Genomic DNA, 269,508 nt, shown 5'->3' with positions numbered 1-269,508 from the left:
TTTAAAAATATCTCAAATTTTCTCCGAAAAGCAAAACTCCCCTATCTCTGCCGCCATTTTGGATTTTTACTTCTTAATACTTTTGACGTATTCACCCTAGTAGCAGAAACATTTCGTCTATACATTATGTAGAGCTTCGGTGATTTCTTCTTGTACTATTCCCTAAGAAAACTGATCTGAGGTGTTGCCAGATAATTCTGACAAAAACCACCAAAAATCCCTTAAGGGGATGACTTTTGACAGATTTTACTCATTCTTTTGTTTGAAATGTAGAAAAAAAAATTTCCCACTTTTTATTACCTTTCTCACAAATTACCCCAAAATCGGGGAAAATTTTTATACCAGGTAATACTTTGTGTCGAAAGACATCATTTCTCCATAGAAGTCGACTTGCTGCGGGGTTGCCATGTCTCCTAAAACTACATTTAAAAATAACCCAAATTTTCTCCGAAAAGAAAACTCCCCTATCTCTGCCGCCATCTTGGATTTCTAAAATTTCATAATTTTCCCTAGAGGCCGGGTCCTTCGGCTATCCGACGCCGTACAGTGCGTTGAGCTAGCATACTCGTAGGTACCCTATCAATTTCAGTTTTTGAAGCTAGACCTCAATTTCAAAATTTGTCCGATGATGTATGGGTGTTGCCAGCAAATTCTGAAAAAAACCACCTAAAACCCTTCAGGGGACGATTTTGGTAGACCAAAAAGAGTTCTTCATTTAAAATGTCGAAAAAAAAAATTTTCCCACTTTTTTGGACATTTTTCAAAAATTAACCCAAAATCGGGGAAAAATTTTAGCCCTGGCAAATCTTCCTACTCAGACTTACCCATGTCAGTAGGTGGCGTTTAGCTGCAGGGTTGCCATGTGCAGCAAAAACTCGATTGAAAATATCCCAAATTTTTTCCAAAAACTAAATCTCCCATAGCTTGGTCGCCATCTTGGATTTTTGAAATTTCATAATTTTCTCTAGAGGCCGGGTCTTTCAGCCTCCCAATGCCCTACAATAGGGATCGGTAGCTCCCCCGCAAGTACCCTAGGAATTTCAGTTTTTGGAGAGACACCCCAATTTCTATTTTGGTCAAACCATGTATGGGTGTTGCCAGCAAATTCCAACAAAACCCACCTAAAACCCTTTAGGGGATGTTTATCGATAGGCCTTGATGCCTCTTTTGTCAAAAATGCCGAAAAAATTTTTTCCCACTTTTTGGGACATTTCTCCCAAATTACCCCAAATTCGGAAAATCTTTTTAGCGCTGGCAATACTTCTTACCGAGACCCATCATCGCCCCATAGAAGCCGACTCGCTGCGGGGTTGCCCTGTACCTAAAAAATGACTTTGAAAATAATCCGGATTTTTAGGACCAAATTCACACGCCCACAACTCGGCGGCCATCTTGGATTTTCGAAATTTCATAATTTTCCCTAGAGGCCGGGTCCTTCGAGTTTCCTATGCCCCACAACCGGTGTCGCCAGCGCCCCCGCAACTACCCTGGGAATTTCAGTTTTTGAAACCCTCGAAAAATTTCAATTTTCATTTTTTTTTCACGCCGCCATCTTGGATTTTATTTTTTTTTTTAACCTGACATGCATTTGCGGCCCGCTACGAACCACCGCTTGAACGAAATCGATCCGACGGAAATTGACAAAGTTCAGCCGCCATCTTGGTCCGCCATCTTGGATTTTCCCAAATTTCGGAATTTTCTCGTGGTCACCCTAGCGAGAGGACACTTCCCCCATACATCGTCACGACCCCCCGGCACTGCTTCTGGGAGAACAACTATGTCAATCAGTCAGTGACCGTAATGCAGCTTTATATATTATAGACTAGAGGGTGCGTGTGTGCGCGGGCCTCAAGAGGCCCGCGAGGCGTTGTCGTTGATTTTTTTTTGTGAAGACGGTTTTCTTTTCGAATAGACTTGGTTGGCAAGTAGAGTTGTCTGTTTTGATACGATTAGGTGACTTCCTATTGTAACAGTGAACCTGTGGCGAAACTTTGTATTGTAATGGTCACAATACAAAACCTAACCTAACCTACCTTTCTGTATACTATATTAGTCTGAGGCCATAATTTCTACTGTAAGAGTCGCAATACAAAACCTAACTTAACCTACCTTTCTGTATACCATTTCGACCTGTGGCTTTAATTTTTATTGCATTGGCCACATTACAAAACCTCACATTACCTACCTTTCTGTATACTACATCAATTTCGGTTCACAGTTTCTGATGCAGAGATCATAATACGAAACCTAACCTAACCCACGTTTCTGTGTACCTTATTGGTCTGTGACCACAATTTCCATATTCTCCTGTCTATAGACCTAACCTCATCTTACTTTTCAGTATACTAATAGTCTGAAGCAATAATTACTACTGAGTAGCAATACAAAATCTAACCTAACCTACCTCTCTATATATCTTTGACCATAATTTCTATTGTAAAGGAAATAAAGAAAAACAAAACCGTCTAGGTTGCGTGTGGGTCGTTTTAGCTGATTTTTTTATGGTGAAGGTTTTCTTTTCGATCTTGGTTGGCAGAAACATGTTTTGATACGAAACTATACCACAAATGTCAATTCCTATTGTAAGAGTGAAAAAAAAACCTAACTCACTTGTTTGTATACCGTATTGACTTATGGCGCCACTTTGTATTGTAATGGTCCCAATACAAAACCTAACCTACATTTCTTTACAATATATTAGTCTGTGATCATAGTTTATAATGTAGAGAACAGAATATGAAATCTAACCTAATTCACTTCTGCATACCGTATAGATCTGTGGCTATAATTTCTATTATAATTGGCCATTATATTACTACCTAACCGAATACGAAATACAAAATCATATCGAACCCTACTTTCTATATACTAATTAGTATGGGGTCGCTATTTCTAATGTAGAGGTCATAAAACTGAACCTAACCTAACCAACTTTTATACCTTATAGAATAGATCTGTGACCAAAATTTCTAGTGTAAAGGACATATAAATCATAACTGTATTTTTCACACGAACGATTATCATTTAGAATAGTCACCAAAGCAGGAATGAATTCCAAGATAGTCTCCTTAGCTGGTAATAAACCGTGGATATCATACAATGAAAGAAATGTATGGACAAAACTTATTCTCATTATTTACAATCTGAAAATTTTACACATTTTGCAATCTTCAAATTACAAAATCCAAAGACACAAATTATTCAGAACAGCATTCCTGAAAATAATTTCGACATCGAAAATGTTCAATATTTGTGTGAGTTTTTATGTCACAATCCAAAACTAATTTGATATTTGTGGTCACCTATACTAAGGTATAGGCAAAAAATTGACGTCTTCGGCCGCAGTATTGAATTTTTATTTTTTTTTATTTTGGCTTAGCTACCAGGGTGGCAAAAACATTTCGTCCATACATTGTCAACTCCTTCTAATAGTTTAGTATAACCGATGTAACAACTTACATCGGTTTTCATAATAAAGTTTTCCAAATAATTTTGATAAAAGCCTTAGGGTTATTATTTATCGTAGGTAAAGGACCTATGATAAATAATAACCACTCATCACTCTTTTAATTAAAATATCATAAATATTAAAATCGGGGAAAGTTTTTAGCGCTGGCAATACTGAGATTCAATGCCATCCCATAAAAGCGGACTCGCTGCATGGTTACTATGTACCAAAATAAAAAAATCTTCCAAATTTTGTTCAAAGTCAACCTCGGCGGCCATCTTGGATTTTTCCATTTTGATACTTCTGACATATATATTACATTACGACAGATATATTTCGTCCACATATTGTACAGAGACACGGTCCTTTTAGTGGGTCCTTAGTAAATATTACTTTCTACGAAAATCTATGCCTGGTGTTGCCCCCTAATTTTACAAAAAATTGCATAAAACTATTAAGATGAGATTTATAATAGATACCCGTCACTTTTATTTAAAAAAAAATGTCGAAAAAATTTTCCCACATTTTGGGTTTGCTAAATTACCCGAAAATCGGGGAAAATTTGTAGCCTATATAATTCTTCTTATCTTTGCTCCGTAGAAGTCAACATGCTGTAAGGAATAAAATAGTACCCCAAAAATGAGTTTTAAAACGTCCCTAAACTTGTCATCGGGAATAAAGTACCCTAACTCGGCCGCTATCTTGAATGATTGCTTTTTAAATAGTTTTAACATATACACCTTGGTGAGAAACATTTCGTCCATACATTGTACAGAGCCAAGGTAACTCCTTCTAGTTGTTCCTAAGTACTGTTTACAATGGAAATCGATCGATGTATGGTGTTGCCAGCACATTTTGACAAAAACCGCCTAAGACCCCTTGGGGATTATTTTTGACAGATCGTCATCATTGTTTGGTCTAAAATGATGAAACAAAAAATCCCACGTTTTTTACTTCTCTCCGATATTACCCTAAAATCGGGGAAAATTTTTAGACCAGGTAGTGCTTCGTACCGAGAGTTTCCACTGCTCCATAAAAGTCAACTCGCTGCAGTGACGATGGGTACATGAAAACTGAATTAAATAAAGTACCCTAACTCGGCCGCCATGGATTTTTACTTCTTAATACTTTTGACGTATTCACCCTAATAACAGAAACATTTCGTCCATACATTATGTAGAGTCTCGATGACTTCTTCTTGTACTATTCCCTAAGAAAACTGATCTAAGATGTTGCCAAATAATTCTGACAAAAACCACGAAAAACCAATAAGGGGATGATTTTTGACAGATATCCATCATTATTTTGTTTGAAATATCGAAAAAAAAATCCCACATTTTGGACTTGTCTTCTAAATTACCCAAAATCGGGGAAAATTTTCATACCATTTTTCCTTTTTCGTCCATATATTGTACAGAGACACGGTCCTTCTAGTGGGTCCTTAGTAAATATTACTTTTTACGAAAATCGATGCATGGTGTTGCCACCTAATTTTACAAAAAATCGCATATAACTATTAAGATGATATTTATTATAGATCTCCGTTGCTCTTATATATAGTTTGTCGAAAAAAAAATCCCACATTTTGGGTTTGCAAAATTACCCAAAAAACGGGGAACATTTGTAACCTAGGTAATATTTCGAACCGAAATCTACCACGGCTCAATAAAGGTCGACTCGCTGCAGGGAAGCCAGGTAAATTTATCATCAGAGAAAAAATACTCAAACTCGGCCGCCACCTTGGATTTTTCCTTTTTTAAATACTTTTAACTTATCCACTTTGGTGACAGAAACATTTTGTCCATACATTGTACAGATGTAAGGTGACTCCTTCTAGTACTTCCTTAGTACTGTTTACTATGAAAATTAGTTAATACTTCGCACCGAGAGTTTCCATTCCTCAATAGAAGTCAGTTCGCTGCAGGGTTGATAGGTGCCACAAAACTGAATTTACTAAAAAGACCTTAAAATTGTCATAATAAATAAAGTATCCTAATTCGGCCGCCATCTTGGATTTTTCCTTTTTAAATACTTTTAACACATACATTTTGGTGACAGAAACACTTCATACATACATTGTACAGAGCCCAGGTTACACCTCTAGTTCCTTAGTACGGTTTACTATGAAAATCGATGTATGGTGCTGCCAGATGATTTTGACAAAAACCACCTAGGATCCTTTGGGGGATGATTTTGAACCAATGCTCATCACTGTTTTGTTCAAATTAACGAAAAAATAAATTCCCACGTTTTTTTACTTTTCTCTGAAATTACCCCAAAATCGGGGAAAATTTTTAGACCAGGTAAAATTTTCCACCGAGAGTTTCCATTGCTCTATAGAAGTCAACTCGCTGCAGGGATTAATTTATACCCCAAAATTGAATTTTAAAAAGTCCCTAAAATTGTCAACATAAATTAAGTACCCTAACTCGGCCGCCATCTTAGATTTTTACTTTTTAATACTTTTGACGTATTCACCTTAGTGACAGAAACATTTCGTTCATACATTGTATAGAGCCTCGGTGACTCCTTCTAGTACTATTCTCTAAGAATACTGATGTAAGGTGTTGCCAGATAATTCTGACAAAAACCACCTAAAATCAATAGGGGGATTGTTTTTGACAGATTTTCATCATTCTTTTGTTTGAAATATCGAAAAAAATTTTTCCCACTTTTTAGGACCTATCTCAACAATTACCCTAAAATCGGGGAAAATTTTTATACCAGGTAATACTTTGTATTGAGACACATCATCTCTCCATAGAAGTCGACTGGCTGTGGGGTTGCCAAGTGTCCTAAAACTACATTTACAAATATCCCAATTTTTCTCCGAAAAGCAAAACTCCCCTATCTCTGCCGCCATCTTGGATTTCTAAAATTTCATAATTTTCCCTAGAGGCCGGGTCCTTCGGCTATCCGACGCCGTACAGTGCGTTGAGCTAGCATACTCGTAGGTACCCTATCAATTTCAGTTTTTGAAGCTAGACCTCAATTTCAAAATTTGTATCATGATGTATGGGTGTTGCCAGCAAATTCTGACAAAATTCCCCTAAAACCCTTCAGGGGACGATTTTTGGTAGACCAACAAGACTTTTTCATTTAAAATGTCGAAAAAAAAAAATTTCCCACTTTATGGGACTTTTCTCCAAATTTAACCCAAAATCGGGGAAAATTTTTAGCCCTGGCAAATCTTCTTACTGAGACTTACCCATGTCAGTAGGTGGCGTTTAGCTACGGGGTTGCCATGTGCAGCAAAAACGCGATTGAAAATATCCAAAATTTTTCCAAAAACTAAATCTCCCATAGCTTGGCCGCCATCTTGGATTTCTGAAATTTCATAATTTTCCCTAGAGGCCGGGTCTTTCCGCCTCCCAATGCCCTACAATAGGGATCGGTAGTATCCCCGCAAGTACCCTAGGAATTTCAGTTTTTGGAGAGACACCCCAATTTCTATTTTGGTCAAACCATGTATGGGTGTTGCCAGAAAATTCCAACAAAACCCACCTAAAACCCTTTAGGGGATGTTTCTCGATAGGCCTTGATGCTTCTTTTGTCAAAAATGCCGAAAAAATTTTTTCCCACTTTTTGGGACATTTCTCCCAAATTACCCCAAATTCGGAAATTCTTTTTATCGCTGGCAATACTTCTTACCGAGACCCATCATCGCCCCATAGAAGCCGACTCGCTGCGGGGTTGCCCTATATCTAAAAAATGATTTTGAAAATAATCCGGATTTTTAGGACCAAATTCACACGCCCCCAACTCGTCGGCCATCTTGGATTTTCGAAATTTCATAATTTTCCCTAGAGGTCGGGTCCTTCGAGTTTCCTATGCCCTACAACCGGTGTCGCCAGCACCCCCGCAACTATCCTGGGAATTTCGGTTTTTGAAATCCTAGAAAATTTTCAACCAGTTTTTGGCAATTTTTTCACCGCCATCTTGGATTTTAATTTTTTGTTTTTACGCCATATTCTGGGTCCCGCCGAGATGTGCCAAATCACTCTTTGAACGGAATCGATCCGAGCGAAACTGTAAAAGTTAGCCGCCATCTTTGTCCGCCATCTTGGATTTTCCCAAATTTCGGAATTTTCTCGTGGTCACCCTAGCCAAAGGAACATTTCCATACATCGTCTCGACCCCCGGACGCTCCTTCTGGGAGAACAACTATGTCAATCAGTGAGTGAGTCACCGTAATGCAGCTTTATATATTATAGACTAGAGGGTGCGTGTGTGCGCGGGCCTCAAGAGGCCCGCGAGGCGTTGTCGTTGATTTTTTTTGTGCAGACGGTTTTCTTTTCGAATAGACTTGGTTGGCAAGTAGAGTTGTCTGTTTTGATACGATTAGGTGACTTCCTATTGTAACAGTGAATTTTTGTTTCACGTGTACCATCCTGTGGCGAAACTTTGTATTGCAATGGTCACAATACAAAACCTCACATTACCTACCTTTCTGTATTAGTATACAGAAATGTATGCTTAGTGTTGCCACCTAATTTTACAAAAAATCGCATATAACTATTAAGATGATATTTATTATAGATCTCCGTTGCTCTTATATATAGTTTGTCGAAAAAAAAAAATCCCACATTTTGGGTTTGCAAAATTACCCAAAAAACGGGGAACATTTGTAACCTAGGTAATATTTCGAACCGAAATCTACCACGGCTCAATAAAGGTCGACTCGCTACAGGGAAGCCAGGTAAATTTATCATCAGAGATAAAATACTCAAACTCGGCCGCCACCTTAGATTTTTCCTTTTTTAAATACTTTTAACTTATCCACTTTGGTGACAGAAACATTTTGTCCATACATTGTACAGATGTAAGGTGACTCCTTCTAGTAGTTCCTTAGTACTGTTTACTATGAAAATTAGTTAATACTTCGCACCGAGAGTTTCCATTCCTCAATACAAGTCAATTCGTTGCAGGGATGATGCCACAGAACTGAATTTTAAAAAGTTCTTAAAATTGTCATCATAGATAAAGTATCCTAATTCGGCCGCCATCTTGGATTTTTTATTTTTAAATACTTTTAACATATACATTGGTGATAGAAACATTTCATCCATATATTGTACAGAGCCCAGGTTACATACACCTAAGAGTTCCTTAGTACGGTTTACTATGAAAATCGATGTATGGTGTTGCCAGGAGATTTTGACAAAAACCACCTAGGGCCCTTTGAGGGATAATTTTGGACCAATGCTTATCACTGTTTTGTTCAAATTGACGAAAAAAAATTCCACGTTTTTTTACTTTTCTTCGAAATTACCCCAAAATCGGGAAAATTTTTTGGACCAGGTAATATTTCCCACCGAGAATTTCCATTGCTCTATAGAAGTCAACTCGCTGCAACGTTTAGTGGTACCCCAAAATTGAATTTTTAAAAGTCCCTAAAAATGTCAACATAAATTAAGTACCCTAACTCGGCCGCCATCTTAGATTTTTACTTTTTAATACTTTTGACGTATTCACCCTAGTGACAGAAACATTTTGTTCATACATTGTATAGAGCCTCAGTGACTCCTTCTAGTACTATTCTCTAAGAAAACTGATGTAAGGTGTTGCCAGATAATTCTGACAAAAACCACCTAAAATCAATAGGGGGATTGTTTTTGACAGATTTTCATCATTCTTTTGTTTGAAATGTCCGAAAATTATTGTCCCACTTTTTTAGGACTTATCTCAAAAATTACCCTAAAATTGGGGAAAATTTTATACCAGGTAATACTTTGTGTTGAGACACATCATCTCTCCATAGAAGTCGACTGGCTGTGGGGTTGGCAAGTGTCCTAAAACTACATTTAAAAATATCCCAAATTTTCTCCGAAAAGCAAAACTCCCCTATCTCTGCCGCCATTTTGGATTTTTACTTCTTAATACTTTTGACGTATTCACCTTAGTAACAGAAACATTTCGTCCATACATTATGTAGAGCCTCGGTGACTTCTTCTTGTACTATTCCCTAAGAAAACTGATCTGAGGTGTTGCCAGATAATTTTGACAAAAACCACCAAAAATCCTTAAGGGGATGACTTTTGACAGATTTTCATCATTCTTTAGTTTGAAATGTCGAAAAAAAATTTTTCCACTTTTTAGGACCTGTCTCAAAAAATACCCCAAAATCGGGGAAAATTTTCATACCAGGTAATACTTTGTGTCAAGAGACATCATCTCTCCGTAGAAGTCGACTCGCTGCGGTGTTGCCATGTGTCCTAAAACAACATTTAAAAATGTCCCAAATTTTCTCCGAAAAGCAAAACTCCCCTATCTGTGCCGCCATCTTGGATTTCTAAAATTTCATAATTTTCACTAGATGCCGGGTCCTTCGGCTATCCGACGCCGCACAGTGCGTTGACCTAGCACACTCGTAGGTACCCTATCAATAGTACGGTTTAGTATGAAAATCGATGTATGGTGTTGCCAGGAGATTTTGACAAAAACCACCTAGGACCCTTTGGGGGATGATTTTGGACCAACGCTCATAACTGTTTTGTTCAACTTAACGAAAAAAAAATTTCCCACGTTTTTTTACTTTTCTCCGAAATTACCCCAAAATCGGGGAAAATTTTTAGACCAGGTAAAATTTTCCACCGAGAGTTTCCATTGCTCTATAGAAGTCAACTCGCTGCAGGGATAAATGGTACCCCAAAATTGAATTTTAAAAAGTCCCTAAAATTGTCAACATAAATTAAGTACCCTAACTCGGCCGCCATCTTAGATTTTTACTTTTTAATACTTTTGACGTATTCACCGTAGTGACAGAAACATTTCGTTCATATATTGTATAGAGCCTCGGTGACTCCTTCTAGTACTAATCTCTAAGAAAACTGATGTAAGGTGTTGCCAGATAATTCTGACAAAAACCACCTAAAATCAATAGGGGGATTGTTTTTGACAGATTTTCATCATTCTTTTGTTTGAAATGTCCAAAAAACATTTTCCCCTTTTTAGGACCTATCTCAAAAATTACCCTAAAATCGGGGAAAATTTTTATACCAGGTAATACTTTGTGTGGAGACACATCATCTCTCCATAGAAGTCGACTCTCTGCGGGGTTGCCAAGTGTCCTAAAACTATATTTAAAAATATCCCAAATTTTCTCCGAAAAGCAAAACTCCCCTATCTCTGCCGCCATCTTGGATTTCTAAAATTTCATAATTTTCCCTATAGGCCGGGTCCTTCGGCTATCCGACGCCGCACAGTGCGTTGAGCTAGCACACTCGTAGGTAGCCTATCAATTTCAGTTTTTGAAGCTAGACCTCAATTTCAAAATTTGTCCCATGATGTATGGGTGTTGCCAGCAAATTCTGACAAAATTCCCCTAAAACCCTTCAGGGGACGATTTTTGGTAGACCAACAAGACTTTTTCATTTAAAATGTCGAAAAAAATTTTTCCCACTTTATGGGACTTTTCTCCAAATTTAACCCAAAATCGGGGAAAATTTTTAGCCCTGGCAAATCTTCTTACTGAGACTTACCCATGTCAGTAGGTGGCGTTTAGTTACGGGGTTGCCATGTGCAGCAAAAACGCGATTGAAAATATCCCAAAATTTTTCCAAAAACTAAATCTCCCATAGCTTGGCCGCCATCTTGGATTTCTGAAGTTTCATAATTTTCCCTAGAGGCCGGGTCTTTCAGCCTCCCACTGCCCTACAATAGGGATCGGTAGTATCCCCGCAAGTACCCTAGGAATTTCAGTTTTTGGAGAGACACCCCAATTTCTATTTTGGTCAAACCATGTATGGGTGTTGCCAGCAAATTCCAACAAAACCCACCTAAAACCCTTTAGGGGATGTTTCTCGATAGGCCTTGATGCCTCTTTTGTCAAAAATGTCGAAAAAATTTTTTCCCACTTTTTGGACCATTTCTCCCAAATTACCCCAAATTCGGGAATTCTTTTTAGCGCTGGCAATACTTCTTACCGAGATCCATCATCGCCCCATAGAAGCCGACTCGCTGCGGGGTTGCCCTGTACCTAAAAAATGACTTTGAAAATAATCCGGATTTTTAGGACCAATTTCACACGCCCCCAACTCGGCGGCCATCTTGGATTTTCCAAATTTCATAATTTTCCCTAGAGGTCGGGTCCTTCGAGTTTCCTATGCTCCACAACCGGTGTCGCCAGTACCCCCGCAACTACCCTGGGAATTTCGGTTTTTGAAACCCTAGAAAATTTTCAACCAGTTTTTGGCAATTTTTTCGCGGCCATCTTGGATTTTAATTTTTTGTTTTTACGCCACATTCTGGGTCCCGCCGAGACGTGCCAAATCACTCTTTGAACGGAATCGATCCGAGCGAAACTGTAAAAGTTAGCCGCCATCTTTGTCCGCCATCTTGGATTTTCCCAAATTTCGGAATTTTCTCGTGGTCACCCTAGCCAAAGGAACATTTCCCCCATACATCGTCACGACCCCCCGGCACTCCTTCTGGGAGAACAACTATGTCAATCAGTGAGTGAGTCACCGTAATGCAGCTTTATATATTATAGATAAAATTGGAGTGTCTGTTTGTAATATTGAAATAACCGTTTTTTACTACATGCATATGAATATAAATACGGTACATAAAAAAAACACTTTTTACAATTTTTGTCTGTCTGTTTGTTTGTTCCGGCTAATATCTGAAATGGCCAGACTTTGACGGACTTTTGGCAGGTAGCTGATGTAATAAGGAAGTAACTTAGGCTACTTTTATTTTAGAAAAATAAAGTTTCCAATTCCACGCGGACGTAGTCGCAGGAACAGCTAGTTTGACATAAAAATATTTGTATTAAGACTCGCTTAATAATATATTATAAATAATATATATTAAATACGAGAGTTCAAATTAACTATTATTTAAAGTGTCATAACATACGAAGGGCCTGTACTGTTCTACTAAATTTATGTATTTATATATTTGATAATAATTATTTTATCTACACGAAATGTTAATGATTCAGTTAGGTGTTGGATATTTTTATCCCCCATATAATTTTCACTAAAAGGCTGGAACCCCCACGCGTGTAATTAAACTTTATGACCAATATACGAACAGAAATGGCTGCAACGGAGAAATGGGCTTTTCTTTATCCATAAACATTTACAAGAAGGCATCTACAGGCTATGTGATATCCATATTTGTTATGTTTATTTGTAAACTTGCGGTTTGCCCCGGCGGCTTAGCGTGGCAAACTAATTATTATTAATGAATAAAATAACACCAAAATTTCTCTGGTGCAACTGAACATCTATTATAACCCTGTCCGAAAAAACTACCCTCCGAGTGTATCATAAAAGCCGCTAAATTTAGGAATAAATATAATATATTTAGTTTGCCATTAATATGGTAGAAGAAAAAACGACTAAATAACTGAGCAACTGCACATTAATCTGTCTGTATATATATTTTTTGCTTGTAATTTATATAACCAAATTATTCCCGTGCAATTTATTTAATATATTTTATGTAATTAAGTTTTATTTTGCGGAAATTAATTTCATTACTTAATGTTACTTCTGTTGATTTCTTTAATACAAATTTTATTTTGAAAATTACCTTAATACAATAGTGATGCTTATATACATTGGGCAACTGATTTTTAATTATATGCCAAGATCAATAAACATAAGAATACGAGTATGTGAATAAAACATTTGTACTCTTCTGGGATCGAATCTCATATCATTTTATGATAAGACATTAAGCGTTTTAAACCACTACGGCAATATCAAAACTAGTTATAACTATGATAAAACTTATTAAAATGATAATCTGTAATGAAAAACAATATAAAGTCTAAAATTTCTGATGGATAGAGCCCAATCGAATTGTTGAAAACTTTTCAAATAGAGAGCTGAATATTGAAATTTTAATGACTTTTCTAGTCCAATGTGTTGGAAATTACAATTTCAATTATTTGTATTCAAATGTTCAGTGTCAGGTATATTATACAGTTTAATATATTTATTTTTATTTTTTTATACAACTTTAATGCACTTATTATAAAGGTTAATTAAATATAATAATAACAATGATAATAATGATCTTAGGACAATTCACACAGCACCATCTGGACACAAGTTAAGCTAGCTAAAGCTTGTGTTATGGGTACTAGATAACTGATACAAATACATAGATTTTTTCGTAAATACAAAAATATTATACATAGTAAACAGCCAGACCGATACAAACAACCATACTTATGAATACAAATGTTTGTGCCGTGCGAGGATCGAACCCGCGACCATCGGAAGTAAAATGGTGTACTAAAGCGCTACACCACTGAGGTCTTAATACTTAATATGTCTATATATATTATTATAGTCTTAATAAGACTTAATACTTTACAAAATTTTATACTTCAACCATAAACTATGAAAAGAGTCCCCTCCCATCGATCTCTCGTCCAATTCAAACTGGGATTAAAATTACCTCAGACTAAACTCGTATCCGTCAGGCGAGAGTTCACCTTCAGCCGCTCCATAAGTCCTTTCGCGAGTTTGGAGCGCCATCTGCACTGGCCACATATAGTCCGTAAAGCTGTAAAGGCCAGCTAATGCCAACAGCATTAGAATAGTACGAAAAACAAGGCTATGAAGAAAAGTTGTATGCGGTGCATATATAATGAATGAGACATACAAAATGTTGTATCTTCACTTTCTCATAGATCTATTCTATATACGAAGTATTATTACCTAACCGTACAAAAGATTTCCAGCTACGGCAAATTCAGGGATTTGTGAAGTTTTATCGTAAATTTATTGCACACTAAAGCAGACTTCCTTATCGTTTAATACTTCGAACAAGCTCTGACGAACAATAACATTCCGGAGTATGTAATATCTGATTGTGGAATACGGATTCAACTAATTCTACAGTTTCAGTTTAATAACAATATGTGGAGTGCAGTAGTTGGTATTTTCTTTGTGGATATAGCAATTTGAAGCCTGTATTTCATTCTCTGTCTGAGCAAGCATTGTTCCTACATTCTTAAGTAATATTTCAGATGGGAAGACAGAACACTGTCGACTATTGACGTCATGGTGAAGACAAAATTCTCTTGGTTGTTATGTATGACTCCAACGTGGCAAGGGGCGAGTTTACCACCATTTCTCGGATTAGTTTGATTACTTGTTTCGGTGTCAATACTAAATATAATTTGATACAAAGTTTATTTATATCGGATTTGAACTCACGACCTTTCAGCCCGAGTTATCACTCTATAGATGATATAACTAATCTGCGACGCTCTCAGCTGTGCCTATAATTATGCTAATTATAATTGAGGAAATTTCTGGGTTTGTTCTTGTGGGAGTTGAAGTAACAATCGAGTTTTTATTACCTCGAAAATTTTCTGTTTTGTTTCTTGTTTAAAGTTTTACGAATCCTACTGTAACTTATAAAAATATCAAGATTTAATAAGTACCTACATTTATTTGATATATATATATATATATATATATATAAGTTTGTATTCTAGATGGGATAAACAGAGATATTGTCAATTGTCGATATGGCATGGGCTTCCGCTCCTACGTTCGTCATATTCTATTATATTCATTTAGTTTTTTCCGGTATTTTTCTACACTGAGAATTAGTCCGAATTTTCAAGTGACACACAATGATTTATGACGACTAATGATCTCACGACCATTGCGACCTATCTTATGTAATGGTCAAATTTGCGTAAAGACTATTTCGTTTCATTAATGCGAATAATTTTATTTGTAGCCGTTAGAATTTTGTATATAAGATTGACTGTGGGGAGGGGCGGGGAGTAAAAAGTAATGAAGGGCTTCTAATGATGATCAATCATCACATAAATGTAGAAACTGCAAATAAAAGTGGGGTGGTCACCCTGATGTTTTTGTCGTTATATACCTACTTGTGTTATTAGTAATATGACCTCTGAGAGTAATGACTGTTCTATATACTATATATTAATTAATGAAAAAGGTGTAAGCAACGTGGCCCGGTAGGATACTGCCCCAATTAATACATATATGGCCCTGTAGGTAATAAGTTCAAATCTAGACGACAAAAAAATACAAGAATCGAAATACAGAAACGAGCTTCATAAGTGCATTGCATTTTTTAGGTAATTTGAAATGGCGTACTATATAATATGTTTTATTGAATCCATACAATGACATTGCACAAAATCTATTTCCGTGTCAAACTCAGTGTGCGACTAAGAGTGAAAATCCGAGCAGATCCCGAGACTTGTGTCACGAAACTCGGGATCTCGGCTGGTATAAAAGGAATAAAATATTTTTCTGGCATAAAAAATATCACAACAAAAGTAGAGCCGTGGTATCAGACATTACGAAGGTATGCTAATATGAATTTATGAGGGACGTATGCAGCATATAAATATCGAGCGAGCCGACATTATTTTCTCCTTTTTCATCCCGAATATTTGGAATATGAGATTGAATATCGACGATGAATTTCAATTCCACATATTAAATATTATCAATAAACATGCTTTGTATTGATAGCTGTATTTATTTTATACTAGCCGAGCATGCGACTTCACACGGTATGCCGTGATGTATCCAGACATGCGCCAACCCCAAATAATGGGATAAAGGCAAAGCAATGACGATGATGTGAAACTTAACATGTGATTCTGAATTTAGCGCCTACAAACTCATAGAAGCACTATAATAACGGTTTCTTATATCTTATATATACAGAAGATTAATTGCATTTTTATTATTATACTAGAGGGTGCGTGTGTGCGCGGGCCTCAAGAGGCCCGCGAGGCGTTGTCGTTGATTTTTTTTTTGAAGACGGTTTTATTTTAGAATAGACTTGGTTTGCAAGTAGAGTTGTCTGTTTTTATACGAAATCATTCAGGTGACTTCCAATTGTAACAGTGTGGCAAAACTTTGTGTTGTAATGTTCACAATACAAAACCTAACCTAACCTACCTTTTTGTTTACTATATTATTCTGAGGCCATAATTTCTACTGTAAGAGTCGCAATACAAAACCTAACCTAACCTACCTTTCTATATACCATTTCGACTTTTTATTTTTTTTTATTTTGGTTTAGCTACCCGGGTGACAAAACCATTTCGTCCATACATTGTCAACTTCTTCTAATAGTTTACTATGAAAACCGTTGTAACAACTTACATCGGTTTTCATAGTAAAGTTTTCCAAATAATTTTGATAAAAGCCTTAGTTATTATTTATCGTAGGTAAAGGACCTATGATAAATAATAACCACTCAACACTCTTTTAATTAAAATATCATAAATATTAAAATCGGGGAAAGTTTTTAGCGCTGGCAATACTGAGATTCAATGCCATCCCATAAAAGAGGACTCGCTGCATGGTAACCATGTACCAAAATAAAATATCTTCCAAATTTTGTTCAAAGTCAACCTCGGCGGCCATCTTAGATTTTTCCATTTTGATACTTCTGACATATATTACATGACGACAGATATATTTCATCCATATATTGTACAGAGACACGGTCCTTTTAGTGGGTCCTTAGTAAATATTACTTTCTACGAAAATCTATGCTTGGTGTTGCCACCTAATTTTACAAAAAATTGCATAAAACTATTAAGATGAGATTTATTATAGAGCCCCGTCACTTTTATGTTTAAAAATGTCGAAAAATAATTTCCCGCATTTAAGGATTGCAAAGTTACCCAAAAATCGGGGAAAATTTGTAGCCTATATAATACTTCACGTCTTTGCTCCATAGAAGTAACTTGCTGTAAGGAATAAAATAGTACCCCAAAAATGAGTTTTAAAACGTCCCTAAACTTGTCATCGGAAATAAAGTACCCTAACTCGGCCGCCATCTTGAATGATTCCATTTTAAATAGTTTTAATATATACACCTTGGTGAGAAACATTTCGTCCATACATTGTACAGAGCCAAGGTAACTCTTTCTAGTAGTTCCTAAGTACTGTTTACAATGGAAATCGATGTATGGTGTTGCCAGCTCATTTTGACAAAAACCACCTAAGACCCCTTGGGGATTATTTTTGACAGATCGTCATCATTGTTTGGTCTAAAATGATGAAAAAAAAATCCCACGTTTTTTTTTACTTCTCTCCGATATTACCCTAAAATCAGGGAAAATTTTTAGACCAGATAGTGCTTCGTATCGAGAGTTTCCACTGTTCCATAAAAGTCAACTCGCTGCAGTGACGATGGGTACCTGAAAACTGAATTTAGTAACAGAAACATTTCGTCCATACATTATGTAGAGCTTCGATGACTTCTTCTTGTACTGTTCCCTAAGAAAACTAATCTAAGGTGTTACCAAATAATTCTGATAAAAATCACGTAAAACCCATAAGGGGATGATTTTTGACAGATATCCATCATTATTTTGTTTGACATATCGAAAAAAATTCCCACTTTTTTGGACTTGTCTTCTAAATTACCCTAAAATCGGGGAAAATTTACATACCGTTTTTCCGTTTTCATCCATATATTGTACAGAAACACGGTCCTTAGTCAAAATTCCCACATTATGGGTTTGCAAAATTACCCAAAAATCGGGGAATATTTGTAGCCTAGATAATATTTCGAACCGAAATCTACCATGACTCAATAAAGGTCGACTCGCTGCAGGGAAGCCAGGTACACCAAAATATATTCCTAAATTTATCATCAGAGATAAATTACTTAAACTCGGCCGTCATCTTGGATTTTTCCTTTTTGAATATTTTTAATTTATCCACTTTGGTGACAGAAACATTTTGTCCATACATTGTACAGAGCTAAGGTGACTCCTTCTAGTAGTTCCTTAGTACTGTTTACTATGAGAATTAGTTAATACTTCGCACCGAGAGTTTCCATTCCTCAGTACAAGTTAATTCGTTGCAGGGATGATAGGTGCCACAAAACTGAATTTTAAAAAGTACTTAAAATTGTCATCATAGATAAAGTATCCTCACTCGGCCGCCATCTTGGATTTTTCCTATTTAAATACTTTTAACATATACACAGAGCCCAGGTTACATACACCTAGGAGTTCCTTAATACGGTTTAGTATGAAAATCGATGTATGGTGTTGCCAGGAGATTTTGACAAAAACCACCTAGGACCCTTTGGGGGATGATTTTGGACCAACGCTCATAACTGTTTTGTTCAACTTAACGAAAAAAAAAAAAATTCCCACGTTTTTTTACTTTTCTTCGAAATTACCCCAAAATCGGGAAATTTTTTTAGACCAGGTAATATTTCCCACCGAGAGTTTCCATTGCTCTATAGAAGTCAACTCGCTACAAGGTTTAGTGGTACCTCAAAATTGAATTTTTAAAAGTCCCTAAAAATGTCAACATAAATTAAGTACCCCAACTCGGCCGCCATCTTAGATTTTTACTTTTTAATACTTTTGACATATTCACCCTAGTAACAGAAACATTTCGTTCATACATTGTACAGAGCCTCGGTGACTCCTAGTACTATTCTCTAAGAAAACTGATGTGAGGTGTTGCCAGATAATTCTGACAAAAACCACCTAAAATCAATAGGGGGATTGTTTTTGACAGATTTTCATCATTCTTTTGTTTGAAATATCCAAAAATTATTGTCCCACTTTTTATGACTTATCTCAAAAATTACCCTAAAATTGGGGAAAATTTTTATACCAGGTAATACTTTGTGTTGAGACACATCATCTCTCCATAGAAGTCGACTGGCTGTGGGGTTGGCAAGTGTCCTAAAACTACATTTAAAAATATCCCAAATTTTCTCCGAAAAGCAAAACTCCCCTATCTCTGCCGCCATTTTGGATTTTTACTTCTTAATACTTTTGACGTATTCACCCTAGTAGCAGAAACATTTCGTCCATACATTATGTAGAGCTTCGGTGACTTCTTCTTGTACTATTCTCTAAGAAAACTGATCTGAGGTGTTGCCAGATAATTCTGACAAAAACCACCAAAAATCCTTAAGGGGATGACTTTTGACAGATTTTCATCATTCTTTTGTTTGAAATGTCGAAAAAAAATTTTCCCACTTTTTAGGACCTGTCTCAAAAAATACCCCAAAATCAGGGAAAATTTTCATACCAGGTAATACTTTGTGTCAAGAGACATCATCTCTCCATAGAAGTCGACTCGCTGCGGGGTTGCCATGTGTCCTAAAACAACATTTAAAAATGTCCCAAATTTTATCCGACACGCAAAACTCCCCTATCTCTGCCGCCATCTTGGATTTCTAAAATTTTATAATTTTCCCTAGAGGCCGGATCCTTCGGCTATCCGACGCCGCACAGTGCGTTGAGCTAGCACACTCGTAGGTACCCTATCAATTTCAGTTTTTGAAGCTAGACCTCAATTTCAAAATTTGTCCCATGATGTATGGGTGTTGCCAGCAAATTCTGACAAAATTCCCCTAAAACCCTTCAGGGGACGATTTTTGGTAGACCAACAAGACTTTTTCATTTAAAATGTCGAAAAAAATTTTTCCCACTTTATGGGACTTTTCTCCAAATTTAACCCAAAATCGGGGAAAATTTTTAGCCCTGGCAAATCTTCTTACTGAGACTTACCCATGTCAGTAGGTGGCGTTTAGCTACGGGGTTGCCATGTGCAGCAAAAACGCGATTGAAAATATTCCAAAATTTTTCCAAAAACTAAATCTCCCATAGCTTGGCCGCCATCTTGGATTTCTGAAGTTTCATAATTTTCCCTAGAGGCCGGGTCTTTCAGCCTCCCACTGCCCTACAATAGGGATCGGTAGTATCCCCGCAAGTACCCTAGGAATTTCAGTTTTTGGAGAGACACCCCAATTTCTATTTTGGTCAAACCATGTATGGGTGTTGCCAGCAAATTCCAACAAAACCCACCTAAAACCCTTTAGGGGATGTTTCTCGATAGGCCTTGATGCCTCTTTTGTCAAAAATGTCGAAAAAAATTTTTCCCACTTTTTGGACCATTTGTCCCAAATTACCCCAAATTCGGGAATTCTTTTTAGCGCTGGCAATACTTCTTACCGAGACCCATCATCGCCCCATAGAAGCCGACTCGCTGCGGGGTTGCCCTGTACCTAAAAAATGATTTTGAAAATAATCCGGATTTTTAGGACCAAATTCACACGCCCCCAACTCGTCGGCCATCTTGGATTTTCGAAATTTCATAATTTTCCCTAGAGGCCGGGTCCTTCGACTTTCCTATGCCCTACAACCGGTGTCGCCAGCACCCCCGCAACTACCCTGGGAATTTCGGTTTTTGAAACCGTAGAAAATTTTCAACCAGTTTTTGGCAATTTTTTCGCCGCCATCTTGGATTTTAATTTTTTGTTTTTACGCCATATTCTGGGTCCCGCCGAGACGTGCCAAATCACTCTTTGAACGGAATCGATCCGAGCGAAACTCTAAAAGTTAGCCGCCATCTTTGTCCGCCATCTTGGATTTTCCCAAATTTCGGAATTTTCTCGTGGTCACCCTAGCCAAAGGAACATTTCCCCCATACATCGTCTCGACCCCCGGACGCTCCTTCTGGGAGAACAACTATGTCAATCAGTGAGTGAGTCACCGTAATGCAGCTTTATATATTATAGATAAATTTGGAGTGTCTGTTTGTAATATTGAAATAACCGTTTTTTACTACATGCATATGAATATAAATACACTATATACCTACACCAAAATAACATTTTACAATTTTTTGTCTGTCTGTCTGTTTGTTCCGGCTAATCTCTGAAATGGATGGATGGATTTTGTGCGGGACTGTTTTTGGGCTTATGTAATAACGAGTAACTTAGGCTACCTTTATTTTAGAAAAATAAAGTTTAATTCCACGCGGACAAAGTCGCAGGAACAGCTAGTTTGACATAAAAATATTTGTATTAAGACTCGCTTAATAATATATTATAAATAATATATATTAAATACGAGAGTTCAAAATTAACTATTATTTAAAGTGTCATAACATACGAAGGGCCTGTACTGTTCTACTAAATTTATGTATTTATATATTTGATAATAATTATTTTATCTACACGAAATGTTAATGATTCAGTTAGGTGTTGGATATTTTTATCCCCCATATAATTTTCACTAAAAGGCTGGAACCCCCACGCGTGTAATTAAACTTTATGACCAATATACGAACAGAAATGGCTGCAACGGAGAAATGGGCTTTTCTTTATCCATAAACATTTACAAGAAGGCATCTACAGGCTATGTGATATCCATATTTGTTATGTTTATTTGTAAACTTGCGGTTTGCCCCGGCGGCTTAGCGTGGCAAACTAATTATTATTAATGAATAAAATAACACCAAAATTTCTCTGGTGCAACTGAACATCTATTATAACCCTGTCCGAAAAAACTACCCTCCGAGTGTATCATAAAAGCCGCTAAATTTAGGAATAAATATAATATATTTAGTTTGCCATTAATATGGTAGAAGAAAAAAACGACTAAATAACTGAGCAACTGCACATTAATCTGTCTGTATATATATTTTTTGCTTGTAATTTATATAACCAAATTATTCCCGTGCAATTTATTTAATATATTTTATGTAATTAAGTTTTATTTTGCGGAAATTAATTTCATTACTTAATGTTACTTCTGTTGATTTCTTTAATACAAATTTTATTTTGAAAATTACCTTAATACAATAGTGATGCTTATATACATTGGGCAACTGATTTTTAATTATATGCCAAGATCAATAAACATAAGAATACGAGTATGTGAATAAAACATTTGTACTCTTCTGGGATCGAATCTCATATCATTTTATGATAAGACATTAAGCGTTTTAAACCACTACGGCAATATCAAAACTAGTTATAACTATGATAAAACTTATTAAAATGATAATCTGTAATGAAAAACAATATAAAGTCTAAAATTTCTGATGGATAGAGCCCAATCGAATTGTTGAAAACTTTTCAAATAGAGAGCTGAATATTGAAATTTTAATGACTTTTCTAGTCCAATGTGTTGGAAATTACAATTTCAATTATTTGTATTCAAATGTTCAGTGTCAGGTATATTATACAGTTTAATATATTTATTTTTATTTTTTTATACAACTTTAATGCACTTATTATAAAGGTTAATTAAATATAATAATAACAATGATAATAATGATCTTAGGACAATTCACACAGCACCATCTCGACCTAAGTTAAGCTAGCTAAAGCTTATGTTATTGTTTTTAGATAACTGATACAAATACATAGATTTTTCGTAAATACATACATATTATACATAGGAAACACCCAGAGCGATACAAAGAATCATACTCATGAATACAAATGTTTATGCCGTGTAAGGAATAGAACCCGCGACCATCGAACGTAAAGCAATCTGCTAAACCACTAGACCACTGAGGTCTTAATACTTAATATGTCTATATATATTATTATAGTCTTAATAAGACTTAATACTTTACAAAATTTTATACTTCAACCATAAACTATGAAAAGAGTCCCCTCCCATCGATCTCTCGTCCAATTCAAACTGGGATTAAAATTACCTCAGACTAAACTCGTATCCGTCAGGCGAGAGTTCACCTTCAGCCGCTCCATAAGTCCTTTCGCGAGTTTGGAGCGCCATCTGCACTGGCCACATATAGTCCGTAAAGCTGTAAAGGCCAGCTAATGCCAACAGCATTAGAATAGTACGAAAAACAAGGCTATGAAGAAAAGTTGTATGCGGTGCATATATAATGAATGAGACATACAAAATGTTGTATCTTCACTTTCTCATAGATCTATTCTATATACGAAGTATTATTACCTAACCGTACAAAAGATTTCCAGCTACGGCAAATTCAGGGATTTGTGAAGTTTTATCGTAAATTTATTGCACACTAAAGCAGACTTCCTTATCGTTTAATACTTCGAACAAGCTCTGACGAACAATAACATTCCGGAGTATGTAATATCTGATTGTGGAATACGGATTCAACTAATTCTACAGTTTCAGTTTAATAACAATATGTGGAGTGCAGTAGTTGGTATTTTCTTTGTGGATATAGCAATTTGAAGCCTGTATTTCATTCTCTGTCTGAGCAAGCATTGTTCCTACATTCTTAAGTAATATTTCAGATGGGAAGACAGAACACTGTCGACTATTGACGTCATGGTGAAGACAAAATTCTCTTGGTTGTTAGGAATGTATGACTCCAACGTGGCAAGGGGCGAGTTTACCACCATTTCTCGGATTAGTTTGATTACTTGTTTCGGTGTCAATACTAAATATAATTTGATACAAAGTTTATTTATATCGGATTTGAACTCACGACCTTTCAGCCCGAGTTATCACTCTATAGATGATATAACTAATCTGCGACGCTCTCAGCTGTGCCTATAATTATGCTAATTATAATTGAGGAAATTTCTGGGTTTGTTCTTGTGGGAGTTGAAGTAACAATCGAGTTTTTATTACCTTAAAAATATAAGGAAAAATCATTTAATAAAATCTTGCATTTTGTTCTTGTTTAAAGTTTTACGAATCCTACTGTAACTTATAAAAATATCAAGATTTAATAAGTACCTACATTTATTTGATATATATATATATATATATATATATAAGTTTGTATTCTAGATGGGATAAACAGAGATATTGTCAATTGTCGATATGGCATGGGCTTCCGCTCCTACGTTCGTCATATTCTATTATATTCATTTAGTTTTTTCCGGTATTTTTCTACACTGAGAATTAGTCCGAATTTTCAAGTGACACACAATGATTTATGACGACTAATGATCTCACGACCATTGCGACCTATCTTATGTAATGGTCAAATTTGCGTAAAGACTATTTCGTTTCATTAATGCGAATAATTTTATTTGTAGCCGTTAGAATTTTGTATATAAGATTGACTGTGGGGAGGGGCGGGGGAGTAAAAAGTAATGAAGGGCTTCTAATGATGATCAATCATCACATAAATGTAGAAACTGCAAATAAAAGTGGGGTGGTCACCCTGATGTTTTTGTCGTTATATACCTACTTGTGTTATTAGTAATATGACCTCTGAGAGTAATGACTGTTCTATATACTATATATTAATTAATGAAAAAGGTGTAAGCAACGTGGCCCGGTAGGATACTGCCCCAATTAATACATATATGGCCCTGTAGGTAATAAGTTCAAATCTAGACGACAAAAAAATACAAGAATCGAAATACAGAAACGAGCTTCATAAGTGCATTGCATTTTTTAGGTAATTTGAAATGGCGTACTATATAATATGTTTTATTGAATCCATACAATGACATTGCACAAAATCTATTTCCGTGTCAAACTCAGTGTGCGACTAAGAGTGAAAATCCGAGCAGATCCCGAGACTTGTGTCACGAAACTCGGGATCTCGGCTGGTATAAAAGGAATAAAATATTTTTCTGGCATAAAAAATATCACAACAAAAGTAGAGCCGTGGTATCAGACATTACGAAGGTATGCTAATATGAATTTATGAGGGACGTATGCAGCATATAAATATCGAGCGAGCCGACATTATTTTCTCCTTTTTCATCCCGAATATTTGGAATATGAGATTGAATATCGACGATGAATTTCAATTCCACATATTAAATATTATCAATAAACATGCTTTGTATTGATAGCTGTATTTATTTTATACTAGCCGAGCATGCGACTTCACACGGTATGCCGTGATGTATCCAGACATGCGCCAACCCCAAATAATGGGATAAAGGCAAAGCAATGACGATGATGTGAAACTTAACATGTGATTCTGAATTTAGCGCCTACAAACTCATAGAAGCACTATAATAACGGTTTCTTATATCTTATATATACAGAAGATTAATTGCATTTTTATTATTATACTAGAGGGTGCGTGTGTGCGCGGGCCTCAAGAGGCCCGCGAGGCGTTGTCGTTGATTTTTTTTTGTGAAGACGGTTTTCTTTTCGAATAGACTTGGTTGGCAAGTAGAGTTGTCTGTTTTGATACGATTAGGTGCCTTCCTATTGTAACAGTGAACCTGTGGCGAAACTTTGTATTGTAATGGTCACAATACAAAACCTAACCTAACCTACCTTTCTGTATACTATATTAGTCTGAGGCCATAATTTCTACTGTAAGAGTCGCAATACAAAACCTAACTTAACCTACCTTTCTGTATACCATTTCGACCTGTGGCTTTAATTTTTATTGCATTGGCCACATTACAAAACCTCACATTACCTACCTTTCTGTATACTACATCAATTTCGGTTCACAGTTTCTGATGCAGAGATCATAATACGAAACCTAACCTAACCCACGTTTCTGTGTACCTTATTGGTCTGTGACCACAATTTCCATATTCTCCTGTCTATAGACCTAACCTCATCTTACTTTTCAGTATACTAATAGTCTGAAGCAATAATTACTACTGAGTAGCAATACAAAATCTAACCTAACCTACCTCTCTATATATCTTTGACCATAATTTCTATTGTAAAGGAAATAAAGAAAAACAAAACCGTCTAGGTTGCGTGTGGGTCGTTTTAGCTGATTTTTTTATGGTGAAGGTTTTCTTTTCGATCTTGGTTGGCAGAAACATGTTTTGATACGAAACTATACCACAAATGTCAATTCCTATTGTAAGAGTGAAAAAAAAAAACCTAACTCCTTGTTTGTATACCGTATTGACTTATGGCGCCACTTTGTATTGTAATGGTCCCAATACAAAACCTAACCTACATTTCTTTACAATATATTAGTCTGTGATCATAGTTTATAATGTAGAGAACAGAATATGAAATCTAACCTAATTCACTTCTGCATACCGTATAGATCTGTGGCTATAATTTCTATTATAATTGGCCATTATATTACTACCTAACCGAATACGAAATACAAAATCATATCGAACCCTACTTTCTATATACTAATTAGTATGGGGTCGCTATTTCTAATGCAGAGGTCATAAAACTGAACCTAACCTAACCAACTTTTATACCTTATAGAATAGATCTGTGACCAAAATTTCTAGTGTAAAGGACATATAAATCATAACTGTATTTTTCACACGAACGATTATCATTTAGAATAGTCACCAAAGCAGGAATGAATTCCAAGATAGTCTCCTTAGCTGGTAATAAACCGTGGATATCATACAATGAAAGAAATGTATGGACAAAACTTATTCTCATTATTTACAATCTGAAAATTTTACACATTTTGCAATCTTCAAATTACAAAATCCAAAGACACAAATTATTCAGAACAGCATTCCTGAAAATAATTTCGACATCGAAAATGTTCAATATTTGTGTGAGTTTTTATGTCACAATCCAAAACTAATTTGATATTTGTGGTCACCTATACTAAGGTATAGGCAAAAAATTGACGTCTTCGGCCGTAGTATTGAATTTTTATTTTTTTTTATTTTGGCTTAGCTACCAGGGTGGCAAAATCATTTCGTCCATACATTGTCAACTCCTTCTAATAATTTAGTATAACCGATGTAACAACTTACATCAGTTTTCATAATAAAGTTTTCCAAATAATTTTGATAAAAGCCTTAGGGTTATTATTTATCGTAGGTAAAGGACCTATGATAAATAATAACCACTCATCACTCTTTTAATTAAAATATCATAAATATTAAAATCGGGGAAAGTTTTTAGCCCTGGCAATACTGAGATTCAATGCCATCCCATAAAAGCGGACTCGCTGCATGGTTACTATGTACCAAAATAAAAAAATCTTCCAAATTTTGTTCAAAGTCAACCTCGGCGGCCATCTTGGATTTTTCCATTTTGATACTTCTTACATATATATTACATTACGACAGATATATTTCGTCCACATATTGTACAGAGACACGGTCCTTTTAGTGGGTCCTTAGTAAATATTACTTTCTACGAAAATCTATACCTGGTGTTGCCCCCTAATTTTACAAAAAATTGCATAAAACTATTAAGATGAGATTTATAATAGATACCCGTCAAATAAAAGTTATTTAAAAAAAAATGTCGAAAAAATTTTCCCACATTTTGGGTTTGCTAAATTACCCGAAAATCGGGGAAAATTTGTAGCCTATATAATTCTTCTTATCTTTGCTCCGTAGAAGTCAACATGCTGTAAGGAATAAAATAGTACCCCAAAAATGAGTTTTAAAACGTCCCTAAACTTGTCATCAGGAATAAAGTACCCTAACTCGGCCGCTATCTTGAATGATTGCTTTTTAAATAGTTTTAACATATACACCTTAGTGAGAAACATTTCGTCCATACATTGTACAGAGCCAAGGTAACTCCTTCTAGTTGTTCCTAAGTACTGTTTACAATGGAAATCGATCGATGTATGGTGTTGCCAGCACATTTTGACAAAAACCGCCTAAGACCCCTTGGGGATTATTTTTGACAGATCGTCATCATTGTTTGGTCTAAAATGATGAAACAAAAAATCCCACGTTTTTTACTTCTCTCCGATATTACCCTAAAATCGGGGAAAATTTTTAGACCAGGTAGTGCTTCGTACCGAGAGTTTCCACTGCTCCATAAAAGTCAACTCGCTGCAGTGACGATGGGTACATGAAAACTGAATTAAATAAACTACCCTAACTCGGCCGCCATGGATTTTTACTTCTTAATACTTTTGACGTATTCACCCTAATAACAGAAACATTTCGTCCATACATTATGTAGAGTCTCGATGACTTCTTCTTGTACTATTCCCTAAGAAAACTGATCTAAGATGTTGCCAAATAATTCTGACAAAAACCACGAAAAACCAATAAGGGGATGATTTTTGACAGATATCCATCATTATTTTGTTTGAAATATCGAAAAAAAAATCCCACATTTTGGACTTGTCTTGTAAATTACCCAAAATCGGGGAAAATTTTCATACCATTTTTCCTTTTTCGTACATATATTGTACAGAGACACGGTCCTTCTAGTGGGTCCTTAGTAAATATTACTTTTTACGAAAATCGATCCATGGTGTTGCCACCTAATTTTACAAAAAATCGCATATAACTATTAAGATGATATTTATTATAGATCTCCGTTGCTCTTATATATAGTTTGTCGAAAAAAAAATCCCACATTTTGGGTTTGCAAAATTACCCAAAAAACGGGGAACATTTGTAACCTAGGTAATATTTCGAACCGAAATCTACCACTGCTCAATAAAGGTCGACTCGCTGCAGGGAAGCCAGGTAAATTTATCATCAGAGAAAAAATACTCAAACTCGGCCGCCACCTTGGATTTTTCCTTTTTTAAATACTTTTAACTTATCCACTTTGGTGACAGAAACATTTTGTCCATACATTGTACAGATGTAAGGTGACTCCTTCTAGTACTTCCTTAGTACTGTTTACTATGAAAATTAGTTAATACTTCGCACCGAGAGTTTCCATTCCTCAATAGAAGTCAGTTCGCTGCAGGGTTGATAGGTGCCACAAAACTGAATTTACTAAAAAGACCTTAAAATTGTCATAATAAATAAAGTATCCTAATTCGGCCGCCATCTTGGATTTTTCCTTTTTAAATACTTTTAACACATACATTTTGGTGACAGAAACACTTCATACATACATTGTACAGAGCCCAGGTTACACCTCTAGTTCCTTAGTACGGTTTACTATGAAAATCGATGTATGGTGCTGCCAGATGATTTTGACAAAAACCACCTAGGATCCTTTGGGGGATGATTTTGAACCAATGCTCATCACTGTTTTGTTCAAATTAACGAAAAAAAAAATTCCCACGTTTTTTTACTTTTCTCTGAAATTACCCCAAAATCGGGGAAAATTTTTAGACCAGGTAAAATTTTCCACCGAGAGTTTCCATTGCTCTATAGAAGTCAACTCGCTGCAGGGTTTAATTTATATTACCCCAAAATTGAATTTTAAAAAGTCCCTAAAATTGTCAACATAAATTAAGTACCCTAACTCGGCCGCCATCTTAGATTTTTACTTTTTAATACTTTTGACGTATTCACCTTAGTGACAGAAACATTTCGTTCATACATTGTATAGAGCCTCGGTGACTCCTTCTAGTACTATTCTCTAAGAATACTGATGTAAGGTGTTGCCAGATAATTCTGATAAAAACCACCTAAAATCAATAGGGGGATTGTTTTTGACAGATTTTCATCATTCTTTTGTTTGAAATATCGAAAAAAATTTTTCCCACTTTTTAGGACCTATCTCAACAATTACCCTAAAATCGGGGAAAATTTTTATACCAGGTAATACTTTGTATTGAGACACATCATCTCTCCATAGAAGTCGACTGGCTGTGGGGTTGCCAAGTGTCCTAAAACTACATTTACAAATATCCCAATTTTTCTCCGAAAAGCAAAACTCCCCTATCTCTGCCGCCATCTTGGATTTCTAAAATTTCATAATTTTCCCTAGAGGCCGGGTCCTTCGGCTATCCGACGCCGTACAGTGCGTTGAGCTAGCATACTCGTAGGTACCCTATCAATTTCAGTTTTTGAAGCTAGACCTCAATTTCAAAATTTGTATCATGATGTATGGGTGTTGCCAGCAAATTCTGACAAAATTCCCCTAAAACCCTTCAGGGGACGATTTTTGGTAGACCAACAAGACTTTTTCATTTAAAATGTCGAAAAAAATATTTCCCACTTTATGGGACTTTTCTCCAAATTTAACCCAAAATCGGGGAAAATTTTTAGCCCTGGCAAATCTTCTTACTGAGACTTACCCATGTCAGTAGGTGGCGTTTAGCTACGGGGTTGCCATGTGCAGCAAAAACGCGATTGAAAATATCTCAAAATTTTTCGAAAAACTAAATCTCCCATAGCTTGGCCGCCATCTTGGATTTCTGAAATTTCATAATTTTCCCTAGAGGCCGGGTCTTCCAGCCTCCCAATGCCCTACAATAGGGATCGGTAGTATCCCCGCAAGTACCCTAGGAATTTCAGTTTTTGGAGAGACACCCCAATTTCTATTTTGGTCAAACCATGTATGGGTGTTGCCAGAAAATTCCAACAAAACCCACCTAAAACCCTTTAGGGGATGTTTCTCGATAGGCCTTGATGCTTCTTTTGTCAAAAATGCCGAAAAAATTTTTTCCCACTTTTTGGGACATTTCTCCCAAATTACCCCAAATTCGGAAATTCTTTTTATCGCTGGCAATACTTCTTACCGAGACCCATCATCGCCCCATAGAAGCCGACTCGCTGCGGGGTTGCCCTATATCTAAAAAATGATTTTGAAAATAATCCGGATTTTTAGGACCAAATTCACACGCCCCCAACTCGTCGGCCATCTTGGATTTTCGAAATTTCATAATTTTCCCTAGAGGTCGGGTCCTTCGAGTTTCCTATGCCCTACAACCGGTGTCGCCAGCACCCCCGCAACTATCCTGGGAATTTCGGTTTTTGAAATCCTAGAAAATTTTCAACCAGTTTTTGGCAATTTTTTCACCGCCATCTTGGATTTTAATTTTTTGTTTTTACGCCATATTCTGGGTCCCGCCGAGATGTGCCAAATCACTCTTTGAACGGAATCGATCCGAGCGAAACTGTAAAAGTTAGCCGCCATCTTTGTCCGCCATCTTGGATTTTCCCAAATTTCGGAATTTTCTCGTGGTCACCCTAGCCAAAGGAACATTTCCCCCATACATCGTCTCGACCCCCGGACGCTCCTTCTGGGAGAACAACTATGTCAATCAGTGAGTGAGTCACCGTAATGCAGCTTTATATATTATAGATAAAATTGGAGTGTTTGTTTGTAATATTGAAGTAACCGTTTTTTACTACATACGTATATATATATGAATATAAATACGGTACATACACCAAAATAACATTTTTTTTACAATTTTTGTCTGTCTGTCTGTCTGTCCCGGCTAATCTCTGAACTGGCTGGATGGATTTTGTGCGGGATGTTTTTTTTGGGCTTATGTAATAACGAGTAACTTAGGCTACCTTTATTTTAGAAAAATAAAGTTTAATTCCACGCGGACAAAGTCGCAGGAACAGCTAGTTTGACATAAAAATATTTGTATTAAGACTCGCTTAATAATATATTATAAATAATATATATTAAATACGAGAGTTCAAAATTAACTATTATTTAAAGTGTCATAACATACGAAGGGCCTGTACTGTTCTACTAAATTTATGTATTTATATATTTGATAATAATTATTTTATCTACACGAAATGTTAATGATTCAGTTAGGTGTTGGATATTTTTATCCCCCATATAATTTTCACTAAAAGGCTGGAACCCCCACGCGTGTAATTAAACTTTATGACCAATATACGAACAGAAATGGCTGCAACGGAGAAATGGGCTTTTCTTTATCCATAAACATTTACAAGAAGGCATCTACAGGCTATGTGATATCCATATTTGTTATGTTTATTTGTAAACTTGCGGTTTGCCCCGGCGGCTTAGCGTGGCAAACTAATTATTATTAATGAATAAAATAACACCAAAATTTCTCTGGTGCAACTGAACATCTATTATAACCCTGTCCGAAAAAACTACCCTCCGAGTGTATCATAAAAGCCGCTAAATTTAGGAATAAATATAATATATTTAGTTTGCCATTAATATGGTAGAAGAAAAAAACGACTAAATAACTGAGCAACTGCACATTAATCTGTCTGTATATATATTTTTTGCTTGTAATTTATATAACCAAATTATTCCCGTGCAATTTATTTAATATATTTTATGTAATTAAGTTTTATTTTGCGGAAATTAATTTCATTACTTAATGTTACTTCTGTTGATTTCTTTAATACAAATTTTATTTTGAAAATTACCTTAATACAATAGTGATGCTTATATACATTGGGCAACTGATTTTTAATTATATGCCAAGATCAATAAACATAAGAATACGAGTATGTGAATAAAACATTTGTACTCTTCTGGGATCGAATCTCATATCATTTTATGATAAGACATTAAGCGTTTTAAACCACTACGGCAATATCAAAACTAGTTATAACTATGATAAAACTTATTAAAATGATAATCTGTAATGAAAAACAATATAAAGTCTAAAATTTCTGATGGATAGAGCCCAATCGAATTGTTGAAAACTTTTCAAATAGAGAGCTGAATATTGAAATTTTAATGACTTTTCTAGTCCAATGTGTTGGAAATTACAATTTCAATTATTTGTATTCAAATGTTCAGTGTCAGGTATATTATACAGTTTAATATATTTATTTTTATTTTTTTATACAACTTTAATGCACTTATTATAAAGGTTAACTAATTATAATAATAAAAATAATAATAATAACCTTAGGACAATTCACACAGCGCCATCTAGATCCAAGTTAAGCTAGCTAAAGCTTGTGTTATGGGTACTAGACAACTGATACAAATACATCGATTTTTTTTTCGTAAATACATACATATTATACATAGGAAACACCCAGACCAATACAAACAATCATACTCATGAATACAAATGTTTGTACAGTGCGAGAAATAGAACCCGCGACCATCGAACGTAAAGCAGTCTGCTAAACCACTAGACCACTGAGGTCTTAATACTTAATATGTCTATATATATTATTATAGTCTTAATAAGACTTAATACTTTACAAAATTTTATACTTCAACCATAAACTATGAAAAGAGTCCCCTCCCATCGATCTCTCGTCCAATTCAAACTGGGATTAAAATTACCTCAGACTAAACTCGTATCCGTCAGGCGAGAGTTCACCTTCAGCCGCTCCATAAGTCCTTTCGCGAGTTTGGAGCGCCATCTGCACTGGCCACATATAGTCCGTAAAGCTGTAAATCTCTCCAGCTAATGCCAACAGCATTAGAATAGTACGAAAAACAAGGCTATGAAGAAAAGTTGTATGCGGTGCATATATAATGAATGAGACATACAAAATGTTGTATCTTCACTTTCTCATAGATCTATTCTATATACGAAGTATTATTACCTAACCGTACAAAAGATTTCCAGCTACGGCAAATTCAGGGATTTGTGAAGTTTTATCGTAAATTTATTGCACACTAAAGCAGACTTCCTTATCGTTTAATACTTCGAACAAGCTCTGACGAACAATAACATTCCGGAGTATGTAATATCTGATTGTGGAATACGGATTCAACTAATTCTACAGTTTCAGTTTAATAACAATATGTGGAGTGCAGTAGTTGGTATTTTCTTTGTGGATATAGCAATTTGAAGCCTGTATTTCATTCTCTGTCTGAGCAAGCATTGTTCCTACATTCTTAAGTAATATTTCAGATGGGAAGACAGAACACTGTCGACTATTGACGTCATGGTGAAGACAAAATTCTCTTGGTTGTTAGGAATGTATGACTCCAACGTGGCAAGGGGCGAGTTTACCACCATTTCTCGGATTAGTTTGATTACTTGTTTCGGTGTCAATACTAAATATAATTTGATACAAAGTTTATTTATATCGGATTTGAACTCACGACCTTTCAGCCCGAGTTATCACTCTATAGATGATATAACTAATCTGCGACGCTCTCAGCTGTGCCTATAATTATGCTAATTATAATTGAGGAAATTTCTGGGTTTGTTCTTGTGGGAGTTGAAGTAACAATCGAGTTTTTATTACCTCGAAAATTTTCTGTTTTGTTTCTTGTTTAAAGTTTTACGAATCCTACTGTAACTTATAAAAATATCAAGATTTAATAAGTACCTACATTTATTTGATATATATATATATATATATATATATAAGTTTGTATTCTAGATGGGATAAACAGAGATATTGTCAATTGTCGATATGGCATGGGCTTCCGCTCCTACGTTCGTCATATTCTATTATATTCATTTAGTTTTTTCCGGTATTTTTCTACACTGAGAATTAGTCCGAATTTTCAAGTGACACACAATGATTTATGACGACTAATGATCTCACGACCATTGCGACCTATCTTATGTAATGGTCAAATTTGCGTAAAGACTATTTCGTTTCATTAATGCGAATAATTTTATTTGTAGCCGTTAGAATTTTGTATATAAGATTGACTGTGGGGAGGGGCGGGGGAGTAAAAAGTAATGAAGGGCTTCTAATGATGATCAATCATCACATAAATGTAGAAACTGCAAATAAAAGTGGGGTGGTCACCCTGATGTTTTTGTCGTTATATACCTACTTGTGTTATTAGTAATATGACCTCTGAGAGTAATGACTGTTCTATATACTATATATTAATTAATGAAAAAGGTGTAAGCAACGTGGCCCGGTAGGATACTGCCCCAATTAATACATATATGGCCCTGTAGGTAATAAGTTCAAATCTAGACGACAAAAAAATACAAGAATCGAAATACAGAAACGAGCTTCATAAGTGCATTGCATTTTTTAGGTAATTTGAAATGGCGTACTATATAATATGTTTTATTGAATCCATACAATGACATTGCACAAAATCTATTTCCGTGTCAAACTCAGTGTGCGACTAAGAGTGAAAATCCGAGCAGATCCCGAGACTTGTGTCACGAAACTCGGGATCTCGGCTGGTATAAAAGGAATAAAATATTTTTCTGGCATAAAAAATATCACAACAAAAGTAGAGCCGTGGTATCAGACATTACGAAGGTATGCTAATATGAATTTATGAGGGACGTATGCAGCATATAAATATCGAGCGAGCCGACATTATTTTCTCCTTTTTCATCCCGAATATTTGGAATATGAGATTGAATATCGACGATGAATTTCAATTCCACATATTAAATATTATCAATAAACATGCTTTGTATTGATAGCTGTATTTATTTTATACTAGACGAGCATGCGACTTCACACGGTATGCCGTGATGTATCCAGACATGCGCCAACCCCAAATAATGGGATAAAGGCAAAGCAATGACGATGATGTGAAACTTAACATGTGATTCTGAATTTAGCGCCTACAAACTCATAGAAGCACTATAATAACGGTTTCTTATATCTTATATATACAGAAGATTAATTGCATTTTTATTATTATACTAGAGGGTGCGTGTGTGCGCGGGCCTCAAGAGGCCCGCGAGGCGTTGTCGTTGATTTTTTTTTGTGAAGACGGTTTTCTTTTCGAATAGACTTGGTTGGCAAGTAGAGTTGTCTGTTTTGATACGAATAGGTGACTTCCTATTGTAACAGTGAACCTGTGGCGAAACTTTGTATTGTAATGGTCACAATACAAAACCTAACCTAACCTACCTTTCTGTATACTATATTAGTCTGAGGCCATAATTTCTACTGTAAGAGTCGCAATACAAAACCTAACTTAACCTACCTTTCTGTATACCATTTCGACCTGTGGCTTTAATTTTTATTGCATTGGCCACATTACAAAACCTCACATTACCTACCTTTCTGTATACTACATCAATTTCGGTTCACAGTTTCTGATGCAGAGATCATAATACGAAACCTAACCTAACCCACGTTTCTGTGTACCTTATTGGTCTGTGACCACAATTTCCATATTCTCCTGTCTATAGACCTAACCTCATCTTACTTTTCAGTATACTAATAGTCTGAAGCAATAATTACTACTGAGTAGCAATACAAAATCTAACCTAACCTACCTCTCTATATATCTTTGACCATAATTTCTATTGTAAAGGAAATAAAGAAAAACAAAACCGTCTAGGTTGCGTGTGGGTCGTTTTAGCTGATTTTTTTATGGTGAAGGTTTTCTTTTCGATCTTGGTTGGCAGAAACATGTTTTGATACGAAACTATACCACAAATGTCAATTCCTATTGTAAGAGTGAAAAAAAAACCTAACTCCTTGTTTGTATACCGTATTGACTTATGGCGCCACTTTGTATTGTAATGGTCCCAATACAAAACCTAACCTACATTTCTTTACAATATATTAGTCTGTGATCATAGTTTATAATGTAGAGAACAGAATATGAAATCTAACCTAATTCACTTCTGCATACCGTATAGATCTGTGGCTATAATTTCTATTATAATTGGCCATTATATTACTACCTAACCGAATACGAAATACAAAATCATATCGAACCCTACTTTCTATATACTAATTAGTATGGGGTCGCTATTTCTAATGCAGAGGTCATAAAACTGAACCTAACCTAACCAACTTTTATACCTTATAGAATAGATCTGTGACCAAAATTTCTAGTGTAAAGGACATATAAATCATAACTGTATTTTTCACACGAACGATTATCATTTAGAATAGTCACCAAAGCAGGAATGAATTCCAAGATAGTCTCCTTAGCTGGTAATAAACCGTGGATATCATACAATGAAAGAAATGTATGGACAAAACTTATTCTCATTATTTACAATCTGAAAATTTTACACATTTTGCAATCTTCAAATTACAAAATCCAAAGACACAAATTATTCAGAACAGCATTCCTGAAAATAATTTCGACATCGAAAATGTTCAATATTTGTGTGAGTTTTTATGTCACAATCCAAAACTAATTTGATATTTGTGGTCACCTATACTAAGGTATAGGCAAAAAATTGACGTCTTCGGCCGTAGTATTGAATTTTTATTTTTTTTTATTTTGGCTTAGCTACCAGGGTGGCAAAATCATTTCGTCCATACATTGTCAACTCCTTCTAATAATTTAGTATAACCGATGTAACAACTTACATCAGTTTTCATAATAAAGTTTTCCAAATAATTTTGATAAAAGCCTTAGGGTTATTATTTATCGTAGGTAAAGGACCTATGATAAATAATAACCACTCATCACTCTTTTAATTAAAATATCATAAATATTAAAATCGGGGAAAGTTTTTAGCCCTGGCAATACTGAGATTCAATGCCATCCCATAAAAGCGGACTCGCTGCATGGTTACTATGTACCAAAATAAAAAAATCTTCCAAATTTTGTTCAAAGTCAACCTCGGCGGCCATCTTGGATTTTTCCATTTTGATACTTCTTACATATATATTACATTACGACAGATATATTTCGTCCACATATTGTACAGAGACACGGTCCTTTTAGTGGGTCCTTAGTAAATATTACTTTCTACGAAAATCTATACCTGGTGTTGCCCCCTAATTTTACAAAAAATTGCATAAAACTATTAAGATGAGATTTATAATAGATACCCGTCAAATAAAAGTTATTTAAAAAAAAATGTCGAAAAAATTTTCCCACATTTTGGGTTTGCTAAATTACCCGAAAATCGGGGAAAATTTGTAGCCTATATAATTCTTCTTATCTTTGCTCCGTAGAAGTCAACATGCTGTAAGGAATAAAATAGTACCCCAAAAATGAGTTTTAAAACGTCCCTAAACTTGTCATCAGGAATAAAGTACCCTAACTCGGCCGCTATCTTGAATGATTGCTTTTTAAATAGTTTTAACATATACACCTTAGTGAGAAACATTTCGTCCATACATTGTACAGAGCCAAGGTAACTCCTTCTAGTTGTTCCTAAGTACTGTTTACAATGGAAATCGATCGATGTATGGTGTTGCCAGCACATTTTGACAAAAACCGCCTAAGACCCCTTGGGGATTATTTTTGACAGATCGTCATCATTGTTTGGTCTAAAATGATGAAACAAAAAATCCCACGTTTTTTACTTCTCTCCGATATTACCCTAAAATCGGGGAAAATTTTTAGACCAGGTAGTGCTTCGTACCGAGAGTTTCCACTGCTCCATAAAAGTCAACTCGCTGCAGTGACGATGGGTACATGAAAACTGAATTAAATAAAGGACCCTAACTCGGCCGCCATGGATTTTTACTTCTTAATACTTTTGACGTATTCACCCTAATAACAGAAACATTTCGTCCATACATTATGTAGAGTCTCGATGACTTCTTCTTGTACTATTCCCTAAGAAAACTGATCTAAGATGTTGCCAAATAATTCTGACAAAAACCACGAAAAACCAATAAGGGGATGATTTTTGACAGATATCCATCATTATTTTGTTTGAAATATCGAAAAAAAAATCCCACATTTTGGACTTGTCTTGTAAATTACCCAAAATCGGGGAAAATTTTCATACCATTTTTCCTTTTTCGTACATATATTGTACAGAGACACGGTCCTTCTAGTGGGTCCTTAGTAAATATTACTTTTTACGAAAATCGATCCATGGTGTTGCCACCTAATTTTACAAAAAATCGCATATAACTATTAAGATGATATTTATTATAGATCTCCGTTGCTCTTATATATAGTTTGTCGAAAAAAAAATCCCACATTTTGGGTTTGCAAAATTACCCAAAAAACGGGGAACATTTGTAACCTAGGTAATATTTCGAACCGAAATCTACCACTGCTCAATAAAGGTCGACTCGCTGCAGGGAAGCCAGGTAAATTTATCATCAGAGAAAAAATACTCAAACTCGGCCGCCACCTTGGATTTTTCCTTTTTTAAATACTTTTAACTTATCCACTTTGGTGACAGAAACATTTTGTCCATACATTGTACAGATGTAAGGTGACTCCTTCTAGTACTTCCTTAGTACTGTTTACTATGAAAATTAGTTAATACTTCGCACCGAGAGTTTCCATTCCTCAATAGAAGTCAGTTCGCTGCAGGGTTGATAGGTGCCACAAAACTGAATTTACTAAAAAGACCTTAAAATTGTCATAATAAATAAAGTATCCTAATTCGGCCGCCATCTTGGATTTTTCCTTTTTAAATACTTTTAACACATACATTTTGGTGACAGAAACACTTCATACATACATTGTACAGAGCCCAGGTTACACCTCTAGTTCCTTAGTACGGTTTACTATGAAAATCGATGTATGGTGCTGCCAGATGATTTTGACAAAAACCACCTAGGATCCTTTGGGGGATGATTTTGAACCAATGCTCATCACTGTTTTGTTCAAATTAACGAAAAAAAAAAAAAAATTCCCACGTTTTTTTACTTTTCTCTGAAATTACCCCAAAATCGGGGAAAATTTTTAGACCAGGTAAAATTTTCCACCGAGAGTTTCCATTGCTCTATAGAAGTCAACTCGCTGCAGGGTTTAATTTATATTACCCCAAAATTGAATTTTAAAAAGTCCCTAAAATTGTCAACATAAATTAAGTACCCTAACTCGGCCGCCATCTTAGATTTTTACTTTTTAATACTTTTGACGTATTCACCTTAGTGACAGAAACATTTCGTTCATACATTGTATAGAGCCTCGGTGACTCCTTCTAGTACTATTCTCTAAGAATACTGATGTAAGGTGTTGCCAGATAATTCTGATAAAAACCACCTAAAATCAATAGGGGGATTGTTTTTGACAGATTTTCATCATTCTTTTGTTTGAAATATCGAAAAAAATTTTTCCCACTTTTTAGGACCTATCTCAACAATTACCCTAAAATCGGGGAAAATTTTTATACCAGGTAATACTTTGTATTGAGACACATCATCTCTCCATAGAAGTCGACTGGCTGTGGGGTTGCCAAGTGTCCTAAAACTACATTTACAAATATCCCAATTTTTCTCCGAAAAGCAAAACTCCCCTATCTCTGCCGCCATCTTGGATTTCTAAAATTTCATAATTTTCCCTAGAGGCCGGGTCCTTCGGCTATCCGACGCCGTACAGTGCGTTGAGCTAGCATACTCGTAGGTACCCTATCAATTTCAGTTTTTGAAGCTAGACCTCAATTTCAAAATTTGTATCATGATGTATGGGTGTTGCCAGCAAATTCTGACAAAATTCCCCTAAAACCCTTCAGGGGACGATTTTTGGTAGACCAACAAGACTTTTTCATTTAAAATGTCGAAAAAATATTTCCCACTTTATGGGACTTTTCTCCAAATTTAACCCAAAATCGGGGAAAATTTTTAGCCCTGGCAAATCTTCTTACTGAGACTTACCCATGTCAGTAGGTGGCGTTTAGCTACGGGGTTGCCATGTGCAGCAAAAACGCGATTGAAAATATCTCAAAATTTTTCGAAAAACTAAATCTCCCATAGCTTGGCCGCCATCTTGGATTTCTGAAATTTCATAATTTTCCCTAGAGGCCGGGTCTTTCCGCCTCCCAATGCCCTACAATAGGGATCGGTAGTATCCCCGCAAGTACCCTAGGAATTTCAGTTTTTGGAGAGACACCCCAATTTCTATTTTGGTCAAACCATGTATGGGTGTTGCCAGAAAATTCCAACAAAACCCACCTAAAACCCTTTAGGGGATGTTTCTCGATAGGCCTTGATGCTTCTTTTGTCAAAAATGCCGAAAAAATTTTTTCCCACTTTTTGGGACATTTCTCCCAAATTACCCCAAATTCGGAAATTCTTTTTATCGCTGGCAATACTTCTTACCGAGACCCATCATCGCCCCATAGAAGCCGACTCGCTGCGGGGTTGCCCTATATCTAAAAAATGATTTTGAAAATAATCCGGATTTTTAGGACCAAATTCACACGCCCCCAACTCGTCGGCCATCTTGGATTTTCGAAATTTCATAATTTTCCCTAGAGGTCGGGTCCTTCGAGTTTCCTATGCCCTACAACCGGTGTCGCCAGCACCCCCGCAACTATCCTGGGAATTTCGGTTTTTGAAATCCTAGAAAATTTTCAACCAGTTTTTGGCAATTTTTTCACCGCCATCTTGGATTTTAATTTTTTGTTTTTACGCCATATTCTGGGTCCCGCCGAGATGTGCCAAATCACTCTTTGAACGGAATCGATCCGAGCGAAACTGTAAAAGTTAGCCGCCATCTTTGTCCGCCATCTTGGATTTTCCCAAATTTCGGAATTTTCTCGTGGTCACCCTAGCCAAAGGAACATTTCCCCCATACATCGTCTCGACCCCCGGACGCTCCTTCTGGGAGAACAACTATGTCAATCAGTGAGTGAGTCACCGTAATGCAGCTTTATATATTATAGATTACATACAATCAACAATTGTAATAGTATTTTTATGACATTATGTTATTAATTATTATACTCTTGTGATATCTTTTTATAAATTAATATAAATATTTTATACGTATTTAAGCATTGTTAGTAATTTTTATTTCATATCTATATTCTTTAATTTTATGTATTATGCATTTATAGTCTTATAAATTTCTCAACTAAGGCATTTGGAAAGTGTTAAGACATTTGATCCAAAGACAAAATTTGTAAATAAATTTATGGTTAATAAAAATTATTGTAGAATTACCGCCTTTCCAGTGCAATTTTTGTAATTCCAAAATCAAAAAGAAAATTTGTTTTAAGAAAAAAATATAAATTAAAAAAAGGCTGTTTTCAATACACAAGGTTTGTTTTCTATACTACGTAACCTATTTGTTTCTATTATTAACGGCCTCGGTTTCGGTAGCACGCCGCTATACTTTCTACGGTTGCGGGTTCGATTCCATGCACGGTACAAACATTTATATCCATGAATCTGATTGTTTGTATCGTTCTGGACATATAAAAAGGGGTATCTAAACCTATCAATAGGTATCAAATGTAATACACGTAAGAGTATAAAATTTTGCTATTTTGATCAATTTGCCGTATCCGTTCTATTGTTTTATAACAACGTTATGTAATTGTATGTTTTATTTACTGCCAACATTGTTTTCCAATAATTAACATTACCAGAAATGACTGAAATAAATATAAAATTGAAATCAAGCAGGTGTTTTACTTCCCCTTAAATTTGGCATGCGGGGCGTGAAGGAGCGAGGGGGACATCAACGGTTTTGATATTCTATCCCGTTTACACTCACACGTCAAGTTGATCTTCTATCGCGCGCGCGCACGCTCCGCTTCTCTTCAATTGTCGTTTTGTTCACCATACAGCGAGCGCTCGCCAATTCAGTGTTGCCATCTTAGTGGTTTTACCAATAAAACTGGTGAACTGTACTCCTTGTATGGCAAAACTTATTTTTGGGTAGTTTATTTTTAACTGTTTTCGAAAATAAAGAGATACGATTACATAAATTAGAAATATTTCATTTACTATTTTATTCATCCGTGGGATTTTGTTATTATTAAACTTCGGTTTTTTTGTAATGATTATGATGAATGAATATTTATATTATAATTAAACTAAATACTGATTGATATATTTTAGTTTTGTTTATTTTCAATTAGTTGTACATACTTATATCAGTATTTGGTCTAAATCTTTAGAATGATAATAAATGTCGCTTAGAACGACCAACAGTAAAACAATCCGATTTGAATGGATTAATACATCTTCAAAGTAGTTTTAGGTTAATTTTAAACTTTCGTGTTTAATATACATTATTTAAATTATTAACCGGAGGTGGGCTTTTTACGCTATGTTGGCAACACTACTCCAGTCGGCTTGCGTTTGTCTCGTTCGTAATTTTGTATTCGCGCAACCACACCGTCGTACAGAGCACGTCTCGTCTCTTACCAAAAACTGTCGATATTCGAAAAGTTTCCTAACTTTTTTTGAGTGCGGACCATTGATGTTTGAGTGAACTTTTCTCAGCCGTTATCGATAAAAGTGATGTGCCAGTGATAGTCGTGTTGAGTGTTAGTGAAGTGCATCGGTGATTTTTTTGCAATCATAATTTACCGTTTCAATTGAACGTTACTGTTTTGTTCAATAAAAAACCGAGAATCTCTCGCGGTGGAGCGAGGGCCGTGTGTTTGTCTCTTGTGGTGTGGTGAAAGTAGACCTTTGTGAAGTTCATAAGGACAGCCGCTTGCAACTGGCACGAGACGACTCGTTTCGCTGCACTTAGCGAGAGGAAGGTGAGTGTGGTATTTTATTTCAATTGCCACGGTATTCCACTAATACCACAAAAAATACACTTTATCACATAACTATTAATAGGTAGACATTTCTTATAAAATATTTTTATTTCTGATCCAATATTTACACTTTACATAGTTACCTGGTACCGAAACTAAGTAAAGTGTGGTATTTTATTTCAATTGCCACTCTGGGGTATTCCATAAATACCACAAAAGATATATTTAATTATATGACTCTTAATAGGTAGACATTTCTTATAATAATACATAATAATTTTATTTCTCATCCAATATTTACATTTTACATTGTTACCCGGTGACTAAAGTCAGTAGAAACCTATGTTTTAGGTATCAGTTCCCTCCTCTTACAATTTACAATTATTGGAATTACAATTGACAGTGATTTATGCATTGTTTTACATTTTTGCCGATTATTGTTTTTTTCGCACCGATTTTGATGAACAAACCTTTTACAATGAACAAACTTTAATTTGTTGTGATCGTAATATTATACGGTTTTTAATCGGTATGTAAGTTGTGAAGCAAAATATACCTATACCTATTTTAATAATAAATGTCATAATAACGAGTTTACTACAATCGGCTTTATAAATAAGTAGGTTGGTTTTTCTTATGGATGATAATGGAATGGTGCACCTATCTGCGCTAACGGTTTACGCTGGCGGGGCACCAGTACAGATTGATAAGAACATGAGGTGAGGTCAGTTAGCCCATCGTGACTAATTTACCAGGAATTTATCAACATGGTTTCTAGGGGAAACCGCGTGGAGGTTAACCAGAAATCAGTCCACATTACAATCCTCTTTCCTCCAGTAGGTAGGTTTATTACTAGAATATTCTCGCATATATAGGCAAAGAATCTAAAACTTGTCTGAGAAGCCTTGTATATGTCATATATATATATATATTATACATCCTATATGGTTTTAGTCCACTCATAAATACACGAATTGTCTACTTTGGAAAGTTTACACTTTATCCTAAGAATATCCTTCAATTCTTATCCCTGACGGATCAAGGTAGCGGACTCTGAAAAAAGTCGCGCACAATAGATCTATGTAGATCGCAGTGCTACAGGTCTAAGTACCTTACAATAGCCTAAAACCCTCAATAAAAAAAATGGTACGCATAAATAATAATAATAATAATACCCCCAGGACAATTTACAGACCACCATTTAGTCCCAAGCTAAGCAGAGCTCGTGTTATGGGTACTATAGACAACTGATATTAATACTTATATACATTTTTGTAAATACATATATAATATACATAGAAAACATACAGACCGATACAAATAATCATGAATAGAAATGTTTGCACTGTGCGAAGAATCGAACCCACGACCATCAGAAGTAAGGGTGTGCTAAACCGCTATACCACCGAGGCCGTCAAATATGCGTTATTTTATAGTTATTTGTAGGGTTCTGAGTTCTGACCTCGAAACTATTATCATCAAGTATGTGTACGTCTGTATATAAACATTGCACTCGCAGTTTATTTACATTTTATAAGCTATTAAGATAACCATATACCACTACACCTAAATAACACTTTAAAGCTGTGATTTTAAAGTCGATTTCCCGTTTAATATTAAGTGTATCAAGTGCAATGTTTTATTGTGACACCTATTATTAAATAAGACTTTAAGATAACGTAATAAACCGAGGCATTTTAATCCAACTTACAGTTATTTAGTTTGTTTTTTAAGTCTCTGAGAACTACAACACAAAAATACAATATTATAGTTTGCGTAAATATAGTAATTTTTACTGTATCAAGCTACAATTAACTATTTTGATTTACAAAAATCAACTATCTTATTTATTTATTAGTCGACCCCGCGAAATTCGGTACGCCTCAAAATTAAACATATCAAAGATTTTTTACGCCTCAAAATTAAACATGTCAAAGATTTTTTGAAGTTTAGTTAAGTAAATTTCTGAACGCACCCTATTTGACAGGTATCAGCAGTTTGTATGGGAAAATAAAATTGTTGTTTTTACTATTTTACATGTAATTTCTTCATATTTTATCACCGTTATTTATTTGTTAAGATTTAAGCATACATAGAGACAGACAGACAGCGACAGCGACTTTGTTTTATACTATGTAATGATAATCATTATAACATATTTGATTTACTTAAATGATAAAGAACGATATTACTCACTAAACGATTACTTGAACGACGAGCGTGCATCGCAATAGTTTTCATGTTCGGGATTTTCATTTAATGTTAGACATAGACACCTATATAAATACCTATGCGTTGTAAATAAACTGGCTTTAAAAAAAAAGTAATTCAATTGAGTTTCTTGCCAGTTCTTCTCAATTGGATCTATATACCGAACTGGACGGTAGGGAAAAAAATTATAATGTAAAAACTTGACGTTCATAAGCGGGTAAAATGTCCTACAGGAATAAATGATTTTTGAATTGAATTGAATTTGAATTTGCATTGAATTGATAAACGTGCATTACAATAGTTGTTCATGCACGGGATTTTCATTTAATGTTAGACATATACTCCTACATAAGTAAAGAATATAAATAAACTGACTTTAGAAAAATGAAATTCAGTTGAGTTTCCTGCCAGTTCTTCTCAATTGAATCTGTTTATGAACTCGACGGTAAGGAAAAAAATATTAATTACAAAAAACTGGTGTTCATAAGCAGCTAAAATGTCCAACATGAATAAATTACTGTTGCATTTGACTTTGAGTTTAAATTTTTTCTTTCAAACGGCTGCAATCCTTACTCCTTACTAACAATAGAAATGCGAAAGTAACTCTGTATGTCTGTCTCGCTTTCACACCGAAACCACTGAACCGATTTAAATGAAATTTGGTACACAGATAGACTAGACCCTGACTAAGGACATAGGCTACTTTTTAATGCGAAAAAAAGGTTGCAAGGAGTTGAAAGGTTATATGGAAGTATCGTCATTTTACGCGGACGTAGTCGCGGGCGCAGCTAGTCTTTTATATATATAAGTGTATGTTATATATGAAAGTAATTTGTTTTATAATAACAGCATTTCGTCTATTTCCAATGTCAGTAAAAAAAATCTATTTAACAACCCTATACTTTATTGATTTGGTGATAATGCATGTTAAATTACATATTTTACGCATATATTTTAGTGGCACAGATATAAATCGATAATTGATATTCATTTCCGATTGTGCCACAACACTATTTAAGAATCGCAAAAATCTGACAACATCAACTTCAAATTTGTCTCTGAGGTAAAAAAAAATAGACTAGTCTCAATTTACGCAGTCTAGATAGACTTTTTATGACGTCACCTGGATGGGTCTCAATTTCAGCCACCATGCAGTTTGATTTGTAAGCTGCTTTGTTTGTATGATGACATGTGGTAGTCAAATCATAGAGTACGCAAGAATGCTATCTTAGTTTTTCGAAATATCAAATTTTGAAACAGTTTTTTGGCTCTGAGGTAATGTTGGGTTTTTCAAGTTACAATTGCTCTTTCTTCCATGGATATGCATTGAAATATAAATCTTTATTACAATAAACTTAATATAAAAGCACTTTACAATAGTTTTTTTTTATTCTACCACTCGTTCGGAAATTAATCATGCGTTCTATTTTATTTCAAATTCATTCCCATTCGATATTTAAATTTAACGAACATCAACTACTCGTTTAAACAATTAATATTATATCCACAAATCAGCTGAACGTTTCTGAACGTCATTCATAATGCTCCGCGACTGTAGGTCAGTGCCCTACACCCTACCTGTTGACTCGCCGTTCCCCGTCGAGCCGGTTCTCCTACACTGCCAACGGATTCGAAAAAAGAATAACAGGCTTCGGTACTTGATTAATTATTTTTTTATTACGTGCCAGTATTTGTTCCATTCTATATTTATTACATTATCTCTGTTACAGTAATTAAACTGTACCAATAACGAAACGCATCAATAGAAATAGAAATAATCTTCATTCTAATAATCTGAATACAAGGATTTTTGAATAGTCATATTTTTTATTCGGAGCGCAGACTCATCACAAGAAGAATGAGCAAGAAACATGCGTATTGCCCATTAGAATATGATATTTTGAATAACAAGTAAGAGGCATGCGATAATCAACATAGAAACCGCTACGCACTCATTCTTAGTGCAATCAGATAACATTATCAGCGCTATGAATTTTAAGTTTTTCTACAAAAACATTATTATCGTTAACGAACTTTTAAATTTTATAAAATGCATTTTTAAAAAGGAAGTGTTTTACATTACATTTAAATCTTTTTTCAGTTTTAAAACAGACTGGTAGTTTTTTTAGGTTTACGTTAGTCATCACGTTTAGTTATTGTGAATTGATGTGAAATGGCAGTGTTCTATGCACCATACAATACTGTAACAAAACGTTATGATGCATTAAAAATAAATCAGTCCATAATCAACGTCTTTCTATTAGAAATGCCGTATATTTTACTAGGTAATGTGGCCTGAAGACTCCATTGCTAACAATGTACCATATCAGGTTGACCTCCACGCGGTAACCTTGGAAACCATCATGACAAATTTCTGGTGAATTTGCCATGATGGACTAATCGACCTGACCTCATGTTCGTCTTATCATCTCCACTGGTGCCCCGCCAGCATAAACCGTTAGCGCAGGCGGGTGCAACATTCCATTATCATCAATAAAAAAAAATACGTTACCACTTAATCACTCTGTGGTGAGTACCACACAATCTACGCTAATCTGCACTAATATTATACAGAGAGAGCGATTTTTTTATGTTTGTGTGTATGTTATTATGGACGTTAATCTCCGTAATCATTTCATAGTAACCAGTAATGTCGGACCTAATTGAAAAATTGAGAATTTAGCGTCTTTATTGTTACCGCTATTATTTATGTTTGTGTTCGTCTGGAACGGGCAGCGACAGGTGGAGTAAAATGAAATAACGAGTCCAGTGGTGATTATGTACAAATGTATATTCTTGCGTTATTTACAATAATTGCATGGTTTAATTATAATATATAAAACATATACTCAACGTATCAGAACAGAAAACGATTAGGTCTTAATATGACAGGCTTGTTATTTTTTCGTCTCCTAACGTCGCTAGGCAACGGTGTTGCCGCGCGCTATCCGTAGAATCGCCACAAGAATTTTTTTATGGATTAAATTCCCCCTTACGCTATACCATGTGCGCTGTAGCATGGTGCGGGTGACAGTCATTAATGTTTCTTTTCACTCTTAAAAGTTGTCGCAATTTACAAATTATGATTAAGTATTTCAGCTGTACTCCATCATTACATAGTATAAAACAAAGTCGCTGTCGCTGTCTGTCCGTCTCTTGTATGCTTAAATCTTTAAAACTACGCGACGGAATTTGAAACGGTTTTTATAAATAGATAGAGTGATTCAAGAGGAAGGTTTATATGTATAATACATGTACACCCGGGCGAAGCCGGGGCGAGTAGCTAGTAAATAATATCATTGTAAATGTCGTAATCGTTTATATAATGTGTACAATATTTATGAGCCCGACTGTACCCACTCATTCAGAAAGCTGTACTTACCCAGTATAGGTAGGGTTGCCATCTCTAAAATTTGGAAACAAGGACAAGACGCGTGAAAACCCCGGATTTTAGAGTTGCTAGACTCTAAATCCGGGGTTTTCACGCGTGTTATATATCAATATACATATGGTTTTAATTAAACATAGTCAATGTATTAAAAAACAGTTAAAAATGTCATATATCACTTTTTTATTTATTTTCAGACCTTAAAATTAAATGTAGTAATTTTTTATCATCATTTTAAATATACCTAACAAAACATAATCTTATTACAAATTGTTTCAATATATAGTTCTATTTTGTTTGTTCCTAAAATAAAACACAAATTATTAATATAGGTACTTCAATATTAAACTTAAAAAAAATTACATTACCCCGCACGCTCCCCCGATACCCTCTAAACTACAAATCCGTTGAAACCCGGACGGATGGCAACCCTAAGTATAGGGGCTGATGAAATGCGATGCTTAGAAAAACTGTCGATTGTAGTTCAAACAAAATGTATTTATTTAGGCCACCTGCATGCTTTTAAATGGTAAGGGACGGTAGAGTTAACACCATAACACCATGTATTTTGAATGGATATAATTTTAAAAATGTGCTGTTAAAACCAAAACATAAATATTGTATGTTTTGTACATTTTTCATTGTAAGTCGAAAACTTATAAAAAGATTATATACAATTTTTGTCGGCTAATTTCTGAAATTGCTGGACGGATTTTGACGGAACTTTTTTTAGCAGGTAGCTGATGTAATAAGGAGTAACTTAGGCTACTTGTATTTTAGAAAAATATAGTTAAATTCCACGCAAAGTCGAGGGAACAGCTAATTATACATATATATGCACATACCTGTGTTTTACGTCATGTATCTTATACACATGTATAATACACAGATATATGTAATGTAATATATGTTACATACAAAAATAAGCCTATGATAACAAAGAATAGTGATAGAAACCAAATAACTATAACAAGAATGTATTATTGGAAATAGGGTTATTGGAAGACATAATCAAAGGGACTCTGAAGCCTTAGTAGTAACTAATCAACGTAAAATAGGTTTTCTGCAACAATGTTAGGGTATCTTATCATAAAACGGAGGTCAGTAATAATAATAATAAGGGTCAATTCACACAGCGCGAGAGAGGGAGATAGGGAGATATATACTATATATATGTAATACTAGTTGTACCCGCGACTTCATCCGCGTGGAATTGAATTTTATATTTCTAAAATACAAGTAGCCTAAGTTACTCCTTATTACATCAGCTACCTGCTAAAAAAGTCCCGTCAAAATCGGTACAGCCATTTCAAAGATTAGCCGCAACAACGACCGACAGACACAGACAGAAAAATAAAATTCTTTTATGTAATAAAAATAAAGTTAAATTCCACGCGGACGAAGTCGCGGGAACGGCTAATATTTAAATAATCTTAGTATAGGTTTTACAGTGTAACTATTCTTCCACGGACTATATATCTATCCATCTATACATATAAATAAAATTGGAGTGTCTGTTTGTAATATTGAAATAACCGTTTTTTACTACATGCATATAAAACACAACAACAACATTTGTTACAATTTTTGTCTGTCTGTCTGTTCCGGCTAATCTCTGAAATGCCTGAACCGATTTCGACGGAACTTTTTTTGGCAGATAGCTGATGTAATAAGGACTAACTTAGTCTATTTTTATATTAGAAAAAAATATTATTTTAGAAAAAAATATACAAATAATTTTGATACAGTTTTTACAGTGTAACCATTCTTTAACGGGCTATATATGGCAAAAATGAATAAAGGCGCGAAAATAAAATTCAGTTCCACATAACAGGTGTAGTTGCGAGTGTACTTGCTGTAACAGATGTTCGCAAACAATGACTTTAATTCACAAACAACCAAACTAACTCGCGACGTCATGTGTGTGGAATTCCTATCGGCAATACAGTGGCCTCTTTATATATTCCGTATCGTGTTACATACTAGTGCAGTAATCGATATTTTTGGTACGGACTCACGTTATATGTTATCTGTTTTAAATAAATAATTAAAAAAAAAACGTTATTTTTGGTACTTTTTGGTACGGACTCACGTTATATGTTATCTGTTTTAAATAAATAAATAATAAAAAAAAAATTTTATTTGCTACGGACTCACATTATATGTTCTGTTTTAAATAAATAATAAAAAAAAAACCGATATTTTTGGTACTTTTTGGTACGGACTCACGTTATATGTTATCTGGTTTAAATAAATAAATAATAAAAAAAAAAGATTATTTTGCTACGGACTCACATTATATGTTCTGTTTTAAATAAATAATAAAAAAAAAACCGATATTTTTGGTACTTTTTGGTACGGACTCACGTTATATGTTATCTGTTTTAAATAACTAAATAAATAAATCGATATTTTTGGTACGGACTCACGTTATATGTTATCTGTTTTAAATAAATAAATCGATATTTTTGGTACGGACTCACGTTATATGTTATCTGTTTTAAATAAATAAATAATAAAAAAAATCTATATCTACTTCATACTGATTACAGATTTTATTGATTCCAATAACTGTCGTCCTACTAACATTATAATTTTACGATTTTGTATTTTTTTATTGAATGACCTTACGATTTTCTTTTTACTATACTAATTATTTTATATTAAAAATGGAGTAGCAGTATATTTATATTATAATATACGCCAATTTTAGTATAAAAGGTTATTCAATAAAGAAAAGTATAAACTATGTCTAATTATTAGTTAATTACATTGTTGCAAATTGTAATTATTTTCTTAATAAGTAATTCAAATTTCAAGATATCTCTATTCATATAGGTCTATTACAGACATTTATGATATGTCAAATCTACAGTCAGTTCGGAATGATGTCGAGATGAGAAGAACTGACAAGAAACTCAGCTTGTATTCTTTTCAAATTAATGTTATACATCTTTACAATAATACAGATTCATTTTTAAATTCATATTTTGGAGAATAGAGTGGTCAGTAATCCATTGTTAAATAGGTCCGTAATCTTTAGTATATAAATATACGCTTATAGTGCCTACTTATATATCTATATAATAATGAACTTATATGAGAACTGTTATAAATTGAAATATAAACATACTAGTGGACCCGTGTAGCTTCGTCTGCATCATTACTTGACATTTATCGTTATATTTTATCCAATTTATATAAAATATTTTTGACCCATATGTTATTCTGATGTATAAGCTATATTACTGTGAAGTTTCATCAAAATCCGTTCAGTAGTTTTTGCGTGAAAGAGTAACAAACATCCATCGGGGGAAGGGGATTGTTAGTAATGTGGACTCATGACCCCATTGCTAGCAATGTACCATGTCAGGTCGACCTCCACGCGGTTCCCCTGGAAACCGTCGTGATAAATTCCCGGTGAATTTGTCACGTTGGGCTAACTGATCTGACTTCATGCTCATGTTATCATCCTCCACTGGTGCTCCGCCAGCGTAAACCGTTACCGCAGGCGGACGCTCCATTCCATTATCATCCATAAAAAAAAAAACAAACATCCATCCATACTCACAAACATTCGCGATTATAATATCAGTGAAATTCATACTTTATAAATACACGTTTTCAAAACACTTCCTCCTATTATCACCGATTTTCTATATATATAAATCAGCTAACACGCGTGCGTTATAAATAGTGTTGCCAGATCCGATTTGTTTTAATTACTCTACATAACAAGTAATCAGTCTTGTCTAATCTAGTCTTAATCAGACATTTAGCGTCCCGATCAGTTGCAAATCGGGACGTCCCGCGTAAATCGGGACACCTGGGAACACTAGTTATATTCGCAAATAGTAGTTATATTCCATAACCAAATTATTTGTTTTTTTTTTTTATCAAATTTCGAAGTGAATGCCGCTCGGCACGTGTCAGTAGCCAGCGCACTGATTTAAAAAAGTAAAACGGCGGGAAAGCAACAGTGTGTATCACAGTTTTTTGGTTGAGTTTATTTAAAATCAAGTGTGTTGAAAAACGTCGTATGATATACGTGTGTATTTAACACACTAGGTGCTATAACGCTCTCGCTTTCGGCTCGGGCTGAAATTCCTCGTGCGTTATAACTCTCATAACGCACTTATGTCGTTACATACTATTGTGTTTCAGTTCAGTATTACAACGTAACCAACCAATTTGTAGAAATCGTCGTTCGAAATTCAAAATAAATAAAAATATCGATTTGGCTGTATGGCCTTGTGGCCTTGTGTTATAAATACATTTAAATTAATTAATTTATGCATTTTATAATAGTATTCCAACTACAACACAGTATTCAAATTTAAGTTTTTTTTGTAGTTTATATAATTTATGTACAACAAGAAAGGCAAAAACGTATTTAAAATACAAAGCCATACAGCCTAATTGATATTTTTGTTTATTTTGGATTCCGAACGATGATTTTATAGGTTTAAGTTAGTAGGCACTGAATCGTTTAGCATTTAGTTTGAAGTATGTAATTGGATATGTATGAAATCGAACCGGCGACCATCGGAAATAAAGCTGTGTGCTAAACAGGTAGACCAATGAAGCTGTTTAATGCAATAATGGCTCATACGTCATACTCGTGAACGGACGCTGTTTGTGGGGACTGGTCTGTTCAGCAGTCTGTTTTGCTTTTGCAATAGCATGTGCTGGTCATTCAGTCAGCATTCTCCGAAATTTGAATTTATAATGAATCTGTATTATTGTAAACATGTATAACATTTATTTGAAAAGAATATGAGCTGAGTTTCTTGTCAGTTCTTCTCATCTCGAAATCATTCCGAACTGACGGTAGATTTGACATATCATAAGAGTCTGTGTACAGGACTCCTTACCGCCGCTGGCTGGCACGACAATTCCCTATTTTTAAATATATATATATATATTTTTATATTGGTTGCTATGGTTTTGTTATTATTCCTTATTCCTTCTGTTGCTCTTGTTTTCCTATAGAGTCTGTTACGACATATATTTTTATAATATACTATTAATTTACATATTGCGTCTTTAAGTAGCACCAGCGTTGACTGCACCGAACCCAGCGCCCTATACTATATACAGTCCCACACAGTCTGTAATAGACCTACATGAATAAAGATAATTTGAATTTGAAAATATATATCGGATATTTGGCAGATATATAATTGTATACACTATATCTGTATATTATGATTGTGTTCACGATTCCATGACTTTTTTGTATACACTTTTTTTTTTAATAATCTTTATTCAAATAAACTCATTACAAGCACTTTTGAATAGTCATATTTTGATTCTACCACTCATTCGGAATGCAGATTCATAACAAGAAGAATGAGCAAGAAACTTGTGTGTTGCTCTTTTTAATAGATGTTTTTTATATAAATAATTACAGTGTAACAAGTAAGAGGCATGCGATAATCAACATAGAAATCGCTACGCACTCACTACGACTATTAAAGAATACAAATAAAGGAAAAAATGGTGAAACCTATTACGTAATCTGTAATGTGGATTGTCCATAATTATAATAAAACGTAGGCTATAACGATTTTAAAAATTGCAATCGTTTTGGTATTGCGCAATTTACTTTCAAATTGTACGATCATTTACTGCGTGGGGACATTTTGTATCCTTAGCTGAATGGGATCTCAGATTATGTTTTTTTTTTTCTCAAGTTTTGGACATTTCAACAGAATATTCTTAATTGCATGTGTTATCCACTCACTAATAGTTATGCCTCACTGTTGGGTTGACTGGTTGAGATCTCTTTTAGAGATAAGTCCACTTTTGCTTACCCTGTATATATTTAAGTTTACAACTGTATTTAAAAGTGCAATAAAGAATATATATTTTTTTATATGCTCTTCTATTAGTCTACATCGGTCTTTCCCATTAGTGGTACGCGTACCACCTGGGATACGTGAAGTTACATGAAGGAGTACGTGCGACTATCAATAAAACAAACATACACTCACACTCACAAACTTTCACATTTATATTATTAATGTGATTGCTACAATAAGAAGTTCGCAAGGTTTGAGATCTTTTTTGAAGTGGTACGCAGCTACTATTTGAGAACCACTGGTCTACATGAAAGAATACGGTAAACGCATCATCCCAACTATTAGGACTGGTACCTCATCTGCTTCGTCTTTATCCCATTTATTTGGGTTCGGCGTTGAAGCGGAGGTATCAAATGTGTCTGATGAGTGAGAGGTTTTGAGGGTTTTATTGAGGAAAATACGGAGATTAAATAAAATGCGGCTAGCATGACAGCGATGTATAATCAAACTGTGAAAAATAAAGAATATGTCAAAGAATATTATTATAAAATTTAAAAATAGTATAAAAACCAACCAAGAAGTTCGCTACAGGCGTAATATGTTTTTCTCTTCCATTCATCCCTGTTCGCAGTCATCTCGTTATTTAGTCCCTTTCTTACCATATCATCTTTCAGACAGTCCATCCATCTCTTTTTCGGCCTTCCTCTACCCTTATAATCATCCACATTTATATGTAACATCTTATTTAAAATTAGGACTAGTACCTACTATTTATTTAACACATACGAGTACCCTTACAAGAAGGGATCACACAGCGCCATCTAGTCCCAAGCTAAGCAGAGCTTATGTTAAAGGTACTAATCTACTGATAGATAAAATAATTAAATTACTTAAATACATATTTTTAAATACAACCATAATACACATAAAAAACATCAATTTAGACAAACATACTCATAAATACAAATGAGTACGTACGTACGAGGAATCGAACTAGTGACCGTTAAACCACCGATTACACAAAACAATTGTAATTCGGTTGCCAATGAAATAGACTTCCTTACTGTTACAGTATTCACTAAAATAATTAAGAAATCATCTCAAACTAGTCGACTTTAAGTAGGGTTGCCAACCGTTCAAGTGTTCTCGTACAAGTACGAGATTTGGTCTTCGGAACGAGATACGGTACAAAATTGTACAATTTTGTACGAGATTTTAATCTATGGAAATTTATAATACACTTTTTTTATAATAATCCTGGACAATTCACATAGCGTCAAGCTAAGCAGAGTTTCTCTTATTGGATATGTTAACAGACATTTTGTAGTTTAAAACACGCCTTGCACAGAGTAACAAATAACTCATCAGTTAATCTATGCAGAGTAATGCAGAGTTGAAACATTTAACGAGAAATGACATATACCTACCGAATTCGATATTTTGTAATAAAAAAATCTGTGAGAATTTATCCAAAATCATATTTAAATATGAAAGATTAATTTATAAGTTCCAGGTTGTGTATAAAAGATTTCTTTCAGCGATAAGGCCCCGTTTTGTTTGCATATTTTTATATTATTCCTTTTTGTAATTATTTGATTTTTTATAACAAAAAATAGTTTTATAATTAAGAAGAATTGTTGATTTTTAAAATTATGCCACTATTCCGAAGATATGGAGATGCTAACGTATGAATTTTTTTTCCATTTGTACGAGGTTAAACATTCTGCGGTTGGCAACCCTAGTTTTGAGTAACATCAGTAAACTCGCAACTTGCCTAAGTGTGAAGGTCGCGTGCCACTGTTGCCAGTGTTGCCACTAGACCTCTAATTAGAAGGATGTTTACGAAATTTTTAATTAAATTAGTTTTAAAATCATTGAGGCGAATTAAGTTATTTCGTTCGTGCAATTACCGTGGGATATTCACTGGAATGTAGATGTAAACGTCAGAAATATAGTGAGAACAATGTTATTCATTGTTATTTGTTACACATTTTTACACAACTTCAGAATGAGATACTTTTTTTTTTATTTTTCGGATTACTCTAATGCCGTTGGCATGGCAGCTGACCTTGACAGCTTCACCGGACGATAGGAGCTAGTGCAGATGGCACTCCAAACGCTTGGAAGGATTTATGGAGCGGCTGAAGGCCAATTCCCGCCTGATGGATACGACTTTAGTCTGAGGGCACTCCTAGGTGTTCGAACCTCAGCTCAGGCCGTCGTAATTTCGATCCCAGTTTGTATTGGATGGGAGATCGATACGAGGGGAGAATGAGAGATGTTTAATTAAATATTGTGTTTTATAGCAATCTAGCAGTCATGTTCGCTGCCAAAATTATACTGCCCACATTACTCACTCATAATGTAGTATTTTATAGGTGAACATTTTTTTCAATGGATGATAATGGAATGGTGTACCCGCCTGCGTTAACGGTTTATGCTGACGGGGCACCAGTGGAGAATGATAAGATGAGCTTGAAGTCAGGTCTGTTAGCCCAATGTGGGAAATTAACAAGGATTTTATCATGATCCCTGGAAACTCCAAGGAAATCGCGTATAGGCAAATAGGCGTAATATCACAACCTGTCCACATTACTGTTAATCCCTTTAGGTGAAGGTTTGAGATGAAGTATCTGATGGTCGAGGCTTCGATTCCTCTCACGATACAAGCATTTGTAGTCATGAGTATCGTACTATGTGCTGGACTAGGCAACTGATATTTTACAAACAATCATTGTTCGTACTATCAGTAATCTACATAACAGAATCTACTTAGTTTGGAACTAAAAGACACTATCTTTTTCCTGGGTTATTATTACTTTAATGTATTAAATTGTTTTTAAACATGGAATGTTAAATAAAAAAAATATAATATTAATAAAAAACGCAGGCTCGATGCTAAGAGTGAATGCGGTGTTCAGAATGGTGATTGTTTTATCTTTCTTCGCTCTAATCCAAGTATGTGGTCGTTAATGACTGCCATTACGTTAAACTGTCAATTTGACGGTGTGAGCAGACTTGTCCAATATGAAATGAACTACCTGCCGAGGTTTTCTCTAGAGACTACAGTATAGGGTTTTTCGAGACCGGATATTAAATAAGGTTTCTTAGGAGTCGGTAACGTGCACATAACGTCTATTGTCTTTCAGGCGTGGATACCTATGGTAACAGTTTACCATCAGATGGATTTTATGCTTGTTTGCTACCATCGTAGTATAAAGAAATACAAGTGTACTAACTTATGTTAAATCTACAGATTTTGTTAAACTGAAGAGGAAACGCCACTACATATCTTATGTGGTTGTAGCATGTATAAATGTAATATCTCCTTTGGAAAGTTTACACTCTATCCTGGGGAGATAAAAATAAAAAATGAAAGTGAAAAAATGTTTATTTCTTTAAAAAACAATTCGGTTAAAATAACATAGTGTTGGGATGACCTAGTAAGCATAGAAATGCCTGTGTCATGTGCATCCCGCTCTTCCATATACATCTCATATGTGTTTTTTTAGATTATTTAAGACATTAGATAACTAATATTATAAAAAAACCATCGCTTCTAAGAATATCCTTAAATTCTTGTCCCTGACGGGTCTAGGTAGCGAAATCTGAAAAAGGGCGAGCACAATAGATCTATATAGGTCGCAGTATTATATTCCAAGCATCTGATAACCAGACAATAGCCTAAACCCCCCAATAAAAAAACTTATGTTAAGGATAAAAAAGATAAACAGTTTATTTGCATTTATAAAAACATTGTCTAACTTAAGAACTAGTGGTATTTTGGAATGGCGATTCTGTTTTATCTTTCTACGCTGTAATCCAAGTGGTATGGTCATTAATGACTGCCATTACGTTAAACTGTCAATTTGACGGTGTGGACAGACTATTGTCTGTTATCGACGAATGGTCCAAATGACCGAGTGCCTACGAAAACACGGTAATCCGCCCGCTTGATAAGGGTTAATGGATAGCTACTGTTCGCTCTAATAGCTACGCAATTGTTTGGCATTTTAGTGTTTATAAAGATTCCTAAATTGATTTATAACTCACTCACTATAAGTGTAGAAGATATTCAGTTTTAACTAGATCTTATTTATTTATATACGATTGTAGCGCGAAGGTAAAATTGGATAATAATTGCCCAAAATTAAATAAAATGGCGAGTATTATTTTTTTAGTGTCGACCTCCACTCCAAAAAATTGGCTGAATAATAATAATAATAAATAATCTCTGGACAATTCACACAGCGCCATCTAGACCCAAGTTAAGCTAGCTAAAGCTTGTGTTATGGCTACTAGATAACTGATACAAATACATAGATTTTTTTTTGTAAATACATACATATTATACATAGAAGACACCCAGACCCATACAAACAATCATACTCATGAAAACAAATGTTTGTTCCGTGCGAGGAATCGAACCCGCGACCATCGGTCGTAAAGCGGTGTGCTAAACCGCTAGACCACCGAGGTCGTCGAATGAATTGAATACGGCCTAAGGAGAAGAGGTTTCGTCCAAAAGTTTTAAAACAGAAGAGTAACTAAGTCTCGAGGACTTATTTACTCCCGGAGGTGAATACCGGAATAAAACAATTCCATAATGCTCCTTCAATTACCTACACTCAACAGGCTAATTGTGGCTAATTATATATTTATCGTTTCATCAAACATACAAACATTTCTTATCTTGTACATAGTATTATTAGAGACTGAATTGAAATTGTATTAGTTGATCTACGGTCTTCCCAACGCTCCGTCCTCGTTCCTGCTAACCGCACTTTGGCTGCGAGCTTCACAATGTGTAAAAGCATTTATTTAAATTTAAATCCTAGTGTGTAGCTAATAGCGTGCTCATTGCATCTCATGGCGAGGCATACCGATTGAACACTCTCCTAACCCTAGGTACCTGGGTGTTACCCTAGATAGGTCCCTCACCTACAAAGCTCATTGCCTCAACACAAAAAAAAAGATAGGAACACGGAACAATCTATTGCGGTGTTTAACATCCACGTCCTGGGGCGCGGAGCCGCATGTCCTACGTGTGTCTGGCCTGGCATTGGCTTTCTCCGTGGGTGAATATGCATGTCCAGTGTGGCATCGGTCCACCCACGCGAAAGAGGTCGACATTGCTCTCAATGAGACATGTCGTATTATAACGGGCTGCCTCAAACCAACACCCCTAAATATGCTGTATCCACTCACAGGAATTGCTCCACCAGATGTTCGACGACAGGTGTTGTGCGAGATGGAAAAAAGGAGACAAGAAACCGATTCCCGCCACCCACTTCATAACCACACTATTCCCGATGTCCGCTTAAAAAGCAGGAAGAGTTTTTTAAGAGGGACAAGTGCCTTGACTAACGACCCACATAAAGCCAAAGTAAACTTATGGAAGTTGAATCATCCTGCTCCTTTGGACTTTATTCAACCAATCGAACACCTGCCCCCAGGTAGCGACCTGCAATGGCCCATTTGGAAATCGCTCAACAGACTACGAACCCAGATGGGCCGCTGCAGGTACAACTTGGTAAAGTGGGGTGCCGCTTCAAGGGAGGCTTGTGACTGCGGAGCGCCATCCCAGACCATGGCACACCTGCTGGCTTGTCCTTTGTGCCCAGCAGTCTGCACAAGGGGGGACCTAAGGGATGCGACGGAGTGCGCAAGGGTTGTCGCGGCGTTCTGGGGAAAATATATTTAAATATATGTATTTGGTTGCCGTTGAAACGAAGAAGAAGAAGCGTGATGATTAATATTGACGTTTTTGGATCGACGACAACAAAACAGCTGTGTTTTTGTATCCATTCACACATCACCAGTTATGTTTTTATTCGTAGAGAGTTTTAGGTTAGCTCCTTAGGCACTTATCTTACCGCCGGGAAGCAAGCGTCGAGCACGAATGAAGGTATTTTAATGCACAACAATGAAATAGTATTGTTTATTTAATATAAGCTCAAACTAGCGGGTCTGCTTACGTATGTATATATCCTGTGCAATTTGCTGATAATATAGTTTTTTTTTGTACTACTATGGCGGCAAACAAGCATACGGCCCATCTGATGGTAAATGGTCACCGACGCCTGAAACACCAGGGGTGTCACGTGCACGTTGCCGACCCTTGAGAAACCTTAATATACCCATCTTGAAAGTACTAGTAGTACACACTTATATACACGTGGAAGTCTGTTTGAAATCGGTCAAGTATTTTTGGAGTTTATACATTACATACAAACTAAACAACGTACAAAATTCTTTATTTCTGCCAATACTTCCTTGATTCGGTTCTTCGCACGGTACAAACATTTGTATTTATGAGTATGATTGTTTGTATCAGTCTGGGTGTTTTCTATGTATAATATATATGTATTTTTAAAAAATATATATCTAAGTATAGTATAAATTTACGCAAAATAAATTGTATTATATATCATTTAGACATTCGCGCGTCGCATTTCTCCGGTGGTGAGACAAATCTTTAGAGAAAAAAAATACGTATAAGTATTCATGCGCATGCGCTCTACGCTTGCGCGCTTTCTGCGGAAGAATTCATAATGCCATTATAATTATTGTGGCATTGGGAAAAATCCGGTTTTTTTATAAATAATTTAGTTTATAAGGGTTTTGCATGCATTAATAGTAGCTGCTATTTTAGCTTTCAAATTGAAATTAAATAGTTTCATCATGTAAATGATTTTATTTTAATCTATAATAATTGAAATTTATGTATATATACAGATTTTTTGTTGAATATTTTTTTTTCCATGGTCGATTATTTATCTCAACATTGTATTGTCCCAAATTTGAATAGATTTTATTTAATACAAATCTAATACATTTAGTGCTGTAGTCATAAAAAAACTACTTAATAATAATAATAATAACCCTGTATAATACACACAGCGTCATCTACTACAAAGCTAAGCAGACCTTGTATTATGTTTACTAGGCAACTAGTATAAATTCTTCAATACATTCTTTAGTAAATATACACATAATAGAAAACACCCAGATCGATACAATCATAATCATGAATCGCACCGTTCTAGGAATCGAATCCGCGATCATCTCAAGTAAAGCGGTACGCTAAACCGCTAGACCACCGAGAGCATCACTTATAATAATTTTTGCTATCTTTTATACATGAGGTAACAATTTAATTTCGGTCAACAAAAAACATCACGATGAACTTAACATCCGTAAAATGGGAATTCGCAAAAAAAACCCCAAAATACGCGTTCCCGTAACCGTATTTCTTGCTATCCCGAACATAATTTACGAAACTTATCTATAGAGGACATCGTGTTTCCAATATTTCCAGTTATCAAGTTATCTGGAAAATATCGGATATTCCCGCATCCGCACCATCAGATATTTCTCCGATACGGATGCGGAATTGCCGTTTCTAAATCCAAACCGATAATATCACTGATCTGTGTATAATATGATTTTTTTCGGAATTCGATCAACGTTGTTAGGTAAAGTTGGTATGACAGTATGTTCTCTATGTTGATGATTTTTCTGCAGTTAAAAAGGCCTTATAATCATTGAGAACATGCCAAACTGTCTTAATCTACATATATATAACTCAAAGGTGACTGACTGACATAGTGATCTATCACTGCACAGCCCAAACCACTGGACGGATCGGGCTGAAATTTGGCATGCAGGTAGATGTTACGACGTAGGCATCCGCTAAGAAAGGTTTTTGATAAATTCCACCCCTAAGGGGATAAATTAACGCGAACGAAGCCGCGGGCAAAAGCTAGTTTTTGATATAAATATATACATATCATTTATTATTTTTATGTAATATCCATACATAGAAAATGTATATTATATATACATATAATGTGTAACATATATTTTCTAGTCTAGACAATTGTGTCTAATACCTATAACATAAGCTCTGCTTAGCTTGGGAATATATAGCGTTGTTTATATTATATATTTACATACATATGTAGGTAGTAGGTATATACAAAATATTATTAAATAAATCGATTATCAAATTCGATATTACAATTATCAAAAAGCAACTATAGTAGTTATAGCATAGTTTTTATAGCATAGGAGTTAGGCGGCTCACCTATTTTTATATATAATTTACTTTATAAGTGTATTTACACAATACATAGCGTTGTTTGATTTGTCGAGGGATATTATATTATATATATATATATATAAAATTGTATTATTAAAAAAATCTATTATATGTTATATAATTAACATTTTTCACGTTCAAATAGCAAATACTGTCAGTATATTAACCCTTATAAACTGATTTATATATAAAAAAAAACAAAACACCTCTGCTATAAAAAAACCTGTTTAATTTCTCTGAAACTTTAATAGAACAATAATCGTAAGAAATAGTACAATAAATCGAGGTCGTAATCCATTCTATTCCTAATAGATTTTCTAGGAATCTCATGACTCATCGTATTACCATGGCTATATGTCTGGATCCAAGAGGAGTATGCCATGACTCATTGTTTTGTCGTTGCTTTATTTTCAGCGTGTGTATTACCCAGACTCCGAACTATGAGTCATTTTTACATTTACAGGCAAATGTGTAGGCTATTCTAACTTCATAATTCTATGTCTTATAAAAAAAAATGGAATAAAAAGGGTCGGCAACGCGCACAGTAACCGTTTACCATCAGATGAGCCGTATGTTTCTTTGCCACCTTCGTGGTATAAAAAATAGTTGTTGGTTAATATAGCTACTAATGTATATGAGTTTATTAGTACAGCACTGATTAGTAATATATCTATATAAATAAATAAATTTGAAGTGTCTGATTGTAATTTATATTAAGAGCATTTCGCTAAATGCATATGATATATATGATCCTTACATCATAAAAAAAAAATTATGTCTTTCTGTGTTGTTATTACAACAAACAACTATTTTGACGTTACTTTCTTTTGAATTTCTTGAAAACATGTTGAAATTCTAATACTTTCTGTGTTATAAAGATACATCAAGATTATTTTTATAAATAGTAAACGGTTGTTTTCCTGAAGTCACGTAGAGTCGGAACCCTATAGACTATGTATGTGTTAATTCTAGTAATCATTGTGTAAATATTGAATTATAAAAATTACATTTAAATTATAGTGGACATTGAACCGAAGATAAACTGTATTCTAGATTTTATCAGATTATATCTGGTTTTTTATTGTAGGTATATATGATATGAATCTCCACGTTCGTACGATCGTACGAGCTTCGTTTCAAGATCTTTCACATTACAAGCCCTCAGACATTGTAATGAGTTACCCCTTGACATTAAATCCAGCGCTTCCAAATTCTCATTTAAATAAAAATTACGTAAACACCTTTCCTTGAACTAGAGTAATTCCTTTTATCCCAATTTTCAATACTATTTAAATATTCCTCTACCCGTCCTTCAGAGACCTGACTTTTATTGTTGATTTGTATATATATTATTAAGTTACGTAAGTATTACGTATTATATGCACATTCATATTGAACCGCCCACATGAATCTCTGTTTGCCCTATGGTTGACTGGGAGAAAATGCCTCTAGGTGTTAAGTCCGCCATGTGCACCATTATTTGTGTATCTGTGCATTAAAGTTTTAATAAATAAATCAATAAATATGTAGGATACTTCTAAATACTAAGTTTCGTACTAACGTTCGTTACATTAGGACTTAAAGACTAACTCAAGAACAATAAACTAATTTGTTCATAAATGCAGTTGAACAAATAAACAGTGTTCTTAACTATTTCACATTACATTTACTAATTTATGGACATAACATGCAATTAGAAGAGACACATACATTATTTTCCTGCTGAGCAACTAAAAATTACCACATTTCAGCTTATAGTATGGGGGTATTGTTACGGATGATAATAGCAAGCACCCTCCTGCCCTAACGATATTTATATGCTAGCGGGGCACCAGTGGAGGATGGTAAGATGAGCATGAGATCTGGTCAGTTAGCCCATCGTGGTATATTCACCAGGAATTTATCACGAAGGTTTCCAGGGGAACCACTTGAATAGAATGGTGCACGAGCCTGTGCGAATACGCTGGCGGGGCACCAATGGAAGATGATAAGATGAGCAAGAGGTCAGGTCAATTAGCCCATCGTGGTATATTCACCAGGAATTTATCACGATGTTTTCCAGGGGGAACCACTAGGAGGTCAACCTGCAATATGGTTATAAATCCATATTAATAACAATAACCTTACCTAATTCAGTAGGAGAATGATCTATTATACTCATGCTGAGAGATGGCTTTGATTGGCTCTTTATATCCCATGTACGGGCACATGGTCCAAAACATACGTATATTTGTGTGCTCAATATAAATTTACCATATCAAAACTCTGATTATTAACAACAAACAAATGTCCTCGCAAACGAGTGTCAAATGAAGTAATTGTGTAACGTTACATTTGATTAAAATTCATTATTACTGAAATTGCTGATCTTGTTTTAAACATCATTCCGTTCAATTATGAAAATTCGCTTGCGTAAAGCTTTAGAAATTTGAATTAATATTAAAAGTCTACATGTTGATGGGCATGCATCAGTTGATTTTGCTAGAGGTAACAAATTTTAAATGTTTAGTATAAATCAAGGTGCAATTAGTGCAAATATATATATTCATGAGTATGATTGCTTGGGTACTTTCTATGTATGTATGTATATTATTACATAGTATAAAACAAAGTCGCTGTCGCTGTCTGTTCGTCCCTATGTATGCTTAAATCTTTAAAACTACGCAACGGATTTTGAAGCGGTTTTTAATAGATAGAGTGTTTCAAGAGGAAGGTTTATATGTTTGATACATGTACACCCGTGCGAGGCCGGGATGGGTAGCTAGTTATGTGTATTTACGAAAAGTATATAATCCCATTTTTACTCTATTATCAATATTAGTTGTTATCTAATTTAGTCCTAGGAAGAACTTAGTTCTAGACAATAGAAAAAGATACAACAGGGATATCTAAGCATATGACGTGTAGAAAATTTTGTGGATTCGTATTATTAGAATTATTGCTCTGTCATTTTTCTGTAAATCAAACAGGTTACAATCCCATTATTACCATGGTATCAATATTTAGTTTTATGCTACGTTTACATTCAGCCGCTTCCCCTGCCACTCGCGCTGCCGGAAATATTGCGCCAATGTGGGAAGTGTTTCGACTCGTGTTTACACTCTGGCGCTGATCACTTCCATGCTCACTTCCCTGCCCACTCGCGCTGAGTGTAAATTGGGCATTAGAGATTGCTTCGTGTAGGAACATGTAGAGTTAACAACTTGGCTACAGGAAAAGATACGAAAGACATCCCTAAACATATGACGTGTAGGCAATTTTGTGATTCATATTATTGGAATTATCGGTCTGGTATTTTATCGTAAATCAAATAGGTTATGATCCCATTTTAACTTGTTATCGATATATAGTGGTTAACAAATAATAATAATATCGCGATTTGATGATTAATTACAAATTAATCATCAAATCCCGAAAAGGTCCCATTATTGTCCTTTGGAGACCGGTATGTACGATAATCCATAATAATAATATTTTTTTGTTCTCTTCTTTGCTACTAGATGGCGCTAAGACAAAATTGGAACGCGATATAGTTTCGTTTTCTTGTTTTAATATGTCAATTGCTTTGCAACCATTAGAAATTCCTCTCCGATCGATCTCCTGTTCAATTCAAACGGGGATCGATATTACGATGGCTTGAGGCGTTGTTCGAAACCCTAGCGGTGCCCTCAGACTAAAGTCGTATCCGTCAGGTGGGAGTTGGCCTTCAGCTCCTCCATAAGTCCTTCCGTGGGTTTGCCATCTGCTCAGCGTCCGGTGAAGCTGTAAAGGCCAGCTGCGGCCATCAGCATTAGAGTAGTCCGAAAAAAATAACCATTAAAAAAGTTCAAAAATCAGTGCAGTGTTTAATTTAGTGTTAGTGTTGTGAACATTCTGGTTTAGTCTTTACATAATTTTTATCATCTACTATACTGAATGTAAATAGATTGAATGCGGGTTCACTCGTGACAATGGAATCGAGTTCTCTCGTTCTTTATTCAGCACGTAACATGCCCTTTTCAAACAATGGTATCACAGCCTTGGGGTTTCGTCCTTTGGAGGCAATTGTTTTGGGCATACCTATTTGATATTGTCTTTACACAATATGTAGTTTTCGTTTATGCAAACTATATTATGCCGAGTTTGCTAACGGGCTTTATTACAACAATATATGTAGGTTTGTCTACAACAATCTACTAAGTAACAACTGGTGGTAAAAGGGATATTGTAAAAGTATTTGTTACTGAGTGTTTTGTTACTACTCTAATGCTGGTTGCAGCTGGCCTTTACAGCTTGACCGGACGATAGGGGGCGAGTGCAGATGGCACTCCAAACCCGCGGAAGGACTTATGGAGCGGCTGAAGGCCAACTCCCGTCTGACGGATACGACTTTAGTCTGAGGGCAGGGGTCCGCTAGGGGTTCGAATCTCGGCTCAGGCCGTCGTAACATCGGTCCCCATTTGAATTGGATGGGGGATCGATCAGAGGGGAAAAAAGCAGCTATTCCCCTGGTTTCACCCGCCTGAAGTTTATAGCCTATATAGCCTATATTACTGTAAAATTCAACAAAATTCGTTTAGTAGTTTTTGCGTGAAAGACTAATAAACATCTATCCATCCATCCATACTCAGAAACTTTTGCGTTTATAATATTAGTAAGATTCTAGCGCTTTAGCTGAAGTAGAGTCAGTTTACTTTATAAATGCCATCTGCCAACCAATCCGATTATAAAATAAACACCCATAGTCACAAGCTTTTAAATTTATAATATTAGTAAGGTCTAAATGCTATTTAATTAGACCCTTGAGAGAGAGGCGTCTAAAATCTATGCGATTATTCGCTGAACTACCTACTCGCTCCGGCTTCGCCCGGGTGTACATGCATTATATATATAAACCTTCCTCTTGAATCACTATCTATTAATACTCATACCATACTCACAAATTTTAGCATTTATAATATTAGTAAGATTTTATAGAGATGTGTCATCGCGAGTTACGCTTAATTCGAGTTAACTCGAGTTGAATTCTCCCAACTCGAGTTGGAAGAATTCAACCGGTACATGGACGAATAAAGTAAAGAATGAGAGCATAATTTGGTCGTCCCAACCAACAACATGAACATGAAGTTTTCCAATCATTTCATATCATATAATTTTCACTCGTTACAAATGTCTCATTATGGTATCATTAAAATTATTTTGAAATTTGTAAACAGACATTTCCGAATCACCTGTGAGTAAAAGTGTAAAATGAATAAAATGCTCATTCTAGCAGATTCATTTTAAATATGTAGGAAATACGAGTTCGTTATTGAATCATATTTAAAAAAATAGCTCTCAAAAAGAAGTTGACCTGCAGCCATGAATGCGCTCCATAAGTCCTTCCGCGTGTTTGGAGTGCCATTTCCACGTGCCCCCCCATGGTTCGGTGAGCTGTCAAGACCAGCTGCAACCAACAACATTAGAATAGTTCGATACTTAAAAAATACCTGATTACTCGAATCAACTCGAGTTACCTGAATTTGAACTCGAGTTAACTCGAGTCATATTTATTACGAGTTAGCACATCTCTAAGATTTTATGTTTTATGTGAAAAATTTTGTATCCTATCTGTTCATACCTTTTCACTGTTAATTGGTTATATATTTTGGTATACACATCATCCCGAGAATAGACGTTTTTGTACTGAAAAATCCCGAGACCTTTGTTTGATTGAAGCCTCTCCGCATTATTCACAACGAGATAACCTCTTTTCAGTGTTGCCAGCTTACGGATTTTACCCAAAAACTAGGTAGATAACGTATGTCGGCAATGGTCTCTATCCTAAAAGAAGTAACATACGGTGACAAAGGGTCCTTTATACCTACACCCGTGTGGCGTACCTACCTAGTACTCCTACCTGAGTAGAGAGACAAATAAAATTATTAAAAAAAAAACTAATCTACACCCGTAAGGGGTGGGGGGTGGGGGGTGGGCAAAGGGGATTGTTAGCAATGTACCATGATAGGTCCACCTTCACGCGGTTCCTCCTGGAAACCATCGTGATAAATTTCCTGTGAATTTGTCACGATGAGCTAACTGACCTGACCTCATGTTCATCTTATCATCCTTCACTGGTGCCCCGCCAGCGTGAACCGTTAGCGCAGGCTGTGCACTATTCCATTATCATCCATAAAAAAAACCTACACCCGTAAGTCCGGGGAACTGCTCAGAGTTTCCCTCTCTGCCACACGATGGACCCGGCACCCGCACGGTGAATCCGTGGAATCTTAAGATTGTCTGTTGTTTCTTCTATGAAATTCCACAATTTTTTTCTGGCCTGTGGGGAATTTTTTTTATAAGTTGATTTTTAATCAGATTCAAAAATGTAATTTAACAATTATTACCTATAAATTAAAAATATCTTGATGATGTTAGGTATATATACTACGGAAAAAAAATTATGATTGGTCATTAACTCCACACCTCTATATAATTAAACTAAATGCTGCGTATTTCTTATCGATAATTAATATTTAGTGCTTATTCTAGTTTAGTTTATTTCTTTAATATATGACAAACAAAAGGAAATAGCGAGTTCCTTATAGGATTGTTAAATTTTTGTTGGGTGGCAACATTACAGATTTCCCCCGGGAGATGACACCGTGACCTCTGAACTTCAACCTTCACGTAATGACCCTGTATCCCTTTAAATTGACGGCTCGACGTTCACCGAAATAACACTTACATTAGCGTATTTTTAAAAAAAAAGGTAAAGACTCAATTGAGTGAAAATCAGCCCTTATTCAGGCTCTGTGATGTGTGTGTGGTGGTCTAGCGGCTTAGCACACCGCCGCCTTCCGATGGTCGCGGGTTCGACTCCTCGCGTGTTGCAAATATTTGTATTTATGAGTATAATTGTTTTATTAGTCTGCGTGTTTTCTATGTCTCCTGAGTATTTTATTCCTAAAGTATCGATATAAACAGTTGTGTATCTGTAAATAAATGTGCCTATAACACAAGTTCTGTTTAGATATGACTAGATAGCGCTGCGTGAATTGTCCAGAGATATTGTTGTAACTTTATACTTAATTTTTCCTTAAGGTTCCAAAGTTATAAGTTAGCCTTCAAACATACAAACGCTATCTTCAAAAGATTGCTTGTGTCGGTTTGGGTATCTTCTATATATATAATAAGCCATTTATTCTGAAATTTACAATTTTTTTTTTTTAACTATAGTATACAATTTTTTTTTTTTTTTATAATATGTCTCTAATTTCAGTGTGTGTGTGTGTGTAAAAAAAAATCTTCTATATACGTATGCATTAATAAAATGTATCTTTGTATTTGTATCAGTTGTGTATAGTACCCATAACACAAGCTCTGATTGCTCTTGTGGCTGTTGAGTAGATGGCGTGTGAATAGTCCTGAGATATTATTATTATGTTTATCCGATCATACCTTACTTGCGCACTGTTAGTTCAGACTTAGATCTGTTTACTTTTTTTTCCACGTCACGGAACCCGTTCCACGCGCCAACGACTCGCACTTTCAGCTAATTTATTAATAAAAAACAATTTATAAAACTTTATTTTCTTAAATCGGACACTGTACCGGTAAACTACGGTATATTATAACACTTGTCTAAATACTACACCGAGTATAATTCTGTCTCTTTCATACCAAAGACTTTCTCGTATCGCCTTTCACTGTCACACTCTAATTAGCGGTCGTAATAATTTGTACGCACAGGTTGCTGAACCCTGTTTTATTGCGAAGATCAGTAATTGTAAAGGTACGTACACACTGACATTATTCCAATCAAATGAAATAAAAAATAGTTTTAATTATGTCGTTAATACTCATAGTATTAACATCACATACAGCTATGACGCGCTCGTCATCCTGTTGAGGCTGTGCGCCGTGCAATATTCTGCATCTGTGGCGCATTACGTTTTGCGCGGGAAAATAATAAATTACAAAATGGCTTCATCTGGAAAAAGACTAATTAATTGTTGTACTCCTGATTCTTACTTATTTTATACTGTTCTAAATTACTTTATATGTGTGCAATTTACTTTTATTATAATAATAAAAGACATGTATATACAATAAACCGGAATATAAGTCATCATCCTAGTATTCCTAGACATCCCCTAGTATCACAAGTTTCTTGCTCATTCTTCTTGTGATGAATCTGCATTCCGAATGAGCGGTAGAATCAAAATATGACTATTCAAAAGTGCTTGTAATGAGTTTATTTGAATAAAGATTATTTCTATTTCTATCAGACCTAACAATGTAGGTCTAACGTATCGTATATTGGTCTATATTTCCGCATTTATTCTCTCATATGGGCCGTTGTATCAAAGAACCAAGATTACTAAAGTAGCCGGTCAATCTCCTTCCAGCGCAGATGCCTCATGCTGTCTTCACAGGCTTCACAGAGCGACCTCACCGTTCCCAGGATTTTGTGTACATTGTTTGGCCACTGTTATGCATTACAGGATCATGTGAGCGGACGTTTCTTCCGCTTCAAATTTTTAAAAAAGCATTTTGTAGCACCAATTGTATACTGGAGTTTGGAATAAGGACACCCGTCTTTGTCCCTATCATTATTTAGTCGTCTTGTTAGTCCTTGGTTTATTAGTCGTCTAGCAGTATCAGGGACGTGACTTGATAACGTAATATTGATACTCTCACTTGTGGTCTTCCGCAGGCCCAGACGAACCGCTGGGTTTGGGCCCCGAGCTTGTGCTCCTTGCTCAGGCTTACTGGGGTGCATCTTCGATGTCATTATATACTACTGCTGATATCGATACTGCTGTTCATATATATATATATATATATATATATATATATATGCCTGCTACTTACCATCAGTTGGACTGTCTACTTGCCATTCATGTAATATTAAAACATTATTATATTACATTCCCAAATTTGAATTTAAAAATGAATCTGTATTATTGTAAACAATATTTAAAAAGAATACGATCTGAGTTTTTTTTCAGTTCTCATCTCGAAAGCACTCTGAACTGAGGGGAGATTTGACATATCATAAGAGTCTGTAATAGACCTACATGAATAAAGATATTTTGAATTGATTTGATTCATAAAAAATAAAAAAAAATTATGGTTTTTTTAATATCGTATTTAATAATAATGTATAGGTTGAGTTTTTTTTGCCAATTCTACTCAAATGAAATGGCTAGTCGATCTGGATGGTAGGGACAGTGTTAAAATTATGACGCGCATTAAGCCATTAAGAAATTACGTTTAAAGGTACCTCAACGGAGTTATTTTTAACTTCGAATAATAATGGAAAGCGGTTCAAAATATATCTTTTAAATACGCTGAATGAGGTTAATATAAGTTCATTGTTGCCTGTCTATTATGAAAGAGCGTTTTAAATGTTATAATGATTATTAGAAAATATTATTATGATGTCCAAAAAGTGCACTTTCTAACCTAAAGTTTATTTCCATTGAACGTGCCATGACATAGTGATTTAGTAGTTAGTACCCTGACTTGGCCCTCAAATTTCCTGAGTTCGAATCTGGTCGATACCAAAAAATGTGTATTTTATTAAAATATAAATTTAGATATACATGTATCTAAATTTATATTTTGGACTAATAGAAACTATATATATATACATATCAGACGGCACTGCATTGTCCTGATTTATTTTATTAAGAAGAAATTACATATAGTATGCGAATGTGTATGGATGGATGGATGTTTGTTACTCTCTCACACAAAAACTACTGAATGGATTTAAATGAAACTTTGCAATAATATAGCTTATATATTAGAATAAAACATAGGCTATAATTTAATTACAGTAATATAGCTTATACCTCAGAATAACATAATTTACCAATATATTACAAAATATAATGATAAACGTCAAGTAAGTGTGATGCAGATTGCAGATGAAGTTGTGTCGGCCGGCTAGTGTGTAATTACAGCTTTAGGAGAAATTGCAGTAATATATTTTATATTATTACTTAGTATATGTAATGATTGTGTTACATAATATATGTAGCCGCTTCCGTGCCCGTCGATGTTTTATTTATTAATACCATTACCAACTTAATGGCAGCACAATAATGTACTTGTCTAATTACATTATTTTAGCTATTCAAAGTTCCTTCTTTGAATAGCTAAAATAATAGCATGTAAATACAGGGGTTTAGGTTCCGAATATGATTTTGTCCCAATAGGTGTCGAGACCCTTGGTCCGTGGGGTCCTAGCGCTATAAGACTTTTCAAAGAAATAACGAAAAGGTTAGTCGACATCGCAGAAGACCGAAGAGCTGGCAGCTACCTTGGACAAAGAATTAGTCTAGCTATTCAAAGAGGGAACGCTGCCAGTATCTTCGGAACTTTGCCTAAAGGGACCCCTTTTAATAATATATTTTAGTCATCATATTATATTTTTTTAAGCTTTTTAATTTTAAGTTCTTAGTCGTACAATTAGGTTATGTAAATACTAGTAATGAATTACATTATTAATTTCTTTTTCAGAAGCATAAATATATATGTATATTCAGTTTAGTTTACTGCCAGTTCTTCAAAGTTGAATCTGTATACTGAACTGGACGGTAGAAAAAAAATATAAAAAACAAAATACTTGACGTTCATACGCGGTTAAAATGTCTTACATGATAAATGATTTTTGATTTTGTTTTTTTTTTATTCTGTATAAGCAAAACATACTAGTTGCCGCTCCCATCTTTGCATGGATGAGGGTTCTAATGAAACAATATATTTTAAATAAAATTTACCCCTCCTGTCAATTCTGTCAATATATTTGTACTTGAAAATATGTAGAGATTTTTAAAATATATTTGTTTACCTGTTTCATTTTTTCATTTCCTTTTATACAATCCTTTTACTGATGAAAATGAAAAACACAAAAAGAATATACCCTACTATGTAGATACGACTTGCAGTTGATTTTTATTATTGACTAGCTACTCGCCCCGGCTTCGCACTTGTACACGTATTAAACATATAAACCTTCCTCTAGAATCTATTAAAAAAGACCGCTTCAAAAGCCGTTGCGTAGTTTTAACGATTTAAGCCTACATATGGACATATAGCGACAGCTACTTTATTTTATACTATGTATTGATATCTCCTGCCATGTTGGAATTTAATATTTATTTAAACATTAATTACTGTATAGTTTGATGCAGTCCTGACTCCCAAAATAGCTTGAGCTGTATATCAGCAGTCAGTTCCTTCCCAAAACAAGGATAACAGGATATATATAGCACATAGTTAAGCGATCCGCTCACCACAATTATATTTATAGATCACAGTGCCTCTTCTGATGACGTCAATAATGTAGATTAAATATTTATTACATCAATCATTTATATTTTAGGTAATTTATATTTATTAAGTTATTATTATTTTCAGTTAACAATATTAGGAGAAATGTTACAATATATACTAGCAACCAGACTTCGCAAGGATGCTGTACAAGAATATACTACTGGCATGGATGTAGTACAAGTCTTTGAATTTCTCGGCTTGTATTATACATATAAATTTCCTATTTAATCACTCCATTTATTGCTGAAAACTACATTAAAATCTGTCGTGTAATTTAAAAGATGTAAGCGAACAGACAACGGCGGTGCCTTTGTTTTATATATTTCATAAAATTTTATTTATATATAAGATGTAGTAGAAATATAATAAATGTTGTAGTATTACCTACTTATGCATAAACTAGCTTTTGCCCGCGTCTTCGCTCGCGTTAATTTATCCCCTTAGGGGTGGAATTTATCAAAATCCTTTCTATGGGGATGCCTACGTCATAGTAGCTTTCATCCTCTATTTTATCCCCTTGGGGGTAGAATTAATCAAAATCCTTTCTTAGCGGATGCCTAAGAAAGGATACGTATAACAACGTTTATAAAAAACGTGATAACATCTACCTGCATGCCAAATTTCAGCCCGATCCGTCCAGTGGTTTGGCTTGTGCGTTGATAGATCACTATGTCAGTCACCTTTGAGTTATATATATTTAGATAAAGATTTTCAAGATATAATAGAATAGAAAATCATTTATTCAAATAAACTTAATTTAAGCACTTTTGAATAGTCATAACAATTTGTTTTTTATCTACCACTCGTTCGGAAAGCTGTCTCATCACAAGAAGAACGAGCAAGAAACTTGTGTGTTGCTCTTTTAAATAATCCTTGTAAGTTTACATTTACAAGTCGAAACGTGTGAATACAAACTACCAACAAGCACTAATTTTTTGGGTCAAATATAATCATGCAATAAGATTAAATCAGTCGTAGTGATAAGAGCAGACCAGTCCCTACAAGCAGCACTCGTTCACGAGTATGACGGATGAGCCAGCCATCACTGCGCTCGACCATATTTTAGGGAGCCCATTGACCCGGCCCACCACGCCGCCACATGTCTGGACATTTTAGTGAGCATGACTACTCATTCCACACGACCACGTCACAGCTACAAAAATTACTATATGGTAGTTACAGTATTCGCACTTTACATAAGGATGCATGCGGCAATCAATACAAAAGCCGCTACGCTATCATATATCAAGAAAGCAGTATGAAAATTAAAATTATAACGTTGTCCGCAAATAAACTTATTCTTGCTATATATTGCTATCATCTATAAATTCATCTATCTTATAATAGGCTTTTTTACATAACATTTGTTTAATATAAGATTTGAATTGCCTCTCTGTAAGATTTAGCGTAGACTCTGGCAGTTTATTATAGAATCTTACGCAATTACCATAAAATGAATTACTAACTTTGTGTAGACGGCATTTCGGTAAAATTAGCTTATTTTTATTGCGTAAGTTTCTACTTGTACAGTCTTTAAGTTTCTTGAAACTATCTAAGTTTTTCCTTGTATACATAATATTTTCATAAATGTACTGTGAGGCAACGGTGAGGATATTTGATTGTTTAAAGCATTGACGTAATGACTCTCTAGAACCCATACCATAAATAGAACGTATGGCTCTCTTTTGTAAAATAAATATAGTATTTATATCGGCAGCTTTACCCCATAGCAGTATGCCATATGACATAATGCTATGGAAATAACTAAAATATACAAGTTTTGCCGTCGCCACGTCTGTTAATTGCCTTATCCTTCTAATTGCATAAGCAGCAGAACTAAGTCTACTGGCTAATTTTGAAATATGGGGCCCCCATTGTAACTTCGAGTCCACTGTTATTCCTAAAAAAACTGTATCATTAACAAAATTTACTATTTCATCATTAAGCAATAGCTGCGTATTTACTTGTTTTACATTAGGCAGCGTGAATTTAATGCACTTAGTTTTGTTGGAGTTCAATAATAGATTATTACATGTGAACCAATTTAGTATAGCAGAGATAGCATAATTTACATCGTCTAATTGATTACATTGGCGACCAATTTTAAACACTAACGAAGTATCATCCGCAAATAACACTATGTCTGCAACTTTCTCTACCATGTAGGGAAGGTCATTTATATAAATTAAAAAGAGAAATGGGCCTAATATTGAACCTTGAGGAACGCCCATTTTTATATTAGTTCCCTTAGACTTTACACCATCAATATCTACAGTTTGCACCCTGTCCTCTAGATAAGTTTTCATTAGACTTAGGTCATTATCTCTAATACCATAATGTTTGAGCTTGTACAAAAGTGTTTCATGATCTACGCAATCAAACGCCTTCTACAAGTCACAAAAAACGCCGAGAGCATCCTGTGATTTTTCCCATGATTCGAATATATGTGTAATAAGCGCTACACCTGCATCAGTAGTAGACTTGCCGGCAGTGAAACCATATTGCTGACTGTGAAGCAGTCCGTTATCCCTGAAGTATTTTAACATTTGGTTAAACATAATCTTTTCAAATACTTTACTTAGAACTGGCAAAATAGAAATTGGTCTATAGTTGCCTAGCTCAAATCTATCTCCAGATTTAAAGAGTGGAATTAATTTGCTAAATTTCATTAATTGAGGAAACACGCCATTATCAACACATTTATTGAAAATAGTAGCTAGATAAGGAGCAACAATATCTATGAATTAACTAACTACTTTAACTGACATGTCCCAGAGATCTTCCGTATTTTTTAAATTTAACTGTTTGAATATTTTTATGACATGAAAAGGGCTGACATGTGAAAATTTAAATGTTAAAGAGCAAGGGCTGACATTAGCCTCCAGTAATGTTTTTGCCCGAATTGGAGATGAGTCTAGAGAAGATGTAATATCAATTGGAATATTAGCAAAAAAATCTTGAAAAATATGAACTATATCTTTTGTTGCTGTTATTAACTTATTGTCATAATTTAATGAGAATTGATTGCAGGCTTTTTCAGACCGTCCAGTTTCTTTGTTTATAATTCCCCAGATGGTCTTAATTTTGTCAAAGGACTGATTAATTTGTTTATTTATAAAATTAGATTTAGCTGCAATACAAACTTGTTTGAAAATTTTAGAGTAATTTCTCACATAAGTTGTAAATTTGTCATCAAATCTATATTTTTTTTGATCATATAAATCAAATAAAATGTTTCTACTTTTAAGTATTCCTACTGTTGCCCATTCTGTAAATTTAGATTTAACACAATATTCTCTTTTCTTGAAAATATTCTGGTATTCTTTTGACAAAAGACTAATTAACTTGGTGTAAAGAATATCAGGATTATTAAGACTGACAGATTGTAACTCTAAGTCTAATTTATATTTAACCGTGCTTTTGTATTTATTAATATTGTAAGCATTTATTTGTCTTTTTGATCTTTTATTATTGGTATTTTTTTTAGTCTGATTACTAAACTTAACAACTTGACCACAGTGATCCGAAGGAAGTTTATTTATTATTAATTTTTCAATATACTCACAGTTACAAAAAACATTGTCAAGACAAGTAGCAGTCGTAGCGGTTACACGAGTGGGTTCCTGAAAGACATTACTCAAATTAAAAGACTGAAATAAACTAATAATTTTTGTACATGTGGGTGTATCACAAAGAATATCAACGTTAAAATCACCACACACAATGATTTTTTTACTGCTATTAAATACTTTTTTTAATATATCCTCCATCACCTCTTCAAATACATTATAATCACTACACACAGTATTTAAATGCTATCCTAAAAAGGCAATCGAATTTAGACCATATTCTATTTATAAAAGAGTTTAATTTAAAAACATTCCTCTATTTTATACTAATATTACTGAACCACGTCACGAATGGGGACTGCGCAATCGTCAAATAATTCAATTACCATTAAAATCTAATATCAACCTAACCTAATTTTCTACTAACACACATGATGCGCCGAAATAAGAAACCCATTTCCAATGTTGTTTGGTTTATAATCGGTTGTGCTTACTTGATTGTGGTCACCACAGAGATAAATTGAAAGAGAATGGTTACAATTATTTACTTGGACAAATCAACTAGTTGTATAAAAGATACATACATATATTTTTAATGGATGATAATGGAATGGTGCACACGTCTGCGCTAACGGTTTACACTGGCGGGGCACCAGTGGAGGATGATAAGATGAGCATGAGGTCAGGTCAGCTAGTACATCGAGAGAAATTCACCAGGAATTCGTGATGGTTTCCAGGATGGTTCACCCTGGAAACCATGGTGTGGCGTCAATTATTAAAAAAACAACACGCACTTTCTTACCCATTCTTCTTGTGCTGAGAAAACGTTCCGAATGAGCGGTAGATTTAAAAAATATATATGACTATTCAAAAGTGCTTAAATTTAAGTTTATTTGGTTAAATAATTTACTATTCTATTCTTCAATTTTATTTGACAATGCATCATAAAAATTATTACGTACTCAGTAACTGCCTCTCACTGAATTACACTCATTATTTCATTACAGCCATAGTGTAAATACAATCAGTAGACTAACTAAATATCATAAATTCAAATAGCATGTAAGTATGATCGGCGTTGTGCATAACGCATCCTTTTTATATGTTAACTAGCAGTTTCCACGACTTCGTCCGCGTGGAATTTAACTTTATTTTCTAAAATAAAAATAGCCTAATTTACTCCTTCTTACATCAGCTACCTGCCAATAAAAGTCCCGTTAAAATCGGTCCAGCCATTTCAGAGATTAGCCGGAACAAACAGACAAAAATTGTAAAAAATGTTATTTTGGTGTATGTACCGTATTTATATTCATATGCATGTAGTAAAAATTGGTTATTTCAATTTTATTATATGTATAGATATTTATATTTTTATTATACATTTTAAATAATTTATCCTTCGTTCTATTTTTATTGTCAGTTTTGAAGTATGTCTTTTACAATCAGCGACCTTAGTTTCACTTCGAATTAAAATTATTAATATAAAATGTACAGTCCGTCATTACAATTCATTAAAAAGCATCTTATTTTCTCGTCTTTGCAATGTTTTTCATTGCAGCATTGCTTCCTTGATGAATGAGCTATCCAACACTAAAAGAATTTTCAAATTCGAATCAGCACTAACGGAGAAAACCCCCACGTTCCCAAACTCACAAACTTTACATGTTTCTATTAGTATCGATATGTACTTTTGTTGAATTAAAAATAAATGGCACTATTAAATAATCCTTCGTCCATGTGGAGTTATAATTAAATATTGTTATTAATACGTTTTATGATGTAATAGTAAGCAGTTATTTTGCATGAAAACCAAAATGAGGGTTAAATGAAATTGAAGCGAGTAATTTATTTAGTAAATCGCCCTTGCTCATTTATTTTGGACTGACGTAGTAATTTCTTTTTTCGCATCGTATTCATAATTTCTATAATGATTTGGTCTTTTAAAATGCGTAATTTTCTATTCGAGGAATTCAAAGTGTGAAAGATTTAATATTCCATATTGTGTATATACCGGTATCGAATATATATTAACTAGCTGTTCCCAGGGTTTCACCCGCATGTAATTTATATATATGTTTATTCTGATGTATAAGCTATATTACTGTAAAGTCTCATCAAAATCCGTTCAGTAGTATATCGTATATAGTGATATCTTCAAGAAAAGAGCTTATTCCTTCTTCAAAGGCCGGTAAGACACTTGCAATTCTCCTGGTGCTGGGTGGCGTTTGGTGCCTCATCATACAGCATATTCTGTTAAAATAAGGTCAGGCCCGCAAAGTATATTAAGGAGAAAAGATCTGCCTCAACTGTTAGACATTAATAGTGTTACCGGAGAGACAACACAACAACGTTTATAAAAAAAAACTATAATAATTGTATCGGTGTGTATAACTCCCAACACAACTCAACAACAAACAAGTCAGGAGTGACATATAAAAGCAGAGACATCAAAATACTACAAAGATTTATAAAAATAATGGTGGACATGCTGCCAGAAACAATAGGACACACGACATCGACAGGGAATTCATCCCCAAACGCTGGAACCTGAGGTCTCAGACAGTGCGGTTTCAGAGGAGCTTCCTCTCGCGTACACTTACATTGTGGAATGAACTACCTACCGAGGTTTTCTCACGAGACTACAGAATGAGGTTTTTCAAGAAGGTTATTTTAAGGTTTCTTAAGAGTCGGCAACGCGCACGTGCCCCCCTTGTTTCAGGCGTCCATAGGCTGCGGTTAACATTTACCATCAAATGTGCGTAAAGCTTGCTTGCCACCAAATAGTGTAAAAAAAAATTGGATTAGAAAATACATAATTTAAAAGCTTTGCACTATTGATTAAGTTAGACTGTGTCATAATCATAAATCGGCGATGAACTATCGTGTTGCAATCAGATCCATCAATAAACTTTGGTCGGACGATCGCTTTCGACACGGAATACTATTTTTATTGCTGTGTACTCGGATTGTGTTGATTTAGTAAACGTTTGGATATGACGAGCGGAGGATGAGGTACATAACAGATTTATGGATACGATATAGATATTACAAACTTATCAACAAATTAGTGAAAAATGTATATATATAGTTTTTTTTATGGATGATTATGAAATGATGCATCCGCCTGCGCTAAACGGTTTACGCTGGCGGGGCACCAGTGAAGTATGATAAGCATGAGGTCAGGTCATAACTGACCTGACCTCATGCTTATGCTATGGCTAACGCCCATAGTGACAAATTCAGCAAGATTTTGTCACGATGATTTCTAGGGCGAAACGCTTGGAGGTCAACCTCACATGGTACATTGCTAGCAATAAGATCATCAGTTCACACTACTAACAATCTCCATTCCCCCCGACTATGTATAGTTAGTTAATTTATATACGGTCGAAGTGGGATCGAGAGTTATACCAGCGATATCTCTACAATCTTCTAAAAGATCTCAGCCTATCTAGAATTGCAGATCTATATTAAAACGTGTATCTAAAGCTTAATTAGCAGGCTCCAACCAGATTTTGTTGGTCAGGGACAGGAACACGAGCGGTGAAGGTGAGTATTGAAAGTGGCAATTCCAGAAGTAAATCTAACAAAACGACTAATTACCAGATTTGGTTGGTCAGAAAGAGAATCACGAACGGTGAAGGTGAGTATTAAAAGTGGCAATTCCAGGAGTAAATATGACTAATAAGACTAAACAACAAAAATCTCAAAACAATGATAGGTACAATAATGGGCTACTGTCCTTTGAACAAACACTGTACACAATAGGTGCTAGCCGAAGAAATGCCATTCACGTGATCGTGTATTGCGTAGGAGTGGCCACACAATGAGGTCGCTCCGTGAAGCCTGTGACGCTAGGAGGCTCCTGCGCTTCTGGGAGGAGCTTGACTCTAGTAGTCTACACGTCTCTTCTTCTTCAGTCGTTCATTCTTGGCAGAGTGGTCGTGGCTTTCATGATGGTATATTTTGTGATATGGTATCGTTGTGCTCCTTGGCGGAAGAGCTCCTTACAATTTGCCTCCACCTGGTACGGTTTTTGGCTGCATGAGAACATTGTACCAGGGACTGCTGTGTAGCCGTTCTTATAATGTCAGTCCATCTCGTTGGTGATCGACTCTGAGAACGTCTGCCCTCAACCGAACCTTGGATAAATAGCCGCTCCAAACAGTGTTCGTTCCGGCTAATTCGCCGCCAGCACCACATCTCGTCTACACGTACAACGCCACAAAATAGAGGCTAAATGCGGCAACAGGCCAATATTCAATACAATGTATACCTCAGAGCATTAATACAGTAAACAGCATATTACTCCTGACGCGATTGAAACGTGGTCGATGAATTAAAACAATTGAATAATAAATACACGTAACATTATTAGAATATGATTACTTTCTTCTGATATTTGTGGCAATAATAAATGTTGAATTGTAAAGTTGGTCGTTAGCATATATTAGTACGCGACATCGATACAAGATGTAAAGAACGTTGTAGTTAATAAGCTAAGCGATGCGATCAAACTTTGCGATATCATGCTATGTTTTTTGTTCGATTCCGTGTGTGCTAGCTCAAAGTGGATATAATTAGATTTCGTGTGTGCTACACACCGAAACAATTTTGTGTTTCTACGGAGAGATATAATTAGATTTCATGTACATTATACGTGTCAATTTTTTGTCCCAAATTACACACCGAAACAATTTTGTGATAGTTATTTAGGCTGTCTAATTGACTATTGCAAAATTTCCAATTTGTGGACAATATTGAAAAAATATACCAGTTGAGTTTTTTTTTGCATGCATTCTCTTTAAGCAAGTTTTTGTTTTTAATTGTGTATTTTATTATTACGAAAAGTCCTGTGTTTTTGTGCCACAGACATAAAGTATTTAAAAGCATTATTAATCACTCAATATTCAATTTATTTGTAAAATTAAGTGATTAATAATGCTTGGATATACCTTATGTAAGGCACAAGAATTTTCGTAAAGATTAATTAAGTTAAGTAAATAAATTTAATATCTTTTAATATTAACGAATCTTTGGTGGATGCCTGACCTTATGCCATATATCTACCTCACCATGACTCGTGACATTTGACACAGTCGTATATTTTAATTATATAAAACCAGTTGGTTATTTAAAATTTTGCAACAAGAACAAGATATGTAAATTGATCTATAATATTTTGACATAAATTGACAAGGTCTGGGATTTTCTAGTTTGTGTTGTTTATGTTGTTAAATTTTAAATTAACATAACTTATACTTTGAATGTTCATTATGATTATACATTCTTTTTCATTTTGACGGCCTCGCTGGTCTAGCGTTTTAGTACACTGCCTTATTCATGATGGTCGCGGGTTCGATTTCTCGCACGGTACTAACATTTGTATTATTTTTTGTATTGGTTCGGGTGTTTTCTATGTATAATATGTATTTACGAAAATAAATCTATGTATTTGTATCAGTTGTCTAGTACCCATAACACAAGCTTTAGCTAGGTTAACTTGTGTCTAGATGGCGGTGTGTGTATTGTCCTGAGATTATTATTATTCTATAAACGTGCCTTAACTGCTAGGAATACCGAGGAACACTTTGTAGAAAGTCTGCCTAGCCCAGCCCAAGATAAACAATGATACTCATGAATATAAATGCTTGTATCGTGGTAGGAATCGATCTCGCGTCCATCGGAAGTTATACGTTGTGCTTAACCGCTAAATCACTGAGGCCGTTAAATATATAGAAGTAATTTTATAGAACGACATTTTTTTAAATCTGTATTTTCATATCTTTAAGCTTTTGTTTTGTTAATTTTACAATTTTTATACTACTTATTTACCTATAATACGTACATTAGTTAGAATGACATTTCGAAATCGGCCCTCAGTGATCCGTTCAGCTATGTGATTTATATCTATAGACGCGCCTCTGGTGAAATCTCTCGTTTTCAGGCCAGTGCATTTAGCAGATTGCCTCGCCTTACGTCACAGGCCATTGTGGCCGCTCAGGCGGCTGTATATATATATATATTGTTCACTATATGTGACGGATTAGTGTTTATAGCACATACGAATATACTTATCGATAAAATTATATATACGTAATCGAATTAGTGATGGCGGTGGTTAGTTTTTACGAAATATTTAATAGGTTTTTTTTCTATTATCAATCGGGTCTTAATATGAATGATTTTATTATTCATATTAAGACCTATTACTTAATAGCGATGTCACTCCAGTCAGCTCGTGACCACGGTTAGTGCAACCTAGTCGAAATATCGAGAGGTTATGCACATATCTTTATTTGCCATAAAATTATTTGTGCTAAAACACGTTTAACTATATTCATAAAAACCTATTTTAGTTATTTAAAGATGTGTGTTTAAGTTCCATGTTTCAAACGAAAAAAATTTACCTTAATTATTTATTGTGCTTTTTTCTATGTTGGTTTGTTTATTATAATTCTACCAATGCTATCAATTCGAAATATGTAATTATTGTATTTCTATATTTTTAAGATATTAAATGTAAAATATTAAAATAGATGATAATATATTTTTTTAATTACCGTCCAAAATAATAATATAAAATTTCTTCCTAATGACTAAACTATTTAGATTATTTTACTATCTACTTTTAGTTTCGGGAGAACTAAATATATTTATTTATCACAACCCGATTAACTCTTCTTCTTTTGTTTCAATGGCAACTAAATATATTTTCCCCAGAACGTTGCAACGACTTTTGCGCATTCTGTCACACCCCTTAGATCTTCCTTTATGCAGGATGTTGGGCACGAAGGACAGGTCAATAGATGGGCTATAGTCTGGGATGGTGCTCCGCAGTCACGAGCCTGTTGAAGCGACACCCCATTTTACCAAGTTGTACCTGCATCGGCTCATCTGGGTTCGCAGTCTGTTAAGTGATTTCCAAGTGGGCCATTGTAGGTCGCTACCTGGGGGCAGGCAACACCAACTCAAACGATAAACCCCGCTTAATAATACTGTTTTGTAACAGTTCTCGAACCAAAAAATAATCTAGACACAGCATAACAAGTTTTTTGTTTGTCTAGCAATGTGTATGTACAGCGATGGACGGGCGAAGGTCATTTTTAATAATCTCTCTCGTAGAGTAGATAAATCTGTATGTATAGTGAACAATGTTAGCTCGACTAGTGATATGGATGAATATAATTACAATTCTTTTGTAATAGACTACTAGATTTAGAATTATTCATAACCTAATTGTACAACTAAGAACCTAAAATTAAAAAGCTTAAAAAATATAATATAATAACTAAAATATATTATTAAAAGAAGTCCCTTTAGGCAAAGTTCCGAAGAGACTGGCAGCGTTCCCTCTTTGAATAGCTAGACTAATTCTTTGTCCAAGGTAGCTGCCAGCTCTTCGGTCTTCTGTGATGTCGACTAACCTTTTCGTTATTTCTTTGAAAAGTCTTATAGCGCTAGGATCCCACGGACCAAGGGTCTCGACACCTAATGAGATAAAATCATATTCAGAACCTTCTTTTAGGTAATATGGAAGAATCGTCATTTTACACGGACAAAGTCGCGGGCGCAGTTACATAATACATAATAATAGTACATAATAAATATAGAAAATATCTAGATCAATGAAAACAATTATAAACATGAATACAATTGTTTGTAACGAGCGAGGAATCGTACTCGCGAACATGAAAGTGAAGCGGTGTGCTAAACCGATAGACTATCGATTCCGTCAGATAGTTTTCGCCTCATCATGATTTTACGATATTAGCCTATGCAAATATAAATACACAGAATATAATAATGAAAAAATTAATCAGTTATAATAATTTAATAATTACGGTGGGTACCGTATATGTAATTTGGTAAATAAATAGTAGGTGACCAACTTATTATAAATACCCGTTAGTTGCCATGTGGTATAGACGTACAAACATACGATATATATGTATATATATACGGAAACTGCGACACGGTCTGTTTGGTAATAAATAGCGGGCTATTTGCATGCGCCTGCAATTACAACCAACTATTCTCAGGCACTGGTGGAGCGTGGGTGTACAAACTTAGTTTAGGAACAAGTATAAAGTACAGATTATTTAATATTTCAACAAATGATCTTACTAATATTGCTATTGGCGAAGATTATTAATTGGTATAGGATAATTCAATATTATTAGTAACATGTTACGCTGTTAATCTTTGTAAATAAATAAACAAATAAATATGTATTATAAACGCGAAAGTTTGTGAGTATGGATGGGTAGATGGATGGATCGAAGTTAAAGAAGGTCTACATTAACAATTTTTGTTATAATATAATGTCTCTGGACAATTGACACTGCACCATCTAGTCCCAAGTTACGCAGAGCTTGCGTTATGTATGAGTTGAGTTATATTTTTTTTTGTAAATAATATTCGTTACACTGCCGCGGATCGTGATTGCGCTCTTGCTCGTGTGTTCCAAAATTACCATGAGCTCCCAAAATCAGTTGTCGTATTGCCCTCAAAGGAAAATATGATAAGAATATGACATTTTTTTAGAAAACATTACATTTATTGCAGGAAAGGTTATATGACATCCAAATCTGCGATTTTTCTTGGCATTTTTACGCATACATGAGTAAAAATCTAAGGCACTTGAACGGATATACATAGAAAACGCCCAAACCTAATACAAGAGGAAAATAAAAGAATTGGACAATTCTGACAATTGAAGACATAGCTTTTATTGCAGGAAACAGTATATGACATCGTGATCAACAATTATTTTTTAGGCATACATAAGTAAAAGTCCATAGCACTCAAACGGATACACATAAAAACGCCCATGATACAAACAATCATATTCATGACTACAAATATTTGTACTGTGCTAGGAATCGAACTTGCGATCATTGGAAGTAAACAGGTAGATTACAAACGCCGTAAAAACGTGTATTACTTTAAGATGCATACGAAATAGCAGATGACCACACCAATATGTGGACTAGGTAGAAATGAATTATTCACACGTTGTCTGCTATACAGGGGTTCGGCACGTGAGGACAGAAGGTCCATTATTGGATATGCGACTGTTGAATACGGTATTGTTATATGCATATAATGCATAGCACGTTCTGTCTGTAGATAGTGCGTAATTGTTTGTACCATATATAATAGAGCAACAAGGTGTTAAAGAAGCCGCTTTACACCAATGGCATGGGATTTGAAATCACCAGGGATAGGCTGTGGTCTATCTATTTTATTTTTTTTAACGTATCGAACCAGGGATGTACTGTGGTAGACTTATTTTTTAACGTGTGGAAAATCTCCAATGGACCGTCAACCTCAACATTCTACCGACCGTGTCGGAGGGATGGTGTGTGGGATTTTTACCCACTAAAAACCACACGTACCTGCAAGCGCCTATGTCTGAGCTGGAGGTATTTTTATGAGTGATAATGGAATGGTGCACCCGCCTGCGCTAACGGTTTACGCTGGCGGGGCACCAGTGGAGGATGATAAGATGAGAATGAGGTCAGGTCAGTTAGCCCATCGTGACAACTTCACTAAGAATTTATCACGATGGTTCCCAGGGGGAATGGCGTGGAGGTCAACAAAGCTAGCAATAAGATCATCAGTCCACATCACTAATAATTCCCTTTCCCCCTGAAGCTGGGGGTTTCGGATGTGCATGCAACACGAGCTCTGCTTAGCTTGGGACTTCATAGATGGCGTTGTGTTTTGCAATTGTCCAGGGATTATTATTTCGTATCAACCTCACATTTTTTATCACTATCCCTACCGCCAAGTAGCAGTTGAGAAGAACTGTCAAGAAAATTAACTGATAACTTTTTTTTAGTTTATAGTTGTAATAGTCACAAGTATTACAGCAGTTACCGTTACAATACCGAATATTTTGGGATAAACGGGAAAATCATGGACAATAACGTCATTGTTTAATACCGGCGGGATTTACAGGATTCAACCAATTTCCGAGTTATGATTTAGAGGAACTTAACTAAGCTTTATCTGAGCGACAGTCGATAAATACTTAAAAGCTTTGGATTAGGTTTACGAATGATTGCCACCATTTTTTCATCCACGCTTACTGTAATAATCTCATAATCTATAATATCAGGACACTTTAAACAGCGCTATCTAGAGTTAAGTTAATTTATAGCAAAAGTTTGTGTTATGGGTACTAGATAACAACTGAATTATTTTTTCTTGTTATCTGCGTGAAATAAAGAGGAATTATTATTATTTAATAATGCACTAATGGTAATACGCGGGCTGATCACCAGTGAAGGATAACCGACTAGACAGGAAGAAAAATTAGCAAAATTGCTTTCTCCCTAGACGCGGTAGTCAGAGTCATTAATACGGAAAACCTACTGCTATCTCCTGTAAATTACAGATTACAAAAATCTGTGTTTGCATCAGCAGGTGTTAATCATATTTATAACTTTATTCCCTCAAAAGTTTTACGTGTCGGTTAGATGAAAAATCTTAAAAAACTTTAATTTTTACTTTTCTTGTGCTTTATTGGATGTCCTCTTATTACTCAAGTATTTCTAGTACAAGAAATCTGCATAGACCTGACTCCACGATGATGTCAGTCTGTCGTTCCCTAGTTATACTATCAATTAGGCAACAAAAAACGTCAATAAACGACCAAACACTATCATTCTGACCTTGTGACCTAAAAACACTGTTCAGGTCTCAAAATAGCTTGTATTACTGCATCGTTTACACAACTATTGATGTAAACACGATGTCAAGTTAAGGTTATCTAATCGAAAACATTGTTGTAATAAAATAAATGCAAGCTTATCCAAAGTATTTGTTTATTTGATTGCTTATAGTTATTAAAGACTTTTTCCTATGTCTAAATATACTTTTTGTTTAAAAAAAATAATAATGAAATATATTTTTTAAATTTACATTATCTGCTTCTTCCTTATCCTATTTATTTGAGATCGGCGTAATGTAGATGTTTTTCTCTTCCATTCATTCCTGTTCGCAGTTATCTCATTATTTACTCCCTTTATTATGCCATATCATCTTTCACACAGTCCATCCATATCTTTTTGGCATTCCTCTGCCCTTATAACATTCAGATGTAACACCTTGCTTGAAATATTATTTTCATTCCTACGCATTACATGCTCATACCACGACAAACGACTTTTCTTACTCTTCTACTTCTCCGACATTGACACCACTTTAATACTTCCTCTAATGTACTCATTCTTTATCTTATCCATTCTTGTCACACCACACATCCACTTCAACATTCGCATTTCAGTTGCATGCAGTCGTCTTTCATCCTTCGCCTTTACGGGCCAACACTCTGATTCATAGAAGACAGCAGGCCGGATCATGGTCTTGTAAATGCTTCCCTTAAGTTAAATGTTTAAGAGGAACACGCGAGTCACACGTTAACCTGCCGCCACTTCTTATTTTTAAATACAAATATAGTTAAAATTAAACAAAAAAGAAACTAAACTTACAATATTGAATTATGTCTTTTTCTTACTGTAACTTGCTGAACAAAGAAACTTTGACGAGTCGATAGTGTCAAAATGTTAATTAGTTAATCTTGCAACTTACCATCTGTTTTAATCCAAAATATACGAGATAAGAAAACTGAGTAATACTTATTCTTTATTAAAAATTGTGAAATATATCCTTTTGTCCGTACTAATGAAAATATTATCTTCCTTCCAGGTAATGGAGTAACGGAGTTTAATGAAGATTTCTGTGAGTTTTGCCGCCATTGTTGGAACATAAATAAAGGCCTTGTTTTGATGAAGTTGTGGATAATTAACTCGGCTGTAGATTGGTTGGTACTTGGCTAAGAAATAAACAATATTACAAGAATATTGCTAATATTTTATAACTGTGTTTGGGAATTTAGTGAACTTACTAAAACTGCATTAGCTGGCTCCTAGTATTATAAACGCGAAAGTTTGTGTGTATAGATGTTTGTTACTCTTTCACGCAAAAACTACTGAACGGATTTTGATGAAACTTTAGAATGAGCTTATACATCAGAATAACACACTGATTACTGCTACTGATATACAACTGATGTGAAGTCATAAAACAAAGTTACCACAGACAAATAATTCGCCTTTTAAAGATAATTATCATTGCATATCAACCTTCACATTTTTCAATGGGCAATAAAAACAAAACGCGAAATCTCTCTAATTGCCGATCACTCGTGTGATCAGCAGACGCGTGTTTTTAGATGGGCACGATCTATGCGCACGCGCATACATTATACCACGTTACATTGTACCACGAAACATTATACCACGGTAATTATTGTCTTGGCCTTAATGATATTATGAGTTAGGTAATTTGTAGAAATAGCAAATCGATTTTTAGATATATGAGATTCTAAAGATCATTACTTTATCTCCAATAGGTCTGCAACACGGTTAGGTTACTTAACTCGCTCCCGACGGTCAGCGGTTTAGCGCACTGCCTTGCTTCCGAAGATCCCGGGTTCAATTCCTCGCACGGTACAGATATTTGTATTCATGAAATTGATTATCCGTATCGGTTTGGGTGTTTTCTATGTATATTTGTATGTATTAACAAAAACAATGTATCTATGTATTTATATCAGTTATCGAGTACCCATAACACAAGCTCTGCTTAAATTGGGATTAGACGTTGCTGTCTGAATTGTCTTGAAATATCAATGGATTTGTGTTGTTTTGTATGATCACAAATATTCAACGCGGAAACATGAACATCGGTACTGGAAGCGTTATGACCTTCTCAATTGGTGATCAAATTTCAATCCTTATTGAGTTACCCATATTGCGACGATACGAGGCATTGTAAGGCATTAAATAGAGTTCGGGTATCGGTTGGAAGCTAAACGAAACTGTTGCCGAACTAGAGTTCCACAAAATAATACTTAGTTCGATAAAACACGATAAGTAACAAATCGGCTCTGGGTGCCGGTGGAGGCGGTCCCACTGCACCACATTAGGCTCAAAGAAATCGCGCACTTTCCCCTGGGAAGAAAGGAGAAGAACTAGATTCCAACGGCAACCTGCAGAGATGTGAGGCAAGAGGCTCATTGCCTTCGGGGTCGTGGTGGACTGCCATTCGATCCCGCGATTCCGGCATGTGGCGATAGGTGAGGGAGATCTTGGAGTTTTGTGAGAATAAGTCTCATAGTACTCGCTTGCGGCTCCGGGCTTTATGGAGACCCATGAAAATTTTCTCCAGGTTAAAAAAAAGTCTGAAGCAAGTAGAGATGTAGTGAGTGGTAATAGCAGTTATATTCCTCGCGTCGTCGCGTATCTCGACCATTATAATTGAATTACCGTACTGAAATATACAGAAATTTAGCTGTTTACGCATTAAACATACAAACATACATGCGTACAGCACCGTGACTTTTTTAAATTACCATAAACAATTTATAAAAAGAGGGACTTTTTTTATATAATACTAGGCTGTGCCCGAGGTTTCACCCGCGCTAAATTTCAATAAAAAATATATCGACTATGTGTTATTCTGATGCATAAGCAAACTATATTACACTAAAGTTTCATCAAAATCCTGTTCGCTTAGATCTTTTAAACTATACAGTTTTAATTTTGTAGCAATAGATGGATTTAAGAGGAAGGTTTATATGTATAATATATGTTACATAGAGAAGATTATGCAATGAACCCTTGACCATTTATCCATACAACTGCGAACAGTGTGTACTGTCCTGTTTGTTCACTTCACTGAGTCTGTACTGAAAGCGTGTGCGTGTTGTCCCAAAGTCCCGGCCAGTCCGGGGCTTCTTCCTTCCTTCCTTTTGTCAAGTCTTGGTAGATACAATAATGGCGTGTCTAATATATATATACTTACTTATCTCTGTTATGTATAGTATGTTAGTAGTCGCACATGACATGTTTTAGGATGAAATCACTAGGAAGTTGTTAAGGAAGTAAGTAAATTTTCAAAACATAATGAAAACTGAAATTCAAATGATTTATAGAATAGGACTTGCTCTTTCATTAAATTTGGCATCGAAATCTAGTATCACGTAAGTCTCTTTCACGCAAAACTACTGAATGCATTTTAATGAAACTTATAATATATAGTTTATATATAAGAATAATCAATAGATAATATTATAATAAGATGAATAAGGTTATTTGATGCAAAACAAACCACGGTGTGGCCAGATATGACCATCCTTAGATATCCCGGGACTAATATAAACTAGGGTCGTTGAAGCCAGGGAAGCTACATTACACATTTTTATGAATGCTCTAATAGTACTAATATTTTTTACCAAAATTATTTACTTATTTTTATTTATATGATGATATTCTGTTACTATAATTGCTTCTAGTAACGTCATCATGTTCATTATCACGATTATTATGAATAATGTTTATGAATAATGCATTTCATGCAAAGAATATTGTTTTTTTATATGATAATGATTAAAGCCAGAAAAATGTGTCTCAAATGAATACGATAAGGAAGAAACAGTTAAACATATAAAATCAGTAATCATTTGATAGTAAACATTTTTTCATTTATAGAGTTACATTTTTTTATGTATGAAAACGAGGTATCTGATGGCGAATGATTACCGTCCCAAGGGGGATTACAAAAGCGTTGCCGGCCTTTTAGTATCTTTTCTTGAAGGTTTCAATGTTGTATCGGTTCAGAAATACTATTGCTGGAAGGTAATTTTACAATGTGGTGGTGCGTGGCAAAAAGTTTCTAGAAAAACCGCCATTCACCCAAATGATCAGGATAATATTTTGGTTTGTGGCGGGTAGTGCAATGGTGAAATTCAGAAGATGGTATTAATTTGAATAACTCCTCAAAACACTCTCCTGTCTGTTCGCTTAGATCTTTTAAACTATACAGCGAATTTTAATGCAGTTTGTAGCAATAGATAGAGTGATTTAAGAGGAAGGTTTATATGTATAATATATGTTACATAGAGAAGATTATGCAATGAACCCTAATATATATATATATATATATGAGTCTGTACTGAAAGCGTGTGCGTGTTGTCCCAAAGTCCCGGCCAGTCCGGGGCTTCTTCCTTCCTTCCTTTTGTCAAGTCTTGGTAGATACAATAATGGCGTGTCTAATATATATATACTTACTTATCTCTGTTATGTATAGTATGTTAGTAGTCGCACATGACATGTTTTAGGATGAAATCACTAGGAAGTTGTTAAGGAAGTAAGTAAATTTTCAAAACATAATGAAAACTGGAAATTCAAATTTCATATAAAAAAAATTCTATAGAATAGGACTTGCTCTTTCATTAAATTTGGCATCGAAATCTAGTATCACGTAAGTCTCTTTCACGCAAAACTACTGAATGCATTTTAATGAAACTTAGCGCAATAATATAGCTTATATATAAGAATAATCAATAGAAACTTTCGCGTTTATAATATTATAATAAGATGAATAAGGTTATTTGATGCAAAACAAACCACGGTGTGGCACAGATATGCCCTTGCGCACTCCGCGACACTATCCTTAGATATCCCGGGACTAATATAAACTAGGGTCGTTGAACTCTTCATCTCACTGTCCAGGGAAGCTACATTACACATTTTTATGAATGCTCTAATAGTACTAATATTTTTTACCAAAATTATTTACTTATTTTTATTTATATGATGATATTCTGTTACTATAATTGCTTCTAGTAACGTCATCATGTTCATTATCACGATTATTATGAATAATGTTTATGAATAATGCATTTCATGCAGGAAGAATATTGTTTTTTTATATGATAATGATTAAAGCCAGAAAAATGAAAAAGAAAAACATATGCGGATCTCAAATGAATACGATAAGGAAGAAACAGTTAAACATATAAAATCAGAAAATAATCATTTGATAGTAAACATTTTTTCATTTATAGAAAGTTACATTTTTTTATGGGATAAGGGACAAACGAGGTTGTTGCTCATCTGATGGCGAATGATTACCGCCTCTTATAAGTACCCAATACACCAGGGGGATTACAAAAGCGTTGCCGGCCTTTTAAGAAGGATATCTTTTCTTGAAGGTTTCAATGTTGTATCGGTTCAGAAATACTATTGCTGGAAGGTAATTTTACAATGTGGTGGTGCGTGGCAAAAAGTTTCTAGAAAAACCGCCATTCACCCAAATGATCAGGATAATATTTTGGTTTGTGGCGGGTAGTGCAATGGTGAAATTCAGAAGATGGTATTAATTTGAATAACTCCTCAAAACACTCTCCGTGATGTATGTGGTTGACATTGCACATACATGCAAATGACAGCTGACAGGGTGTGTTAATGTTAATTACACCATTACTAACTCAAATATCGACATATTGCTGGTGTTATCTCCCTCCCACCCCTTCGGGGGCGTTTACGTAATTTCATCTGGTAATGAGCGGTTTAAGGGTGGTACATAGTAATTCATTATCCCTGATCAGCCACGGTTGACTGGTAGAGAATGTCATCGGGCATTAAGTCCGCACAAACTTACATGGAAGCACTTTTGAATGGTCCTCGCCTTTTTAATCTACCGCTCATTAGGTAAGTTGCCTCATCACAAGAAGAACGAGCAAGAAAATTGCGTATTGCTCTTTTAAATAATTTAGTTCTAACTTTACATTTTTAAGTTAAAACGTGTGAATACAAAACAACAACCAGCACTAATTGATTAGACTCAAAACAATTGACACATCCAACTGGTTGAATAACTGAATTACAGGAAATCAGTCGTAGTGATTATAGAAGACCAGCCCCTACAAGCATGTATACAATTTTGTGTGCAAAAAACTTCTTCCTCTTAGCTCTGTCCCTGTCCCTGGTCGGCTCTCCTAATTTTCTACGCCAGGACAATCGGTCAAGGTTTGTCGGGTCTGGCAATTTTTCCGCAGCGATAACCTTACTCATGCTGGTCCACCACGTGGCTGGAGGACGTCCTCTACATCTTTTGCGTTCAGGTAGTCTTATTTTTTTTAATGCGCTGTTTGGGCTATTCTTAGGTGCTTGGACCTGTAGCACTGCGACCTACATAAATCTATTGTGCTTGGCCGTTTTCAGAGTTCGCTACCTAGACTCGTTAGGGACAAGAACTTAAGGGTATTCTTAAGAGCGATAGCTTTTATCTCCTCAGGATAGAGAAAGAAAAAGGAGATTTTTTCTTTATTACATTTATGCATGAGTAGGCTACAACCATATAGGATGTGTAGTGGCGTTTCCTTTTCAGTTTGGCAAAATCTGCAGAAATTTGTTGTGAACAGGCCAGAGAAGTACTCTTAAGGGTTTTTTAAAATAAATTATTGTGCAAAAGAATAAATAAATTTTTGACAACCCTATTCCGTCGCAGTATGCCACCGGCTGCGACATGAGACGCTTGACGTTAATTAGTGTTTTACGATACGTCCAAACGGAGTGAGTTTTGTGCTCGCCTACTATCTAGGTTTACATCCATCGTTAAATAAATCCTAGTTTTAACAGCTGTAAACAGATACTGGCGCCAGAAATATAACTAACCACAACTCGCGGTTTCGTCCGCGTCCGCAATAGAAATAGAAACAGAAATAATCTTTATTCAAGTAAACTTAATACACTCATTTGTGAATAGTCTTTTTAGGGTCAGCAACGCGCACGTGACACCCTTGGTTTCGCAGGCGTCGATAGGCTACGGTTTACCATCAGATGGACCGTATGCATGTTTGCCACCATCGTAGTATAAAAAGTCATTTTTTTTTTAATTCTACCACTGCAATACAACTCATTGCAATGCAATGAGCAATACTACGTGCAATACTATATAATAATACTATACTATAATGCATGCAATACTAATACAGACTCATCACAAGAAGAACGACAAGAAACTTGCGTGATGCTGTTTTAAATAAGTATTGTTCAGAATTATATTTTTAGGAATTTTGTATGAGTACATCCTGTAGTAACGATGATTAATTGGGATATTACTTAAGTCTTATTTATCACAAACGTATGTGTAGATATAAGAGCTTGGTCGTATGTGGCATTAGTTGTTCACGCCTCATATAATATTTTTAATATATACCAATATTTCACGACGGTATCCGGGAGAGGATCATCTTTGTGATCAATTTGTTTGTAATACATGATAATAGAACGGTTTACGCTTGGGTTAAGATGAACACCAAGTTAAGTCAGTTAGGTAGTAAAAAATGGTTATTTCAATATTACAAACAGACACTCCAATTTTATTAATATGTATAGATGAAAAAAATGCACGTTTTGTTTACGTGCATATTTTTTTACATGGTCAATATTTATTTATTTTATATTAACGTTTATTTATTTACTAAATAAACTATTGTATATAAACTGATTCTTCTGTATGTTCTTACATAAACACCGTGGGTAGTTGTGTGATCCTAAAATCAATCGGAACACCAATAAACATGAGAAGAGAAATGTACCTATCCCAGTGACCTTAATTTAACTTAACGAATACAAACTGAACCTTTAGATCATGTGTATAAAGTCGGTTTTCAGAAATAAACGATATAGGACTGTTTTAACTTTATCGGTTGTGGTACATGTGAGATGTTTCAAGCGGATTAAATTAAATTAATTATTATCGATGACAAATAATGTAATCTGTATTTATGAACTTTATAGTAATAAATAAAAATAATGAAGACCTATGAAGAAGAAGAGATATGATATGAATAAGAAGAATGTAATAATGATAATTGTTCAATTAATTATTAGAACTTATGAATAAAAATAAATATGTAGTACTTACATAAATTAAAAAATGTATTTACATTGTGAAATTTTCAATTTCCTTTTCTTAAAGAAATAGACGCTGTTTGTTTATCATTTCATGTTAAGGACAATTTCTAAAGTGCATGAAATAAATTTAACTTATTTCTATTGAATTGGACAAAGAATAATAACTTTCAATAATCAATTTCCCATTTGGTAACATCGTGGTTAGTTCCTTGTGAATTCACTGATGGTACAGTAATCACTTACCTTCAGTGAATTATAATGATTGTTAGCGTATGATAATAGGGCCGGTATTTGCATGCAGGTTTTGTTGTATAAAAGTAGTATATTCATATAAAGTATATTCAAGTTATGTAAAACAGTATAAAATAATTAGGAATCAGAAGTACAACAGTTTATCAGAATGTCTGCAGAAGAAGCCATTTTGTCGTTAGTTATTTTTCCCCCCAAAGGTAATGCGCCACAGATGCACAATGTTGCACGGTGCGCATATGCAGTAGGATGACGAGTGCGTCATGGCAGTATGCGCGATGTTAATACTATGAGTATTATCAATGATGTATTAATATAAGTACCGCCGCCAATAGCATCCGCAACACCAGATGAATTGCAAGTGCGTTGCCGACATTCTGAGAAGGAATTCTTTTCTTAAACGTTTGAATATCATAGCATGGTAACGCTATAAGGATAAAGCTAAGAGGTGGAATTTCCTATTACTATATATACCACAATGTGGTTAGGCGTGGCAAAAAAATTTGAAAATAGCAACTGGTCACTAATTTCCGCTATCGCCTACAACTTGTACCGAAAGAATTGTGTACGAATTATCAATCAAGGCGCCTATACGTGCTGGTTTATCGCGAATGAAGCCGTACTGCTTACGAGGTTTGAATAATAAGATCCACGGAGTCGCTATACTGGCATAGATGTCTAATATTCCATTAATGATGATTAATGGTGACATTGAAATTGATAAAGGTAAATTCCTAAAAATAACTATGCGGATCTCTTGCTCACGTATTTCAGCCGCCAAGCAGCTTGCTTTGGAAGATAATAATAAGTAAATAAAAAACACTGGAGTTAATTGTCCAGCGCCGTCTAACCCCACGGTAAGCAGAGCTTGTGTTATGGATACTAGACAACTGATATAAATACCTGCATAATATATAGAAAACACCCAGACCGATACAAACAATTATACTTACGAATACAAATGTTTGCACCGTGTGAGGGATCAGACCCGCGACCATCGGAAGTAACGGGGTGCTTAACGGCCTCGGCCGTCAAGATGAGTAGAATGCAGATTAGGCAATAAAATTACTGGATAAGAGGCTTTACATCTTTGTCCCCTGGAATGGCAACGCGTGAGTGGTATTATGGTTGTTACATGATAACGTGATGTCATACTGTTCATGTATATAGGCGATGATTACCGTTTACCATCTGGTCTTGTTTGACATTCCATTACCGTTACGTTAAGTGATCTTTCTGAGGGTAGGATAGGGTTCGTTGGGTTGACGGTACTAGACTTCGTGGATGATCACCCATGCGATGGACCGACCAAGTTAAAGCAGCGATAGGCGGTCTACTCCACGAGTGTACCAGAATGGCAGCCAGTAGGGAGAAATGGCGAGCTGTCGTATGACATCTGCCTTTCACTCCACTACATAACGATCACTACCGTTCTGTCAAGAGCGTATCGAATAAGTAGAAGAACTAGAAGTGATCTTTCCAACTCATGATGTCCTAGTACCCGTATGAATGTTTAGTCTAAAAAGCTTGTCACAGATCGTCCATTTCTTTAACCATTTGTCCACTATATTAATGATTCAACACCTAGACAAAGACGGTCATTAATGTTAACGACGGTGTCGCAAGTTGTCGCAAATGTCGTAAGTCTGTCTCACATGTCGCAACATATTCAATCTTTTGTCTAATGTATGACCCGGTTAAGTTTTGCAGAACGTAAACAAATTGAACGTATGAATAGGGACGGCGTATTTTGTTTTGGATATTTGATTAACTTCTTTTTATTTCTGTTAGCCTGGTACTTTTCGTGATACTTGTGGTGATTTTTCTAGTGTTTTCTATGAGTTTACCGAATGCGATGTCCTAAGGGGATTGTTAGTAATGTGGTCTAATAACCCTGTAGCTAGTAATGTACCATGGCTTACCACCCCTGGTTCCAATGGTAACCATTGTGATAAATTCATCACGATGAGATCATCACTAACTCACCTGATATCAAGCTTACCTTATTATTTACCACTGGTGCCCCGCTAGCGTATACCGTCAGCGCAGGTGGGTGCATCATTCCATTATCATCCTTAAAATAAAAAAAGTCAACACTAGGCTTCCAAATTATATCCCCAATCTATTCATTACTTGATGATGCCTCGTTAATTTGTAAATACGTGTCGCAATATCGTTGTAGATCCGATAATGGCTGGAGTTTGATCATTAGTGGGCAAGGTCGTAGTGCTTCTGGTAGCGATGATCAGGTTCCCGCACTGAGTGTTCGTGGTCTTACACAGGTTAATAGTAGCAGAATTAAATATAATAATACAAATGGAATGGAATTTCGCAAAATAATGACTAATTCGATAAAATAATTAATAGATAGAGTAAAGTGTATCATACTAAATTGAATAATATTTTATTTATTACGTTTTTTATTGTTTTAATTTTGCTGTTAAAACCTGTAAAGTGGTATATAGAGAAGAGGTGGATGGACTGTGTGAAAGATGATATAGTAAGAAAGGGAGTAAATTACGAGATGACTGCGGATAGGGATGATGGAAGAAAACATATTACGCCGACCACAGATAAATGGGATAAGAAAGAAGCAGATGATGATGAGTGGTATATAGTGAAAAACGTTGCCAATATTTGCGGAATTATTAACAATGTTAGCGATTTTATTAATTAGATTTTTTATTATTCTAGTTTTTCGGTTAGAGCCTGAATTTATTGATAGAAACTAATGCTACCAATGTTGCTGGAATTAGTGAAGTAGTAGCAATAACAAATAACTCTGGAATTCAGAATCCACTAGATATCAAATACGAATTACTTTAGTCAATGGAGCTTAAAATATCGCGTGATGCTGAGTCAAACGCGCTTCGTTCCGCTACAAAATCTTATGGGGTAACACTAGACCAAGGCATAAATATTTACACAATTTAAGAGTGAGAGAGACAGCACGAGTGATTCAAATAATTATATATGAAAGTGCATAATTGGCGGACGGTTGTTGACATTGTCGTAATGATTTTGTCAAATAGTTGCATTTGAAGTGGTGTTTTCTTTGTGTATTGTTTCGCAATTTACAATACGTGGAAATATAGTGTTTTGTTATCATCAATTTATTACTTAGACCAGTGTACTTATATACGTAATCATTATTACTAGTTGTCGACTAATTCGTCGTCGTAATTCGACTATAATTGAGTTTGAACATCTACTGAACGCTGGAACAAATCACTGGATTGAATTACATGCGCCTAAGGTCCTCTCTACTGATCGCCACTATTACCCACGAATGGTCCGGGAGGCGACTGAAATTAGAAAACATCCCAATTTCAACAGAGGGGATGGCTTAAAATTATATTCTGCGTAGAATCCACTCATAAATAAATTCAAGCAAAGTTCAGTAGCATCAATAGTCAATAAGTATACGGATACCGTGAGTGCTGTGTGTCGCGAACTTTCGTTGAACAATCTGGTGACGGTAGATGAAAAACTGCTGTCATCTATCTACATTGACATGGCTGTTACTCCAGTCAGCTCGTGACGGCTAGTGCAGCCTAGTCGAAACGTCGAGAAAGGTAAATACCTTTATTTGCCATAAAATTAGTTCGTGTTAAGACCTGGTTAATAATATAGATAATGAGTTTGAACATATTAAGGTTCTATTATCAAAGACCTATTTCACGACTTATGTGTATATAGATTACATTGATAACGGCATTCCGCATTCGCCAATCGAAACAAACCTCGATTCCCTGATTTGACAATTAACAATTAATGTTTCGTTATCAGTCGTTTAATATGATGGTTGTATGTGTAAGGTTTCTCTATATATAGAGAAACAGGACAGAAAACATTTTTTTTTTAATTGTACATATATAATTATTAAACCAACAAAAAAAAAACTCACTACTATCATATTAAACTACAGATAACAAAAAGTTAATTGTCATTGAATTTCAATTCGCAATCGAATTTTTAAACACCAGTTTAAAAATAAATTTTGAGTTTATAACAAACTATAAGTGTGCGACATTTCTCCGTCCATGGAATTTTCGTAAAAAGAGGTATAAAGGTTTTGCTTTACGTATTAATATAATGATTATATATATAATTGACATATTAATATAATGATTATATAAATTATATATACCATATTACAATGCATGTATGCATTTTGATTCATTGTTCAAAGGCGTAACTAGTTGCCTGTAAGACTTCATCGCACAAGTATAATATATACTACCTATATATTATACTTATAATACTTAATAATAAATTAATTAAATTTTCACCCTTTTACCATCAATCTATTTTAATAGCGGTATTAATTTACATGACAAAACAACAACGTTTGCTGGTCAGCCAGTATTATATAAACACTATATATATATTTATGTATATTTGCATGTATTATTTATACCTATCTTAGTCGTGCTGCTATATGTACCACCTACTCTTTTTCTTATATCTTCACCGTCTACCGAAAGGTTGCCTGTAAGAGATTGCTTAGCGATAAGACCGCCTTTTGTACTGGTCATTGTTATACATATTTTTATATTAATTAATATTTTCTGTAACTGGTGCAAAAAACGTGTAAAATTAAAATAAATACTTTCTTTTAAATACATACAAAGTTATATATATATATTTATATTTGATAATCTTAATTTTTTCATTGTGACATCTAGTTGCAACTCTACTTTTATTACAAAAGCAACGGTTAACATGATGATATAATTGCGTGTGACCCATTTGGATAAGAATCCGCGAACGTCAAACTAATGTACTCGTTAAGATGCACATCAATCCGCCGTACCGGTGTTGCCAACAATGTTTGTTGGAGTTCAATAGGTAGAATAGAATAAAATAGAAGAATAGAAGAAAACAAAAAAGTTTAGTACTTTTTTTACTTTGTTAGTAATTTAGCACTTCTTTTTTAAACCTACCAAGTTTTTAAATGTATGCTAATGAAGATTCGAAAAACAATTGAGTTATATTCTTAGTAAAAAAAATCTCCGTTTTGAAAAATTGTGTCCAAAATAAATGAGTTCTGCTTTAGCATATTAAAATTTAAATTAAGACTAGTCTTAAATTATATTTTATATTAATTATTATATAATATTCCTAGTAATAAAAATATGCCTTTATATGGAAAACATCAAATTTTTATTAAGTTTTGTAGTTTCGAAATATTTTCTAAAATAATGTAAACTAAAGAAAATACACTAAAGTTTAGTTTTATAGGTAATAGGTACACTTTTCTACGCCTTTACAATGCCGATTTTTATATTTCTATACTTTACAATATTTAGTATAACGTGTGTCTGCTTAATATTTGCCCATTAAATATCTAAGAAAATCTAATCACTAGAAATAAAGAGCCACTATTGGGGTGTTAAATCCGCATGATATGCCATGAAATAATAATCATGCCATGAAACCACTAAAGTGGGGGGGGAAAGCGGATTGTTAGTAATGTGGACTATGATCTCATTGCTAGCAATGTACCATGTCAGGTTGACCTCCACGCGGTTCCCCCTGGAAACCATCGTGTTAAATTCTTGATGAATTTGTCACGATGGGCTAACTGACCTGACCTCATGCTCATCTTATCATCCTCCACTGGTGGCCCGCCAGCGTACACCGTTAGCGCAGGCGGGTGCACCATTCCATTATCATCCATAAAAAAAAACCACTAAAGTGGCAACACTGTGTCGTACCATATGTTTTTATTGTCTTGAAAATCGCGTACTCGCAACGCATAAATACCAGATACCTGCTCCGTGATATATTTGTTAACGGTATTTCGTGAGAATGATGCTAGTGGATTGTACTGTTTCCGGATTTAAACTGACAATCCTTTAGTAGCTATGAGTATCTTATAGGGTTCATTAGTGGCCTTGGTTTAGCGGTTTTGTATACCCGCCTTACCTCCGATGATCGCAGGTTTGATTCCTTGCATGATGCAAACATATTCATAAGTAAGATTATAATATATTATTATGTTAGAAGTAATTTATCACTAGTATTTACATAACCTAATTGTACAACTAAGAACCTAAAATTAAAAAGCTTAAAAAAAATATATAATATGATGACTAAAATATATTATTAAAAGGGGTCCCTTTAGGCAACGTTCCGAAGATACTGGCAGCGTTCCCTCTTTGAATAGCTAGACTAATTCTTTGTCCAAGGTAGCTGCCAGCTCTTCGGTCTTCTGTGATGTCGACTAACCTTTATAATAACATTAACATTTATAATAAGATTATAATTACATTAACATTCTTTTTCTTTTCTTGCTTCTTCGATTGTTTAGCGGTTTAACTTGCCTTCAATGGTTTTGTTTTACAATCTTATTCCTAAGATTGTATTTTTTTATTAATTTTTTTATGTGATGGTAATGGCAAATAACCTTGATCAGCATTATGGATATCACGTTATAATGTGTCACCCGTGTTACCATTCATTGCCATTTCAAAGGACGACGATATTCTGTCTCTATTCCTTACGTTAAGTATAAGCTTATATTTTCTTTTTGCCACACACAACTACATTGTGGACTACTGTGTCTACTTCCAACTGGTATTTACGAATCGATATGATATTAAAACTTCAAGAAAAGAGCTTATTCCTTCTTAAATGGCCTCCATTTGACGACCTCGGTGGTCTGGCGGTCAAGCACACCGCTTTACGGCCGATGGTCGCGGGTTCGATTCCTCGCACGGCACAAACATTTGTATTCATGAGTATGATTGTTTGTATCGGTCTGGGTGTTTTCTATGTATAATATGTATGTATTTACAAAAAAAAAAATCTATGTATATGTATCAGTTACCTAGTACCCATAACACAAGCTCTAGCTAGCTTAACTTAGGTCTAGATGGCGCTGTGTGAATTGTCCTGAGATTATTATTATTATTATGGCCGGCAATGCACTTGCAAATCCCCTGGTGCTGCGGGTACTCACGGGCGGAGATAATCACTTACTATCTGGTGAGCCGGCTCATTTGTTTCCTGTGCTATAATAAAAAAAAAGAAATTTCACGATTATCAGTTAAGCCTTAACGACGTGTAAGCGTCAAACAACCAAACTCATTTTCCGATTTATAATATTCGATAGAATTAGGTATATCAGTACGATTTCCCCTCGTTTGCAAACTAATGGATATGTCAGCGACATGGCCGCATCCATATTATTGTCTGATCTGTACATCTGAAGAGTATTTATAGAAAATCCTTTTCTAACGAGAGTATCTCGGGTTCATTATTACCCGTTGTGTACAGACCTTTCCTCGTTTTTATGTCTGTCTCGACCAACTTTTCATTTTGTACGATCTTTGTTTGAGCATCTCTTTGATTGTTCTTGATCCCATTTTTAATCTCAGCCTTAACACAAATTGTATTGTCTTAAACAAGTCCCGATCTAAGTAGAGCTTGTATTATGGGTACAGTACATTGATAGTGATACTTAAAATATTTTTTTTTTATATACACCCAAGGACCTTCTGTTAGACACCAAGAATTAATTACTACATATCCTATGTGGTTTTAGCCTACTAATGTATGATCGTAATATCTCCTTTGGAAAGTTTACACTCTTTCTCAAGGAGATAAAAACCATCGCTCCTAAGAATATCCTTAAATTCTTGTCCCTGACGGGTCTAGGTAGCGAACTCTGAAAAAGGGCGAGCACAATAGACCTATATATGTCGCAGTGCTACAGGTCCAATCACCTGACTATAGCCTAAACAACCCAATAAAAAAAATAGACACAAAAACCAATTACATTTCCGATTGGTTCCCAGGTGAAAGAAACATGGATAAAAGATAAAAACAAATTCGAAAGACGACGATAAGCTCGCTCGCTCTCTATCACGTTAGGTTCACGCTTCGGTAACAGTTTATCATCGGATGAGGCGTATGCTTTATATTCATCTAGTCTAAAAAAATGTCCTGAGGCGTGACGCCATTATTTGAAACCCGTGGTATATAATTTCACTGTCTCTCTCATCTTTCAAGCACAGCTCGCAATCCAAGTAGTTTGATGTTATAATTAAGTTTACGACGGCCTGAGCCGAGGTTCGAACCCCTAGCGGTGCCCTCAGACTAAAGTCGTATCCCGTCAGGCAGGAGTTGGCCTTCAGCTGCTCCATAAGTCCTTCCGCGGGTTTGGAGTGCCATCTGCAAGCCCTATCTGTAAAGGCCAACTGCGGCCAAAACCATTAGAGTAGTTCGGAAAAAAGTCGACTTTGTAGAAAGTCTAGCTCAGTCAAGTAGAATATAATGTAGAATAGCAAATTAAATCTTATTCACTTAATTAAGAATTTTCTCAAGAGCCACCACGATTTGAAATTATGCATTTTCGCACACTCGCCTCGGAACCGGGTTGTAACGAGTAGGAAATAAAAGGAGCGGGTAATGTGAGGGACACTTAACCTGCATCCATACTTTATGAGGATATTTGCATGTGCCACAGAAGACTGGACTTTAAAGTGGCATATAAATATGCTTGCTTTTTCAGGAATATATTCAACTTCGCAAAAAATATAATTATGCTCAGTTGGAATTGCATTCAGGATTTTACATGGTAGTGATAGTGGTAAAAAGATTTGCAGCTTGGTGTTTTTCAAAGGGTTGATTAGAACGGTGGCAAAAAATTATGACATAAGAAAGCAAGTTTGGCCGTTGTGTTACGAATATATAAAATATTAAATTCATTGGTTATAGGGACCAATAATATACTGGTGACCATTCCCCAGCTTTTCCCTTGGTGCTGACATTGATATCGCGCCAGTGTATTCTTTGATTCTAATATATTGAATGGTCTGTATAATTGCTAGGTAGATACGACAAAAAAACGAGTGAGCTGAGGAAGGACATCCCCGTACAGAGTTCAGTTCCTTCATAACAAAATTCTTTATATTATTAGTATAGATTTCGATTACTTGCTAAAATAACCAATCTATACATATAAATAAAATTGGAGTGTCTGTTTATAATATTAAAATAAACGTTTTTTACTACATGCATATGAATGTATATACGGCACATATAACAAAATATCATTTTTTATCATTTTTGTCTGTCTGTCTGTCGGTCTGTTTGTTCCTGCTAATCTCTGTAATGGCTGGACCGATTTTGACGGGACTTTTTTTGGCAGGTAGCTGATGTAATAAAGAGTAACTTAGGCTACTTTTATTTTAGAACAATTATTTTGTTTTAGAACATTAAAGATAAATTCCACGCGGACGAAGTCACGGGAACAGCTAGTTATAAAATATAATATGTCTAGTATTCGCCATAGGGAAGAAACAAAAAAAATATTTGATCAGTCACGTTTAATTTTTGGTCTTTTATTTTTGGATTGTGTCTCTCAAGTGGAGCACAACCAAAAAAACTGTGCCCAAAACTTTTTATTGCTCACTGTTCTGACTTCACGTCATTGATTGTTTAAAGGGAGTGCACTGATCACGACGTATCAACAATAGTAGTCTGTTACCACTTAACCAAGCGGCCTGTCAAATTGTTTGCCATTCCAAGTTTGATACTAAAACAAACTGTTCAATTGTGAACGTCCTTCCGTTGAAAGCGATTCAATAGACATTTCTCCATATTTACAAACACATTGCCGGATTAGCTTAGTAGATAGATAGTTAGATAGATAGATAATTGATTTATTGCCAACATAACACAAATAATACAATTTACAATAAGACACAAAACGAGAAATAAATAATAACATGGAAGTTGGCAATAGGAGCTGCCTCAGCTGTTGCTGATGTAAGCACAACCTTAGTGAGGTGCACCTATACAGCGCTGGTTTTCAGGCAGCCCCCATTACTCATAAAAAAAAACGAAGATGCGGGTTTTTTACTACATACAGATACATATAATTTAAACACAAAAAAAAGTAGTGTAGTAGTAAGAGTAGCAAATGCTACGGGCCCTTATGATCCTCGGGGCTCCCTGCTTTTATTGCTGTCTGAATATAAAAAAAAAAAAATTTCGTTAAATCTTTACAAATATTTTGTTCGTATCAAGTCTAAACCAAGTATAAGTTTTGCCATTTGTGAATGTTTTTTTTTAAACCAAACTTAACCAAATTCGCAATTATATTTTGAGCTTATTATTAAATATTTCATATTTAAATAAATATGAAATATTTATAATAATAATAATAAGAATTAATAGAATAAATATTCTATTAATTCTTATTCATTATATATTTTTTTGTTGACTCATTACTATCTACCGTATCATTTATTATTTGTATTATATTTATCCATTTCTTTTTTTATTTGGGTATCCATTTGAGGATATAATATTTTCCACTTGTCTTTGTCTTCATCCACGGTAATGATGTCGTTGCTTCAACGCTTTTTAATTCTTCCGCACGGTTTTTTTGTATTTCGTGGGAATCAATATAACTAGGCGTAGTGTTGGCTTTATCCGGGACTGTATACACAAAACAATATATATTGTACAGACGTCAGTGGACTCCTTGTTTGCCATATGGTGCACGTGCTCGCCTTTTCTTGCATGTGGTTCGTGCAAAACTGCATAACTTGTTCCAGCTGTGCCCTCAAATTAGTGCGAAATGTTATACTTGGCACGTAGTGTTTAAAGAACTAAATCTCGCGGAACTGACGTACTGTCGCTTATATTAGTGTAGGATTTATTTAACTGGTTTGGCATGGATATTATTTTAGATTGTTTACCTTAATAATAATAATAATATATAAAAAAAATATTTCTACTCACAAACATGGATAGCAATAGATACATTTTGAAATACATTTTTGGATAGCATAATGCAAATATTGACTACTACAGACAATAATAAAAAAAAAAAATTACGCGGATGAAGTCACGGGTGATAATATGTGATTTCATCCGCGTGATTTTTTAAATTAATAAGATATATAGATATTTTCTTAAGCACCGTAAGATATAGATATTTCATGGACATAGAATTTATATCGCAAGATAACATTTGCTGACCCAGCAAAGGTTGTTTTGCCGTATAAATTTAAGTACTAATTGCTATTAAAAAACTGGAGTTGATCGTAAAATAAAAATAAATAAATTGAAAAAAATATTTAGGTGTAGGTCACCCTTATCATTGAGGTGTATGAATGTATGTAGAAATAGATGTTGGCCGATTCTGATACCTACCCAATATGCACAAAAAAATTCATAAAAAGTAGTTTCGGTGGAGTTTGGAAATTTGATAGGTCTATACATATCTATATCAAATTAAACTCTATATTGACTGACCATGACTCTATATTCAAACTAATGAATTTAAAAATGTATATTCCTTCCATGAGACTCTTTTAAACTGCTGCTTTGTAACTTTCATATTTTTTTAACGTGTCAAGAACACCATTACCCGTGAAATGTACTAACAAATGGTAGCCCACCTCTGGTTGTAGAATAAAATAGAATAGAATAGAATAGAATAGAATAGAAAATCATTTATTCAAATAAACTTACATTGAAGCACTTTTGAATAGTCATAACATTTTTTTTTCATCGACCGGCATTCGGGAGTCTGACTCAGCACAAGAAGAACAAGCAAGAAACTTGTGTGTTGCTCTTTTAAATAATTTATTCTTACTTACAATTTAAGTTTAAGTGTGTGAATACAAACCACCGATTAGCACTAATTCAATTAAATACTCAAAAAGAAAAAAATATTGAATACATAACCAACTGGTTAAACAATTAATAAGAGGAAATCAGTCATAGTGATTAGTGATTAGAGCAGACCAGTCCCTACAAGCAGCACCCGTTCACGAGTATGACGGATGAGCCAGCCATCACTGCGCTCGACCATATTTTAGGGAGCCCAATGACCCGGCCCACCACGCCGCCACAAGTCTGGACATTTTAGTGAGCATGACTACTCAAAACACCAGACCACGTCATAGCTACTCACAATTGCCATCTGATGTTTATAGTATTCACATTTCACATAAGAATGCATGCGGCAATTAATACAAAACCCGCTACGCTTTCATATTTCTAAAATAATTGAATCAAGAAAGTGTGTGTATATATTTAACGTTCAATTGTTGCTATTGTATGAGAAGGATATCAGCTTACGAACTAAAGTCGTTTGCGAGGGGTAGGCCATATTTTATCAAAGAAATATGACGCGAAATTTACGCCTTTAGTGTATATTTATTATAAGAAATTTAATTCTTTGATTTACGATTTTATGTATTAGTAGATAAGACAAAGTAAGGCATAGAATAAGGAAGATGGAGATGGTAATAGTTTTTTTATACTACGATGGTGGCAATCATGCATACGGTCTGATGGTAAATGGTTACCGTAGCCTATGAAAGCCTGAAACACCAGGGGTATCACTTGCGCGTAGCCGACCCTTAGTTTTATTGATGTAATAAAAATCTTACTTAATTATTTATCCCAAAATATTTATTATAAACCATTCTTCAATATCTATATTATGTATGTCTATTCATATACTAATATTACAAGGAGGTACAGTTTGTAAGGTTGTATCGCTATATATCTTTTTTATGACAGCCTGAGTGTGGTCTCTCAGGGTTGGATTCTCCAGAAATGTGGTTACTGGTACAACTGTGGGATAAAAAAAATATTTTGTATTCCGTTGCTGTGGTAAAGAAAGAAAGGGGTGGGTTGGAGAAGGAATTAGGAAAGGCTTGAGGGGGAGGGGTCCAGAACCTATGGCGAAACCAGGCGAAATGCGATAAAGCTTAACGCCTGTCTCCTGCCGAGGTGTGGTTTGTCCTGGTTTGTATGACCTATTCGATTTACACAACCTTATGTGGTCATACAGTTTGCTCTCATCATCTCAGCTTACTCTACCACTTCAAAATTATGTATATGTATGTATCTATAATAACTGGATGTCCTGAACAGATTTAGAAAATTGGTAAAAGACCAATAGAAAGCCTGGTTATTTGTGAGTATCATAAGCTATATAACATCACCCTACGACCAATAGGAGCGGATCTGCAATGATAAATCTAACAAAAGCTGGAGAAATGTGATGCAGACGACGTTCTAGCGTGGTATATTGTAAAACTCGCTGTAATGATTTTAAATAAACATCGGCTCGCCATCTTCGTCTGTCTTGCCCTATGTTTAATAGTATTCATTGTTATTATTTGTATTTTTATTAATTTTACCGTTTATTTTGTTTCAGGTACGATTTCGTCACATGAGAACTAAACAAATTACAATCAACACCAAGTATAGTAACATTTCACTTGGAATGAAGTGTGTGGAATGAAATTAAGTGAATGGAAAGAGAATTTGGCATACAGGTAGATTTTATTTTGAAACTAGCTGACTCGGCAATCGTTATTTTGCTCAAGAAATTAATTTGGCATTAAAAAATAGGGGTTGATAAGGTGAAAATTTAGGAGTGTGTGTAGTACAGATCATAAAAAAAAAGATTTAGAAAAAAAAATTTTTTTTGGGTGTGGTTCATTCTAATCACTAAGGGGTATTAAATTAGTTAACAACCTATTCTTAAACCTACCGAGTACATATACAAAATTTCATCAAAATTGGTTCGCTATTGGCCAAGCAGTTTAATACAAACTACTTGGCAGCTGAAATATGTACAGATGTGTTTCAGTTGTATGATGAGAATTGTCGTGAAATAAGGGGATGACATGTTAGTTCTCCAATTTCCTAACGTATTACAGTTATTACGCAATTCAGAGGTACAACATTAGATCCCTATAACATGGTATTTGTGTAGGGGCACAATAATACATCTAACCAAAATTGATTTTAAAAGGAAAAAATAATTTCAGTTGAAAGTCTTGCCAGTTCTTCTCAATTGAAACTATATACTGAACTGGACGGTAGGGAAAAAATATTGAAAATATTTTTTCCACTGACACTTTCTATAGCTATTTACTATTCAAATTATATAAAAAATATTCAGAAATAATTTATTTTAGTAAATAACTTCAGTAATGACCTCTCCAATTATTTTCAACGCAAACAATAATAACAAGTGGCGAATGTTGTCAAAACTAATATAGATTGATAACGAGTTGTAGCAATGGAAAGCGGACGGGCGAGCTCCCTCGCGACAACGTTATCCTACGAAAATCGTTCGGAAGCAATTAAATTGAGATCAAGATTTAAGTGACAGGCCTTGATGAGTCGTAGCCATGGGGCCATTAAAACTGAGGGAAATTTAATAGGGTCCGACGGAATTATCTACTTAGGTAAGTTTCACACATATTGAGTTACACAAATCCAGACAAATCCATAATCAGCACTGGATTATCAGATTGATATTGGCAGAAACAAATATTTTTTATATTTTAGATTATTTGCTATCTACCCGCCCCGGCTTTGCATGGATGTACTTCTATTATACATATAAAATTTCCTCTTGAATCACTCTATCTATTGCAAAAAACTGCATTCAAATCTTTACGTCTGTTCGTTTAGATCTTTTAAACTACTTTAAAAGAACTATGCGATCTAGAGTATTGCTCTCATCTTTGGGCAGGAGAACCTTGACTCGGTCCATATGAAAATTCTCAATGATCCCAATATCTCTACGGTATCGAACCACTTAGCTTGAGGTGAGATTTGGCATCGCCTTGTATGTTCTTCCGAATATACAACGGACTGTGTTCTGAAGAATTTTTTGACATGATGACCACAGCTACCTTTTACTATCGCAACGCTCGCTATCGACAGGGAATTCATTCCCACATGCTGGAACCTAAGTGGTCTCGGTCTCAGTGCGGTTTCAGAGGAGCTTCCTCCCGCATACACTTAAATTGTGGAATGAACTACCTATCGAGGTTTTCTCGAGAGACAACAGTGTGGGCTGTGCCCTTCTTGGAAAACCCCAATGTTTTTCAAGAAGTGTATATTAAGTTTCTTAAGGGTCGGAATCGCGCAAGGGACACCCCTGGTATTTCAGGCGTCCATAGCCTACGGTAACCATTTACCATCGGATAGGCCGTGTGCTTATTTGCTACCTACGTAATATGTTAAAAAATAGTAAAGTCATTAATATTAATAAAATATTTATGCCTAAACCACACCGTGTATATAGAAGTTCCACTTCAAAAAACAAACAACAATTTACTAATAATTTAATCATGAGTTGTATATTAGTGAGAAACCTATATTTGGACTGTTTTGAAATTGAAGTCTCAGAACAGTTTATCGTGGATCAAATTAAAATCAATATTGTTACAACAAAGCACTTGGCTTTTTCTTAAATCTAATCCATCAACTCGTTGCCTTAAGGGCCCCATCGAGACTTAAGAGGTTTATTCTCAGTGACGGCTACTCCGGCTTAGCTTATGGTGTCTATCTATAGATCTATCTATCTATATTTGTCTATAGCCGGTTGTGGAACAGTCATTAACAGGACCAGTTACAAGATAATGTATTCCAGAAAAGGGATTATCATGTTGTTGAGCTTTGTTATGTATAGTTATCATATTTTTTGACAGCCTCAGTGATCTAGCGGTTTAGCACACGGCCTTACTTCTAATGGTCGAGGGTTTGATTCTTGGAACGGTAGAAACATTTGTATTCATAAGTATGATTGTTAATATCAGTCTAGTTCTTTTCTATGTACATATATTTTGTATACATTTACAAAAAGTATTTAGGTGTTTGCATTAATTGTCTAGTACCCATAACACAAACCATCCACTCCCAAGCTGAAAGATTGTGTAATATTTCAAACTGCTGTCCGATTGACAAGTTTTTAAACCACAATAGTGAAATTATAGGAAAAGAACAATGACATCTTAGTCTTCTAGAATGGCATCTCACTACTACTTGTAGTGCCATTCATACAGGCGATGGTACCGATTACCATCAAATGAACCGTTAGCTTGTTTACCATTCGAATTACATAAAAAAGGCACACAACCCGTCTCATGGTAAACAGTTATCGTAGGCTATAGCTTCAAGCAGCAGGGGTACTACGTTATTATCAACCTACTGCAGTTCACTGCTGGACATAAGCCTCTCCCAAGGCACGCCACTGGGCATGATGGGGTACTAGATATGCGTTGCCAACCCTAATCAGCCACCAAGGTCGATTTTTTTAGATCAATTTCTTAAATGACTGCTAACTACGCAGACAGCGAATGTCTATAATTGAACAGACCATAATAGGTGTACAAGAGAGTAATGAATACGTCCTTGTTCGAACAGATGGCGTCAAGGTCCCAACGCAGGATGGGCAGGAAGTAGGCGCTTTGTTGTGACTCAGTGCATTGGTTTACGTATGGTTAGTTAATGAGTGATGACATTCTACTCAGATAAAGGCTAGTTGTAATACGACGCAGTACATTTTGTTAATACTTTATTGTTGTAAAGTCAGTCTTTGTTCAGTTGTAAGTCTTTTTTCAACCAATTTCAAATAAAAATTGGTCCACATTTGACGAAGATATTGTAAAGGCGGCGGATGAAACACGTCTGAATGCAATTGAAATGCGAATATTGAGATAAAGGTGTGGTGTGGCAAGAATGGATAGGATAAAGATTGAATACATTAAAGGAAGCATGAAAGAGGCACCAGTATCGGAGAAGTTTAAAAGTAATCGTCTGTCATGGTATGGGCATGCAATGCGCAGAAATTATGAGAATATTTTAAAGAAAGTTTTTTAATAAGAGGATATATGAATTTGGGTGGTCATAAGGGCATAAGAAAGCCGAAAAATGGCCGGAGATGGATGGACTGTGTGAAAGATGATATAGAGAAAAAAAATTACACAGACTCCTAATAAATAAGATAAGGAAAAGGAGAGCATGATAATCGACACTTATTTTTAAAATTTCGCCGAGTATTAGCCGAGATAGGTATCTTTAGTTATTGTTCTTCCTTTTATAAAAGATTTCAAGAAAAGGAAAAGGTTTTCTTTTCGACCGCTATTTGTGAACCGTCGATATCTTCTTTATTAATATAGATGTTTATGTATTGGGTTTGAAAACGAATGATAGCTGTGAACAGGGATGGATGAAAAAGAAAAACATAGTACGCCGACCACAAATGGATGGGATAAGGAAGAATCAGAGGATGATGAATAGGAAGAGAGTTGCAAAGAGAAAGGTTGCAAAACAGGCGAAATATTACACAGACGTAGTTGTGCGGGTCAGCTAGTATAATATAAACGGATTTCAGGATTGCTGTGTTGACACGTTGATTTTCTCGGCAATCCTTCCGTAGTTAATACAATCAGCTAATTGGCGACCAGTAGAGTAGAATGAAAACATTTCGTTCGAGGACTTTTTGATTAAACTCGACAAGCGTGGACAAGAATTTAAGGTATGCTTGTTCATTTGAAATGTTTATGTATACAAATATATAAGTGTTTGTTTGTAATTTCAAATCAACAGCTTGTTTCTAAATACCTTTGAAAGTATATACAGTACTTTAAAAAAATATTTGAAAAAGTTTTGTCTGTCTGATTGTTTGTTTGTTCTTGTCCAATCTCTGAAACGGTTGGATTTTGACGGGACTTTCACTCGCAGATATTAATATAAAGAGTAACTTAGACTACTTTTATTTTATATATTTTTAGTAAAAAAAAGGGAAACGTAGCGTAGGACGTCCCACAGCTAGTTGGAGGTATATATGTAGAAGAAGAAGCAACGCAAAAAGGGTTGATGATTGTGCCCAGTGGCATGCATTGGGAGAGGCCTATGCAGTCAGCAATGGACCGCAATGGGTTAGTGATGAGAAAAGAGGGTTAAATGCACGCGGAGGAAGTCGCAGTTTCAGCTAGTCCTTAAATATAATAAAATTGCCTTCAAATAGTGTATACAGTATCGCATATCCCTTGTCTGAGTAAATTTTACCTGACGAAATTTCGCGAACAACCTAAGAATGTTTTTAAAGAATTTTTTAGGTTTTTTGTTTCTGAGACATATTGTGTAGTAATAGAACGTAATGTATGAAGTCAGCTTGGTCCCTCAGCGGAATTTGTCTGATGCAACGCTATAAAGTGAAAGTCTGGCGCGCCGCCAGCTGTCAGCTCTCTACTGGGATTTCGGAACACGGTTATCCAGATTCGTGCCGTCCTCAGGGTATGGAGTTGTAGAATTGAATGGAAATATCACGTTACGTTATACACTTTTGTGAGAATCTATTTTATGGTATAGCGTATAAGTCCTAACCTAACACGTGAGTAGTATCTAAGGTGTCACAGGATTATGTACTGTCTGAGGTATATATGTATGCCATTTACTATTAGCTATTCAGTATATAAAGATACTTATATAAAATAAATTTATATAACTTATATACCTATATGGGCTAGCACATACATAAACACAGAATTACTGTACATTAATTAGTCATGTTTTTAGACATACAATTTCACGTTTTTTTAACAGATATTATGTATTACATTAATAATATAATATTTCAGGACAATTCACAAAGCGCCATCTAGTCCCAAACTAGATGGCGCTGTGAATTGTCTTTGCTAAGCAGAGCTTATGGTATGGGTACTAGACAACTATATATACATGGATACTACAAATGTTTGTACCGTGCGAAGAATAGAACCCGCAACCATCGAAAATAAGGCAGTGTACTAAACCGCTACTGTCCCCTGAAGTCCTCTTTAGAACTGTAGACTGTTCTTTCTGATAATTTTTTTCGTTGCATTGCATTATCAAAAAGTCCAATTCAATTGATAACTTTTTCTTCTTTTATCCAGAAAAATAGTGAATTGTAAGTTTAACGTATCTGGCATCTTAGCTCCTAAACTATTGAACCCATTCCTATAACTATTTTGTTTAAAAGCTGACGTGTTCTTTCTTAGTTACAATTTATTAAAGATTTTTTATGATTCAGGGGTTATTTAGAATTTGTAATAATGATCATCCTTATTTATCAATAATGATCAATAATGATAAATGTCAATTGCTGCTTATAAAATTAAGAGGCATCGGGGCAATCAAGACAAAACGGTCTACAACTCTAGATGGGGCAGTGACTACACGTTTTCGGGTATGATATGCTCCTGTTTGCTGTCGATTGATTAAAATCTCAACTAGCGTACCTACATCATCGGCTGAAAATTAGATAGCGAGCAAACAATGCTCGGGTGGCGTGGGTGTAACACGATACTTGGGTCAAACGTGCCTTGTTCGGTAAACAGTAAGTAACAATGGCGCAATACCATCGCTCTCTGTAAATAACCAGCTAACTATACCTCGTATTTGCGTAAAATGTTAGCTGCATTAAAAATAGCGACATTTCGAGACCCCTTTCTTTTTTCGACGTTCGATTCGTAAAATGTTAGTTGAAATAAAAATAGAGACATTGTGATACAAAAACCCATTTGTATCTTCGATGTTTGAAAGATAGCGACAAGACACAGTGTAAATTTTAGTTGCGTTAAAAATACCGACATTTCTAGACATAACCCCTTTCCTACTTCGACGTATGATTCACAAACTGTTAGTTGCATTAAAAATAGAGACTTTTGAGACAAAAGTCCCTTTCCTTCTTCGATGTTTTATATGAAAAATGTTAATTACATTAAAAATAGATACATTTTGAGACAAAAATCCCTTTCCGTCTTCGATGTTTTATATGAAAAATGTTAATTACATTAAAAATAAAGACATTTTGAGACAAAAATCCCTTTCCGTCTTCGATGTTTTATATGAAAAATGTTAATTACATTAAAAATAGAGACATTTTGAGACAAAAATCCCTTGTTTGCTGTCTATATTGGTTTCAACTTAAAACCTTTGTAAACCTGTTTTAGCACTTTCTTTTAAATAAAAAAAGCACATTAAAAATACATCAATATAAAAAATATGCCTACACTTATAATTTTATTAAATAAGTGTGTTGGTGTTGCAATTAGTATAAACAAAAATACATCAGTAGGTATTACATGGAACTAGTTTCGAGACCTATTTATTTATCCGTATTAAGAAATCCAAGCGAAATTCGGACGGACTGCTAGTGTTGTAATATATATGACAGCAAATATTTTTCAGGCTTGTAATTTATTATTAAACTCTTTAACAAAGGTTGGGTTCGTTCACTACAAATATTAATTAACTTCTTGTAAATGACCTAACAAAGAATCTCATTAATTTTTACGCTCCATTTCTTGTGCAGGCTACGCATTATTTGATCTGTTTAATGCTACCTCGGTGGTCTAGTGGTTTAGTTCATCGTCTACCTTACGATGGTCGCGCATTCGATTCCTCGTAATATTTGCGTTTATGAGTATGATTGTTTATGATTGTCTGGGTGTTATATGTGTATTATATTTACAAATAATTATACTTAAGTATTTCTATCAGTTGTTTACTTACAGTAATCTCTAACTTTACGGCACCTTGTACTGTTGGAAACTATTTTATATACCTTTTTTATTCTCTATATTTTTTATAAACACTATATTGTTTTTATATGACATAAGTCATTATTACACAAATATTCTACAACGATACCGGTGCTGTTTTCTTTGCTCGTCGTCTTGGTCTCCATACTTCACATATTGGTCTTCGGGCCGACCTTCACATTTTGGTCCTCATTATTTTTTCTCAGGGACCAAGGTTTGTCTCAAAACAGATTCAACTCTGAATAGTTCCAATATTAAGAACTTCTGGGAATCGAATCCATTAGTATTCGTAAAGGAATATTAGTACCTAATGCCTTTGGAAAACTTGATAGCATATTCTGGCATAGTTAAAATTATTTACATCAAATTTACATTGATACATTTTAGTTTCATTAACTAACAAACTTCTCATTTCATTTAAACTTTATTCACATTGTTGGTTTTCTTTATAATAAAAAGAAAACTATAACGTTTTGTGAGTATTATAGTCTCTTTTGATGCATGCGGTCCGCTGCAATAATTTGCGGTGCGTTTGTTGAATTAACTAATATTAAAAGCATTGTGATTTACCGCACCGCATCGCATCGCGTCGCACCGCATCGCTCCGCACTGCAAGCCACATGCTACTTCATATCGTTTCCGTGAAGTGATTATCTTGACAAATAACCATTAAGATGTAGAAAGTGCAACCAAAACAAGGATAAATTACAGTGCGTTAGGTGATTTACTAATGTTAAAGGCATAATGGTATACCGCGCCGCATTTTAGCACATTTCGTCGCATCGCGTCGCACCGCACCGCATCGCTAGCATCATACTACTTCATATCGTTTCCGTGAAGTGATTACCTTGACAAATGACCATTAAGATGTAGAAAGCGCAACCAAATCAAGGTGTCCATTCGTCTCGCAGTTGGTGATCGATCGGCCTTGTCTTTTCGAATAGTTGTGGTAATATTTGTTCGCATTTGAAAATCTATAAGAACTATCGTCATGATATCCAGTTGGGGGTTTTTTTGGCAAATATTATTTTACGTTTAAACTTAATGTTAATTCAAATAAGCTTAAGTTTTCTTAAACTACCGTCATATTTAGAGTATAGATTTAACTTTTTTTTCGGACTACTCTAATGCTGTTGGCCGCACTTGGCCTTTACAACTTCACCGGACGATAGGGGGCGAGTGCAGATGGCACTCCAAACCCCCGGAAGGACTTATGGAGCGGCTGAATGCCAACTCGCGCCTGACGGATACGACTTTAGTCTAAGGGCACCGCTAGGGATTCGAACCTCGGCTCAGGCCGTCGTAATATAGATTCCCGTTTAAATTGGACGGGGGATCGACTGAAAAATGTAAACAAGAAATTGTATGTTTTTTTTATTTAAAATAATGTTTCTGGTCACGTCTAGGTGTTTTCTATGTGTAGATATTACGTATTTTAAGTATTTAAGTATTCTAAAAGTTGTTAAGAATAACACAAGCCTCGTTCAGCTTGGGACTAGATGGCGCTGTGTGAATTATCCAGGATTATTATTACTTGCTAATTACTCAACAAATTTTTGTAGTTTTTAATTTCTTCTTTGCACTATCCAACTTTACATGAGATCGGCTATGTACAAAATACTTGATTGATTAAAAAAAAATCAGCTATATATCAGCGAGTACTAGTCTGATATCGCCGCGAGGTCTAGCTAGTCATAAATAAGGGTTATATTTTATGTAGCGATAGATAATATGAAATGCGTCTGCCTGAGCTAGGAATATTTCATCATTCAGAAGTAGGTAAGGAGCTTATACCTCGAGGCAATATTCATGGTAGGCGAAGCGGCACTTCAATTCAATCTACCTGTAGGTAGCTAGAGGTAGCTATAGGCATCTGTTAGTATGGTTGATATACCACGCTACTGTTTCTTAAAGCAATTAAAATATTGTATTATTATAGCTGTTTTAGCTGGAGTAGAATCAATTACTATTCTTTTATTATAAACTAGCTACTCGCCCCGACTTCGCACGGGTGTACATTTATTTATTTAACTTTAATGCACACAATATTTTAATACAGTACATTTGGCGGACTTAACACCATGCGGCATTTTCTATGAGGCAACCATAGGTGGTGCAGAGAATAATTGTTGGCGGTGCAAAATGATAAACGTAAACAAAATGCAACAAAATATAAACAGAGTGGTGTACATGTATTATACATATAAACCTTCCTCTTGAATCACTCTATCTATTAAAAAACGGTTCAAAATCGTTGCATTGTTTTAAGGATTTACGCATACATAGGGACGGACAGACAGCGACAGCGACTTTGTTTTATACTATGTAATGATAAATATTTTTACTATATCTACTATAATAATAACCCTGGACAATTCTCATAACGCCATCTAGTCCCAAGCTAAGCTAAGCTTGTGTTGTGGTTACTGGAGAATTGATGTAAATACATTTATTTTTGTTAATACGGTTTACAGTTGATCTAATTGTAAATAAGATCTACCGGAAATAAATTATATGTTACTAATATTAAAAATGTGGAAGTTTGTGAGTGTGGAGCATCAAGGATGGATGTTTCTTACTCATTCACGCAAAAACTACTGAATGGATTTTAATGAAACTTTACATAACTACTTACTAATAACATCAGAATAACATAGGCAATTTAATTTAATCTAATTTAACCACTGGACAATTCACACAACGTCATTTAGTCCCAAGCTAAGCAATGCTTGTAAGTAAGCAAAAGTATTTACATCAATTCTCCACCGTCATGGTTACTTGAGAATTGATGTAAATACTTTTGTTTTTGTAAATACATACATAATATGTATAGAAAACACCCGGACTGATACAAACAATCATTCTCATGAATACAAATGTTTGCACCGGGCGAAGAATCAAACCCGATAGTCGCTATCGGAAGCAAGGCGGTTGTTAAATCGCTAGATCACCGGCCCAACCCCACTAAGATGACATGCAAACCACTACCTAATTTTGATAAACATTGTTGTACAGACAGATTGTACCTTGGCGAAGGACATAGGATACTATAACTGTTGTAAAATCATATCTCAAGTAACCTAGTCGTTTTTAAGCGAATCTAACTAAGAAACAGTTAACTGGTAAGCTATGTAATTTAACTGCCATCTGAAATACGTGTCTGTTATATTACAAACGCCAATTATACGTCAATCGACGTTAAAATGAAAACAAATTCCCGTGTTTTGCCCGCAGATAGGGTTGCCATCTATACTGAATAAAGAAATAATCTTTATTCAAATAAACTTAATATAAACACTTAGGCCACGCTAGGTCCGGGGTAGTTCCTCTCGAGGGAAACGGCATACTAAAATAACACAGGAGCATGAAAATCGTGTCTAGTAGTCTTTTTAAGGAACATAATAAAGTGTGGAGAAAACCAGCAAAAGCTGAGAAAAAACAAAGAATAATAATAATAATATAATCCATTGGAGTGATTCCAAAATCATTGCATTCTTCATTATATCAACTGCAATTAAGGAAATTCAGCTACGTTGAACTACAGAAATCCACTATTAGATACGATTTCAGGTCGTATCCGTCAGGCAGGAGTTGGCCTTCAGCCGCTCCATAAGTCCTTCCGCGGGTTTGGAGTGTCATCTGCACTCGCCCCCTAATGTTCGGTGAAGCTGTAAAGGCCAGCTGCGGCCAACAGCATTAGAGTAGTCCGAAAAAAAAAAACGTGTTCAATAGACAGTCCTGTAAACAATATTTAAAAATACAATTGTGTAAGCATGTGACTTTATGATATAAGCCCGTACTTATGATCACTATAAAATAACCGATATATGTTTATTGTGAAACTGCGGAAATAATAATAATAATAATCTCAGGACAATTCACACAGCGCCATCTAGACCCAAGTTAAGCTAGCTAAAGCTTGTGTTACGGGTACTAGATAACTGATACAAGTACATAGATATATTTTTTTAATACATACATATTATACATAGAAAACACCCAGACCGATACAAACAATCATACCCATGAATACAAATGTTTGTGCCGTGCGAGCAATCGAACCCGCGACCTTCGGACGTAAAGCAGTGTGCTAGACTGCTAGACCACCGAGGTCGTCCAAAGAAAATGAAGACATGTTTTTAATTATTGTTAATAAACATTTAATTTGTTTTTACACAATTATAAAATATTTTTTTAGTCTTCTGAGGAAAATAAAACTGACTCTGTTTAGGGCTTAAGAAACTGTTAGCAGCCTTGCATTTAAAAATAAACATAGACTAAAAAACATCTGTAGTCTCACATTTTAAACTCGAAACTAGGACAAATCCGGATAAACTCGGACAGATGGTAACCCTATTAGCAGATAGCCGCAGTAGTGAAACGTCAGATGACCAAATATAGTCGTGTTACTGCAACGTCCGACTACTTGTAACTATTTCCGTATTTAATAATAAATCATTGATAATCAAAATCGTTATAGTTTTCATGAAAACTTAACTAATTGGAATTTATATTGCAAGGTATACATTATATATATATATATATATATATATGTGAGTATGTATATGTATGTATATGTGTATATATATATAAATATTTATGTGAGTGTGGAAAGAGAATTTGTGCGTTTCATTTTTATTATACTTTTATTGTTTTATTGAAGTTGACAGTAAGACAGTAGAAACGCTTGTAGCGTTTCTACAGGTACATCTTATATATAAAATTCTTGTGTCACAGTTTTCGTTCCCATACTCCTCCGAAACGGCTTGACCGATTCTCATGAAATTTTGTGAGCGTATTTAGTAGGTCTGAGAATCGGCCAACATCTATTTTTCATCCCCCTATTGTTAGGGGTGGACTACCCCTAATTTTTATTTTTATTTTAAGTCAAAACAGCGTTTGCCGGGACAGCTAGTAAATAAATAATTTAATAATATAATATTATTCTCTAATTCACACCCTCTTATACCACATACATATACAGTAACTCTCGTTTACGTAGAATATCTCTTATGATGCGTTGCCATTAGTGACAGGAAGTATGATGCCTCTCTATATTTATAGGGAGCTCTCGACTTAGTGGTTTATTACATCGACTTAGACCTAAAAGTCATGAGATTTATAAAGTAGGACATACAGCCAAATCTTATAATAATAGATTTTTAAAATACTATTTTTTTAATCATACTTATTTTATCCAGTTTGAAATTGCACGATAGGAATAAAATGAAGTTAGAGATTTTCTTTTAAACGTTGGTGGCAAACTTAGAGATGTAAAAAATATTCTTATTTTACGAAGGAAATGTATAAATATTTCCAATAATCGATTTCTCGACTACTGATTGTCAATCTTCACTTTCTGTGCCATTGGCTGGGCTTAAGAAAAAAATACAAACTGTTGTATAGTCTTGACTTGTCTTGACATGTTCCAATTTTAAATAAGGAATTAGTATGAAGTATTTTTTCTTCTAATGTCATATTATTCTATATCGTTGCTGGAGAACACGAACGGTCCCGGAACGGTCGGTTTATACAAAAAACAAAAAAAAAAGTACTAGTCTTGACTTGTTGACATGTATTTTAAATAACTTGACTTGTCTTTATTCTATATCGACATGTTCCAATTTTAAATAAGGAATGCGAATTCCTGAATAATAGTAAAAATTTACAAAATAAGTATTTTTCTATTATTAGAAGATTAGGCTGTATGATTTTCTAATGTCATATTATTCTATATCGTTGCTGGAGAATGTTGGTAATTGCGTTGACTTCCTTTGCCCAGCCGAAAAAGAAAAAAGTATAACCTTTAACATAGTCTTGAACATGTTCGGAATTAGCGAGTTTTTTTCTTCTAATATCATATCATTCTATATCGTCGCTGGAGAACACGAACGGTTCATTCAAGTTCCTCGGTCTATTTGTGGCCTATTAGAATGCGAAACGTACACCGATCCTGAATAAAAAAAAAATTTACAAAATAAGTACTTAAAAAAAATAGTATTTAAAAAATCTATTATTAGATTAGATTAGTTGGAATAAATATTAAATTGTTTACGTACTTATAGAAGTTAGAGACTGTTTTATAGTATACGGTGGTGCTTGCCAATGTTGACTTCCTGTGTCCAGCCGAAAAAGAAAAAAGTATAAACTTTAACATAGTCTTGACTTGTCATGACATGTTCCAATAAAAGAAAAGGAACTAATTCCTTATTTTAAATAAGGAATTAGAATGAGTTATTTTAAATAAGGAATTAGAATGAGTTATTTTTCTTCTAATGTCATATCATTCTATAGCGGTGCTGGAGAACACGAACGGTCCCTGTTCAAATTGCGCGGTCGGTCTATTTGTGGCCTGTTAGAATGCGAAACGTACACCGATCCTGAATAATAGACATTCTTGTTACACTATATGTTAGCAATATAGGGATCTCTTGTAAATGGTCGGTTTACACTGACAGGATTGAAGCGATCGCTTGTATTTTTATTCTATAACAACCTTTACGACTTCACTGGACGACTACTTTTTTTTGGGGATGATAATCAAATAGCGTTAGGAATTTATCACGATGGTTTCAAGAGGGAGCCGCGTGGTGGTAGGAATCGAACTCGCGACCATCGGTCGGAAGGTGCTACCACCGAGCTATGTATTCATTCTTTCGTATCTGTTTCACTACACATCTATCTCAACATGCGCGTTTCAGTATCATGCGGTTATTTATCATGATTATATTATATACTAGCTACTCGGCCCGACTTTGCATTTTTTTTTTATAACTCAGGGGACAAACGAGCTTGCGGCTCACCTGATTACCGCCGCCCATGAGCACCCGCAACACCAGGGGAATTGCAAGTACGTTGTCGGCCTTTTAAAAAGGAATAAGCTCTTTTCTTGAAGGTTTCAATATCGTATCAAATTGCATGGGTATACATGTATTATATATATAAACCTTCCTCTTGAATCACTCTATCTATTAAAAATACCGCTTCAAAATCCGTTGCGTAGTTTTAAAGATTTAAGCATACATAGGGATAGACAGCGACAGCGACTTTATTTTATAATATGTAATGAATAGATAAATAACATATTTTGTTTAATAACCTTTGCGGGACATACAAATTCAAAGAAATATATTTGCATTAGTGCGGCAGCTCGCAGCGAAAGTGTCGCAACATAATGAATGGACTTCGAGTCCGTGGGAATGCAAATCACAAATGTATTATTTAACACGACAACCCAGTCTGATGGGTTGACATCACGTGCGTCAGACGGACGGTATGACTACATATATATCTTGCCGCTATTGCCAAGCAAAAAGCAATTCGCATACATAACACAAAAGAATATATTCATTTATCCTTACAATATTATAAATGTTAAAGTGCTGTATTTGTCTATATGTCTGTCACGCTTTAACGCCAAAATTACTGAACCGATTTATATGAAATTTGGTACCCAGATAGTTTAGACCCTGTCAAAGGATATAGACTACATTTTAATGCGAAAAAAGGTTGTAGGGGTAGATGAAAGATTGTATGGAAGTATCGTCATTCTGTATTCCTGGGTATGATTGTTTGTATCGGTCTGTTTTCTATATATATTAAGTATGTATTTACAAAAAAATCTATATATTTAGATTAATTAATTGGGACTTAATTTTAATTTGGGACTAGATGGCGCTGTAGGTATTGTTCAGAAATATTATTATAATTATGTATACATATATATATACTTTTGTTTTCACTGTACACGTATATTGATTTTTTTATACTACGATGGTGGCAAACAAGCATACGGCCCATCTGATGGTAAATGGTTACCGTAGCCTAAGTACGCCTGTGACACCAGCAAAATTACAGACAAACAAACTAAAAGTATCGAAAAATCGTGACATTATTAAGTACATCTATCTAAAATATTAATGAACTATCGTCCAAAACATTCTGTCTAAATCAGACTCGTTGTATTCTGAAAAGGAGAACGGCTTCTCAAACTTTTTACTATAGCTCACAAAAATAAAGCGGCTGTACTGCAATACTTGCTAATAATGTGTTTATAGGTAGCTAGTTTTTGCCTGCGGCTTCGCGCTCGTAGTAGTAAGTATTAATATTAATTAAGTGTAGTTTTTGCAGCCTATAAAATCTAAGAAGATTTGTACAAACTTTCATCCCCTATTTTATCCCCTTAGGGGTGGAATTTATTAAAATCCTTTCTTAGGGGATGCCTACGTCATAGTAGCTTTATGAATGCAAAGTCTCAGCCCGATCGGTTTAAAATTGACAAAGTTTCATACAAACTTTCAACCCCTATTTTATCCCCTTGGGGGTAGAATTAATCAAAATCCTTTCTTAGCGGATGCCTACGTCATAACATCTACCTGCATGCCAAATTTCAAGCCGATCCGTCCAGTGGTTTGAGCTGTGCGTTGATAGATCACTATGTCAGTCACCTTTGAGTTATATATATTTAGATTAGATAGTGTTGTAATTTGCAATCAGATAGGCTGTATGCTAGTTTGCCGCCATCGTAGTATAAAAAAAAAGTGTGATAGCTGGTTGTCTAGCGGTTTAGCACACCACCTCACTTTCGATGGTCGAGGGTTCGGTTCCTCGCACGGTACAAACATTTTCATCATTCATGAGTTGCTTGTGTTTAGGTGTTTTCTACGTATAATATGTATGTATTGTATGTATGTATTTAAAAAAAATGTATTTGTATCAGTTATCTAGTACCCTATGTTATAGGCAATAGATAACTGATACAAATACATTTTTTTTTACAAAAGAGAAACTCCTCGTTCATCCTTTCATTATTCAAAATTTTAATCGATTGGTCCAAAGAAACCGTTGAATCGATCGATTTAAAAATATAAGGTACTCTTTGGGGTACATTATGCTATAGAATTTCACTTCAACCTTAGCTTTCCAGCCATATAGGTGAAGAAACAGTCATCTGACCAAAAACGGGGAAGAAGTCATTTTTTTAACTTTTTCCAATGAAATGTTAGAGGTGAACAATATTTTTTTCACCACTAACTCTTAACTGTATTTTAAAAGAAATTTTCTACAGATAATAAAGTTCGCTGTCCATTCGCGGTGCGTCCAGTTAGTTACAGGATATCGGTAGTTGAATGAAAAACGATCCTTTTGCATTGAAAATTCGATATCTCAGAGAGTCGTATAGTATAATTGATAGTCGTATAGTATAGAGTATAATCGAAGGTCGTATCGGAGTCCTGAAAAATGCATCTTGAAGCTGAATAAACTGGCTATGCGACTCATGCATTGGCGTAGCTTAAAAAAAATATTTCCATGGCCTTAGAGTAAAACCAAAAAGTTAAAAAACATAAATTTTTTTTTCGTGTTTCATCTCAGGATTGCATTAAAACCGGAGCGGAGAATTTTCAAGCTTCTAAGCTTATTTTTTTATATTCTGTACGACCATTTTTCACTGAAATAGAGCCTGTTGAAAATCACCCCTAAATTTGGAATTTTTTCTGTTCCCGTAATTTTTGCGAGTAGTGTATTTACTCAAATGTACAATACAACTCAATCATTGTTATTAAAAAAAAAGTGTTCGCGGCTTCAGGTTGAGAACCACTGGTATATACAGTATGTTGTCGATGTTTCATGTGCTGAATCGGTTTCATGTTATCTGAATAATAGAATGGTTGGTGGTACAATATTATTTATGGAATTGTGATTTTTTGCAGTCATTTGAACCTTTACTAAGTGTACTATAATAATTGAAAGGCGTCGATGGTCTAGCGGTTTAATATTTCTCCTTACTCCCGATGGTCGCGGGTTCGATGCCTCGCCCGGTACAAATATTTTCATGAATAAGTAAGTACCTTTACTAAGTGTACTATAAATTTAGAGGCCACGATGGTCTAGTGGTTTTTCATTTCTCCTTACTTACCGAATGGTGGCGGGTTCGATGCCTCGCACGGTAGAAATATTATCATGAATAGGTAGCTTTACTAAGTGTACTATAATAATTGAAAGGCGTCGATGGTCTAGCGGTTTAATATTTCTCCTTACTCCCGATGGTCGCGGGTTCGATGCCTCGCATGGTACAAATACTTCCATAAATCCGACTGTTCGTATCGGTCTGGGTGTTGTGTATATATTTATAAAAAACCTTGTTGCGCGCTGTGTGAACTGTCCTGAGATATTATATTATTCACTAGCTGTATTATTCTGATAGAGAAAGATAGAAAGAAAGAAAGAAAGTTTACAGTATATAAGCTATATTAATGTAAATTTTCTTTACAATCCATTCGGTAGTTTTTGCGTGAAAGAGTAAGAAGTATCCATCCATACAAACTCACAAACTTACGCGTTTATAATATAAATAACATACTGTCGGTATCTCACTACATATACTAATAATATAAAGCTTGTTTTGAAGTGTTTGTTTGTTTAAACGCTCTAGTCTCAGGAATTACGGGCTCGAATTGAAAAATTCTTTTTGTGTTGGTTAGTACATTTGCCGCGAAAGGCTTTAAGTATTTATATACATAACGTTACGCTACGACCAATAGAAGCGAAGCATCAGTGAAAAATGTTGCAAAAACTGCGAAAATCATTCATATTTCGTTGCGTAAACCGTAACCGTAAACAGTTCAAGTTACCACGCGAATGAAGTCGAGAGCACAGCTAGTAGCTAATAAAATTGTAATAGATAGATAGATAGAATATACTTTATTTGCAACGTACAGTAAAGAAGAAGCACAAACAATATAACAAAGGACACATGTATCGTTACAATAAGGCGGCCTTATTGCTAAAAGCAATCTTATCAAGGCAACCTTAGGGAAACGGATTGAAACGTCGAACAGGTAGGTAAAATGACATGAACAGGAGAAAACTAAAAGGTAACAGGTGATCTAATAGGTGAACTACACTGACATTCATAAGTACGCAAACACATTACCCTCTTTTATTCCGCAGTCGGTCAGTGCTCTATGATATGTGAACCTATTACAAACTTACGCAACAGATTTTCTGCAGGTGTATCACTATCGGCCGGCACGTCACGTCGCGTGTACAAAGAACAGAAAACGTGTAATTTGTTTTACATAAATAAATACTTCAAGATAGGTATATCATATGAAATTAATAAAGTACTGCATAAAATAATTGGATTATTAACTGTATTTGTTTTGAATTTCGAATCATAAATTTTTGAATTTCGAATAATTTTTTTTTATATTACGTAATCTTATATATAAAATTCTCGTGTCGCAGTTTTTGTTCCCATACTCCTCCGAAACGGCTTGACCGATTCTCATGAAATTTTGTGAGCGTATTGAGTAGGTCTGAGAATCGGCCAACATCTACTTTTTCATCCCCCTAAATGTTAGGGGTAGTCCACCCCTAAATTTTAATTTTAATTTTTAGGCAAAACAACGTTTGCCGGGACAGCTAGTATTATATATGAATTTCGAAATTCCAATAATACTTATGTATATAAAAAAATACGAATTTTTAATTTTCGAAATTCGAATAATTACTTTTTTATATAACGAAATATTTATTTATTTATTTTAAGCGACAGAGCGGAAGCGACTTCATTACAATAACATGAAGAATTGAATACCGAATTATATATTTTTTAATTTTTAATAATACTTTTTTTATAACGTAATATTTATTTAATTTAATTCAGGCTACATGGCCTATTTTATAAATACCTATACATACTGATGTTGTTTTACGTAACTATAAAATAAAAAAAAAAGATTTTATTTCTTTTTTAATCAGTTTCCCCAACATACAAATATTAATATTTTATACTAGCTTTCAACATTTAAATAAATGATAGAGACTCACTTATAATAATGGAAATACTCATAGGATCCTATAATCATGTTTTACATTGCGTGTCAGGTAATATGCAACGATTATATTGCTTTCGTTTCGTGATAACATTATCGTAAAATGATATACTTAACGATAATGCGTGGGTCTACTCACACTCATTCATAAATGTGATCATTGTTTACAAAATATACGAAACACGATATATTCATTGAGGAAACGATTTCTTAAGCTATATCATGTTATATGTTGATACTAGCTTTTGCCCGTGGCTTCGCTCTCGTTACCTTATCCCCTTAGGGGTGGAATTTATAAAAATAGTTTCTTAGGGGATGCCTAAGTTATAGTAAATTTATGCATGCAAAGTGTCAGCCCGATCGGTTTAAAATTTACAAAGTTTCATACAAACTTTCGTCCCCTATTTTAGCCCCTTGGGGGTAGAAATAATCAAAATCCTTTCTTAGCGGATGCCTACGTCATAACATCTACTGCATGCCAAATTTGTGCGTTGATAAATCATTATGTCAGTCACCTTTGAGTTATATATATATACATATATATATTATATGCTATTTGTTTAATAATAATGCATGCTTGACATTTTCTTTTTTTTCGGACTACTGTAACTGTTGGCCACAACTGGCCTCTACAGCTTCACTGGAAGATAGGGGCGAGTGCTGATAGCACTTCCTAATTATTGACTATATGACGATGACTTATAAAGCGGCTGAAGGCCATCTCGTGCCTGAAGGATATGTAGGAAGACTTCGACTTACGTAGAGGGCTTATTAAATTCTTAACAAAACAAGAACACTCCGAAGACCAGACGTCTACAAAGTCTTTTGTTTCCATCGTCTCTCATTATATACATCATTTGATAGATCTTATTGGCAGCTCTCTACATGACACGAGATCTTCCACGTTTCTTATCTTCAAAATTGAAATTAGCACTTCAAGATTCCATTTACGTAAAAAAGAAAAAAATACTACCTACTCGTTTTTAAATAAAGAATCAATTCAAACGTCGATCTGCAGTCTGCCGCAACAAAACATACGAGCCGTCATGTTCAATGGCGTGTAACATTGTGCTGGTTCTCACAAAACAAAGTATGCTCGGAATTACGAAAAAATCACGTTATATATCGCGGTACAATGCCATTGTTAATTTGTAAATGAGTGGAGATGTGAGGCCTTCGTGAAGCTCAGAAGCAGCAACGGATCATCAGTAATTTTAGTAGAATATAGTGACATTAGTTCAGTATTGGCAATTTCATTGCCGTTAATAATCGACTCGAAAATTGACTATTTATTAAATATTATTAAATATGGACATAACAAGAATTTTAAAAAGGCATGGTGCTAGAAATTTACTAATAGGAATTACGACTCATCAGTGGGCACGGTTAAAAATGTATATTTAATATTTTTTCTATTTGAGTATTTAATTGAATTAGTGCTAAAAAAACACACTTAAACTTAAAAATGTAAAGTAAGAATAAAATTATTTAAAAAAACAATACGCAGTTTCTTGCTCATTCTTCTTGTGATGAGACTGCTTTCCGAATGAGCGGTAGATTAAATTAGAGGGTGTTTGTTTGTTTACGCACTAATCTCAGGAACTGCTGGTTCTAATTGACAAAATCTTTTTGTGTTGGATAGTCCATTTGTCGAGGAAGGCTTTAAGCTATATAACGTTACGCTACGATCAATAGAAACGGAGCTGGAATGAAAAATATTGCAAAAGAAACGCAGACGATGTTGCGGGGATCAGCTAGTACACAATAAGACTAAATCAGTCGTAGTGATTAGAACAGACCAGTTCCCACAAGCAGCACTAGCATGTAAGTTGTTAGTTTGGAAATTAACCGTAGAACTAGTCCTGTGTTAGTTGGCACTCATTACTATTTAATCTTGATAAGGCACGTATTCGTAAGTTTAATCAGTGTTTGTGTCCTCGTTCGTGAGGTTACAATAATGATGCTCCAGTCACGACGTCTTTATGACTCCAATACTTCATTTAGTCATCAGGCACCTAATTGTTGCATGTTCAAGATATTAAAAAAGAGCTGGTTCTAAGAAGAAAATATGAATTTTTATTCTCGTAAACTTAACTTTATACATTTTTGAAAATATTACTAAGTTATTCTTAATATTAAGTTATATAATATACTAGCTACTCACCCCGGCTTCGTCCGCGTGTACATGTATTATATATATAAACCTTCCTCTTGAATTACTCTTTCAATTAAGAAAAACCGCTTCAGAATTCGTTACATAGTTTTAAAGCATACATAGAATAGAATAGAATAGAATAGAAAATCATTTATTCAAATAAACTTAATTTAAGCACTTTTGAATAGTCATAACAATTTGTTTTTTATCTACCACTCGTTCGGAAAGCTGTCTCATCACAAGAAGAACGAGCAAGAAACTTGTGTGTTGCTCTTTTAAATAATCCTTGTAAGTTTACATTTACAAGTCGAAACGTGTGAATACAAACTACCAACAAGCACTAATTTTTTGGGTCAAATATAATCATGCAATAAGATTAAATCAGTCGTAGTGATAAGAGCAGACCAGTCCCTACAAGCAGCACTCGTTCACGAGTATGACGGATGAGCCAGCCATCACTGCGCTCGACCATAGACCCGGCCCACCACGCCGCCACATGTCTGGACATTTTAGTGAGCATGACTACTCATTCCACACGACCACGTCACAGCTACAAAAATTACTATATGGTAGTTACAGTATTCGCACTTTACATAAGGATGCATGCGGCAATCAATACAAAAGCCGCTACGCTATCGTATATCAAGAAAGCAGTATGAAAATTAAAATTATAACGTTGTCCGCAAATAAACTTATTCTTGCTATATATTGCTATCATCTATAAATTCATCTATCTTATAATAGGCTTTTTTACATAGCATTTGTTTAATATAAGATTTGAATTGCCTCTCTGTAAGATTTAGCGTAGACTCTGGCAGTTTATTATAGAATCTTACGCAATTACCATAAAATGATAGAGACGGACAGACAGCGATAGCGACTTCGTTTTATACTATGTAATAATTTATTCAATGGATAATGGAATGGTGCACCTGCTTGCGCGGGTTTACTCTAGCGGGGCACCTGTGGAGGATGATAAGATAAAGTCAGTTAGTCCATTATGAGAAACTATAAGGAACTTATGTCATCGTTTCCAGGGAAAACCATCGTGGAGATCAACCTGACATGGTACATTACCTGCAATGGGTTCTTCAATCCACATTTCAGTTCCATTTCTCCCTATAATAAATCTATACATCTATCCATATAAATAAAATTGGAGTGTCTGTTTGTAATATTGAAATAACTGTTTTTTACTACATGCATATGAATTTACGAGTAAATACGGTACATATACAAAAATAACATTTTTTTAATTTTGTCTGTCTGTTTGTTTTCGAATTTGTCGAATTTTTTTTGCCAGGTAGCCAATGTAACAAGGAGTAACTTAGCCTACTTTTATAGAAAATATCTTTTATTTTAGAAAAAGTTACATTACACGCGGACATTGTCGTGGGAACAGCTAGTATTAATATATTATTGAGGGCCTCAGTGGTTTAGCAGTTTAGCACACTGCTTTACTTCCGATGGTCGGGGGTTAAATTCCTCGTACGCTACAAACATTTGTATTCATGATTGTTTGTATTATATATCTGTGTGTTTTCATGTATGTATGTCTGTAATTACAAAAGAAAATGTATTAGTATTTATATCAAGGATTGATCCGTCCTTCCTTCCTATCTTCAACATTGAATTTACGACCTTGCATTGCTGAGGATCATACATAACGACAAAAACGTCTCTTGTCGAATTATCAACGACAAAGCCTCGCGCATACACGCACCCTCTAGTATATTTATACAATTGTAATTGTGTGTGACGATTAATAATACTTACTTCCTAATAATATATGCGAAAGTAACTCTGTCTATCTGTCTATATCGCTTTCACGCCAAAACTACTCAACCAATATAAATGAAATTTGGTACACATATAGTCAAGAAGCAGAGAAAGAACATACGCTACTTTTTAATCCGAAATAAGGGTTGTAAGGGGTTGAAAAGGGAGATGAAAGGTTTAATGGAAGTATCGACAATTTATTTGGATGAAGTCGCAGGCACATCTAGTAATCAAATAAAGGATTTATCTATATATCTAAATTAATCTCTATAGTAATGTTTAATTTGAAATGAGAAAGGAAATTTCCAGAATTTTTGGATACATTTAAAGAATACCTAATTGTAATACTGTTATGTAAAGAATGGACATAACGTTCATAAAAAAACTTTCTACTCGCGACAAAATTGTCAAACATTCAAAAGTAATGCACGTTGCTCGGAGTGCATCGCTTTCTCTTATTTTTGTCAGCTGTTTGAAATTACATTATTTATTTTGCAATTGTAATACTTTACATCTATACATATAAATAAAATTGTAGTGTCTGTTTGGAATATTGAAATAACCGTTTTTTACTACATGCATGTGAATTTACGAGTAAATACGGTACATACAGCAAAATATAATTTTTTACAATTTTGGTCTATCTGTTTGTTCCGGCTAATCTCTGAAATGTCTGGACCGATATTGATGGGACTTTTATTGGCAGGTAGCTGATGTAATAAAGAGTAACTTAGCCTACATTTATTTGTAGGAAAAGTAATGTATTTATTTACAACTAAAAAGTAAAAATATTACAAACGGGAAAGTTTGTGAGTATGGATGTTTGTTGCTCTTGCACGCAAAAAGTACTGAACGTATTTTGATGATACTATACAGTAAATATTGTAATGGGTGAAAATTACCAATCTCAGTTTATTGATTGGTACAGTTTATGCTGTAAATAATATAAATGACGTAGTGGAGTAACTTGAAACAGTCATGTTCGCTATAAAGTTCAAACTTGTGGCGGCGTGGTGGGCCGGGTCAATGTGCTCCCTCTAATATGGTTGAGTGCAATGATGGCTGGCTCATCCGTCATACTCGTGAACGGGTGCTGCTTATGGGGACTGGTCTCTTTGGGTTGCGAACACTAATTAGACTATTTGCTGTTGCAATAACATATGCTGGTGGTCACTCTATTCTCCCAAGTTTGAATTTAAAAATTAATCTGTGTTATTGTAAACATGTAGTATATTAATTTGAAGAGAATACGAGCTGAGTTTCTTGTCAGTTCTTATCTCGAAATCATTCCGAACTGACGGTAGATTTGACATATCATAAGTCTGTAATAGATCTACATGAATAAAGATATTTTGAATTTGAGTAATATAGCTTATGCATCAGAATAACACATAGACTATATACCCTCCCTCTCTCATACAGACACTCACAGTCATTTCACACACACACATATCATTAACTATATTATATACCGCAACTAGCGACACATTATACAACTTTACCTCACAAAAACATTTGTTAGATTTATTAAATACCAGTAAGTCCTCGGAGAGAGCCTGGAGATCTGTAGTACAGGTCTCGACTTAGTTCAGACTCCAGACTCACAAGGAATAGCTTGTAAGATTAAATACATACTTTTGTTATTTTGTCAATATTGTAAGTTTCCTTGTGAGCAGTAAATAAAGATTATTATTATTATTATTATTACTATATTTTTTATTAAAATTTAATATAGCTTTAACACAGCGTGTGACCGGTGGTAATAGATATAATTTCTAGAATTTCTACGACAGTCAATATTACAATGTTTATACAAAAGTCACAAAACAAAATCACAACACAATTCTCCGGAAACGCAACGTCAGACCTTGAACTTCTCACGGTGGTAACAACTTCATATCTCAACTGTCGTTAACAAACGAAAATCGTCTTTAATATGTTTTTTATAAGTTATCTAATCGTCTAATAGGAAAGATTGTCGGTTCAATGGCTCCACGCAAAAACCGGATAGCACAAAAACCTTGGGTTCTACAATCGGCAGTCGGCACGCACTGCACTTCGGAACGTTCAATACGCTCATTGTTCATATTAGCGGCCTATTGACTTGTCTATGGCTTCTTTTTTTATTATGTAACTGGAAGAGCAAGGAATGGCCCACCTGATAGAAAGTGCCAACAGTAGTCTATAAATATGCACAGTACAAATGTAGCAGAGGGTACCCCACTTTTGGGTTTATACAAATATATTTGTTGAGACTGTTGAGAGTCGGTAGCGTTGTTCAGAATGTAATAATTCTAATTAATTATGTAAGTAATTGAGGTAATTAAATTAATTAGAAAAAGACGTATATTAATGCATACTAATATCTATTAATATGTCTGTTTATCTGGGCGTATCTTCGTTATTTTTTCACGACTAAACGGCTGAACATAACTTAATGAAATTTGACGTGAAGATAGATTGTAACACGACATATTTAATGAATATTATTACTATATATATGAATTAAAACGTCCGACTTATTATGTAGCTCATTGATTACTCGCTGTCAGAATGTCAAAAACAAATTAATATCTTTTCTTTAGAAGAAAACACAAATACATTTTCTTAATATTAAGAAATGTTTACATACGCATCAATTATGTAGGTATTTACAAAAAATATAGCAACGTATTTATATCAATTCACTAATACCCATTACAACAGCTTTGTTTAACTTTGGACTAGATGGCGCTGTGTGAATTATCTTGAGATATTATATTATATAGTACACACAGAAACCACCTATACCGATACAAACAACCGATACTTAAGAATACCGTTTTTACGAGTTTGTACAGTGCAAGGAATCGAACCTGCGACCACTAGAATTAAGGCGTTGTACTAAACCGCTAGACCACTGAGTTTGTTATATAATTAAGGACCCAGTCAGGCAGGCACCTAATATATAGTAAACAAAGACATATACGCTAAAACATATCTTCTATATATATACATATATATATATTATTATAAAGCTGAAGAGTGTTTGTTTGTTTGAACGCGCTAATCACAGGAACTACTAGTTAGAATTGAAAAATTATTTTTGTGTTGCATAGTCCATTTGTCGAGGCAAGCTCTAAGCTATACATTTTTTTTGTATATGATAATGAAATGGTGCACCCGCCTGCGCTAACGGTTTACGCTGGCGGGGCACCAGTGGAAGATGATAAGATGAGAATGAGGTCAGGTCAGTTAGCCCATCGTGATAAATTCATCTGGAATTTATCACGATGGTTTCTAGGGGGAACCGCGTGGAGGTCAACCTGACATGGTACATTGCTAGCAATGGGGTCGAGAGTCCACATTACTAGCAATACTTTTCCCCTCGCTATATAACATTACGCTACGACCAATAGGAGGAGAGTTGCAATGAAAAATATTGCAAAAGGTGGGGAAATGAAACACAGACGAAGTTGCGCGATTCAGCTAGCAGTAGCTGGTAGTAGTAGTCAATATATAGATATAATCATTATGCTGTTTTATTTGTTACAGGTCGTGTAGGGGCCACTGGTTGCTATGGCAACCGGATCTGAAACAAACCCCTGAAAGCGGTAGGTAAGTCCAAATATATTTCAGAAGTTAAAGTAATTACAGTTCTTCAGTAGCTTATAATTTATGGTGTCTACTTGTCTATTATCTATCTATATGTAGTAATTAGCTTTTACTAGCTTGCTTGCTTAGATGCCTACGTCATAGTAGCTTTATGCATGCAAAGTCTCAGCCCGATCGGTTTAAAATTGACAAAGTTTCATACAAGCTTTCATCCCCTTGGGGGTAGAATGAATCAAAATCCTTTCTTAGCGGATGCCTACGTCATAACATCTACCTGCATGCCAAGTTTCAGGCCGATCCGTCCAGTGGTTTGGACTGTGCGTTGATAGATCACTATGTCAGTCACCTTTGAGTCATATATATATATATATATATATATATATATATAGATTAGTTGTGACCACGGTTACTGATGTATAAGCTATGTCATTTTAAAGATTCATTAGAATCCATTCAGTAGTTCTTGCGTGAAAGAGTATATGAACATCCATCCATCTCTCATCAACTCAGAAACTTCCGCTTTTGTAATATTAGAAAGAATTATAATTACGAAGTAATTGTAGATATCATTACATACACAATAAAACATAGCCGCTGTCCGTCCCTATGTATGCTTAAATCTTTAAAACTACGCAACGGATTTTGGAGCAGTTTTTTTAATAGATAGAATGATTCAAGATGAAGGTTTATATGTATAATACATGTACACCCGGGCGAAGCCGGGGCGAGTAGGTAGTTATATATAAACATTACATTACATTAATTATATGAAAACAGATATGATACTTTTTCTGTAGGCAGTAAATATTTATCATAACAAACAACAGCGTAGTCGTATCGTCTGAAAACAAACTTTATTTTTAAACCTATATGAAAAGAACATAAATATATGATATTCAGTTAATATTTATGAGATATAAAATATATTATATATATATATATAATATATATTATATAGTGCTAATCGGTAGTTTGTATTCACACACCGCTTTCCTTCCGATGGTCGCGGGTTCGATTCCTCGCATGGCACACACATTTGTATTCATGAGTATGATTGTTTTTATCAGTCTGGGTGTTTTCTATGTATAATATGTATTTACAAACAAAAATATCTATGTATATGTATCAGTTGTCTAGTACCCATAACACAAGCTTTAGTAAGTTTATTTGAATAAATTGTGTGAATTTTCTAGATTACTATTATTATTATTATTATTATTATTATTATATATAATACTAGCTACTCGTACATGTATTATGCATGTAAAGCTTCCTCTTGAATCACTCTATCTATTAAAAACCGCTTCAAAATCCGTTCCGAAGTTTTAAAGATTTAAGCATACATAGGGACGGAGAGACAGCGACAGTGACTTTGTTTTATACTTTGTAATGATATCTAAAATATATTGTATATAGAAATATTCTTAGATATCTAAGATATATTTTCCAAATGTATGTGCACTATTAAGTATATGTATGTGTATGTATACATGTATTAATGTGTATATATGTTTATATATATATATATAGTATATATTGATATATGTCATATATATTTCATATATATTTATTACGTGCGTCACCTACCCTGTTCTTATTTTTATTTCTCTATCCACCTAAAGGTAGTCTGGAAGAGATTGCTTAGCGATATTTTGTATCAGTGTATATTTTCCATTTTAATTGTTTTTTTGTTTTTGTTCTGTAATTGGTGCAATAAAGAGTATAAAAAAAAATATTTCTTTAAAGTGCGAATATATTAGAATACATTCTTCTGTATAATAAAAAATCTGTTTTTGAAGTTTCAAAAATACAGACTTTTATATTAATCTACTAATATATAAAGTAAGACAGTTTGAAATCTATTTCTGAAACTATCAGTTGAATTTGAAAAGTTTTGAAAACTGAAAATTAGCGCTGTGAACTTTATACTACAGTATAAATGCTGAGTGGTCACATTCATCGTTACCAGTATGTTTTGGCTTTAAGCTGTATAATAAATATTAAATAAGATATATCTATACATACGAATAAAATTGGAGTGTCTGCTTGTAATATTGAAATAACCTTTTTACTACATGCATATTAATATAAATACGGTGCATACACAAAAAATAACATTTTTTTACAATTTGTGTCTGTCTGTCTGTTTGTTCCGGCTAATCTCTGAAATGGGTGGACCAATTTCGCGATGACGCGACTTCTATTGGCAGGTAGCTGACGTAATAAGGAGTAACTTAGCTACTTTTATTTTAGAAAAAATCTTTAATTAACTTTTTGTTAAATTCCACGCGAATGAAGGCGCGGGTACAGCTAGTTTATAATATTCGTAAGATACATAGATTATTTCCGTTAGGTCCCATGTACAATTAGATCAAGTTTGACGTGTATTTAGACAGATGTGTACACGGCATTGCTAGGACGTGACCTCGTAATTTGGGGCAACAAACACACACATATACTTACAAGTGATTATTGTTCCAAGTGGAAATTCCATATGAGTGTGTGAACAGGTGTCACAGTGTATTAGGTGGTATTATTGAAAATAACAAGTATTTAGGGGCTGTTCAAGTATTACGTAATCTCTATGGGGTTACTGTGCTTATTTTTTTGGGGGCTGTTCCAGTATTACGTAATCACTTTGGGGGGGAGGGGTACTGTGCTTATTTTTTTGGGGGCTGTTCAAGTATTACGTAATTACTATGGGGGGGGGGGGAGTTACTGTGCTTATTGTTTTGGGGGCTGTTCAAGTATTACGTAATTACTATGGGGGGGGGGGGGTAGGGGGTTACTGTGCTTATTTTTTGGGGGCTGTTCAAGTATTACGTAAACACTATGGGGGGGTTACTGTGTTTAATTTTTTGGGGGCTGTTCAAGTATTACGTAATCACTATAGGGGGGGTTAACTGTGCTTATTTTTTGGGGGCTGTTCAAGTATTACGTAATGTCTATGGGGGGGGGGGGGGGGTTACTGAGCTTATTTTTTGGGGGCTGTTCAAGTATTACGTAATATCTTTAGGGAGGGGGGGGGGGTTACTGTGCTTATTTTTTGGGGGCTGTTCAAGTATTACGTAATCACTATGGGGGGGGGGGTACTTTGCTTATTTTGGATGACGTGGAGTGTAGGGGAGTCCAGATGATGATTCGTCGTTGGCGTCGTCGGTAGTTATTTACTTTTTTACACGAATAAATCATGTAATTTAAAAATAAATTAATTTAAAAATGTCTACGTAAGCATGGGGTAACAGTACATATATAAATACATGTAAATAACAATCAAGTGACTTTTACAGATTATATATAACTAGTTGAACCCGCAGTTTCACCCATATGAAGTTTGTAGCCTATGTAGTATTCTGATGTACATTACTGTAAAGTTTCATCTAAATCCGTTCAGTAGTTTTTGCCTGAAAGAGTAACAACCAACCATACATCCATCCGTCTGTCCGTACTCATAAACTTTCGGGTTTGTAATATTAGTAAGATTTTTGAGTAAGATTGCGGAGGTAATCTACAGTAATACTTAATATTGTTGTAGATTTTACCTTCACCTTAATATTCTATTTAATAAACATAATAAACACTATTTTATAACATTCTAGATTTGCTGGAAGAAATCTCTTTTTAGAGATAAGCACGCCCTTGTACATTACACTTACTGTATATAATTTTATTTACTACTACCTGTACCCGCGACTTCGTCCGCTTGGATTTAACTTTATTTTTTTAAAAGAAAAGTAGCCTAAGTTACTCCTTATTGCATTAGCTACGTACCAAAAAAAGTCCCGTCAAAATCCGTCCAGCCGTTTCAAAGATTATCCGGAACAAACAAACCGACAAGCAGATAGACAAAAATTGTAAAAAATGTTATTTTGGTTTATGTACCGTATTTACATTCATATGCATGTAGTAAAAGACGGTTATTTCAATATTACAAACAGACACTCCAATTTTATTTATATGTATATAGATGTGTGTGTACAATAAAGTATAAAGAACAATCAGGTGGTGAAGCAATATATACAATTATTCATGCAAACATAATTCACATACACGTACAATAACGTCATTAAACATAATAACATTCAAATTACTGCGTCCTCCAAGCGTCTATAATATGATAAAATGGATTCATTTTGCCTAATCCAGCCTCAACAGAAACCTGTTTTACAATTTAAATCGTTCAATGATTTTCTCCTGACTTGAAATCGTAACAAGTCGGGTGCAGAAAAAATTGCCGCGCATTTCTTGATGAGTGTGAATAAATTTCATACGCGATTACATTTATATCGTCAGGTGATTACTGTAATTTCTTGTATAAAGAAATAAATTTTGTCTTTAAGGCTATGCTATCGTCGTAGTCGATCTCTTATTGTATTTTACTGATAAAGGCTATAACAGAATAGCAGTCAGGGTGGACTCACTGCCCTCCCTGAGTTATAGACCGTTTTGTCTCATTCATTAGTTTTTAAATTATATTATCCTATGGGTAATAGTTCTATTGTGTAAAAAGTTTCGGTTTGAGACAAATAAAGATTATTATTATTTTTTTTTTATATATATATTATATATCTCCCATTGATGGGGTAATAGACTGATCATTGCGGGTAAAAATCACCAAACAATGACAGTATAAATGATGAATGATGAGGATGGATAATTTTTAAGTGGGAGACAAAAATTTGGGGACTACTACTACAAGTGTTTAATATTACAGCTTTTTGGAGAAGGATGAAAGTAGGTGGTTATTATTATTATATTATATATCTCCCATTGATGGGGTAATAGACTGATCATTGCGGGTAAAAATCACCAAACAATGACATGAAATGATAAATTATGAATGATGAGGATGGATAATTTTTAAGTGGAGGACAAAAATTTGCGGGTTATTCTACAAGTGTTTAATGTTACAGCTTTTTGGAGAAGGATGAAAGTAAGTTGGTGACGTTGTAATATCTTCAGGCTAGTGTGTAGGGATGTTGGGATGACACCTGTGGACGAGATAATAATTGGGAGAGTTATTATTATTATTGTTATTATTATTATTATCACCTCGGTCGGCTCGGTTAACGGTCGGAATTTTAACACTAAGAGAGAAGATCGTAACGCTTCCAGTAGCGGTGGTCAGGTTTCCGCACTGAATATTTGTGGTCACACACATGCCAATGGTAGCGGAATTAAACAAAATAATATAAATCAATTAAGTAATTACAATAATGCAATCTGTTCAGACACGCTGGCCCCATCCCATCTACATGGAACCAACAACAGAGCTGGTGCAGCGTGTGAAGCGGCTGAAAAAGCCAAAGCATGTAAAAACAGGCGTGATTCCGAATATGATTTTGTCCCATTCGGTGTCGAGACTCTTGGTCCGTGGGTTCCTAGCGCTATAAGACTTTTCAAAGAAATAACAAAAGGTTAGCCGACATCACAGGAGATCGAAGCTGGCAGCTACCTTGGACAAAGAATTAGTGTAGCTATTCAAAGGGGGAACGCTGCCAGTATCTTCGGAACCTTGCGTAAAGGGACTCCTTTTAATAATATATTTTAGTTATTATATTTTATATTATATTTTGTCTCAAATCTATTATATTTATTTTAACCAACTACTTTTTTCAAATTCAAATTCAAAAAAACATTTATTCATGTAAGACATTTTAGCCGCTTATGAACGTCAAGTTTTTACATTATATTTTTTTCCCTACCGTCCAGTGCGGTCCAATTGAGAAGAACTGACAAGAAAATCAATTGAATTACTTATTTTTTTAAAAGCCAGTTTATTTACAATCTATAGATATTTATATAGGTGTCTATGTCTAACATTAAATGAAAATCCCGTGCATGATGCATTGCGCTAGAGGGCGCCGCATAGTAAACATTGGCTCCGCGTTAATTATCTTTATAAAATACAAACCAAGCTTATTTAATCAAAATTTATTAAATATAAGTTAACAAGTTAATTAATTATAATTGGATATTATTTTTGAGTGTAAATTGTGGATCGAAGTGCCAAACAAAAAACAACATACGAAGTACCGGATGAGTGAATAAAAGGACACTTACTTGAATCGTAGTGAGTACTATGCATCCATATAAACACTAAAATAAACCTGTATTAATCACATAATAACAGTGAAAATAATCTACACAAATAAAAAATAACACTACAAACTATCTCCATACGCAGAATATTTAAATACCGTCAATAGTACTCACAACTAACAGAACACGATAAACTGACCTTTGGACTTTAATACGATTCCATTAGAGAGGAGTGTAACGACAAGAAATTGTAACTCAATACAAAGGAATCGGTATTTTTACTGCTTATGATAATACATTGTTGGTTCAGTTTGTAACTGGCACGAAAAAACTTTTGCGCCGATATATATATATATATATCTACAAAATAATACAATTAACGAATTAGAAATACAAATAGAGGATAAAAACGATAGCATTAGGACATACGAGAAATTAATATGTAATATTGACATAAAATTGAAGGAAAAGGAAAGATTAGTACAAACATTAGTAGAGGAACAGGAACAGAATAGTATAGAATTTGAAAAGATATGTAAAGAAAATCAACTTTTAAAGAAATGTTTGGCAGACAAAGAAGCCGTTATTATAAACTTACAAAATGATCTCATTACTATGGAAACATTCAACAGTAAAGTAAATGACGACTACGAGGAAGCCGTGAACATAAACAACAAGATATTAACTCCCTATAAAAAACAATTAAATGATATAAATGTTCAAAATAGATTACTACAGATTAAATTGAACCAAATCACAGAGAGTTATAACAACCTTAAAAGACCAATTTGGAATCCAGGAAGAAGCCAATTACAAGTTTTATAGGCAGTAAACTACATAAAAACAGAAAACTTTTTAAAAAATTAGACGGCAGGCTAAAGTTATCAAAAAGATACATAAAGAATATATAAAATTAAAAAGAGGATCAGCCCACCCAAACCTAATTATAACAAATAATCCAAAAATAAGAAATATTCAAAATAAATATATAGACAAAATAGACATTGATATTAATAATTTAAACAATCGGAAACAAGGAAAACTTTTAATTTTCTCTGATGAAACAGGACGAGGAGTAGGCGAGTATTTTAAGCTTTGACGTCACTAACATATGTAAACCCTATGCTAGTACTGATAAAATATTGGAAAACTTTAGGAAATATGTTTTGGGTTACGGAAAAAATGACTTGGTTATTATATTGATTGACGAATTCAGTATAAAAATATATAAATATCCTCATTTTTATAATATCTTACATACTGATAGCTCCCGTGAATATGGAATAATGTTTGTAAGTTTAAAGTATAATAAAAGGAACGACTTACATATATATGATATTAATAAAAAGTTATATTCTTTAGCTACCAATTATAATAAAATAAAATACATTGAATCAAATGATGATAATGAGGGTATCCTTCCACGTAACAGGAAGATAATGTCAAATATGATCAACAATAAGTTTCAAAATTCATCTTCACTCAGCTTTCTCAAGTATCATAGTGAAGAATACAACCCTGAAACCCAAAATTTTACAATGCTGCCTCCACTAAGGATGAAGAAATAATAATTTTACATTCTAATGTACAAAGCATGAATAATAAAATAGAAGACATTGAATTATTAACAAACAGTATGAATTGTGATGTGATGTGTTTAAGTGAAACTTGGTGTCCGGTTGCAAATTAATATAATAAATATTAATAACTTTCAATTAGTATTTTTGCAGAAGAAAAAATAAGCATGGCGGTATTGCCATATATGTCAGAAATGAAATGAAATATCGCACACACATGCCAATGGAACTAAGTCATCAAATACTATAATTGTTTGTATATACCGAAAATATATTTTACGACACGATTTCTAAAGTTTTAAATAAAATCAGTAAAGAAAATAAACAAATAGTTTTGTTAGGTGACTTCAATTTAGACTTCCAACTTAAAAGTAAACATTTAAAAGACTTTAAAATAATACTAAATAATTTCGGCATGAAACACGTTCTTATCAAAGGCCCCATCTTGTATAGATAATTTTGTAACTAATTTTCATGACAAATCTAAAAGCAGAGTTCTAGACTATAAAATATCAGATCATAATGTTATTAAACTTACATGTAAATCAAAACATAATGGTAAAAAGGATGTTAATAATATTTTTATAGGACGTAATTTCTCTAAAAGTAACTGTTATTATTTTCACTATCTAGTAAACACTGACAAACATTTTTATGATGAAGTAAATAATTGTATTGACTCAAATAAAAAAGCTGAGATTTTTATACTTGGATTAAAATATTTTTATGATATCGCTTTCCCTAAGAAGAAAATTTATGTAAGAAAAAACCAATCTAGATGGGAAACCAAAGGAATACTCAAATCAAAGGACACTTTAAATAAACTCGAATTATTACAATGCATTTACCCATCCAATAGACGAAAACAAAAAATCAATAAATTCAAAAAATGTTTAAAAAAAGTAATGGTAACTGCGAAAAAAATACAGATATCATATAAAATTAAACAATCCAATAACAAGATAAAAGAATGCTGGAATATAATTTCTAAGTTGACGCGAAACAATGGAAAACAATTCTCAAAAGGTGATTGACAAAATTAAAACAGAAAATGGAACAGTTGCTACCATTTTAATCGCAAATTTTTTAAATAATTTTTACTGTAATGTTAGAGAAAAAATAAGCAATACTGTAAAGATGGACAAAATAAAATGCACCCATGATAAAAAAACCATGTACATCACTAACTTTTCATGTTACTTTACAAGAATTGGAATATATTATGCGCTATAAAGTCTAAAAAATCTAAAGATATTTATGACATGGATTATAGAATAATTGAATAATATTAAATAATGACAAATTAATTAATTTATTACTTATTGTTGTAAATTCATGTATTGACGAAGGAGTATTCCCGGATGTTTTCAAATTTGGCAGGTGACTGAAGAACCTACAAATTATCGTCCAATATGATTTTGCAAAAAATTATGAAACAATATTAAAGAAATATATGGTGCAGTATTTCTAATCTCTTCAAACAAACAATATGGTTTTAGGGAACGTCGACAGGTATGGCAATTACTAACACCATGGAATTTATACCAGATAAATCTATGAAATGCGGTAGCATTTTTTGTGACTTAAAGCCTTTGACTGTTTGAGACATGACATATTATTTGATAAATTAGATTACTATGGACTTAGACATAATGCTATTAAAATAATATATTTTAAATAACAGAAAACAGATTATTATATTTTATATTATATTTTGGTTCTCTTATATATCTATTATATTTATTTTAACCAACTACTTTTTAAAATTCAAATTCAAAAATCATTTATTCATGTAGGACATTTTAGCCGCTTATGAACGTCAAGTTTTTACATTATATTTTTTTCCTTCATTGTCCTGGGGTCTCAATTGAGGCAACAAAAAAGAGCTAAGAATTATCGGAATCCATAGACGCACCTCTGTGAGACCGTATTTCATTGAACAGCGTATAATGACAGTTACAATTGTTCATATACTATTCCTTGTTAGACATACATCATAATTGAATTACTTATTTTTTTAAAACGAAATGGACATAGTTTATTTAAAACAAGGTATTTACTTAAAAATAAAAATGTACTAACTATAAAACAATTAACATCAACAGAATTTATATAGGTCCTTTTTACAATGTCTATGTCTAACATTTTCCATTAAGTGACTTTTATTACTATGTTATATACAATTTAATATATTATTTTGAATACTTAAAATTATAATTGTGATATAGTTATCTTGAAAATGTATGAACAACTAAAGTAATATGAATATGAATATGAACAACTATTGCCATGCACGCTCGTCATTCAAGTAATCGTTATCGCGCTAATTCTTTGGTATCTTATTGTAAGATATATATATGTGGATTAATAGTATATATATAGATGTTGTAAAGGCATACATCTACAGATTTATAGCCAAAGAGTGACTTGAACAGGGACAGATTAATTTTTGACATTTCTAACAAAGAACATAGAAAACTTTGATCAAATAATTACGTAAAAGTGAAGTTTGCAAAGTACTTTAAAGTTCTTGGAAATTCCTGACGGGTTCTATAAATTCTTGATTGATGGTTCATTAGTATTATTCTATATATAAATACGTGAAGCAAAAATGTTGTACCCCTTTTTACGAAAATTGTAATTGCGTACACTTATTTCGATCGAAGAGTTTGTTTGTTTGAACGCGCTAATCTCAGGAACTACTGGTTCGAATTGAAAAATTCTTTGTGTTGAATAGTCTATTTTTTGAGGAAGGCTTTAAGTTATATAACATTACGCTGCGATCAATAGGAGCTGAGCCGCAATGAAAAATATTGTCGTTCGAAGTTTGTTTGTAAGAACCCGCTAATCTCAGGAACTACTGGTTCGAATTGAAAAATTATTTTTGTGTTGTATAATCCATTTGTTGAGGAAGACTTTAAGCTATATAACATTACGCTGCGACCAATAGGAGCTGAGCTGCAATGAAAAATATGTAAAAGGTGGGGAAATTAAACGCAGACGAAGTTACGCGGGTCACCTCGTAGTATATATATAGAAGAGTTCCGAATGCTAATGGTTTTTCATGTATGAAAACACACGCATTACTCTTTTGTTTATTGCCTATGCGACTGCCGGTACTTGTGATTATAGAAGTATAGTTTTTGACAGTAGAACCTATATACATCTCATTCTACAAACTACATACTTATGTCCCGAGACTTCGTCCTTAGGGAATTTAACTATATTTTTCTAAAATAAAAGAATTTTCTAAAATAAAAGCAGCCTAAGTTACATCAGCTATCTGCCAAAATAAATCTCGTCAAAATCGGTCCAGCAATTTCAGAGATTAGCCAATAAACAGACAGATAAAAATTGTAAAAAATGTTATTTTGGTATATACCGTATTTATATTCATATGCATGTAGTAAACACGTTATTTCAATATTACAAATCAACACTCCAATTTTATTCATATGTATAGATGTATAGATTAATTGTCGTCGAATTTCGACTACTAGTAATTATAGTTACTTAAGTATACGTATATATACGTTATTCCTACTATTTTAATTGTAAGATATTCCATTGATGTAATTAGTTTTCAACAATTTGACTTATAAAGACGATTATCACAAATTGTCGGTTTCTTCCATCATTGTGTCTAATTGGATTTAGTTAAACTTTACATCTAGCTACACTGTCTTTTGATTTTGAATCTTTATTAAATACAAACTAGAATCATTTTTTTTACAGTATATATCTTCTGTTTCATATGATATCTCTTGTCTCTCTTCTGTGTACATCTTCTTAGTTCTATTTTATCTAGAGTACTTTGTGAAACCAATTCGGTTCTCGTATTTTGTGCATACATTTAATTCTAATTTAAATTAATTTTCATTTAATTTATGAATATATAGAAATGTCAAATCTACCGCCAGTTCGGAGTGATTTCGAGATGAGAAGAACTGACAAGAAACTCAGCTCGTATTCTTTTCAATTAAATATTGTACATGTTTACAATAATACAAATACATTTTTAAATACAAATTGAGAAGAATAGAGTGACCATCAGCATATGCCTGACCTAACGTAACCTGAACAGACCAGTCCCCATAGGCAGCACCCGTTCACGAGTATGTATTTTTTATTATTAATTGTATGCATTTCTGAACTGATATTACAAATAGGGAAATTTTGTCTTTTTGTTTATTATGAATTATAAATGAATAAGTTCTTTCAACAATACAAAGATTATTGCAAATATCAGGAGCTGTATTTCCAAAATAATTAAAGTAATTTCCACAATAACTGCGCTTTTGTAAATTTAGTAGCGTAGTATTATATACATTTGTGTCATCATCATCGCCTTGCCTTTATCCCATTATTTGGGGTCGGTGCAGTATGTCATTCTCTTCCACTGATCTCTATCGGCCATCAAATCTGAGCGTACTTTCCTTTTATTCATATCATTTTTTACACAATCCATCCATCTTTTTTTAGGGCGTCCTCTCCCTTTCCATCCATCCACATTCATATACACTTTCCTTAACAGGACTAGACATGATCAATATACATATATGTATTGTTTTATATATGAGTATTATTAATAATAATATTTACAGTTCCAAAATCAACGGTAAAACTTATAAACTCTTAATAGCTATATATTTAAACTTGCAGAGTTCCCTTTTAAGAACTCAATCAACTGCCTTATATACATAAAATGTGGAATGGCCTAACAGAAAGCAATTATCTCGACTTCTAGCGTTTCAAATTCAACGCCACTAAGTGTTCTGCTGCTTGCATAAATTCACAAGATTTACATTTATTTAACGACAGACGATCTCAGTTTAAAGAGTTCCAGCTTAAGTAATATTCATTATCTTATACTTTATTGGTTTTAATTATGTGCTCTCCATTTTCTTTTAACACCTCACTGGTATTCATTAATTTAATGAGTTTACTGTTAATACATTTACACACAAACAATTTACATGTACATGTTACAATATCTAGTTTAGGTTGTCAGGGATTCAATGTGAGAACGCTGGATTATTCAACTTTCATCCATTCAGTTATTCAATCATCTACTTCTTTATCCCATTTATTTGCAGTCATTCTTTTTTCTTCACGATTCAATATTCTTTATTTGTGAAACATGCGTGATTACGTCGCATTTTGATGACGCGCGTTCGCAGTCATCTCGTTATTTACTCCCTTTCTTACTATATCATCTTTCACACAGTCCATCCATCTCTTTTTCGGCCTTAGTTATTTAGTATTAACTTTAATTGCTCCTTTTACTTTAAATGTTGTAATATAATTTTTATTTTTGACATAATGTATTTATTGACTTAATAACTTTCTTTATTTATCTTATTAGCTGATCCGGGGTCCGAATAGAAGAATAAGCATTAAAAAAACTAAAATATTAAAAGAATCGACTGTTAGGCGTTAGAAGTTCGCCGCTGTAGTATGTAGTGTTGTAATGTAAATGCTATATACAAATAATTTTTTTTTTTATTATTATTAGTATTAATTTAATTTTATTTTTATTATATTATTATTATTATTTTTTTCCCAAAAATTCTCATCTCCCCTCTTAAGGAGAGGAGATGGCAACATACAGATATATAGATGATAGCAATATATAGCAAGAATAAGTTTATTTGCGGACAACGTTATAATTTTAATTTTCATACTGCTTTCTTGATATATGATAGCGTAGCGGCTTTTGTATTGATTGCCGCATGCATCCTTATGTAAAGTGCGAATACTGTAACTACCATATAGTAATTTTTATAGCTGTGACGTGGTCGTGTGGAATGAGTAGTCATGCTCACTAAAATGTCCAGACATGTGGCGGCGTGGTGGGCCGGGTCAATGGGCTCCCTAAAATATGGTCGAGCGCAGTGATGGCTGGCTCATCCGTCATACTCGTGAACGAGTGCTGCTTGTAGGGACTGGTCTGCTCTTATCACTACGACTGATTTAATCTTATTGCATATTCATATTTGACCCAAAAAATTTGTGCTTGTTGGTAGTTTGTATTCATACGTTTCGACTTGTATATGTAAACTTACAAGGATTATTTAAAAGAGCAACACACAAGTTTCTTGCTCGTTCTTCTTGTGATGAGACAGCTTTCCGAACGAGTGGTAGATAAAAACAAATTGTAATGACTATTCAAAAGTGCTTAAATTAAGTTTATTTGAATAAATGATTTTCTATTCTATTCTATTCTATACCCCCGGCAGAAGCACAGTCGGCCGGAGTTCGTCGTGGTCGTGGGTTTGATTTCTCGGACGGCACAAACATTTGTATTCCTGGGTATGATTATTTGTATCGGTCTGGGTGTATTCTATGTACATTATGTATGTAGTTACGAAAAAAAAATCTATGTATTTGTATCAGTTATCTATCTATCTAGCAAGCTTCTGGCTAGCTTAGCTTGGGTCTAGATGGCGCTGTGTAAATTGTACTGAGATTATTATTGTTATTATAATTATATATAGTATTAGCTACTCTAGCTACTCTCCCCGGCTTCGCACGGGTGTACATGTCATATATGTAAACCGCTTCAAAATCCGTTGCGTTGTTTTAAAGATTTAAGCATACATAGGGACGGACAGACAGCGACAGCGACTTTGTTTTATGCTATGTAATGATTGGTCCCAATAAAAAGATAACTATTAGTGTTTTGTTCCTTCCTTTTAAATTAAGGAAACAGCCCAAGGAAAAGGACAATAAGTGTCACGTTTTTGTGAATATACTGGTACATATTATACATATATATGTTTGATCCCGTGGAGTCACGAACGCGGATCCCGTTACATCTCAAACCCGTGGGAAATTTCTAAAATTCTTTCCTCGAAGGGATGTCATATAGGGTTGTATATTATACACAAGGTATAATACCTGTAATATATTAGCTGTGACAGCTATCGTATGATTAAATTTTTATTACGTACATATTTATTAAATATGATATATGAGAACGCAGTATCTTAGTGGTTTACTCCTCCGACTTCGAACTCATAGGTTTTTTTGTTCCTATGGATGATTAGTTAGATAGTTATTCTGGCGGGGTACTAGTGGAGGATGATAAGATGAACATGAAGTCAGGTCAGTTAGCACACCATGGTAAATTTATTGTCAATTTAACACGATAATTCCAGGGGGAAACGCAAGGAGGCCAATCTGGCATGGTGGATTGCTAGCAGTGGGGTAAGCAGGGGTAAGCTCATGCTTACCTACTACTTAATAATCTAACATTAGGTGAGCCTCAAGCTTGTTTGTGCCCTATACTCCAACCCCTCATTACTCAATACCTGGCATGGTGGATTGCTAGCAGTGGGGTAAGCAGGGGTAAGCTCATGCTTACCTACTACTTAATAATCTAACATTAGGTGAGCCTCAAGCTTGTTTGTGCCCTATACTCCAACCCCTCATTACTCAATGTGACACTTTATCGATCCCTGAAGAAACTTTACATTTCGAATTAATAGTTCCTAAGAATATCGCGTTTAACCAAACGAACGAACAAACTCGTAAATAATATGATATATATTAATACTTGAAGCAAAAACTTTGTACCCCTTTTAATGAAATTTGCGCGAACGGAGGCGTATGAAATTTCGCACACTAGTTTATATAGAGGAGTGGAGAATGCTATTTTTTTTTTAAATGTATTCATTTATACATATAAATAAAATTAGAGTGTCTGTCTGTAACATTGAAATAACTGTTTTTTACTACATGCATATGAATGTAAATACGGTACATACACCAAAATAAAATTTATTACAATTTTTGTCTGTTTGCCTGTTCCGGCTAATCTCTGAAATGGCTGGACCGATTTTGACAGGACTTTTTTGCCAGGTAGCTGATGTAATAAGGAGTACTTTAGGCTACTTTTATTTTAGATAAATAAGTTAAATTACACACGGTCGAAGTCGCGGGTACGGCTAGTTATACAATAAAATTACATTCAATCAATAAAAAAGCATTACACACACTACCATACATTTGACTTTATTTATTGTTAAGCACTACCACATATTTGACACACATACACACGCATATCTCTTATTTATTGTTAAGTCTGTGGTTAACTTGAGAATAGATAATAATAATAATAAAACTCTTTATTGTGCATAAAAGAAACAAATAATTACAAATAGGAAATAAAAAAAGAAGTATATGCAAACAAAAAGCGGCCTTATCGCTTAAAGCAATCTCTTACAGACAACCAGGGAGATAGAAGCATTGGGTAAGGGAAAGGTAGGTGGCACACTATAAAAAGTTAGAGTTAGTTAAATAGATTTGTTTGTCTTTAATATTATGTCTATAGTCTTTGTCAATAGAACCTTAACAATGTTCAAACTTATAATTTTAATTAATTATGGTCGAGTTTCGACCGCTGGGCGACCACTAGATTTAATTAAATAGTTGTAATACTGAAAACCTATAATGCAGAAACGTATAATTTAAATTAATTAGGGTTGATTCGACCACACCACTGGGCGGTCATCAGTAGAGTTAATTAATTGAAACCTAACTCCAAACTCGAAAAGTCGTGACGGCATTCCTTCACTATTTAATTCAAATTCAAATTCAAAAATCACGTAGAACATTTTAGCCGCTTATGAACGTCAAATTGTTTACATTATAACTAGCTGTCCCGACAAATGCTGTTTTGCCTTAAAATAAAAAAAAAAATTAGGGGTAGACTACCCCTTACATTTAGGGGGATGAAAAATAGATTGGCTGATTCACAGACCTAATTACGCTCACAAAATTTCATGAGAATCGGTCAAGCCGTTTCGGAGGAGTATGTGAACGAAAACTGTGACACGAGAATTTTATATATAAGATTTTAATTCCTTTCCTACCGCTGGACGGTATTCAGTATATACATCCAATTTAGAAGAACTGGCTGGAAACTCAATTGAATTACTTTTTTTTAAAGCCAGTTTATTGACAATTAATTATAACAATGACATTAGGTATTTTCCAATTCCTTGAACCTTGGGAATGTGTGCAGAAGATGGCAACTAGTGTTGTGAGGATCGTCTATCTTTTTCTCGCAGTTTCAATATGGTAGAGCGGCGTCTTTGTCTCGCGCAGCATCCGTATCGATCCATGCCCCGCCCTTGACCTTCAATGGTGCGGGATAAACAGCCCTGACCTTGTATGCGATGAGTCTTGCGTTACTTAACGGCCCTATCATATTATTAAGATATCCCATCTTACTAGTCATATATTTTTTATGATCATGGTTAAATGTTTGACGTAACATGTAATATATGGTTTATGATTATCTAACATAATATCACGTATGTTTATAGTTATTTTAATTATCAATCAATCATATTTTCACGACTGATATCAGATATGGGGTAATCAAATTACTTCAAAAATTATTTCATGTAATCCAAATTCAAATTCAAAATATCTTTATTCATGTAGGTCTATTACAGACTCTTATGATATGTTAAATCTACATACTATAAATTCGGAATGATTTTGAGATGAGAAGAACTGACAAGAAACTCAGCTCGTATTCATTTCAAATAAATGTTGTACATGTCTACAATAATACAGATTCTTTTTTAAATTCATATTTTGGAGAATAGTGTTCACCAGCATATGCTATTGCAAAAGCAAATAGTATAATCAGTGTTCGTAACCCGAACAGACCAGTCCCCACAAGCAGCATTAGAGAAGTCAATACCTACAAGCACCCGTTCACGAGTATGACGGATGAGCCAGCCATCATTGAACTCAATCATATTAGAGGGAGCACATTGACATGTAGGACAGTTTAGCCGCTTATGAACGTTTAGTTTTTTGTATTAATATGTTTTTCTCTACCGTCGTTAGTATACATACTTACAGATTGGATTGAGAAGAACTGGCAAGAAACAAGAGTGTTTTTTATACCTATGTAGGTGTCTAGACCTAACGTTAAATCCAGTGCATGAACAACTATTCCCATGCCCATTTGTCATTTATGTATGTAATCATCTAGTAATAGGAATGGTTTAGTTTATTTAGTAATAGTAATCGTTTAGTAAGAGAAATCGAACCCGCGACCATCGGAAGTAAGACGGTGTGCTAAACCAGTAGACCACCGAGGCCGTCAATAAGGTACAAAATTGCTACCTCTAGTTCACAAGTTTGTGTTAACACAGTTAATTGTCGGATGTCAAGTTTAATTAACCCGGCGTTTAGCCAGGAAATGTTATGGGGTTACAAAATATTTGCGTAAAACGAGACGCATAGGGTGAACAACCCTCGTTTAAAGGAATTTAACCCTACATTCGGTGGTGTCAAACAAACACCTCTAAAACCGGGATTAGGACACGATTGCAATGTGCTAACTTGTGTATTATGTTATGTACATAGAAAGCACCTAGAACGATACGAACAATCATACACATGAATAGAAATGTTTGTGCCGTGCAAGGAATCCAACCCGCGACCATCGGAAGTGATGTGGTGTGCTCAATTGCTAGACCACCGAGGTACCTCTTGTTCCTCAGTATTGAATCACGAACTTTGAAATGAAAATACCCTAGACTGCTGTTATTAAACACAATAGAGGAGTTTTGGTAGTGTTATCATATAAAACTGAAGAATGAAATTATTAAGCATTAATTGCATCCGCGACATCATTCGCAATAAAATTTAACTTTATTTCTCTAAAACAAATGATTTTTTCTAAAATAAAAGTTACTCCTATTACATCAGCTACCTACCAATAAAAGTTCCGTCAAAATCGGTCCAGCCATTTCAGAGATTATCCGGAACAAACAGACAGACAGATGAAAATTGTAAAAAATGTTATATTGGTATAATATATGTATCGTATTTATATTCGTATGCATGTAGTAAGAACGGTTATTTCAAGATTACAAACAGGCACTCTAATTTTATTTATATGTATAGATAATAGTCGAGATTTTGTAGTGTTATAAAAAAGTGAAGAATGAAGAATCAATACACAGTGCCAGTCGCTCGTGGCCTTGCCCAATTTAGGCTTATTTAAAGTCGATAATCACTAACAAACAATTTGCCACCGTAATTTGTCTCTTCTACTGTATACAAATAGGGATCACTTGATTTTCATTTGAAACAATTTATTATTTGTGTTTAATGTTTTTGTTTCTTTATTATTATAATTTGTATCTATATTTATTTCTTAATTGAAATTACTTAAAATTATGAACACTGATCAAGAATATTAGCAATTGGACTGTGATTTTCTTGTGTTTTCACCTCAGAATTTTCCTCGGAGAACCTATTTTGGTGATTCTTTTTTATTTGAAAGCTGATGCTTCTCATCTGGTCCCATAAACGTTTTATCAAGATTTGATATACATATGTAAAATGTCAAGCTCTAATATATAATACATAGCTATTTAGCTACATATATCTCTTTTTAATATTCCACAGAATGGAAATTTATGGTATAGAGCTGTAGTGTGTATACTAAAGAGAATTGTCTTTTATTTTATACGTCTACAGACCATTACTTGTAAATTTTAGACAGAAGTTCCCGTGTGATGTAGGCATCCATTAGGGCAGGGGTTTTGAGAAATCCCACTGGATAGGAGTAATGTCCATTAAGAATGAGTACCGCGGAGACAATGCTGTCAAGTTCCTACATGATCCTACTTATATAGTATTATAAACGCGAAAGTTTGTCTGTATGGAAGGATAGATGGATAATAATAATAATCTCAGGACAATTCACACAGCGCCATCTAGTCCCAAGTTAAGCTATCTAAAGCTTGTGTTACCGGCACTAGATAACTGATACAAATACATAGATAATTTTTTTTTTCGTAAATACATACATATTATACTTAGAAAACACCCAGACCGATACAAACAATCATACTCATGAATACAAATGTTTGTGCCGTGCGAGGAATCGAACCCGCGACCATCGGACGTAAAGCGGTGTGCTGGACCGCTAGACCACCGAGGTCGTCGAGGAGATGGATGGATGTTTGTTACTCTTTCACGCAAAAACTACTGAACGAAATTTGACAAAACTACAGTAATATAACTTAGACATCGGAATTATATAGGCTATAAATTCCATACAGAAGAGCTGGCAGCTACCTCGGACAAAGAATTAGTCTAGCTATTCAAAGGGGGAACTCTGCCAGTATCTTCGGAACCTTGCCTTCTCCTTTTAATAATGTACTATAGTTATTATATTATACTTTTTAAGGTTTCCAGTTGTCGTAGTATATATTTTTTATTTCTGTATAAATAAAATGACAGACATAAATTTAATAAAATATTGACACAAGATATATTTTGCATAATTTAACGAGTGTTTGTTCGTCTGTTTGCAGGCGTGGCGGATGTCGGGCGGCGGGGGCGGGGGCGGCGCGGGCCTCATGTCGTGTGTACGCGAAGGCTCGCTCGAGCCGCCCTACAGACCGCCGCACACCGACACACACCACCATGGTCAGTTTTTTTTCTATACTTATAACGTGGTCGTTAACTATGGGCATCATAAATAAACTCAGAGTCCCTAGAGGGCTATGCTTGGAGTGCTTGGAGTGAGCGTATCAGAGATGAAGAGATCCGCTGAAGAACTAGAGCGACCGACACAGCCCGAGGAATTGCGAAAGTGAAGTGGCAATGGGCAGGGCACTTAGCTTGTAGGACAAGTGGCCGTTGGGGCTGTAAAGCTGGAGATTTTTGGGGAAGGGACTTCCGGGCTGAAATGATGATGGTGATGATAATATTATAAAGAGATAAAGTTTATTTGTTTGTTTGAGGTAATCTTCGGGTCTGCTGATACGATTAAAAATTATTTAACTTTTAGGTTATCTAGGCTCCGAGTCATATAGACTATATAACATCACGCCACATCCAACAGGAGCGAAACAGCAATGAACGATGCTAAGTGGCAAAAAATATTAATTTTGAGTGCTTCCCATTCTTTCACTGCATAAACGGTTACATAAAGTTACGCAAAAAATATGTACAACGGAAATGTTCTTCTTTAAAAGTTCTAAAAAAAAGTTCAGGACACATGTCTATTTTATAAGGTTAACTCGGTATGAGTTCGGTATTTTTGTTTCTTATAGTTTATCGAATATAAAAACCTAAATATTAAAAAAAACTTTTGCTCCTTCCCAAATTTTTTTTTTATGTTTAGGTCAAAATGATTAATTTCAACTTTTGTATGAATTGGCATTAAAAAATGCACACAATCCAAAATTTGAACCCTTCTACGATCTAGGGGTAGATACCAACTACCCCAAGATCGTAGAGCAAGACCTTCTACCAAGAGGGGTTCAAATTTTGGGTTTTTATTATTAATATACACATTTGTTTTATTAGCGATATTAATTTATATGGCAAAACATCGTTTGCCGGGTCAGTTAGTTTTTTTATAAACACTTCGATCTTTAAATTCCAGGCGAAGGCCGCACTGGGAGGTTCTTACGCGGCCTCCGGCGCATGTTCAAGCGGCGCGGAAGTGGAACTCGCACGGATGCCTCACCCGACCCCAAGAGTAGCTCCACCAGCGAGCTGCTAGATGCTGAGAGACATGCTAGGAGAAAGTTAGTATACTCCTTCTTGAACCGTTGTTCTTCGTCCCACAGCGGTATCTGCGACAAGTGCACCTGTAGATTACCATGGGCACCACCAGCTCCCATATATCCTGAGGAATTGTTCGACATGATGCCTACCTTTTACCATAGCACCGCTCGCCATCGACAGAGAATTCATACCCATACGCTACAACCCTCTACGCTATTCCGACACTGTCCTGTGCAGTTTCAGGGGAGCTTCTCTTTTAAATATACGTTTTCTAGGAGTGCCAAAAATCTCTCTCAGTTTAAGGTGTCCATTAAGATAACAAGGCCAATTAATTGGTCATTCAATAATCCTGGCCACACATTGATTGTAAATTCATGCTGAAATTGACCAGGCCTAATTGTGGTGTTTTTTTTTTTTTAATTTGTCACGTGTTTGCTATACATTTTTTTTAATTATCACGATGGTCGCGGGTTCAATTCCTCGCACGGCACAAACATTTGTATTCATGAGTATGATTGTTTGTATTGGTCTGGGTGTTTCCTATGTATAATATGTATGTATTTACCACTATAAATATATATCTATGTACTTGTCAGTTATACCTAGTACCCAAAACACTTGTGTATATAGCTTGCTATAGCTAGCTTAACATGGGTCTGGACGGCGCTGTGTGAATTGTCCTGAGTTTGTTATTATTATAATTATTTTCTGTATTTAGCGCAATAAAAAGTATAATTAAATGTCGGTCTTGTTGTTTTACTACTTATTTGCTATGTTCATTCTAAATTCATATATCACGCTTGTTGTTACAGAGAGGGAGTGTATAGCAGCGGTCTGTCGGTGTCACATGACTCGGTGTTCACCGGCGAGCGATCCGGTGATGAGTCCAGTGATGAACGACCCACGCCCGCTCATCATTTAGCACATTTAGCCACATCGCATCGGGTGAGTCTTCGTATTAATTAAAAATTCGAATTAGAAATAGTTTCAACCTCTACCTTCTGTATTAATAATATAGAGGAGAGCAGATTTTGTTGGGAGGAAGATAAACTCTGGAAGCAGTGCACGTATTTGAGATTCTATGTTTGATTTGAGAATTTCACTGTTAAACTGTTACTTCCATTTCACCGCATTCAGAATGGAGCAGCCAGAATTATTGGTAATCAACGTCTTTGTGACAGACTCGACCCGTTGACTTTGCGGCGAGACATTTCTTCTCTGTGCATTTATTTCTACACGAGTATTCTGAGGAATTGCATGGAATATTACCAGAAACTAAAGTACCATCCTGATCATCTAGATGAATGGCGGTCTTCCACCGTGCTTATAGGTTCACCACCTGTTCACCGGTTTTATAGAATCTTTTTGCCACGCACAAACATATTGTGGAATCAACTCCCAGCAATGGTATTTCCGAACCGATACTATTGTAACCTCAAGAAAAGAGCTTATTCCTTCTTAAAATATCAGCAACGAACTTGCAATTCCTCTAGTATTGCGGGTACTTATGCGCGGCGGTAATCACTTACCATCAACTGAGCCCCAAGCTTATTTGTCCCCTATGCTATAAAAATATATTCTAATGTCACATAAGGTAAAGATTAGGTGAATATATACGAAAAACTCCCAGCAAATTGCTTGGTAACTGAAATAGGTAAGACAGATAGTCTGTACATACATTAAGACCAAACTCCGCTTATTACCTTACCTTTAATTTTATTAAAGCATCAATCTTCTCTCGAATTCCACACAAACTTAACAAACAACAACCCTCAAGATTTACCGTTAACTCGTATTCTTTGACCAATTTCGGTTTTCGGACAGTAATCGGTATTTATTACGGCTTCATTGTGTATTCGTCGCTGACATTACGAAGATTGAAAGCTTTTGTGTGTAGAAAACATATACTGTTTGAAAGTTTATTGCTTTGGTAATCTTGCCTCGCATGAAAGAGTATAAACTTTGTCTATACATTTGTATCATATATATATATCTTATATATAAAATTCTCGTGTCACAGTTTTCGTTCCCATACTCCTCCGAAACGGCTTGACCGATTCTCATGAAATTTTGTGAGCGTATTGAGTAGGTCTGAGAATCGGCCAACATCTATTTTTCATCCCCCTAAATGTTAGGGGTAGTTGCCAGGACAGCTAGTATATATATATATATATTGAAAGTTGAAACGCTATTACATTACGATCAAAAAAATTATACGTAACTAAAAATCTTGATTTTCACCAAAAAAAACGACCTATCTTGAGCTTATTCGCATGGAAAGTCTTAGACAGAATAAAAATTAAAGGAAATGTGCAAGATGTTGGAAATGTAGTAAATTTTCAGAATAACGAAAAAATAAAACTTTTAAATTTAAAATGTAATAATAGAAGAACCTAGAGGAGCAGACCGTAAATATTTATAACAAAATTTCGATTAAAAGTATTGCTAGCGCGCTTTTGGATTACACGAGACCCAAGGTCTGTATAGAGATAGTGCGAATACTGAAAAATACCCACATATATATATATATATATATATATATAAATATCCCCTTGGGCACTTTGTGGCTCAGACGTGCCGTATAGGTAGTTTTTTGTTGATCCTTTTTCACTTGTTGATCCGGAGGCCTTTTGTTGATCTAATGCCAGATGACCATATGTAAATGTTGCTCCGTTTTGAGCCACAACTGTCACGACGAGTAATAATAATAATTAAGTGATTTATACACGATTTTATACAAATCCACCTTTTTGGCATACGAGCACTTCTTGATCCAATTCAAACGGGCCAATCAGGGTGCAGCATTTGCCAAGGGCTTCCTCATTGGCACGTTTGGGCTACTACATTATGGCTACAGTAACTTAATAATGTCTAGCTAGTATTTCAAGAATAATAGTCTATCTAATCTAAATATTTATAGAAATCAGTCTGGAGTAACGTGACTCCAGATCAAACCTCAATACTTGTTATTTTTTGGACGGGAATCTTTTCTTTTGTAACAACGTTACTGAGCGAATAAAGAGAAGACGCAACGGCGGATCCAGGGGGGAGCGTCATGGAGGTCATGGGAGTCATGGGGGCGTCATGACTCCCATGACGGTTTGTTCCGGCTAATCTCTGAAATAGCTGGACCGATTTTGACGGGACTTTTTTTGGCAAGTAGCTGATGTAATAAGGAGTAACTTACGCTACTGTTATTTTAGAAAAATAAAATAAAATTTCACGCGGACGACGTCGCTGGGGCCAGCTAGTCTATAGATATACCGAGATTTAATGTTTAAGTTGCTATTATGTTATTGACAAAATTTTACTGTAATGTTTACTACATGCATATGAATATATATAAGGTACATATACCAAAATAACTATTTTTATAATTTTAGTCTGTCTGTCTGTCGGTCTGTTTGTTCCGGCTAATCTCTGAAATGGCTGGACCGATTTTGACGGTACTTTTTTTTGGCAGGTAGCTGATTTATAAGGAGTAACTTAGGTTACTTTTATTTTAGAAAAATAAAGTTAAATTCCACGCGGACGAAGTCGCGGGAACACCTTGTTTTTAATAAAAACATCTTTTTTGTGGTACTTGAGAATGTTGAAGCCTGTTGTTTGTAATATTGAAATAACCGTTTTTTACTACTTGCATATGAATATAAATACGGTACATACACCAAAATAACATATTTTACAATTTTTGTCTGTCTGTCTGTTTGTTCCGGCTAATCTCTGAAATGGCTGGACTGATTTTGACGGGACTTTTTTTGGCAGGTAGCTGATGTAATAAGGAGTAACTTAGGCTACTTTTATTTTAGAAAAATAAAGTTAAAAACCACGTGGACGAAGTCGCGGGAACAGCTAGTGTATAATATATTAGAGATACCTACGTGTTTTTTTATTGATGACTAGCTGTACACGGGATTTCGTCCGTGTTGAATTTAACTTTATTTTTCTAAAATATAAGAAGTTAAATTCCACGCGGACGAAGTCGCGTGTACAGCTAGTTGTCGGTAGTCTAGCGATTTAGCTAGCACACTGCTTTGATTCCTGCTTGGTGGTCGAGGGTTCGATTCCTCGCACGCTGCAAACATTTGTATTCATGAGTATGATTGTTTGTAACGGTCTGGGTGTTTTCTATGTATAGATAATATATATGTATTTACGAAAAAAAATCTTTGTATTTATATCAGTTGTCTAGTACCCATAACATAATCTTCAGCTAGCTTAACTTGGGTCTAGATGAAGCTGTGTGAATTGTCCTGAGATTACTATTATTACTATAATAAATCTTTTCAAATCAGCCGATGTTTATTTTTGCCATAATACGTGCTGTTACCATGTGATAATATTACGTACGTACTTATTAAACTATTAACTTATTATTAAATTATTAACTATTTATACTGTTTTAAATGTGATGCGTTCATTATTTATATTTCCTTTGAATTAAAGACAAATGTATATATATATATATATATATATATATTATATACACTTGCACACTTAGTTGATCCAGCCACGATCCGTAGATATTGCTGATCCACTGTCTCTCTCTTTCTATCACTATCTTTGTATTCTAATATGCGATGTTGCCGTTCCGGCCGAGACCATGCGTTGTTGCCAAATGTATTCGTCGATAGTAGTAGATACTTATACTCGATATATATTTTTTCAACAATTTCCTGCAATAGTGAATCCGTATCGGCATTTTTTTTAAATGCACAAAGATTTTTTGGCTCTGAATATATTTAAAAATCATTTACTTGTGTGTTGATGAATTTATATACTAGTACATGAAGTACCATTAGGTACTTCATGTACTAGTATATAAATTCAAAACAAGTATTAACTTGTTTTGATTTGAATAGGTAGCGATATTATGAATTTATTATACGTAATCTAAAGATTTTGACGAAATAAAAGTAATTAGTTATCTGTTAACCTTGACTTCATGCTGGCACCAGTATTATCAGATGATGAACATACTCTTCGAAAACTTACAGCAGAAATATCGTGTTTGGACTCATTAGATAGGTCTCGATGAATAGAGTTTAAAAAACTTAAAATAAATGGTAAATTAGAAATAATGTATAAAAACCCCTTACGTAAAATTCAACCACTTTAAACTTAATAATAATAATAATTAGGAAAAGAGAAAAGCTATACATGCACTGAAAGTAATTGATGCCTTCCACACAATATTTTCAGTATTAAACAACTCTGTTTGTTCAGTAAAAGTGTAAATACACTGGTAACCTTTAATCATATTTTATATGCAAACATTACATATACAAACACTAAAGTTTTATTTCAGAATAGCCAGTAGTTTTCAAGAAATAAGTCTTTGAAATTGTACGTGTAACTTATATATATACCTACTAGTTTTTTCACCATAACAAACAACACCAATATGACCTAGTTAGTAGTTTACCTGTGTACCAATTAATAATAATAGTAATCTCAGGACAATTCATACAGCTTCATCTAGACCCAAGTTAAGCTAACTGAAGATTATGTTATGGGTACTGATATAAATACAAAGATTTTTTTCGTAAATACATATATATTATCTATACATAGAAAACACCCAGACCGTTACAAACAATTTAATAATAAGTTAACAGTTTAATAAGTACGTACGTAATATTATCACATGGTAACAGCACGTATTATGGCAAAAATAAACATCGGCTGATTTGAAAAGATTTATTATAGTAATAATAGTAATCTCAGGACAATTCACACAGCTTCATCTAGACCCAAGTTAAGCTAGCTGAAGATTATGTTATGGGTACTAGACAACTGATATAAATACAAAGATTTTTTTTCGTAAATACATATATATTATCTATACATAGAAAACACCCAGACCGTTACAAACAATCATACTCATGAATACAAATGTTTGCAGCGTGCGAGGAATCGAACCCTCGACCACCAAGCAGGAATCAAAGCAGTGTGCTAGCTAAATCGCTAGACTACCGATAACTAGCTGTACACGCGACTTCGTCCGCGTGGAATTTAACTTCTTATATTTTAGAAAAATAAAGTTAAATTCAACACGGACGAAATCCCGTGTACAGCTAGTCATCAATAAAAAAACACGTAGGTATCTCTAATATATTATACACTAGCTGTTCCCGTGACTTCGTCCACGTGGTTTTTAACTTTATTTTTCTAAAATAAAAGTAGCCTAAGTTACTCCTTATTACATCAGCTACCTGCCAAAAAAAGTCCCGTCAAAATCAGTCCAGCCATTTCAGAGATTAGCCGGAACAAACAGACCGACGGACAAAAATTGTAAAATATGTTATTTTGGTGTATGTACCGTATTTATATTCATATGCAAGTAGTAAAAAACGGTTATTTCAATATTACAAACAACAGGCTTCAACATTCTCAAGTACCACAAAAAAGATGTTTTTTTATCAAATAAACAGTTTTTATTAAAAACAAGCTGTTCCCGCGACTTCGTCCACGTGGAATTAACTTTATTTTTCTAAAATAAAAGTAGCCTAAGTTACTCCTTATAAATCAGCTACCTGCTAAAAAAAGTACCGTCAAAATCGGTCCAGCCATTTCAGAGATTAGCCGGAACAAACAGACCGACAGACAGACAGACAAAAATTATAAAAATTGTTATTTTGGTATATGTACCTTATATATATTCATATGCATGTAGTAAAAAACGGTTTTTTCTATATTACAAACAGACACTCCAATTTTTATTAAATGTATAGATGTATAGATTATTATTTATTTATTTATTTATTCATCCAAAATAATACAAATTGTGTAGGATAACGTAATAGTAACATTACAGTAAAATTTTGTCAACAACATAATAGCAACTTAAACATTAAATCTCGGTATATCTATAGACTAGTTGGCCCCAGCGACTTCGTCCGCGTGAAATTTTATTTTATTTTTCTAAAATAACAGTAGCGTAAGTTACTCCTTATTACATCAGCTACTTGCCAAAAAAAGTCCCGTCAAAATCGGTCCAGCTATTTCAGAGATTAGCCGGAACAAACAGACAGACAGACAGACAAAACTTGTAAAATATACCGTATTTATATTCATATGCAAGTAGTAAAAAACGGTTATTTCAATATTACAAACAGAAACTCCAATTTTATTTACATGTATAGATGTATAGATTAAAAAAAAGTAACAGTCATAAGGCTAGTCGTATGCCTAATATATATAATAATGTAATAAATTCATTTAAACAGAAATTGCGGGAACATTATTTAAATTTGTAACTTTTTTACTGTCCTTCTCCTTTTTTCACATCTTTCTGTTATATCCATATAGTTCTCTCTATATTTTCTGTTTTTCTTACTTTCAATTTGAGACTGTACTTATAATTTGATTATCGGATCATTATGTATTTACTTATATATAACATTTATACATTTATGGGTTATATTTACATATATATTTATGTATGTATACTGTTATTTTTTTATAGAAATGTATATTTTGCTTATCTTTATTATCTTTATAAATCTTTTTTTGACATTTCTTATTTATATTAGTGCACCGCCAATAATCTTTCTCTGCACCACTCATGGTTGCCTGGTAAATAACGCGGCAAAATATTAAGTCCGCCACATGTACAAATTTTTTTGTGCATTAAAGTTAAAGAAATAAAAAAATACAATACTGTTTAATGAAAATGCGTGTTGTCTAGTACTTTGAGATGTATCAAAATAAGGTCAACAAAAAAGTCCGTGATGGTATATGTCTATCTCTCAAGGATAACCAACAATAACCATTTTTTATCTTTTACATTTTACGGGATTTTTTTTATCGTATGTTTCCCTTAAAATCATGTAAACTATGTTATTATGTCATAATCTAAAGAAATAATAATATTTTATAGTGACATATCCACTATAAAATACCAAAAAGTAGCAATGTAATTCGTTACGCGCGAATCAGGTGTTATAAGGTCAAAGGTCGGTGCACCCCACGTATTTGATAAATAGTGCTTCTCTGGATGTCTTTAAGAGAAAATGGCAGTATGTACGTGTATATGTACAAGTCCTTAAGTGTTAAGTTTTTCAAATGTACAATAAAGAATAAATATTTTTAAGTACAGTACTTACGTACATTAATATAATACCTACTTTTTACTTGTATCTATTGTTATCAAAATTAAATTATAAGTTCTTAACTTGACCACGACTATGTGACCCTCTCTTGGCGCCAAAACGAGTGAAAAAATGAACAGCATACGACGACGACGCAGTACCTATAGAGTGGAGCAACTGCTTATTCAGTTTTATTCAACTATTTAGTCCCTCCACCGTTACAATGAATGGAGGCGGATATTACAATGTACGTAGCATTGCGAATATAAAATATCTAGATTAGGTATAATAAATTCATAATTCATAGGCCGTTACGGTATCAGAGCCAAAGTCTTCTTTCTTTGTTTATGTACTGTTAGATGCGACAGCGACTTTGTTTTTATATTACTATGTAATGATTGATATACCTAAAATAAATAAAATATCTGAGGTTTGGACAAAAATTCAAAAGGTACTTAATTTTTAAAAAGTATTTTGCATTTAGTATTTGAAATACAAAACACAAAACTATTTTTGTTTTTAGAGTGACATTTCTATGAATTCACTGTCGATAGCGAGCGGTGCGATGGAAAAAGATAACCGTTTATAAAAATATAATAAATAACCCTGGACAATTAACACAGACTGATACTGAACTGATATAAATAGATATTTTTATTTTGTAAATACATATATAATATACATATAAAACACCCAGACCGATGAAAACAATCGATGACCGATGAGTACAAATGTTTGCATCGTGCGAGAAATCGAACCCGCGACCATCGGATGTAAAGCGGTGTGACCACCGAGGCAGTCGAAATATATAAATAATCTTATGAATTTAATTTATTCTAATTTGTTTATGTGCGCGGGGTGCGGTGTACGGTGCTCCCCCTGCCTCCACCGTTGCTGGAGCTTGCATGTATGGAGCATTGCGAATATAAAATATCTAGATTAGTAAATGAATAAATTCATAATTGATAGACCGTTACGGTATCTATATATATTCGGATGAAAATAAGTATCGCAGTAAGGACCAGTATATAAAGTGATCAACACAATTAACTGATTTTTGAAATATATATACAGAGCCAAAAAGTCTTTGTGTATTCAAAAAATATCTAATTTGTTTGTGTGCGCGGGGTGCGGTGTACGGTGCTCCCCCCTGCCTCCACCGTTGCTGGAGCTTGCATGTATGGAGCATTGCGAATATAAAATATCTACATTAGTAAATTAATAAAGTCATAATTGATAGACCGTTACGGTATCTATATATATTCGGATGAAAGTAAGTATCGCAGTAAGGACGAGTATATAAAGTGATCAACATAATTAATTGATTTTTGGAATATATTCAGAGCCAAAAAGTCTTTGTGTATACCAAAAATTTAGCCGTTCGGAGCCATTCAGTCACGAATTATTAGTAAAAAAAGTGTCGAGTATATCGTACTATCGACGAATATATATGGCCGCATCGCAAAATAGAATGCGACGTTGCCATACCGCCTGAGATATACGCGATAGAGGTCAAGTTATTCAGTGCAAAAGGTGGAATCGGCAAGTGTTTATATGGCGTGATCAACAAAGTATATATATATATATATATATATATATATATATATATATATATATATCTTAATTTTATAGTGAAGTAGAGGTGGGACTGGATTCCCTAAAATATGGTCGAGAGTAATGATGACTGGCTCATGCGTCATACTCGTGAACGAATACTGACTGGTCTGCTCTGATTTTAGTAGTTTGTGTATTTAATATTTTGACTGTAATGAATTAGTGATACTTGATAGTTTGTTTACAACTTAAAAATGTGAAGTTACTGTTTGTATTGTTGATGTTAATTGTTTAAAAGCGCAACGCGCAAGTTTCTTTCTTACTCTTCTTGCGATAAGACAGCTTTTGAAATGAGCGGTAGATTAACAAAATAAGTATGACTTTTCAAATGTGCCTAAATTTAAGTTTATTTGAATAAAGTATTTTCTAATAGATTTTATTATGTTATGTGGACACACTTCTCTTAAACCACATCCATTAAAAACTATGATAGAATTTCTTGATGCCGTGGTCCTTACAATAAATATTTGTCTCTTCGGAATATTTTGTTTATCTTCTTAATGTATAAAAACTTCGTGTCACGTTGTTTGTCCGCGATGCCATCCTAAAACTACTGAACCGATTTTTATGAAATTTTATATTTATACTCGGTAGGTCTTAAAATAGCTTATTATCAATTTGTTATACCCTTAACTGATAAGGATGGCTCACCCCAAAAATGTATTCTATTTTGTTATATTTTTTTTTATTTCGGCATTATTTTTTTAATATTATGTTTTTACTTCAGCATCTTATTATGAATTTTTACTGATAAGGATGGCTCAACCTAAAAATTTTTTCTATTTTTTTTATTTTTATTTCGGCATTATTTTTTTATTATTATGTTTTTTATGCTTCAGCATAAAAATATACATACATACTAATCTTATTTTTGACCCTTCTACTATCATCCACTATATTTAAATAGCGATATTAGTTTATGTAGCAAAAGAGTGTTTTCCGGAACAGCTTGTAATCACATAGATACTGCATAAACTGTATTCAATTGCAACTATATTCAATTAAAATGATAGCTAATGATGATTAATCTAGAAATTTCGATTACATAATAACAGTTTTTGTATAAGTTAGTGTGTTGTTTAAAATCATGATGACTGGTGATATGCAATGACCTATACCGTTGTGCAATATTACCCGTAAGGATGACTGTACATTTTTTTTACTTTACTTTCTATTTTGAAATGTTACATCCGGAATTTGTAATTGTAACAAGACAAAGCTGTTAAATTGTAAAAAATCTACTAATTGATTTCCATACCAAGTGTTCTGAATAATAGTTCGACAGTCCCGGCGGTCTGGCGGTTTAGCAACCGCTTATCGGTATGGTTGCGGGTTCGATTCCTTGCACGATTTAAACATTTGTATTCATGAGTATAATTACATGTTTGAGCTTATTGTTGAGAGTTATAGTAGACTCAGAGTATGTATATTTGACGACCTCGGTGGTCTAGCGGTCTAGCACACCGCTTTACGTCCGATGGTCGCGGGTTCGATTCCTCACACGGCACAAACATTTGTATTCATGAGTATGATTATTTGTATCGGTCTGGGTGTTTTCTATGTATAATATGTATGTATTTACGAAAGAAAAAATCTATGTACTTGTATCAGTTATCTAGTACCTACCCGTAACACAAACTTTAAACTTAATTTGGGACTAGATGGCTCTGTGTGAATTGTCCGGAGATTATTATTATTATATTTGTTGTGTAGTATCTACACACTAAATATTATTATTATAGTTTCTTTGCCGTTTAAGAAACATATCCATATTATCTAATAATGAAAGAATCAAATTCAAATTCAAAATAACTTTATTCATGTAGGTCTATTACAAACTCTTATGATATGTCAAATCTACAGTCAGTTCGGAATGATTTCGAGATGAGAGGAACTGACAAGAAAATCAGCTCGTATTTTTTTTAAATGTCCGACATATTTACAATAATACAATTTCATTTAAATACAAATTTGGGAAAATAGAGTGACCACCAGCATATGCTATTGAAAAATAAAAATCATAAAAATTTGATCACTCAACAAAATGCTGCTCTATCTAGATCGATGTGATCTATCTGTGATCTTTGTACTATCGCCAAAAACAAACATTTATAAAGCGTTTTTGTGCATACAAGTGGTAAGTTAACAATGACTTCAAACTCAAATTCAAAAATCATTTATCCATGTAGGACATTTTAGCCACTTATGAACGTATAATTCTTGTCCCTTACGGGTCTAGTAGCGAACTTTGAATAAAAGCGAGCACTAGATCTACACAGGTCGCAGTGTTACAGGACTTAGCACCTGACAATAGACCAAATCTCCAATTGAAAATTAAAAAAAAAATTTCGTCCTCTGGCTGACCACTAGTGTAGGCGACACGTAAATATAAAAAGATTTAAATGTTCTAAAATATTAATATGTATTCTTAATGTTAAATAAACGCGCGTTATGGCGGACGTAGGACGTATGCGGGCGAGCGCGATTGCAGCGTCTCTCGCGATTTTCTTTCAGTACTAATCGGTTGCCGCGCCTTTTGTTCTCGCTTCGGCTCGCAAGCAAAAAAATATATTTTTTCTTCTACATCCTCATCAACTAGAAATTGATTCATCCAACAATACCAATACTTCAGCCAATTACATGTAATTGAAATCTAATTCGGGAGCAGTCCTGCTATAGCCGGGTAGTTTATTCCAGATGACTCAGCTCAATCATGGCCCTGCCTTCAATTCAATTCAAATTCAAATTCAAAATATCTTTATTCATGTAGGTCTATTACAGACTCTTATGATATGTCAAATCTACCGTCAGTTCGGAATGATATCGAGATGAGAAGAACTGACAAGACTCAGCTCGTATTTTTTTCAAATAATAGTGGAACATGTTTATAATAAATATAGTTTTTAAAATTCAAATTTGGGAGAATAGAGTGACCACCAGCATATGCTATCACAAAGAACAAAAAATTTAATCAGTGTTCACAACCTGAACAGACCAGTCCCCACAAGTAGCACCCGTTCACGAGTATGACGTATGAGCCAGCCATCATTGTACTCAACCATATTTGAGGGAGCACATCGACCCGGCCCACCACGCCGCCACAAGTTTGAACTTTATAGCGAGCATGACTGTTTCAGGTTACTCCACTACGTCAATTATATTATTTACAGCATAGGCTGTACCGATCACAGTTTTCACCCATTACAATATTAAATTTACATTATTTAATTTACAATATGTCATTACAAATTATAAAAAATCATTTATAATAAGTTTCTTTAATGTTATTACATTATCCATGTCAATGGGAAAAATTATATGCCTCATAACAAAAGTTAAAATTGTAATTGTAAGTCCACACATTGTAGTCATTTAAGTAGTCGTTTATCTTCGTAGTTTAATACCCAGTTATCAATATAAATCATTACATAGTATAAAACAAAGTCGCTGACGCTGTCTGTCCAACCCTATATAAATCTTTAAATCTTAAATCTACATAATTACGACTATATAAATGTAAATTGTATATCAATGAATAAAGATAAATATATGTAAAGAATGAATGTCATATCATTGCATAGTATAAAATAAAGTCGCTGTCGCTGTCTGTCCCTATGTATGCCAAAATCTTAAAAACGGATTTTGAAGCGGTCTTTTTTAATACATAGAGTGATTCTAGAGTAAGGTTTACATGTATAATACATTCACACCCGGGCGAAGCCGGGGCGAGTAGCTAGTAATGTATGTTAAACACGAAAGTTTTAAAAACCCATTGTTACAAAGTTATAACAAATACCACGACCCGCCCAAACAAATATAACTTGACATACAAATATTATTTCTACAAGTTATCCATGAAAAGTAAATATTTCTGCTGTAATAAGTTTATTAAAAGTTTACGTAGTTATCGCGATCCCAGCCTAACGTATAGGATAAGTTTTAACTATAACATTATAAGTCACTTTTAGCAAAACATTTATACCCATAAATAAATAAGTATATAGAAAGTAAAAGGAATGGAAAGAATATTTTGACATGTCCTTTCTGGGGGTCACAAAAATTGTAAAAACTTAACTACATTCTGTATGGATGTAATAATAATAATAATAATAATAAAAAAAACCCAACAAAAGCTGAGAGAAAAAAAAATTAATAAACTGAGAAAAAAAAATTCTCAAGACAATTTTACAGCGCCATCTAGACTCAAATTAAGCTAGCTAAAGCCTGTGTTATGGGTACTAGATAACTGATATAAATACATAGATACATTTTTTTTCCGTAAATACATACATATTATACATAGAAAATACCTAGACAAACAATCATACTCAGGAATACAAATGTTTGTGCCGTGCGAGGAATCGAACCCGCGGACCATCGGAAGTAAGGCGGTGTGCTAAAGCGGCGGTCTACTGAGGCCGTCAATGTGCTGTCTTATCATGCATCTGCTATTTTTGAGATACTGCAAAAATAAATAAATAAGTGTATTGACGACCTCGCTGGAACTACTAGTGAAACTACTAGAAGTTTAGCACACAATCTTATTTCCGATAATGACGAGTTCGATATCCCCACGTTTCTTGGTCGTTCGTCCTGTGATGAGTCTGCTTTACAAATGAGTGGTAGAATAACAAAATATGACTATACAAAAGTGCTTATATTAAGTTTATTTGAATAAATATTATTTTTTATTCACTTACCGAGGACATCTGCTTCTCGTTAGTGCCACTTACTTTATTATCATAGCAATGTTGCTTATGTGGTACAATTAGTTTGATGTTTGCCAGGCGTTTGTTACTCTATATTATTTATGCTTTATGTTCTATCTTTACATAGTATAAAAAAAAGTCGCCACCGCTATCTGTTCGCTTATATCTTTCAAGTTAAGTTAAATATGAACGTTTTATATAATATAATCTTCATATAATCTTTTAAAATCAAAATCTTTTATACAATAAATATAATCTTCAGTACTTATCCGAAAAAATAGCAATTATACATACAAACCTTCCTCTTGAATTATTCTATTTAAAAAAAAAAGCTTCAAAATCCGTTGCGTAGTTTTAAAGATTTATGCATACATAGGGGCGGACAGACAGCGACAGCGACTTTGTTTTATACTATGTAATGATTACGCAACTGATTTGTTATCGGTGTTTCCTTCGTCAGACTGTCGGTTAAAATATAAATTGACAAAGTTTTTGTAGTATCAGCCAGTTTTGAACTCACACCCTTTGCGCGTAACTCTTAGAGATCGACCTAACATGGTACCCTGTTTGTAATGGGGTCACTAACCCCCGTTACTAACAATCCATTACCCCTTCACTTTATCATAAGTATAATTACATATTTTCCCCATTTTCAGACTGAATTATCTTAATCTTAATTAATATGATCTTAATTAATGAAGACTACACACAGCTTCATACACTTTTGGACATAATTAATAAAATTTTTAAAACATATGGACTAAATATTAATACCAAGAAAACTAAAATAATGACAGTAGCAAAACATAAACCCCATAACAGAAATACTACAAGAATAAAAAAAATACAATTCGAAAATGTAGATACATTTAAATATTTAGGTAGTTTGATTACCAGTGACTCCAGATGTACTAAGGACATTAATATCAGAATAGCTATAGCGAAAAGAGCATTTAATGATAAAAAACATCTTTTGAGAGCTAATATATCAAAGTCCTCCCGGAAACAACTTATCAAGACCTACATCTGGAGTATAGCCTTGTATGCCTGTGAGACGTGGACATTGACACAAAAGGAAAGAGACAAACTGGAAGCCTTTGAAATGTGGTGTTGGAGAAGAATGGAAAGAATTAGCTGGAATGATAAAATAAGGAATGAAGAAGTGCTTGAGAGGATTAAAGAAAAGAGACAGATCATAGATATTATTGAGAATAGGCGGGGAAAAATGTTGGAGCACTTGATACGACACGACGAACTAATTAACAACATTATAGAAGGAAAAATAGATGGAAAGAGAGGAAGGGGAAGACCAAGACACAGCTATATCAAGCAAGTTAAAGAAAAAGTTGGAGTCGTGTCGTATCAACAGCTAAAGGGACTGATAGAAGATCGTGGAAGGTGGCGGGAACTCCACCGACAAGAGCACAGCTCTTAAATTATGAATGAAATGATAATTAATACATATATATATATGTTCATGGTAACTGTATTCATGCTAAACATAATGGCGGTGCTGGTGAAGTAAATATGGTTTGATTTTGATTTACGTGGACTGTATCTAAAATAATACGACGGGTACGTGAATTGACACGATACACTGTTAGGTTGGTGATTGAGAGCTGCCTGCTGGAACACAACGCCTGTTCTGGTAAGGAAGAAGGCACAGTACCTTTGAATCGTAAGTTGCAGTGCGGCGGCTATCGGTGTCTCCTGGTCCCACCGATTTGCTTCCCAACAATGGCACAAATACAATGAACTTGAACACACTAGAGCGATGCGGTGGATTAAAATGTTTATTAATTATCACAAATAACAAAACACTTGATCTTAAGCGCGATCGAGGCGGTAATTCAGTGTCAACTTCAATTTAACAGTGACGCGCGAGCGCAATATGTCACTTTCGATACAAGCGAATCTTCTCGCTCGCACTTAAAACAAAGATATGTGCGGGAATAGGAAAGGATGAAGGAAATACTGTAGTGCCAATCCTTAGAAAATTAATATTCCGTACCACGATAAATTAGATATTTCAACCAATGAATTAATCAAAATGAATATTTTTATGATTTGTGTAATTTTATTAGAAAATAGGATGTAGACTCAATCGTGGATCAAAGTGACGACGGCCTAACCTGAGGTTCGAACCCCTAGCGGTGTCCTCAGACTAAAGTCGTATCCGTCAGACTCGAGGCCTTCGGTCGCTCTGTAAGTGCCACCTGCACTGGCGCCCTATCTTTCTGTGAAGCTGTATAGGCCAGTTGCGACTATAGTATAGTTTGAAAAAAGTGAATAGTTGCAGTCTAGACACTTTTTTCGCTAGAATTTATCATCGAATCATATCTACTGGATATAAACTGAAGTCGTGTATCGCATTTTTGTGATAATGAGCTACAAGCCGAGTATATATGTTATAACGCACGAGCGGTTATATGTGCAAGAGTTTTTTTTTTGCCGAATAAGACAGTTTATATTCATACAAAATCTTAAAAATGCCATGTTTTATAATGGAGCTGAGTTTCACCACCATACCACCCGCCAGAAACTAAAATACCATCCTGATCATCTGGATGAATGGCGGTCCTCCACAGTGCGGTTTTCTAGAAATGCACAATCACATTGTGGAATCACCTTCCAGCAATGGTATTTCCGAACCGATACGTCCTTCAAGAAAAGAACTTATTCCTTTTTAAAAGGCCGATAACGTACTTGCAATTCTGGTGTTGCGGGTGCTCATGGGCGGCGGTAATCACTTACCATAAGGTGAGACGTATGCTCGTTTGTCCCCTGTGTTATAATAAAAATCGAATCAGGAAAATCATCAGGAAACTTGTGTGGTGTTCATTATTACACAAATTTTTGTTGAACATTGCATTTTTGGAGTAAGGAGATTGTTTGTAATGTAGTCTAATAACCATTGCACGCAATTTCCCTTGGAAACCATCATGATAAATTCCTGTTGTAGTTTGCTAGATGGGCTAACTGACCTGACTTCATGTCGTCCTATCATCCACTGATGCCCCGCCAGCATATACCGTTAGCTCAGACGGCTAGTGGAGAATTTTTAATTATTTCTCCTATGCTGAATTTGCTTTCAGGATGTGTGGGAGAATAAAATAAATTACTATTCTATATATATATATATATAACGTTACGTATTAATTTTATTTGCTACTACTTCTTTCACGTGGAATATACTATATTATGATACAAATTCTAAAATAAAAGTATCCTAAGTTATTCCTTATAACATTAGCTATCAGCGAGTGAAAGTCCTGTCAAAATTGGTCCAACCATTTCAGAGATTAGCAAAAACAAACAGACAATTTTTTTATTTATTTTTTTGTGAGTACCGTTTATTTGTTTCGTAATATATCATATATATAAAATTCTTATGTCACAATGTTAGTTACCATACTCCTCCGAAATGGTTTGACCGATTTTTATGAACTTTAATGCATAGTTAGTTTAGTAGGTCTGAGAATGGGCTATCTATTTTTCATATCCCTAAGTGAGAAGGATTGTCCAGCCCAAATTTTTTGTACCTGTTTTTTTATTATGAGGTTTTAAAAAAACATACAACCCTATGTATGAATATCATCATCATCAGCCCACTGCAGTCCACTGCTGGACATAGGCATATATATGGATTAAAAAAACACAAAGTAATAATAATAGGAATGGTACATATGCTTCTTTATATTGATACTAACTACTCAGCCTGGCTTCGGACGGGTGTAGATACATGTGTTTTTTTTTATATATATGTCTCATAATTTCTATTTCTATTATCACAATATACTAACAAATATCCGATGCCACTCATTACGAGACGAGAAAACTCCGTAATAGCAGTTAATTGTAACACATTGCTTGGTAACGTCACGCGATCACAAATATTTTCTGTCGGCGATAATTGCAATTTGACGGCCATATATAAGTCTTCAGAATTTTACCGGAACATAAAATAAATGAAATACCAAACCAGCCATTCAAATCTAAACGCGAAACCGGCCTCGATGGTCCAGTGGTGTAGCACACTGTCTTACTTCCGATGGTGGCGGGTTCGATTCCTCGGTTCGGTAATACTTCCCGTAGCGGTGGTCATTTTTCCACAATGAATATTTGTGGTCTCACACATGCTAATGGTAGCGGAATTAAACAAAATAATATATAACCATTGAAATTAAACAAAATAATTCAGTAATAATTCAATTTAAACAAAATATTATCAACAAATCTTACATTTTTTAAATTACTCAACGGATTTTAATGCTGTTTTCAACAATATATAGAGTGATTCAAGAGGAAGGTTTATATGTATAATACATATAGTTATAGTATAGAACAAGCTAAGAAATTTAAAGATCGTAACATCCGTGCGAAGCTGGGTCGGATCGCTAGTTTTAGATAAATAAATCTATAAAATATAGCATTAGATGGGTCGAGGTCTGGTCCGATGATCTTAGCAAACGTTGGCGCCTGTCGGTTCTGCTCTCGTGCCCACAACTATTAGTTTGCAACGTTTCTCGTCAGCGTGTACCAGTGTATTATACGCGTTTTTTTTATATATTCCAAACCGAACGACTTTTTATTTTCCTTACACACGACGAGATGGGATGAATCACGCGCGAACAGTTGCCGTCGCCGCGCGGATGAGGACGCAAGCCTTCCATATTCGAATTACGATTCACTTTTAAAAGTGGCCAGTGTTTGTTTTTGTGGTGACCATAGAGTTTTGTGGATGTTTTTGGTTTGGCGATACAATTCTAGGATAAAAATATCCAGGTTGATGATATGTAGATACGATAATAAATTATTTAACATCCGGTTGAAAATTTGATCTTTTTTATTGTCTTCATAAACGTTAGAACCTATTACCATATTTTGCGATAATAATTGTTTATGAGCGTAATGTAGGCTCGCATAAAGCCGTGTAATCTGATATAATCGAGGCAGCGGTAGGATTACTGTTATATTTAATGTACGAATAAACATGTGCAGTGCAATCGTGATGCTTCATATTAGGTGGGTCTGGTTTCAATGGACCGTGACTCACGCCAATAACTGTGGAACTGATCGACATTGAGCTTAAAAAATAAAAAAGAAAACACGAGATTCGATTTTTAAATGTTTGACGAAGGTTCATCGCTAACGAGCTCAGGCACGCGTCACTTAGAACAAAACAATTTTTGTATGAAATTGTGTATACAGTTTTACGCGTTATATATTTGCAAGCAAATTGTTTTTAGGGTTTCGCCCTCATAAGCAGCCTTACGTTACGTTTTTTGTAATGCTAATACAAATATGCTGAAGATTGTTCTGATTCTTATTCGTTCGTATACCATCTATTTAGTTAGATATCTATAATTACCTGCGTTAAATTTCAATATGTAAATTTCAATTAAAAATATAGCCTATTATAGTATTATTCTGATTCGTAAGCTATATTACTATAAAGTTTAACAAAAATCGGTTCAGTAGGCTTTGTGTGAGAGAGTAATAAACATCCATACTTACAAACTTTCGCATTTATAAGATTAAGATTTAAGACTAGCTATAGGTTGTATAGATTCATTGCATATATTTGAAATGATCCTTTTTTTAGCACGAGTCTCTTGTGCGAGACTATGGAACCGATGTTTTTTTATTTTTTTTTCGGCTGGACCACCCTTACCGCTTAGGGGTATGAAAAATAATGTATACCTTATATATAGGTCTTCTGAATATACATACAAATAAACAAAATTTCATAGGAATCGGTCAAGCCGTTTCGTAGGTGTTTTATTACAAACACTGTGACACGAGAATTTTATATTATGTTTGATACTTTTGCATTAAATTTTTTATGTTAAGTATAATGTTGGACACTTTCCTTACCATAAAATTTTTTGCAGACATTTGTTCGCATAGATTAATGTTGAAGGTTTCGCACAGACAAACCCGTCTGAACAGCTAGCTCTGTATAAATTCCAGTGACATGAAAAATGGCTACAATTTTTTAAAAAGTTAGGTTTTAAAATTATTGCCGCCATTCTCGTGTAGTGACGTCATGAATTTATTAAATACCGGTTTTATAGTTTAATTTAGTGTTTGGATGACAGTAATTTGCATTAATTAATATATATTAATAGTAATAGTTACTGTCGCCATGCTGGTATCTGTGTGTATAGGTGGAGAGCGTGGTTTAGTGATTTACTACCCGAAATTGAGCGAAAGGTCGTAAGTTTATGTGGTCGGTATGAATTTTTTGCGCGAATTTATGTTTCTTTCTGTTACCTTCTTTAATCGATATACCGAAAATACTGATTAACCAAACTGATACGAGAGATGCTGGTATAGTTGTATCCATTGCGGATGAATGCGAAATGAAGGCACCCTCCATGACTAAGTATATGGTAGATTGTGTTGGACGTATTGGAGATTTTAGTGGGGGGGGGGGGGGACCCACGTCTCCAAGATTGAGAGAGAAGAAGAGCTGGGTGTCGTGATGAAATGATGTCGCGTACCTTTTATTGTATAACTGGAATAATACACAAGTCTATTGTAATACATTCAAGGGACAATAATTTCTTAAGGATCGGCAACGCTACGGCCCCTCTGATGGTTACCGTAGCCTATGGACGCCTGATGTGTGCACGTGACACCTCTGGTGGCGTCTGTAGGCAACGCTAGTCCAAAAAGTTTTTTTTTTATATTAAAAAAAAAAACTTTATTGACCAACAAAGCAAGTTACAAAAGTCGAACCATTCCCTAAAAATTTTTAGACTTGTTGTTAGTTCTTTGACCACCGGATTAAATACTAAATATCTACAATAACGTAATAATAGGAATGTCACATAAACAGGAAAAATTGAGGTAACTTATTAATTAAAATAAATAATAATAATATCTGAGGACAATTACTCACAGCACACATATAGTAGGCTAGTCCCAACCTAAGCAGAGGTTGTGTTATAGGTACTAGACAACTGATACAAATATATAGATAGGTATTTTATTTGTAAATATATACATAATAAACATAGAAAATATCCAGACAGATACAGGCAATCATCTTCGTGAATAAAAATTTTTGTACCGTACGAGGAATCGAACCAGTGACCATCAGAAGTAGGTTATGTGCTAAACCGCTAGACCACTGAGGCCGTCAATTAACTAAATAATTATTTTAGTTAATTTTTATCTACATCGTTTAATGAAGTACCTACATTTTGAATATCTCTACAACTTCCCTATAATCGTAAATATTGGTTTTATGAATATGAAATTCCGTTTCAATATAGAATCACTTTTTTTCCAGATATCTTTTGCTCTTAAATCGCAATTGTATGCTGGAAATTTTCGCATATATACATATCTTTAGACAACCAGATACGACAGATCAGTTCCAATTTAGGAAAGTACGTTTGCTAAATTGACCCCACCAAGAATTGAACCCCTGACATAATTTATATAAAGAACCATGACTACAGCGCTACGCAAATCACAGTAAATTGCTTGTAAGCCACAGAGCAAGAAAAAAGTTAAGAGGGAACAATATACTTGATTTAATTTTTCTACTATTGTGTGACTTAGGATTATTGCTACTTAATCTGTAATATATAAATTGAGGACAAAATGGGTGTACGACACGCGTATGAAGAATTAAGGAGTATGATGGAAGATCGCGGAAAGTGGCAAGAGCTCCACCGACAAGAGCGTAGCTCTTAAATTATGAATGAATGAATGAATATAAATTCAAAAGCGAGTTAATCTGTCTGTTTGTTACCTTTTAACAACGGAATAGTTACTCAAATAAGAAAAAAATAATATGCAGATAAATTGTCTTCCCAAGACAAACATATACTCTTTTATGCAACATCGCCTTGTTTGTTGAAACAAAAGTAAGCCTATGTCGACCTTCACGATAAAATTTATATTTATCTTAAAGTTCATTAAGATCAACTAAACTTAATGTACCATTTGACCTCAGCCGGTTAATCATAAATAGGTAACAAACAAACAAACAGGCAGGTGGATACACTTCAGCAAGGATTAGATTTAGTTTTGTTCAAATATTGACTTTTTTCCGCATGTAGTTTTAAGCGGTAACGTATACTTGGAGTGTATTTAGTTTGCTTTAAACATGATATTGCGTCCTTAATTTTATTATAACAGTGTTCCCTCTAGACGTATTTCTTGCTCTGCGATGTGAGCACCAATTACCTACCAATTGACATGTCATCGTTCAACATAATGAATATATTACAAACAAAACTGCCTAAATAATTACCCATATAATATTTCAATTGCGTTCTATTGTTGAAATATGCTTATTAAATCTATTGCCATGTATGTAAATGCCGATAATTATAAAATATCTTTATACGATCTTAGAAAGTAAAGCTGTATCTAAGGCTGTTTCTCCACTGGTACACATGTGCGATATTAGAGCTATAATCACTATATTTATTAATGAAATGTAAAAATACGTAATTTTTGCACTTGTATTGTACATGTATATGACAGTAGATTATTGGGAGTAAGGTAATAAATCGATATCAACCATTTTTGTTATCCTAACTAGATGTTACCCACAACTAGTACTGTGCAAACTTTCATCCCCTTGTGGAATATGTAAGAGGGGGTGAATTAGGGGATGAAAGTTATTAAGACAAAAGATGATAAAAACAACTTTTCTCTGCACAAGGTATTTTTGATTGGTAGAAAATGCCGTAACGCGTTAAGTCTGCCATATATTTTTTTACCTTTTTACCCAAATACAGTAAGTATTTGGGCCATTGAAGTTATATATTATAAATAAATAAAAGCCTATATTCGTCTTCATAATATAGTATATCTTCAGAGTCAAATTTCATTTAAATCCATTCAGCCGTTTAGTCGTGAAAAGACAGACATACTTTTGCGTTTATTTTTTTATGTATATACCCTTGACAACTCATACAGCGACATTTCATTATATATATATAACGAGTAAAGTCTAAAGTTGATTATTGTATTTTTTGATTAAATATATGTAATTTTAATAAATCGTTGACCTTTACACATACTAGTCTTTAGCTTCTCTCATAGGTGGATAGCAAGCTTAACAATCAGAATACGTTAATTCAATGCTTAGTAACGTCTCGCTCTTTGCCCCGACTTTCCAAAATTCTCACTGTGCACAATTATCTCAGTGTTTTGGACGATCTCATAGTGATAGTGTGTTCTGTGCTCAAGATTTAATTGAATTGTTCCTTAGCCTGTGTTGTAATTTAAAAAAGTTGTGACAAGTTCCTTTTTTGAAAATGGCGCGCTCACTGACGGATGCGTTTAAGTCTATTTGGAATTTGACTTGGGTTCTCGCCACAAAAGTATTTCTGGTATGTTCTACCTAATTAGTTATGTAAATACAATGGTATTAAATTACGTCGACTTGATTGTGTTAATTATGATGTGTATGTAAATATGTAATATAATTATTTGTGGTGTTCAAAGTCTGTTTATTTTATATTTTATGAAATAATGAGCTGTGATCGGTTGAATTAAGACGGACATTTATAAAACGGTAAAATATCATATCCATGTGATTACAACAAATATGTCTACACGCAAACACTTGTACAATCTTCGTATTATGAAACAGATTTTACTTTTATAATTAACAATGTAATGTTGTCTTTATTTATTTTATACGATTTTATAAACATAATCCCTATTATGTTTAACAAATCCTATGATGATAAAAAAAATATGCGCAGCGCATTTATACTATGAAAAAAAAATAAACTTAATATAAACACTTTCGAATAGGCATATTTTTTATTGTAGTAATAGTGTGGAGGTACTCATTATAGGGTAAACGTGCTCCAGGAATAGCAAAATAAAAAAAAAACAGTTAATCCTAGTGTGGAAAACGCGCCATTTATATAGGAATAGTATAATAGAAATAAAAAACATATGTAATACGGTAGTATACTAAATATTTTATTTCCTCGTTCGATTTTCAAATTTTCTTTCAATTCTTATTCTATTTTCTATTCTTATTTATCTATTCTTAAATTCGGTACAAACAAATAAAAACTTGGTGCACTCGTTCGGGACTAGTGCATACGTTCTTCAATAGATTTTGACGGCTTCGGTAGTCTAGTCGGTAGTTCTACTGCGCCTGCGCGTGCAATATTGTGCATATGTGGCGTATTACGTTTGCGCGGGAAAATAAAGGACTACAAAATGGCTTCATCCTAATTCTTGTTTTATAGTGTTCTATATAACTTTGTCTTCAATTTACTTTTAATATGACATCTATCTATAGAAAAACATAGAAACACTTTTTTTGACAATTAACACAACGTCATCAAGTCCCATCGTAAGCTTTGTGTTTTTAGTGGATGATAGTGGAATGCTGCACCCACCTGTGCTAACGGTTTACGCTGGCGGGGCACCAGTGGAGGATGATAAGATGAACATGAAGTCAGATAAGTTAGCCCAACGTGACAAATTCACCGCAAATTTATTACGATGGTTTCCAGGGTAACCGCGTGGAGGTCGACCTGATATGGTACATTGCTAGCAATGGGATCATCAGTCCACATTACAAACAATTCCCTTCCTCGGTAAGCCTTGTGTTATGAGTCCTAGACAACTATGAGTACTAGACAACTGATATAAATACTTAGATTTTTTTTAGAACAACACAGAACCCAGAATAACAATAATAACAGGACAGGACAAAAATATACTCTCTATATATACAACAAACCTGAATATATATATGCAGCTCCTACTAACATACCTAACAACAAGTTTGTATTATGATTATGACGCATGAGGTTACGTAAAAATTAAGTCCATTATTGGAATTAATTCTCCAAATTAGCATACAGCTATAATATATTATTATATAATAATTGCCAAGTTTCCTCAACTAAATTATTCTATTCTGTCTTTTGTCACGAGGTTAGAGACCATTTGAATCCGATTTTATTATCTAAATAGCTAATCTAATGGTCTGTATTTATAAATATGTAAATTAGTATTTAATATAAATACATCTCCATAACTGTATTACCTAGGTAGACTTTGTAGAAAGTTATCGGCGTGGGTACTTTATTATACAATAGAATAGAATAGAATATATTGGTTCGTACATAACAATAGTGATATAAAAATAACAAATTGTACATATTACAAAACAGTGTCCATTTGGACCACAACTCAGATGGTCAGTCCATTTGGACCACATCTCAGATGGTCAGTCCCTTTGGACCACATCTCAGCTGGATACATGATTAACAGCGCTGATTTCCAGTTGGGCCTATAGTACGGAAGGACAAAAAATAAAAAAAATAGAAAAGACTTCTGCATACCTGAATTTCTTGCAAGTCATAGTAATCACAATTTCATAGTGGATGTCTTGTTGGTCATTCAAATAAATAAAATAAAAATAACTAAAAACATAAATATAAAATAATATTTCAATAACCTAAGACAATTAACACAGCGCCATCTAGTCCCAAGCTAAGCACAGCTTGTGTGCTAGACAGGTGATAAAAATATATAGATATTTTTTTTTAAACGCAGACTAATAATACAAACAATCATACTCATAAATACAAATGTTTGTACATTGCGAGGAATCGAACCTACGACCAACGGAAGTAAAGCGCTAAACCACCAAATGGACAAAGAATGTACATTAAGGAAATGATGAAAGGATGATACAACAATTAAATTTTGTTATTAGAATCAATTTGAAATAGAAATAAACACAATCATGGTTGTCTACGGAACCTTATACCTATATATTTCGCAGACTCTTGCTTCTTTTTTCCTACCACATACCTGCACGGCATGCATCAAAGTGAAATATTAATTCCGTGCATTATTAACTGCAGTTGTAATGCGTCTTTATGTGTAAACCACTATTGTACATCTATTAGACGGTTCGATTCTCGTACATTGTGATTTTTCTGCGTATATATTTTGTAACAATTATAGAATCTGTTCGTCACAATTCAAATTCGAATTCAAAATGTTTTTATTCATGTAGGTCTATTACAGATTCTTATGATATGTCATTTCGGAATGATTTCGAGATGAGAAGAACTGAGAAGAAACTCAACTCGTATTTTTTCAAATAAATGTTGTACATGTTTATGTTGAGTAAAAATGAATCTGTATATTCATTTTTTAATTTATTTGGGAGAATAGAGTGACCACCAGCATATGCTATTGCAAAAGAAAATAGTCTAATCCGTGTTCGTAACAAGAACAGATCAGTCCCCATAAGCAGCACCCGTTCACGAGTATGATATAACATACATAATACATTATGATGGTGAGGTCGCCATGATTTTTAACCGACTAAAAAATAGGGGTGAATTATGCTCATTCGACTCTATATTTTTTATTTTATGTATATTGTTATTTATTTATGTAGAGTAAAATCTATAAAATGTCCTACTCGAATAAATGATTTTTAAGTTGATTTGGTTAAAGTAATATTGAATATAAATAGTACCAATGACTGACAAAGAGGTATTTCACTATCTTACTACAAGGATCTTTTATAAGAGCAACACACAAGTTTCATGTTCGTTCTTCTTGTAATGAGACTTCCAAATGAGCGGTAGATAAAAAAAATGATGACTATTCAAAAGTGCTTAAATTAAGTTTATTCAAATGAAAGATCTTCTATTCTATTATATTCACAAATCCATTTCTCCATTTTACGCAGAAAACGTCGCGTGAAACAGTACTCCAATATGTTTATTGTAGAAATTTTTGTAGAGTACACTTATAAATATGAAATCATTATTTGCAATTGGCAATTGGCGATAATTTTGCTTATATTTCCACTTTCAAATTGTCATCGCACTTATGATCATTGTAAACATATTTGACGATTTCTTTTCTACACTTTACATACCTCATTAATGCATAATTATAATATCTCCAAATATAAAAAAAAATTATACTGCCATTGTGGCAGACAAGTATACGATGGGCCGTATGCTTGTTTGCCCACCAAAAATTGCTATACGAATTAATACAGCTATTAAAAAATAAAGGTTGGCAGTAAATTTATGAAAATGTTGTATTTTATGGCGGCAGACAAGGATACGGTTGGCCCTATGCTTTTTTTCCCACCAAACATTGCTATACGAATTGAAATCACTATTAAAAAATAGAGATTAGCGGTAAAAGGGTGATAATTTAGGGTTGTATTATTTTTTGCCACATATAAAAATGAATATTGAGTGTAAAAGATAAAAAATCATTTTTGGGTCACCCCTTAGGGATATAAAAAGGAGATAACAACCTATTCTCTAAATCTATAAAAAATTATCAAGCCTGAGAAGAATCATTACTTCTCAGTATATAGTGTAACACTGAAGCAAGGATTTCATGTATTAAATATATATATTCGTCTTGGTATGTAGTGTAATATATATTTTAGATGATAGAAATTTAACTATCATTAGAACGACACGGTTTGTTAATCTGCTTAGTGAGACGTACCTATACGTCTGACGGAATTAATTATTCAGACGATACAGTTTAGTAACAAGATCTAATATGTTGTACATACATATAAATTTCTCTCTCCGTAAGAACCATCCTCGTACCTCAAGGAATATTCTAAAAAAAGAATTATCGAAAACGGTTCAGTAGTTCTCGAGATTAGCGCTTACCAAGACATTTAGCGATTCATTTTTATATTATAGATGATTGTTTGATAGGTCTGGCTATTTTTTATGTATATTATGTATGTATTTACAAAATGAAACTTTTATATATTTATATCAGTTGTTTATAACTCATAACTCTATCTAAGCTCTGCTTATCTAATAACTGTAATTCATTTATGTCCAAATCTGCTTCCTGAATTAATTTTAAATCATTCTATGTTTAATAATTAAGTTTCATATTGTTTTGTATCCGATAACCTTATTTTAACCTCAACTATAACAAAATGCCCTTAATATAACTTGTATAAACCAAATCAGTTCCTAACATCTCTACCATAAAGTTCAAATTAACAATACACACCTAATTCACAAATGCACCTTTGTAAATATTCGTTGACAACAATTCTGTTGTTTATGTCACGGTAATACGGTTCAATTTAGGTTATCTAATCTAAATTCTAGCGGTCTATATATAAATTACATGTTTTTTACTTATATGTAAGTTTGGAATTGGCGTGTAGGAGTGAATTATGGGTATGCCTATATAGGAATGTTATTAGCAGGTTTTGCTTAGTTTTTGTTATGTTTCCTGTACACCAATCTTTGTGAGACAAACGTGTATGGCAATAGTTGTTAATAATAATAATTTCATTTATTTAAATTACTGAAATCCAATTTGTTAGTATCATGTTATCACTAACTGATCCCGCTTACTCCGTTCCGCCTCAGAATTGAATAATATGTCATGGGTTTTTTGAAGTTTAGTAAAGCAATAAATTCCTAAACAAACCCTGTTTGACAGGTACGAACAGTTTCTATGGGAAAGTAAAATTGTTGTTTTTATTATGTTCTATACAATTTCTTCATATTTTATCACCGTTTAAACCTTTCTTGGATTTCCACGAATATTTAAAGACTAAAATTAGCCAAATATGTTCAGCCGTTCTCAAGTTTAAGCGAGACTAACGAGCGCCCCCGTAACAATTTGAGTCCAAAAACAATTAGTATTGGGCTGTCAAATTTATTGCACAGCATTTTTAGAATGCTGTTACTGCTGCCACGCTCGTGGCACTCGATAATGCACAGGATTTTCATTTAATGTTAGACATCCTATATATTATTTCGATCTTTGTTCTTATATATTACTAGCTGTTCCCGTAACTTCATCCGCGTGGAATATAACTTTATTTTTCTAAAATAAGAGTAACCTAAGTTACTGCTTAATACATCAGCTACCTGCCAAAAGAAGTCCCGTGAAAATCGGTCCAGCCATTTCAGATCAGCCGGAACAAACAGACAGACAAAAATATTTATAGATAGCATATAGGTCTCTATATATTGACCTTGGTGGTCTAATCATCAATTTTTTTTATGGATGATAATGGAACTGTGCACCTGCCTATACTAACGGTATGCGCTGGCGGGGCATAACTAGAGGATGATAAGATGAACATGAGGTCTGGTTATTTAGTCCATCGTGACAAATTCACCAGGAATTAATCAAGATGGTTTCCAGAGGAAACGGCATGGAGGTCAACCAGATATGGTACATTTCTCGCAACAGAGTCAAGGGTCCACATTATAACAATTCCCTTCCCCTCTTAATTAACATTATTACTTGACGTAATACTAATAATATCAAATAATATGAAAATTCGGCTTCAAAATGGAGACTTTATTGTTACATAATTTAGAATAGGTACCTATTTTTGCGGTTGCATTATTTCATAAACAAATTATGTGTTATTTAAGGAAAATGTATGTAAAATACACGCATTTGCTAGTATTGTGACTGTCTTATAATGACCATCAAGAAATATATAATTTTAATGGTTAAGAATGAACGGGAGCTTCTTCTACGGACTGCTGTACTCTTATAACTATGTCTGATTTGTTTTGTTACTCAAGTATATATTGTATATATTTATGTCAATTTCCTATATGGCAGTTTATATACACAATCAGAATGTAATAAACAACATCTATTCTAAAAAACAATACTTTACGTAAGTTTCTTGCTCGTTCTTATTATGATGAGTCTGCTTTCCGAATTTCTATTATAATCTTTAAATAGTATAAAACAAATTCGACGCCGCTGTCTGTTCATTTATATCTTTTAAATTACGCAACGGATTTTAATGCAGTTTTTAGCAATAGATAGAGTGATTCAAGAGGAAGGTTTAATAATAAAAATAATAATAATAATCATTTATTCAGTATAAAAAAGCGTACAGATAAAAAAGAAATTTTAAAAACTAATAATTCGCTATTCTGAGAAGGCTTCCACTCAGCTGGTGCCGCAGCGTATCACTACAGCGCTGATTTTCAGGAAAAAAAAAAAAAAAAGGTTTATATGTATAATACATGCGTGTTATAGTATGGAACAAGCGGTGAAATACGAACATTTGTAATGCATCCGTGCGAAGCCGAAACAGGTCGCTAGTTAAATATAACTATTCAAAAGTCCTTGTAACAGGTTTATTTAAATAAAGATTACTTCTATTTCAAGTATTTCTAGATCTAGGATTCGTATGCAATCATTTCGGTTCAAGGTAGAACTACCAAGGTAGTACCTAATGTAACCAAGAAATATTTGAGCGAATTTAAAAACTCCTTCACATATAAAATACTAAATTAGCAGTGAGTAACATAGCTTGAATTTTATTTATAAAAAAAAACTATTATCGTAGTTGTAATGAATCGGTGGACTGTATGGGTGTCGAAATGATGAAAACACGTATAGAATATGATAGTAAAATATATTGAAATACAGTTGCGAACTATCGAAAAGACAATGAATCAATAATGTGAAATATATCAAATAAAATCTAAATATATATAACTCAAAGATGATTGACTTAGTGATCTATCAACGCACAGCCCAAACCACTGGACGGATCGGGCTGAAATTTGGCATGCAGGTAGATGTTATGACGTAGGCATCCGCTAAGAAAGGATTTTGATTAATTCTACCCCCAAGGGGATGAAAGTTTGTATGAAACTTTGTCAATTTTAAACTGATCGGGCTGAGCTTTGCATGCATAAAGCTACTATGACGTAAGCATCCCCTAAGAAAGGATTTTGATTTGATATTAACGTCAGCGAAGCCGCGGGTAAAAGCTAAAGAACTGTTATAAAAATTATAAAAGAGTTCGGCTGTGGGTTGCCAACAGTAGTTACACTAAGATGTGTAACTATAATGAAAGAAACTAGGTAGCTAGTAATATTATAAATAAGTCATTGAATCAGCAATGCAAATGACAATATGGCGGAAAATGCATTTATATATTTCCGCATACTGTTACAATAAAAACACATGTTAACATTTAAAGTGTAGATAACCTCTAATAATGCTAATTTGAATGAAAACAAAGTCAACTAGACAAAATGAACGAATAAACATAAGAGGAATTAATAACATGAGGAATAAACACAAATAAACATAAGGAATGTTAGACATAATGGAAAGACAAGTACTTTCTGTGGTCGCATTCGATAGACCAACAATCTACCTACCTGATGTAAACTACTGGTACACTATAGACGATGAAAAGCATAGTCTATAAGTAGATAAACCATTGATATCTATATTGTTTTTTTTTCTTATGGATGATAATAGAACGCTGCACCCGCCTGCGCTAATGGTTTACGCTGGCGGGACACCAGTGAGAGAATATGAAGTCAGTTAGCCTATCGTAGTAATAAAAATCGTGCTAATATTATAAAGATGTAAAGTTTGTATACCCCGAACAAAGAAATGTTCGGGGTATACTCCGGTTCTGCGCTGATCCGATTTTAAAATTGTTTCACTGCTAGAAAGGTGCCCCGAGTGTTATAGGCTATATAACATCACGCTACGACTAATAGGAGCGGAGCAGCAATATGTAAAGTGGCAAAAAATATTCATTGTATATAAATATATCATTCATCATTGTCATAATCATAACTAACTATTATATATACACATCATCATTGTGTATAAATAATATGACACATAGTACACAGCGCTATGTAGTTCTAGAATCAAACATAATTGTACTGCGGTTGCTAGACAACGTAGATCCTTTTTTATAGAAATACAAATTATTCATACAAAACTATCTATTCCAATACAAACAGTTATTTAATATTGAAGAGTACAAATATTTCAATTCAAATACAACAAACGTAATGTTTCGCGGTTCAATTAGAGTTTATTTTCGATAGCAAATTTTAGATATGTGGGTGGCAATTTATGAAGTGATGTTATTTTAATATAGAATATTAATTGTAATATATTTATCGAAGAATAATTTAGTAGTCTGAATCATGATATGTGGCATTGATTTTATTATATGCTCATATTAATTAATCCATACAATTCGGTAGTTAATATTTATACATCACCAACAGACAAATTTCTTGCTCATTCTTCTTGTGATGAGTTTGTGTACCGAATGAGTGGTATTAAGTTTATTTGAATAAAGATTATTTCTATTTCCATAGTTTTTGACATTTAAATTAACATTGGATTTTGTAAGTCAATTAACGAAACGTCTAAGCTTCGCATGGACAACTCAATTTATTTACACAAAACCTTAACTTCATCTTATTTAGATATCAGTCTGTTGGTGAATGCAGACTCCATGGAATCTTGAAATTCAGTAGTTTTTGAATTTGTCGCGAATATACATAAGTAGTGGGAGATGTTTTATAATATTTATAGAATTTGCCAATAGATAGACAAGACAATTACGTAAATATACAGAATTATATTACATCGATTATGAGAAATATATTTATAATAGACAAAGCAGTGTTTTTTTTATAAGATGTAGAAATTAAAAAAGAAGTATCCTAAGAACTATTATTATATTGCACTATATGCCCCTGGGCAATCTCGACTGATTATGTGATTATTTTTTGAGATCTCATTTATAACATCAACAGCTCCACTTAAGGCGTTACTCAAGCATAATAAATCTGCTACACAGACCTGAATGGGAAAAGACTTTCGGCGAACAATAAGATAGTTTGATAAACGTCCATTGTTGTTGAGTGTTGCAAAATCGGAAATGTAACCGATTGTTATGATTTATGCAACGCGTTCGATAAGCTAGGTCACATTATGATGCACATAATATTTTGGATGGTATCATGTTATAGCGCTAAGAATAGTTTCCGTCTTCCCACTATAAACAATATTTCCGTTTGTAGTTTCACTCTTTCTTTTATTGCTTACAAAGTAGGCGTACGACAGGGTACTATATTGGGCCCATTTATTTTAATGTTTATATGAGCAGAAGAATTCATGTACTAATAATTTAATAGCTCTAGCTCAATATTTGATTAACGTATTATCTGACTGCTTTGTTATACAACAATATTCTAGTTAATATTGGCTAAGATCAAGTCTCATCTCAAATATACCATTGACCATTCGGGATTATGGTTTCTTTAAAATATGAATGATTTAGAAAATGAACAAACATCGATTATTGTTTACACAAAAGCATTAGAATTTACTTAACTTGTTACTACATTGTTTAATACAAAAGTATTTAATTTATTGTCCTAGAAAAATGAATTTTCTTTATTATTTTCAGAATATGTAATGTGTAATCAACTTTTCCAGATAATCATAAACCTACAAACGCAATGTATGCTTCTATAATATTAGTGTAAATAGAATTTAATATTGTTATGTAGATTTTAACGTTGATTTCAACGTTGTTAATCATGCATGCAAAATGATTCCTGTTAACCTGTTAATTGTAACAATTTGTGGAGGAAATTAAATAAACATCATTAATATTAAATTATATATATATATAACCACTAGCTGACCCAGCAAACGTTGTTTTACCGTACAAATTAATATCGATATTAAAAATAGAGTGAAATTTAAGATAATTATTGTATGTATTTTTAATACGAATCATAAAATATTATAAAAAAAAAGTTGTTTACAAAATAAAAAAACATTTTAGGGTGGTACACCCTTATCATTTAAGGTGTTCAAAAATAGTTAACGTCAAAATAAATAGCTCTTTTATTAGTCTGAGAACAGTCTCAGACTAATAAAAGAGAAATTTATTGTGTATATTTCTTACTGAATATACTCAAAAATTCATAAGAGTCGGTCAAACCGTTACGGAGGAGTTTTCTTCCAAACAGTGTGACACGAGAATTTTATATATCGTATAGATATTCGTAGTTCTATTAACAGGAAAGTTGTGACCGGACGTCGTTCTTAATACATCATGACATTGTATTTTTAAAGAAGTAAACATATACTTACCGTGAGATATCATTACTTTAAATACCACGCAAGTTCCCAGAATTTGATCATTTTTGTTAGTTCCAGTTAATCTCACCAATTCAATTGTTAAAAAAGCTTCTGTTCTAATGATGTGATGAACTCATGAATTGGAACAATAACTCTCCTTTTATGGTTATCTATGTTACTCACAATGTTTACTTGTATTACCTCTTATTATGTGGTGTGTTCAATAATTATGTTATATTTTAGTTTTAATTTTACCATCGGCACAGACGTACGCGTCCTTGCGTCCTTTTAAATTATTTGGAATTATATTTGTTGCAATTTTTTAATTGAATGTGAGCATTTTTGTAAATTCACGTGTTTGTGATTGTCATTTGATATTGTGTTTCATATATTCTTCTTTTTCTTCAACTATATTTTTTTACTTTTATCGTTACAGATATTGTTTAAGGAACTGTGTTTGAATATATAATTAGATTTTATATTAAAATCTTAGTAGTGTTATCAAAACTAAAATCATATTGAAGTTATCGCCAAACCATAAACAACTAACGGTGTGTTCAGTGACATTCCAGTGATAAGTGATGTTAAATAAGTATTAAGTAATACTGTACAAAGTGCAGGTGATGAGTCAGTCATGGAAGAGGAAATTCCGTTGGTTAACAGAATCGAAAGTCGGTAAATTATGGGTTTGTATTATTTATTATACTATCACTTTTGAATTCTTTCATAGGAGAATTGTTAGCAATTGCTACAGAATATGAAGCCGCTGAAATATTGGAGGCACACAATATATACCTTATTAGGTATATATTGTGTGCACACAATATATACCTAATCATTCAGCACTATTGTGCTGAATGATGTTTAGTCTTATGTACTTTGAAACATTGTAACTCTTGGAATATGTTTAGATATTTGAGTATTATAGTTAGTAGTTGAGGTTCTTGCCAGTCCTTCTCAGTCGAGGTAGGTATCAATAGTGTTAAAAATATGACTATCATAAGAGACCGAAAGGTCTTGACTTGAAATGATTTTGACTGTTCCTTACATACGTAGTATTAGTAATAATTAGTATGACGTTCACAAGAACTTTCGGTTTCTTGTGTCATATGTGAATAAATGATTTTGACTATTCATTCAATAAGTAGGGTTAGTGATAAAAATATGACGTTCACAAGAAACCGAGAGGTCCTATGTGTCCTTAATGAGTTCACCGACCATGTAAACAATTGTCTTGATCAAAAACAGAGTGTAGTAGCCGTTTTTATTGATTTTAAAAAAGCCTTTGATACATTAAATCATGAACAGTTGTTACAGGCTATGGCAGAATGTGGAATAAGAGGTCCCATTAATCAGTGGCTAAAATGTTATATGAACCAAAGAAAACTAAAAACGCATATATGCGGTATCACTGGAGATGAGTCTGATATACTGTATGGTGTCCCTACTGGATCAGTGTATGGACCAATAGGGTATATAATGCATGTCAATAGTTTGTGTAATGTAGTTAAGAAATGTAAAATGATCATGTATGCGGATGATACATGTTTGCTGTATGCTGGAAGAGACCCTGCTGACATACAGAAAAATATCCAAACTGACTTAACAAATGTTATAAAATGGGCACATGATAATGGTATAATTATAAACCTAAATAAAACTAAATGTATGCATTTGCGTTCCCCGTACCTTAAATTAGAAGATTGTACATTTAACATTATAGGACATAGTTACAATTGTTTACATGTTGAAGGTAACGACTGTAGCTGCCCTCAGATAGAATTTGTTTCTCACTATAAGTACCTTGGTCTTATAATTGACGAGAGCATGTCATGGCGATTACATGTAAATAATGTTTGTGCTAAATTAAGATCAATGTTGGCAAAATTCCATCAACTAAGTTTTGCAGTTAACCGAAAAACGTTATATATAATATATCATGCGCTAATAGATTCCGTATTATCTTATGGTTTGGGTAGTTACGGTTGTACCTTTGACACAAATCTTAATCAAATTAAGGACTTACAAATAAGACTTATGAAGCTACTAGTTGATAAAAATAAGAGACATAAATGTAAGCAAAATAGGTACATTGAGTTGTTTAGAATATGCAGATTATTAGATATAAAAAATAAAAATAAATTATTAATTAATAGAGCATTTTAAAAATAATAAATTTAAAAATCATGTTGTTCATAAAATTACTACACGTAAAGTTAACAATAAAGAATACATTGTACCTAAGGTCTGTAATTATTACGGATCAAGAACTAGAAAATATCTAGTTCCAAAATATTATAATATGTTACCAAAAAATATAAGATCATTAGATAATGTATCCAAAAAATTATTCAAAAAGAAATTATTTAACTTTTTTGTAAACAAACATTGTATGGAATAAGATACCTGGTTCTACAGGATTGTGTTTATGTGAATGTATGTGTGTGTATATATAGATTAGAAATAAGTATTAAGTTAAGCGCTTTTGCTGCAGACAAACTGCTGAGCAGTTTTGCGGCTTATTGTTTTAATATAATTAGTTCCGTTATTTGAATAATAAAGAGAAAAAAAAAAAAAAAAAAAAAAAAATAAATGAACGACTTTGACTATTCCATCGATATTAGGTTTACCTACTATACTTTAATACAATGCCGCCCCAATAAAAAAATAAAGTAATGATACCATGATTCAGGTACATGGTCATAACAATACCGGCTATATTGGACGTGAATCATTAACTTATTGCAGGAAAACTGGTTAGTTTACCTTATATTTAACGGAAATAATGTTTTACCTCTTCTTTATAATATTCTTAAATAATGAACTGTTACATTTTCTGTTTGTAATAAAATTTAAAGGAATCGACATAAACCGGCTTACAAATCAGAGGGGCCAATAAGTCTACCTTCTCGGCCTTTCTGTTATAGATATTTTCAGTAAATTATTACAATAAAAAATCAACCACGACGATAGCATGCAAGTTCTAAACAAAGACTCTACTAACAAACTAATTAAACATAAAAATTCGACAATAATAAAACTCATTAAAAGCTAAGTATATTATTAATAACTATTATTATGTCTTTCCTCTATCGATATCCGTCATTTTGTAACGAGTATTAATTATATTTTTTATTATTAAAAGGCACCAAAGACGCATGTGTGAAAGACGTTTCTTTCTCGTTCTCTTTTAGTATCTTTAAATGCACATTCTTTCTCGCGTGAAATCCGATTTGCCCGTCAAAGAACTTTCGTGTAATGGCAGATAATGTGTAAGAGGTAATTGTAGCAGGGGCGTCACATGCTGAAGTTCTTGATGCTGGTACTTTATGCACCAGATACCATTGACAATACATTTCCCTCCGATCGATCCCCAGTGTAATTCAAACGGGGATCAAGATTACGATAGCCTGAACTCGACGGGACCATCGTTCGAACCCCCTAGCGATGCCATCAGATTGAAGTCGTATCTGCCAAACGGGAGTTGGCCTTCAGCCGCTTTGTAAGTCCTTCCCAGGTTTGGAGTGCCATCTGCACTCGTCCCCTATCCTCTAATATCCGGTAAAGCTGTAAAGGCCAGCTGCGGCATTAGAGTAGTCCGAGAAAAGTCAATCAAATGCGTCAGTTCGCTATATACATAGTTAAAAGCATCTCTAACCAACAAAAGTTTATTATATAACTAACAACAATATATACGCAGAAAGGAAGCTGTCCAACTAATAGATATCACTTATCATTTCCGTTATGAACAAATGTTATACTTTTTTACCAGAGTGGCGTTGGAAATGGGGCATGAGTGTTTTAACATATAAAATTACTGGTTTTAACATATAAAATACTAGAAGAGCTTCTAGCCAGTTCTTCTTAACTGTTATTTTTAACCGACACCTTGTCAGGTGAACTGTAGGATTAAACATAATAATAAAGAAGTTTGATTGAGGTAGACTATAAAATTTTGTCTATGTTGACCTCAGTCTTACCAATTTCTGCGCCAAGCTTGATTGGTAAGCTGTGTCTTGAAGTGGTGAAATATTTGGAAATGTTTTATTTGACATTTGAATCTTTTCTTTAGGCAGATTTAGAACAGACCTGGTAGTGTAAAACCATACGCAATTACCATAAAACGAATTACTAACTTTAGTTAAACGACATTTATAATATTAAGTATGGAGTATGGAATAGTTTCAAAATAAATTAATCATTTATATATGTTACTCATTGTGTTAAAAGAATTATAAATCATCTTGTGGTCAGATGTAGTTGTACGTTTTGAATAAACTCTAGCAGACCGACTTCCATTCTTAATATTAATATGAATGGATGGAGATTCTACAATGAATGAATGAAACTCTTTATTGTTCCTCTCACAGAAAATACTATTACATATACAATTATGTATAAAATTATAAAAAAAATACAATAAACAAGACAAAGAGGTAACTATGGGCGGCCTTATCGCTAAAAAGCGATCTCTTCCAGGCAACCTTAGGATGGAGAGAAGTGATTAGATTTGCGTCTGGTAGAGGTGTAATGATGGTAACAATATTGGAAGAAAAGTTATAAATATACATATGTATATATGATATACATATAACATAATACAATACGAAATAATATAATAAACTTACATATACATATGTATATATGAATATATATACAATCACACATACATACGACCGTAATACTACTATTACGCTAACTTACGTAAATAGTGGTTTTTGATACCTAATTTGAAGCTCTGCAGTGATTTTAGTCATCGAACAGATGTGGGCAGTTCGTTCCAAAGACGAACAGCTAGCACACTAAACGATTTGTTGTAGAATGTAGTGCTATGTCTTGGTGTCTTTTACTAGAGACTCTCTGACGACCTAAGATCAACGCTATTCGAGGCATGGAGGAAGGTAAACCTGCTCCTTCAAGTAGTGAGGAGTTACAATATTGCATTTCAACCAATTTCAAAAAGAGGGTTTATTAAATTGGGAAAGAAGATCTGATAATATTTTAATGGAATATGTTCGCAATGCATTTTTAGACTATATAATCCAAGTTTTTAAGTTAAATAGGTAGACGTAAAGGTATTACATGAAGTATTGGCAGAGTCGACTTCGGATGCAACCAATTTTTTGTTCTGGCAGGTATCATATTAATTTAAGTTGTTTTTTTTTGTTATTTACTATGATGGGATACTACGATGGGATTATCATTTTCTCATTTATAATATAATAATAATACCTTTATTCAGATAATAGTTATTCTTCACATTTACATTTTACAGTTTCACTACATACTGTACAAACATATATAACTTGCAACTGTGCTTACCGTGGTACTAGATGGCGCTATGGTGATTGTCCAGGATTATTTATTACTAGCTGACCCGTGAACTGTCTGCATCACACTTACTTAACAATTATCATTACATTTCGCCCAATTTTCATAATATCTTTTTAAATTATAGCCTATGCATTATTCTGACGTATAACCTATATTACTGCTAAGTTTCATTAAAATCCGTTCGGTACTTTTTGCGTGACCTATCCATACTCACAAATTTTCGCGTTTATATTAATAGAACTAGCTTTTACCCGCGGCTTCGCTCGCGTTAATTTATCCCCTTAGGGGTGGAATTTCAAAATCCTTTCTTAGGGGATGCCTACGTCACAGCAGCTTTATGCATGCAAAGTCTCAGCCCGATCGGTTTAAAATTGACACAGTTTCATACAAACTTTCATACCCTATTTTATCCCCTGGGATGCCTACGTCGTAACATCTACCTGCATGCCAAATTTCAGCCCGATCCATCCAGTGATTTAGGCTGTACGTTGATAGATCACTATGTCAGTCACCTTTGAGTTATATATATTTAGATGATAAGATTATTATCTTATGTGTTGGTATACAAAAATCCCCAAAAACTGTATTAAACTGCGATGGTTCTTATAAACTTTTAATGCAATAGCTTTGCCAGTAATAAACTGATTTCGAGGAGTCTTTTGAAATCGGAAGGGTTCATTGCTATACTAATTCTATCACGTTGCAAGCATTCTGTAGAACAAAATCTGAAATCAATACCAACTCTTAATATAACACTGATCTAAGAATGCATAGGTCATTGCCCCTGGGGTTGAAGCTCGAGCAATTGAGAGGAATCTAGAAATAAAGATCGCAATTCAGAATACTACTAACATATTTTTTTATACTACTACGTTGGCAAACAAGCATACGGCCCATCTGATGATAAATGAAATACCGTAGCGTGTGGACGCCTAAAACTGTGTACTGTCGCGATCTTAATCCGAGATGGGGTAGCCAGATAAATACGATGTCGTGGTTAACGAAACAATACATTTGCCTACATTTTGCTGATCATATTTTAATCCATCGTAGTTATGGGCTAGTTTGCTTCCGTCAGTCGGTTCAATTTGATTTGTTATCGGTGTTTCTATCACCGGAGCGTCAGACAGAAATATAAATTAATATACAAAGATTTTTTCTTTCAATCCATCGTGGTAGCGGGCTAGATTACTTCCATAAGTCGGTTTCTTTTGGTTTGTTATCGGTGTTTCCATTAACGCAGTGTTAGAAATATGAATTGATATATGTCGGTCGAACTCGAAGACATGATCTATGAGAGTATTCTCTCAAGCAGGGTGTCAATGTAACTTACACTATGTTACCTCGACGTGACTAACCTCAGGTCATAAAGTTATTTTTCTTTGACAAGTCTTTAGTTAAATTATTTTTGGGTTTGAGTTTTATTAATTCTTAATGTATTTCTGAACAAAATTTATTTAAAAAAGCAACACACAAGTTATATTCTCGTTTTCTTGTGATGATATAGATATAGTTTTCCGATTGTGCGGTAGATTTAAAAAATAAGTATGATTATTCAAAAGTGCTTATTTTTAAGTTTATTTGAATAAAGAATATTCTATTTATTCTTCGTTGGTTACGCTAATAGTTCCGCATTTAATCACCAGTCTTGTGACGAGAATAGAATAGAATAGAAAATCATTTATTCAAATAAACTTACATTGAAGCACTTTTGAATAGTCATAACATTTTTTTTTTTTTTTAATCTACCGCTCATTCGGAATGCTGTCTCATCACAAGAAGAACAAGCAAGAAACTTGTGTGTTGCTCTTTTAAATAATTTATTCTTACTTACAATTTAAGTTTAAGTGTGTGAATACAAACCACCGATTAGCACTAATTCAATTAAATACTCAAAAAGAAAAAAATATTGAATACATAACCAACTGGTTAAACAATTAATAAGAGGAAATCAGTCATAGTGATTAGAGCAGACCAGTCCCTACAAGCAGCACCCGTTCACGAGTATGACGGATGAGCCAGCCATCACTGCGCTCGACCATATTTTAGGGAGCCCAATGACCCGGCCCACCACGCCGCCACAAGTCTGGACATTTTAGTGAGCATGACTACTCAAAACACCAGACCACGTCATAGCTACTCACAATTGCCATCTGATGTTTATAGTATTCACATTTCACATAAGAATGCATGCGGCAATTAATACAAAACCCGCTACGCTTTCATATTTCTAAAATAATTGAATCAAGAAAGCAATGAGATAAACAAATTATAACGTTGTATGCTAATAAACTAATTATTTACTTGATATGTTGTCTTCTATGAATTCGTCTATCCTGTAATAGGCTTTCTTACATAAAAATTGTTTAATATAAGATTTGAATTGCCTCTCTGTCAGATTTAGTGCAGATTCTGGCAGTTATATTATAAATATTATACAATTACCATAGAATGAATTACTGACTTTGTGCAGGCGGCATTTAGGTAAAATTAGCTTATTTTTATTGCGTAAGCTTCTATTTGTACAGTCTTTAAGTTTTCTAAAACTGTCTAAATTCTTCCGTGTATACATGATATTCTCATAAATGTATTGTGAAGTAACGGTGAGGATATTTGAATCTTTAAAACACTGACGTAATGACTCTCTCGAACCCATACCATAAATAGAACGTATGGCTCTCTTTTGTAAAATAAATATAGTATTTATATCGGCTGCCTTACCCCATAGTAGTATACCATATGACATAATGCTATGGAAATAACTAAAGTATACAAGTTTAGCCGTCGCCACGTCTGTTAATTGCCTAATTCTTCTAATTGCATATGCAGCTGAACTGAGTCTATTGGCCAATTTTGAAATATGGGGCCCCCATTGTAATTTCGAGTCCACTGTTATACCTAAAAAAACTGTATCATTAACAAAATTTACTATTTCGTCATTAAGCAATAACTGTGTATTTATTGGTCTTACATTAGGAAGTGTAAATTTTATACACTTTGTTTTGCTGGAATTTAATAATAGGTTATTACATGTAAACCAATTTAATATAGCAGACATAGCACAATTTACATCGTCTAATTGATTAGTTTGACGTCCAATTTTAAACACTAACGAAGTATCATCCGCAAACAGCACTATATCTGCAATTTTCTCTACCATAAAGGGAAGGTCATTTATGTAAATTAAAAAGAGAAAGGGGCCTAAGATTGACCCTTGTGGAACGCCCATTCCAATATTAGCTCCCTTAGATTTTATACCGTCAATATCTACAGTTTGGACCCTATCCTCTAAATAAGTTCTCATTAATTTTAGATCATTATCTTTTATACCATAATGTTCGAGCTTGTACAAAAGTGTTTTATGATCCACGCAATCAAATGCCTTTGATAGGTCACAAAAAACTCCGAGTGCATCCTGTGACTTCTCCCATGATTGGAAAATATGTGTTATCAGCGCTACACCTGCGTCAGTGGTAGACTTGCCGGCGGTGAAACCATATTGTTGACTGTGAAGCAGTCGGTTATCCCTGAAGTGTTGTAACATTTGATTTAACATTATCTTTTCAAACACCTTACTTAGAACTGGCAAAATAGATATAGGTCTATAGTTCCCTGGCTCAAATTTATCTCCTGATTTAAATAGTGGGATTAATTTGCTAAATTTCATTAATTGTGGAAAAGTCCCATTATCAATACATTTATTAAAAATAGTAGCTAGATATGGAGCAACAATATCTATGAAAGAACTAACTACTTTTACAGACATGCCCCAAAGGTCTTCTGTATTTTTTAAATTTAGATGTTTGAATATTTTTATGATATGAACGGGGCTAACATGTGAAAATTTAAATCTTAAAGCACAACAACCGATATTAGACTCTAGTAATATTTTTGCTCGAGATGGAGATGAGTCCAGAGAAGATGTAATATTAATCGGAATATTAGCAAAAAAATCTTCAAAAATATTAACTACATCTTTTGTTGCTGTTATTAATTTATTATCATAATTTAATGCAAATTGATTATAGGCTAATTTAGATCTTCCGGTTTCTTTATTTATAATGCCCCAGATGGTTTTAATTTTGTCAGAAGACTGGTTAATTTGTTTATTAATATAATTAGATTTAGCCGTAATATAAACTTTTTTAAAAATTTTTGAATAATTTTTCACATAAGTGGTGAATTTGTCATCAAATCGATATTTTTTTTGATCGTATAAATCAAACAAAATATTTCTACTTTTAAGTATACCTACTGTTGCCCATTCCGTGAATTTAGATTTAACATAAACTTCTTTTTTCTTGAAAAATTGTTCATATTCTCCTGATAGAATAGTAATTAGCTTGGTGTAAAGATAATCAGGATTATTACTATATTGTAACAGCAAATCCAATTTATTTTTAATCGCGCTTTTGTATTTGTTAATATTGTAAACATTTATTTGTCTTTTTGATTTTTTATTATTGTTGACTTTATTGATCTGACTGTTAAACTTAACAACTTGACCACAGTGATCTGAAGGAAGTTTATTTATTATGAATTTTTCTGTATACTCACAGTTACAAAAAACATTGTCAAGACAAGTAGCAGACGTGGCAGTTACACGAGTGGGTTCATGAAAGACATGACTTAAATCAAATGACTGAAATAAACTAATAATTTTTGTACATGTGGGTGTGTTACAAAGAATATCAACGTTAAAATCTCCACATACAATAATTTTTTTAAGACTATTAAATATTTTTTTTAAAATATCCTCCATCACCCCTTCAAAAACATTGTAATCACTATTAGGAGGCCTGTACACACATATAAGGATATAATTTTCTAGTTCTATACAAGATAATTCTATACAACACTCAATAGAAAGTCTAACAATGTCAGCACGTTCCTTTACTTTAATATTATTTCTTGCAATTATCATAGACCCGCCTCTGTTAACTGACTTTCTATTGAAGCAGCTGACAACGTTATAATTATTTAAATTGAACATCATATTGCTCTCTTTAAGCCAATGTTCTGTGAAACAGTATCAATATTATACTTTTCTAAAAATAATTGTATAATTAACCATGTATGTTCTGATGAACAATTATTAATTCTGATTGCTTTCCCTTTGTCTTTGTGAGCAGTTTAAATCTGCAGTCATAGTATTTATGTCACAAATATTAATAGAATTATTTGTTATGTCAGTATTTTTATGTTTAAGTTTACCATGTAAACTGTTCATGTAGTCAATATTATAAGCCACTAAAGTGGCTATTTTATTTTTAGATGATTTAGAGAGATACATTGTATCTTTTGTCAAATAAAAATCACTAATAAAACTATTAGTATCAAAAAATGTAAAAATGTCACTATGACGACATGTCAACATATGTAATAAGTTATTCAGGTAATGTACCTTACTGTTAATTTTTTTATGAAGATGTCTATTTGTGTAAGGAAAAGCGCACAATACAATCTTATACACATTTAATTGTAATAAATATTCAATTCCTTTAATTACATCCTGCCTATTTAATTGAATACTATTACCAAAAAATATTGTCTGTGGTCATATTGTTCATTTTTATAGATTTAATTTTATTTATTATTTGTGTAAATGATGCTTCTGGCATACAGTAGTTTAATAAATCACCCTTAAGATGATACTTCAAAATAGATCCAAAGTTACAGCCTATTCTGTCAGAGAACACCATTGTGCTACTCTTAGGGTTACAGTCACTGGCACAAACACCCTGAACTTCATTTTCCAGCACAGTTATAACTGAATTATTATTTGATATATTTGTGTGATTACATGTACAATGCTTAGTCAACGACTCAAAACGGTCAGCATTGTATTTACTGACATCAATCAGATCATCCATTGCTAAAATATGCTCCTGGATTTGTTTCTGAGAGATAATATACTTTGTATTTAAATCATGAAGTGAAGATTCTAAACTATTGATTTTTGAAGTTAGGTAGTCTGTATCAATGTCATATAACTTTTGGCTTTCCAATAACTTATTATTACACTTATTAATATAATCATGCAATTTTAAATTATTTAAAGTATTTCTTTTCAATAACTGACCCTTTTTACAACGCTTATTTAATATATTCCGAGTCCTAATAATAAACTTTTTTAGTTTTAAATATTTTTTTAATTTATTATGACTCAACATACAAATGTTATTGTTATAGTTGCCTAATTTAGGAGATGTATCACTAGTATGGTCAATCACAACAGGATGAGTGTATGGAACTGTAATCGAAGGAGGCACACAGTCAACACTAATAAGTTCCTCATATAAATTACTAATCTCATTACTTCGCTGAGATTCCAATCTTGTGTCTAGATCATTAATTTTAGAATAGGCCTGCTTTAACTCAAGCTCCAATTCAGTGATACGCCTCAAGGCTTGCTCATGGGTGTCACTACACTGATGAAAGCTACTTATTAGTTCTTGAAGCTGATCCCGCTGCTCAATAACTTCCTGATGACTATTATGAAGTTCTGACAGTTCAGATTTTAATAGTGTATTTTTATTTATAATTTTTAAAATTTCATCTTCACTCTCTTCTCTCTCCTGATCAACTTGTCACTAAGATCTTTGGATGCCTGAAGTTCTTGTAGGGCTACTTTAAGCTTCATCTCTGTCTGCCGTGCAGTTGTGGAACGGGTAGATAGTGACATTATTGAATATATGAATAGTTACTAGGGAGAGTGAAGTGAGTTATTTCTAAAAGAAACAAAGTATCACAACGAGAACAGCAACTGAACCTTACTTATTTTAAGTCTTAAAATTTTTAATTATTTCTGTTAGATATATTATATACAACCTATATTTTATAAGATTAAGTAAATGGAATTAGATTGTGCTCCTTTCCTTCAAATTATATTAATACAAAACATAAAATTACTTACAATATATTTTGTGGGTATTTTTTTTCCTTCGACGTACGCAACAACTGAACTTCACAATTATTAATATTAATTTAACTTGATGTGAATATTTTGTATAAAACTTGTATATATTATGAAATTCTTTGAATAACTCCAACAAATAGTTATAGAATAGTTTTAAATATTTAGTTGTTTACCAACGAAAGAAGTTTGACAGATGGCCGGTACACTATTTTTTAATGTCGATTTTTGCAAATAATACACCTCCAATTTGTACACAAACAATAATCGACACTTATTGCACTATTAAATCACTAATAATGATATCGGAACTATAATATTCGTGTGATAAACTATTAAAAATTATTTATTTATTACGGCCAGCTGATAAAGACAACTGTCGTTGGTGTTGCCAGTCGAAGAAAAAAAACGAGATAGATACAGTTTTCCGATTGAGCGGTAGATTTAAAAAATAAGTATGATTGTTCAAAAGTGCTTATTTTTAAGTTTATTTGAATAAAGAATATTCTATTTATTCTTCGTTGGTTATGCTAATAGTTCTGCATTTAATCACCAGGCGGAGCTGGTGGCGGCTGTGAGGCGGCGCGGGCGCGGCGACGGCAGCGACGATGACGAAGACCTCGGGCTGCCACGCAGTCCCCCGGCCTCGCCGCCCACTGATAAGGCTGATAAGGTATGTGTCACATTATAGCGTAGTTTGTGACGCCCAAACACAGGGTGTAGCAAACAATTTATTTATTTAAACCTTATTCATCAGTGTACAGTTTGATGCAGTCCCGACTCCCAAACTAGCGTTAGCTGTATATCAGGAGTCAGTTTCTTCCCAAAGCAAGGATAACAGTATTAATTTATATGTAAACATTACTTAACTAATATTTTATACAATTTAGCCAATGTGTGTGTGTGTGGGTGTGTATGCGTGTGTACGTGTGTGTGTGTTATAGTGTGTAGTATCCTACATATATACACATATTCATACATATATATATGTATATATATACCCTAACATAAATGTATATTGATTTAGTGTCGCTCTACTCTGCTTATTAATGCTTCAGTCTCACTGTAATTTAATTTCTCTAGCCATATTTTAATTTTTTGTGGAGTTTCATAGCTATTGTAATATGCTTACAATTAAAATCTGCGTTAAATATATTATATAACTTAGGAGTAAAAATGTATACTGTTGTCGTGCAAAATTACTTCTAATATTAGCCAAAGGACAATGTAGCAAAATAGGTAATTTTTTTATTGGGTTGTTTAGGCTATTGTCAAGTCACACCTGTAGCACTGCGACCTACATAGATATTGTGCTCGTCCTTTTTCAGAGTTCGCTACCTAGACCCGTCAGGGACAAGAATTGAAAGATATTCTTAGGAGCGATGGTTTTTATCTCCTCGGGAAAGAGTGTAAAATTTCCAAAGCAGATATTTCGTTTGTGCATGAGTGGGCTACAACCACATAGGATGTATAGTGGCTTTTCCTCTTCAGGTTGGCAAAATCTACAGATAATATTTACAATAGATGTATACACAAAAAAGAGATTCGGTCTGAATGAAAGGATTATTTTCTACTTAAAGTTGTAACTTAGCAACAGTGTTGAAGCGCGATATAGTAAATTCTCCATACTTGTTTAGTCGTTTGCGTAGGTAGGTATTATAAAGTATTATTTTACATAGTATAAAATAAAGTCGCTGTCGCTGTCTGTCCGTCCCTGTGCTTAAATCTTTATAACTACGTATCGGGTTTTGAAGCGGTTTTTTTTAATAGATAGAGTGATCCTAGAGGAAGATTTATGCATATAATATATGTACACCCGGGCGAAGCCGGGCCGAGTAGCTAGTTATACATATAAACCTTCCTCTTGAACAACTTTTAACTATGGCTAAAAACTGCATTAAAATCCGTTGCGTAGTTCTAAGCGAACAGACAGCGGAAGTTACTTCAATTTGTACTATATACAGGCTATATATTATAAATAACCCTTTTATTTACTTAAATTATAATACTCTACAACTATGTAACTTCACTCCTTTGTTTTTAACATTTAACGCCATCTAGCGTATTTCTCTGTAACTTCATCGCTTGGTAACCGAGCAAGTAGTTCATAACAAAATAACTAGATGTCGCTGTGTGTCACAAACTGTCCATGTAATGAAATGTTTATGAAACGATTCTTGAAACGGTCCGGTTCACTGGGTCGAAAGTTTGTAATAATAGATATTGCATTTTTTTCAAATAGAGTATATATATACTTATCTATAGAACTAATTTTATCCTTATCCGAAGCTGTTATTATATTTTTTTTTCTTAATACTGCGGAATAAAGTACATATTTCACTGTTCTTGTATGTAAAGCAAGACATTATGCTCAATTTCTTTGAGAACTTGGTCGAGCCATATTTTAAACGACCTTAGTTACAATCTATGGTTGTTTTTCTATGTTTCAAACTTGTACTTGTATTCATGATGCTTGTTTATATAGCTGTTTTTTTAATTATACAAAAAAAACTAGATGGCGCTGTGTGAATTGTTCCGAGATATTATTATTATGTAATAAAAATAGTATTAATTTCCTGATGGTCATTTAAATCCTGTACTGACCACTATTAATTTCACGAAATCTTATCATACTTATCTATCTTGTAGTACTAATGAATATATTATCTGTGAGATAATAAAAACCAATTCGTTTTGTTATCTATAGTGGTAGTTGTTTTATTATTATTAATGATTATATTAGGTCGTAGGCAGGGTACTTGAAATATTTTAAAAGTAATGTTTCCCGAGCGGTGGATATTAAAAATAGTTTGTGTTGGGTATGTTAGTCTCAGTTTCAATCGCCAAGCAATTTATATTGTACTAGCGTCTCGCCCCGGCTTCGCACGGGTAAAACTAAATATATCTAATTACCTAAATTTATCAGTGTTTCTCTACAATATTATCCATGTATTTTACATATAAACCTTCCTCTTGAATCACTCTATCTTTTAAAAAGAACCGCTTCAAAATCCGTTGTGTATTAAAGATTTTAGGATACATAGGGACAGACAGCGACAGCGACTTTATTTTATACTATGTAGTGATATGACATTAATTCTTTGCATATATTTATATTTATTGATTCATTTACAGTTTACAATTATGTAGTCGTAATTATGTAGATTTAAGCATACATAGGGTCAGACAGCGACAGCGACTTTTTTTTATAGTATGTAAAGAAGCTGCCTTTCGGTTGTAGAGACAGAGAAATTATAGGTTAAGAGGCTTTTTCAGTTACATTTTTTAAATAATATTAAATAAATAACATTGGACAATGAACACAGCGCCATCTAGTCTCATGGTGAGCAGTGCTTGTTTATAGATACTAGACAACTGATAAGTACTTAGATTTTTTGTAAATGCCTACATAATACACATAGAAAACATACAGACCGATACAAACAATACTCATGGATACAAATTTTTGCATCGTGCGAGGAATCGAATCCGCGACCATCCGAAATAAAGCGGTGTGATAAATCGCTAGACCACCGAGGCCGTTAAGTAAATTTTAGATTCACTTCTAGTTCACTATTCCATTATGGTACATGCCAAAAAAACCATGATGGCTTCTAAGGAGGACCTCGTAAAGGATCTATTTGAAAGAAGAAAGAAAGAAATTTGCTAGCCACTACCTTTCATTACTAACAATCTCTTCCCCCCAATGATTCTGTTTTTACACAGCATGTAAGACCTCGGCACCAATGCACTTTCACCGTTGCATCTAAGTGATTACAAGACAATGGTTGTGCATGTATTAACTTATACGACGCTATTCATTCATTTTTTTCATAACTGCAGTGGCGAACAAGCATACGGCCCACCTGATGGTAAACGATTACCGTAGCGATGCGAATTATCACTTCAAGCTAAGTGGTTCGATACCGCCAGAGAGATCAGGATCATTGACAATTCTCATAACACGTCTCTGAACCGAACTGGTATCCATGTTATTATTCGGGACTCGAATCCGCGACATAGAAAAGAAAGGTAGTGCGCTACCGCTGAGCCATCAGGGTTGTAAAAAATATTTATTAAATGTTCTGCAATATAATTGTAATATATTCAAATACTATATACATAGCGGACTTAAAACCTGATGGTTTTTTCTACCAGTCAACTGTCGCCAAATATGCTGTCGTTTAGCATGGCAAAAGCTAAAAGAGGAAATTAGACATTAAAATTACTCAGCAATCTTTTATTTCCTGTTTTAAACTGACTACAGCAGTTTTATTGCTTCAGACACAAAACGACGCCTCATTATGATATGTATCAGTGTATGTCACACAATTACTACGCAACTATGACAGTATGTGACACTTGGTACCGTTGCGTGTCGCAGACGCTCAGTTAACTTGTTAAAAACAGTTAAAATCGTTGCATACCGGCAACACGACAAATACTGTCAAAATATCTGACTAGTTACGCTTTGGATTAAAATAACTGGCAGTTGAGTTCCTCTTTAGTAGAACTAGCTGTCTACGACTGCTTCCAGAAACGTAAAAAAGAAGAAAAACAACTTGTGTCTTCTCTGTATTGTGTTTATATCTGTAAATGAAATTAATCTGTAATTTAACTGCGCATAATAATAATAATAATAATCTTTATTTACTGCTCACAAGGAAACTTACAATATTGAACAAAGTAACAAAAGTATGTATTTAATCTTACAAGCTATTTCTTGTGATAGTCTGGAGTCTGAACTAAGTCGAAATCTGCACTACAGATCTCCAGATTATTAATTTAATTATACCTATCCTTTTTCAATAAATACGTTTTCAAATAAAAAGGGATTTTGAAAGCATCTGTTACTGAATACTAGTAAATTGCCCGTGGGATCGATTTTAAACAATTTTCACAGTGGCATCCCAAGCGAATCAGACCTTGTATTATACTAGACAACTGATACAAATAAAAAATATTTTTTTTGTAAAAACATACATAATATACTGTAGTAATTAAAACACCTCTCACTCGGAACGCGTTTATTGGCCAACAACGGTTAATTATAATACAAATAGTAACTACCTTATGAACACTGAAACCCATGAAAACAAATCATCACGGACGTATCGTCCGGTGAAGCTGTAAGGACCAGCTGCGACTAATAGCGTTATAGTAGTTCTAAAAAAATAATAGAAAAAAAAACCGTCCGAGGAATCGAACCTGCGACCTTCGTAAAGTATTGTGTTGTACTAGATCACCGAGGCCGTCAGATATGATCCTACATAGGATATACCTATTGCCAGTATCCAATGTCTGACCAATAGCGGTTTGTAACCACATTGTGACGACCTCGGTGGTCTAGCGGTCAAGCACACCGCTTTACGACCGATGGTCGCGGGTTCGATTCCTCGCACGGCACAAACATTTGTATTCATGAGTATGATTGTTTGTATCGGTCTGGGTGTTTTCTATGTATAATATGTATGTATTTACAAAAAAAAATATCTATGTATATGTATCAGTTATTTAGTACCCATAACACAAGCTCTAGCTAGCTTAACTTGGGTCTAGATAGCGCTGTGTGAATTGCCAAAAAAAAAAATAATTGTAAGATTATTTTACAATTAAGAGCGTTTATTACAGATGTATCACAGCATCTGATATGCAAATTTCAGTTCTTCTTAACAGAAATTATATACTGAAGTTTATTACGTGGCTAAAAAGTCCTATTAGACAAAATATGTAAGCTGTAATTCAGTGATCAGTATTCATACTTTGACGACCTCGGTGGTCTAGCGGTTTAGCATACCGTCTTACTTCCTATGGTCGCGGGTTCCTAGCACGGTACAAACTTTTTGTATGATTGTTTGTCGGTCTGGGTGTTTCTATATAATTAAAAAAAAAACTATCTATGTATTTGTATCAGTTGTCTAGTACCCATAACATAAGCTTTAGCTAGCTTAACTTGGGTCTAGATGGCGCTGTGTGAATTGTCCTGAGATTATTATTATTATGTACACACAGACACTCTTCAAAGTGTCTTACTCTTCGAAGACACTTTGGTGGGACGCGAGTCGCTTTTTTTTTAAATACTCTCTTTCTAAAGGTTGTCTAGAAGAGATTGCATTAGCGATAAGACAGCCTTTTGTACTTAGTTTTATTTTTATTGTTAAAACAATTTTAATTCATGTCACAAATCATTGAATTTCTCGATTTGTTCTCTACTATACTACATGTATTATACATATAAACCTTCCTCTTGAATCACTCTATCTATTGCTGTAAACTGCATTAAAATCCGTTGCGTAATTTAAAAGATATAAGCGGACAGACAGCGGCACACGTACATAGTTTGTAGCATTTCAAATCAAATCTAAAATCATTTCATGTAGGACATTTTAGCCGCTTATGAACATTTTTTGTAGTATAATTTTTCCCTACGGTCCATTAATATTGTTTGTACTGTTTGGCATATGAATAAAGATTTTATGTATCTATCTATCATTCTAAGCAGACGAAGTCGCGGTTATCAGGTAGTTTTGTATAGTTTCTAGTTACCATAGGATGTTCTACAATAATAATAATAATAAATAATAATCTTTATTTACTGCTCACAAGGAAACTTACAATATTGAACAAAGTAACAAAAGTATGTATTTAATCTTACAAGCTATTCCTTGTGATAGTCTGGAGTCTGAACTAAGTCGAAACCTGCACTACAGATCTCCAGGCTCTCTCTGAGCACTTACTGGTACAATAATAACCTTGTAAGGACAGCAGTGACATAATGTTATATTACGACTTATGTAACATGACTTAATTTGATAATGATATCAAAAATTTTTATATCTTATATATAAAATTCTCGTGTCACAGTTTTCGTTCCCATACTCCTCCGAAACGGCTTGACCGATTCTCATGAAATTTTGTGAGCGTATTGAGTAGGTCTGGGAATCGGCCAACATCTATTTTTCATCCCCCTAAATGTTAGGGGTAGTCCACCCCTAATTTTTTTTATTTTTATTTTAAGGCAAAACAACGTTTGTCGGGACAGCTAGTGATATATAAAAGTCTCGTGTCACAATGTTAGTTACCATACTCCTCCGAAACGACTTGACCGATTTTTATGAGATTTTATATGCATATTCAGTAGGTCTGAGAATCGGCAACTATCTATTTTTCATACCCCTAAGTGATAAGGGTTGTCCAACCCTAACATTACTTTTTCATTTGTTGGACAAAATTTTTATTTATATTTTTTTGTGCAATTAAAAATACATAAAACCCTAATTTTTCACCCTTCTATCATCAACCCCTATTTTTTTATAGCGTTATTTATTTATATGGCTAACAACGTTTGCCGGGACAGCTAGTTGGATACATAAATTTAAGCTATTTTGTTAAAGAACATTTAACTAAATTTATGTAGAAAAAATCTTTGTAACGACTGCAAAATTGTAAATTGCAAATGAATGAAAAAAGATAAATATATGTAAAGAATGATTGTCATATATATCATAAATTACATATATCGACATTCTATTTTCTTGCACAGTAACATTAAGTTTTCCTACGAACAACGCATCAATATTGGCGCGGCCATCATTTTCTCTATGTACCGTTATTTATGACTACATTCAATAAACTTTACGACTGCGTATATCATGTTAATTATAGTTAACTGTCAAATAAACCAATAATTGTTATTTGTTTCCAAAGGCCAAGTTCCCTCTTCTGTCATATATATTGATTACTAGATATGCCTTCGGTTTCACGCGCATGAAATTTTATAACCTATGTGTTATTCTGATGTATAGGCTATATTACTGTAAAATTTCATCAGAATACGTTGGATAGTTTTTGCGTGAAAGAGTAACAAACATCCATTCATACATCTGTCCATCCATACACACAAAGTTTCACATTTATATTATTAGTGACTAGCTGACCCCCGCGAATTCGTCCGTGTGGAATGTAACTTTATTTTTCTAAAATAAAAGTAGTCTAAGTTACTCCTTATTACATCAGCTATTTGCCAAAAAAATCCCGTCAAAATCGGTCCAGCTATTTCAAAGATTAGCCGGAACAAACAGACAGACAGACAGACAAAGACTGTAAAAATTGTTATTTTGGCCAATATACCGTATTTATATTCATATGCATGTAGTAAAAATCGGTTGTTTCGTAACGGTAGATTCCTGGGGAATATGGTAAATTCGGTATAATGGGCTTACTACGGATTGGGATCTTTTTGTGAAGGTTGATAGGATGATCCCAATTAGAAAATGTAGTTTTACGTTTTCTACACAAATATAATAATTTTCACACAATATCTATAGAACTAAAGAAAAGTGAAGTATCTATAATTTCAAATTATCAGATTTTCGTTATAAACATTTTTTTGTATCTTGTTGTCTGTTTGTTCTAGCGAATCTCTAAAACTAACTTACGCTATCTAAAATTTAGAAAATTTATATATTTAAATAAAAAATAAGTTTACTTCCACGCGTACGAAGTAACGGTTAAGACCTAGTCCCTAATATGATTAAACAGTTTATAATACAATGATTGTATAGTGCGGGAATTGAACCCGGTTATTTGAATATTAGGCAGTCTGGATAACCACGAAACCATCAAGATCATTGTCCTAATTTTAAACGTCTGTCTAACACTTTCAATTTAATTCGTGACCATACATTATTATAAGAATAATCTTCGATTTCACAAGTACATTAGCTATATCGAAATACCACGCGTTTGACATAAAATACCGGAAAGTACCCTTGGAATGTCACAAGAGTAACGCACGGCGCGTGACGGTTACATTCACGACTATCACACCCAAGGGGGCTATCAGCTTTAGGCTGATAATATACAGTCGGTTAGTCGTCAGGTTGCCCAAATACTAAGATGTATATTAGCAGCCTTACGCGACCCATTCACATTCGAGTTGATAATTACTTTATAACTTTTTAGAATAGACAATAACATTTATTCATTACTACTCTAATTTTTACTACTTCTACTATTAGAATAGAATAGAAAATCATTTATTCAAATAAACTAAATTTAAGCACTTTTGAATAGTCAACCATTTTTTTTAAATCTACCGCTTATTCGGAAAGCTGTCTCATCACAAGAAAAATAAGCAAGAAACGTGTATGTTCCACTTTTACACAATCTTTGTATTTTACAAGTCGTAACGTGTGAAATGTGAATACAAACTACTAACAAGCACTAATTTATTTAGGCTCAAATATAAAAACACAATAAGATTAAATCAGTCGTAATGATAAGAGCAGATCAGTCCCTACAAGCAGCACTCGTTCACGAGTATGACGGATGAGCCAGCCATCACTGCGTTCGACTATATTTTAGGGAGCCCAATGACCCGGCCCACCACGCCGAGACATGTCTGGATATTTTAGTGAGCATGACTACTCATTACGCCCGACCACGTCACAGCTACTTATTATTGGAGTAAGACGTATAGATACATATCTTTTGTAACAACTTTATATAATCTATGATCCACAATAAAGATGTTTGAATTTGATATTTTAGTCTACGAGGGGTGGGGAGCTCTATTCTTTATGGTAGATAATTAAATGATGAATCCAACGGTTAGAGAGGAAGGGAATTGTGAATAAATGATGACTAATGAAGTCACCACAGTTGCACTAACTACTACCTGACACTACATCACTCTCGTCCTAATCGTCCTATCCGCGACAAATTGAACCGCTATAAATAAAAATATATAGATAAACCCGCAGGATTCACATATAGTAACTGTCTACACAGTACACCAGTACTAAATACAGCGGATCAATACAGACTACTTATGAACCTTGACCGTCGTCGAGGTTGGAAATAATTAAATATGTATTACTTTATTGTATGGCTTTGTAGTATTATCATATGGTACACCCATATTATACCCTCGGTGGTATAATGGCGTAGCATGCCGCTTTAGACGGTCGCGGGTTTGATTCCTCGCACGGTACAAACATCTGTTTTCATGAGTACGGTTGTTTCTATCGGTCTGGGTGATTTCTATGTATTCTTATCAGTTATTTAGTAATACATACGTATTATACATAGAAAACACCCAGACCCAGACCGATACAAACAATCATGTTTGTGCGAGGAATCGAACCCGCGACCACTGGAAGGAAGCAGGTGTGCTAAACCGCTAGACCACCGAGGTCTTCAAAATATGTATGTATGTAGGCATAAACAGTTATATAAATATTACGAATGAAGGTATATCTAGATATACATACGTGTATATCACAGATATATTAAAATTAATTTGTCTAATATATGTACTATAAATTAATTAATATGCATATCACAAACATAATGCTAATAAAAAACGTTATTATTTCTGATAAATTTAATAATCTGTTTTAAAAATATTGTATCTTTTATGGCACATGAAATTATTATATTAAAAAATTATCAGATACAGCATATAATCAGCATAGGATATAAAAAATTTCAAATATTCTGTCGTCAAATTTATAAACGATTAAAGATAATGATTTTATCTTTTATTATTAAATACCTTTTTTAATACCGTTAATTATTAAGAATTGTTATGAAGTTATTCAACTAAATATTCTGTTATATAAAGTAGAAATGTATAATTTTAGATGCACTATTTATTTACTCTTTAGTTTCTAATATTATAAACGCGATGTATGGATGTATGGATGGATGTATGGATAGATGGATGTCTGTTATCCTTTCATGCAAAAAGTCCTAAATCAGAATAACACATAGTCTATAAATCGCGAAACTTTGTGATTATGGATGGATGGTCTCTTTCACGCAAAATCGACTGATCGCATTTTGATTAAACTTTACAATAATATAGCTTAGCATTAGAATAACATGTGGGTTATAATTTAAAAGACATTATGTAAATTGGGCGAAATATAATGATAAATATCGAAATATAATATATTGATGAATTTGGGCTAGTTGAAAATATATTATTAAAAAAATATATATAAATATATTATTAATAAAATATATTATTGTAAATACTGAGAAATATAACGATACATATCAACTAAGTGTGATACAGACGAAGTGGCGTGAGTTCAGCTAGTACTATTTATTTATGTTTACTTCCATATCAATAAATAAAATTTACGCTTATAATTATCTTATCCTTTTATACTATAAATTTATAAACACTATTAAATACTTTGTAAGGTCGATATTAATCACAAACAAAGATATTTACTGTTATTTCACTCCCACTCGTATATACGACCCACATGTGTTCCATGTATGACCCAAAAAGGTCACGTTTGTGTTCCTCTTAAAAAATCCAATTAAAGTGTCCGTCACACTATCAGAAATCGCCGTACAACCGTACAGCACTAAAGTTCACGTTGCGTACTGGCAGTCTTCGCGCGACCTCGCCAACGATAGCTGCGTTAAAAAACCCGCGAAAACTCCGTTGTCGTTGCTTATAATAAAAAAAAATATTTACTTTTTTAATATACTCTATTTTAGTTTTTAATACATTTATCTAATAGTGAAAAGGCAAAAGTACAAATGTGTACAGCCTAATCGTCAGTGTTTTCTAAATTTTAAGTTGTTATGTTATTTATAATAGTTTTAAATATACAATTAGTGTTGTGCTGTGAATAGTGTTATTTTTAAATATTGTGAATTCAAAAAAAGAATTGGTCTTACCTGGAATTTTGGTAATATTTAATTAGGACCTCTAAGTTTCTACAAATAGAGTTTCAAATCCGCAATTAAACGAAATTGCCATCACAGTTTACCGTTGGTTATAGAAGTTGTACGTCGTTATTCCATTCATAGATATGCAGGTATATGTGACATTTACGACCGATTTCATAAAAAAATGAAAGCGTAAATAAATAAATCACTTAATGTCGACATTAACATGAGTTGCGTTTTAGCACTAGTAATGCGAGTAATACTTAGAATTGTAGAAGTATAATTAAGTAAAAAAAAAAAATAGTTAATCGACCTTATACTTCGTGTCAGTTGTAGTTAATGCAAATTAATAAAAGTTGTGAGTTTCATTTATGACAAATGATTAATTTAAAAAATTATGATAGAAATAAAATAAATGAAAATTAATAAAACAATTGAGAATTTCATTAATATAAATATTATATAAATTAAAAAAAAATATAATAGAAATAAACCATACAAAAAAAAATTGCCGAATTAAAGTGCATCGTTTCAGCACACACACTTTTTTTTATGGATGATAATGGAATAGTTCCAACGAATACCTGTTTTTTTAATTCATGATAATGGAAGGTCCCCTTATGCTAACAGTGTACACTGGCGGGGCACCAGTGGAGGATGATAGTGATATGCAATCAGGTTAATAAGCCCTTCGTGATGAGTTCACCAGGAATGGAAACGCGGTTACGTTTCCAGAGCGAACAGCATGGAGGTCCATGTAATTACTTGTCCCTATAATGTCTAATACTCTTTTTTGTATTTCTAAATACATACGGTTTACAAAAAAGATCGTACGGAAAGTTAAAATATATGTGATAATGGTTAATATGAAAAAATATTATATTTATTTATTCGGTTTGACTTGAATGTGGTACAATTGTGTAGGTTGTCTTTAAAATTGTCTCTCACATAGTCATCACGGACATGTAACAGATAACATTGTCAATTATAATCTAAATATATAATCTATACTAATATATATATATATATAAAGCTGAAGAGTTTGTTTGTTTGAACGCGCTAATCTCAGGAACTACTGGTTGGAACTAAAAAATTCTGTTTTGGATAAATGGATGGATGTATTATGTTGGATAGTCCATTTTTCGAGGAAGGTTTTAAGCTACATAACATTACGCTACGACCTATAGGACCCGGGCTGCAATGAAACATATGTGGTGTAGGTGGGGAAATGAAACACAGACGAAGTTGCGTAGGTCAACTAGTATATTATATATCTGTACGTCAATTATACTATATAAATAATATTAGATTAACGTTGGTCAGTATTTTTCGTTGTTTTGATATGATACCAATTAATAATGTATTCCCATGCAAAGCGGGGTCGGGTAACTAGTGTTTTTTATAAATAAAATTTGATAGCGTCTCGTGGCCTGGATATTTGCGATCTGTGTACAGAAAGCCAGTTGGCTAATTAAATATTTTTCTATACTCATTTCTAAATTAATTACCGTTATATTAATCAAACACTAGGGACCTATGATTGAAGCCTTCTCCATTGCTTTTATTGCGATGATCGCGGGTTCCGTTCCTCGCACGGCACAATAATTTGTATTCATGAGTATGATTGTTTGTATCGGTCTGAGTATTTTTTATGTATAACATGTATGTATTTACAAAAAAAATCTATGTATTTGCGTCAGTTATCTAGTATCCATAAGCTATAGCTAGCTTAACTTGGGACTAGATGGCGCTGTGTGATGTTGTCCCTAAAAAATATACTAAAAATGCGAAACATGGTAAGTATGGTTTGTTACTCTTTCATGCAAAAATATTGAACGGATTTCGATGTAACTTTACAGTTATATAGCTTATGCATCAGAATAACATGGGCTATATTTTGTATTGAAATTTAACGCGGATAAAACCGCGGGCACAAATGGTATACAATAGTGCAATCAACATATATATAGTAGGTATGGTAGAAGTACCGTTCGAAAGCAATTGATGCAAATACTAACACGTCTTGTTCCGTTAAAGCGGCTGAAGTGAGCACAAGAGATGGTTGCTATAAAGTTAATAGGCTATGGTTTTATTAGGCGCGGTTCACACTGGTGCGTACAAAGTTACTAGCTAACTCGCGAGTTGGTCTGCTTTTTGAAGTGATACTTCTGGCACTACTTTCGATGGACGCGGGTTCGATTCCTCGCACAGTACAATTGTATTCACAAGCATCATTTTTTTTGTAACGGGTGTTTTCTATGTATATTATGTATATATTTATAATAATAATAATAATATCTATTTTGCTACATGCATATAAATATAAATACGGTACATACACCAAAATAATATTTTTTACAAGCGTAAAAAATTGATGATTAGACCACCAAGGTCAAGTTCAATATATAGAGACCTATATGCCAGACAGACAAAAATATATATAGATAATATATATTTTTGTCTGTCTATTTGTTCCGGCTATTCTCTGAAATGGCTGGACCGATTTTGACGGGACTTTTATTGGCAGGTAGCTGATGTAATGAGTAACTTAGGCTACTTTTATCTTAGAAAATAAAGTTAAATTCCACACGGACGTAGTCGCGGGATCGTAGGGTTCCCTCTAACCCCCTGTAGGTATTGTAATTGTAAACATTCCTTTATAAAACAAAAACGTGCGAAAACCACGTTCTCTAGCATTGCTTACATAAAGTATTCAGTTTCACTGGTTAACATTATTATTGTACTTAAACACTGTATTGTGTACTTGCATGATCAAATGTGATCTCCAAATTATGCACAAACAGATCAATATTTACCGTGCACACGTGGAAGTTAAAAAAAAAAATACGTGCAGGTGTAAAACATATATAATTACATAGTATAAAATAAAGTCTGTCTGTCCCTGTATGCTTAATTCATGCAACGTATTTTGAAGCAGTTTTTTTAAGAGATAGAGTGATTTAGAGGAAGGTTTATATATATAATACATATACACGCGAGTATCTAGTATAATATAAAGTATTTAAATAACAAACAAAAGGTAACTAGGTAAACTAGGTAAAGGTAGGTAGGTAACCACTTCTTGTTAGATAACTAGGTAACTCTTTCATTAACCTGCCCTAAGAGGGTTAAATATCCAGTTACTTAGGAATTGCCCTGATAGCCGATGGGGCAAAGGGGATCGCCCGAGCCCTAACCTTCATCTAGACTATCTGTGTTCCAAATTTCATTTAAATCGGTTCAGTAGTATTAGCGTGAAAGAAAGCTACAGACAGACAGACAGAGTTACTTTTGCATTTACAATATTAATAAGATTTCATGGATATATTTTAACATTGAAAAAAATGTTATGAATATTTCGATTTTCATTTTGTGCAGGTAGATAAGATAGTGAATTTACATATGACTATCTGTAACATATTCAATGACAATCAATGATAAGAGTTATCTTTCTATTGCCATATTTTATCGAGTAGCGATAATTTAAACATCAAGAAATCTTAAGAAGGTATTATCCACTTTGACAGGATGAAACAGTATTATAATCTCTATATTCTAAATGTTTGGAATATATACATGTACTAGTAGTGCCAGCGACTTCGTTCGCGTGGTTATCAAAAAATACGCAGCACACGCAACTCTCAAAGATATATAATTTTACCCCGTTTTTACAACGTTTTTCACTGATGCTTCGCTACTATTGGTCGTAAGGTAATGTTATGTAGTTTAAAGCCTTCCTCGACAAATGGACTATCCAACTCGAAAATAATTTTTCAATACGAACCTGTACCTGAGATTAGCGCGTACAAACAAACAAATAACCAAACAAATTCTTCAGGTTTATAATAATAAACTCAGAACAATTCACACAGCGCCATCTAGACCCAAGTTAAGGTAGCTAAAGCTTGTGTTATGGGTACTAGATAACTTATACATATACATACATAGATTTTTTTTGTAAATAATTACATATTATATATAGAAAACACCCAGACCGATACAAACAATCATACTCATGACTACAAATGTTTGCTCCGTGCGACGAATCGAACCCGTGACCATCGGAAGTAAAGCAATGTGCTAAACCGTTAGACCAACGAGGGCGTCGAGTATGAAAGAGATAAATGTAGGAAGCACCTGAAATTCAGCTTGTTCGAAGTCAGATATCGGTTTAAAACACGTACGTCATACTTAATAGGCTTATATACTTGCGTCATTACTATTCTTATTACAACGGATTAGAATTGCTTTTTGAATGCAAATATAATTGTAATAACAAGAAAGAATGATGCGTTAGTTAAAGCATTATTTTATGCTATTGGAACAAGCTGTTATGCTTCGTAAGCTGTTTTTCTGTTGTAATATGAAATTAGGCAGTGAAATTACAGGATATATCATCTAGTTATGAATTATATATAACTAGCTGAATATAGGCCAAAAATGTATAGCCTATGTGTTACTCTGATATATAAGCTATATTACTGTAAAGTTTCATCAAAATCCGTTTAGTAGTTTTTGCATGAAAGAGTAACAAACATCCATCCATTCATCCATACTGACTATTTTCGTGTTTATAATATTAGTAAGATTGGAATATAGTCTATCTATCTATGTATCTATCTATATACATATAAGCTGTTTCGGTTGTAGGATGAGTTTAGGCAACTGCCTAAACTCACTGGTCAAACCTCTTATTCTGCAATTTCACTTAATTGCAGTACGTAAACGCAGGACATCGTAGTCCTCCAGAAAGGCAAATCAGCAGTGGCATCACGAGTGTCACAGGATAAGAGGCATGAAATCTTAGTCCTCCGGAAGTCATCATGAGTATTTCGTGCGTCATCTCTCTAGTGCTGGTTACCACTTACCATCAGATAGGCTCTAATCATGTTCGTCATTCCAATTATGTAAACAGTAGTATGCTGGTGGAATTTTTGTTGTGTTAAAAATAAGAAAGATCTACGCGAACCTGCCTCGGAGAAAATGATAACCGGTTGTGAGATGTATTGTGTTGGTTGTATACAACGGTTATTTTCCATACTATGTAGGTCATAAGCTTGTTGGTTTGTTTGTTTTCATTAATAATTAATTGCTCGTTCGTCATACTCGGGAACAAGTGCTGCATGTAGAGACACGTCCGATTTAATCGTATTGTGTATTCAAAATTTTTAATCTAATGAATTAGCAGTAGTTGGTAGTTTGTATTTACAACTTTTCAACTTAAACATGTTACAAAGTTTCTTTAACAGATCCCAACACCCATTTTTTGTTCGTTCCTGTGATGAGAGAGCTTTGCGAATAAGCGGTAGATTAAAAAAAATAAGTGCGACTATTCTTTATATAAAGTTTAAATTTAAGTTCCTGGAATAAATAATTTTCTATTTATTTATTTATTCTTTATTGCACTTTTAAAAATTGTACAATTTGGCGAGCTTAATGCCATATGGCATTCTCTACCAGCTTACCATTAGGTAAGAACAGTAAGCGGTTGATGGGCAGTGGTGGGAAAGGACTAACCTATAATTTTACCTAACATAGGTTCGACGACCTCGGTGGTCTAGCGGTCCAGTCTACCGCTTTACGACCGATGGTCGCGGGTTCGATTCCTCGCACGGCACAAACATTTGTATTGATGAGTATGATTGTTTGTATCGGTCTGGGTATTTTCTATATATAATATGTATGTATTTACGAAAAAAAAAATATATCTATGTATTTGTATCAGTTGTCTAGGACCCATAACACAAGCTTTAGCTAGCTTAACTTGGGTCTAGATGGCGCTGTGTGAATTGTCCTGGGATTATTATTATTATTATTATTAAATAGGTAAATAGGTAATTTTCTATTCTATTGTGGTATATGGTACATCACATTGAAAATCTTTAATTACTAGTTTCTTGCCAATTCTTCTCTGAAGTAGCTAGCAGACTGGACGGTCCTTACCGTCCTAGTGATAAAAATATAACGAGCTCAAGAGGTCGTGATCTCATGTTAATAAATAATTTTAGGTTTGCAAAACCCGCCGGCGGTAACGGCATACGCTGGCGGGACACCAGTAAAGGTGATAAGCCTCGATGGCGTAGTGGTTTAGCGCGCCGCTTTACTTCCGATGGTCGCGAGTTCGATTCCTCGCAAATTTCCTCTACAAACATGACACAACTATTCATGAGTGTGGTTGTTTGTATTTTGTCTAGGTTAGGTGTTTAGATGGTTTAGTTTAGTTTAGTTAGTTATAGATACTTTAATATGACCACTGCACATTATTGTCAAAAACAGTTCCATTTGTAATGCCCTTCAAATCATTTATATAGCTATTGTGTGGAGTTACAACCAGCAAGTCTTGAGTTTGAAATCGGACCTTGTTTCCATGGTCATGTCAGAAGGCACAGTATATTCAACTATTAACGCGATATACTCAAAATAAGAAGTACACCAATTAAATGTTGTGTGTTGTTAATTGATCACGAATACAGGCCGAGGTCACGTGATCTCTATACTGATATACTACTGTATCGTACCTAGTACATACTATGTAAATTTAAAAATAAATGAAAAAATCCTATATCTATAATCTATACATATAAATAAAATTGGAGTGTCTGTTTGTAATATTGACTACATGCATATGAATATAAATACAGTACATACACCAAAATAACATTTTTTACAATTTTTGTCTGTCTTTCTGTTTGTTCCGGTTAATCTCTGAAGTGGCTGGGCCGATTTTATTGGCAGGTAGCAGTTGTAATACTTTTTTTTAGAAAATTAAGTTAAATTCCACGCGGATGAAGTCGCGGGTACAGCTAGTTCCAAATATACTTGTAAAATCAGGTGGGCCGTCAGTCGGTTTGGCATCATATATAATTATATAAAACATGCTTTTAATAATTTGTTAATGAACAACTTAGTCTTAAATAGCACTGACGGCCTCGGTGGTCTAGCGGTTTAGCACACCGCTTTATTTCCAATGGTCGCGGGTTCAATTCCTCGCACGGTGCGAAAATGAGAATTCATGAGTCTGATTGTTTGTATCGATCTGGGTGTTTTCTAGGTATATTATGTATATATTTATTAAAAAAAACAGTATCTATATCAATTGTCGAGTACCCATAACTCAAGTTCTGTTTAGCTTGGGACTAGATGGCGCTGTGTTAATAATCCAGGGGTTATAACAATTTTTGGTGAATTGTTATTCAAGTTTTTTAATTGCACTATTTCATTTAATACTATGTCAATGCCAGACATTCACGGCGCGGCGTGCCGTGGGTGGGCAGCGTTACTAATCCTATTTACCTTTGTTTTGCTACTACCTATACAATTCTGATTCATTATATGTTCTCTAAGCTATACAAGGAATGGTTTAATGTACAATTGATTGAGTCACATTTTTGACAAGATGTCTGGCTTTGTTTTTAATTGGTAAATAAAAAAAGAATTATCTTACTAATATTACAAACGCGAAATTTGTGTGTCTGGATGGATTTATATATATATTTATTTGTCAGAATATGGTGTGTACAATGGTGGTAATTATATGTGAAATTATGTTATATGTTTCCAGGGTACAAATATTACTTCTATAATCCTCATAAATCAATCAAGTCATTCTACATTCTAAATATTAGTCATTATGGATGTTTGTTACTTTTATATCAAAAACTACTGAACGGATTTGGATGAAACTTTACAGTAATATAGCTTATACATAAGAGTAACACATAGGCTATAAATTTAATGCGGGTTAAACCGCGGCCATATCCAGTTTTGAATAATCTTCATCTATAGAAAATTACGGATCAGCTATCAGCGAGATACATGGGTTCTATATATTAGTATATTGAATTAAAAAAAAATCGGTCTCGGTGGTCCAGCGGTTTAATAAATCGCCTTGCTTCCTATGATCGTGGTTTCGATTTGGACTCATATTATAAAGAGAGAGCGAGAGAGAGCGGATTTTGTTGTCCGATAAAAGTAAACTTTAGACCGGGTTGATAAAATTCTTTCACTATTTGAAATTTCATTATTTCAGAATTACACATGCTTTATATATAAATATTACGTGTCACGTTGTTTGTCCGCGATGGACTCCTAAACTACTGAACCGATTGCAAATTTGCATATTTTTTTTTGCAGCATTTACGCATTGTGCGCAATTGGATCCAACTTGAAAGATAGTGTAACTTACATCTCAATTTATAGTCGCAATATTATTTTATTCAAGAACCTTAGCCTCAGCAACGCGTGGCCGGATCTGCTAGTTATATTATAATGTATAAAACCTACAAATTAATTATGTAAAATTAGCATCTGAACAAAGCTGGAGCAAACCACTATTTATAGATAAAGTAAAATCGTAATCAGATCTTCATATGACAATAAAAATGTACTCTAAAATAATACAAAAGGCCACAACACTGGCGGAAACGCTTCCGTTTGTATACCATTGCATGGGTTACGAAATTCCTAAACGATCAGCAAATACGCACCGTAGAACGTAACGTAATTCGAAACTGCACGCTTGCCAGTTTGAAAAATTGGGTGGTTTCTCGTTGTGTAGCCTTCATTAGTTATTATGCTCGGTTGTTAGCAATGGCATTGGTAGGAAATCACGATAGGCTACGAGTTTAATTGTTACACAATTAATTGTTAAATAATTAATTAAATACAAATTAATTATTACGTTAATTTATTTTTTATTACCTATGTCAGTGATATAATTTATACGCCTTTCATTAAGATCCGGACAAGTATTATTACTACGGGTAAATTCGTTTACTTTATCTAATAATAAAAATAATATAATAATCTCAGGACAATTCATGTTATGAGTACTAGGCAATTGATATAAATATATAGTTTTTTTTTTTTAAATAAATACATAATATACATAGAATACACCCAGGCCGATGCAAACAGTCATACTCATGATCGTGTATAAAAATGAACACACGATCATCGGATATAAAGTGGTGGACTAATCCACTAAACCACCGAGGCCGTCTAATCTATATTTATGGTTCGTATATTATTTTTTCTTTAATTTTCATTATATTCTCATCCTTTTCCACTGGGTTTCAGTCTACTTTTTTTTTATAATATATATTATCGACCCTTGCCTAAGAATGGCATCAGGGAATTAAGTCCGTCGATGTATACAATTGTATGTGCAAAAGAATAAATAATTTTTTGATCATAAATTACATAAAACTTATCAGTTTGTTAAAAAAAACATTGATTTATTTCACTATTTCTTGCCGTGGAAAATCTTGTATCTCAACACCAGTGTATTCAGATCTATCAGAGTAATAAACGTCTCCATAATCGTATAATATAATGGGGTCTAGATAGACTGGTTGGTTTGGTGCTCTCTTGCGCACGCTTTCTATACACTTTCCACGGTTCAATTGTTTCCAGTTAAACATAACGATTAGTTGGTTATCTTGAGTAACCGTGTACATTTATTACGCTGTAGTTATTGGTGGACCTTGTATTTCGACCTGAATAACTATTTCTTCTTTTGTAATGTACCTTACAATATTACACTATAAAACAATACAAAATTACATTACATTACAATAAAAAAATTATAGGTTACTAGCTGTGCCTGCGGTTTCACCTGTATGAAATTTTGATTAGAATAGAATAACATTTATTACAATCACACATCACAACACAACCATGATGATGCTCACAGTAGCATATAAATTATTATAACATACAAATATAAATAAAACAATATAAATTTTTACATAAAAAAAAAACAAACAGGAATATCAAACAAGAGAAAATTAAAAAAAAAACGCATACCAAAACAATAATAACAAAGCAAATAATCAAAAGAAATACATATATGAAAACAATAATAGTAAAGCAAAATTATATATGGTATATGTCGTAAATGTTTACTCTGTGTTATCCGCCTAGATCTATGTATGTATGTGTATTATTAATTTATTATATATAAGAAGGTATCCGCTGAATATCAGCGTCATGGCACCCCGTCACTACACATGCTGAGCGGAGACCTATTTGGTACTATAAAATTAATATAAGCCGATAAAATGTAATTTAAAATTTAAAAATTATTTTCAGTATTGCTATGTACCAAATAAACAATTTTCTGTCTTTCTTTAAAATATATATATATATATATATATATATAAGCTATATTACCGTAAAAAGTATAACAAAAGACACATCAAAATCCGTTCATATTCAGTAGTTTTAGCGTCAAACTTTCGCGTTTATAATATTAATGAGATTACTATTTCCCACGAATTCGTCTGCTTTTTTAGAGGTATCCAATTATTCTTGTGCCACAACCAGACTCAAAATCTCCAAAAATGTATTTTAAGGTTGCCTGGAAGAAATAGCAATTTAGCGATAAGGCCGCCCATTGTTAAATTTGTATTTTGATTTATCTTCGTATGTATTTGGTATGCATATTATTTTATTTTATTGTTTTTTCTGTCTTTCGGTGTGTGCAACCATAGTTTTTTATTTCTTTTCATAAATTGCCTATCCACGTTCGATATACAATTTACTTTCCATAGCGGACAAACAAAATGATACGTAATTTTTATAAATATAAAGATTATAATTAATTGATCATTATCCTATCGTAGGTACGTTAAATAATTTAATTATAAAACTGTTAATTAATATACGGATATTCAGTGATATTATCTTCGTATTTCGATCTACGCATTCTTATTTACGTATGTTATTAATTAACCAATCGGTATTGAATATTTGAATTTTGAACTTATAGTTTTATACCTATTTAGGTTCTTGCCAGTTCTTCTCAACTAAAATAGCTAGTAGAATAGGACAGTAGGGATACTGGTAAAACTTTATGACGTTTAGAACTTGTATTTTTATACCTATTTAGGTTCTTAACAGTTCTTCTCAACTAAAATAGCTAGTAGAATAGGACAGTAGGGATACTGGTAAAACTTTATGACGTTTAGAACTTGTATTTTTATACCTATTTAGGTTCTTGCCAGTTCTTCTCAATTAAAATAGCTAGTAGAATAGGACAGTAGGGATACTGGTAAAACTTTATGACGTTTAGAACTTGTATTTTTATACCAGTTGAGTTTCTTGCCAGTTCTTGTCAACTGAAATGGCTATCAGAACTGTACGGTAAGTATAGTGATAAAAATATGACGTGAATAAAAGATCCTATATGATTTTTTTATACTACGATATCGGTAAAGAAGCATACGGCCCATCTGTTGGTAGACGGTTACTGTGACCTGGTTATGAGTTAGAATTTGAGTTCTATGTATTATGTGATGACTTTATATGACGGGTGATGAATTTATTCATTGTACGTAGTATAAATTCATCATCCGTCATTAATACGGAATTCTTCTTCACACCCTACATCACAAACAGTCACTGACAGTACAGATTTAAATGTATAACAAACATATATAAAAATATGACGTAAATAAAAGGGTCCTATATGATTCTTTTTATCGTCGGCGGCAATCATACATCAACATTCGAGACAGATCTATCAGGAAACCAGCGTTTTAATCATCTGAACCCGGCGGTTTGTTGATCTGCATATTGCGACACATATCCGCGTTGCAGCGGCCAGATTGGTGGGCCCCCTCTCCCTACCAATGGGCATCGAGACTGGCTTATTATCTTGTATTTGTAGTGATTGGGGAACAACGGTGGGGTCTCAATATATTGGAGGTCCATATATTTGCGTTTTATATATTGTTATGTATTTTATATAATACTAGCTGTACTCGCGACTTCGTCCGCGTGGAATTTAACTTTATTTTTCTAAAACAAAAGTAGCCTAAGTTACTCCCTATTACATCAGTTACCTGACAAAAAAGTTCTGTCTAAATCAGTACAGACATTTCAGAGATTAGCCGGAACAAACAGACAGACAGACAGACAAAAATTGTAAAGAATGTTATTTTGGTGTATGTACTATGTTTATATTCATATACATGTAGTAAAAAACGGTTATTTTAATATTACAAACAGACACTCCAATTTTATTTGTATGTATAGATTATATATGAGGGCCTCAGTTGTCTAGCGGTTTAGCACCCGATGGGTGCGGGTTGGATTCCTCGAATGGTGCAAACATATGTATTCAGTATGATCGTTGAAATTGGTTTGATAGTTTTCCATTCATAATATGTATGTATTATGAAATAAACTATACTCGCAGTATCCTCACGTACATTGAATACACTTTCTGATGAGTGTTTTTTGTTTTTGTAAGATCCAGCTATTTTTACTAATTATACGTACCTATAAATAATGACGGCGTCAAATTTAAAACAGTGTACATATAATCTATTCAACAGTTTTTGCGTGAAAGAGTAACATCCATCCGTCCCTCCATCCATCCAAACTAACAAACTTCTGCTTCTTCTTTTTAAAATTTCGTTTTTGTTTATAATATTAGTAAGATTATATATATTAGTAGATTTCCCGTGTACTATATTCTAATGGCTTCAAGTATTTTCGGACTACTCTAATGCTGTTGGCCGCAGCTGGCCTTTACAGCTTCACCCGACGTTAGAGTAATAATAATAATAATAATAATCTCAGGACAATTCACACAGCGCCATCTAGACCCAAGTTAAGCTCGCTAAAGCTTGTGTTATGGATACTAGATAACTGATATAAATACATAGATAATTTTTTTTTTGTAAATACATACATATTATACATAGAAAACACCCAGACCGATACAAATAATCATACTCATGAATACAAATGTTTGTGCTGTGCGAGGAATCGAACCCGCGACCATCGGTCGTAAAGCGGTGTGCTAGACCGCTAGACCACCGAGGTCGTCAAAGTGCGAGTGCGAGTGCAGATGACACTCCAAACCCGTGGAAAGACTTATGGAGCGGCTGAAGGCCAACTCCCGCCTGACAGATACATCTTAAGTCTGAGGGCACCGCTATGGGTTCGAACCTTGGCTCAGGCCATTGTAATTTCGATCCCCCTTTGTGTTCGACAGGGGATCGATCGTAGGGGATTTCAAATGTAAAATATGTCATGAAGTGTAAACTAGACAGCTGATTCGATCAGCTGGGCGCGTTCTCGCCGGTCGTTGCGTCATCGGGTGTGAGGTGTATATTTAATTTTGCAACGATGTGTACATTATAAAACCACACGGGACTTTCGCCGCACCTAACAGACAATGCAAAAATATTAAGTACACCCTATGAATAATATATTTTTATAACTATATTGTTACTTCTTAGTTCTTTCTAGAGAAAGACTCTAGAGAAGACTCTAGAACTCTAGACTCTACTTCTAGAGAAGTTACTTTACTATTATTATTATTATTACTATAAATTTATAATCTATTATAAATTTATCAAAAAGGTAAAGTAACTTCTCGGATATTATTCCAGATATTCATTTATTTAGGATCATAAATAGGTTTACTTACAATTTTAATACTTATAACTATATTAAATTAACTATGTACTATATTATTGTAAACATTATACCTAAATTGACGACCTCGGTGGTCTAGCGGTCTGGCACACCGCTTTACGACCGATGGTCGCGGGTTCGATTCCTCGCACGGCACAAACATTTGTATTCATGAGTATGATTGTTTGTATCGGTCTGGGTATTTTCTATGTATAATATGTATGTATTTACAAAAATATATCAATGTATATGTATCAGTTGTCTAGTACCCATAACACAAGCTTTAGGTAGCTTAACTTGGAACTAGAGGGCGTTGTGTGAATTGTCAAAAAAAAAATTAATGATCACAGATTATATTAAAATATGTTAGTCTTATATATTAAAGTACCTTAATTAAACTATATATAATATTATTTCTGGACTAGCTGTACCCGCGACTTCGTCCACGTGGAATTTAATCCTACGTCAGCCAGCTACACCTGCCAAAAAAAGTCCTGTTAAAATCGGTCCAGCCATTTTAGAGATTAGCCTGAACAAACAGACAGACAGACAAAAATTGTAAAAAATATTATTTTGGTGTGTGTACCGTATTTATATTCATATGCAGACACTCCAATTTTATTTATATGTATAGATAATTCACACAGCGCCATCTATTCCCAAGCTAAACAGAGTTTTTGTTATGGGTACTAGACAACTGATATAAATACATTTTTTTAGTAAATACATACATACACATCCAGATGGTACTACTAAAAGAGTAATTTTCAGGTTTTGTTAGTGCATAAATAGTAGATAAAAAACATTAAAACTTTCAGCCTTTCTCCAAATTGATTTTCGATGAAAAAAAAACGGTTGTTTAGTGAGCGATGCGAAACCAATAGTTTCGGTTTGTTTTTTACGATTCCAAATTAAAACGTGTTTTGCAACGCTATTAACTTGATAAAAACCGATAATCGCGAAATCTAAAGAATTTAGTAAGATACTATATTTTAATTAGAATTTAACATTAATTACAAATAAACAGAATCTAATTGATTTATTGATCTATTTGACAACCTCGCTGGTTTAGCACACCGTCTTCCTTCCGATGGTCGCGGGTTTAATCCCTGGCACAGTACAAATAAATGTAATATATTCTGATGAATAAGCTATATTACTGTAAAGCTTCATCAAAATACGATGAGTAGTTTTTGACTGAAAGAGTAACACATCCATACATGCTCACATATTTATAATATTAGTAAAATAATAACAATTACAGAATACGATATATAGCCGTACTTTGTTTGTGTGTTCTGTGGATACATCATTATGGGTATGTTAGTCTGTTTACTTGTACCGTATAACTACAAGTAAAATTCTGTCACGTGATTACTTTGGTTTAGTAAAATTGGATAATTAAAAACTTAATCTAGTAATATTATTGGCGAAGATTATTAACAAGTAACATGTAAAATTACACCATTAATCTTCTTAAAATAAATAAATAAATAAATAAAATAAATTATTACAGCGCTATCTAAACAGAGCTTATGTTATGAGTATTAGACAACTGATATAAATAAATAAATACATATTTTTTTGTAAATACATACCTAATATACATAGAAAACACTCTGACCGATACAAACAATCATACTCATTAATACAAATGATTGTACAGTGCGAGAAATCGAACTTGCGACCATCGGGAGTAAAGCGATATGCTAGACCGCCAGACCACCGAGGCCGTCATGTATAGAGGATGATGTCATCGTACTTTTTTTTAAAAAGATTATTTTTTGATTGACGTAATCACTGCGATTTATCAATAGATGGCGTGCCATAGATATTGAATATAAAACATAACTATATAACATATATATAATATATACATGCATATATATATGTATACATATATAACATAATCTATCCGAATTTATGCTCGGTACACATAGGGTTGCCATCCGGGGTTTCCCCGGATTTATCCTAGTTTAGTGGGTATCCGGGGAGCGTCCGGGGTAATGTAATCTGTATTTTATATTAAGAACAAAAAAAATCTAACTGATTATTAAAACAATTAACAAATTGTAATAAGATTCTGTTTTGTTAGGTACATGTAAAATGATGATAAAAATTACTACATTTAATTTTAAGGTCTGAAAATAAATAAAAAGGTGATTTATGATATTTTTAAATGTTTTTTTTATTGCACTGATTAAGTTTAAAAAAACCTGTTGACATGTCCGGGTTCTGGACTCTAAAATCCGGGGTTTTCATGCGTCTTGTCGTGGTCTCCAAGTTTTAGAGATGGCAACTCTATACACAACGAATGTAATAATAAAGTAACAATCTTACTACCCATCCAGTTTTATTTTTATGAAATTGTTTCACTATCTCTAATTGGATTACATTCATCATCTACTTCTTCCTTATCCCATTCATATAAAGTTTATAATATTTTTGGGGTTAAAATATGTTTGGGTTCTATAATATTAAAAATATTTATACAAATTTTAGTTATGTAGTCTATATTATCGTCGTTTTAATTTTTATTGATGACTAGCGACCAGTCCTGGTTTTGCACGGATGCATTACAAATCTTTATTTGCTTTATTTTTAGGCTTATTCTTCATTACAACGCCATATACTGTACACCGTTGCCTAATTTAAAAGATATAAACGAACAGACAACGGCGGCGACTGTTTTATACTATGTAAAGATAAAGAAATGGGGTAAATCCCCACTACATATAAATATAATCAGTACAAACGTGAAAGATTACGTGTTAAGATGTAAAGATATAAAAGGAATATGTATGAGGATGAAGTGAGGTCAGTTAGCCTATCACGATGAATTTTATCCACGATGGTTTCCAGATGAAACCACGTTGAACCAACAAGCAATCTTCTTTCACCCTGTTAGTATTTGGCATAAATTAGTAATATTATGCTACGTGTTAAGATGTAAAGATATAAAAGAAATATAAAGGAATATGCATGAGGATGAAGTGAGGTCAGTTAGCCTATCATAATAAATTTCACCCACGATGGTTTCCAGATGAAACCACGTTGAACCAACATACAATCTTCTTTCACCCTGTTAGTATTTGGCATAAATTAGTAATATTATGCTACGTGTTAAGATGTAAAGATATAAAAGAAATATAAAGGAATAAGTATGAGGATCAAGTGAAGTCAGTTAGCCTATCATGATGTATTAACCACGATGGTTTCCAGAATGAACCACGATGAACCAAATAACAATCTTCAAATTAATTTATTCATGTAGGACATTTTAACCGCTTATGAACGTTAAATTTTTTATATTATAATTTTTTCCCTACCGTCCAGTTCAGTATATAGATCCAATTGAGAAAAACTGGAACTGGAACTCAAGTTTTTTTTAAAGTCAGTATATTTACAATATAAATTTATATAGGTGTCAATGTCTAACATTAAATGAAAATCCCGTGCACGAACAACTATTGCCATGCACGATCGTCATGGCACGCCACGCCACGCTGTCTTCTTTCACCCTGTTAGTATTTGGTATAGTCTAGTAATATTATGCTCCTAATTAATCTATATATAGTGTAAAGTGAAGTCGCTTTTGCAGTCTTTTCGCTTAGCAATAGATAGAGCGATGTAACAGAACATTTTTATCATACAAATACACTCGTGCGAAGCTAGTAGTCTTATATTATTAAACAGTGATAAAGTAAGATAAACCTACTTGGCCGTCTCAGTATATTTAACTTTTAATTTACACAATGATTCGAAATTCGAAATCTGAAAATTATTAATTACTATAGTTTGATATCATAACATGACGTATTAAGAATTCATTTTTATTTTATAAATTACTGAATATTAAACACTAGTGGGTTAGAGAGGGCTATTATGTTCTGGATCCGTTAATCAAACAGAATATAATTGTTTCTAAATTGTTAACATGTACTACTATATTTGATAAGAATATAAGCTGAGTTTCTTGGTATTTTCTCATCTCGAAAGCATTCCGAATTGACGGTAGTAAATCTACCGTACATATCATAAGAGTCTGTAATAAAGATATTTCGGTTTGAATTGGAAATAAATGCATTATATCCCACTAAATCGATTCACCTGCTCATATGAATAAAGTCACGGGTAAAACCTAGTTTTACTTACTCTTCGATAATAAACTTAAGCATTCCGATACCTGAGTTTGAGATAGTAATAAAAAAAATAAGAATACTAAATAGGTAGTTGCATAACCAGCTTAGTGCTATTATCATATGTTATCATATCGTGTCTAACACAGTATATGAATCATTTTTATCAGTATACAGTATCTGTACTATATTGTGACACGTGTTTGTATCTTTTTAAATTACAGTTGAGTAGAAATGTAAATTAAAATGATACAGACACTTCAGATTTCTTACCTTCTGAAGAGAAGCTTTACTTTATATTCTTAATTGTACTTATTACATTAATAAACAAAGACTGTTATACAAAAATTTTGCGTGAGCAAGGGCAGGCTTATTTCTGCAAGAAATCTCTTCCAGCCAACCTAACGCTGTCACTGAGGTGGTAGTTAGCTTCAGAAGATCTTCAGAAGATCTTCAGAAGATCTTAACTAACTACCACGTAAGGCGTAAGGCGTCAAGTTAATAGAATATAAAATTCTTTATTCAATTAGGCTTAATTAAAGCACTTTTGAATAGTCATAGTTATTTCTTTTTTAATCTGCCGCTCATTCGGAAATCTGTCTTATCACAAGATGAGCAAGAAGCTTTCCTTGTTGCTCATTAGAAAGAGAAATAACTTAGTTTTTCTTTTTTGACCTTATATATGCACTATAGATACCGTTTGTTTGTTTGTGACACTTTATTGTACATTAAATACCTTTAAAATAACAGGAATGGTCTTAAGAAATAAGTTGTACAATTGCGGACTTATCCCAAATGAGGGATTTCTTCCAGTCAACATATGAATGACTGAAAGGAATTGTGGAGTGGTGGAAATAGATATACATATAGACACTGACCTGACCTCATGCTCATCTTATCATCCTCCACTGGTGCCCCGCCAGTGTAAACCGTTAGCGCAGGCGGGTGCACCATTCCATTATCATCCATAAAAAAAAATATATACCAACAATAAAATGTAATGTGGAATCCATCCACATTACATTTTATTGTTGGTATTTTTTTTTAATATTATTTACAATATTTATAATTTATAATATTTAAAATTAGTATATTTACAATATTTTATTTATTTATTTATATACACACTATCATCATAGGCCATTATAACAGTGGATCCAATATTATTTTGGTTGCTGTGACGACCTTAATTAAGATTCATATCTACAGACATGTCGTAGTGAATAGATAATATAATATATAAGATAATAGATCTATATTTTGACAGACAGACTTCCATATTTATCAAAAATAAAATGAATTTATTGAAAATCGACTTATAAGAAAATATATTAAACAATATATTTTATATTATTATAATAGCAAACGCTGGAGGAATATTGCAGTGGTTGATTTGTTTTAAATTGAAATAAAAAGAATATTTTGAATGTATTGTACGTTGATTTTAATAATGACGCCACGGAATGTTCGAGAAGGAGTGCAAAATCTTATATATAAAATTCTCGTATCACAGTTTTCGTTCCCATACTCCTCCGAAACGGCTTGACCGATTCTCATGAAATTTTGTGAGCGTATTGAGTAGGTCTGAGAATCGGCCAACATCTATTTTTCATCCCCCTAAATGTTAGGGGTAGTCCACCCCTAATACAACGTTTGCCGGGACATCTAGTTGTATATAAAAAAAACATCGATGTTCTGTGCCTTACATTTGAAATTTGAAAATTTAAAATTTTATTTTTAAAGAAAGTAAAGGGCTATTTGCTATCGCAAACATATATCCTGTCATCCTTCATCTAGTTAGTTTGTTCCCAATTGCGTGTTACATATATAGATGGTACTTAACACTCTTATGTATTGTGTATTTATATATAATGTGTGTGTATTAATATATGAAATGCATTATATATATGTAAATTATTTCTATTCACATTTATTATTGTTATGCTTTTTTTTATTTCTCTAGTCCATTCTTGCGCCATCTACCACTTTCTGTCTCTCCTCTATCCAAAAGTTTTCTGAAAGATATTGCTTATGCGCTATGATCGCTTTAAGTGCCTTAACATTTCTGTTTATGTTCTTTTTAATTTACTTCTGGTTCAATAAAGAGTAAATAAATAAATATGTATAATCTATAGGTAATAAAATGTTGCTGCGAAAGGATATGTTTTTTTTAACTCTCTAATCTCTGAAACAAGGCTGAGCTGATACAAAGAATAGAAAATGTCTATACAATCTGACCTTTGATTTCACGCTAAGATACAAAACAACAAAGATCTCTGTTACACTTCGGTAACATCAAAATACTTGTGAATTATTTAGCATAATCTGAATGAGATTATCTTATCTGTGGTATATTGTACGTGATCGATTTATTGACGCATTTGTATAAAAAAAAATGTTTAAATTGTATATATTCTTTATTGCACTTTGAAATACAGTAAACTTAAATGTAGACAAAATGAGCAAAAGTGGACTTATCTCTAAAAGTGATCTCCATCAACCTAACACAGAGTGGTAAAGAAGAAAGGGGATTGTTAGTAATGTGGACTGATGACCCTATTGTGTACCATGCCAGGTCGCCCTCCACGCGGTTCAATGGAAACCATCGTGAGAAATTCATTATGATTTTAACACGATGTGCTAACTGACCTGACCTCATGCTCATCTTATCTACCACTGGTGCCCCGCCAGAGTATACCGTTAGCGTAAGATGTTGCAGCAATCCATTATCATCGATAAGAAAAAAATACAGCGTGGCATAACTAGTCGTGGGTAATACTATTGTAACTAAAGTCAAGATATGAAAGTAATCATTTAATATTAAACAAATTAAATATAAATCATTATGTTTAAATTATTAATATTAATTAAGTGTCCATTCAGCATAGTTGTTTTCGTTTTGCTTAAAACACTTACACATCTTTCGTTCCTTATATTACTATACTTTTTTTTTATTCATTTTCATACCTATTGAAATGTAGAGATGAACTATTACAATATTTTATCCTTATTACCCTAAAAGACTGTTTCATATTTCTCAGTGAGAACAACAGCCACTCCTCGCGTAATGTTAACTATCTCCGTCTAAGATTTCCCTCTCATTCCACTTCCTTCTATTCTAAATCCTTTTCTGTCCAGGCCGTTAGGTTGTGGAACTCACTCTCCTCTTGCATTCGGAGCATTCAATCACTTGCCAGCTTTAAAACCTCTGTCAAATCCCATTTTCTTTCCCTTTAATTAATTTCTTATTATTCTCATAACTAATCTTCCTTCATTCTTTCCAAATGTATGCACGCTATAAAGTATGTGTATGTATATATGTATTAATGTGTATATATGTTTATATTTATGTATATTTGAGTCATATATATTTATTTTTATTTATTACGTGCGCCACCTACCCTGTTCTTATTTTTATTCCTCTATCCACCTAAAGGTAGTCTGGAAGAGATTGCTTAGCGATAAGACCGCCTTTTGTATCAGTGTATATAGTGTGTATGTTCGAGCACAATAGATCTATGTAGGTCGGAGTGCTACAGGTGCTACACATCTTACAATAGCCCAAACAATCCAATAAAAAAAAAATCAGTGTATATTTTCCATTTTAATTGTTTTTTTGTTTTTGTTCTGTAATTGGTGCAATAAAGAGTATAAATAAATAAAATAAATATTTTATTTTTTGCCACGCGTAACCATATTGTAGAATTATCACCATCCAGCAGTCGTATTTCCGATCCAATACAATAATGAAAATTTACGAAAATTTATGCCTTCTTTAAAGTCCGGCAATTCCCCTGGTGTTGCGGATGCTCATTGGCGGCGGTAATCATTTAGCATCAGGTTATCCGCGAGATCGTTCGTCTCTTAAAAAAAAAGTGTGAAAAAGTACTTTACTTAACTTAGTAGGTTACTTAACTTAATTTGTTACGAAATAATAATAGAGTATTTGTAAATTAATTTACAGTTGGTAATCAAGTAATTTAATAATATAATGAAGAATAACGACGTACAAAACTATAGTGCAATAAAATGTGATATATAAACATAGTGTTGTGCATTTGAATATATCGATATCTCACCAAAATGATGCTCTACATCACTCAAAGTGAAGAGGTGCCAGTGAAACGACCGCCGAGGAGGAGATTTGTCAGTGCCAATATCAGGGTTGGTATCATTACATAGTATAAAACAAAGTCGCTGTCGCTGTCTGTCCGTCCCTATGTATGCTTAAATCTTTAAAACTACGCAACAGATTTTGAAACGGTTTTTTTTATAGATAGAGTGATATAAGAGGAAGGTTTATATATATAATACATGTACACCCGGGTGAAGTCGGGGCGAGTAGCTAGTTTTACTAATATTATAAAATAAAATAGACATTTATTGATACGTCTTGACACTATTTATATTATTAACCGGGTCTTAACACGAAAAATTTTGCTAGTAAATGCATTGTACAATAATAATATCTCAGGACAATTCACACAACGCCATCTAGCCACAAGCTAAGCAGAGCTTGTGTTATGGGTACTAAATAACTGATATAAATACATGATGCAATTTTTTTTTGTATATAAATACATATAAAACAAACAATCATACTCATGTATAAAAATATTTGTACCGTGCGAGGAATCGAACCCGCGACCATCGGATTGTAAAGCGATATGCTACTGGCACTAGACCACCGAGGTTTGTCATTGTATAGTATATATAGGATCCTTAGCTTGTTTGCCGTTTTAGTTACAAAAATAAATAATACATTCTCTTTTAGAGTATCATAGCATAGTAGTTTACAACCCAATTTCATGTAGCGTCATGAATTTTAATAACAATAATATGATTGTGTTAATTTATATTTGCGACTAATTCTCCGGTGATGGAAACACCCATTACAAAACATATTAATCCGATAAACAGCAATACACTTGCTCCCTATCAGTTAATCTCACACTGTTATATCTTCATGAGTTTTAATAAAAAAATGTTGATTCTTTAATTTATATTTACGACTAACTCTCCTGCGATGGAAACACCAATAACAAACGAAATTAATTCGATAAACAGCGGTGGGCTTCCACGTTGAATTTAGAAAAATACTATATGTTACTATTATATTATGACAAATAGTAGCATCATAAAAATGTTAAATTATATAGAGTACATATTCGTTCCGGTAAAGTAACTATAATTGTATTTTAACATCCGGTTATGTTATCTGATATTACCTCACCTCGCGTTCAACCAACATATGTTAATTACATACGGATATGCAGTTGATGCACACAAATAAATCAGCGCAGACTATACTGATTTAATTCTATTTGTACTATTAATAATTTAATTTATGATACAGTCCACATATGCTTTTATATCTATGTTTTATATACATCTATTTCTATGCTTGTGTTAGGTATATAATAATAATGATACGCATATAAATAACAGTCAAACTATGTTACAAATGTATATATAAACCAAACAAATAAAACACTTCCAAAACATTTCACATACTCTGCTAAAGCGAGCGTAACCCGAAAGCGCAAACGCAGAAGATAAAAGAGTTACAAAAATGTCCTCAATAAAATAATAATAATAATAATAATGACAACCCTAGAGAAAATCACACAGCGCCATCTAGTCCCAAGTTAAGTAGAGCTTATGTTATGTGTACTAGATAACTTAAACACATAATTTTCTTTTTTTTGTAACTATATATGTACATAGATAACACCGGTATCAAACAACCATACTCATGAATTTTTGTGCTGTACAAGGAATTTAACCCGCTATATATTTTACTCTATCGCCCAGATATATAAAAATTGGCGTTCATAAGCTGCTAAAATGTCCTACATGATAAATGATTTGAGATTAAATTTGATTCGATTTAATAACAAAATGTTTGATCTTGTCTACAGCGGCACCATGCTGGTATCTCGCAGTCCTCGTGCAGCGATGGCTCCCTGCTCAGCGTCGGCTCCTCGGAGATGGACGAGGACAGCAGCAGTGGTCATCACCACTCGCACGACCACTCCGCGAGGAGTGACCAGTCAGATCTATACAGTGAGTATTATCACCAACATTTTAGGGTAGGCAACAAGCACGTGACATCCCTGGTGTTTCAGGCGTCCATAGGCTACTGTAACCGTTTACCATCAGATGAGCCGTATGCTTGATTGCCACCTACCTGTATAAAAAAGAAATTGGACAATACTATGACGTATTCAACCACAATAGCACAAGGAAGAAATTAGGTAACTTTGTACAACAGTTACATTTTTCCCCCGTACAATTAAGAAAAATCATTGGATTTTACCACGTTTCATTTATTTTTAATGAGTTCCCGATATTTCAGCTGTATTTCAACCGCCTTGATCAGAGGGGGAGGGGATTGTTAGTAATGTGGACTGATGACCCCATTGCTAGCAATGTACCATGTCAGGACCTCCAGCCGTTCCCCCTGGTATCGTGATAAATTTCTGGTGAATTTGTCACGTGTTCTAACTGACCTGACCTCATGCTCATCTTATCATCCTCCACTGGTGCCCCGCCAGCGTAAACCGTTAGCGCAGGCGGGTGCACCATTCCATTGTCATCCATAAAAAGAAAACCGCCTTGATCACGCGTAAACTGAAGTGTATTTATTGTAATTGACAATTAATATAGGTATTTACATTTCTAATAATCTAGTCTAACTTAAGAGCTAGTGCCATTTTGGAAATCCTATTGTTTTTTGTTAAAGGTTTTTAATTATTATTGCCCTTTAATCAGACTTTTTTATTGAAGTTTTTTTCTTGCTTTTTATACTATATTTATAATAATAATCATTTATTCAGCATAAAAAAGAGTACAGATAAAAAAGAAAACATAAAAACTAATAATTCACTATGCTGAAAAGGCTTTTTATACTATATATAGCCACTTGAAAAAGAAAGAAATAGCATTCGTGATTAATTTAAATATCTAAAATGAAGAATCAGTTAAATGGATGAATTATAAATATGTGTGATAAATATAAGAAAAATATATAAGGATAAAAAAGTGTTGATAGAAAGACTTTTGTGTAATATAATATAGCTTACATATATAATATATATGTAAGCTATATTACTATTATTATTACATATATAATATATTTAGTTCTTGGTCGTCTGCTCGCTTCCAAGCAAAGGGCTCCTCTAATCTTTTCCACTCTGTTCTGTCTTGTGTGATCCTGATCCATAGCTTCCCTGCTGTTCTATTTCGTCTTCCCATCATCTGTTTGGTCGTCCTCTTTTTCTATGTCCTTATCTTGGAGTCTGTCTTGTTATATGTTTTACTTGTATATTATTCCAGATACATCAGAACCACCGACGGGAGTGGCGCCACTGTCGCATTCAGCCGCCAAACACAAAATGGCGGTGCGTCCCAGACGCACACATGGCGCCCCGCGGCGGAAGAAAAACAACCCTGTAAGTAATATTTACATTTATTTTTTAACAAACGCCATTATGTTCTTAATTCGAATGTATTTTATTTATGTGTGGTGAGATATTGATACTTGACAGAGATTGATATCCACAGAGGCATCTAGTCCCAAACTAAGTAGAGCTTGTGTTATGGGTACTAGACGCCTGATATAAAATTGTATTATTTGATATTTGTATGTTATATATTTGTATTGTATAATGAAATTGTATTATTTGTGTTATGTTGGCAATAAATCAATTATCTATATATCTTATTTTATCTATCTATCTATCTACTTATTGAGAAGTCTTTTGTAATCAAAATTAAATAGTTTTGTTACTACATATTTTATATTAGGTCTGGGTAATTTCTATGTATGTTATGTATGTATTTACAAAAAAAAATATAATATTTATATCAGTGGTCTAGTAAGCACTACTTAGCTTGGGACTAGATGCCGCTGCGGATATTGTCCTGGGGTATTATTATTATTACATGGGCACTATCATATCCGTCAAAGTTTTTTTTAGAAATATTATAATATAAATATAACAATAGCAATCCTGCTGAATATGTTTCAAAATGCTAAATATATTTTTTCAGATTGCCGCTTCAGCCTTGCCGATAACGCCCGAACTGAACGAAGAAATGATACGAAGCACTACTCCTGAAGTGTCACACAAGACCTCAGAAGTTGTTACTGGTACGTACACTTTCATTAAATCCATCACCAAGTCATCATCATCAACTTTTCACCGTTTTTGCAACATTTTTCTTTGCAACTCCGCTCCTATCGGTTCTAGCGTGATAGCCTATTACTACCCTCTCTCGATAAATAAGGACGGACTCGCTAGTCTAGCGGTAGTTTAGCACACCGTTTTACTTTCAAAAATCGAGGGTTCTATTCCTCGCAAAAATTCAAAATTCAATAATCATTTATTCATGTCGGACATATTAGCCGCTTATAAACGTCAATTTTTTTAGATTATAATTTTAATAGCATAGCACAAACATTCATGAGTATGATTGTTTCTATCAGTCTGGGTGTTATGTATGCATTTACAAAAAACAGTAACCATTTATATGTGTCAGTTGTCTAGTACCCATAACACAAGCTCTTAGCTTGGGACTAGATGGCGCTGTGACTAGTCCTGGAATGTTGATATATAGGCTATCCAACACCGAACGATTTTTTAAAATCGGGTCAGTACTACCAGAAATTACCTCGAACGTCCAAACTCACAAATCTTATCTCTATAGACGCAACCACAGATGGAGGGATTTTGTATGAACCATACATAAAAATGTAATAAACTAAATATTTTCTAATGCGAATTTTGTATACAATTTCATTTTTTTTTTTATAAAGAAGCCGATATTTATTTGTAAAAATACATAATTTAAATGATATTAAAAAAATAGTCTTAAGGTATATTCACCAATTGGGTTGAATTGAAGTTTTTTCTCGTGACCACTATTTTCGCCGTTTTAGTCGATTTTTATACAATATTTTCTTCTTTATCATTACAGAATCATTCTCTTCATCGACTACTACGAAGCATATGATCGTCAAAGAACAACACCAGCTAGTGAATCGAGAGCTGCAAAGAGTTTTAGAGATGCCGAGCGACACAAAACTGAAGTCTTCGTCGCTACCCCCTGGGTTAGCGCTCAGCCAGCTCATGGGACAGTCGCCGGCGAAACTAAGCATAGCAGAGTCAGATACGCCACGATCTTCGATAAAGAGAAGCAAATCTAGTTCTCAAGGCCAGTCTTTAAGAGATGGTTCGCCCAAAACTCAAGTGAGTTCAGAAATGAACGCTTACCACTCGGAGGAACGAATGACAAAGTATCGTACAGATAAAAAATACGCCGAAGAATCTTGCCTCGAAAAGAAATCTAAGTCAGAAAAGAAAATTGAGAATGAAGTTATAAAGTCTTCAAAAAAGGAGGAATCATTTTTCAGTCGCCTACTCTTGAGGAAGAGTGGTAAAAAGTCTAAGAAAGACCAGGCGGATGGAGAAATGCAACAAGATATTAAAAAACCTAAAACCGAAAAACCTACAGCACAATACAAAAGCGTTGATACAGAGAAAAGTGGTTCCGTACATCCAGATGGACAAGGGTATAAACCGGTGCCCGCTGAAAGAACGCATAAATCTGCAGGACAGAAAGCTTTCGCGAACCAGATGCACAAAAGATTTGATAACAAAGGTGGATACGTACAAGATAGTGCATATAAGGATGTATATAGTGCAGCCAAAGTATCCGGTGTGGAATATAATATAACTGATCTCAAAATTGCCGAAGAAACTGACAAAATGTTGAATTTAGAAATGAAAAGTCGATTTAGTAGACGCGATGAGTTTAGCGAAAAGATTGATAGGGCAAAACGGTCATCTTCTAAAGAAGCTATTGAGGATAAAAAAGATCCGTTTATTTTACACCATGATAAAGCTAAAAGGCCAACTTCTATTCATAGAGCTCTAGATCCATTCTCGTCAAAGGCATTTATTAGTAACGAAGTTTCTAATAGAGTACAAGAAGAAGCATTGTCACCAACACTAGTCACTTCAGATCAGGAGCCTCCAAGTAGAGCGATGCGAGTGAAAAGTGTGCACAATGATTTCGCATTTCATAGTGGTAGTATGCCTAAGAGTATTCCTTACTTTAATCCTGGCATACCAATGTCCGCTTCGCCACCTAAGACTATCCGACATTCAAGTTCAGAGAATGTTAAACATCGTTCTTCGGAACATATTTCAGAATTAAATGAGAAAGCAGTAGAAAGCAAACGCGAAACAATGCATCATATCAACAAAACGGAAGAGGCGTACACAAGATCCGAGATGCGTTCTCTAGGGGACGAGTACGTAGAATCTAGAAACAGTATTGGCAAGTCTCATAGTTTTCGATATGCGTCAGAGACTACATCGATAAGTTCACAAGAAAACCAAATGCCAAGTCTACCAGCAATAGTGGGTATATCGGAGCCTCTTCTGGAAAGCTGGGAAGTAAACTATAGAAGAAACGTCAGTGAAAGACATGATTTCTCAAAGAAGGCATCAGTTAGAAACTATAGTATACTACATACTAATGCTGAAGCAAATTATGACAGCCTACCAAGCACCGACAGTAGTTACTTAGACAGTCTGAAAACTGATATCAATGAAGACAGAAAATTGTTCACCAATAGTATTCATATTACGATGGATAGCCATAAGAGAGACAATGATATATCTCAGATAGAGGCTAAAATCGATGATATTATAAGTTCTCCTAAGCCTATTATAACCCCAATACTCAAGTCTAGTTCGTTAGATAGTGTTAAGAGTAGTCCAGAAAAACCTATAGATGATAGAAGGAAGACTATATCTGTTGAAAGCGCTTTAAGTCATACTAGCAAGATCAGTAATAATATTCTAAGAGACAATAAACAAGATCCAGAAACTTTTATTTCAGTCACACAGATTAATAACGAACAAGTTGTAGTATCGAATAAAGCAGAAGCTACAAAAGTAAATAAGAGCGATGAGAAAATTCAGAAAAGTGGCGTAAAATCTAGAGTCCCTGAATTTTTAAATATACAATTGAATAAAGTTGATACAAAACCTACCACTAATATTGTATTAACTGCAAATGTAACGCCAAAGAAACATGATAGTCCGCAACAAACTTATAAAGAATTAGACGTAGAATGCTTTCAAGTAACGGAAACTAAACCAATGGTAACTGCACTATCTGGGAAAAAGGAGTGTATTAATAATATTAATAATGAAAAGGTGGCGGATGTTACTGAAGAAAAAGTGTCTCCTGTTATTACAAGAAGGCCTGCACAATCAGTAACGCCACAAAGCCCTTCTACACCAAAATCTTTTTATAAAAGAAAATCAACAAGTGTTGATCTACAAGACAAGCCAGAGAAGCCGAGAACAAATTCCATGAGTACAGATGATAGTGCGGAGAAGAATTATGACAACATATCTATCGACCAAAAATCGCATTCCAGTTTTGGCAGTAAAAGTTCTATACAGAGTATAGATAGCAATGATGTCAGAACACCAGATAGGCATGAAGAAGCGGTTGTTTATCGCAAGAAACCTGTGATCATATCAAAGGAACTTCGTGGTGACAAGAAAAATGATGACGAACCGGAATTAATGAAAGTGTTTGCACGCAGATCTTTAAAACTGAAAGACACTGAAGCGGACAGTTTAGCTCAGGAAATCGCGGAAGCACAAAATCTAAAGAACGAAACCAGTGATAATTCCTCAGTCACTAAAAGTAAAATACTCAAGAATGAATTTAATGCATCAATTAAATCTAGAGACAGTGATAAAGAAAACGAAGATGCGAGTGGAAAAGATCAAGCCGAGGAGAAGAGATTGGTCGATATCGCCGCTCGTGTTAGTCAGTTTGGTGTTCCTCATTATCAGAGGAGTATAAGTGTGAACACTGTATCCAATGCTAAACGAGAAAGCGCTCCTGTATATAGAAGTGAGGTAAATAAGTATAAAAAAGAGGTATCGGATTCCACACCGGAGAAAAGACTTAGAAACAGAACGTTTCCTGATCCATCAACGGACAGGGATGATATTAAAAATATTGCTAAAAGTGAAGCGATGGCGTATAAAGCAGATACACTTACAAAAAGACCATGGCAAAGGAAAGACGATGAGAAATTCAGACAATTGTCAGTTGAGAATGAGAAGAGGGAGAGTGCTGTGATAGAAAAGGATGGAGATACGGAGAAAGATGAAAACGCGAAAGAGAAAGATGGTGCTGGTGGAGAAGCGGACGCGTCTCCACAATTCAAAGGTATACTGCAAATGCGCGCCGAGTGGGAGAGGCGAGCGAAACAAGGGATGACCAAATAAATAATGGTGCTAAGGTAATGAAACAATAACAATTATTATTATTTTAGCTGACTTAATATTGACTAATGTATCATTTTAGAATAACGCTCTTGTCTGTGGATGAATGGAAGAATTACTCAATCAGTTAGGAATTGAATTTATTTTAAAATCTTGCTAAAAAAGCATTGTTCTCATAAATCATAAATCAACATTTCTCTTTCTTTGTACATATAAGAATATTGTATTGCATTGCGAAAAAATATATGTCTTTAATTAACTGAGTGGTTTATAAATGTGATAAAAATATATAAATTCAATATTAATATACCAAGTTAAAATTATAAAGTCGAGTTTAAATTGATTCTAGAATGTCTGAAAGTGAATAAAATGACTGCCTGATGGGCAGTTGTAACATCGTAATGGTGGCCAGATTTTAACTTACAACTTTACTAGTCCAAGAGGCTCTCATAATGTCTTATAAAAACATCTATTTCCGACCCCATATTCTCTAATCAATTATAATTTTATTATTATTGTCAATAATAACACTTTATTGCTCATAGATAAACAAAGAAAAATAAAAATACATTAAAAGTCTTTTACAAAAATAGCTATTAGAAATCTTTTATAGGCAACCTGGTATTGATAAAGAGTATTTACATAGAGAGAAAGTAGAAGGTGCATACTATTATTATAATTGATTAGAGATTCTTATTATATTAAGGTTTCTTAAGGGTCGGAAACGTGCATGTGATACCATTATGTTTCTTCCGTTTACTATCAGATGGGCCATATGTCTGTTTGCCACTACCGTAATATAAAAAATATGTTTAAATGGTTGTTTATGTGTTGTTTCAGAATTTCGGATGTACCATCGTGTATACAAGTTCGTTTAAGTGATAGTTTAGTTTAGACACCCTGCGTGATTCGCAAATATTATTATTATTATAACTAATATAGACCTTTATCTGATGTTGTTAAGACAATGTATTTTTGAGTGTTATTGCAATGAAATTAATAGTTCATAGTTATATTTTATGAAAGAATAATATTGTATTTAACATAAATATTATGGAATACAAATTTTATTCATATAGTTTTTGATTGTTTTATTTATATGGCATTTAGAGGGAGAAAGTAACTTTTGTCGCAGTTCTATAATCTCTATTCAACTTTTATGTTCTACTTCCTTCTTTTGTTTTCCCGCTTGCTTTCTCTCTTTCTCTATCTTTACCTTTCACGCAACGTTCCACTTCACGCATCAACCTATCCACTCCCACATATATGTATAATTATTTTCAAAATGATAACCCGTGTCAGAACGGACTGTTTAAAAAAATATATAAAACAGACTGTTTAAATTAACATGAAACTAAAAGAAAATGATGTAGTTTTGTAAAGATGACTAGCGAATCGCCTCGGCGTCTCAATAGAACATTGTATTATACATCTAGAGTTCTAGACTAGGAATTATTTTGTTGATATAAGAAAACTACATGAAAATCTGTTAAATAGATTTCAGATTATCCCTAAGGCACAGATAATATAGCTTTGCTTATGTATATATATATACACGGAATAGATTAGTATGTATTACAGATTAGTATGTAGTAGTATAATACATGAAAACGGCATGCAATATATATATATTGCATGCCGTTTTTGCCTATAAATGATTGTATAATTAGACCATACCATACCATTGTATAATTACATGTTATGGGACATGTAATTTAATTAATCTTATGATTGTAACAATTGTTGGAGATCCTAAATAAAAAAAAAAATAAGTTAAGCAGAGCTTAAGTTACATCTACTAAACAGTCTGGGTGAAAACTATTTTATTTTTACAAAAATAATTCCTTAAATATTAATTTCTGGGATTAATCATGTTAAAACAAACCTATAATTCATCATATAAACATTAGAACCGTACAACATACGTACCGCATACGAGAATGGTTAAGGATGATCAGTTACAGAGCTGCTCAACCACAAACACGTGTCGCAGTGTGATTAGGGAAATAAATTAACAATTCCCAAATGTAATTAATTAATATTGGTAGATTTGCGTTTATTAACTATTTATACAACACACAAGTCCCATATTTTTTTTATGGATGATAATGGAATGGAGCACCCGCCTGCGCTGGTTTACACTGGCGGGGCACCAGTGGAGGATGATAAGATGAACATGAGCTCAGTCCAGTTAAGCCATCGTGGCGAATTCACCAAGAATTTATCACGATAGTTTCCAGGGGGAACCGCGTGGATGTCAACCTGACATGGTACACAAGGCCCATATTATAAATACCTTATAGACTAACATACATATGAATTAATATTAGTAAATTGATATATTGAAATTGTCCGTGTGGTCACGGCACTGACACCGGCAATCTGCCACGGTAGCTCCGATATACCACACCCTTCGGTGTCCTCCTTCATGAAGGTGAGGCATCCTCCTTCGAGAGGCGGGGAGACCCGGGGTACAAACGCCTTGAAACTCGCGTTGTGGCTCGACGCCAGCTGCTCCCTCACTGTCAGGTTACTCTTGCTTCACATATAATCGACAATGTCCTGGACCTTAGTGACGTAATGTAGACGGGACAGGTACAAAACACCAAAAGTTAATGGGGTCTTAACACAAATAAGTTTATTCTAAATACCGTAAAGATAATATATCTTATTGGTCACAAACACAAAAATTATAGTGTTAATAATCGATTATACTAATAATAACTGTTGGCGACCGGCCGCCGCAACCTCTTTTGATACTTTTATTATTTTTAAACCTATATTTTTAGAACAGTTCTTTTTGTATAAAAAAACATGACGTATTCATGTTTTTTGATACATTTCAATTATTCTATTATTGTCTTTCGTATAGGTCATATTATTAATATATTATATTATTGCAAAGTACTTGTTTTCATCATTTAGACACCCATACAGTCCACCGATACATTACAATAACAATGTATACAATATAGTTTTTCTCGAGAGACTACAGCACAGGGTTAATCAAGAAGGGTATATTAAGGTTTCTTAAGGGTCGGCAACGCGCACGTGACACCTGGTGTTTCAGGCGTCCATAGGCTACGGTAACCGTTTACCATCAGATGGGCCGTATGCATGTTTATTTAGTGCGTAATAAAGTATAAATTTGTATATTCATTTTGATTCATTCATTTAATTCTCTAACTTTAGATCATGTAGATCTCAATTTGTATGAAGTTATACATTTTTATTATTATTAATAATAATATAAAAGGCTGAGAAAGCGAAATAAAAAAAGCTTCTTTCTAGGAGAGTTGTAAGTTTTATTAAAATCTGCCGGTTCCTTTTGCGTGATGGACCATTTACCGCTGTCCTATCTACAAGAACTTAATTGATGACGATGATTCATATAATCCTTCAATAATATATTATTTTTTCTTCAATCATATTTGTACTCGTAATTACAGAAGACACTGAAACTTGTTACTAGCGACCCGTCCCGACTTCGCATGGATGCATTACAAATATTTTAATTTCTCGGCTTTCTATATACTATAACACATGTATTATACATAAAAATCTTCGTCTTGAATCACTCTATCTCTTGCTGCATATTAAAATCCGTTGCGTAATTCAAAAGATATAAGCGAACAGATAGCGGCGACGATATTATTTTATACTATACTAGCTACTCGCCCCGGCTTCGCCCGGGTGTACATGTATTATATATATAAACCTTCCTCTTGAATCCCTATCTATTAAAAAAAACCGCTTCAAAATCCATTGCGTAGTTTTAAATATTTAAGCATACATAAGGACGAACAGACAGCGACAACGACTTTGTTTTATACTGTGTAATGATTAGCTGTGCCCGCACTTTCTGCGTGAAATTTATAGCCTATATGTTATTCTGATGTATAAGCTATAATACTGTAACGTTTCATCAAAATCCATTCAGTAGTTTTTGCCTTAAAGAGTAACAAACATCCATTCATACTCACAAACTTTCGAGTTTACTATAATAGTAATCTTATTATATAAAGTAAAGATTCTAAGACCTTTGTTACCTGTACGTCACAAATAATTTGAATTTGAACTTAAGACCACGTATTTAAAGTTAATGAAGGTCTAAGCTATATTATTGTAAAATTTCATTGAAATCCATTTCTATCCATTGAAATAGTTCTTGCGTGGAATAGTAACAAAGATCCATCCATCAATACATACTCACAAACTTCCGCGTTTATAATATTAGTAAGGTTTGGTGTTGACTTAAAATATATGGCATTTCCTGCTTGCTTCATTTCCAGTAGCGTCCCCCGGGTACGTTGTTCAAACACAGAAGGAAAACATAATATTCCAGCCAAATATGCTATGCAAACGGAGCGAGCGGGATATTAAAATGTCTCAAGACGATGCATATTGCTTTATTTTGTTACTCAACTTCCTACATTACACGTTGTATGTTATAATGGAATTATAAGTAGGTAGAAATTACAGGGAATTTTATATTTATTAATTTATCTTGGATATTGTGTATATATTAGTAAATAACTTATAAACTTTGACCGACTAACACCGCTTTACTACTGATGGTTGCAGATTCGATTCCTCGCACGGTGCAATTGTATGTATTCATGAATATGATTGTTTATATCTGTCTGAGTGTATTCTATGTATATTATGTATGTATTTACAAATAATAATAATAATAAACATTTATTCAGCATAAAAAAGAGTACAAAGTAAAAAAGAAAACTTAAAAACTAATAATTCGCTGCTGATAAGGCTTCCACTCAGCTGGTGCAGCAACGTGTCACTACAGCGCTGATTTTCAGTGGAGCCACTTGAAAAAAAGAAAAAGAAATAGCATTCGTGATGAATTTAAATATATAAAATGAAGAATCAGTTAAATGGATGAATTATAAATATGTGTGATAAATAGAAGAAAAATATATAAAGATAAAAAAGTGTTGATAGAAAGACTTTTGTGTAATGTAATATAGCTTGAATGTATTTATTTATTTAATCAATATATATGTATATATAACTACTGTATTTATCTGCCACGTTTAAGATTTTTGTAAAAATATGTATCTATATATTTATATCAGTTGTCTACTACCCATAACACAAGATCTGCTTACCGTGGTACTAGATGACGCTGTGTTAATTGTTAAAGGTTATTTTTTTTATATAAATTGTTATTTCAATTCACATATCTATGTCCACGTCCAGAAGCAATCGGTCCGCAGCAGTACAATGATGTCCAGTGACCCTGTAATAGGCAATCCGACATATTTGCTACATATTATGTTTAGGAGGTTGTTTGCGATTTTGCAAGTGGAAGGTAAACCAAATGGAAACTCTAAATTCAATACTATTAACCCAACATCGATCCCAAAGTAGATTTTTACGGATTCCAGAACATTCTGAATATTCTTATGGATGATAATGGAATGGTGCACCAGCTTGTGGTACTGGTTTACGCTGGCGGGGCACCAGTGGAGGATGATGAGACGAGCATGAGGTCAAGTCACTTAGCTCATCGTTTCCAAGTGGAACCACGTGGAGTTCTACCTAACATAGTACATTGCTACAATGTAGATACTAATCTCTCAAATTTAAATTTTAAAATGAATCTGTATTATTGTAAACATTTATTTGAAAAGAATACGAGTGGAGTTTCTTGTCAGTTCTTCTAATCTCGAAATCATTTCGAACTGAAGGTAGATTTGACATATCATAAGAGTCTGTAATAGACATGAATAAAGATATTTTGAATTTTTGAATGTGGTTTTTAGTCCACATTGCTAACAATCCACATCCCCTCGCATATTTAAATTCTTTTGTTTTTTTTTTTCTGCTTACCTATTCGAATATTATATATATATATAGCTAGCCTAACTCGAGTTAGGCTAGCTACATCAGCTGAGGAGAACTGGCATGAAACTCAACTGGTGCAATGCAATGCAATTCAATTTTTTTCTTTATATATATATATTTACTAGCTGTCCCGGCAAACGTAGTTTTGCCTTAAAATAAAAAAAAAATTAGGGCTGGACTACCCCTAACATTTAGGGGGATGAAAAATAGATGTTGGCCGATTCTCAGACCTACTCAATACGCTCACAAAATTTCATGAGAATCGGTCAAGCCGTTTCGGAGGAGTATGGGAACGAAAATTGTGACACGAGAATTTTATATATAAGATTATATTATATTATGCTACATACAGATGGTCATACAAATGTTATAAACGTGATTGTGGATAGAGGGATGGATGTTTGTTGCATTTTCACACAAAAACTTACTTAATTTAAATGAAACTTATACGTTACTTAGCTTATACTTAGCCTATAATTTAAAAATCATATTAATTGTGTGAAATATATATATTTATACGATTCTTTAATGATAAGTCCGGTTAGTCGAGAAAAATCAGATAAGTTTGCTATTTCGGCGTATCTGTATTGTATGGTGGGATTGTTACTAGTCGACTTTGAATATTTTTTTTACATTTTATAGAACAATGATTGTCGATTTAGATGCTTAAAGTCTGTCGCAATTATTTTTAGAACCCGAGAGAAAAGTAATAAGGATCGGCAACGCGTCATGATACCCTTCCAGTTTCAGGCGTCCATAGGCTACATTAACCGTTTATCATCATATGGGTCGTATGCTTGCCACCATCGTAGTATAAAAAAATAGTCAGTTATCTAGTACTCGTAACACAAAATTTAGCTAGCTTAAGTTGGATCTAGATGGCGCTGTGTGAATTGTCCTGATATTATTATTATTATTGTTACTGTCTTTTTAACTCAGCTTTTCTTGTTTTTTTATGCTTTATTGTTATTATTATAATAAAATTGTTGCAATATTTTAAATATCCTAATTTTAGTAAGACATATCGCAAATGAGCATTTAGACATTTTAGAGGAAAATATTTGAAGACCGTTCCTTAAATTAAAATCGGAACGAACGCAGACTAAACGAGGGGTGCGCTTGGTTTGTCCGCGCATGCGTGCGCACCCCATCCCCTAACCCCTAACACAATTCGGGCCACCATTTTATTTCCATTTATCTCCTAATTTTCCAAAAAAAAAAATCGTTTACCGAATACATTTTCGCGAACGCGTGGACTTATTAAGACAAATAGTGTTGTGATTTGGAACTGTAGGTGAATATCGGTAAAAGAGAATTATTTATTACGTAATATATTTTTTTGACGACGCAAAATTGTGCCAGACATCAAAAACGTATAGAGGTAAGATTATTCGCTTTATCTGTAGCTAATATTAATGTTGATACGAAATATTTATATAAGTACAATGATACTTACGTTTTGAGGTCACACATTGATTTCTACTTAAACTTTCTTCCATAAAGAAAATGCCGTAGACAAAACATTGGTCCAAGACGCGTGTATTGTAACATAAAGAATATATAACATCGTATTCATAGATTTTCATACATCTCATACCTCTTAAGAGATGGTATCTTACAAAATGGCTGGATATATTCTATATCTGTGAGTTGAGACTGCTCAGTATTGATAGCTACTTTGAAGATGCCGTATCTATAATTAAAAATCAATTTTGATACCTATATACGATACGGCCGTGAAATAATCACGTGACCACTCAATGATTCAACTTGTTTTTTTATAATAATGAAACGAAATATTATGTATATATTCTTTGTAATGTATAATTGTGGAATGGTGCTCCCGATTGCGCTAATCGTTCGACAGTACTTGTTTGACAAGCTCTGCTTAGTTGGGACTAGATGGCGCTGTGTGAATTGTCCTATGATGGTATTATTATAATGTTACTAGCTGTCCCGGCAAACGTTGTTTTGCCATATAAATTAATAACGCTAAAAAAATAGGGGTTGGTGATAGAAGGGTGAAAATTTAGGTTTGTATGTATTTTTAAATCCTAAATAATAATAAAATGAAAATAAAATATTACGTCGAAAAAATTAAAAAAATATATTTAGGGGTGGATATCACTTACCACTTAGGGGTATGAAAAATAGATAGTAGCCGATTCTCAGACCTACTGAAAATGTATATAAAATTTCATAAAAATCGATCAAGCCGTTTGGGAGGAGTATCCTAACTAACATTGTGACAAGAGAATTTTATATATAATCTTGTTTTGCCATGTAAATTATAACGCTTTAGTTGATGTAGAGAGACAGTTATGTATCATAAAAAAATAGAAACTAAAAATTTTGTCTAAAAAATAAAAAAAAATTTATGTGAGAATCGGTCAAGCCGTTTCGGAGGAGTATGGGAACTAAAACTGTGACACGAGAATTTTATATATAAGATATACTTTAGTTAGTAGAGAGACACTTATATAATCTTATTACAATATAAATGAAAACGGTAAAGTGCGAGATGGTATTACACACGGAGGGTTCCCAACATTTAATGTAAATACAGGCTTCTCATATGTTGATCTGGAATAGAATCTAGGTACCAAATTTCGTTTAAATTCATCGAGTACTTTTTAAATGAAAGAGTAATATTGTTTAAGTTAATATAATAGTTGATTAAGTGCACAATATAATAGTTCCAAAATGTGAACTAGATGTCGCTGTGTCAAATATGTAGAATTTCTACATCGCGGTGGCAAGATCGTTTTGTATTATGTCCTAAGACATAGTACCTTTTGTAATCAGAGACCCCCTCCGATCTCTCCCCCGTCCAATTCAAACGGGGATCGAAATTACGACGGCTGAGACGAGGTTCGAACCTCTAGTGGTGCCCTCAGACAAAAGTCGTATCCGTCAGGCAGTAGTTGGCCTTCAGCCGCTCCATTAGTACTTCCGCGGGTTTGGAGTGTCATCTGCACTCGCCCCCTAACGTCCGGTGAAGCTGTAAAGGCCAGCTGCGGCTAACAGCATAAAAGTAGTCCGAAAAAAAAATGTAATCAGAGAGAGAATATTCTTACTACGGAATATACACATATGTAGTACTATCCTTGGGTTTTATTTACATATAGGGTCTAAGATCTAGTACAGTTCAGGTCATTAGTACAGCACTAAATAAATATAATAAGTCATACATCCCCCTTTTATAATTAATATTATCTTAGCTAAATCAGTGATTACTATTTCAAATCATTTTAAATTATGGAAACAAAACAAAATCAAGTTTATTTTAATTTAAGCATATTTGTAAGTACAATATTTCTGACTAGTTTCTTACAATGTTTATTATATAGGCAACAGTTACGACTTACCATCAGGTGGGCCAATAGCTTGTCTAAAATTCCTGATTCTTCAAAAAACCTAATTATATTAATCTAATTCATATTTCTGTATACCATTACTAGCGACCCGCGCAACTTTTGTCCTTTCTTGCAAGATTTTTTTATCCGTGGTACCATCCAATTAGTGAGCGTAATGTTATATAACAAGCTACCATGTCAGGTTGACTTCCACGCGGTTCCCTGGAAACTATCGTGGTTAATTCCGGGTGATTTCACAATGAGCTATCTAACCTGACCTCATTTTCGTCTTGACATCCTCCACTGGTGCCCTGCGAGAGTATATTACTAGCGCAGACGATTGCACCATTGCATTATCATCAATAGAATAGAATAGAATAGAATAGAATAGAAAATCATTAATTCAAATAAACTTAATTTAAGCACTTCTGAATAGTCATAACAATTTGTTTTTTTCTACATATACCAATTAAAAAACGAAATGCTATGAAGTTCGTCTCTTTATTTATAAGAAAATAATAAAACATTCTTTTAGTTATATATAATTTCATGAATAGGTAGAGAATCTGATAAAGTCTGTTTTATTACAATTTAGTTTTCTAGATCGAGGACATTTCATTCTGGTAACACATTTGGGTTAAGGTTTGTACAACATTTTCGTGCAAAACGAATTATACTCTTGCATGGTAAGTGGCTAGTATGAATTTATCTAGGTTAAATACAAGTCTTAGAACTAAAATATTATAATAATGAACTTTGTTTATAGCTACTTTAATACATATAGGAAATAATATTTCTTTTTGTGAAATTATTAGTGGCAATTGTCGAAATCGAAATGAAAATTTTATATTTAATTAATGGTAAATTTTATGGGATTTCCATTATTATAAAAATAATAATAATAATCAATAGATAACCATAGATAATTATCTCAGCGCCATCTAGTCCCACGGTTAGCAGAGCATGTATTATGGGTACTAGACAACAGATATAAATACTTAGATATATATATATTTTTGTAAATAAATACATAATTGTTTGTAATTGTTCGCACTATTTGTTATTCTATTTTTTGTTTGTTTAATGTGTGTTTTAGTTTTCTACTGAATAAATATCATTTCATCATTTCATCATCATCATTTCATAATATATATACACATATATACATATATGGAAAATACCTAGACCGATATAAACAATCATACTCATGAATACAAATATTTGCACCGTGCGATAAATGTAACCATTAGCCGTGAGAATTTGTCAAAATCTAGAATACGTGATGGTTTCTAACGAGTTTTTTAGGGATGCTAATGGAATTGTACCTTCCCTTCGCTAACGGTATACACTGGCACCAGTGGAGGATGCTAAGATGTGAATGAGGTCAGGTCAGTTAGCCCATGACTAATTCAATAAGAATTTATCATGATGGTTTCCAGGGGGTACTGCGTGGAGATCAACTTGGTACATTGCTAGCAATGAGATTATTAATTCACATTACTCACAATCTCGTTAGAAAAAGGGGGAAGGGCCCCTGTTTCTAAAGAGTTTAGATGTCCACCTAGCATGATGCATTGCTAGCAATGACAGGGGATTCTTAGTAATAGGTACTAGTGCTAGCAATGTAACATGTCAATATCCACGCGGTTCCCATGACGGGCTAACTGATCATACTTAATGCACATCTTATCATACTTCATTGGTGAACCACGAACGTACACCATTTGTGCAGGAGTGCATCATTTCACTAGGCTTGGTATTATCTATGCTAACATTATAAAGCTAAAGAGAAATTCTTTTTGTGTTGGATAGTCCATTTGTTGAGGCTTTAAGCTATATACAATTACGCTACGACCAATAGGAGTGGAGCTGCAAAGAAAAAGGTGGGGAAATGAAACGCAGACGAAGTTGCGCAGATCAGCTAGTCACAAATAAAGTAATATTACATAGTATTACTAATAATGAAGAATTGTTCGACATTGAATTGCTTACGGCTACCTTTTATCATCGCACCGCTCGCTATCAACAGGGAATTCATCCCCACAAAGAGGAACCTAAGTGACAGCGCGGTTTCAGAGGACCTTCCTCACGAGTACACTTAGATTGTGGAATGAATTACTTGTCGAGGTTGACTAGACTAGACCGCATGGCGTTTTTCAAGAACCAGTAAGGTTCCTTAAGAATCGGCTACATACACGTGACAATCCTTGTGTTTACGGAATCCATAGGCTATGGTAACTGTTTACCACCAGATGCGCCGTATCCTGATTGGCCCCTAGTACTAGTAGGTTCAGTATTTATTTTTTATCTAAATTTGTTTTGGGTTTTTTTTTTAAACATGTCAACCCCATTCGATACGGATAGTAATCGTAACAATTCTTAAAAATAACAAACAAAATTAAACAATTACCAACTGAGAGGGATGTATTTATTAAATTGCTTTAATCAGTTCACACAAACAGCGCAATCTCAGAGTAGTGCATGTAGTATGCTCTGAACAGTGCCCACATCAAATTTGTTGATTTTAAAAGTTTTAATAAATGGGTTGAGTAATTATAAAATGTAAATAAAAGCGAAATAAATTGAGCAAATCCCCAGGCTTGTCCCGGGAAGAGGCCGATAAATTTTAATAGAGACGAAATGATTATTGATGGCCGGTCATTATGCAAAGTGGCCGCCCGTCTACCCTAATTTATGGACAATTTTGTGGCACCAAATTGGATACCGTGTACTCTAATATAAGGAGGCGTAGTCGGAGACATGCCCTGTAAAAGAATATCATTAGTTTCAATATTAATTCCAATGTTAATTTTGATTTTTGTTCAATTTTATATAACACTAGCTTTTGCCCGCGGCTTCGCTCGCGTTAATTTATCCCCTTAAGGGTGGAATTTATCAAAATTCATTCTATGGGGATGCCTACGTCATAGTAGATTGCATGCAAAATCTCAGCCCGATCGGTTTAAAATTGACAAAGTTTCATACAAACTTTCATCCCCTATTTTATGCCCTTGGGTGTAGAATTAATCAAAATCCTTTCTTAGCGGATGCCTACGTCATAACATCTACATGCATGCCAAATTTCAGCCCGATCCGTCCAGTGGTTTGGGCTGTGCGTAGATAGATCACTATGTCAGTCACCTTTGAGTTATATATATATATAGATTTTTGATTTGTTAATTTATTATTATTTCACTTACTTAACTGTATACTTAATATTTTCTCTATTTGAATATTTAATTGAATTTGTGTTAGTTGGTAGTTCGTATTCACACAAAAAATGTGAAGTAATTCAAGTTCAAATTCTAAAATAGGTATCTTTATTCATGTGGGTCTATTACAGACTCTTATGATATGTCAAATCTACTGTCAGTTCGGAATGATTTCGAGATGAGAAGAACTGACAAAAAACTCAGCTCGTATTCTTTAAATAAATCTCTTAAAATAAATGAATAATTTAAAATAGCAACACGCAAGTTTCTTGCTCATTCTTCTTGTGATCACAGATTTCGGAATGAGCGGTAGATTAAAAAAATGTGATATCTATTCAAAAGTGCTTCAATGTAAGTTTATTTTATTAAGTTATTTTCTATTATTTTAGATACATAGGCTCATCAAGTTTGTTTATTAAATTAAAAATTACAACCTTCTATAAATTAACTAAACGTAAATATAAAGTTGAGATAATACCGCAGATGCGTTTAGTTCCAACTATTGTACTAGTTTAGGTGTAATTCTGTTTATTTATATAGACTCATGGCGGGCGCAAGTTAACCGCACCGTCCGTTTCCGTGACGTATACGGGTCGGGTGGTACTCTTACCATCGCAACCGCAACGGTAGGGTCTAAATAAAACAAATTATATATAAATGTGCATTATATTAAAAATAAGAATTCCATTAAAATTATAAACGCGAAGTTTCTAAGGAAGAATAAATGTTATTTATTCTTTGAGGCAAAAATTACTAAGCGTATTTAAAAAAAAAATATATAATGATTGTTCTATAGTTGATTAACACGTAGGATTCTACTCAGGACACTATATTCTTTTATTCCGAGTTATAGACCCAAAAGCTGTCAATCTAGTGGCAACATATCACTGTCAATCAAGGGCGGATCCAGCTTTGGCGCCAGGAGGAGATCACATAGTCGTGGTCAAGTCAAGAACTTATAATTTAATTTTGATAACAATAGATACAAGTAAAAAGTAGGCATTTTATTAATGTATGTAAGTACTGTATTTAAAAATATTTATATTATAACTTGTACATATACACGTACAAATTCCCATCTTCTCTTGAAGACATCCAAGAGAAGGACTATTTAAATATAATTAATTTAAAATGGAAGGTCTGCAGTTACATAAAATCTGTATGGTGACAAAATATATAAATAAAATCATTATGTTCAATTAGTGGTCCGCCTAAGTTCTGGGCTCAGCGGGGGGGTCATGACCCCCATGACCCCCTGGATCCGCCGTTGATGTCAATTGCTAGTAATAATGTAGATACTACTGGTCGCCCAGATATAACTGTTGATGTAACTTCGGTCTTCGGTTGTAGAAACACCGATAACAAACCAAATTCAGTTTAACAAGGCGGTAAGGAGATCGGCAGTAGACATTGCCTCTGACAACCTGTAAAGATTTCTAGGACTGGAATTAACAATGATTCGGAACATTTTGTCCTGGCATAATACTGGCGGGACAGTTATAGCGCTGAGAATTAGCCCTGATTCTGAATAAGTTAAAGGAATAGAATAGAATAGAAAATCATTAATCAAATAAACTTAATTTAAGCACTTTTGAATAGTCATAACAATTTGTTTTTTATCTACCACTCGTTCGGAAAGCTGTCTCAACACAAGAGGAATGAGCAAGACTCTTGTGTGTTGCTCTTTTAAATAATCCTTGTAAGTTTACATTTACAAGTCGAAACATGTGAATACAAACTACCAACCAGCACAAATTTTTTGGGTCAAATATAAGTATACAATAAGATTAAATCAGTCGTAGTGATAAGAGCAGACCAGTTCCTATAAGCAGCACTCGTTCATGATTATGACGGATGAGCCAGCCATCATTGCACTCGACCATATTTTAAAGAGCCCAATGACCCGGCCCACCACGCGGCCACATTTCTGGACATTTTAGTGAGCATGACTACTCATTCCACTCGACCACGTCACAGCTACAAAAATTACTATATGGTAGTTACAGTATTCGCACTTTACATGAGGATGCATGCGGCAATCAATACAAAAGCCGCTACGCTATCATATATCAAGAAAGCAGTATGAAAAACAAATTATAACGTTGTCCGCAAATAAACTTATTCTTGCTATATTGCTATCATCTATAAATTCATCTATCTTGTAATAGGCTTAGAATGGAATTAGTTATATCCTTGACTGACCTATTTGTTTTGCACAGAACCAAGATCAACGACGCGGTATAGTACAGGACTAACATAGATTTTGTTTGTTTTGTACTGGCCCAAGACCAGTGACATGGTTATAGTACTGGACTATCATAGATTCTGATTGTTTTACACAGGTTCAAGACCAGTGATGTTGTCGAGGTTATAGCACTAGAATAATAAATAATTCTGGTTGTTATATCTAAGTCCAAGACCAGCGATGCGGTTATAGTACAGAATTGACATTGAGTCTGCTTATTTTGCACAGGTCTAAGACCTGGGATCGGTTATAGTACTGGAATAACATTGATTCTGTTTGTTTTGCACAGGCCCAAGACCGGTGAGGCAGTGATGAGCCTGTATCGCCGCTAGGTGATGCTCTGCGGGGCTATTTGGAGCGCCGCGCCGGTCTCCCTGCGCGGTCTGGCCCCCGGGCTGCCCGCCGCGCGACCCGCTCTACTAGCCTCCTTAGTCATGCACGCTCTTCATGATCATCGTATAGACGATGACTCCAGTTTCATAGGTCAGTGGATTTTTTTTACATCATTACTTATATTAATTATTTTATAAGTATAAAACGGACGGATATTTGACGATCTCGGTGGTCTAGCGGTTTAGCTCATCGCCTTACATCTCCTCTCACTGCACAAGCATTTGTATTTGTCTATATATACATTTATAAAACGTATTTATGTATTTTTATCAGTTGTCAAGTTCCCATAACAGAAGCTCTGTTTAGCTTGGTACTAGATGGCGCTGTGTGAATTGTCTTGGGTTATTGAATTCAAATATATCCAGCAAAATGGGTGCACGTCAAGAGTTGCGTTCACCACGACGTGCCAAATTGACTTGATTGAATGTCTCTGACTACCTGCGGGATAATAAGCGTAATGGCGTAATATTATTACTAGTGGTCACAATTCGACCGTAATTAATTTCAATTATAATTTTCAAGAATAAGATTCTATTCTGTGTCAAATACGTGGTAGTGTGTGAAATGTTTTTTATTTATTTCATCTATTTTTTTATGTATAATTAAATAAATATTAGTGTTCTACACTGGTTCTCTATATAAATTATAAGTGTTTATAATTCCATACTCCTTGATCCGCGTAAATTTCGTAAAACAAAGAACAAAGTTACTTCATGTATTTTTTTAATGGATATTATGGATTTAGTTTACCAGTGGAGGATGTAGCTCATCCTGAGCATGAGGTTAGGTCAGTTAGCATACATCGTTAACAAATTACAAGCAACTTATCACGATGGTTTCCAAAGGGATCGCGTGGAGGTAGGTCAACTGAACATGATACATTGCTGGCAATAGGTTCCTCAATGCACATTCATAACAATCTTATTCCCCCTGCTTCACGTATTAATATATAGATTATGAAATCCAACGTTATATTCCCCATCGGGTGCTATCAAAAATACACAGTCCCTTACACCTCTGTAGGGACAAAATGGAAATACATTATGTATTAGGAAGGAATAACTAAAAAAACCTTTTACGTCCTTTTATTTATTTAGGTTACCAACTCCCAAACTCGTACAAGTGCTATTGAAATGTATACAGTTTTTTTTATATGTAACACATGATTGCGTCCACATGTACATTTATAAATGACAACTATTGATTAGTATCGAACGATAAATTTATAAATACGTTTATGTGCATTATTTTATTAATAAATCTTTATTATTTATTTCATATCTCACAATGGAATTGTATGTGAGACGAATAAATCCTTTATTCAAATACAATTAATTTAAGCACTTTTGAATAGTCAGTTATATATTTTGAATAGTCTTAAGGCAGATTGCAAATATGCTCGGAGAATAAAAAATCTTCATAATTATATTTAATCATTTTTTACACATAATAAAATCATTTTGTTTGTCAGTTTGTCTTAATGTTCACTTCAAAATGGTTGATGGAAATTTTCTACAATATATTGTTACTCGTAAAAATGTGGTCTAGCGAATTAGAACACCGCTTTACTTCCAATGGTAGCGGGATCGATTCCTTGCACGGTACAAACATTTGCATTGTTTGTATCGGTTTAGGTATTTTCTATGTATGTTATTAGATGTAAATGTAAATTAAAAAATATATATGACGATTTGTAGAACACAAAGGTCCACGTGTATAAAATCGCAGGCATCAGAAGTTATAAATAAGTACATATTTTGAATGAATATACGATGCAATTCGCAAAACCTCTGTCATGCGGATCGCTATCTGATTATCTGATGTCAACACGCCCCATGGGGTTCCGAAGGGTTAATACCCTCTCACCCTTTGCTCAATGGGAGTGTTAATTTGATTTTCCATTTCAACATGATTTTAATTAATGTAATGGAGTATAAACCTCATTGTTTTTTTAACTTATACTGGTAAGTACAGCCTTCTTCCTAATTGAATTCAAAAATGTATCTGTATTTTTGTGATTACAAGCTTATTTGAAAATTAGGTCTTCTCAGCTCGAAAGCATGCCGAACTTAATAATAATAATAATAATCTCAGGACAATTCATATAGCGCCATCTAGATCCAAGTTAAGCTAGCTAAATCTTGTATTATGGGTACTAGATAACTGATACATATATATAGATTTTTTTTGTAAATACATACATAGAAAACACCCAGACCGATACAAACAATTATACTCATGAATACAAATATTTGTGCCATGCGAGGAATCGAACCTGCGACTATCGGTCGTAAAGCGGTGTGCTAGACCGCTAGATCATTTTTCACATTTGACGTATAATAATCTGTAATAAACCTACATATATGAATAAATATATTTTAATTATGATTTGATTTGACTTTAGTAATCAAGACTTACTCAAATAAATATATTTTGATTTGATTTAAGTTAATCAGAGTGACTCCTGATGTCTATGTATTTCTGCTTTCTGTAAGCACTTCAACTTGTAGATTAGTAGGTTGCTTTGCAGTTGTGATCCGGCTTTTGGGATGAGTGACGGCAGGAAAATTACTGATTACAGAGTTATAACATGCGAATATGAATTAAATACATACCTTATTAGTGAAAAACAAGTTTTTCATTTACGTGTATTAAAACAAACATGTTTAAATAAAATGTAACTAGTGTGAAACATTAATACTAGTTGTCTTGTTTTGTGGACCAAATTGTATCGAATTTAATTGGTCACTCTCTCTCCGGTTTTATTAACTCCACTTGACACTTACCTCTCCTGTCACTTCGAAAAATGTAGAACTAATAATAATATAGTGTTTTTTTAATGGATGATACTCTCCTATACTTTCGCGAAGGACAAAACTAATATTAATGTAGTGTTTTTTTAATGGATGATAAGTGAATGGTGCACGTTCTGCGCTAAAATTTACACTGTGGGGGAATCAATGGATGGTGATAGTTAACCAATCGTGACAAATTCACCAGGAATTTATCATGATTGTTTTCAAGGGAAATCGCGTGGAGATAAAGCTGACATGGTACATTGCTAGCTGTAAGGTCATAAGTTACATTCCTAACAAGCGACTTCCCTTCTATGATAGGTGTAATGTTTTTTATGAATGAAAATGGAATTATGCGGTTGCCTGCGCTAGCGGTTTATGCTGACGTGGCAACAGAGAAGGATGATAAGATGAGCATGAGGTCAAGTTAGTTTATTTATTTATTTATTTATTACAATATAAACTTACAGCTAATTGCCAACACGTTTATATTTTAAAACTATTTATACTACTTAAAATTATATGATGATAATATATTCTTATTTTATTTATTATGGAAGGCAAGGCTTCTGTATAAACGTCAGCATCTTGGACCTTACCTAAAAATAAATTTAATAATTGCAATGCTCTCATAGTGGGAGAATTGCTAGCGTGGCTTGTGCGTACCGACGCGGTTGCAAACAGTCGGACATGACGACGGGTGACACTTCTCACGTAATTCGGAGGGATATTGAATCCTATCCCCATTTTCGAGTACGTTATATCAACTTTTCACGATTTATAACATCTGAAGACAATATTAGAAAAAAAAATATATATATAAGAAAATAATACTGAAGACAATGGCTGTATGGGCTGAGTCCTTTTGCCTTTCTCTAAAAAGGGAAAAACTGAAACAAAAAAAAAATTGAATCCTATCCGTTCTACAACTGCGGGATAGTTAGCATATCGTGTCAAATTCATTAGGAATTTAACAGTTTACAGGGCGAACAGCGTGGAGGTTAACTTAACATGGTACATTGGTAGCAATGGGGTTATAAACCACATTATAACACTTCACCAAATGATATTGTTTTTTTTATGATTGAAAATAGAATGGTGAAATTGTCTGCTGTTGTAGGTAATTGTGCATTATTATAAAATAAATGTCGGGTAGGCTGAATTAACAATAAAAGCAGTCTCAACTAGCAATTGTCTTTGAGTCACGTCCTCCTTGCATCCTATATATATTTTTTTTTATTCTTACATTTATTTAGTGACTTTTATCATAATATGATAATGCCAGTCCCATCGTATCTTATTACTAATTATCTTCTACTGCACAATGAAAATAAAAATTTTGCTGGCGATGATACAGGATCAGTATACCGTGGTACATACCAACATCAAGCCGATTCAGTCCAAATTTTTTCAAAAACAATTCCCTTTTAACTTTTTTTTTAAGAAATTAACAGACACAACACTGCGAGTAACGAGACCTAATGATAGACTATACACACCAATGTGTCGATTAGACTTACATAAGAGAAATGTATACTGTATGGCAATCAAAGTGTACAACAATCTTCCAAGAGAGATTAAAGAACTGGGGTCTCATACGTTATTCAAACGCAAACTAAAGAATTGGCTGTCGCTTGGTAATTTTTACAGTGTCCAAGAATATTTAAGTAACACAAACACTTTCACGTAATTTGCATGCCTGTATCGTAAATATTGCTGAACAATCAATTTCATGTAACTAAATTAAATTATAATACTGTACCAATATTTTGCAAATAAATTATTTCATTTCATTATTTGACGACCTCGGTGGTCTAGCGGTCTAGTCTACCGCTTTACGACCGATGGTCGCGGGTTCGATTCCTCGCACGGCACAAACATTTGTATTCATGAGTATGATTGTTTGTATCGGTCTGGGTATTTTCTATGTATAATATGTATGTATTTACGAAAAAAAAAATATCTATGTATTTGTATCAGTTGTCTAGGACCCATAACACAAGCTTTAGCTAGCTTAACTTGGGTCTAGATGGCGCTGTGTGAATTGTCCTGAGATTATTATTATTATTATTATATATTATTTCATTTCAGCGTCTCGGACACACTCATTAATATGTGATGCAGATCTTCTTTAGTATTGCATGTTTCGCAGTTGGGGGAATTCGATTTATGATCCTATATATTGTATCCATAAAAACATACATAACAACGCCTACGGTTTACGCTGGCGGGGCACCTGTGGACGTCGATTGAACATGAGGCCTATAGTGTGAAATCAGGAAATTAACACGATGGTTTGCAGGTTTATATTCATAGCCACTGGGTCATCCGTCCCCATTATTAACAATCCTCTTTCCCCAATAATATAGTGTTATCGCAGACAATATTATACCATCTTACAGCGAAGCACAGTTGATAGCTCATCACAGCGTCGCCGGCTGATATGGCAGGCAGGTCAACGAACGGGTAGTGGGTACATTTCGTTATACATTTCCTACCGTGCTTATAAAGTTTGCAAGTTACGGTAAGCTTTTGTTTTTCTCTCTATTTAACAAGAAGGCAACGTATGTTGAAATATAGAAAAAGTTGAGATAAAGATAGATAGATGAAAATGGAATTATAGATAGATTGAAGATAAAGGTGTTCAACATTAAAATAAGGAATTAAAGTGAAGGATAAATCCAAATAAATAAAGTTACTTTACTGGAGAGGGTTGCGGATCTTTTGATGTACCCCAAAAGTCATAAGTTCGAATCTCGCCGGTATAAAAATATTTTTTATGTTAATATGTATGTTGAATATTGTAAAAAGTCGTATGCATAGGTACCACAGCCTCGCCTATTTGAACCGCCAAGAAGCTTACTTTGTCAGTTACTTTTCTGTTGAAATCCACTGAAAATCAGCGCTGCAGTGACACGCTGCGGCACTAGCTGAGTGGAGGCACTTTCAGCTCCGAGAAATGGCGCTAGATAGCCCTCTGCCTCATTATAAATTAAAAAAATTACGTATATTAATAATTTTAAAAATTTAAATTACAAATAAATAGCTTAAGGTTTATATACAAGTACCCTGAATAGGTTGTAATTGCATGTGATTTGTAACAAACAAAGTGTTTATCTACTGTTGAATATCTCACTGTTGAAATGAAAATAAATTACCTACCATAGTGTGTTGACAATATTAAATCGGGCACTTTGTAAAAAATCCATTACTCACAATACAAAACCGTCAAAACATAACTTCACAAATTAACCTTTTGTAAACCCTAAATGACTAGCCCGCTTTATTTCAATAAGTTAATATCGATATGGCAACCCTGTTTCACCGAAATAGTCGCGCTAGTCACGCGAGCCAGCCCTATCGGCAGACATCTTGGCGCCAAAACCCCTCCTGCGGTCCCTCACCCCCTCGCACGTCATCCTTGAGCTTTGGTGCATTACGTTCATACGCCTAATGCGTATGTGCCCCTAGTACTTATTAAGTTTTTTTATTCAATTTAACTTAATTAAAAATGTTTTTTTAATTTGATTATTAGTTTAACGGCTCGCTGTCGATAGGGAATTCATCCCCACACGCTAGAACCTAATTATGCTACGTTTACATTCAGCCCCTGCCACTCGCGCTGCCAGTCCTTTGACTCGCGCACGAAAAACCGACAATCGAGGGTGCGCCGGGCAGCGCGAGTGGCAGCGCCAGTGGAATCGCCATGGGAAGTGTTTCCATTCGTGTTTACACTCTCGCGCTGCTCACTTCCATGCCAACTCGGGCTGAGTGTAAATTGAGCATAAGTGGTCACGGACAGTGCGGTTTCAGAGGAGCTTCCTTCCTCGTACACTATATGGAATGAATTTATTCAAATAAACTTAATTTAAGCACTTTTGAATAGTTTTTGTTTTTTATCTCACGAAAGCTGACTACAAGAAGCATGAGGTGTTTTCTTTTAAAAATCCTTGAATGTATTATGAAACGTTGAATACAAACTTAATTTTTGGGTCGCAAACGCAGCACAGACCAGTCCCTACAAGCACACCTTTCTGGTGTTTCAGGCGTCCATAGGCTCCGGTAACCATTTACCATCAGGTGGGCCGTATGCTTGTTTACCACCTCAATGGTATAAAAAAAAGTTGTTGTTTCTTTGTACATTTAAGACCTCAGTGGCATACCGCCTTACTTCCTATAGTCGCAGGTTCGAATACTCACACGGTACAAACATTTGTATGTAGGGATAAAGGAATTAATAACAGCATTTCTAGCAATGTACCATGTTATCTTGACCCCTACGCGGTCACCGCTGAAAACCATTACGTTAACTTCCTGGTGAATTTTCCACGATGGGCTAACTGACCTGACCTCATGCTCATATAGTTAAATATATATAGTGAAGATAAAAAAATCCGGCTAGCTGTACTATGGTTATAAGTTATACTGTAAGTTGTTATGGCTTATAACTTTATGATTCTACGTTCGTACGAATGTTCTAGAATATCTATGATAGAACTAATACTGCAAAATAAAGATTTAACAACCATTCCTCATATCCTCGAGCAGGAACAGGCAATTCCCCTGGTGTAGCGGGTGCTCATGGGCGACAGTAATCACTTACCTTACTCAGGTGAGCCGCATCCTCATTTGTCCCCTGTGTTATAAAAAAAAACAGTTTCAAACAAGGAGAATAAATAGAATAGAATAGAAATAGAAAATCATTTATTCAAGTAAACTTACATTGAAGCAGTTTTTAATAGTCATTACATTTTTTTAATCTACCACTCATTCGGAAAGCTGTCTCATCACAATAAGAACCAGAAAGAAACTTGTGTGTTGCTCTTTTAAATAATTTTATTGTTACTTTACGTTTTTAAGTTTAAGTGTGTGAATACAAACCACCAATTAGCACTAATTCAATTAAATACTCAAATAGAAAAAATATTGAATATATAACCAACTGGTTAAACAATTAATAAGAGGAAATCAGTCATAGTGATTAGAGCAGACCAGTCCCTACAAGCAGCACCCGTTCACGAGTATGACGGATGAGCCAGCCATCATTCGACCATATTTTAGGGAGCCCAATGACCCGAGCCAATGCCAAAATCCCGAACCTATTTTAAAAACAGTTTTTTTTATAAAATCTATTGCTAAATTTCATTCCTCGTTTATGGCAAAGATTCCTGAATCGTTATATATAACTTACTCGCATTTCCTTATAACACGGCCTTCTAGGCAGGCTCTGAACTAAGTGATTAATTACTCGCTGACATTTTAATGCTAAAAGCAATTAACACGGTCTCTCAGATCTACAGTGAATCTGTCGCTTTCTCCCTACATAGTAGATATATCTTTCTCATTTATAAAACTAGCTGAGCCCGCGGTTTTATGCGAATGAAATTAGTAGCTTATGTATTATTTTAAACTAATAAACGGATTTTGATGAAACTTTACAATAATATAGCTTATATATCAGAATAATATGTCTATCGTGCACGATGCTCCTCTTTACATATTATTTATGTTTGTTACCTATTATTTAATACAGAAATATATATATATATATCAGTGTCGTTATTCTTCAGTTAACTGTTTTACTTATGTATATAAAATTATATTATTTCTTCCTAAAAACTGTCTTCTTACCAGCCAAATATATATAGAGTCCTTCGCGCACAGTTACTAGTTGTTTGGCTGCAAAAATATACAGAGAACTTCTGACGAACACAGAAATATGTTCAGAAAATTGTTCTTAAACTACTTTAAGAGAATCCGGTCCTAAAAGTATACCTACATTCTTACAATAATGCACTCGTGTGAAACCAGAGAAAATTGTTAGTTATAAATAAAATATAAGTTTATGTATAATCTTAAAACAAATATCTTTTGTCAGTAAATATAGAATTGAATTAAAACAATGAAATGTAAACTATTTATTATTAAACAACTCTTCATACAAAACATATTAGAAAAAATATACTACAAGCAGTCGAAAACATTAATTATTAATTTATAACTATGTTACTGTTAATAACATAACTTTATTACTTAAGTAAAATCATATTAACATAGTTATAAACTCTTATATTATATTCTATTGAAACAAA

At 34.0% G+C, this 269,508-nt stretch overlaps 1 protein-coding gene across 4 annotated transcripts; it reads left to right on the top strand.

The window, feature by feature from the left end:
* Nucleotides 1-42,634: 42,634 nt before the first annotated feature.
* On the top strand, nt 42,635-246,596 carry LOC131845212 (uncharacterized). Of its 4 annotated transcripts, none has more exons than XM_059194255.1 (11): nt 42,635-43,023; nt 136,112-136,170; nt 156,147-156,261; nt 157,226-157,370; nt 158,163-158,295; nt 204,514-204,630; nt 239,143-239,287; nt 240,560-240,675; nt 241,277-241,376; nt 242,204-245,564; nt 246,388-246,596. In XM_059194255.1, the coding sequence occupies exons 3-10, from the start codon at nt 156,156-156,158 to the stop codon at nt 245,548-245,550; spliced, it is 4,209 nt and encodes a 1,402-aa protein (XP_059050238.1). In that variant the 5' UTR covers nt 42,635-43,023; nt 136,112-136,170; nt 156,147-156,155; the 3' UTR covers nt 245,551-245,564; nt 246,388-246,596. The 4 variants fall into 4 exon arrangements, with proteins under 4 accessions (XP_059050238.1, XP_059050237.1, XP_059050240.1 ...); XM_059194254.1 differs by having other exon boundaries at nt 136,112-136,174; XM_059194257.1 differs by lacking the exons at nt 42,635-43,023; nt 136,112-136,170; nt 156,147-156,261; nt 157,226-157,370; nt 158,163-158,295 and adding exons at nt 176,408-176,551; nt 192,280-192,393 and having other exon boundaries at nt 246,388-246,594.
* Nucleotides 246,597-269,508: the final 22,912 nt, after the last annotated feature.

Source organism: Achroia grisella, unplaced genomic scaffold (assembly GCF_030625045.1).
Source record: "Achroia grisella isolate CSIRO2021 unplaced genomic scaffold, CSIRO_AGI_Agris_v1 utg460, whole genome shotgun sequence".
Classification (NCBI taxonomy): Eukaryota; Metazoa; Arthropoda; class Insecta; order Lepidoptera; family Pyralidae; genus Achroia; species Achroia grisella.
Note: the sequence above shows the minus strand (reverse complement) of the source record. Positions and strands in the feature narration are given on the sequence as shown.

What these genes read in the sequence shown, in the direction of transcription:
- LOC131845212 (XM_059194255.1), top strand. Translation starts at nt 156,156, where the DNA reads ATGTCGGGCGGCGGGGGCGGGGGCGGCGCGGGCCTCATGTCGTGTGTA. An exon ending in GAGAGACATGCTAGGAGAAA is followed by an intron (nt 157,371 to 158,162) that starts GTTAGTATACTC and finishes TTGTTGTTACAG; the next exon opens with AGAGGGAGTGTATAGCAGCG. An exon ending in ATTTAGCCACATCGCATCGG is followed by an intron (nt 158,296 to 204,513) that starts GTGAGTCTTCGT and finishes TTTAATCACCAG; the next exon opens with GCGGAGCTGGTGGCGGCTGT.